The sequence below is a fragment of the Vanellus vanellus genome, assembly GCF_965231255.1.
Source record: "Vanellus vanellus genome assembly, chromosome: 2".
In the NCBI taxonomy this organism is placed as follows: Eukaryota; Metazoa; Chordata; class Aves; order Charadriiformes; family Charadriidae; genus Vanellus; species Vanellus vanellus.
Genome location: NC_138906.1, coordinates 18,225,833 through 18,514,190, shown reverse-complemented (window position 1 = coordinate 18,514,190; position 288,358 = coordinate 18,225,833). Strand labels below are relative to the sequence as shown.

At 38.0% G+C, this 288,358-nt stretch overlaps 2 protein-coding genes across 2 annotated transcripts in view; both read right to left on the bottom strand.

The window, feature by feature from the left end:
* Positions 1-84,462, bottom strand: part of ODAD2 (outer dynein arm docking complex subunit 2) — a gene marked incomplete at both ends in the record, with an annotated part of 85,262 nt that extends 800 nt beyond the window's left edge. The window contains 18 exons of the mRNA XM_082479439.1: positions 24,642-24,863; positions 25,447-25,635; positions 39,030-39,144; positions 45,871-46,113; positions 49,669-49,823; positions 50,343-50,453; positions 52,822-53,058; positions 53,205-53,414; positions 53,710-53,856; positions 73,813-73,957; positions 74,166-74,285; positions 76,000-76,220; positions 79,014-79,130; positions 80,158-80,294; positions 80,669-80,775; positions 81,351-81,546; positions 82,902-83,059; positions 84,239-84,462. Coding sequence (XP_082335565.1) covers positions 24,642-24,863; positions 25,447-25,635; positions 39,030-39,144; positions 45,871-46,113; positions 49,669-49,823; positions 50,343-50,453; positions 52,822-53,058; positions 53,205-53,414; positions 53,710-53,856; positions 73,813-73,957; positions 74,166-74,285; positions 76,000-76,220; positions 79,014-79,130; positions 80,158-80,294; positions 80,669-80,775; positions 81,351-81,546; positions 82,902-83,059; positions 84,239-84,462 — 3,054 coding nt within the window. The remainder of the gene's footprint in view (positions 1-24,641; positions 24,864-25,446; positions 25,636-39,029; positions 39,145-45,870; positions 46,114-49,668; positions 49,824-50,342; positions 50,454-52,821; positions 53,059-53,204; positions 53,415-53,709; positions 53,857-73,812; positions 73,958-74,165; positions 74,286-75,999; positions 76,221-79,013; positions 79,131-80,157; positions 80,295-80,668; positions 80,776-81,350; positions 81,547-82,901; positions 83,060-84,238) is intronic.
* Positions 84,463-106,911: 22,449 nt separating this feature from the next.
* MPP7 (MAGUK p55 scaffold protein 7) lies at positions 106,912-261,727 on the bottom strand. The gene is made up of 19 exons (XM_082498985.1): positions 261,629-261,727; positions 256,435-256,510; positions 245,883-245,912; positions 217,072-217,238; positions 203,339-203,457; positions 174,662-174,739; positions 170,061-170,141; positions 153,861-153,992; positions 145,684-145,765; positions 144,671-144,756; positions 142,777-142,851; positions 141,978-142,174; positions 141,395-141,459; positions 122,891-123,061; positions 116,015-116,095; positions 114,080-114,173; positions 112,875-112,983; positions 111,228-111,371; positions 106,912-110,124 (listed from the first exon to the last, which is right to left on the bottom strand). Exons 4-19 carry the CDS (start codon positions 217,106-217,108, stop codon positions 109,945-109,947), a joined length of 1,731 nt encoding a protein of 576 aa, XP_082355111.1. The 5' UTR covers positions 217,109-217,238; positions 245,883-245,912; positions 256,435-256,510; positions 261,629-261,727; the 3' UTR covers positions 106,912-109,944.
* Positions 261,728-288,358: the final 26,631 nt, after the last annotated feature.

The window sequence follows — 288,358 nt, the reverse complement described above, 5'->3', positions numbered from 1 at the left end:
AGTGGAAATTACCTTGGAGTAAGGTATTGTTCAACAGAAGTATGACATAAGACAGGCCTTCATGATAAAACATTTTTACATATCAGAAAACCATTAATAATGGTTTTGGATCTCACTTTCTCAGTGTGTTGCAAGTCAGTGATGCAACTGCAAATGCAGTATATGCTGGAAAACAGAAGCCTCTTGCTTAGCTTAAATCTGCTCCACGCAATCCCCAGATTTCTGAAAATCTGCCAAGCTTAATGTGCGTTCAGGTATTTTGAAGCTCAGACAGCTCTAATTAAAACCTATATTTTCAGTCTGCAATACTTAGGATTCTATGTTCACCCAAACAATGTTGAGTCAAACCACAGAGAAATCTGTTATCACTCAACTCCGGTGCATATTTTTCATACAGCTAAAATATTACACAAAATTATGAACTGCTAAATATAAAAGCATAAATTGAATGCAGACATCAAATTCATATGCTACCTTTTTCTAACCTTCCAGCATTCACGAGGCATGGGCCACAGCTGCACACATATGGCATTTGCTTATAGAGATCAAAGCATTTTATACTTGAGGAAGTATTTGTGTTAGCCAAATCTACAAAACAAGCATCTTGCCAGTCACCTTTCACCCTTTGACCCCTACATGTAACTTGTAAGGGTGACTGTGATGGGCCTGAATTATGTCAAAAAGTGTATTATGTAAATTAGGCATCAATGATAACTTTTTCTAGCAATTCTTCCTATAATTTCCATTAATGTAATCAGATGCCTATGTACAAATAGCTAGATAAGAATTCTTAAAGTGTGAACGCTCCTAAAGGGATATGCCAGAGTCAGAATGACATGAGAAGAAATGATACGAGGAAGCTTTATATGCTTACACTTTACTCGCATGCAAATGTTGGGCCAGAGGCAGCAACCAGAGAAGTCAGTGGAAGTTTCACCACTGACTTCAACTGGCAGAAAGACCAAGCAGCACACCTCTGTGTAGTGATAAAGCTGCTCTACAAAGCACAAAGACCAGAATTTAAGTCTTATCAGATGCTTAGCTTTTTTTTTTTTTTCTTCAGAAATATTGCTGGATGAAGATCTTTCTATTTTCCACCAGCTGATTTCTCATCAGCGTAAACTATAAAGTGTTTCTTTGGGTACCTCACAACTTTCTTGTGTAACTTACAGAGGAAAACTCATAGACATCCTTCATATCCTTGACTCAAAGCCCCAAATACGTATGCACATAGCATTCACATGGTGGTTTTTGGTAAAGCCATAAGTTTCGAATTTGAGGGCAAGGAAACTATATGCCTTATGTGATTACTCACTGCATCATCACAGACCTAGTGGAAGTTAGGGTTAGGTATCAAAAACAGCCTACTACACAACACTGCTTAGTAGTACCCAAATAGATGTCTTAAGAATTAGTGGTATGAATGCAACCAATGCAAACAGCAATTTTTATACAAGTATCGAATACTGATTTTTTTCCTTCTGAGTTCAGGAGATCAAGGATCAGTTCCTCTCCAATTCATTGTTCTTCCAAATCACTTGCCAGTGGTAACAGCCATAAGAACTGCCACGTCATACAAAATCCTGTACTACACTGTGGCTCAGGATTTTCACAATACGACTTCAAAGGAATATTCTTGGAAACACAGTCTAATACAGTAGCTGCCTCTGAGGACTGAGGATATACAGCAACATTTGTCAGTCAACCTACTCCTTTTGTGCTAACAAAAAGGCAGGGGAAGAGAAGATTATTGAAAATGCAAAATATTTCAATATAAGTGGGTCCATATTTAGGAACCTAACTTTGAAGATTTGGATATAAATCCTGCCTTAAATGAAATAAAACTTTATTCTTTCTGTATGTACCAAGAAAGTTATAATTCTTTCACTTCCTGACTGCCAATCCTTGACCCTTTCATGGGTTCATCTCAATTTACTGGCAATTTGGGTCGTCCAATTCAGGTACGGAAATGTATTCGTAGATAGTATACACAGACCATACCCACATCTTAGATATATTTGACAAGTCCAAGAAATCTTTTTTTATTCCAATGCACCAGCGCAATATAACATGTCCTTTTTCTTGATGTAATGCCCTCGAACTTCACGTATCCCTTCCCTTTACTGTTCAGGTATTGTTTTCTGACACATGTAAATGTTAACAGATGTGAGAAGCAGTAAAAAAGCATGTGGTACAAATGCTTCTTTCTGGCACATAAGAGTCACTTTCCATAGACAGAGAAAGCATTTGCAGCACCATGTAGGCTTCATTTTCTGTTGGCAGGTATCTATATTCTACGGCGAGAGTCCAAAATTTTTTGCACAGTTAGCACGTCATACCAGCAAATAAGCACAAATACAAGCTGTTTGGAGAACGTACAGAGCATATGTAGCATTTCTGGGTTCCAAAAGCAGGAGCAATGCACAGCCAAATCATTTAAATATTCAGAACAATTAAGAATATTTTGCTATTACTATCCCAGCTTTAAAATAGCACAGAATTGTGATACTATATTAGGATTGCACAATCATAGAATAATTCAGATTGAAAGGGATCTCAGGAGGTCTCTAGTCCAATGTCATGCTCAAAGCAGAATCAGCTACAAGGTTAGACCAGGTTGCTCAGGGTTTTATCCAGCCTGATCTTGAAAACCTCCAGTGATGGAGATGGCACAACCTCTTTGGGCAACCTATTGCAGTGTTTGACTGTCCTCATGGGGAAAAAGGTTTTCCCCACATTCAGTCACTCTTGTTTCAGTTTATGCCTGTTGTCTCTCATCCTCTTGCCATGTATCACTGTCAAAATCCTACCACCATCTTTTTGATGACTGACCTCCTTGTAGGTACTGGAAGGCTGCTATTAAGTCTGCTTGAAGCTCTCTCTTCTCCAGGCTGAAAAAGCCCAGTTTCCTTAGTTTCTCCTCACAGGCCAACTGCTCCAGCTCTGGACCATCCCTGTGGTCCTCTGCTGAACCTATTATAGTTTATCCATGTCTTTCCCATACTGGCCAAAGGGCCAAAGCTGGGTGCAGTATTCTAGGTGTGGTCTAGTGAGTACTAAAGGGAACAATCACTTCCCTCAATCTCCTGGCTGTGCTGCTGCCCATATAGCCCAGTACTTTGTCGTCTTTGCTGTCAGGACACACTGCTGGCTAATGTTCTGCTTGCTCTCTACCAAATTCTCTATGCCCTTTTTGGTAAAACTGTTCCTCAGCCAGCCAGTCCCTAGCCCGTATCACTGCAAGTACAAGTCCTTCTCAGGTGCAGGACTTTGCATTTTTCCTTGCTGAATTTCCTAACGTTCCTGTTGGCCGCCTCCAGCCCTGCCCATGTATCTCTGAATGGCAGCCCTTCCCATGACTGTATCTAAACTGTCCCCCCTGCCCCAACTGGTGATTTGGTGTCATTGCAAACTTTACAAGCAAGCATTCCATTGCCTTCCCCAGGTCATTGACAAATGTTAAATGGGACAGGTCCCAACAGAGACACCCCTTCGGCACTCCTCTTGTCATCAGCCTCCAGGCAGAGTACAACCCATTAACTACTACCCTCTGAGCTGGATCATCCAACCATTTTTAATCCATTTGGTTCTTCACACACCTAGAATACAATGCATCCTAACTTGGAGGGAGTATGCTGTGGGAAACAGCATTAAAAACCTTGCTAAAGACAAGGTAAATGACATCCATCCCCTCTCATCTACAAACTTAGACACGTAGATGGCAATCAGGTTTACCTTTGGTAAATCTATGTTGACTGTTTCAAATCATCTTCTCCTTTTCGTGCCCAGAAATGTGTTCCAAGAGGACTTCCTCCATAATTTCCCCAAAGACCAATGTGAGGCTGTCCAGCCTGTAGTGCCCCAGACTGGGAGGAGGAATTGTTCTGAAGACATGCTTTGCAGACTCTCATTGTTGGGTCTTATGCCTCCTGGCATACCAAAGATGTAACAAAAATGGAAAGTCTTTTGTTCCTCAGGGCAATAGTAAGAGGTAAGGGGGTAAGCCACAATATTTGCTTGGATATTCATGCATTATGAATGATGCCACCTTCCCCTGTCTGATAGCACAGCTTCCTTAAAATACTATCTCTACAATAGCAAAGTAACCAATTGAAAACTTATTTCTAACAAGATAACATAAGCATCAACATAAGTTGTAAGTGTCATTCCAAAATGGGTATGGATCCCGGATGAGTAAAACAGTAACAAAAATGGGCTGGTAATTCTCTTTTCTTTGAAGATGTCTTTGTAGAATTTTCACTTCTACAAAAAAAGTAGCTCAAGGGAATTTTAAAGCAGAAAAAGTGTAGACAAGTTTTGTAACAATAAATCCTGAATATGACAAAATCTCAGATATTAGTGATGCCCCATGTATGGGTACAATCATTTATAAGTACTCAATTTCCTTTCATCACAGTCATTGCAGCTTCCAGGCTCAGTGGTGGGAAGCAGGAAACATAGGACCTGGTGATTTCAGAAAGAATAGAGTTTTGCATGTATTAATCTTTAAATGAGGAGTTAGTCATGTGATGTTTCTACAAGTTTTCCAAAATGGTGGAAAGCGTAGAACAATACTGCTGGAAAGAGGTTCCCTTGCTCACATAAAACAGATAAAAGATCAGCCTATTCAATGCTCTGGAGTCCTGTGAACATGAATGCAAACAATGAATAAAGAATAACTGTAAAAAAAAAAATTAATGCCCTTTTTTCCTGGCTTCTTTAGGCTTTTTTGCCCTGTAAACCAAATTTTATTTGATTTTTTCTAATGAGAAGGAAATATGGACAAACTCCTTCAACAAGATTCATATCTATACTGGGAAGCTAGTCAGAGTTCACATAGAGCTTAACATTCCTGGAACTAAAGACATTTAGTTCAATACAACTGCTGCTTCTGTCTGCTGTGCTGGTGATGACATCTTGTAGATTGACATAGCATTTCCAGTTGGTGGTGGGATTGCCATTTTATTTTTAAATTTAGATTTAGTATCTGACTTCTTTTACATGCAACATTTCCTGAAGGATGCTAAATTTCTAGCACTGTGATTTTCTAATTGCGTAACACTTCTTTTCCAAAAAAGACATTTCTCACATGCTTTTTATAAATCTAACCTAAAAGAAAAAAAATACTTTAAATAAAAGCATATGGTAGAAGCTTATCCAAGAAAGTATCAGCCAGAATTTTGCTAACTTTCAACACCATATTGCACACTGGAAAATATTAAAGCACCCAGTTTGAGTGTTATGTTACACATATTCCTATGAAAATACTTCTCATAAAATTAAATTATAAATAATAAAACATACTCCACAATCAAAGCATAATGAAGGTTAAGCTAAGTCACTGTTTCTAAACTAAAGTTCAGCCTGATTTCCTGCTTTCCTGCTTTCTTCTTTCAGCTGAGTGAAAGGGTAAGACAACACGTGCTATGCTCGGCCTCCTAAGAAGAAGATGCTCCTGTAAGTTCTGCAGTATTTTCTGTTCATTTTCTGTTAAGATTTGCTCAGGTGGCACAAAGGGAATAGATTTCAGATGTAAAGTCCTGTGTGCCAGGGAACACTCTGAGCTAGCAGACGTACAAAATCCAGGACCAAGAAATTCCAGTAAAATAAAAAGATGGGTAGGGCAGACACTTACTTTCTGGGACTAAAGTCAGAGCAGCCCCTGAAGTAGCCTGATCCATTCACTTTGAAGGTCAAGAGGTGGGAGCTGAAGCTCTCTGTCTGGGGTGGGAGCAATCCTAGGAATATTGCATCTGGCTTCTTTTCCCTTCCTCTGATTCCTGTCTTTCCTCTTCTCTCTCCCACATCTCTGTTCTGGATAACAAACTTCGGGAGTAGCTCAAGCATGGCTGGGAGGATGAGGAGGTCCCAAGGATGCAGCTTGGGCAAAGGTACACCTGAACGTGCTGGCAGTCAGCAGGCTGGGCAGGACCTCTCTCTCCTTTCTCATCTTTCCCTTCCACCCTCAGAAAAACAGTGAAGGAGCACAGGGGCAGGCAAACCTGTTCACTTTCTGCAAAGGGGTGCAGGACATGTTAGGATGAGAACAAACTTGTCTGCAGTTTGTTGTGCACTTCCAAATATTAAACCATTTTAGCTATCTCAGGACTTACGACAGCTGACTTGTCCTCTGCAAGTTGTGACTTTTTCCTGTGTGACTGCCTGTGACAAAAGAGCTGTTGGTAAACTGAATCCCACAAAATGCTGGGAAACAAGGGAGAAAGAAGAGTAGGGCTTGATAGATTCAGTGGAGTATTCTGAACATCTGATTATCAGTACCCTACCATGAGATGTTTACTATTTCTTTAGAAATTTTAGTTTAAAATCCTTCTGGGTGCAGCTTCATTTTTTTGTTTGTTTTGTTTTTCCTACCTATCTGTCCCTTTTCATCTTTTTATTTTGTTTAGTCACCTCCTGTATTACAACTACACTGAAAGGTATTGGGGACAAGGACTGTGTTTCTCCAACAGATCTGAATTGTGCCTATTGCAATGGGGATAGCACTCTTGAAAATATATCTTCTTGAACACACACTAATATAATACAAAATAAGAATATAGTTCTCATACACTCCAGTAAAGTTAAATGTTGCTTTGCACCACTTTGGAGAAATACATACAACCTGAATGCCTAAAGGGAATTATAATACCATACGCACTTTAAGTATACATACTTATTTGCAAGTTTTTATGTATCTAAAAAATATGAATAAACTCTACAGCTCTCTCTCCATCTCATCTGTATTTATTGTCTATTTCTTATATAATTATTTAGAGAAGGATGCCCCCCTTCTGTGCAAAGACATAATAAATGGTCAGAGAACTCTGAATATCAGCAACAAGGAGAAGTGAACAAAATGAAAATGTAATATAGTTTAAAAACTGTCAACTTGCAGGACACTTTAAAATACACTAAGTTTAAAGGTTTTCCCATCTCAGGTTGTTACAGGACTTCAGATGTAAGTCTAACTAAATATAAACATACCACGTAAAGGTAAAGTAGCTACATAAAGACAGTAATAAAAATTATTTCTAATCTTTGTTTAAGAGGTATGATTATATGTAACCAATTGGAGTCCTTAAGGGCAGATAGTTTGAATCTACATTCATCTGTAAGAAGTTTGGTGCAATATTAAGAAAGAATTTAATAATCATGAACATTCCAATGTACAGAGTCTTACGGGATATGAAATTCATCCCACAAAAAGCAATAGGCAGATCTGATAATCCAGAAGTGATGAAGCCCAGGATCTTTGCATATTTTTATTTGAAACACTTTCTCTATTTTATTTCATTGTAGTTTTCAAGACAAGATTAACATATAAAAGGCTTTTGGTGGGATAGAGAAAATAAAGAACTTTTTCGTAATCTCAATAAAGTGACATTTAAAAAAAAAAAAGTTTTTTTCAATTCACTGGAAATTCATTTTACTAAGATTAAATAGGAGCCTGCTTACCTACTACATGTAATGGACATTCAAAACAGTAAACATGTCATGGATATTCCTTTCGTAATTTAGCTCAGCAATACAAGTATCAAAAGGCATACAAGTATCTAAAGGGTGGGTTGAAGGAGGATGGAGCCAGGCTCTTCTCAATGGTTCCCAGTGACAGGACGAGGGGTAACGGGCACAAGTTAGAACACAGGAAGTTCCGTTCAAATACACGGAAACACTTCTTTACGGTGAGGGTGACAGAGCACTGGCACAGGCTGCCCAGGGAGGTTGTGGAGTCCCCTTCCCTGGAGATTTTCAAGACCCGCCTGGATGCAGTCCTGAGTAATGTGCTCTGGGCAATCCTGCTTTGGCAGGGGAGTTGGACTAGATGATCTCTAGAGGTCCCTTCCAACTCTGATAATTCTGTGATTCTGTGAATATGTTGGGGACTATCCTTCCCTTATATTGCTGCCAGCCTGGTCAATCTTTCTTCTTTGTATTTCCTGCTCCTTTTCCATCTTTACCTGCTTTTTCACACTTTGCTTTCTTTTCCATTTCACAGGAGCATGACTTTTACCTTGCCTTTCCTTCCCAAGTACCTCCCTGAGGAGGTAGTATAGGAAACTGAGAAAGAATTGCTAATTCAGTTTTGGTTTTCCAAATTTGTTAACTTTACTATCAATATGAATACTGTCATTTTGTCAGTCTATCTTTAGCAGTTATGAAGATTATACAGAAGTTAAGAGGGGGCAGTTGCAAATAAACTATCAGCAGCAAGTCAGAGGAAAAAAAAGGAGGTTTAAGCTGTCCATTAACCCTCACATACTGAAGGGTTCTGCCTGATTTCTCAGCAATACCCGGAATACATGGTGCATTTTTTTTCCTGATACTGTTTGTCTGATACTCCTGAAGTGCACTATAACTACTCTGTCTTTGAAGACAACATTGAACTACAGCAAAGGGACACCACAGTTTCCAGACTAAGTGACAAATTTTGCAATGTTTATCTCAAGTCACATCTTATCCTGAGAACAGGGTACAAAATCTGACTGTACTAGTATTTTTAAAGTCTGTTAGATCTACTGGTATGCATGAACTGACTTCAAACTCTCTTCTGTATTCAGTTCCAAGTACTGATTTTGATCTCTAAAGTTAATATATTTTTAGTTCCAATGGTCTAAGTGTCTGTCTCTCTGCATATATATGATCATTATAATCAAAACCAGTGGGGTGCTTTTGCTAGTAAACCTTACATATCAAAGACTGGGGATAAAAGCAGGATGTTCCCACTGTATATCCATACAATAGCATTTATTTCAAATAATGAGCCAGGGTATTTTAAAGCTGGTTTTTGTGTGGCACGCAAGAAGACTGATCTATAATCTCATGTTTTTAGATGTGTGGGTAGCAACAGTGCATACATTTACATAAACTGGAAGATGAGTGGCATTGTTCAATTTATAGTCTGGTCTTAGACTAGTAAATGTACTAGAAAATGTTCAATCAGAACACAGCATAAATAAATGTATAGATGGTATGAACACAGCTTAGCTTCATATTCATACAAATATGAAACTGAATGTGATGAAGCAAGAAATGAGCTGGGGTTCTTCATGTGCAAAGGTCCATGTACAGTCCACATATTCATTCACATCTGTAGATTTCAATGTATGATATCAGAAAAAAATGAAAGCAACGATGAACATAGAGTGGAAGTTACTTTTCAAGATTGTCAAACTGCTTCTTTTGTGTTATCAGAGAAAGGCATAAGGAATATATTATTTTATACTGAGGATTCAACTTCCTATAATCAAGCCAAACTTGAGTCACTTGAGCATTGCTTTATGAACAGAGAGTGATATAGTTATCATAAAATATACTTACTAGTGGTGGACATTTATAGGATTTCCTAAGGTCTGTGCTGTGGAAAAACATTACCATGCACACTTATTGTGACGGCTAAATGCTTTGGGGTTTTGGTGATTAAAGTGTAAGGGGTGGCTTGAATTAGCACTCCATTCAGGTCATGTTCAACCAAAGTATTTGTGATTTGCATATAGTTCTCTAGAGTGGAGTTCAACGGATTTTTTTTTAAAAAAGAAGCCAAATATCTCCCCAGAACTCTCAAGGACTCACTCTGGCCAGAAACTACTTGAGTGGCTGCTGGATTTTGGAAGCTTTGTGAGAGCAGAGATTTTTAAAGACACTGCGTAGTCTGCAAGCAAGCAATAATACTTGCCTGCCTGACTTGTGTATGTCAGCCAGGAAATACTAGAGGCATTGATCTGCTTCCTTCCATCTCTAAAGACATAACTATAAAGTAGGGAATGAAAAATTCACTAATATAAGTTAAATCTAAAACTTTGCTCAGATTAGAACAAAAGTCTGTTCCTCGACTTTTTTTATGGAGTAATTGCACAACTTTAATTCCAAGGTTCAGGTTTTGGGGATGTTTTTGGCTTATTCATTTGCTTGGGGTTTTTAGTTTTATAAAAAGAAAGTTATGCTTGGGCAAGTGGAGGTTGTATCACATGTATAAAAGCTCTGCTAAAACCTGTTAAAGCATGTGGGGGAAGATGTGAAAATTAATTTCCTAAACCCATGCAACTCTATGCTTTAATACAGAAAGAAAAAAAAAACATGTGGGTCTTCTAGCTGAATGCTACCACTGCAAAAGGTAAAAAGAATCATGATTAACACTCTAAGCTCAGTATGGTGGTTACTTTGTATCTCAGGTAAGACGAAATGTTTAGAAAGGTTAGTTAACTAGCTACCCAAAATATTATTTCACAATACTAATGCTAGCACAAGAACATTATTAACAGCATGTTGGACATTCTTGGGTGAGTATACTTGTGGCACACTGACACCTAATTATAACAATCTGGGGAAGCTGGTGTAAGACAAAGCACTACTCCTACCTGGCAGTACAGAAGCATATTTATGAGTGCCTGCTTTCTCAATCTGATGCCACTGAGAGGTTTTCTTTATCTTCAACACAAATGCAATGAGTAGACTAGATACAACTTAAGTTCACTTTCTATCTAGAATAGAAACATTTAGGTTGGAAAAGACCTTTAAGGTCATCAAGTACAACCATTAACCTAGCCCTGTCAAGTCCACCCTAAACCATGTCCCTATGCCCCACATCTACATGTCTTTTAAATACCTCCAGGGATGGCGACTCAACCACTTCCCCAGGCAGCCTGTTCCAATGCTTGATAACACTGTCAGTGAAGAAATTTTTCCCAATATCCAATCTAACCCTCCCCTGGTGCAACTTGAGGCCATTTCCTCTCATCCCATCGCTTGTTACTTGGGAGAACGGACTGACTCCCACCTGGCTACAACCTCCTTTCAGGTAGTTGTAGAGAGCGATAAGGTGTCCCCTCAGCCTCCTTTTCTCCAGGCTGAACAACCCCCTCAGCTGCTTCTCATCAGACTTGTGCTCTGGACCCCTCACCACCTTCATTGCTCTTCTTTGGACATGTTCCAGCACCTCAATGTCTTTCTTATAGTGAAAGCTTTACAGTTTCCACAGATGTCAAGATAATGTGTAATTTGCAGTGTAGCAGATGCTTTGGTAGTTAACTAGCAAAACTGACCAATATTCTTTAACATAATTTGTTTCTTCAAAACTTCCAGAGATCAAAAATTATCATAAACTGATGCAAGAAATCCTGTACTGATTAGCAGCTGGTAAATACAGCCAATTATCATCCTTGGAGACAAACAGAAAATGAAACAAAATAAAATTTCCAATAAAATGAAATTGTATGGACTTTCACTCAACGTCTAGGAGAAGACACATTTTAGCTTTTACATACAATGGATTGTTATATAATCCCCATTGCATCACAACCTGATCCAGCCCTCACTGAAGTCAGTGACAGAATTCTCATCAGCTTCCTGTCCCCTGGCTTTATGCCAAAGTACTGATGCCGAACATTAACACTACAGCCCATCCCATAACCTACACATTGGAAAAAGACTTTTCCTTAGTATCTACACCTTGAAAGAGACAGCAATAAGATGTGCCATATTACTTAAAAGATACCGCAGAGTACTCTTTGAAATGGCAACATCAAAGAGATTACAATGACTGGGGCTCAAAGCCAATTTGAACTAAGTGATTGATTCTAAAGAAAGAAGGAAAGAAAAAAAAGACGTTTTTATAGATTACAATGCATAATTCTGTACATTAAGGACTCCTGACTAACAATTCAGCCTCTATTTACACATATGTATACATATGTATATGTATGTGTGTGTATATATATGTATATTGTTCTTTGTATTTCTTATATTCAGCTTCTTTGAATAGCTCATTACATACAAGGAAACTATTTTTGATCAGCTGAATGCCAAAAATAATTACCTGGCATCCTGCACTTGTACATTAGCCCAGTATCTCTCAATGAAGAAAACTAATTTTAATATCTGACAATTTATTATTCCATAAACATAAAAATATTTTAATATTTTTCTTTCCTATTATTGCCAAATCAGAAAGAAACATTTCACATAGTCACAAGGATAAAACTGGTGCAGGGAACTAAACAATTGCAAGAAGCTGCTCTGTGTATTTCTGTGGTTTGGAAATAGTGCCAAGACGGAAGGAAAAGACATTCTCTGCATTTTCTAAAGCAAGATAAATACAGAAAAGAAATATAGATGAAAGATGGAACTGCTATCTATGGACTCTGCCAGATTCCTTGGCTTTTTGGCACACCTATTGAAGCTGGCAGACTTAGCCAGTAGCAATCATTTCCATTAAAAGAAGCAGCATATATTTTGGTTTAACATACTTTGTTTGTGCATTTTTAAGCTTCAAAAATGTCTATTTAAATTTTTTTTTAATGATTCCTTCTGCACAGTTGGCTGCAATTGCACTTATTTGAAGCGGCTCATTTATCACTAAAAGAGCTGCAGGGCACAGCTACTGTTAAACAGCTCCAACAAACCTACAGCTTAGTGGGACAAGCTTCTTTTTATAAGACTAAAAGATGTTTAAAATGTGCCAAGAGGAGCTTTATGCCAGCCTCTAGGTTTGCTATCCAAACGTCACTAAATTAGAGGCCTCCTGAAGCACAGAGTTTGGACAAAGATAAGCTGATCTCCCTTAGGCTGCTGGGTTTTCCCATCTGAGATCAGCCAGATTTTAACAGAACACTTGCTACGTAACATAAACTTTAGTAATGTGAAATTTTAAAAAATCATCTTAAGTCTGAGGCTTAATCTACACTGAAGCCAAACTTCATTACCTTTGGCAATGATGCAAAAGCAAAATGTTTTACATGTAAGTACCCTTACTTTACGAATGGTGAAATTTTGTTTATTATGAAGGTAAAGGCTTACCGGTTTCTGTTTCCTGGAGCTGAAACTGTAAAGAAAATGTTCACACTTGGCAGTTGCTAACACAATAGAAATTGCAGTAGCGTAACATTGTCAATTTGCATTAATCTTTCTGAAATGAAACAAAATATGCCAGTATTGGGCGTACTTCATGGAACCTCTTATATCTAAAATTTTGAAGTGTGATGTGATCAATACATTTGTGCGTGAAGGGATTGGGCGTACTTTCTGTAGCCCACAGACATGCAGAAGTTTTGCCATGTAGTGCCCTCTTTCTTGATGTCCAAGAACTGTCACAACTAATTCATAGAAAGCAACAGGCATTAGTTCAGACTATCTGCCAAACACACTGTACCTCCAGCTTGAACTGTGGAGCCCAAATAGAGCCAACCGTGATGGTTAAAAAGTGTGGTTTTCTAAAGTAAAACTAAAACTAAAAATATGTCAATAAGCATTACATACTATTGTACCCTGATAATATTATTGTGTAACTATGATATGAAATATTTTTGATTGATTTATAAAGATCTTATCTTAAACTTTGCTTAATAATGTGAAACTCTATTTTCTGTATTCAGTGTTCTCACCAAAGGTGCCCCACAAAAAACAACCAACCCCATAGCCAAATACTCCTAAAGATGACGGTGCCAGCACTTTTACATTTCATTTTCTGAATTTACATTTTCATTTCTATATGGTTTGTGGCATAAAGCTGTTTGTAGAATGTTTTCAGTAGAAATTACTGGTAATTGTCTTCCATATTTTGTAATTCGCATCTATTTATTTCACAAAGATGGTCTTACGAAAGTCTTTTCACATAAAATGGCTAGCCAAAACTTCTTGTAGGGATTTATGACTTCAGCAAACAATGACCAATATTCTGGAAGGTCTGCACAATAAAATACACAGAATGTATTTTTTAATACAGTCATTATAACAAAGTATAAAAGAACTCTCCAAATATTAAATCTACGTTTCACAATAACTTTCATAAATCATGGTTAAACCAACTGTTTATATATCTTAGGTTATTAGAAGAGAATGGAAGAGCCTACGTGTGATTAATCTTTCTACCATTAAGAATAAAACTCAAAAAGCACAAATACTTCTTATATATGAATTCATCACACAACTCAGAAAAGACATTATAGCTGCTACACCTTCTTTGCCAAAAAAATAAAAAAAAAGTTAACAAACTGAAAAAAATCCCATGCATCTCTTCAGGCTATAGTCCGATGAGAAGACAAGAACAAATCTGACGGATTAATTAAAAAATATGTGTTCGAATGTACGAATATACAAATCAAGTCCCACTCTTAGGAGCATGAGTCTCTGCTTTGCCTGCCTTATTGTACCAAGTACTTGAAATTAGGTTTTCAGCCCCCCTGGTGAAGTTCCTATAAGCTAAAATAATTGATATTCTAGAAGGCATCTATTCATATTTTGTAATACTAAGAAAACAGAGTACTTCCATGTTGTGCAAATAATTCAATAAACCAGACCACAGAGTAAGGCTAAAGATCAGTTAGTTCTATGCACTGGTAGGTCAGATAAAAGCTTTCAATATTAAAAAATGTCAGAACATGAACGGAAAGTCTGATCATCTGCATTTCAGATATGTAATGTAATCATTAAGTTAAGGGTTCCTCTAGCCCAAAATTAATTAGTTCTGTATGTACAGTGGAATAAGACCAGGAGAAAACAGGCTTTTTCATCGTGCAGCACAGCAATACTATCTTTAAATAAACTTGTTTGGATAATAAAAGCAGCTCAGAACAATGCAGAGTTCAACAGAGGCTAATTTATTCTAACTTCGTGTAGCCTTCAGCACAGACACACACATGCAAAAAAACTGCCAACAGCACCAGTTACGATTCCCATATGGTATAAGTGCCTTAAAGTCTGGGTCACTGGCTACTATCCAGCGGTCCTGTTTCCTCAGTTTTCACAAAAAGTTTACAGTCAGTGTTTGGTATTTATGTTTTACTTACAATGATTGAGTTGCAGCTGTGAATTAGCTTGGTTTGCTTAAAATATCAAATATGACCAATACAAATATTTTTATAGATTTTTTCTCTACCACTCCATTCCTATCTGTTTGTTCACCTCCACCTTGTTGTGTGCTACATTTAAACTGAAATTTTCTGGGGTCGTCTTCTTCTTCTTATGTAGGTATACATCACTACCTAGCAAAGTGAACTACTTATCTGTGATTAATGGCTTTAAGCATCATCACAGTGCACAGAAATAAATGAATAAATAGAAACATTAATACCTTTACTATTTATTATTTAATTAGTTCAGATTTCAAGCATAAACTTTAAGTCAAAACGTCAAGAAATCCTCATATGAGATACTGGAAATTACCTCACTGCGAAGATTTCCCTAAATGTTTTAGAATATCTATGTACCACCTGATCAGGTACTTGCAAATTTAGAATTTCATTGCCAAGCAGAACGGACGTTTGTTAGCTTCATACTTTACAACCAAAGCCACTGATATTGTTTTCACAGACCTTAATCCATTTGTATCTACATAATTCAAAAATATTCACTACCTTCTCAGCCAGTGAACTCCTTCAGTTTTCTAACACATCATAGCTCTGCCAAACCTGGAATCCTCCATTGTGGAAAGGCAATATTTTGTTTTAAGGGCATTACAAGAAGAGTTGGTGTCTTGGTCTCCTAAAATTTTCCTCTCTAAAACAATAAAATGCTTGAATACATTTTGTGGCTGCTTTTAAATTGTGAATTATTCTTACAAAATTGTGAGCTAGCTCTGACATTTTTAAAATCTGGTTTAATCTCCTGAAAAAAAAAAAAAAATCAAATTATATTACAAGATCAAAATTCACTGATTATTTACTTTAACAGTATTACCTAATTTTTACTCCTGTGCACGAAGGCCAACATTATAGCATGCGAAGGTCTAGCCTGGGGAACGGTTTCCAAAAAGACATGGAAATCAAAGTAGAAAATTGGCTGAATGTAAACTTTGAGGGCAATGCTGTGGCCAAACAGAATAATGAAAATCTCTGATGTTCAAACAGACCTTACATAGAAACAGGGAAGTTATTTTACCTGTTTTAAGCATTCATGCAGATATTACTGGAATACTGAATTCTGTTCTAAAGTATGTTGCAATTCACTCCAAAAGGGAAGTTCAAAAATAAAAAATTCAGAACTGTCACACAAATATAATTAAAGAATTAAAAATATAGAAATTCCATCAGAGCTTATGCTTGCTTAGATAATTGAAAAGATGACAATGTGACAAGTAATTTGACCTTACTCAAAATGAATGTATATGAGAACAGAAGTTACATAGGGATTTTCAGTTTACCAAATAACAGTATCATACATGTAATTACATAAGATAAAGCTAGACAAACCTTAAGGTACAAATAAGGTGCAAATATTTTTATGGGGAAGGTGTTTAACTACTGGAACAAGCTATGACGGCTCTAGTGGATTTTCCATTGCTGGAATTTTTTAAGTAAAGAGTCAGTGTTTTTCTAAAAGATATACTGTATTCCAAACAGAAATAAACTGAAGCAACGTCTCTGGTTTGTATGAGCAAGGCTAGTCAGACTAGATCATTAAAATGATCCCTCCTAGTATTATAATGTATGTACCTATGATTATTTAACATGAGAATAATGTCCAGTTTACAGGACTATTATATTATTTAGGTTTTTTAAATATTGGCACACTACCTTCCTTCCAGCTCTGCAACTTCCCCTGTACCGCAAGGCTTGTTGAAAATCAACATTCAGGAGGATATTAATTCAAATGCAGCTGTCTGAAAGCTAGCTGTTTAGTCTGAGCTAGTAACCTAGGTCCTTTCTATACTCAGTGGAGAAAACTAGGCATTTCATGAGTCTATTCCTTCCAGATATCTTGGGCATCTATTTTCAGCTAGCACAAGTCTGCAGGTGCCTTTCCTCTCCTTCCATTGACTACAGAAGGTGTCTTACTTTAGACTACTTTAAACTCCATACCTAAAAGTGGCCAATATTAGATGTAAGGAATCTATCCTTAATACTCCAAAGATCTTTTTCAAAATCCCTGGATTCAAGTTGGTTAGATCCACTGATTTAAAACATATGGCTTTATTAGACAATGTTCAAAGTGTGCTTCTGTAACTGCTGGGCAGATAGTGTTTTATCACAACCATAGTATATAAATGCCTCTCATCTGTATTCTTCTAGGAAGAGAATAAATTATTTTTTTAATAGCTCTTTCTTATTGCAGTATTATTCAGAGTTCTGTCATTCCTATCTAACAATGAACTGGAGTGTATAATCATTTAAACAAGTTCTCCACTGCCTTGGGATGGGATTCACCCCATTAAACATAGATACCTACAGTGCAGATGCGCAATCTGAACTTTGAACATGCACTCCCATTATAGCCAAAGGAGACCAGAAAATACTGCCAGTAGAGACTGAGGTGCCTTATCTTTGCATAAATGTCTAAATTAGGAGAAATTAAGCATAATAAAGAATCTATTCCTCTTCCTTGACTATTACAAGAAACGGGTGACTATTCCAGATGGGCATGTCCACAATGCAAACATTTAAATTTAAGATGAATGACAACTGATGAATTTCGCTCTTGCACAGCCTGATTTTGGGTGCTTATCTTCCCTTCTTGTTTTCATTACCTTAATAATTTCCTCAGAGGTCTCGTTAGCCTCATAAAAAAAAGGCCTCAACTTTATAGGTGATGAAGCCATTTAAATTTCCTAGGCCTTCTTTACACAGAAAAAACAATGATATTCCACAAAACCAAATCACTTACAAAGTCAGAAATTAACGTCCGCAATAGCAGAAATTAACGTCCACAATAGCAGAAATTAACGTCCACAATAGATTACCTTTTATCTTTCTTCATTTGCAAAGTAAGAATGACCAGAAATAATGTTACATGTTTTTCACTTGTATATACTTTGAATCTTTTGAAATATCTGAAGTATTTTAGAACGTATATTATAAGTAGTTTAATAATTGCCTATACACACCACCATCCCCACTCACTCAATTCAGAAGCACATCTCAATCTACAGCTTGCCATCATAATGAAGAAAAAGTGCGACTGTAACACAAACAAGCATTGTATTAGTTTGATACAGCAACATGGTGTCTAGGACAGTGATCTAAATATTCTTTCAGGATCTTCATATGACTTGGATTCTTCCTTTAAAACATGTTTAGACTCATCTTTTCGCTACTAAAGTAGTTGCACTTCCTCATCTGCCTGGGTCTTGCAGAACACTCTTTCTACAATTCATCTTAAAAGAACATCCCTACTCTTTAGTGGACAGCTGGAGATCTTTTCATGAACAGGCTTGATTGTTCTAAGGTTTTAGCAGAAGTCAACTATAGGTAGACATTTTTGTTCCTTTGCAACAGCTACATTTTAAGGGAGCTTTTCTGCTGTTTCCATGAAGAATGTGGTGATGGCTGGATACTTCCAGTTGGCTGTGACTTTTCCTATTTCTCTTCCCTCTAATTGTGACAGACTCCAAGTGTAAAGAACGTTGGCTGGTACTCCTGCTTATCTTAGCTAACTGCTAATTCCCCACTAGATTTATCTTCTCGCTTTGTGGACAGCTATTTCCAATCTTGAATTCAGTTGATAACTGTTCCTTAGTCTGATGTCTAAAAATGTCTCCTGCTTTCTAGTGTCTCACATGTCATTACTGGGTCTTTGAAAATACAAACCTCTTTTCCAGCACAGCCATGGATTTTTACTTCACAAAGAGGAAATATTTTCTGGTGTTTGGTAAAAAGAAAGCATTGGTTCATCTGTCACAGGTTTCCATTCCATTGTTCCATTCCCAGTCATAATAATACTGAGTGTGGAACTGAACATAAAAGAAAAACTACATAAAATGCCTTTCTAAACCTCCTCCAAAATCACCTTGTTTGTCTACTCAGAATTTCACATGGCAGCTGACATATAGCAGTGTTTCCCAACCTTTTTGTCACAGAAAAGTGAACAGAAAAGTGAACATATGTCACAGAAAAGTGAACAGTTATAAGTAGGTGAAAACTTGGTTTTCTCTCCCAACTGGTTTTCTCTCCCAACTGTGTGCATATACCTGTTGTTTTGTGATTAGCAAATGCTGTTTGCAGAAGTGGCAAAATGGGAAATATGAGAATTTGGTTGAAATTACTTTCCCTTTATATTTTTATTCCTGGTTTCCTAGACAGAAATATACACATTGCATACTGAATGGTCAGAAAGTCTGATGCTTTGAGAAAGTCTCTGATCAGCTTCAAGCACTCAGCAACTGTGTCATTCATGCAGAGTAAATGTTTCCCTGAAGCATCAGACTTTCTGTGCATGTGAACATAGCACATGAACATGTGCTGAAGAACACCTGGGATTATGCGTGTATTGCGACCTAGTCAGAACTACAGCAGCTGTGACATTAATCCAACTGGGCATGATTATTGAAACACCAGATATCTGGGAAAAGGATGAAAAAATATCAAAGGAACCCAGACAAATTTTCCAGAAGCAAAAATATGATTGGTCCTGGAAAAACCTGTACATAACAACCCCTACATAAATATAAAGTATACTTTCAGTCAACTACTCACTGGAGAGGCTAGAAGAACAAAAACACCCGGACATCATGTCATCACTGTGAAGCACGGTGCAAAGATTCTCACATTTGAGCAACTAAATCTCCTATACCCCCTCTCCTTGCCATCTGGCCATGACTCTCTAGCTTTTCTGAAATTCCAGTAATTGACTCTTGATGGTAATTCCAACAGTGCCAGCATAGAAATCAAGCTCATCAGTGTTGGTGGATTGGCCAGCCATGCCCTGAGCTGTTATGGTGCGTGTATTCATTTGCTTCATGATATGCTCAGCTCTGGCAACACAGAACAAAAGCACTTGGATTAGAACATCTAGAGAAACTATCATAGGTCCAACAGAACATATTTTCTCAGGCTGCCCACAACACTTATTATACAGGCATCCTACTAGATAGGAACCACTTTGTCTCACTAGTCTGATATATCCTCCAAAAAGGCATACTTGCTTCACTTCGCTTTACTGCTTTGCCGTTCTAGGTATAACACAACATATAAGCATTAGAAAGTGGTTGGAAACACCACAGCAGGATAATTGCTAATTAAACCAGGCTTTATTTAGGGTTAGAAACTCTAGATGACCATAGGTATTGTCTTCTTGTGTGTGGAAGAATTCTATTCCCTGAAAAATAGGGGCAAAACCAAACTACACACTTTTTAAAAAATGGATATGCCTATACTGCAGTCATAGTACTAGAATAAGGCAAATCATCTGACACTGAGCTCCATGCTGCCAAAGCTAGACAGGTAAGAAAGCTCAAGGTAGCTCAAGACAGCTAGCTCTGATGACCTCTCACTGCACTTTTGTCACTTTTTGGCCTAGGAAGAACAGGTTTTTCACAGTTTATTAACATGGATTTCAGAGCCATGGCAACTGCAACACATATACTGGTATTGGATTCCTTCTGGCTATATCTTAGTTCAAAGGCAAATGCATTTTGCACTGTGCCCTGCAAGTCCTAATTCCCAATTGTTCATACACATTGTGTTTCCAGTTCTGCAACCTGTTGTGGTTTTTTTTTTGACACAGACCATTATGCATGCATCCAGGTTTAGTCCTAATGTGCAATCAGTATGTAGCCAGGCTATTCACTTGGACATACGAGCTGGGAACTGCTCCAGGGTCCTACTGTTTAGACTTACCCATTTTATCAATTTGCCTTATGTTAGGGAATTCTTAAAGACTCAAAGGACTAACGCTTTAATAACAGCTCCATTTATACTTATTACGTTAGGAAAAAACACTATTTAAAAATATCTGGATAATTTAAAATACAGAAATAGTATTTGTGAAGAATATTTTTGTTTGTTTGGATATAGTTACTTTCATATTCTCCAGATTAAATGTCTGCAGGATTCGTAAAAAGCACTTCCATGAATATTCACTTGAATGTAATTAAAAACAATTACAGAAATTGAAAAATGAAATATGTACAGGTGTTGAATAAGATAATCCTATGTAGCTTACTTATTTGTAGCTCTTAGCACTAATTATGGGATGTGTTTGAAGAATCTCTTCAGCTGGATGGATTTCTTAATTACCATCTTCTAATTTTAAAAGTATCAAACATTTTCAAGGCTCAGTTTACAATTGTAAATTGCTACATCTCATTGTTACACATTTGCTGGGTGACTCTAGGACTTCAGATTCTACGCTATACACACTGACTTCAGCAGGACACCGAACAGAAGACAATTTACTTGAAGAGCTCTTCGTAAAGGTTTACACTTATTCAGTACATTTGACTGTACACTGGCTGACAGTCTTTGGTATGGATGACATCACCACCTGACTAGTTTGATTTAGTTTATCTGCAAACACGTTCCACCAAATTTCCATTATTTTTGCTTTTGGGGGGACTAGCAAGAACTACTCCTTTAGGTAACTCTGTGTCTTCCAAGGATATTTCATTTTTTTGCTGCCAGTAAGAAAAATGAGCAGTAAGGAATCATAATGTTTATTTTCCTGGCTATGTATTTGTTTCACAGACACCTCCTGGCTTTGAAGAGCTTCCAGTCTACCAAACTGAACAGCTTATGGCATGAATCAACAGTGCAGCCTTCTAAGGTTAGAGGTGATTTCACTGATATTCTGAATCACTTCCAAAAATCCTTCCCAAGACTTTTGCATATTGTGACACTTAGCAGGTATGAAGAATTATTCCAGGTCCTTCATAGCAATGTGAGGTCACAGATATTTTTATCTTAACACTCTTTAACCTCTTAATTCTTGATCAGGTTTGGTTGCATTTTAAATATTTGTTACAGAACCAGTTTTGTTTGCAGTGAGACTGCTTTCTCCAAAAAAAACTGAGATCTTGTGAACTACAAAGGAGGATCAGTCAAACCTCATGGAATTTTTAAATACTTCAAGGTATGTGGGATAGCACTGCATCTCTTAGTCACATACATTTGTAGCCCTGACCTAAAGTTCAAGTGAATTTTCTGTTTGTGGAATAAATATTTCATTTCTGAATTATACACAGTACAATTCAGACACTTTATCTTACACATCTTCCTAAGTACCTAAACAACAGAGTGATTAAATCTGTTCCTCTGACAGTATTTCTTTTGAGATACCCATCTAAATATAGTGAAGAAGGCTTCTGCCACATTAGACAGGGTGACTGTTTCTGGACACTGAATGGGAAAGCTCATTATCACAACTATGGCTATTTTCCCTAATTGAATATGCCATGGGTATGGCTCAGTAAAATCCACTGAGAAGCTGGAGAATACAGCGTAATTATCAAAAGATAGTAAAGAAATGGTTTGCCAAGATCAATCATTATTTTCCATATTTCCTATTATTTTCATTCTTTTCCATTTGATAGAATCAGATGATCTGAATCACAGAATCATTTGGGTTGGAAGGTATCTCAGGATGTCATCTAGTCCAACCTCCTACTCAAAGCAGGGTCAACGCTGAATTCAAACCAGGTTGCTGATGGCTTTGTCAAATCAGGTCTAAATTCCTTTGGATGGATATTACACAGCCTCTCCGGGGGACCATTCTAGTGCTTCATTACTCTCACGGTAGAATTTTTTTCCTTATATTCAGATGGAACTCATCAGATACAATTCATGACCATTGTCTCTTGTTCTCCTACCATGCCTGCCTTTGCCGCCTTGATAAATTTCCCTTAGATACTGGCAGGCTGCTCTTAGGCACTGCTGCCCAAAGGCCTTCTTTCTCAAAGCTGGACAAGCTCAGCTCCCTCACAAGTCATGTGCTTCACTCCCCAACCATCTCTGTGACCCTCCACTGGACTTGGAGCCCAAACTGAGCATAGTACTCCTGATGTAATTTAGTAAGTGCTAATTCACCACCCTGACTTACTGGCTATGCTCCTGGTAACACAGACCAGGATCCTGTTAGCCTTCATCACTCCCAGGGCACCCTACCAGCTCGTGTTCAGCTTGCTGAACCTACTCCCCAGGTCCTTTTCAGCAGAACTGCTACTCTGGCTGTTAGTCTCAATGTGGACTAAATGACGATGTTTCCTGTCATATTACTAATGCAAATCTGCTTATATGATACAAATACATGTGTGTACTGGCACACGTGATGAGAATTGATCATATATCCTCTCATATGTTCAGGTCATCCATCAGTTATGAGATGAGAGGCAATTCCACTTTGGTACTGTGATGGACCCACATACAAGCCCACATCCAAACACTCATCCACTATATTACAAAAATACAAGTTTCTTGTACACAAGAAGAGAAGTGCACCCTGGACAAAAAGTTTAGATGCATCAAACATAGCCCAAGTTCCTTTATTTTGTAGTTTTTCTCTTCCTTTTATCATTTCTCTCTTCTCTCCCTAAACATATTATAGTCATTTCAGAATATTATGAATAATAAAAAAATTAAAGCCCTGTGGTATTTTTCTGTACATCCCTATTTACCTGCAAGTGCAAATAAATGTTTTTAAGTAGTCTAAATATTTTAACTAGGACTGAAAAATAAAGATGAAGCTAAAGACTCCTAAGATGGAATTATTACAAAAGTACACCATCAGTATTGGCTTTACACAGTACAGTCAGTGTGCTACAACTTATAAAACCTAAAACCTGCATAATAAAATGAATGAAAACAACAGATGACAGGAGGGCAGAAAATGGGTTTGTTCAGTTAAATGGAAAGATAAACAACATTAAAGTCATCTGACACTAGTTTCAAGTTGAGCTGCAGTACAGTATAATTCCCCTGTGCTATGTAGCCGGTATAATGCAACTGCGATGGGCGGATGTTACTTTCCAGCACTGAAAGGGCAGCTTAGATCTGAGTTAGTTCAAGTAATGACATTTAAACTGAGTCTTTCAAGATTTTTGACCAGTGGATCCCTTTAACCCAGCTACAGATATAGCCAACTACAGGTATATGTATGATAATGCAGGACCATTAGACTGTGCCAGAACTGAAACTGCTCACAGTACAGTGCGCAATCATTATTGCAGGCATAAATTCAACATTAATAGTAACATTATGACATAAGTCAACTCTTACTTTCAATACATTTACCTGAACATGAAGTAAAACGAAAAGTCTGCGAACAATGAATCTTTCAGGAAATTTATGAAAAGTGAGAGCTCCTACAATCTCCATCTCTAAGGCCGTAATCCTTCTCTCTCCTGTGCCAAAGGAATAACTCTACTGGCTTCAAACAGTGAGATAAAACTTTGCTAGAAAAATCTTCTTGAGAGAAAAAGTCTTTCTAGAGTAAGGTCTTTGCAGAACGTGCTCATACTTAACTTCTAAAATAACAATTTTTATAAGTAAATGCTGAATTCACTGAAACAGCTCCAGGTAAACTAAGCCTTTGTATTATTCTGTCTTAATTTGTCCCCAAATCCAGTTATGCTCAGTTCCTAGGTGACTTTCTGACGTACTAGGCAACTATCCATTAAATAACCCAACTCTTTTGCAAAATTCACTTGAGAATGACAAAACGCTGATGTGATGTCACTACCAGCCTAGGTCAGAGTCAAGTACTCTAAAGGTGAATATCCACATGAAATTTCCATTCCTAACAACCACCTACTTGTAATATCTTTAGTACTGAAATACTGTTCCCTAATTCACTACTTAACCAAACATTTTTAGGATAAAGTTCAGACAATTAAGGTACATAGCAGTATTCAAGAATAATTTCAAATGAAAGATCTCTTCTTTTGACGCTGCCAAACCCCTTCAATAATTTGAACTCCAAGTAAGAAAAACCTTCCACCTCACCTTCACGACTCCATTTTCATGCATGGTGATACAGTTGTTGGGATCCTCTGAAAGTTGATATAAAGCCTGAGCTGTAGCTCTATGAACTGATGGATCATTTGACTTCAAGTAACGTACCAAAGGAGCTACAGCCTTGGTGTCTCCAAAGGTAACTCTATTGCTCCCCCACATGCAACAGTTGGAAATGGCCTCTGCTAAGTGACGTCTTAATTTGTCATTGTTCTGAAGAAGGTAAAAACATAATAAAGACAACATAATGAAATAAAAATTTCATAGGGAAGCAGAATTGTATTCTCAAACATCTTTAAGGCATCCCCATTTACTTGCAGTACAATTAAAAACTGGAGAGAGCTGTAAGGCATGGAGTTAGTAGTCCCTTATTATTCTCTTTGTAGAAAGTGCTGTGAATCTTTATATTATTTCAAAGGTGCTTTTAGACTGATTGGAAATTAGGTAAGATTAGCATTAAAATGTAACATATAGCCCCATCATTGAGAGTCTCTGCATGGTTCAGATTTATTATTCTCTCAACCCTTTGTGCTTTTTTCATACGGCAGCTGCATCTCTCGAAAGCAATATTCAGCAACAGTGACTATTAAAATGAAGTTCATCTTCCAAAGCAATTTTAGTACCAGCCACAGTGTTTTCATTTCCAATATACATCTGATAGAAGAAGGATTCTACAGTTCTTCCTTGAAGCTGCTGCAAAATTCTACCACTTTTGTCATAACCTTTTAGTTGGGTATAATTCAGTGTGACATAAGAAACTCAGATACTTAGTATAACATGTTTAGAAGTTACTTACTGTGTTTGCTAGTTTGGACAACAGAGGAACGACTCCATGATCTGTTATAACAGCTAAATTTTCTTCATCTTTAGCTATATTTGTAATGGCTGCACATACACTTGCTAAAACTTCTTTATTCTTTGATTTTAGCAAATTGACTATCAGTTCCAAGCCACCAACAAAGGATCGAACCATTTCCCCAGCATCCTAAATGAGAATCAAAGGAAATATTATTTTTAAATATTCAACGTGTATTTATATGCAAATGTTAAAAAACGAGATTTGCATGACATAATTATTCAAAACTGCAGCTATTGCTGTGTTGCCTTCACCCAAAAAGATGGCTAAGTTGGAACTTGACTGACATATGAGGACTGTTTCACATGCCACCATGTAGGCAGAAATTCAATGCCTGAATACCTAAAGGCAGAAATTCAATGCCTGATACCTAAAGGTATCGAGTGTCATTTTAGATACCACAGGGTAGTCTTTATGGCCTCAAACTGTCACTCCAGTAGGGTGCAGGTCTCCCTTATGTGCTGTATCATATTTGCCAGATGGGTGCCTCACATACCTTTGGGCATGTAAAATAGCAATAGACACCCCCGTTTAGGGTCTCGTAGTGTCTTCCATTTCCTACATTAAGTCCGACAGCTAAGCCAAAGGAGTGGTTATAGGATTTTTTTGTATCAGTGCAAATGTGCATTCAAGAACACTTAAGAGGGGAGGTTACACAAGTCATGACAGCAACTGTGGGAGAACCATGGTGCACATCATAGTGTGAAAAAAACATGTAAAATACGACTAAAGGACACAAACATGACTTTGGAAGAATGTCTAAATATGCTCTTAGAAAACAAATAGAAAAATAAACAGGAAAAAAAAAAAAAGAAAAAGAAACAGAAAAGAAATAGAAAACTAAACTTTGACCTTGAATACAGTATGCAGATCTGGTCCATCTTTTCCATCTTGAAATGTTTATAGTAAAATATGAAAAGGTTTAGAGAAAGACTACAAGAATAATCAAAAGTAGGGAACTGCTCTGTAGAAGGAATGACTAACCAACTAGGACATTCAAGGATATAAAACAGAAAAATGAGGAGTGGTATGATAGAGGCGTATAGAATCTTGAGCAGAATGGAAAGGGCACATACAGATCTCTCTTCTAGGAGAAGACCTGAGAGCATCAGATGAAATTAACAGGTGGAACATTCAGAATAAAATGAAGTTATTTTGAAACAAAGCATAGTTAAGATGTTGAAGTCCTTGGAGCAGGATTGCAGTGCTTAGAAGTTTGCATGTTAGACATTAACAAGACAAAGTCACCAAAAAAAAATCCATTAAGGGTTATTCAATATAAAAGTATTCCCTCTTATTTAGAATGTTCCTGAGCCACAGATTTCTTGAAGGCGGAAGAGCATTCTAGGGAGGGTTTTTCTACCTTTCCTTAGGCATCCCCTGTGGGCTAGTATGAGAAACAGAATACTGTGTCAGTGAACCTTTGGTCTGACAGCGTTGGCTGTTCTCGCACTCTTGTGTTTATTAGTCAACTCAAATTATCAAGCACGTTTACATGTCAATGTGTAAAACAGAGAAAACCAGCAGTTTGGGCACTGTGAGACTGAACTAACGGGTATGGAACTCATTTGGTTGTCTCAAGCAAAGAGGAACTGACAGTATCTGATAAAGTGACATGGAGCATACAGTACTTCGTATACCCTTAAAAGCACACAGGGCATAAATCTAAGTTTTGTTTAAGTACAAATTCTTAACTGATTAAGTTACATAGTCACTGACTAATGCTGTACACCAAGATTCATTGCACTCCATTGAACTGAGATGCTTGAAAAGAAATGTGTCACTTTCTTCAGTCAGATATTCCACCATGTAAGATTACATTATTTTAGACAATCTCTTTTCAGTTTCCTCGTGGACAGAAACAACGCTGGAATAGAAAGACATTTACTTCTTTGAATGATTATTGTTTGAATGATACATGATAATTCAATCTGTGGGTAACTGTAAGCAACATTTTGCCAACCACCACCTAGAAGGGGTTCTCAGGATGCCTAGTTATACAGAGCCTGACAGACAACACTGCAAAATCCAGCAGCATTTTCAGAAACTTCATCATAAACACAATAATTAGCAAAGGGGCTGATGGAAAGTCAAGAGCCTAGCCTGAGGATATCAAGTATTGCAATATAATCTGGAGAAATCACCATTTCTACTTGAACGGGCCCATCAGTTACTTTAGTTGAGTGGACCTCTATACTAAGCTGAGCTATTTGTGTTTATCGGGACTTCTTTATACAATCTATAATCTAACCCAACACTTTTTGTTACATTTTCAACCTTTCAGGTGTGGACCTGGAAAGATAAGTAGTTCTCTTAAAGTTCTTTGTCCAATGAATATAGAAACTAGTGAATGACTTAATTATGGCTAATTTTGAGATTTCTGTAGAAACATAAGACTTCAGAAAAGCAAATGAACTATTGACTACAAAATAGATACAGGTCAGAAACCACTGCAGGCAAGAACGTCAGGTGTTTTTTGACAGTCATCTAATTTTATGGAACAATTTACTAAAAGTATGCCATTAGTACCCAAATCGTACCCTTCACAAAGGGTACCGAAAATAGGAACTGAAAATAGGTCAGAGGAGATTCTTGGTGACATCGTGGTGGCACATCTGCAGGTGACATTGGATGGGTTGGTCTCAAACTGTTATTACACTGGAAAGAGAGTAAAAGCAACTGGCTAAATGGTCAGCAGTAACTTCGTAGAAGAAATTTTAGCCTATGCACCTCAATAATGGTAAATGTGCGGAGATAGAAAGAAAGGTCTACAAGTGGAATTTATTTCACTTGCTCTCTTCCAGAGGTCAATAGGAGTATTTTGAATAAAAACTACCAGACACTCTCCTGAAACCCTTTTGGACTGAAAGGTCTTAGGACTTCATGAAAGTGCAAACATGGATAGTATGAACTTTCCTAGGGCTAGGGAGTGACCCTGAGACCAAGAATGGTTTTGATTATATTTATTTCTTTTTAGGGGCTGATTTATGAACAGAGTAGGGTCCAATTGTATTGTGTTAGCTTTGCTGAGCAAATCCATCAAATTGCTCATGGACTTGGTAAATACAAATTCCAGAAGATGTACAGTTCATCTTTTTTAGTTGTGGGTCCAAATGCCAAACAGAACTCTTAGCTGTGATGTTTCGTTCTCACAGAGCAAAAGCAGTGGGTAGGCCCATCAGTAATGAAACATTTTCCACCACAGGCAGTGCAATTCTTGAGACTGGAAGGGAGATGTTAAAGCCATATAGTATGAGGGTCAAAAGCAGAAGCAACAGGATGTGGAAAAATGGTAGTATCCAAGAGCAAACTTCGTGCTGAAGTCCTAAAAAACCCAGAATGAATAAATAACAGAGGTCCTTACAGAAATTAAAAAAGGATCTAAATGTTTATGCAGAAGAAGGACAATAAAGGTTTGTGACTCAGAAAAGCAGCTGAGAGAAACAGAGAAGGAAGGGCAGTGCTCTGCCACTTCTAGTACCATGTGAGCTGCATGTAAAGGGAGGTGGGTTACAGCATGTTTCCCATGGATACGCTAGCATAAAAGTTTCTCTATCACTGCTAGTGTATACATACCACAATGTAGATGTATCTACAGAAAATCACCTGAATAAAACCAGTATTTCTTGATATCAGTTTTCATGTCTGTCTTGAAATTTTAAAATTTGACAGGCAGTAAATAATGGGTTATAAAGAAAGATTTCTAGACAGAAATGTCTTACCTATACATACAGAGGGCTAGACAGCTAAATGTGCAGACACAGAAGAAGGAAAGAAAATGAGATATTTTACATTTACTTCAATTCCTTGAAACTTGCTACAGAAGTGTGCATTACTTTGTATCTAAATATTGGCTGGACTAATGAGACAGGCTTGTGTTCAACAGGTAAACTCTACAATAAAGTGTCTAAGATTTAAAAGGCGCCCTGCAATACATGAAAATGATTCTGCTTTTCTGCATGGTTCAGATATCTGTGTATTACTTATTATTCATGCTCTTGAAAGATGTTTCATGAAGATATAAGATAATCTGTATCCCATCTTAATGAACTAGTATGTACATTTTATATTTTCCTACCTGTACATATTTTCCTTCTGGGTGATTATAACCCTACTTGTTCAATTTATCTTCTGACAAGCTTATGCTTTCCACATTTTGTAAAGGAGTACGGTCCAATTAAACTGATGGAACATACATATATATAAACAATACAGCAGTAAGTAAAAGAAAAGAGTTGCAATAATCAACTTTGAAACCAGCTAAACACAAGGACAGAACCTTCTACCAGTGATGAAAAGCAGAGGGAAACTGCAGAAACCACATGTCAGGAAAGTTTCCCAAATGTGATTGTGGGTGTAGTCTGGTGGTCTGTGCAAGACAAAGGGAAAAGTAAAGAAGCAAGAAATTTGAAGAACAATGAGCAGAAAGAAGCATGGAAATGAGAGCTTTAAAATCTGTTATGTTAGTTACAAGATTTTTTTTTTCCAAAGAAATTTAAACAACAAATGCAATCTTTTGGGTATCATTTAGCAAAACCACATACTTGCTCTGTACAGTAATTTTTTTTACTGAAAGATGTGTATTTATTATATACAATTGCCATACTTTAAAGGTATTTAAAGAAAAAATTATATGAAATTGTGCCTGTAATTGCGGGGGTGTGGATTTAATACTTTTGAATCTATGTTCTATGAGTATACTTGTATTAATCATCAGATAGCTGTTCATACTATAAAGTCTAAAGTAATTTCTGTGTTTTTATTTTTCAAATACTCAGGCATTTTCATTTACACTTATTTTTGCAACAGAAGAGAAGAAAAATCATGTGTAACATGTCTTTTGAAATCTTTTTTGCACTTTTTGTTTCACATAGAAAAAAATGCAATCTTTAAACTCCACCTTCTAAATTAATCAACACATGATTATATTTTTTTGTGAGACAACTCAAAGTGTTCATCATTCCCTGCTATTAGTGTGTGATAAGCTTTTATGTTTACCTGTAGTCCTTAAACTTCACTGTAGAAATGTAAATGTCATTGTATCAGTCTGGGTTGTTTATTGTGGGATAATAACATGATTTTGATATTCAACTTGACTTACAAAGTGTTCTATTTCCAGCCCAAGACATTTGTACTTCAGTATTTACATACTGCAAACTCTAATCTATCAAAATAGCCATTAATTACATCTATGTTCTTTAATGTTACATATTAAGTTACTCAACAAACTTCACGTATCGTGAAAAGCTTAAAGAACATCTTAGGATACAACTATACAAAAAACAACTTGAAAGAAAAGAATGCATTTATGTAAATTTAGGTAATTTACTCCCCTACCTTACCTATTGTGACAAAACCTTACTCCTTTGTTTTCCTAACAAGGCTATTCAGTTCGAGTTAGGCAGGGGAAAATATGGTATGATAAGAATAAAGCCTAAGAAACAGGCTTTGTAGATAAAAATACCGATAAAATCACTCCCACTGATAAGCAATAAAATAGATAATTTTACTGTATACATCTGAGTGTACGTGTTAATGATAGTTCTAATGCTTTTGTTGCAACAATAGTATTTCCTGAGCTGAACAAAGTAAGAAGCCAAACAAAAAGACATTTAAAAAAACAATAAAAATGTTTCCAAAAATTGAGGGGGGAGGGGGGGCAAGAACGTTTTACTGTATTAACAGGAAATATCTTCATTTTAAATCTTCGTCATTATGATAACTTTTAATCTAATACTTAACCTGACATGACAGATATGAAGAAATAAAATACAGATTATTAAACTACATTCTAATTGGCTGAAGAAGACGGAAAGAGGTAACAGGATTTTTCATGACTTCACATGACCATGTCTTCTAACTAGTGGGCAGCAAAGCTCTTATCCTCAGAAAGTATGATAAATATTATTTCAAAACTGGTTTGAAAGGGAGTAGTTTGCAATCTCAAGCAGTAAGAAAACTCCTATCAGGCACAGATGCTGAGGCCAGCAAAGTCACCTGCTGTGCTAATAAAAGCCTCATCCTGCTACTCTTTAATCACATATTTTCATCCTGTTGAACGGCATGATTATTTACAAAATCTAGTTAACTTTCCCTTTTCACTTATTTCTAAATTGGCTTCAGCCAAGAGCAGAACTTCTGTCAGACAGACCAGCTTTACACATATTTTTTTTAATTAGGAGCAGAAAGCATTACGATATTTGCAGAAAGACAGATTTGGAAAAATGACTTGATCTTTGCAGTATTTATACAAGGAGAACATTTGAGATTTTTGAGTTCTCTTGTCATCATATATGGTTTTTTGTGATTCTTTTCATTAAGTAAATAAAGTTCATCAGCCTTGAGACATACAGTTCTTGTAAAAGAACTACTGAACTCTTTTGTAACTGAATTCCTTTCTTATTTCTTCCAAAGTGAATACTGGTTTCTTTATTTGAAAGATTTAAAGCTAAACACCGTATTACAAAACCAAATTGTGTTTATCTTTAAAAATACTCCACTTGAAAGATAAAAGTTTCTCCACTAAAAACAAGTACTATTTCACTCTTAGAACATCTTAAAAAGCTTAAGGTGTCAAAGCCAATTTGTCAAATTGAATTGCATTTGCCCAAAAAAGCGATGGTATGGCTGTGCAAATAAACTTTAGTTATCAAGAGCCATCTTTAAACTTCCTTTTCTTTAATGAAGAAAGCTGTCCATTTCCATCCCCTATTGCCAACTGAATAACTTACCATCCTAATACACAATCCAATTTAAAATTCAAAATAAAGAAATGCAACAAATAAATTTCTATATTATAGCTGTTTAGTGAAAAAGGGAAACACAATTTACATAATTAAGTTTCTATTCATTTTTCTTAATAAACAACTCAATGGTATTATTAATCAAATTACTTTATATTTAAAGGCTAATTTCATTCCAAGATGTGGAGGCTTCCACTGTAGCAGAATTCATGAAGACACAACTTGTAAATGAGACTACTTCACTACATCTCACAAGCCCTCTGTCCTGAGAAAATGCAACGTGTTGGGAAAACAACAGCAGACAATCAACATGGATTTTCCTATTCTCTTCACCTCACTGAAGTGGCTAAAGCCAAAGCAGCAGAGTAGCTTTAACATGGCTCCAATGCTGCTCCGTAACCTGGAAGAGCAGGGCCTTACTCCTTATTCCTAGCTCTTCAGGGATTTGATCATCACACAGTTAAATACTTGGCAAGTATGTTGCTATTGATAGTTTCAAGAAACAAAAGCAAAATCCATTAGCCAAGTGTACAGCCCAAGAAAGCATGCAATGCATGGTCTCTAAAAGATGGTGGGGGAAAAAAATAGTCTATGTAGTCACTCATGCAACTTGTAGTAGTCCTTTTGTCTATTGTTTTCCTTACTTTTCAGTCTGGCAGACTACACCTACTCTTCCTCCCCCTCCTCACAACTCTTGCTGAAGTTCAGTCCTGGGTAAACGCCAAAATCCTAATTCTTTCACAGAAGCAATGAAAACAGTAATATCAAAGTCCTTTGGGGCCACAATAGAGAAAATGTCATGATTTGCTTTAGATTATTTTAAAAAGCATTTTAATAATGGAAGTATGAGAAACAGATAACATTGAATAATTGAAAAAACTAAATATTGTGTCCATTGGTTTTGGATTTAATTGAATCCAAATAAGTGTCTAAGCAAACTTCTTGTAATTATTAATATGCTTATGAGATATTCATCATGAATACGTAGTTTAATATTGTAGAGATACAAGACAGCAATATTGGAATGTTCTGAGGACAGTCTAGGTAAACAATAAATGCACCGACAACACAAACTAATGAATTGTTATAACAATTATTATTTGTGTCTTTGCAACTCTGGCATGCTTCCATAAATTAGAGTGGTATATGAGAAGGCAATCATATCATATTGTACCAATTACCATTACAGACCACTGAGAATCTGAACAACAAGCATGAAGTATAAAATATGTTATAGTTCAATCAAAAGCTTCTGCATTAGATAAAATGATTGCTTGAAATTTTCTGTTTTATATTATGCAGCAAATCAGACACAATGATCTCCGTGCTCTTTTCTTGTCTTAAAATCTGTGGCAGTTCCATGTGGCAAGTGAGAGGGTAGACAGGAAAAAAGTGAGATGCACAAGAAGGAAAAACAAAGAAGAGATGAAAAAGAAAAAAATGTGAGGAGGACAGGGTTTAAACTTTTTATAGATTTTTAAAATCCAATTAGCAAGTCTAATTTAAAAGTACAGAAGCTACATGACAAGCTGTTGACTAGCATGTGTAGCTATTATAAACTAAGTTGCAAGGAAAGCTGGTCAAATATTTTCCAGTGGAACAGTATTCCATCAGAAAATGCTAATGGAATGGAACCAAAACCTTCCATAAGAACACAACGACTTCTTGAAAAGTTTTGACAGAAACCAGGCAGAAAGGCAGACTAAATTACCAACGTGCCTCTTCATCTTTTCTCTTGTCAGCCAGATGGCTGGTGAGTAGCCTGCCAGGCTGCTTGGCTTCTGGTTTTCACAGAATCCCTGACTTCTTGCCTGCTGGGCTGCCAAACAGCTGGAAAGCCAGGTCTCCAGGAGCTCCTAAGCTTTTTGGATTCTTATGGTCTCCAAGCTCTCAGGCAGCTGCTTTGCATGGAACTTAGGACCTGAGGCTCCCCTATGAGGGAGACATGGGTTATGCTTTTAGTTTCCCTTTGCTTCCCAGCTTTGAGGTTATGCATTTTATAGGAACTGGACTCCTATATTTGTAGACATTAAGGACCTCTGGGCAATTTATGGCAGTCCATTCAATATCTCTAGGGTAACATACCTATAGGAGGCCCAAACTCCTCATAATAGTTGGTTCACTAAACTTCTAGACAGCCTGTGTCAAGAATCATTGGATAGTCTGGTTCTGCATGTACCCTGGCAAGCATGGCAGCCAGCTATGGATTCACCAAGTCAGGTTTAACTTGCTGGGCTTCTTAAATCTCCAAGAACCCTGGTGCTCTGGAAGGCCTGAGGGGCAAGCCAAAAATTCCTTTTTGTCGCTCTTACAGTACTCTTTAGTTCATAACAAACACTTAAAAGTTGGAAAGTCTACATCCAGATATCTGGGATTAAAAACTGCATAAAAATGAGATTAAATATAGAAGAAGATTTATGTTTAAAATGATAATGTCTAGAGAAAACAAATAGGAAAATGGAAAGAGAGCAATAAGAGTACTAAATTTAAACTGCCAAGGTTTCTGTATAGAATTGCAAGAAGCACAGCAAGGAAAACAAAGAAACTGGAAAATGCTGTACATGCTCAAGCAGGGAATTTTGACATTATAGGCTTAACCAAAGAATGGTAAATAAACAAAAATGTATTGGTACTACTTAAAAAATTTTAGAAATATAAAACAAATGAACAACAGTGTGTATTACAGGGCTTGACTGATCTTTATACACTACAGTTTTAAACTAGTAAAATGTGTAAACAAAGAATCTTAATTCATTTAAAACAGCAAATAATTTTATTTGTTAACTATCATAAGAATTTCCAAGTTCAACTATCTATCTTTATTACTTGTAGTAAAGAAAGGTTCTCTGTGGTTTTATACATATGGTTATGTTAAAATTTCCATAACAAGCGAAATCTGTGTAAGAATCCTAAATAGCATGGGTCATCAGCAGCATATTTTCCACCCACAGGTTAACTCCAGACTGCTGGCTCCAATAGAAGTCACTTCCTCAGTATATAATAGTTTTGCAGGAGTGAAGGATACTTGACCTTCACGCAGACCCATCTCATGACCCTTCCCTCTTAAACCTGGTTTAGTTTTGATTTGTGGGTTTTTGCGTCAGCATGGATATTCTTTTTCCCTGTATGTAGGAAATACACAGGCAACTTTAGATGGCTGATCATCCTTCATCACACCAATGAAATTCCACTGCAAAGCTGAAAGGGATGCAACAACTTGGGGGGGGGCGGAGATCATGCTTTATCAGAAGTGTGAGATGCCATTTTACAAGTACATTTTAAGAACATAGACTAACTTTCCCTCTCTCTTCCCTCAAATCCCCAGTGTCAGATTGTTTACTTAAATTATTTTAACAGAATTTGTACGTAGCCGGCTTCCTGAAGTTCTTTAAGAAAACTTTCATAATTGTAGCTATAACAAAGGCTAAAACTAAAACTTTGAAAGTTGAAAGCTGATACACAAGCACAGACAAAGGATAGAGGAAAGGATGAGGCCTGACATTACCATTCCTATTCTAATGTTTGCACCCAAAACTCTACTAAATATGAGGATGGAAAATAACCGCTAAAACTTCCCCTCCCTCCCCCCCAACACACACTATTTAAAGGTTACTCTGTGAGGAAATAGGTATTTTCATACAAACTCAAGCTGGCAGTGTTCCTTTTATTGGCACAATGCCTTTGGACGAATTTTATAATAGCCCAAATAACATCTTTGTAGAGTTTCTCTAAATTTTTCTTTTTGGGCTGATGTACGTTGGGAAAACACTATAAATACTGTTTTTCAAAGAAGCATCATAACCAAATATTGCTGTTCCAACATCAACAGAGTTGAGTAGACTTTTCTTAGCCATTTTTCATAATCATTTGTGTTTCTTGGACAGTGCACTTACACTTTGTCATTACCAATGTGCCTGCTGTAGTAACTTTTCCTTTTGGAAGTAAGGAACTAATTAATAAAAATCTGCTTCTATTAAGATAATTCCTTTGAATAAATTACATGCTTGTCTCTTTATGTCTTATATTTTAAAGAAATATATGAACTAATTTATCCAAAATCATGAGATATTTATCTAAGACTCAAAAGTAGCACTCACAGGTGCTGTGCAAATTTTCTCAGAAGAGTTCTACCACCCAAATTATATCACTGTCAGCCTACCCATAAGATCTTCACTCTACAAGAAATTCTTAAGGCTAAAAGTACTTAGAACTTATGCTGGGATACAGAAGTGATGAGTGATACCAAACCAATATTATGGTTGTCAGAGCTGTAAGTTTATGTACTACAGTGTACAATTCATATCCTCTATTTAAAAAGTCTTAGATCTGTCATGGACCAAGTATGACTGACCTATATCATATTGCTGTAACAAACAGTATCACTTAGCTATATCACACTGATACAAATCTATTCTATGGGAAATACTCTAAACCAGCTACCATAACATAACTGTCGACATATATAATCTAGGGTTATGGGAATTTGGATTCCGCTCCCTTTGCAATTAACTTTCTGTCTAACAGCAGACACACTAGTTAGACCCAAAAGCGTAAAGCTGGCTAGCACCTAAACATCTTGAGAATTCAAGTCTTGGCCTTTTGTTACTTTTATCCCCTGAATGGTAAAACAGAAATGGTAGACTTTCCAATCTTAAACAGATCATGGTGAGAGCAAGTGCATGAGAGAGAATCATGTACTCACATACTATAACAATAACAGCCCTATCAGTATGATAGATTAGCTTCTAAGATTTTATAAATATCATATAAAATAACCTTTAAGTTGTATTTACAGAAAATGTCTGTACAAAAAAATGGATGCTGCACGACACTGTTATAAAAAGTTGTTTCTGATACTATTAACAAGTTCTATTTCATCCATGAACCTCCACACTACAAAAGAGAATCACTACAGCTTCCACAAAAGAACACAAAAAGAAAACAAATCCAGATTCCAGGCTTACAGCTATTTGAAACATGGTTTGCAGTCCCAAGCACAGGCTTGGAAAAGCCAGAATGCACATAATCCGTTTAAAGTCATATGCTTATTACTGCTTTTGAATCAAGCACTGCATAAACCAAACTGTAGTCCTTGGAAGATTGTGTAAATTGTTGAATATTATTAACTTTGAATAAAAAAAAAAAATCAATATTTTGTTTAGATAGAAAGAGTTACTGCACTTCCACAGTGTGGCTATAATTGCTGCTTTATACATATTTATTTCCATTCGATGTCAGAGGAAAGAGTATTATTGGTAGGTTTGTTTCAGTGTGCCATTCTGCCCCAGTCTCACACAAAGAACTCTTTGTGGGGTCACAGATTAGCATTTGGGCAGGCAGCCAAGAGAGATGAAAGGAGGATGGCTACACTAAGGATGTACATAGCTTACACTCGTCAAATACTCAGGGGAAAAAAAAACAAGAAAAAAAATCCATGTAGTCTAGAATTTCAGTAGCTGTCCTCTATCCCCTTAGTTTCAGAAAAAAGTGTTTTTAGTGGAAGCTCTAGCAATGTGGAGTTCTACTCTGACACTACAGGTTGCAGTGCAGTGTCTTACACATAATAAGCATTACCGCAGTTCTGAGATAAAGTCATATTTTAACATTCAGTTATAGTAATATCATTCAAGAGAGGGCAGGTATAGTCATATCTTGACAGATGAGACATGTATACACCCCACCATTAGGTGACAAAAAACTGTATTACTCTAGAGTGTATATCTTTAAAAAAAAAGACGGAAAGATAATTCAGAATCACCAGCATGCTTGAAAAATGGCAAGCAAGCTGCCATTGTAGAAATCGTTGTGAAGAAATAGAAAATGCATGTTATAAAAATCAAGCCCAAATGTTCTCACAATGTATCTACATCTATCCATCTCTATAAATTAATAGCAATCAGACAGTGCTCAGTTACCATATGCTAATGATATCTAGCACTTTGAAAGAATTTCTGTTCTTTACTTAGTCAGGATCTCAAATTGTATGTGGAAGGGTATATATTTGTGGTACAGGAGAGAGAAGATGCAAAAGCTGCATTAAATATGGAGGTAAGTTAACACAGAAGATATTACTGTACAAAGATTAAGGATAAAAGTCTATTTAGTATTCCAGGAAACTTCTAATGGGAAACAAAACCTTACCCGTTTATTTTACTACAGGTCAGTGGCAAGAATTCACTGAAGATGACTTACAGCTTTTAATCACCATTTTATCTCTATTTGGAAACTGACATGAAATAAATGAATAGCTCAGTCTTCCGTGTACAACTGACCTGCACAACAACCACTATTCACAACTGGCACTTTTTATTGGCAGTCTGAGCAGAAAATCTAAGGATTACATTGGCACCAAGTCCGAAATACACTCTGAAACCAAATGATGGTCTCTTGAGAACATAGCTGAAGTACCTCATAGTGGAGAACAACTACAACTACCTGTGCTATTCATAGCCTGTGAGTAGAAGCTTTCTGTTTTCAGCATTGTTAGATTTTCAGCACATTTTATTTGGGAGCAGTCTGTTTAGGTCCTGATAAGTTATTAAAATATATTTTCCAAATACAGTAAGCACTGCAAAAGTAAAACAGAATGCTTTAATAAGTGCTAGATGGAGGACTATTCACTTTTGAAAAGTGAATCATAATTTTTTTTAACCAGTTAACAGAATGAAATAAAAGAGAGTGTAAGTAGCAAACAACAAAGTATTGCTGGAAATCATCCAAATATAAAAATTATATGCAAGTGTATATATAACAAAACTATAAGTTTAAATACTTTCTTACCTTAGCATTTTCAATGCAAGGACAAATAGCCCAAGCTGCACTTGCTTGAACATCTGGATTAGGATTTTTCAACAATGACCACAGCAAACGAACTCCATCTAGACGGTCAATAATCCTATTGCAGAGACAGACCAAAAAAAGAGGTAATCAGTTATGGAGTAGACAATGCTAAATTTTAAATTATATCAGTTTTTTTGGAACACTGCTTTAATAGATATTGCTATGATTTTCTTTAACATACTGTTTTGGTTTATGTAAGTGCTTGTGTTTTATTGTCAGCTAATCACCATCAACATAGTGAACTTTGCTTACTATAGCAGATGGGTGTGAACAAATGATGTAAAGACAGAATATGTTCTCTTAATTAAATCTCATTAATACTGTTTAATTTTTTCACTGTCATTCAAAGTGCTTATAGAAGATAAAGTAAACTACATTATAACCAGAACTCATATAAATGTGAAAACAAGCATGTGACTTTTTAATGATCTGCATGCAAAGTGAAATCTGAATTCAAGCATACTGGCTTCTTTCATATAGTAACAAATACTATCCAAAACAAATATTTATACCCAAAACTATGTACTTAACTTTTTATTCAGTCTATGTTTAATGTATTTACCTTACTCTATGGCATATTTTAAAATACTATGTTTCTAATCTAGCATTAGAAATTAAAATGGTCACACCACAGTGCATCCTTTGTTGGGCACGAATAACGTGTAACTTGTTTCCCATGTGTTCCTTACGAACAAGACTAACACCGAACACTACGTTATAATTACTTAAACACACTGTAATCAAAGTATCTTCGTGACTAGCTGAAAAATGAATTATCATCAGAATCATCTCTACACCATCTGTGTTATGTTTACATATCAATCAGGCTTGGGAATCATAACTTCACATTAGGGTCCACTGAATACCTTAAATGGAAAGGAAGGTCAAACAAAATTTAATAGCCTTTACAAAGATGCCTTTTCTCAAAAAGATATGTTAAACCCAAAGCAGATGAGCTGCAGATAAAGAAAAGCAAATGTACCTTCATTTTCTAACCTCAAAATTCAATTGTATAAAATTAGTCTACTTCTCTGATTGTAAATACAAGAGAAATTTAAATACAGATTGTGCTTAAAAACATCACACAAAACATCTCGTTTGTGTTCAGGAAATTTTAAAACTAATTACAAAAACAGCTTTGTATGTAATCCTACCATCATTTGAAGCAGAAAAAATAATTAAGGACATGAACTCTGGTTAAACAACTATGTTTTCCAAAATAATACTTTTTTCCACAAAGATAGGGTTGACACACTATAAGTTATTTAAGGTCTGCTAATTTTAATACAGCTTATTTTACATACTTAGCTCCAAATCATCATTCAAAGGACAAATTCAGAAATCTTAAAGCATCAAAATAAAACAGCATGATGACAAACTACACGATAACATATATATGTTCAACATAGTAAGGATGACTTAAAACTTCAAAACAAGCTTTTAAATCCCTCCAAACTCCCAACACTTTTAAGCAATTTTAACATTACTTCCCTGTCATTTCAGAAAGCACATGGAACTTTTTCCTATATTGGAATTAATTAAAAAAGAACCCATGAATCTTTCTTCTAGTCAAGCAGAGTACTGACCATTTACCAACATGAGGTACTTCCTCCCAAGAGGGGCTAAATATAAATGACCCAGCTCCAGCTAGTATATAAAAATCAAGAGATAGCAGCCAAACACTGAGCTCAGCTTTTTCCACCACACTTAAAAAAACAACCTCTAGGTTGATTTATCTTTCCTTTCTATTTTGTTGAAAGCTTCCTTTTCAATTTAAAGTTTACTTTCATTTTCTTTTCAGTTTTCTTGTCTTCTCTTCAGCTTTTCAAGGTAAGCTAGCCTCACTCTATGGTTCATTTTCTAAAGAAGAGTTTTGCTTGAAGACCAGAAAGACCAGTTGCCTTACACCCAACAGAACGGTCAGAATATCTGAAAGTAAAGTCCTCAGTCCGTTAAACATGTATAAAATCAAACTAAAAAACAGTACAGAAAAATCAAACAAATCTCTGAAGTCCATTGTTCATCACCAATTACTGCTTTCTTCAGGTACACTAGATTACCTCAAATGAAAAGAACTTTACATAAAAGAACGATGCTCTTAATTTCTCATACTGGAAGAATAATTGTTATCACCACACAAGCACAAACCCTTTTATTTTCATCTTACTGACAACATATATTCGCCAATTAAAGAAAGCATTGCTAAACAAATGACTAATCCTTTCTCAGTTCAATTTCTCATCTTTTTATGGTTTCACTGCACAATGTAGCAGATTAAGAAACTGGGTGTTAAATGAGCATATCTACTATAAAAGCAAAGGGAAGACTAAAATAAATGGCCCTGAAAAATGTTTCCGCTATAAAAGTGCTTAGACATTAGTTTCCTTTCTAAATGAAAATTCCTTTTTAAAGTGGACAAAAATACATATTTAGGTTTCTTTACAAATAAACAAAGAAAGAGACGGCAAAATAGACCTGTAATTTCGAAAACTTCAGCTCTGATGGCATTACATTGAACAATATTCTGATTTGGTTTTGTATATAGCTTTTGTATCTAATTTTTTCCCCAAATTTATTATAACATTATTAGCAGGATGCTGTAATAAAGCTATTTACCGTAATAAATACAAGCAAACATACCTTAAAATTTACTTTGGTTGGCATTCAATTCTGTATTCATCTGTAGCTAGTACATTAGTCACTCTGTGGTTACAGTCACTTTAAATTATATATATTATAACTATTTGTGGACATTATGATGATAAAATTAAATTACAGTTAAACCTGTATTAAGCAACCGCTTACAGGACTGTTAAAGGACAGTTCTTTTAATAAAGATGCAAAACATTTCCTTTGAAAGCTGAAAGGAATCTCATAAAAGCTGAAATAAAACAATATTTAGTAAAAATCTTAATATTTAATATTTTGAAGTTCAAATACTTAACTACTTTATGGAATAGCTGAACTATATGTATGTAATGTATAGAACACTATTAATAGTCACAAACTTGAAAAGATTTCAAATCACGAAAGTCACCAAAAGTATTAATGTAAACTTTATTAAAGGTAATTGCTGTCTGGTGCTTCACTTTAAGTACATAACAATAGACAAATATGCAGAGTTCAGAAGCAAGAGCCCAGACTCTGAACTATCATTGCTCTGTACCTTAACATAGCAGAGGCATCTGATGGACTTGGACCAAGACAGCCACCTCTTCTGATTCAAAGCTCTGTGCCTTGTCCTAGACTGTTGTTATTTGACCACTGATACAATTTAGAACAAGGTGTAAATTATTCTGCTCCTCAAAATAACCAAAATAAGTTGTATTGGCAGTTAGAAATAGCTGGAGTGAAGAGGTGCTCCTATCATGCACTCCTGTGCTGGCCAGACATGATTAGAGCAGAGAGAAAGGGCTATGCAGCTGAAATCACTCCCACAAAAAGGCAACTGCAAAGTGTACGAGCAAAACATCTTCCTGGTTTCCACACAGAACAGCTGACATATTTATACAGAATATGTCTTATGGGCAAATAATTCTAATGCGATTAAACCTATTCAGAGATTACTGGACAGCCTCTGGGAAATCCCAGGTTACAGTGAATTGGTATTTGCTATTTGATCAGTGCAGACAATTTAACAAGATAATTGTTTTTAATTACTTTTGTTGGCTGTTTACAGTCAACAGTTGTTTAATAAAGGCTTTTCACATTATTTCATTTAAGAACCTTGATATCATGACATCACTGAACATCATGAGATGTCTGTGCAAGACGTGAGTAACAATTCTAGAAATTTACTTTGTTTTTTTATATATATCTGAAACTGGCAAAGCTGTTAATCTGAAATAGTACTTCTCTTTCAAGTTCAAACTTAATATTGAACATTTCCAGTAGAAACTTCAACATGTATTGCTTAAACACACAGGCATACACATAGCCTAGACATCTGTTTGTCATATCTATCATCTTTTTCTGTTACACTGTTATTTGCTTTTCAGAAGTCTAGTTTAATTGCCTGCCAATTTAGACCACAAATACAAATGTAAATAAACAAAGTTATACTGACTCTGTATTGTGATCATTGGTAAGATTAGAGGGTTTAATTCTGGCAGAATGTAATCTTGTCTTTTTTGAAACCACAATTTAGCATGTTTCTTAAAACTTTCACTAGTTGTTGTGGACTGTTTTGATAAATAGTATTATATACCAATGACTCAAACTCCATCTGTTTGGCTAAAATAATTGTATGGTTTAGTTTACGAGATTCTAAACCCTCAGTTTTGAATGCTAGAGATAAAGTCTATAGGTTTTCAAATGAAAAGGGCAAATGAAAATCTAGTGGCAATTATACAATATGCAGTAGTCCTCTGTTTTTAGTAGGTGGAAAAGAATAACTTGTAAAAAGTTCCTCAAAAAGACAAATGTACATAAAGTATGTGGAGCAGCATCTGTCAGTGGCCGTGCAACAGACTGAGTATGGAGAACAGCTTCATGCTGTCCAGTTCAGTCATACAGTCAGTTGTCCAGTTCAGTCATATAGTTATGGGGTATTTTAAGAAACAACTTATTTTTTGCTGTGAGAGAAGCTGGCTGCTGTTCTTTATTTTACATAGCTCAACTGAGGCAATTAGAATCACTTAATTGCTTGAAGTCACATTAAAAGTATAAGCTTGGTGCAGAAAAGTAACACTGTTGTACCTTCCACTTAGTACTTGTGGAAGCTGAAGTGTCAACTAGGAAACATGATGGAGATAAAATATATAAAACACATACAGAAGCTGTAGATTCACCTATGCCAACCTACTAGTCTTCTCTCTTTGCCAGGGCAGGCTTCCTCCATGGAACATATGATAAATGTACAATGTTTTCCTCAGAAGTTAACCGCACTGTTTCATAGAACACTCAGGTTTTTATTTCTTATACTAATCTCATCTTCTTCATTAAATACCCTTGAGTCATTCACAGAAACTACATGAGTTCCACTCTCAGTTTGTACGGTTTCCACATACCTACTGTATAATCACATTCAAAATAGAAACATGAGAATAGTTGTACTGGTGTCAATGTTTTAACTAAGCATAATTTTAAAATATTTTGCTGCATTGGTATCAAACTTATCCACACCTGGATGAATCACAACTTGGGAAAAGATAGCAGCATTATCTCTTCCAGTACTACAAGTCTAAATAGCACAATACATCAGGTACATGTCACAGTTTTGCTAATAATAATAATTTCTGAGTAGTGGCTTTTTTGTAGTAGCAAAAAGTATATTCTGCTCTTGATCTAAGATCTTGCTTACTTGCTAATGTTTTAAAATATTTTGAAAAATATTTTAAAAGTTGAGAACCTTCAACAGACAATTCTTTCATATGGACCAAATTTGACATTACATAGAATCATAGAATGGTTTAGGTCAGAAAGGACCTTGAAGATCATCGAGTTCCAACCCCCCTGCCATAGGCAGGGACACCTCCCACTAGACCAGGTTGCCCAAGGCCACAATCCTTTTGATCCCTTTGTCCACTCTTTGCAAACTCCATAAAATTTTGGCCCAAACAACCTGTACTCTCTCCTTCTTAATACCAAGATGGACTTTGTTCATCACAATTTTAGCAGCAATTTGTGTTATTTTTGCTGCTTATACTGACCACATTCCAGTATGAAGCTATCCATACTGGGTACTACAAGCAACAGTTCTGAATACTGGAGTATGTCTGAGTTCTTACCGGTATCAATTTATATGCATTGGCATTTAAATTTCTCAGTTGATTTACAATGTTAATTCTGGTAGGTTTATACATTACTCTAAAGGCTGATTTTTAGTGAGATATGTTGTGAATGTGATTTCATTTATGTATACTTTTATGCTACAGGGCTAACTGTTCATACAACCCATGTTTACAGTTGTGTACCATCTAGCCTTTTGCCACTGGGTGACAGCCAAAGCATGAAAACAAAAGCCCTATTCAGGAAAAGAATTCCCTGCACTGCTATATGAATATCAAGTGAACTATGCAAATCAGAGCAGGAGGAGTTTAATAAAACTCTCTTTCTGACCTTCCTTGTGTATAAGGAGGGAAATATGCTGAGAATCTTCAGGTAGACATCCCTATAAGGACAGTAAATGCTGACCTCAACATTTAACTGGAACACTTAATCATAAAATTCAAGGATCTTTTTTGTAAGCTGTAAAAATCTACACAAAACCAAAGGGAGTAGCAACACTCTCTGTAAAAAGACAGTCTTTTTGTTTAGTTTTGCAAAGGAATAAGAGGGGAGAAAAGGGTAAAAAATAACTCTGGGTTCATAAAAGGAATGATGGAGAGGGACAAAACAGATAAAATACAAATAACACCCCACTTGAAAAAATTTAAAATTATTTTTCATGACAGTAAATGTGCACATTTCTTTTTGGAATTACTTTCTCTAATTTAGTCTATTATTTATGATTTAAGAACAGATGTAAAAGGAAAAGGCAAAACAGGTACCTATCAATTAGCACTTTAAAATGGTGTACTGTAACTTTGAATTTTAACTTTAATAAAAATCAATTTACTAAAGATTTATCTGATTTTCAAAAAAATGCAAAAGCTTCTACATACTTCCTTGCTGAATTTTTTTTTATATATAGCACATTTTACAGTAGGATGTAACTAACCCACACAGCCCTGTGTAAAACAAAAAGTAAAATATCCTTTTAAGTGAGATTAGACTTAGCTGTATTTGTGCCAGAAATTTTTCTTCACTATTTAAAACACTATGAATATGAATAGCTTACATCATATTTTCAGGTTCTGTTGCACAAGCTCCTACTGCTTTGGTGACATTGACAAGCAGTGCCTGATCAGTTCCAGTAAGTAACTTCACTAGAGTTGGTATTCCACCACATTTACGGATAGTAGTTCGATTTATTGGCTCTTGGCAACACTCTGCCAGTGCTCCGACGATATTTACAAGCACTTCTTCAGGCTGGTCAGTGAGCAGTCCTACCAAAGCTTCTACGGCTTTATATTCCCGAAATCTAAAATACAGAAATAAAATCAAAGTTTTTATTTTCAGTATGTTACTGTTATAAGTTTAATTTTATAATTAAAGTATAATTATAATTGAAGTATAATGTTTCATTTCTGTTTGTAAAGTATCATGTTGAAGAAATCACAATATAGGTAAAACACTTCAATCAGTTCTTGAAAGTGTGACATTCAGCATAATTTCTTACTCTACCTTTTTAAATATATTTCTCTAATTTAGCTACCTAGGAATCTGCAGAGTAGTTTGAAGGTTTTTTTAAAACTTGACATGTAGATGCAACATCTATAAATAGCTGAAAACATACTGGAAGACTGGCAAGTACTGTGGCATCCTAACTTCCAGTACTTTTCCCTGCCATGTTAACAATAGCTAGAGTAGTAGTGTATCAGACCCTTTTCCACTTCTCTGGACCAAAGGATCACCCTTACTTTTCACTAAATGTTCTTTAGAGGGTATGCCCTGGCCAGTTTTATACTTAGTTCATGCCTAATTAGGTGCATTTTCCTAAGGTGAGACCTATAGTTCTAGTATATTTCTATTGTACTATGTTAGATTCCATTTTGAAACCAAGTAATTGACAGAAATTTGAGTCGACTGCTATATTACTACTTCCCTCATTCTTCATAGCACTTTTGGTTCTGAAAATATGTTTTTAAAAATCTTGGAGGTCCCATCCTACAAACAGATGCATGCTAAACCTCAGAAGTTCTTTCAGAACAGGACTTTACTCAGTACTGGGGTTGCCTTCCTTCTAAGTTCATTTTGTTCAGAACTCAGGAGATTCTTAACACTCAACAAATACTGTATCTTCCTTTCATACATTTTCTATGATACATTTTGACAATTCCACTTGTTACATCAAGCTAGATCTAACCTGTCTATTATCTAATAATTATGCTTTGATTTATACCTTTGTGTAAATATCATAGTTCCTCCCCTAAAGAGAGAATTTCTCTGAGGGTACGGAGTTCTCGTTCATGCTTCCCCCACAGCCCCTAGCTTCCAAGAATGTCTACTTGAGCCACAAATACTCTATTTTCCAGGAATCATTTGTACATGTGGCTTTCCTTTCATTAAAAAAAAAAAAAGAATAGTATTTTTGAGATTCTGATGGCAGAATTAGAACCACTTCAATATAAGTTAATCTTTCCAAGATGGTTTATCAGTATAACAAGAAAAGTAACTGAGAAATTAGAAACTTTCATTTCTTGTGATTCTAGCCTTTGCTTAAGGAGGAATCTTCCTCTCTTTCTTCACTGTAATTTGGAAGCATCCCTATAATTTTTTTTTTCAAGAGAAAACACAAACAGCATGAAAAAAAGAGCAGCAAAGCAAGCAAACAATTTAAAAAAAAATGTTTTCCCTGGCTACTTTATCTGTGTTGCATATCAACTGCTTCACAGATGGAAGGATATGAGCTGGCTCTGTGATGGGCAGGCTACACTCTGACAGAGCTGTTGGCTCAGGCCATCTTGTGTCCAGAAGCAGTACGGCTGCTTGCACGATAACTGGAAGCTGAGCTAGTGAGGCCCAGGCACCTGTATCAGCTCATTGCTGAGTCAGTGCAACTTACTTCAGGTACAGGAAATACTGTGGAGTAGTTAGAAGATAATTAAGTGGTCCTGCAGGAACCAGCAGGGTTTGTTCATTCTAGCTTCATGCCAGACTCAAGCTCATCCCTTCAGACCTACTTATGTGTTTGCATATTATCCTCCCTCCCTGTTCTGTAGTGCCCTCCCATCTCAAGTTTGGATAGGGCTTACTGCTTCAGACTCAGCACTACATAATACATGAATTCAGCTCAAGTCTGGAGCTGCGCCTGGCTAGTAACTTTCGTGGAGTGTCAAGCACTTGCCAAAGATATGTGAGTAGCCCAGCAAAAATCTGTTTGCGTTTGGACAGAATTATTGGCTACAGCTATACTAATAAATAAAACAGGCGATAGCTCATTCTCTAGCCCTGAGGACAAGAAGCACAACATAGTATCCATATGGCTAAAATCTCTTATCCTCACAATTCAGGGTGGCCTCACCCATTCCGCCTAATGGAAACAATCTGTTGCCTTCACTGTTCCCAAGGAGTGTCTGGGCATTGTCTGGGAGATCGCTTGCTGGCACAGGCCAAACTGTGTAAGCCACTCTGCTAGCAGTTAAACAGTATGGATAATCATAACGTAGTGCCTGAACCTTGAAAAGTTTGGCCCTGTTTAGTTTACTGGTATAGAGAGAGCCATTCAGTCCATGTCATCACTGATGGATCCAGAAACAGGATGCCCCTGTGCAGATACCCAAAGCCCACAGACAAGAAGGATATACCCCTCTGAAACGCCCGGTTACAGTACAATCAAGAACGCAAAAAGCAGCAGGATAGCAGCAGAGTATGTAAAGACCATGGCTCTGTATACCAACAGTTTGGGAACTCATTTAAGACTTTAAAAAGCCAGTCTGTAACCACTTATTTCTGCAGTTCTTTCTGATTTTTATCCAGCAGCTATCTATCATATCTACTTGTCCAGCAAAGTACACTAAAATGAAGGCTGCAGGAAGAGGTTACCTCTTACTGATACTTCTTCCAGCCCATGAATCTTGCATTCCTCCGTACAGAGCAGCATAACTTCAGCAGGAAGCCTAGCACATGCTCCAGTGGAGCAGGCCTTTTTTGAGGTAAGGTACATGAATCTGACGAATTTTAGATGAAAGTGTTGAGTATTCTCAATCATTATGCTGATCCATGAAAGGTGGAGGGTGATAACTCCTGCTGTCACATTTTCAGATAATCATTAAAACTGCTGATACTGAGAGGTTGTAGGTACCTATGGTAGGACTCTCATCAGTTAATTCCACTCACTGGGTGTCCAGACTAAGCTACTTTTCTGAGCCCCTTCTGTAGTCAACAAGAGAGGCATCTAGGCGAATTATTCTGAATTCCAGTACATTTCTAAAGTAGGTGGACCTAATGTGTATTAAATATCTACCTTAGAATGAGATAATTTGCTCTCTGTCTCTCTTGGTGTAAAACATTAAAGCTAAGCTCAAGGCCAGGCTGGACGTGGCCTTGGGCAACCTGGTCTAGTGGGAGGTGTCCCTGCCTATGGCAGGGGGGTTGGAACTCGATGATCTTCAAGGTCCTTTCCAAACTAAACCATTCTATGATTCCATGATAAGGGTGCTAACTAGTCTCTCTACCATGCAGCATTGATTCTGGTTTGTAAGCTACAGAGAGGAGCGAGGATATCAAATACACCCACGTGTCAAACATTCTGTATGTGCTCGTACACCTCCTGACTCAGTGTCCTATATCTTAACTATTCTTTAGAGGCATTGTCCCCATTGACTCTTAAGATTCTAGGAACTTGACACTGTTTTTCACTGTACCCGGATGAGGTCAGGTGGCAATTTTTTAAGTACTATAAAACCTAAGTTGAAAGCCCAAGTGATTATAAAGTATGTTTTTGAAGATTCATGACATAACAATTTTGAAAACAAGAGGCCCATAAAATCAAAACATGACAACGTAATAAATGTTTGTAAAATTAAACTGTTACTTTGACACATTTTCTCCACTGATTGCACATTTCCAGATTGCTCCTGTCACAGCTGCTAAAAGTTGCTTGTTTTCAGAGTTTCCAAGCAGAACAGATAGTGGTTGTAGACCTCCATGCTGTCTAACCAGGTCACGTGTTTCTTTATCTTCTGCACACTATACAAAAAAATTAAAAGTACATATTATGTAAACCATGTAAAATTATGTCTTCAAAAGCTAGGTGTATGAGGTTATAACTAGTAAAAACTAATGCAGAAGAAACCATAAATATTTTATTAAAGTATCTGAATATGCTAACAACTGCCTAAGAGAGTTTGACAGTAAACCACTACTGTATATGGTGCAGATCTTATACTGTCACATTGTCCACCTTGTGGGCAAATAAACATAAAAAAACAAAGCAACTCTTTGAACAGTATGCCCCGTCTCTCACCATTGGTTACCGGTGCAATTTAGGGCTTGCACACAAGAAGAGCAAGTAGGAATTAAATTCAATATTGAATAAGCAGTTAAAATATTCCCAGAAGAATGAAGCCAAATACCATCAACATTTTTATAAAGTAATTTCTTACACGTTAGAGAAATAGTAAAACTAAGAAATATTAAAACTGACAACAACATGAAAACAAAGGGCTAATCCTGGCTCTGATCTACTGATTATAATGATACAATTACCTTAAATATGGCGCTTGCACAATGCATCTGAAGCTCCTCATGGTCACTACTCAGATTTTTCACAAGGTTCTCAATCATTCCTTCTGTCCTTATTGCAAGTCTGTAACTTGGCTAAAAAGATAAACTGCATCATTTAAATAACATATATTAACAGTTAATAACACCAGTCACAACAATAATATGATATTTGATATTGAGAAGCATTGTACTTTATTTTAAGCACAAGTCATCTGCATTGGTTTGAAGATACAATTGATATTCCCAAAGTTAATCAAATACGTTTCTGCAGTGCTCTTCAAATCACCTGCAAAAGCAGGTGCTGCAATGCCTATTTTGTAGCAACCTGGCTTAAACAGAATTCAGAGTATTCTGAAAGGTGTCCAGACTCCCTGCTCAGAGCCAAGTGAAAAAATATGTTTCAGAATGGGATCAAGAAATACCCACTCATTTCATCGAGAGCCAGCAGGCAAAACAACAGATCTATTCCTAGAACAAGGTTAGAAAAACATTTTCATGGTTTCAGCTGGGATTGAATTAAATTTCTTACCAGCAGCTGGTGTAGTGCTGTGTTTTGGATTTGGGATGAGAAATAGTGCTGATAGCACACTGGTGGTTTTGGTTGTTGTTAAGCAGTCAACAACCCCACCAGTGAATAGGCTGGGGGTGCACAAAAAGTTGGGAGGAGACACAGCCAGGACAGCTGACCCCAACTGACCAAAGAAATATTCCATGCCATATGACGTCATGCTCAGTACATAAAGCTGGGGAGAAGCAGGACAGGGGGGACGTTTGGAGTTATGGCATTTGTCTTCCCAAGTAACGGTTATGCATGTTGGAGCCCTGCTTTCCTGGAGATGGCTGAACGCCCAACTGCCAATGGAAAGCACTGAATGAATTCCTTGTTCTGCTTTGCTTGCGTGTGCAGCTTTTGCTCAATCTATTAAACTGTCTGTATCTCAACCCATTAATTTTTCCTGTTTTACTCTTTGGATTTTCTCCCCCATCACAACAGGGGGAGTGAGCGAGTGGCTGCGTAGTCCTAGCTGCCGGCTGGGGTTAAACCACAACAGTCCTTTTTGGCGCCCAACCTGGGGCTGGAAGGGTTCAAGATAGTGAAGACAGATTTGATTGGAATGTGCTAGATTGAATTTATAGCTGTTATTGTTGTTTTGTTATTAATTGGCAGGCTCCATGCCTGCCATGGGGTTTGCTCGCCTTAGTGTAAATTAGAGTCTTGTATTTGTTACTGCTTCTTGCTTTTGCTGTTTGCTGTACTGCTTGTACTGCTTGTCATCTCACTCTACTGTGCCTAGGAACATTTTGATAACAGCAACGGTGATGCGCCTGGGCTGGTGATGGCCAGGGCTGTTGTTTTCTGTGCTGTTGTACCGGACAGGCTGGAAACTCCAGTGTGAACTTGAGTTGAAACAAATGTGCAGACATTAAGGTCAGTGAAGAAGAAGGGGGAGGAGGTGCTTTAGGTGCCAGAGCAGATTCCCCTGCAGCCCGAGGTAAAGACAAATATGTTCTTAGAATTAAAATTTTTTAGTGACCTTTTCTTCCAAATTTTAACCCACAAGCATTGTAACAGTGGACCATTATTTAAGAGGGGGGAAACATCTGTGGAAGAGATGCTTTTAGTGTTATTTCCAAATTTGGCCAGATAAAACCTCAAAAACTTCACCTTCTCTATACATAGACTTACTGAAGCTAAAATTTGCCAGGTTGCCTTCTCATGGATCATGCATAAACCTATGTAGTTCAAGAAGCTAATTTTGAAAATACAAAGTGTTTTATAATGTAAAATCTTTTGAAAAATCATACCTTCCGTGCCTCAAATTCACCAAAAGAGTTTATGTATATTTTTGACCTCAATACACCTTAATTTCAAATACAATTCCACAAATGGAGAAAAAACCACTCATATGGCGAGGGTAAAAAATGCTTGTATTCTAATTTAAAAACTGAATATACTCAAAGTTGTGAAACCTGCCAAAGAAATATGCAGAAAAATCACATATATTCCTTTCTTCTTTTTGAAATTGATCAGACACCATCTTATCAATTCACAAGAACATTGTAAACCACACTGCCCTGCACTGCATTGGATTTTCTTGGCCCCACCTGCAGGTTAGCTTTCCAGAATTTAAATGTACCAATTCACCAGAATATAGCATCTTAAATTGCTGAATTTGTCAAGTATGATGAAAAAAATGAGAAAACAACGAAACTGATTTAGGACTTAATTTCTACATATTTTCTTTCACAAAATACTCCTAGCCTTTTAAATAACAAATATGTGGTCTTTACTTCATTACAAGCTGCGACCTTCTCAAAAACAGTTTGACCACACAAAGCATCTACTTTCTGATGGGATAACTGCCCAGGTTTAAGTGACATTAAGTCAAATATCATGCTTCCTTCTAGTAGCTAATTGTTTTAATGATTATAAGTAAATTAGCTATATGTGTTTACTTACCTCTGAGGCACATTCTTGTAGTGTCCCCACTACTGGGGTTAAGATGTTTGCATGCGAACACTTGAGCCATCTAGCTAATAATGGAATGCCACCAGCTTTACGGATTGCTTCTTTATTTTTGGTGCTTTTGCTGCAGCTCCAGAGTGCCAAAGCCCCACAGCGTGCTATTTCAGTATCTTTTGCTTGATATGATGTTAGACTGCTTGATCCCACCGAAATACATTCCAACAGCCCAACCTAAAAAAAAAACATTTTTTCATTACCTACAGGGAAGCTTGATATTATACTGCTTTTTAATGATGGTAAATACTACCACAAGAATGATGTATTTTTTGGACAAAAATATGCATATGACAAGGATACAAATGTTAATGTCTGCCTACCAATCTCTTGATTCCTCCATGCTGCCTTACTGTCCTTCGTGCTTGTTTAAATCTAGCAACGTTAGCAATTGTTTCAGCTGCCAAACATTTTAGATCTTTATCCGGAGACTCCAGTATTTTCACCATGATCTCTAAGCCTCCAAGATCTGCAATTGCATGTCTGATCAGTGTATTTTGACTAATTTCCTTCAGGATTTTTAATGAACCAATCTAAATAATGGAAGATAACAGAAGTTAAACATTATTTAAGTATACATAAACAGAAAAATTATTGAAAAAGCTGGGTCATCTAAAACATTTTATCATTTAAATTTAATCTGAAGAAAAGAAGGAAACTTAAAACCAAATAAATTGATTTTTTTTCTAAAAAATCCTTGAAATTGAGAGAATACAAAAATGAGAAAAGAAATAAATCAATTTTCTTTGTACTATATAATTTTTAAAAATTAAAAAATATTCTAATAGTAAAGGCATATTCATTGCTCTATTTGACAAAGCTACTTACCTGACATTTAATTTCTTCTGTATCAAGTAAATTAATTAACACTTCAAGACATCCAACATCTCTGATGGCCAGCTGACAAGTTTCTTGTGCCAGATTGAAATCTCTCATTGAACACAATGCGATTACAGTAGCTGTTGGATTACCTCCCTAAAATAAAGCAAATAATTAACAAAGGTGTAAAGTGCATCTAATATAAAACTTAATCACTTCTACTACTACTACTACTAGTAAAACTACTACTAAAGTAGAAACACATTAGATTATATTGATTCTATGGTGTTAAATAATGCAGACAGTAAGAAATTGAATTATTGATAAAGTTTGCAAATGGCATATAGATTGAAGTGAGAGTGAATAGCACGGGTGACAAATTACTAATATAGCTTGCTGTGAATGGACTAGTAAATTACGCAGTCAAGTATTGTGAGTTTTGTATGAGTGTTTGCAGACACCAAAAGAACACACAGTGAAGATACAGACATTACACAGAAGCTATCTGCATTCTTTGCATTATTGTTCACTCTGGAAGAAACAAAGATATTCCAACTGGAGTCTTCCATTGTGGAGAACATTTCAGGGAAACTGAAGAACATTTTCAGAGAACATTTTCTGAAACTGAAGTCACTGTAGAAAGTTTTTATTAAAAAACCCTGACATTGTGAACAATAATAAATTTCCATTATCAGATAGTATTCCACTGTGTTATAAAGGAAACAGGGTAAAATAGTTGATTCACTAGAAGTGGCATTATTGTCTTGCTTCAAACCGCCCTGTTAACAATGTCCTTGGAAACAACAAATATGATGTGAACTTTGAAAAGAGTTCAAGAGTTATCCAAGTTACCCTAGATACCAGAGCATATAAGAAGACTGGGGATGTTGAATATGAATTTGAGATTACAGCATAACATTTGATTAAAAGGATGAATTTTGGGATGTATAAGTGAAAGTACTGAATAGGAACATAGGTATTAGCTCTTTTTAGGCACTTGTGCAACTACTACTGAAATTCTGTGTCTTATTTTCCTTTTTAAAGTTCTGGAAGAAAAGTGAAAATATGGAGATGATTCAGAGAAGAGAAATAAAAATCATTGTAAGCCTGGAAAATAGTTCTGTTATGACAGACATGAGAAGCACTATTCAATTTATTAAAAAGTAAATTAAGGTATGATTTATTCATAAAGAATAAATAAACCCATGAGAAAGAGGAACGTGATCACAGAGCACTCTATAGTCTAGCACAGAGGTTTTATGATTCGAAGTTAAAGGTACTAAAATTTAGATTAGGAGTAAAGTGCAAGTTTTCCATTGTGTGGTTAATTATCCTTTGGAAGAAATTACTTAGAGTGATGGTAAGTGTTCCAGCAGTGGAAAGTTTTCAGTCAAGATTGGATGTTTTTCTAGAAGATAAGCTCTATTTCAGTCACAGCTACTAGACTAAAAGCAAGAAAAAGTTCAAAGAATACACCCTGCGGTATGCAGAAAGTTAAACCATATGATAACACTGGATTCTTTTGAACCTGTAATACAGATTTACTACTGATCAAATCAGGTATGAACCCAGCTGTGCAGAAATCAGGAGGGCTGAGCTACCATGTAGCTGCAACAGAAGCTGGAGTGCATGAGCAATGCCAACTGGTGCTAATGCGGAAGTTACAACTTAGAACACCTAGTAAATCAAACTACGGTATCCACCTCCCACACGCCTCTCAATTCCAGGCAAGCTTTGGCTCCCACCCAGATCTGAACTGTGTTGCCCAAGCCCATCTCTTTCAAACGACACTTTTGAAACTGTAAAGGACTTTGAGCCAACCCTTTCCAGAGGAAAATATTTTGCTCAACTGTGTGCATCATACTGAAATACAGAACACTGAAAAACTAAGTAATTTTTGCTAATAAGAATTAAGTAGGTCTAACAAAAACATAGCATTTTGCAGCATATGTCTTAAATGTAAACAGAAACAGTAAGACAAATACATTTAACATACTCTTCAACAGAGATAAATGTAGTAACAAATCACAAGTGAGAAAATACATCCAAAAGGAATGTGAGAAAAATACCGATAGTTTCAGATCAGTAATTAACATCAGACAAAACACTTCTGCTAATCAGTGAAGTGTATGTGGATGGAGCTTCACAGATAATTTTTACTTAAATTTCTTTTAACAATAGATATTGCTTTATTGTTATATTGATTCTATTGTTATAGAATCATGTTTCTATGATTCTATGATTCTATATCCACAGAATTTCCCCACAGAAAATTGTTTAAATATAAAGGTAATTTTTAAAAATGTGTAACATAGAGTGTCCTAAAGGAAGATTCCTAAATTTTTTTCATGTTACCTTTTTTTAATCATCATTATCATCTTGACTTCAGAAGAAAATGAAGGAATAAAATATTGTAACTATTTCTCAAATGTTTTCCTAGAGATATAGAAATATCAAAGACTAAATGATTTTTTAAAAAATCCGTAAGATATGATTCCAAAACTACAGAGAATATTCTGTACCTCAAAAGGATGAACAGCTGTTCTTTTATGAAGTTTGTGGTCTTTTCATATAGCTTAGTCTTTAAGATTTACTTTGCTTTGTATTATAAAAATTTTGCAACAGGTGTTTAAAGAGAAGACTTGTCTTTTTATTATTTTACATAAATGCAAGAAGTATATTGTTAACCTGACAAGCAACGTCTCTTCTTTTGAAATATATACTACTTTTATATATATAAAATATACTTCTTTTGAAATATATACTTCTTTTGAAGTATATTGTTAACCTGACAAGCAACGTCTCTTCTACAGTGTAACTATGTTTACACATAACATAGTCATTCATCATTCACTTATCTTACATGTATAATGGTTGGCATAAGACATTTAATACAGACCAGATTTTTAAAAACAAATTTTAATTCTCTTATATTAAATAAAAAATAGAACTGTATACAAAACATATATATGCATTTTATTTTTTCAGCTTCAAAAATGCACACACCCCTTGAACTGTTTTTAAACTAAAACCACAATAAAGTATTTTTCATATGTGCTGAAGCATCAGTTCTACAAAATAAGACAATTATTTTTTGTTTCTTGAAGTTATTATTACACTAAGTCTTGCAGTACTTACAGAATAGATTTTAACATGCATGGAAATAGTTACATCTCCATTAAGTTGACACAAAATCTGCATCATGTTGTTATACCATTTGAAATTTGATATGCTGGATGCAAAATAAATTCTACTGGCAGATCAACAATCAATTTTAAAGCTTGAAATTAAATACAGATTTAGTTTAAAATATGCCTCTCTTCCTATATGGTGGTATAACGTATATATTCACAAATTAAATGAAAATAAAATAGTATTACTGCTACATTATCAGTAAAACATCTTCTGTGCAATGTATGTGTAATGTCTCTATTATGACACTCAGAGCTCACAACTGAGAAGTACAGAACTATCAAGAACGTGTAGCAAACCTTGTTTTTATTTTGCTTTTATTTTTGAGGTGTTTAACAAACCACTTTTATACTACAATAATCACAGATTAATCTAGTTAAAACTTTTAATGTACACATGCAAAGGCAGTTCGTTTAGAAGAAGATAAGACTGTATATAAATTTGGTATCCATGAGTTCAGTCTCACCTTCTATGATGGGAGGAAGAAAATAAAAAGATCTCTGAGACTTTCCCATAAAATTTCCCTATTGCATTAGGGCAGGGTGTGGAACCTGCCTTTATATTCTTTCCACAACTGAAAAGGACATTTTGGAAATGGTGAAAGCTACAGAGGCATCATGCAAAGGTTGCTGAATTATCTTTTCATTTTTGAAGATGTAAATCAAGATTTAAAGTAAAAAGAAATATTAGCCCAGCTAGTTTGACTGCCTTCACAATATAAGTCATTAAGTTTTCATCCATTTATTTTTCTGTACCACGAAATAACTAGCATTTGACTGACACATACTTTGCATCTGTCTGGGGCATGACTTTGGGCTTGATTTAAAGATGCCAAGAAATGGGAAATCTACAAGGTAATCATCTTTACTGTTAAAATAATGAGCTTGCCTGACTTCACCACTTTTTTCAACACACTTTGAAAATTTGGACTTCAGAACAAGACTCACTGCTTCCAGAATCAGTTTTACCAGTGCTGTATAACAATGTAACCTTCCTTCCCTAAGCTTACTCACTGCTCCCGATTATGAAAAGAAGCATTCATTGTCTTTGCCCCAGAAGTACTGAGGAATTGTTCAGTTGCTTGCATGCTAACTATTGAAGTTTTCAGAATAACAGTTTCCAGTAGACAGCCCCCATGCTGTACAGGCATGCTCTGAATTTTGTGTTCTCATCTACTTAATTTTGCACCTGGGTATCGCAAAGCAGATTTGATCTGAATGGAGACACCTTGCAAGCAATTCAGATCCACCTTTAACAGCCTGTACTGTTACTGCATACAGTTCGCCATTTCTGTTTTTCAAGAGTGACTTCATAGTCACATCCAGAACTCTGACAAAACTGTTGAATGGCGCTAGGTTTAGTCACCACTATACTAGAAACATCCTTATTTGGTCATGTTTCTCCAAATATGACTGTATGCATTGGTTAGTCCATTCTGAATGCACAGTAAGACAGAAGACGCGTAAACTTTTGGCTGCATCCAGGCCCCCTTTCCACTGGCTTGTTTAATGTCCTATCTTTCTCCACTTTAATATCCTCAGGTCTTCAGAAACTCTTCCTTAGAATCTCATGGAGTGCTGGACACTGATTCTGAAGTATTTAAGTACCTTCTGACACCTTCTGGCAGAAACACATTTCAATACAGCATGCCTCTCCCTCTCCCCACTGCTCAAGGATCTCAAGTCGTGGTAACTCCTCAACAATAGAAAGTGGTAGAAATTAGCTACCTACTTAGTTGCTGGTGCTAGTGTTTGTTAAAATTAGTATTTAAGGTCATCGAAGGGCTTCTTAAGCCACAAGAGACTTCCAGTGGGTAAAAAAAACAATGCAGGGAAATATTCTAATACTCCTAAGTATTTCACTTTTTTCTCTGTAAATTTGTAAACTGAATTTTACAGTGAAAAGAACTGGCAATGATGGCTTTGTGCTTATTTTGCAGCCATTACCTCCTAAGGCAGCTGAAAATCATCTTGTTTCCAAATATAAGTCAGGGTAGTTTGAAGGCTGGGTGCCCAGGCCGTTGCACAGGTACAATAATGTTTTTAAATGGCAGTGTATCAAATAGCAATTAAATAAAAGCTAGAAGGAGGTCAGAAATTCATCCATTGTTGTTATGTAAATTCAGGAAAACAGAAGGCATGATGCAATGGGAAAGAAGGAAAGAGGAAGACCGGAAGAGTCATCAGTGCTTTAAAAAATTACATGAAGAGTACAAAAGCATTCTCATTGAAGGTGAAGAACAGAAGTGTAGAAAGAGATGAATCAGGCAAAATCATGAACTCTTCAATCAGCCGAAGCTCGGGAAGCATACAGAGAGTGAGAACAAGATCAAGTAACTAAGAATGAAAATAAAAGAATAACACAAGCATATATGGACACAAACCAAAATACAACTACCAAGGGACACACAAGCTGAAACCATCATTTAGTTGATACTTCTATAATAATCAAGAGGAAGAAAACTGTTGGCAGCAAGCTTTCAACAAACGCAACTAAGAAGGCTAAAAGCATTTTTTTATGCACTAGTCTACTATGCTCTAGCAATGTATACTTAATGTCAATGATGATGCAGTAAACACTCTGTTTACGCTAAGCACATAGATAACTTAGATGTTTTCATACTAGCTGAGCTTCATGGAATCGCTCTATGGTACCAAGAGAATTGGCTGATGCCAAAGACATTAGCTTGCAGAAGTGCAGAAAATAATCTGGTGTTAACACAACATAGATATGACCTATCAAAATCACAATGTTGTCAGAAAAAAAGAGCAAACTTTACAGAGAGGCTTATAACCAGATTTGTAACTTGTAAGATACAAGAAATCATCCTTCTTCAGCTTGGCACTGATAAAACCACAGTGTACATACTACATTCATTCTAGGTATCATATTTCAAAAAAGATACCGACCAACTTGATGAAGACCAGAGGAGGACAGAAAAATATCTCAAAAGCATGATCTACACAGTAAAACTGAAGGAACTGGAGCTGTCTACTCTAGAGATGAAGAGAATAAGAAGGTGGTTTAAAGAACAGCTATAAAGACAATGATCTGTTCTCCAGGTCCATTGTGGGTAAGAAAAGAAATAATAGGGTTAAATGGCATCAGTGCTGATTTATGCTAGGTATTAGAAAAACTTTTTTAATGGCAAGAATATTTTAATTTTGGAATATATTGCTTACAGTAGTTATGAACTCTCCATCACAGGAAAGAAAAGTTAAAAAAAATACATGTCCAGAAGACACATAAAGAGTTGATGCTGTTTTGGAGGCAAGCAGATGGAGTAAATGACCTCCTGAATTCTGCTCTAGCCCTATTTTCTATTATTTATTTTTAAGAACTTTTATGACTTTTATTTTGTAAATATTAAATGTTTTTATTAGATATTTACTTCTCTAAAAAGAGATGATTGATTTATAATAAGATCATAGACACAGATAATAGATAATAAAATATACAGGCTTCAGATTTCAATATCACATGTCCCATCCTAATTAAAACCCTTCCTAGTGAATACAAAGCTTTAAATTTTGAAACTATACTCTCAGTTCAGTAGGCTAGGAAAGAAAGATACAAAATTTCCTCTAGAGTCATCTCTGGAAAGGGTAAACACCATTAAAGTTTTTGCAGATGATCTGCCAGCAGGCAGAAACTTTAGCTTTACAGATAGCTGAGACTGTGCAGGAGCTGTACAGGAGACCTATGAAATATCTAACCTGGCACACTCCACTTCATGGCATGCATTACCCTGTTCTTTTGCTTGAACCCTCTGACATCATACGTGGCATAATTATGCCACTTTGACTGATCTTCCTACAGCAAAGACCTGTACCAGAGTTCAGAATTGTCACAACTGACACTAGACAACTAGACAGTTTTATGAGAAAGGCACCGTACCTGGACTCAGGATAGTAGTGGTCCTTGAGTCCTTTGACAAAATTCCTGTCCAGATGCCTTTTCCCCAGTATCTTTGTTCCCCACTTTCAACTGAAATCTAAAGGCATTATTGGAGTACAAGTAATAAAAGTACTAACAAGACTATAAAGAAGATGATTCCAAATGTGTTGCCCAATTTGTGGTAAAATGCACGTACATGCATGGAAAAATATAAACAATACAATAAAGTCATAGTGCATTTCAGTTTCCTGAGAGAAAGCAAGATTAAATAAAATGCAAATTATACATATTTTGGCTAACAAAAAACCTCTGTAAATATGGTAACTATTTGGAGTTTTTAAATTATTTTTTTAAATTTGTGTTTGAATTTAGAGTGAATGTGACTGAATGTAACCAGAAAATGAAACATTGTTTTACTTAGCATGGAAATGTCAAGGATTTTTTCTTTCTGTTTAGACCTATGGCTGAAATTTATTCTGCCATACTAAAAGTTCATTTTATTTACAGTATGAATTTAATCTTGGCTAGATATCATAATGTGCATGTCTGTGATAGTATGCCTATGACTGAACAACGGGAAAGAAGATTGCTGTTTGTGACGAGTTTTGTTACTCTTATGTATAAAAATACCCTACTTTTGATTATGAGTATATATAACCTGAATGGCAATTACAATACACTTGAAAAAATTAAGACCGAACATACCAAGTCAATATATTTTTAGAAAATACTGAACAAACAAAATAGTTTTATATGATATCCAAAGAAAGTAGGTCAAATTATAGCAACCTTTATTGCTATACTAGAAATTATTTAATTAAAATCCATTAACAGAATGAAAAAACTCCTAGAACAAAAACATTAAGTGGAATCCCAGCCCAAAATGTTATTAAAATATTGCCATTTTCATAAAACTAGAAAGCCAAAATGAGTAGTAAAGTATGAAACAGAATTCTTCACTTACACCTTTGTGACTTTTTGATTGTCTGTTGAACTTGATTCTCTCAAATCACAGACTATTTTGTAATTTTCTGCTGGAAAATACTTCAAAATTCAAAAAAATATTTATAAAGCTTTATTAAAGAGTAAGTAATATATATTTTGCATATATTGTATATGTATAATATGATTCAGTAAGGCAATTTTTCTATGGTAGTGAACCTCTAAACACTCAGTTTTGTTTTGGTTTAAATCCTAGTTCCAATTTTTCATTTTAGTTTATAAAACATTCAAGCTGCAACTTTTTAAGAGATGAGTTATGGATGACTATAACTGAGTTATGGAATAATTCCCTGCCCCATTTCCTGAATCTTCTGGCGTTCTTTGGCTACAGCCTGGCAGTATGTAAACCATACAGATTAATATAACTAAAGCCAGTGGAAAATCACAGGCATCACAAAATCCATGCGCAGAAGTTGCATGGTTCTAGTTGCAGATTAATACCTTGACCCTGACCCTTCACAGTGGCAAAAGTGACATATATATTATGACCCATACACAGTATTTTATGAAATTGAAAATAAATTAGTTTCCAAACAAAAGAATGAATCTATTATTTTCTAAGTGAACCAGAAGATTTTGTTAGGCAGCTGTCAATTCCCTCTTGAAAACTCTCCCAAGACATGCACACATTCTATTAGCTTTCCTTTTCTGATTCACAGTAACTGGATTCTACTATAGAGGAGGTAAGAGTCAATGTAGTGCATGCGCAAACATATGAACTTTTACTTTATTGGAGTAGGAATAGTAGAATGTTTTTCCCGGTAACTTCTCAAACCTCAAACTTGGAGAGAAGTGAAATGGTGACCTAAAAACCACAGAAATCCTGGCCAAGGTAATATATAATATCTTAACAGTGCAAGTTTATCTTCTTCTCATTTGTGAAAATTTCAGTTTAGGAGTGTATTTGTTCCCCAGTTGCATCTGGACAATTTTCTAAAGACAATGGACCACACTCTTTTCAATCCTAGATAAATTTGGGGAGAAAAATAAAAAGATTGTAATGTGGACAACAAACCCACAATCTCATTGTGATTTCTAGATCAGATCACTGCAATAGAAGTTAATGTGGGATTTAACCTAATTGATCCATACGAAATTATTGTTACTGCAAAATGTCACCATTCAAGAGAATGTGTGAGCACTGAGGTCATTCTGAATTTTAGCTCTGGCTTAGGTTTTAGTTCCCACAGGCCACCTGTACTACCTTTGGTAGCTGTATGGGAGTTCAGAAGAGCTCATCTGGCAAAATGGCTTGAGGTAACCTTATTTAACTAAGTCTTAGATTATCTCAAACTCACACCATAGTCTCCCAATGACACTCCAGCATGAATGAACTCAGCTTCAGCTACCATCCTAGACTTCCTCTGCCCACCATGACAGGCTCTTTTAGCATATGCAAATTGCTTTATTTAATGCACAAACCATGATCTTCCACCATTCTTTCTAAGAGAACCCACTCTCCTTGGCACCATCTTATCTCTCCAGCAGCACACTACACTACCTTCAGCTGCCACTACCACCAACACAGATGGAGTCCCTGAACATGTGATTTACCTCAGCATCCTTGATGATAGAACCATGTTTGTGAAAGTTACAGGCCACACATTTCTTCAGCCCCAACTGAAGGAAGACTGCTCACTCATTTGTTTGGATCATGACATCCCGAATTTTGGTCACTGTCCTGCCCTCTCCTTCATATGAGGTTGCTCTGAACAACAGAGAACAGAGGAGAACAGGAGAACAGAGACTTACACACTTGGTAAGTCACACTATAGGAGAGTTGTTCCATTCAATGCTCTCTGGTATTCAAACGCAAAGCTTCCTGCATGTCTACATCTGTGGCCAAAAGGTCAGACAACTCCCTCTAGAAATGGTCACACTAACTTCTACCACCAAGTAATGGACCGTTTTGGGGTGGGAGCTCCATTGCCACAGTAACTGTAATAGTAACGTGCAACATTATCATGCGTATACTCAGCCTGCCTGATGAGCATCAGAAACATGGCCAATACCACTCACAGCTTGACAAAACAGCTGTATTTGTGAGGTGAAAGAAGATATTCATATTCCATCTTCCAGCCTGCTCTAAAGAGGTAGTAACTATGTATTTAAAAAGACTAACCTCTTTGGAATAACCCAGAGCCTGAAGGATCGTCATGGACACTAAGATAGGATACAATGAGTATGTGTACCACACCCAAGCCTTCAGCATTTGTGTCTTCTTTAGGCATAGAGGACATCAGTGCTGGTAGGATACCTGTATTGTTGGTAAGATGAAGCCTTCTGCTCTTGCAGGCTGACTAGAAAGTTACGTTCAGACATTTCGTCCTGAGATGACTGATTTTATACAAGTATCTGGATACTCTTGTGTCCTGAACACGGCTGGCTGCAGACTTGAAAACCTATGCAAGGCCAGCAAAGAGCTCTTTTATCAAGTTTAAGGGAATCAGGCCATGGCATTCAGAACTAACTTTATTCAATCTAAAACTGCTGCAGTCCTATACTGTCCTGTTGCTAGTGGGCTATCTCCTTAAATCTAAGTATTTGAACCCAGTCACCTGCAAACATTTTTTTTTTTATATAGGCTTCCACCTGATATTAGTCTTTATCCACTTTCTTTCCTCCCTTTCTGCTTTTAGTCTGGCTGAAGTCATATGTGACGCCACATGAACCACAAGTCCTTGAGACAAACTTACCCTACAGTAATCCTTCAGTGGCCTTCAAAATGTCCCTTAGACATGAGCAGTGAACATTTAGGGCTTATGGTGTCCTTGAGCTATGCTTCTCTCTCAGTTCCCTTCCATCCCATAAAGATGCCCTTCATGCTGCCTATGCAGTCTCTCCCCTAAAAGACACCAACTAGCTAAAAGATACCAACTGAAGAAAAAATGCTCTTTCAGGAAAACTGATAATATGGCTAAATTTGTTTTGCAAGAAAAGCAAGCAAAGTAGCTCTCAGATGTATTATGTGCCAGTACAGATAGGTGAGAACAGCTAGTTGGCTAATATAGACTAAAGTAACTCAGAAGGCCAAGATATAAACTTAAAAGTGATTCTTGGGTAAAGAGAACAAAAATGCTGTTTCTCACAGAACAGTAAGTGAGTAACTTGGATTCATATGATTCCTCAAAGAAAGGACATATGGATATTTTAGTGACCAGAAGGCAGATAAGGTCCTTTGCATTTGCGTAGAAATTACCGGATTTTTTTACTTTGCTTTTCTGATTGCTCAGACAACATCAATCTCAGTCAGATGTCACAAAATCTCCACATGTTGCTGTTGTTTTGGACAGCTAATTCTTACAAATTCCTTCCAGATGTTTATTTACTCATGCTTTTCTCCAGAATCCAGATAGCCTCTCTCTTTGTTGACCAAAATTAATGTCAGAAGAATCACCCTAAAATGTGAGGATACTTTGCAGAGCTCCAAAGACAGTGCAGCATATGGTGATAAGAAGGTAAAGACCTGTGCAAAGCCAGTAGGCCTGGTCTACTGAAACCCTTCTGAAGAACTAGAAGCAAGACAAGCCTATAGGATGCTGATCACAGGCCTATTGTCTATGTAAACAAATCTCAAGCACAATCACCAAGCTGGCTAGGCCAAAGTTAGAGCATAGGTATCCAGCAGATGCCCATCAATTAATTCTCCCATTAACTGAGGACTGCCAGTTAGTTTCTAAGGTTGTTACCAAAAGGCTGATCTTTATACAGTACTCCAAGGAAAAAAGGCCAGAAAGCATGCAAACCTCTATTTCCAAATACTTAAAGAATCTGGAATAAGAGTAGGTTTTAAAAGATTACTTCACATTACACTTATTGATGATTTCAAATGCAAAGACTGTGTGGATGGGAATTATCTGTCTAACTCCACTTATCTACAGCCATTCTACATTCCTGACAATTAAGATCGAGTCATCTATAGCCATCCTACCTTGCTGTTAATTGAGATCAAGTCAACAATGAAGTTGGAAACATGATCCTTCTCACTCTGAATTAGATGCTTAAAATATCAGATGAATCACACCCTAATAATGCCTATTTTTTCCACTGATCATAAAGGCAGGCTTGAATGCCCAGCTTAGCTACAAACACCTATTCTGTTTACATTTAGAGCTAGGTGAGATGAATCCCAATCTAAGTATCGCCTTTTATGTCTTGGCACTAGAACAAGGATACAGCCCCTTCCCTCTCCTTTGGTCACATTATCTGTGGAAAATAAAGCATATAATTTTTTAAAAAGAACACACAGAAATTAGCAGGAAATGATAATTGAATGAGTAAGAGAAAAGAGTCTAGGATTAAATTTAAAAAAAACCAACCTAGACAAACAGCACTGCTGTTTTTTAATTTAACATAGATACTTGTAAATCCTGACTACAGCCTTGGAGATCTGATGAATGCTGCCTGTAATACAGATGTACTACTGACCTTGTGTGACAGTGTCAGACCCGCCTAAGCAATTTTGATTTTGCCTAGCACTTGGCTTACAAAAAGAATAAAAGCTTTAATGTTATTACAGCTATTTTATTTTTATGGATCCGACTCATTTGGGAAACCAGTGGAAGTGAATCTGTGGAGAAAATTTAATGAGGTTGAACTAGGAAGGACCTGTGCCTGTATAGACTACTGGAGAGCCAGCATGCTGCTGAAGTTTCATAAGCACTAAGCAGGCCAAAAAGACAGTGTAATTTGAAACCAGCCAAAAAAGATTTTTCTAGAAAAACAAAATGATACCAACAGTTTATGAAAAACTAAGAGAAAAATATTCTTTGGAGAAATAAAATGAACTTAAAAACTGAGCTTAGTGAGAGCATAGGAAAAACAAATATAGATGAAGATATGGCTGAAGCACAGGCTTCTGAAATAACTGTGTACAGTAACCTGTGATTAAATTGAGCCTAGATCCAATGTGGAACACTTAAAACCAATGAAGAATGCTGTTCTCACTTCTTAAAACTCTTGGTAGCTTTCACACACAATCATATTCTAATTCTTTAGAAAAGCCAACAATTTGATTATCTACTTCATGATTACAAAGCTGTAAATCAGATTGAGACAGCTGTGCCAATTTACAATTATTTTAGAGGTACAGTAGTTATGGTGTCAAAACCTTAATTTCATTACCTGCTTTTACAATAGAATACAATCCCGCAGAAAGAGGAAAATCAAACTTTGTTTATTTTAAATTATTTTCCTCAGCTCTTAATTTTTGACATACCATTTCTTCTTTCTTGGTTTTTTTTTTTCTGAATTCCACATTTTTTTTTCTTTTTTTCTTTATTTCTATCTTGTCTTTCATCTAATCAGCTATGAAACTCTTCAGAATGGGTGACCCTCAGAATATTAATTAAACCTCCACTACACTGAAATTCATCAGAGTTGGTGTTAATGGTCAAAAAGCAACTGGCTGTTACAAATTTTATGTCTCTTGTGATGAGGAATGATTGTACAGTATTTTGAGACTAGAGGTATACAAGTGCTTCAGAGCTGCCAATTACAATAATAATTTGCAAGTTCACCATTTGCCAATATTTCCTACACAGTAAATTCGTCATAAAAAGATTTCTTTTCATGATCAGCACTGGCTAGGTTGTTAAAAAATACATATCTTAACTACAAAATGCAATTTTCCCATATTTTTATCCCCTTTTTTTCAGTAATCACATTCTTTACTGCAATAAAAAAAAATGCTGGCTAATACTGGACGATGGGAACAAGAGATGTTCATGAACAGTGGAGAGAGAGTAATATGAAGAGATTGTGTGCCAAGGCTGACAGGTTAGCCAAACATGTGCCTAGAAATACTAGCAGGTGGCACATGATTACGTCTCATGCATTTGGTATTTTCTGAAAAATACCAGTCTACCACTTAGCCAAACTACAGCAAAATTTATTTTTCATCTTGATCTTTCAGTTCAGTTGAATCAGTTCCTTTATATTACCCCACCATATACTTTCATAGGGAAAAGATTTATTGTTAGATACTCTACTAATAAGGTTAGCAAAATTATCTGCAGAGTTGGTCAGTCCTGAAAACACCATGGCAAAACAATTTTACATATGAAAATATTTTATATGCACTTACATATGCTTATTTTGTATTTAATAGCTAAAATAGAATCTCATGCAAGGGTTGCTAATATGATATTATAAAGAAAAAACAGTTAACTCTTATCCATAGATTGCAGAAATAATAATATAACGTGCAATATATTTCCTACACAGATTAGATATTTTTGCTCCTGCTATTACATTCTAATATTTGCCTCTATTCCACATCTAGGGGCAGAATTCAGGATTACAGGTAAATTTCTTTGATAATTTTGGACACAAAATAATTTCTAATTTTGTTACATATCTGATCAAATTCATAACTTCTATGTTAATCATCTAAGTATGCAATTATAGTTGTAAAGTTCTACCCAGTAATTCTTTCTGGGAAAATGGAAACAGAGTCAAAAAAATGAGAGGTAGCTTCTCAGAATTTGTATCTGCACTTCCCTGTGCAGTCTGTTCAGGAATATCCATAAACACCAGGGATTTTAGACTTTTTCTATGACTACCACAAAACTTCTGAGCAGTATTACAATGTGTAAAACAGGTAAACAAACAATTGGTAGTTTAGTGGGTACACTGTAACACTAATACCATTTTTTCTTGTCTTACAAAATTTGAAGTTACTTTTGGTGTAGTTTCACTTTCAATGAATTAGTACTAAAAGACCCATTTTATTCCTTAGGCTAATATCTTCATGACTCTTTTGAGGTCCTGCATTTTCAACTAGAACAGAATAACTTTGCTGCTAATCCCAAAATACAATCAATTTCTTAATCAATGGATAGTTTACGAAGCAGATTTAAATGTTTAAAATGAGTACTAGTGTAATCTTAATAATTTGGAACATTTCCAACACTGTTATAACTTACGAAAGGTATACTTCTCCATTACTTTTAAAAAATACTTCTATTTCATACAAATTTTGAGAAAAAACTACAAGCCACACAAATGTCTTCGCAAGTGCCATGAATTTATAATTGGTTCATATAAGAGAGTTGCTGTATACACCACCTGTTAAACCACAGGAGGCTGCTGCACAATTTTCATTTGCACAAGAAAGCAATAATTTATTTTGAAAGGCTAGATGTTTTCTATTGCAAATTTTTATGTGGAAGATATCTATTTTTCAGATATCTAAACTCAGACCTCAGATATGACACGTCTCATCTTAGAGATACACTGTGACTGACTTTATATTAATGCATAGTAGGGAAGTGTGCAAGCAGTTTTTGACTGCCTTCCTCCCTTCCCTACAAGTAGAGAAATGTCACACTGCAAACCTTGCTTACAGAGTGCAAAAGAACTCCCCTCACACACGCAACTGCCATTTAAGATTTGGTCCTCAAATGTTCTGAAACAAGGTCCCAGATTTCATAATAGTTTGGACCTTCCTTGTCCACATTACTACCTTTCATGTGTACATGGATTTCCTACACCCTGATTTGCCCCAGGCCCCTAAAGTTCATCCTCCAGGTATCTCCCTGTCTTTTCCTGGTGAATAAAACTATCCCATACTGTTTATCAACAATGTCTACATGAACGTCTCATTTCAGATACTTCATCTTAGCTCCTGGCAGAGTCTCCCTGCATCTTTTCACTATTTCTGCATTTCTAACCTGTACCTTTCTTCCCCAGGAATGCTAGTGCCCTCCATGTACAACAAGCTTAGCTGTGGATCCACTAGTCCTTCCTGCAAGCCAACATCCAGCTGCATTTCCCTAACTGATCAATTTGAGCTTCCTGAGAAGAAGAAATGCACTCCGCCTGTGGTGCAGCAGCCACACTACATCCTCCTGGCTCAGCTCTACTCCCAATGCAAAGGGGAAGGAGAAGTGATGGGCAGTAGGTCTTGCCCAGCCAATACTCACTGCAACACACGCACTGTAAGAACTAGACCTATAGCTTTGATCCCTTAAGACTTTCATTTCCTTGACCCAATTGCCTAGAAATAACTGAGGACTTTTAGAGGGAGTTGGAGAGAAAGAAAAGGAAAGAGGAAAAGGGCAGAAGCAATATTTCTGTATATTCCTGCCTCCCTGGTCTGCTTGGCATCTTTATGTAATACAAGCTAAATACAGAGGGGTCTCCTGCCAGCTACAGAAATGTTGGTCAAACACAAGAGTCTTCCAAAGCTCACGTCAAAATGCAGCTGTGGAGCAGACCTGAATACACCCAGTGTATCCCACAGTTCTTCCAACCTTTCCTCTGTCCAGTCAATCAGATTTCACTGAGTCATGTGACAGATGTCCTCCCTTCCCAACCATCCACTGCAATGCAGCACCAGCACATGTGGGCACCTGGGAGCTGGTGTTCAAGGCCATACTCGGGGCACATCCTCCCTAGCTCCTGTGCAGCACCATAGCCTTTCTCCAGCTCCTGGATCTGGCACAAGATGCAAACAGCTGGGGAGAGACAGCAGGTTTATGCACCTATGTTTCCCAAGCAGAAAAGAAACACAATGCTATTCTGGGAGCAAGGTTGTTTGAACTGCAGTAATTCAAAACAGGTATGAAATTAGAGGATGTTTTACATGAGGTGTGAGACTTCACTGGTTTCACTAGTGTACCCCTGAAATATGGCCAAAAGTAGAATGGTAAGAAACTGAAGGAAGAATTCTGTAACTGACATGGTCCTGCAGAACTCTCTCCAGAGCTCACCCTGGCATAGGTGTACATATAAATCACACCTGTACAGGGAACCGCAACTGAGCAGCACAAGAGCTTAAGCGATTAAAGACTTATCCTGGAGACTATTCCTGGCGCATTCACCAGCCCCAATTCACCTCTCAACATCTCAATTTTAGCTTAAAACTGGCAATAATCAGTGCTCAACAGTGGGCAGCACAAAGCGTTGTACCCAGCTATCACCTTTTCTTTTGTCTTCTTTTTTTTATCAGTGAACAGCCCCAGCTCCGCTGTAAAGACTCTGCATTTCTACCTGATGTTCCCCATTTCGAGTAAAAAGATCATTGCAAAATGTGACCCCTTCACTCTATTCCTAATTTTTTTTTTCAAATGTAAATAAAATGTAGCCCTTCCCCTAGAAATCTAATACTTCAGAAGCACTACTTTAATAAATAATGTGAAATCCGAAGCAGGCTCTCCTGAGCGAATCTCATTGTTACAAACATCAACAGAGTGCTTCATTCCAATGTTATCTACTCTAGCCCCAAAAGATGCCTAACACAATGCCATCACCAAGCTCACTGATCTATCTTCACTGCCCGTTCTTAAGACATGGCAAGGGCACACATGCTCTATCTTCTGTTTCACAGCCCTGGGAAGTTTGAAGGTAGGACAAGGAGCCAGACCACAGAAGCAGCTGCTTCCCAGTGGAGCAATTCCAACATGGCTGCTCTTTCCCAGAAAGGAGGGGCAATGGAGAAGGGCAAAAAGTCAGAAGGGAATTTCCCCTGCACTGGAATTTTCTCTCCAGGAAGAGGTATACAAATACATAGTCTACAGGCACAATTCACAGGATCTGGCAAGTTTATTTATACAGGAAGCAACCATTTTTTTAAGTTTTAACGACAATCTAACATTGGTATAAAAACTTGGTATCTTTCAGGTTTTATGGAAGTTTTGTGTTTGCAAATTGATCTTTTATAGAGTCTTGCTGAACTGTGATTCACATTTACTTTAGCAGACATTCAAAAATGGTTGCACCTACTAATTATTATATTTTCTAATTTGGTATCTCAAACATCTATTATTTAAGGCGTTTTATTAAATTTTTAAGATGTGCAAACAATGTATACAACCTTTGAAGACACACAAGCCCTCTGAAATTTGTGTTTCTATATAAATATGCTTGTAGATACTTAAATATTGCAGTCATAAATTTATTTTATCTTATGTTGCAGTTGTCATGAACACTTGCCTACATGAACAACAAGAATGCCAAAAAATCTCCTAAGTCTGGCCAGAAGTGCAGTATTTATACTTGAATTAAAATGAATTCCATGTGCAAGCTAAAGTAGCACTCCATCAATAAAAATTTCAACCACTGTCTGTGGTATGGCACTGAGGCATCTTTTTTCAGCTTTATCTGACACTAGGGATTTCTTGCTTTACGTAGTTAAGAATCAACAGAGAACTATTTTAAGTATATCTTCAAGTACTTTGTTTAATTTATACCTAATTTAAAGACCTATAGGAAGACTTGGGTGTGCATGAATACATAAACAAGTATACCTTTGAATTTTCATAATAAAACTTCTTCGTATGATGGAGTTTTGTATTATAAACACTTCTTAACAGGTACTCACAATTTGATCAAAACTGCTCCCCTTTCTTTTTCTAGTTCTAAGCCATTAAGTAATTTTGCTTGTTGACAGCTGGAACAAAATATACTCATTTCTAAAACAAAGGACCCCGAAAAGTATATTTTCCTATTTGCCATTCTCACTCTTCATTCAGAATAATTTCATGCAAGCGTAGATATGTTTCAGTATTCAATCAAGTCCAATACCAAAATCTAAACATGACTATATGAAGGATCTAGAGAGGAAAGGGAGTTTGAGGATTATGTAACCAGGAGAGCTGAGCCTTGCCAGTAAAGAGGGTGGTCCATAGACGGGCCAATGAAAAGATTTCTGGGAGTTCGTCAACAGTAATGAATTTCAAGTATCATCTCCGGTAGGACCCTGGGTCTTTACTAAAAAATAGCATGGTTATTTCTCCGAGCTCTCAGAAAAATACAAAAAGGTGGTCCATATGGCAGACAGAAGCAAGCTATTAGTAGATTGAAATATTTAAAAACATCACCTTGAACTGTAATTCTATGCAAATAGAAACAATTGTATCATGCCAAATGTATATATAGTGTGTGTTTAGCATTAGCTGATAGCTGAGCGAGTTACATTCTGAATGTTACACCAGATTACACTTGCAAAGGGTTATTTTAGCATAGCCAAAATGACAGGAATGTAGAGGTCCAACCTAGAAAATATAACACAAAAATATAAAGCAAAGAGAGTCTTGTATTATCCATGCTTTTCTGCGTCTCTTTGGCTACAACCAGTAGCATAGGTCCCACATACCCAAGCTGAGAACAAGCAGTGTGAGTGCACTGAAAACTGTTTAAAAGACTAAGTTACTTTTCTACAATGGTTAGAGGACTGGAAGGAGCCAAAGCTTTGCTTATTCCTCACAAGTACTTCTGCTGTACCAAACGCCAGCACCATCATTTTATCAGTCGGATGTGTAAACTCTGTAGCTGTACTCAAAAAAACCAAATAAACCAGCACTTTTATTAGTAACTTACAGAACATAAATTCCAGTAAAAACTTGTAAAGGAATTTCTCCTGAGGGAAAAACATAATTAGTTTTAGAGTTTTCCAGAATAGTAGAGGGTTGTTGGGTTTTTTACGTGTTTCAGACATACACAGAATTCTAAACATCTATATTTATAGGTTCCAAAAGATTTTCAACAAGTCTATGTAAAAAAAACTCTTTTTTTTGTTTTAGAGGATGCCTGTTTATCATACATTTTCTTGTCCACTTAGAGCATCTATCCAGACACAAGACCACGTTAGAATTACTTCAGTCATGCATTAATCATAGTTGATGAAAGACTTTAGGCAAGTATTCAGTTTTAATAAAAACTCTTGAAAGTTACTATCCACATAAAGAAATATCTTGGAAAGTTTCATCCAAAAAGCAAAACAGAAACCCAATAATTAATAAAGAAATTATACCATCTTAAGTTTTAAATAACACTGAACAGATGGTTTAATCTAAGGGTCTACATAAGCCAAAAATAGCAGATTAAAAAAAAAATGCAGGAGAAACGGCTTTGTGACAAGAAAGTCCACAGTTCCAGGATTTGAACATACCACATAGCAAGGCTATTCTAAAATATATGGAAGTTGGAAAGGATGAGGAGTTGGTCTGGTGTCCTCAGATGTAGAAGGTAAAGAGTAGCTTTTTTTTAAAATAAAACTTATCAACGCTTCTTATTTACCTTTAAATATTTTGCAAGTTTCTGAATTCCCCAGTATTCTGATGGCAAATCGGTGTTTCCTTCCTGACGACGTACAGGCTGTTCTTCATCTTCCTCAGTCTCTGAGGAACTTTCACTAATATCTTCAAACCTGCCTGATGTTTTACTAAAAATAAATAAACAGCATCATCCATTTTAAGCAGCTATAAACTAATATGAACAAGCACATTTTAAACAGGTATGACAACACTGTCTAATAACAGAATTAGAAAAATATAACCGGCATTGCCAAATACTAAGCATGGTAATAATTACTGTAGACATAGAAAATAAAAATAAAAATAATCAAAGGAAGAAAAATTAGTAACCCATACCTTTTTGAAGCTGATTGTATTTTAACAGATTCAGAAGAAATGCAACTGGCTTTCTTTTTGATTTTCAGAGACACAGTACTACTTCTCCCTTCTTCAGTATCTTTTTTTGTAGCCTTGTCACTAAAATATTTGGGTTTATTTAAAAAAATTATTATATATATACATAGAATGAAAAAGCTATGATTGGACACATATTATGTCAGTACATACAAGGTTATGAACCTACACAATAAACTTCATTAAACAGAAAATATGCTCTGTCTTAAGAAAGTAATTTTGCTTTAATAAAATAGCATAATATTAGAAAAATTAAACTATGCTGCCCTCCATGTGATACAAGAACAAAGAATGAGTATATGCAGACAGACCACAGGTTCATTTATCCTAGGATACCATTTCCAACCATGACCAATAGCAGTTATCTAGGTAACAGTAGAAGAACAATGGAAGAACTGGAAATTACTTTTTCCAGAATATTTTTCAGCAAGTTGAGATTCAGGGAATTCCTGATCATCCTTGCATTAGCAGTTTTGGATGGATTTTTCTTCCCTGAATGTCTCTGGTTGTTTTTTGAACTCACAGAAACAAATGGCCTCTACCATCCTGTGGCAAAGAATTTGAGACTTAGTCATGTGTTGTGTGAAGAAGTCTCTGCCTTTGTTCTAAACCGGTCTCCTTGGCTCATTTTCATTTGATGCCCTTTTGCCTTGTATGAGAAGAGACAGTGACTATCTGTTCCCTATTTACCATCTCTAGTCATGATTTTTTGTATCTGTCTTATCATCCCCTAGTCATATTTTTTCCAGGTCTGCCTAGTTCTTCGACACACTAAGCTGCTCCATAGCTTTGATAATGCTGAATACAATGTATCTTGCTTTCCTCATATTCCAAGAAGACTCCTAGGCCTAGCTGGGCACAATCTCTGGTGCTTTTTTTCCCTAATTTACAACGTTGTAAAAACAAAATGTCCTTTTGAGCCTGGGCTGATCATACTATCACAGTTACAACAATAAAAGAGAATAATACTCATGATTACAGCCAATTTCACTATATCCAGACTCTAACAATGACTGTGGAAAAATATAAGTTCTTGTCCCTCGAAAACCACTTTTTTTAAGTGATTACTGTAGGTTACATCCAAAATCACTTAAAACGTTTCCTGTAACATGTCAAATGGGCACACTTGAGAAGATACTGACTTTTTTCTGTTGGGTGGCAATCAAAGCCTTTCCTGCAGGTATTTGTCTTCCTCCATCAACACAAAATCAGAAAACATGAAGTCAGGATGGAGTTCTGATTTCAGAAGACAAAACCAACAATATCCAATATATGTACACCCTATTTTTGGCTGTCCAAATTTTGAGATAATCTCATTAGTGAAGACTGTTGCTAAGCAGAGCTAGAAAAGTGGCTCATATAATATGAAATCGCTAAAAATTGGTAGCATAAGTAAGAGTTATCCTGATTTTCCATCCTGGATCTCTTTTTCCTCCCTCAGAAATTGCGGTTTAGATTAGATTATCTACTCTGTCTTGCTTTAAAGGGCATTTTACACCAAAAATATTATAATGTCACAGTCCTGGAGGGCCAGTACTGCAGATGGTTGCAAGATATTTCTCTGCTTTGCTGTGGAAATCATCATCAAAGTTGTTGCATGATAGAAGAAAACTGAGAATTCTCTTTCGTAAACCGTACTCCCTTCTTAGAATTAACATGTAGTAAATTTTGTTTTATTGCTCCTAGCTTAAGATAATAATGCAAACCTATAACATGCACTCCAATCATTAGTACAGTTTAGAGAGATCTATAGGAAAATTCAGTTATAACTACTTATCTGTTGGAAGCAGAAAGTCCAGTACTCTTCCATTTCATAGATGGTTCTAATTTCTTCTTGTCAATGGATCTCCTTCTTGCTGCAGAACTTTTCACTTTCTCACATAGATTCTTTTCTGTAAAATCACAAAGGTTCTGGGATTGGCCAGAGACCTGAGCATCAACTCCTTTCATACGCTGATAATTCTTCTCATATGTTGTTTCTTTAAAAAAAGTATATTCCTAATAAAAGAAGGAGACATGGTTTGTCAGTCATACTGCTATATGAATAGTGCATATTAAAACAAGAAGTTATAAGCACAATTCAGGATGCTGTGCTTAAAAATTGTGTGTATTAAGGATAAAATCAGATTACCTTTAAAAGAATGAAAGATTGAAACATTAATCTGGAAAGTAGCTGTTACCGTGTGCAAGTTAAAAGTTTTTGAAATAAATGAACTAGCTAAATTTGGAACTTCCTGAACATACTTGAATGTTGGGTGTTGTTTAATTTCTAGTACGTTAAATAATTTGTGACACAAGTACTTTTATAGAACTTAATTCCAAATGAGTTTTAAGATCCAGCATTGCAAAGTCAGTCATTCCAATTTCAACGAAACATTTATGTAAAAACTATTTCCCTGCATAAAGGGTTTACAAAAAATTCCCACAAAAAAATAATGAACATAAAACTGAAAACAGGTTATGATAAACTGCTAGACTTCAGTTCCAAATAATTTAATTTGATATAGTTTAGAATTAATATAAACACATTCCATTTCATTTTTTTCATCTTCTGTCTCTCAGGACAAAACACTGCTGAACAAATCACATACAAGAATGGAGATGAATGGCACCTACCAATCCTTCAGCTGTCTGTGTCTAGTACCATGGCTGATCAAAAATATCCAGAACAGAAAGGACTCTTGTCAACTCTTATTCTCTATTGGAACATATTCAATTTTTACAGGAAAGACAGCATAAGATCACTACTTATTATTATTATTGCAGCTGTCACTACCAGATAGGTGAAGACATTCATTTATGTATCTGATGCAAGACAGTTTTAAGGTCACGGTATGGTCTGTTTTCGACTAGTCCCTGATGGGAATCGGCTGTTCCAGGTTTGCTGACCCAACTGTCTAATCATAAACTAACTCATGCTAATTCTCTCATTCTGAAAATGTATTCTAGACAAGACAATTTAACATGTGATGAATTAGACAAATCACAGTGGAACTGATGTGGTAGCTTGACCAGCTAAGCACATGTTAAAAAGTATGTTTCCTACAGCACTGTATGCCAACACAGCAATTCTAAATGTTAGCTTAAACAAAGTTGAGAAGATATTATAAGAGTTAATTGGGTTTGCAATATATGTGTACATAATGAGCTTTTTGAAGCTCTCCTCCCCTCAGAAAAGAAATCAAAACTATTTCTGGTCATAACTTATTTCGTGTAGGCCACCTTGGAAATACAGCTTTTCCCTGCTTTTCAGAGTTCTAGAGTAGAGATTTTCCCTCAGATACGTACGCTCTGCAGCTCTACAGTATTAACTTGTTTAAATTCTAGTCTTCAGCAAGGCAATGTGATATGATATTTCTAAACCACTAGAATGGTATAATTTATACCCTTCAGCATAAACTTTTTACACAGTCAAGTTACACTAAGTGATTTATATGCTAGTTGAAGGAAAACAGGATAAATTCCATTTATTTACTTTATGTACTTTATGTACACATTTCTTGACTAGCTACAGCATGTCTGTAAGAGCTAAAAACCAGTAAAGAAAGGTATATTATCTCTATTATTGATATTAACATTAATCTATATTAACATATAGGAATAGAACTATAAACAATTATTAAAATATTACCATATTTTACCTTTCATGACTATCAAATGAAGCCAAATCACTTTGAAAATAGATTAAACCACTAATTACATCTAAAACATTCATATATCGTCACATTTATGAAAGGTAAACCAATGTGTACATAGGACACTAAAATAATACTTGTCTGTGGGATAAATAAAACACATTTTGGAACTTACTGCACTTTCAAACAGGAAAACTTACAAATTTAATTCTGTTACTCTTGCTATAAGCTACTGTATTTATGTGTACCACTTGAAATACTCTGTTCTTTCAGAACTGTCAAATATCTGTATCTCAAAAGAAAGTAACTATATCAGTCCTACACCCCAAAAAAACAGAACTAAAGGATAAGAAAATTTCCCTGTTAATGACTTCCTTCTTGCAATACTTAAAATTGCACATAAATAACCACAATAAAACTTTTGACAGGTTTTAGTTTGCAATGAATTTTACTACCAAGTTATTAATCTGATATAACCACACCAGAAATCTGAAAAAAGAGTTTTTATCAGGAATGATGAAACAACTAAAATTGTAGTAGTGCTGTGTGATTCTGGCTAATATAGAGCTCTAAATAAAAGTCAAAACACTTGCATTTTACAGTGGCTGAAGCAATACACAGTGCGTAAGCTGGATGTTTAACTCTCAGCTCTGATATTTAAATCAGGCAGTTCTTGTAAAAAAGTTGGGCTATTGTTTATATTTGGCTTACAAAGAATGAAGATAAAAATTTAAGTGGTTTTGATCACAGAAAAATATTTTCATTAAAAGTTGACCTTTTCCTTAAGGATATCATATTTTGCTGCTTGAACATTTCCAGTGCTCCATAAAGAATAACACCAGAGGACGAGCAAAACTTTAGTGCAAAATTAGAAGATGACCTCACATGTTGGATCAAACTTCATAATAAGGTATGATAAAACGATATGTGAAATAATGTATTATTTGCTATTTACAAAAGGAACATGTTTAGTAGAAACTGAAACAAATCCAAAGAAAAATAATAAATGCATTTCAGAGTCTTGAAAATTCTTCATTTAATCACAGATTTATCTTTGATAAAGAACATAAACATTCAGTCAGGTTTAAAATGTTATTTCTACCAATGTACAATGTACGTTTCTACAAATATACACCCAGTATCAGTAAATACATACCTGTTTAGCCATATTTTCTACAAACCTAGGTGATCTCTCCCTTAAAAATGTGACAATGTCTTTATATACATCACTTTTTCTTTCATAGTCAATGTCATCTTTACCCTTTAGCTGACCCTTAAAAAAAGAATAAATTTAAAATTATTAATAGTATTGCCTCACACAGGTGATTTAATCTGTATCATAAAATAGTGCTAAAGAGCACAGAAGTCATACTGTAATGAAATAGGTAAAAAGTCTCATGCTCAGCAGAGTCCATCAAACTTCAATAATGCTTTGTAAAGATGTGTGGATCATCTCCATAGATCTCAACAGATAATCAAGTTCATAGAATTCTGTAAGTAATTACTATAAGTTAATTGTGTGTAATTCCACTGAATAGAATTTATGGCTTATGGCAAACAACCAAGTAAATATGAGCTTCCAGTGCAGTATGGCAGATGTCTAAAAGGATCAGAAAATAATGTGACCTGACTAGCCTAAGCTTCATGAGCTTCATCCATTAAAAATGTGCTAAGTCAAAATGTCCCTGGATTTTTTAACTCTTAGCAAATCAATTTGTGGAGTTATGCCTGACGGAATATTAGCCTCTCTTCAAAATGCATGTAAGGGCTCTGGTCACTGCTTAACACACATAAGGGACTATTATGCCTAAATAAAACTTATCTGTAAGGAAAGAGGTAACCAAAACGAAAAGTAGAAGAAAAGAGATAATTTCTAAAAAGCTTCAACTGAAAGGAGAAGGAACTGTTTATAATTTATAAAAAGGCAAAAGTAAACTATATCAGCCACACACAATAATATTACACCTTAGATCAAGAGCAATGAGGCACTAGAGAGGGACCTAGTCCCACAGTACCTTTAAAGAGGAATAGTGTGAAGGACTGTTAGGGCACTTTTAAAGACTAAACAAACACTGCTAGCAAAAAGTGCAGAATACACTCCTAGTATAAAACTTATAGAAAAAGCACTCAAAACATATGGGAAAACTAGCATACATTTATTACTGTGTCTTCTCCTTCTGTACCAATAAACTAACTCTGCAGGTCTTACAGCCTTCACATCACTACTCTAAACCTGACGGCTTCTTGGTTTTAGCAATAAAAATATTCATTACTCCACGGAATCCTTTATTATTACTTACTCCATTTAAAAACACTCCTGATGTGCTGCAAGTGATATACAAAGGATCAGTGTCATGTGGTTTGATGACTAAATAACAAATTTCTCCATGCACTTGTCTCCAGGGAGGAGCTCGGCATCCATTAGAGAACGTGTAATCTGTAACCAATTAGCATTAGTGTTTTCATCCAGTTTTAAAGTATGTTTAATATTTATGCTTGATGATTAATATAACATGTATACAAATAAAATTCCCAAACCCATACTCTACTCTTAAGAATTCATACTCAGTTAGGATTAACCATGCAAAGTCCTGTGACCCGTGGCCCAATCCAACTAAGAACTGCACTGTGCTTAGTACTTTTCAGGATCAGGGACTCAGTTTACTTCCTCTACTTCAACTGAAGAAATTCATAAAATTGGAAATTATTTCTATAACTAAAGGCTGTAGAAACTAATTTATCAAATTTCAAACAGAAGTCAAATACTTTAATAAGGGTATATATAAACATGAGATATGATCAGATCTGGACCTGATGTATACTCCAGTGATTCCAGTACTGTATCTTCTCCTTTCCCAGAGAAGTTCTTGAGAAGATTCACTTCATTATTTATAGCAGCTGGATTTAGTCTGACGTGTCTGCAATTAATAGAAAATTGTCTAAAATGTATTCACCAAAAGGATGTACTCAGAGAAATGAAAAGAGAATATTACATGATTTTTTTTTCTTTTACGTTGAGTCTTAATAGTAACAACAAAAATGTGGAAAAGGGTCATCTTCCATTGTTTTTCTTATTTCTATCTGTTAGTTTAGTGAAATTTTAGTTTTATAGCTAATATGAAGTCCTTGTAACTATGAAACAGACTCCATGTAATATTTAATATGCTTCCATGAAGAAATAAACATTTCCTTGAAAATATTTAACTGTAACTTTGTTGTTTGTACAAATGACTTCAATTTGCTACCAGAATGCAAAACATATGCAATAAAAAAACCACAATTGCGGGCACACACTTGCATACCCACACCTACAGCAAAATCTTCAGAAAAAAATGTTTTTTCAATAACTTAGTGAACAGTGAAAGTTATTTCAATACATTCTTTATGTCGCACCAAAAGCACATGTTGTGGGTTGAAACCAATCTGATTTAACAATAAAACAAAAAAAAAAGCACTGGTTGACATGCTTAGCTTCCATTTGAAAAACACTTACTGTGAAATGTGTTTCAAAGAACTATTAAGCAGTTGCAAATCCAGCTGATGAAGAAGTAGAATGATTTTCATTTTCATCTCTGTTTCAGGGTCATCACCTTTTTTCACTTTGTCAAGTAAATGCAACATGGACTTATCTTCTCCTTCAACCGTCCCATATTCAGGGCCGAGAATTTTCACTGTAGGATCTCTGTTAGCTGTAAACATGAAACGGAATCACATAATGTGATATAATGTTAAATATGATTAGGCAAGACAAACACTTTCAATCTCAATTGCTGAATAATTTTAGTGTATTAATTTACAATAAGAACTTTAATAATGTGCATAGTTATTCATCAAATATTACTGTATGATGCATTTTCATATCCCTCTGTTGTAATTTGAAATGCGCTTTTAAAAGTACGAAAACACTAAGAACCAAAAGAAATTTTTCATAACAAACAAAATTGCTTTTCACAACAAAGATTAAGATTCATTCAGCCAAGAGGTGAATATTAAATACTTCCCCCTTATCAACAGCCCCCTTTCCAGAAAATATGCCTGGCTGATCACCAAAACAGGAAATCAATGGGTTTAACTCACTGAAAATTGATAATTTTGGAAATATGATTTAGCGTTAAAGAACATTTTAAAGTTTTCTAGCAGCATTCCCAATGGCCCCATTACTTCCTCAGCTATGCCAGCTGTTCTTTTTGGTAAACAATGACATAACTGCATGTCAATGGGTTTTACAAAAACAGTTTGCTTTATTCCCGCAAATGATGTCCCATGCATCTGTGAACGCCTCTGCATGATACCCTGTCCATATTATTCTTCCCTATTATTCATGATTGATCACCGTCTGTGACAGGATGCTGGATTAGATGGATCTGAAGTTTGATCCAGTACGAGCATTTATATTTTAGTATTGCAGATGCAATTTCTACAAATATTACCAAAGAATATTACTGATCTCTTCTACCTCCAATGAGAAGAGAAGGATATCCAGCTTAGCATATCAAGGGTCTTCTTGTCAGTTTGAAAATCTAGAACTTGAATATGACACAGTAAAAGTACTCATACCTATATTTTAAAAGCCATTGTGAGAAGGACCTGGAAGTGTTCACTGTGAACCTTGTGCAGGTAAGAAAGTTTTTCTTTGGCTATTTTTTAAGGATGTAACATTTTAAAAGAGGATTAAGCTTCAAACATAGGAAAAACTGCTATTAGCCTCCAATAAGACATTATTTTTCAGAAATCTAAACCTACTGTCTGTTGCAATAGCTGCAGTATTACTCAGCATACATGAATTTGTATATGACATTCAACAGTTTTATTTTAACTTTATTCCAGATTTCCCTGTTACTGATTTCTGTGAAAATAAAAGAAGAAATAGAAACTTGATTAAGTTCTGGATCAGCACCTTTAGCCACCTTCATGAATCAACACCTTCTCATATACTTAAAATTAAGGCATACCTTTCTTTCTTCACATCTCATAAACATGAACTGAAGGAGAAGACACAGTTTTTAAGAAAGAGGAAAGATGAAAAAAAAAGAAGAAAGGAAACCTTCAAGGCATGCCTGCGCTTCTTTTAACTTTTTTTCCACAGCAAGTTGTAGCAAACTGGACAGCTGGTCAAAACTGCGAACTCTGAGAGTTGATGCTGTGAGGAGAAGCAATGGTTGGCCATCTTTACCTTTGGCTTCAGACTGAACAGTTGTTCCACTAGAAAAATTAAATTATATTTTTTTAAAATAAGAATTTTAATAAACAGCAAATTTTAGAGAAGAATCTTGAATTTTATTCAAGCTTTACATGATAAAACATATACAATTTCTTTAAACTGTATTTCAGAAAATTTCCAAGGTAAACCAATCTATTCACTGTAAATCAGCAGGCAGATGTGCCCAAAGGAAGCTGTGACCCTGTGGAGAATCTGTGCTGGAGCAGGCTCCTGGCAGGACCTGTGAGCCCATGGAGAGGAGCCCATGCTGGAGCAGTTCTTCTGGCAGGACTTGTGATGCCATGGGAGACCCACGCTGGAGCAGTCTGTTCCTGAAGGACTGCACCCCGTGGAAGGACATATGCTGGAGCAGTTCATGAAGAACTGCAGCCTGTAGGAGAACTGCAACCCACGTTGGAGAAGTTCATGGAGGACTGTCTCCTGTGGTTGGGACTCCAAGCTGGAGCAAGGGAAAGGTGTGAGGAAGAAGGGGCATCAGAGACAATGTGTAACGAATCCACTGCAACTATTACTCCCCTTCCCCCTGCACCCCTCGGGGGGGAGGAGGTAAAGAAAATCGGGAGTGAAGTTGAGCTCGGGAAGAAGGGAGCAGTGGGGGGAAGGTGTTTTAAGATTTAGTTTTTTATTTTTCACTATCCTACTCTGAATTTTGATTGGCAATAAATTAAATTAATTTCCGTGAGTCGAATCTTGGCCATGATAGTAATAGGTGAGTGACGTCCCTATCCTTATCTCAACCCATTAGCCTTTTGCCACATTTTTCTCCCCCTATTCAGTGTAGGAAGGGGAGTGATAGAGTGGCTTGGTGAGCACCTCGTGGCCAACCAAGGTCAACCCACCACACAGGAGCAATTCCTAACAATAACAGAAATCACAGGGTTAATCACTATTAGATGAATGTTGTAAAAAGTCTTAGGAATAGACAGTTCAAGTTGAATAACTAACTAACTAAACAGGTCTGTATCACAACCAAGACAGGATAATCTCAAACTCTCAAAAATACCTACAAATTTTAACTCAAAATGTTCTCTATATATGAGTAAAAACCCCACCCATTTCAGCCTCTCAAATACACTAAGGCTTTTTGTATGCTAAATGAACACAACTTTGCCTCATAGTTCACCTTCAACATTTCAAAACACACTGCAATTTATACTTACTTGATCTCATAACCCTCTCCAAATACTGAACAGCTCAATTGCGTTTTCCACTCAAGGGGCTCTCTGAAGACAAACACCGCTTCCTCAGGATGTCTAGTGCGGAAGTCTTCCACAAACTTAATAATTTGATTTAAAAGAGATTCGTTCAAAGGGGTGATTTCGAGTGTGCCTGTTCCAGAACCAGCAGCGGTCCACTGAGCTGCTCTTGCCAATGCCACTCCCATGGCCTCGGCTAGTATCAAAGTAGTACACCTTAGCAAAGAAACGCAGTCAGAGAAAGACCAAACTGAGCCTTCAAATTATAAATGCAATATGCTGTAGATGCTATAATTTGAAATATACATAGCTAGGAATGATTAGATTCTTTTAGCTCATTTAAATCCCCAAAGCAGGGAAGGGGGAATTGAAGAACTCACAAATATTTTTAAAGAAATAGGGAAATCTGGTGAAAACACCGTTTTTTTATCTTGATTAATTATGTCCTGGTGCTGTCAGAAACTCAGGGAGGAGCTGTGAGCATTAGGTCTATGTTACGGCTGTAACAAAAGGCTCTCAGGTTCTCCTTGTAAAGTTGATGCCACTGTTACAAGCCATACGTTCAGGGGGACAGACACATATGACGCCCAACATTTTCCTTAAAGGGAGGTAAAAGGGGGCGTCAGACCTGCCCGTGAAGCCTGGAGGGGCCGAGAGGCACCGACGTGAGACGGCTGCGGGGAGGCCTCGCCCCTGAGGAGAGCCCGCAGCGCCCGCCATGGCGGCGGCCCACACCCGCGCTGCGCGGCGCCCCCGGGGCAGAGACTGGGGTCAGGGCTGCTGTAGGAGGCGGGAGGGATCCCTGAGCCCGGCGGCAGTATGGACCACCCCCCAGGGACGCAAGGAGCCGGGTGGATGGACGCCCCTCAGAGCTCGCCCTCATACCTTGCCCTGTGAGAACCGCGCCGGACCCCGCCATCGCCGCTCGGGCTGCGGCCGAGGCCGGCGGCGTTGCCATGGGGACGGGGCCCGGCGGCAGCCGTTACCGGGGGAAGCGGGTAAACACAAGCGGCGCCCGGCGGCGGGGGAGAGCCGTTGCCCCCGTGCTGCCGCCTCCTTGGACGTGGTGGTGTGCCCCGGAGGGCGATACCCCGAGGGGAACCGCGGAGAGCAGGAGGATGAGTGCGAGGAGTGGTTCCTGCTGCGACCACTGTCCACAGCGTCCCTCAAAATCCGGTGGGGCTGAGGGAGGGGCACCTCAGGAGGGTTTGGGCTGTGAAAAAGCACACATTTCTGAGGCCGGGAGAGGAGGCTGGGAGCCAAACGAGGGGTCAGGTGTGCGGCACTTGGTGCTAGGTGGGAGGCCTGTGGGCAAGGGTGGCGGGTGGTGGCCCGTGGAGGGGCTGCGGCTGAAGGGGCATTTCGCATTAGAAGGTAAGAGTGGTTTTGGTGTGGAATTAAATAATGTAGTCGATTAGAGTTACTTACTACCAGAGTTTAAATGAAGACTGCGGAATACTTTTTAGCTTGACTTTCAGCCAGTATAGCTTAAACCTCTCACTAGCTTTCAGTCATCACAAGAAAACAACTTTAATTAATAAGGTTAATGTTGGCCAGTTTTAGTTCTTGAAGCAGTGTGACAGATGATGCGTGAAATGCTTTTTGTTCAAGAAAATGTAATATGAAATTAGTGTTTCTTGAAAGAAGTAAAGGAAATATGTATGGACAGTGCCAATGAATAAAGTCTTTTCATATATTGAGGGCAACACAACATGACACACATGCAAACAAAGTGCCCCCAACACAGAATGGAAATTAGTATTATTTCCCCAGTCATATTCTTGTTCCATAATGTGAATGAGCTATCACTCTGGATACATTTTTAAGTTACAAAGCTGATACTCCACTCTCACCTGCCTGTCTCCTCTTTTGTACAACTGGGCAGATAAGAACACTATTCCACAACTTCCCTTCCTACCCGTAAATCCCCCCCAGTTTCATTACTGGGTCCGCCAAAATACCTATCAGATGATAAAAATGGCTTAGATTTGACCTAGGAAGGAATGGTTACCTGTTGCACACTAGCTGTAATTAGGAAGTTCAGCTTTTGAGTGCATGTGTCCTTCCGAAGGCTTACAAAAATCATCCTTTTAAGGACAGTCCAACAGAAGTAACCAGCTGTCCCAACAACATATAGTTAACATAGCCAAGAGTTGTTTTACCAACTTAGAGCTCAGCTGGGTAAGAAACCTCTAATAACAAGGAAGGTCATGGAATGTCTGTGGGATGTATCTCAAAGAATAACAGTGTGGGATTAATACATTCTTTTCATTGAGATGATTGTCCGTATACATTTTAGTTACTGAAACTCTCAAGCAGTAACTACGGATAAGTACATGCAGTCTGCACAATAATGACTTAAGAATAGCATTAGCTTTTCTTGTTTCACTGCATAACTTTGAGAAGATAGAAAATGAATCATTTGATGAGGTGAAAATGAAAGAGCATTTTGAGTAAAAAGCTTGGGTAAAGACTTAATGCAATTTCTTTTCTTTATGGAATACCATGTATGAAGGCATTTCCAGAAAGGATTAAATCTCTTCTTTTTACTGAAATAATGACCATTAAAAAGTTGAATTTGATGGGCAGAAGGTGCAAACAGCAAAATGTGAAAGGGAGTAAAAGTATCTCCACCCTGGGTGGTAGAGAGTGAAGACAGTTTTCACACAGAGCTGAGTATTTTAAGCAAGAAGTCGGTGGAGTAAGAAATAGAATTCCTAAATGAGATCACTCTGTTCCACTGAACGGCAAGAAGGAAAGATATTTCAGTGGCGAAGATAAATGGCATGATTTGCCCTCAAAGATTATGCATCTCCGAAGAGTATGAAGCTCTATAAAAGGAACTTTGCTAACTAGCTTAGGCTTAGTTACCAGTGGAACTTCCTGTGGGGACAGATAAGTCAAAAAATGAGAAAGCAGAACAGTTCCTGCAAGCCAGCAGCGAGGAATGCTGCTGGGATCTAGTATTAGAAGCTAAAGGGCTATGGATCATCTAGAGGTTGGAGGCGCCTTTGCCCTTTCTTCTTTGGGGCAGGCAACTACTGAAGACTGGAAACCATCTGATTTAATTTCTAACCTCAATTTGTATGACTAGTTCGTGTTTATTTGTTCTTGGACCAACACTGGTCTTTTACGTTATTTTCAATGGCTACTTTTCCTCCTTAGATTTTACACCCAGTTTCTGAGTAAGAATATTTTCTCTTAGACTTCACTTTGCTAGGCTAAACAAGTTTAGTTCCTCAGCCTGCAAATTCTACATTTCTGTTACCATCTTAGTAGCCCTCATTTGCCTGTGTTCCAGTCTGAGCTTGTTTTTCTTAAATAGATTTGACACTATTTCTAAGGACATTTCACCAGGACCCTTCACAATAGCATTAATGGTCCTCATCTCTTTTGGAAGTTCCGAAACTGCTATGTTTGGGGATTATATTTGTTTTTCAGATCATGTCAGGGATTGTTGTCACCTTGCAGTTGAATAATACAACCAATTTTAAATCCATTACTTTTACAAATCCATTACTTTTACAAATCCATTACTTTTACAAATTTAAATCCATTACTCCTCATTCCAAAGTAATTTTTGAACCTGATAGCAAATTTGAGCCATATTTCACAGAGAGTTTTGGTCTTGGAAATAATTAAGCTCCTACAAGTTTTGTAAAACCTGAGGTAGTTGAATGGACGGGAAAGCAAGATTAATGCCCTTGCTGAGGTAAAGGCAGGCATATGAACCGCAGGTGATGTTCTGTTAGCAACCAGCCAGCCAAGGGTTTTGTTCATACTGTGCCAGCTGATTAAAACATGAGTAACCTCAGCCTTGCCCAGTGGGTGTTTTATAGAGAAGGTGGACAGCAGAAGATTAGGGAAAAGGCACATAATTCTAGAAGAAATCAGATCTCATTGCTTTTGCTGCTCATGAACTCTTTCCCTGACCTTCAGGTCAAATGAGAAGGTTAGGGAGCCTACGGCAGAGTTTGTGAGTACACGAACTTCCAGGTGGTGCCTGTTCACACTCTGCCTTGCCTGCCCTACACCTCGCTGGTTCTGGGAACTGCATTCTTCAGTGCCAAAGCTCTTCACTCATTTCCCTATGTGATATGAACTATTTCTGGTCCCGCTGTCTGCTCATAGTCTCTGTGCTCTGTAGTCCTTTGTATGTTTTCAGACACATATTGGCTGTAACAAGTCATTACCGCAGTTATTGCACTGGTAGTTAAGCTCTGGGTGATTCCCTTGCTTGTGTTCAGGCTTTTCTTGCTGGATGACAAGAAGTCGTGTCTTCTTACATCAGCTATCACTAAAAAATAAGCACTTAGGAACACCCTCACTTATCCAGAATGAAGGATATTTAATACCACCTTTTGCTTTCACCAGATTTGATTGATCAATGTTATTAATACCTCCTAGCACAAGAGTATAAATGGATAGCTTAGAAAATTTTGTCTGAAAGCTAAAGTGTTAAGTAATCACTTAAAGAATTATGGCGATTCAAAATCTGCGTGCAAAAACTTCCAGGCAATAAAGTCATAATGTACTCTCAAAAGCAGCTTTCTCAGGAACTGGGTCCGCCCTGAGGTGATATTTGCACCATGTTTAGCTAATTCTATAAATTAGTAGTAGTATATTTATGTTATTTTTTACATTTTTAATGTAAAAGACATTTTATAAAACATTAGGTGAAATGTTTGCCTGAGCATAGTCAAACATGAGATCATTTGTTACTGGCACAAAGAAATGGGGAATATGAAGAATTTGTTAACATGGAGAGAAGGGCAATTGGAAATTTTTTTTACAATCTCAAAGTTGCAGCCAGAATATGTAAGCAATTTTTCTTGTATATTTTTCCTCACATTATTGTAGAATGGGGTGAAGATTATTACTGTTAAAGCAGAGCAGTAATACAAGTTGTAAAAAACAGTTGTAGAGGCTTACATGGAATAAAAAAGCCATTCAAGGTAAATAATACCAGCTATTACTTCCGTTAAATAGCAGTTTAGCTGATCATCTTCATGGGCAGTTTGTCAGACAAGTTGAAAATCAGGAGAAAGCAAGGTAATATTTGTCGATTTCCTTTTATTGTTCATTAGCTTGCTTTTGTTGCAAAATTTACTTTTTTTTTGGCATTCACAAAACAAACAAAAGCCTTACTGTTTTGGTGAAAAGGGCTTAATTTGGGAAATAAAAAATCCAGTTGTGCTGCATTTATTTCATTTTGTATCAGTACAAATTTAGGTGCCTAGAGTTGTTAATGAACGTTTTTATGCATCTTAAATTCTTGTTATTGAGTGTTAATTTGTAGTTGTTTTTTTAAATTAGAGAGTGGTGTTTTGTGGAAAGGCAGTGTTTCAGCTCAAGACACGACTTACAGGAGAATGTAAAAAGAGGGAGAGGACATGATGAATCTGGTGATGCCTTTTCTTTAAGCACTTTTTTATGTAAGTCAATGTTCAAAACCTAATCATCAGAAAGCAAATGACTACTCATTTTTCAATGATATCTGTGTTGTGATCTCCTACTTACCTCTTCTTTTCTGAGTAATTATGTGCTTCAAAATATGCCAAATGATCTGAAGTGACTTTTTTTTTTTTTTAAGATTGGATATTGTGCAATACGCTGTCTTGGCCCTAGAACTTAAAAAAATAGAAAAGACCATTTTTCAAATGGGACTCAGTACAAGGGAGAAAGAGGTATGCAATGTTGTGCATCTGTGTCTGGCAAAGAGACACTTACTTCAAAAATCTTCAAGGAAAATAAAGCAGGACAATATTTTGGTTAATAAGTTATAGATTAGCAATATCTGGATAGCTATTTTGTGAACAATGACAATAACAGAGATTCTGCTTTTCTTTTTTAGAAATGGCTTCCAGATGGGAATCATGGTTTACAGTCCAAGACTGAATGTGATTTAATAAGTTTTTATCAGTAAAGAATATACTTTTTCAGAATTTGAACTGTGTTACTAGTCTGTGTTTCCCTCTATTTGTAGATGGTTGTTTATTCCCTTTTGCTCATTTCTGTTTACTACTGCCCAGGTTTTTTTAATATTTATGAGTATAATTTGGAAGAAATAATCAGTATGGTGTAATAACCACATAACTGTGATATGTCAGAATAATATTTGGAGTACCAGTTTAGAAGACTGATTTTGAAAGATGTCGTAAATTCATTCATATATTTTCTTTGTAGCATCAGAACAAGATGTAGGTCAGGTTACGAGGAGCTTTAACATGGTGGGATATCTTTTCAGTGAAACTTAGGCTATTTTTCCTGGGTTTGTTATACTTTAGTGGGGGATAATTACATTCAAGTATTTTTCTTTTTAATTCCTACATTATCTTTCTGCATCTTCAGCCTTAATTACCTCTTCATGTAATATATTGTCTTGAAATTTCTGCTATTAAAATATGTGTACATAGTAACACTGAAAGAGAAAGCTTCAAAGAAAGATATTCTGGAATAGAGTTATTTAAGTATATGAATAAATTTTGAATTGTTTTAAAACACTGACTTTTACAGGAGGAGTCACCAAAGTATCGACTCCATTAGCCACTTTAATTAGGTCATGTACCAATACAAACCCTTATGCACAGAAAGGATTAATGGCTGGTTATCTTTATATTTCTGATTGATTCTTCCCTGCATAAAACATTTATATTTTGCTTGTATTCTTCCAGGAAGAAAGAATATCTATGCATTTTGATGTTTATATAAAATGCTTTTTCCAGAAGTAGTTAATTATTCTGACATTAATAGTATAGCAATTCAGTATTCATAGAAGCTACATAATGTCTTTTAAAACTTGCTCATTGGTTGAATTAGTTTTATGAGTGGATTACATCTACAAAATTAACACAGTTTCTGTACAACCGTCAGAAAGATACAGAAGCCTTTTAAGGCTTCAATGTAAATCAGGCATTCTAATTTATATTATAAAAATAAATGGAACTTCAACAGTGATATTTTTTCTCCAAAGTAGTAGCGATTCAATTAAAACAAAACCAAATAAAAACAACAGGATAGTTATCCAAAATAGTGTGTGCCAAGTGGAATGGACAAAGCAGTAACCCTGCAAATTAGAGCACCGTACTCTAAGTCAGGGGTATCCAGAACCACTTTTCACCTTAGCAATTCAGAAAAGATTTTGACATTCTGGCTAGTAAAACAAAGAACAGAGAATTCTTTTAAAATGTAGGAAGAAAAATTGCCAGCTACAGCTATTATTAGTTACATGTTTAGCGTGTGGTGCTAGACATTTGAAATAACTTGATATTAAAAATAATACTGCAGACCAGTGTGTCTTGTACTGCGATTGAAGACAGCATTTTTAGCTTTCAAACGTAAACCCTTCGCAAGTGAATGCTACTGACATACCCAAATGCCTTTTGCTTTCCTAGTGGTTTCTAAAAATTGCCTCCTTTTTCAAGGGGAAAAAGGGAGAACGGATTGGGCTGTTTGTTTTGGGGTGGGAGTGTGAAAGGGAGATTGTTTTAAAATTAGAAATAGAATGTCACAAGCAGTCTCCATTTATGGATTTCTTTTCCTAGAGGAAAAATGAGAGGTATTGGTGGAAAGTATTTTGGACTGTAAGTTAGTGATATTAATCAGGAAAGAGAGTCTGGCTGTTTCCTGAAGACTGGATTCTCACACCAGGTACTAATACAAACATGCACAAGACACTACATAGTTAAAGAGATTTTAAAATCCTTTTCTTTTCAGGTGTTCAGGTTCCAGTTATTACTATGATAGTCCCATTTTATTACTTCGGCAATCACCAATAGTAATTCTGGGTAATTCTCTGCATAGTTTTTATGAAAAGTATCATAAAAATAATAATAAAATATATCCAAATCATTTTTCCCCCATTATATAATCAGAAAGAAAGCCAAGATTGACATCAGGACCTTTTCTCTTCTTTGGAGGTCATTTTAAGGCAGAAATTCAAGCACCTTGGAACAATCACTGTTTTTGAAGAGAGTGCTTCTATCATTTATGGTGGTACGGTAATATTATATGGGAAAATGTGAAATTGCGAGAGGAGTGGAGAACGGAATAAAGCCAAATTGCTACAGGGTTTGAGCAGCAACCGGCTATAAAATTAATATGGAGCAACAGGTGGATGTTGCAAGGTTGAGCTTTAATCCAGTGCCTGGTAGAAAAATAATTTGTTTACCTAAATTTCTGTTTCATAGTGATTGTGCTGTGTGAGCCATTAAACAAAACAAATAAAAGCACTCTCCTTCAAGTCCAAATATATTTGATGATACTGACGTCTTCACTCAACTTTGATGAAAAAGAAGTCCTGCGTGGATGAGAATAAGGATTATAGCTCCATTCCAAATCCATTTACAGTAGTAGAACTTCAAACTGGGGAGGAAAGTTGCCTTTTTATCAAAATTATTTTTATTGAGAGAAGCTGAACTGCGTGTTACATATACATGTCTTTTTGCATAGTGTACATTCTGATACAGTTAATTCAGCCAATTTTCTGGTATTATTCTCAAGATCTGTGCCATGGATATTAGAGTCCTCCATATGGGTACATTTTTCCTCTGATTTTTTCCATTTCTTCTTCTGGTAATAACTATAAAATCAAGCATTTTAGTTGAAATTTATAATCATTAATGTTGCTCTGGAAGATCTGAAGCTTTCCCACATTTTGGTACTTAGTTATTTTATTGCAGAAAGAGTTGCATCTAGCTGTTATATCTTCATTTGTTTTTTAGCTCGAGCAGAGATAGGGATTAAAACTGCCTATTTTAAAACCCCCTCTATTCTTTTTGCATCCAATTTATGCATAAATGAGTATTTCAGTTTATTACAAGACCTGTTGGTTTCCAGCAAGCCTTCAACTCTAAATGCAAAATGTGGGGGATGAAGCAGGTCACTTTCTCAAAATGCACGCACGTGTGCTCTGTTTAGATTTGGGAAGAATAACACTGAAGAGTTTGCACATAATTTTTACTGGAATATCAAGTTAGCATCTATTGCTTTGGTATTGAAAAGGTTGCTGATTATGATGCCAAAAGACTGTCTTATTGGGTTGGTAAAAATAATTTCTCAGAGATGGAAGGGGATTCTATCCCTACTGGAAAATCATACCTGGCAAGACTTTAGTATCTGCTCCCATTGTCATCAATAGATTTCTGTCATCAATTTAATGGAAGAATTTGGTCCATCAGCAATACTGTCAGAAGACTGTTAAACTTGATTTTACCAGACTCTTTCAAAAAAATCTAGTACCTGTGACTCTCTAAAACATAGTTTCGTTATACTAACGAAATTTTTCTGCTGAGATTTCAATGTAAAAGGTTTGTGATTTATTTTGATTATGGTAAAGTCTTTCACACTGGAAATAAAGATGGTCTTTATGTGCCAAAGGTCGGAATCAATTAGGTTTAAGATTCTGAAGAAATCTACTACCAATTAGCAGTTTACTACTGCTGTCAAGTAAATACAGGCATATGTAGGCATGGTAAGCCCCAAATGATATGCTTTAGTGATTCATTTATAATGGTATTTTATTCTTTTGATATTTTGGTTCAGTAACACCACTAAATTTGAAGCAGTGACATTTAAGAGTTAATAAAAGTTTTGTGCCATTAAAATGAATAAGTGCAGAATAAAATATGAGGATCTGAATCTGCAGCTTTTTATGCAAGCAGTCCTTTGCATCTCCTACTAGATAAGCTATACTGCACAGTAAGTACGATATAGAAATTGGTGCCAAAGCTGGCTCATGGACTGGAAGCAGACTAGCCTATTTGTGCAGTGCTTTGCCAAAGCTAATTTACTTTGCTAAAAAACAGGGTAAATTAGACAGTGTGCAGCATTAAGCAATGTGGTTAAACTGCTTCCAGTTACCCACGCTGGCTCCTTTTGAGCTGCTTTGGCTATCTCTCCACAGCACTGTGTTGTGCAGCACAGAAACGCCCTGACTAAAATTGATGTGTGTGAAATTTTATTTATGTAAGGAAGGACTGACGAATCGTACCCATCCTTTCTTCTCCAGAAATTCTGTCCTCAGATACATGCAGAATGTACAACTAACCATGTCTTCAAATAACTACAGTATAGCTGTCATTGTATTTGACCTCAGAAATGTGATTCTCTGAGTAAACACAGAAAATGGAGGCACCGAAACTGATTATAATTAAATATAAGTGGCTAAGCACAGATCTGTGGTATAAATAGATGTGTTACGGCTGACAGTTAAAGTTTGAGTTCAGCTTACGTGTGAGCCTTTGCATTGCTCATGTAAATCAATGTTCTCACTTACAAGAGAAACCTCATGATTTACCACTACCCATAAAGTATCCTCTCTGTAATCAATAGTGATTCCTATATGGAATTACTGTGCAGAGCAACCTTTCTTCCATCCATATCCTCAGCATGATTGCTGTATGGTTTGGCAGCATGACAGAAAAATATCCAGTGAGCTCAGTAGTTTTCTGCGTGGAAGGACTTAGCTGTCCTAATTTGGTACAAAAATTCCATTCAGTTTAAAGTAAGCAAAACTGGAATTAAATACTCCAAATGGTAAAGGATTGAGCAGAATCTTTGGGGGGGGAGGAATTGTCTGCAATCTCACTGTATTGAGACTTTACAAGTATTTCAGTTTAATTTTATTCTATATAGAAATAGAATACAGTGATTAAAAATACTTGGTGTTGTCTGCCATACTGGTAGCAGTAAAGGATGATCTGGTGATTTTTTCCTCTCCACTTTTGGTGATAATGATATGTGCAGCACTTGAAACCAGAAAGAGCAGACCACATTCAAATGAATCTCAAAACATTTTTCTGCTTTCTGATTATGTGAGCACACCTTGATGCATACACAGACATGCTGTGCTTGGCTTTTCAGCCTGCCAAACAGGAATGCTGAGCGCAGGGGTGTTTCTGAACCCCTCCACTCCTCTCGGGAGCCCAGGGGTGCCCGTGCGGGTGCAGGGCTCTGACGCACTCTCCCAGGGCACCTCTTGGAGCCACAGTCCCTGTCCCATGGGCTTCCCTTATATAAAACCGGCTGAAGCTTAAAGCAGTGACTCTGAAGCATGCAGAAACCCAAGTCCTCCATAACTCACCGCTATACTAGACAACCCCACAAGTTCATGGGCAATTGCCAAGTAGCCATGAGCCCAGCACATGAGCGAGATCCTTCCTGGAAGCAGCCAGTGGTGTCAGTAAGCGGTAGGTGTGCTCAGGGCACCTGGGTTGAAGTGAATCCCTCAGGGAACCCAGTGCAGATTTGTCTTTTAATGGGGTCAAAAGAAGCTGTAGCTAGAAGTTCAGAGTCCGGAGTACTCACAGAAACCTAAGATTTGGCACTGAGGAGACTGACAGAACCAAAACAACGGAGCCAAGTGAATTCAGATTTTACAGTCAGTAAAGCAGAGGTTTTCTGAATCGCTTTTGTGGATTTGGATTGCCTGAATTCCACTTTTGGTGCCTTGTGTGCATCCTGTGTGTATGACTCTGTGTTCCAACAAAAATATAGGCTACATCTCAAATAAACAAAATTTAGAAAATAATCGGTTTTCCATTTTAGTATGCATTCGCGATTATACTAAAGTAAAAAAAAATCCTGTAATTTTCTAGCCACCTATGTAATTAACACTTCTGGTAGAACTGAGCATACCTCTTCTATTACATAAAACAGACACTTCCGAATTTAATGTTTTATAAAGCTGTGATTCATTACTAGGGGAATAGAAAAGTTTTCTAATAAAATAAGATTTTAAAAAAGACACTTAAAAAAAAAATCATTGTTCTCCTTGGCATTGGATCACAGCATCAAGGAGCGACAAAGTATATTTAAGCTGACAAAGCTATTTATACTACAGAAATTTGTGAAGATATGTGCTTTCCTGTTCTCATTGTTCCATTTCTCATATGAAAGCTACTTTTTTTTTTTTGCTGTGCCCATCTTGATATAAGGATAGCTGCGTATTTATATGCTATGCCTTTTTTAATGTAATTTATGATTTATAAGATACACCACATTACATAAACCATCATGTTTTATTTTGAGAGTAAGCAGAAAAGTAACTCTTCAAGATGTGTCATATGTGTCTTTTTCAACTTTTAACAACAGAACAGTGTAGTATTTTTAAAGCGTTATCTTTTTGCCGTACAATGTTAAGACTGGGAAAATACACAGAGGCTATTGTATCCCTAACGATTGCTTTGCATATAGTCAGTAAAAACATACATGTACTCACAATATTGCTTTATTAGTGGGTTCTTCAGTGACTGTTTGCTCAGTGATACGATAATACATCCATTTTAAATGATTAAAAAACGAAGACAGATGAAGGACGAGTGCTGAATAGTAACTTTACTAATTCTCGGATTAGCAGAAATATCTGAAACTCAGCAGCTGTTCACAAATATTGCATTTGTATTTAGCTTGAAATTGCTGTTCTCATTTTAGGTACAAGGAAGGACAAGTTTAAGAAGGACAAGCCCCTTCAAGCTGTTCTCCAGCCATATAAATTGAACTCACGAAGATTTATCTTTGTAATCCCTGCCTCCGCTTTTCTCCACTGCCTCATTGAGATGCACGGTGCCTGATTTCTCAGTATTCATTACACAGCAGCGCTTACAGTCACAGCACAGCTCCCGCTGCCTACAGCTTGCAGTTGCAAGTGCTCAGCACTTCTACAAATTACACTCCACCGCACCAAGCACCAAGCAAAACACAATTAACAACCACATGTGCAAAGTGACTAGTATCACACAGGAAATCTGTGGCAAAGGCAGGGATACAATTCAGTTCCCCAGGGCTGCACTCATGCCTTAATTATGAAAACATGTTCTCGACAGTTGTCTGCTTCATTCACTACGTACTTCCAACGGCTGCAACAAAGAAAGTACAGATTCCACAGAGACGCTCCCTTCTACTACGCAATGATTCATCCTCCAGCGCAGGTCTTTTCTATGCGCTACATAACACAGAAGACCCACGGAAAACTCTGTGCTCTCAGAGGAACCACACGCAGTTCCCTCTCCCTCCCCACTCACATAATCCACCAGAGTCCTTGTCCCTTTGTCTGCCTCTTCTACCGTCAAGAGAGTTGGGTGCACGGGAGTGTCAGGATTCCCGATCCAATTCCTGGGCTTAATCAGACTGCAGCAGCAATGAGCGGCAGGATCAGGGAAGACCGTTTTGAACGCCAGTAGCCCCAGTGCTGGAGCATGCCCAGATATTTCATGGAACGGCTCTGGCAGGCCAGTCGCACACAGGTGTTTATTGGCTTGAAGTAAAAATCAGGAATACCGAGAATAATTCATCCACCACTTAGCTCTTCAAACAGAACAGGAACGAGCACGGTGTGGAAATCTAAATGGCAGATAACAGCAGCTTTAGCTAACAAGCATGCTTTACTCCTGGAGTTGCTTGCGTGATGAACTTTTTCTTTTCCTGGAATGAACTCGTTTTAGTATGAAAACTGATTATGCATAAAGTGTTGTCGAAGGCATGTAGCTGAGTGACCGTGCCACTCCTTTTTTCCCTGATATCTATCATTTTTAGGAACAAAAGATGCTGCTGCTAACTGCAGTAAGTACAAATCTACTTCTTAGAAATGTGATTTGCAGTTTACTTTCTCTTTACACTTAAAAGCTACTTAAAAGCAAAACAGATCTAACCGAATCAAGAGTAGCATCGTGTGCTTGCATTAAATATATTCATTTTCACACTAAAATTACTTTAAGGTGCAAAGAGTTGCTATATGTGGAAAATCAAAGGAGAAATGTAAGAAACTATTCCAAAGAGGTTCGCTACTTCACACAGCAAAAGCTCTGCGCAGCCTCTCCGTGACCTAGACCACAGCCAGCTCCGCACGATTTATTGGTTATCTTTAATAAAGCGAAATCCAAGCGACTTTTCTGTTTTGTTACTTCCATTTTAACACCAGCAGTAGCAGACAGACAAAGTTTAGTTTTAGCCTGGGAGCTAAAAGAAATAGGTCTAACATACGTATGTAGTGTTACAGTCTAACTTATAAATGCTCAGTAGTAAAGTCAGCAGGAATTGAACACTAAAACCGGAGAAGAGTAAATGGAAAGAGACCCTGCTGTATTTGCAGACTCGTGGTAATAAGGAAAGCACTCCCGACTGCTCTTGGAAACTTGTCATGTAAGTGAGCAAGGGGAGAGGTCAGGCAGTGACAGACTGCTCTTCCAGCCTGAAACGGGGGGTTACGCCAAATCTAAAAAACTGAAAACAGCTCGAAACATGTATTTAACTAAAAATGAATGTTATTAAACCGAATTATACCCATAATTTATAAATGTAATCTCAAAGTACCGTAGCTCCTGGCTTCCACTCAGATGATGTCTGGCAGCACGCTATGTATCATCCACAAAGTATCTTCCAGAATCCCCAGCACCCTGGCTTCAGGAACCGCTCTAAATCTCACTAAATTCTGATGATTCTGATGTCATTTTCTAAGCTTAAAGTGTTCTTTCAAGTGACATCAATCATGACTCAACCTAGCCTATCCTGCCATATATGACAAAGGCTCCTATTTTTAAACTTTCAGACAAATACAGCTTGTATAACTTTTTTTTTGCCAAAAATACGTCAGTTCAAATCACACTGTTCTGAGTGTATTCTGTTCTTTTGGGATACTTGTCAGCTGGCCTATTTATATTAAGTTTGTAAGAAATCAGATGTTTTTCTAGAAGTGGAATAACATATTGGAGAACAGAGCTTCCACCTTGCATTATTAATAGAATTAATGATAATCTGTGGTTATATTGTCAAGAAGCACGGAGACTAATTGCACAGAGCCAACAATTCGCTCAGTGTGGTGGTTAAAATGGATAAAAATGATTTGTATTAGTGCCTGCAGTCTCTTGTAAATGTCAAATACTTTCCTGACATTCTAAAACCCAGGCTGTACAGCAAAAGTGGGAGAGTAGCATTTCGTATTAATTTAAAAATGCATAAAACTGATTATCTTCTTCTAGCACTCAGTATTTCACTGTTTCATGCAGACCCTAGTTGCTGCTCATAACTGGCAATACTCTTTCAACTCATCATGTCTCTCATTTTTCTTTCAGCAGAGCACTGAGTGTTTTACTTCAGGTAAATAAATAAAATTTTACTTCTCCTGTGTAAGAAGGTACTTCCAGGGATTCCCCACAACCAGTTCTGTCACTTGGAGAAAGTTGTAAATATTCATCTCCCCTATATCCCGTGCATGGCAGTCTTGCCAGTGCCGTCAACCTGCTGTTGCTTTTGTGTAAATCCCAACATACATGCATGTATCTTCATGTATTTCTGTACTGTCACTTTAGCTTTTTACTGTTCGCTTTAATCACCTCGCAGGGTTCAAAGAACACCTGGACATATTCTCATCTGCTAGTCTTTAAAACATTCACAAAATGTTCTAATATAAAGGATTTATGATATTTCCTTGGTTCGCCCTATTTGCATACTTACCATACATCTGTTAGACTCGATTTTTTTACTCCGCTATAGCAGAATGATGCACAGGTGTAACTGAACTGACAAAAGTGTTAATATTTTTCTAAAAAAGATCACTTATATTTAGTACTACTGACATTTTACTCATTGTTCTCGTTAGTACCCACATTTATTCCAAAAGAATTGTGAAATGAAATCATCAAAAAACTACCAGCTGCACAAGTCTTCTGAAACCTCTGTCGTCTGAGTCTGTCTTACGCATTACAAAAACATGCAAAGAGGCTTAGAGATAGTTTGAAGAAAAGAGTAGAAAGGAATATCCAGGTGGCTTTTTAACTGTGGAATACAATAAAATAGAGTTTGGAAAGTATTACACAGAAATATAGTAACGAAAAAACAAGATAGGCAGTTTACAAGTTGAAATACATAGTGCTGTGCCTTTGCTTGAGCTGAAATCAGTAAAGCAGACAGAGCACGCTTTATATGGGTTTACTAACTGCTTGACAGCTCCGAGTTTAAAAATGTATGACTGGCAGCTTACAGGCATGCTGATCAACACTAGAAAATCTTTTAAGGCTCAAGGTTAATTAAGGTTAATTATTCTGAAACACTGTTTTAGAGATTTCAGTAATAATTGCTTAGAGTGACAGAGAGGAATGGCTGCCTCCTTTTTGAGAGCACTTGGGAAATTACTTAAAAGTGTGTGAGAAGATTTATCAGGAACACATTGTAGGTGTAAGAAAATGAAACTCTGGTTGAACAGCAAACCAGCAAAGGGCACGCCAGTCTAACACAATCCTACAATTTGCATTAAATAATTTAGACAAGGAGGCAATAGATTTATCGGCAATATGTATTTACTACCACGTGCTTGGCAGGACTTAGATGCATTTGCATTGATATTCACTCCCAGATACTAATCTCAGATATTAATCCAAAGATAATACCCAGACAGCTCTCACATATTTGATTACTCACCGAAATATTTACCATCTTTACTGATTGCATCTTATCTCAAAGCCAGACCCTGAGCCCAGAGAAGTCATCAGTTTGGTTCCAGGGCAAGAGCTGCCAACCCCACTGTGAGGAGTGTTATTGAAGTCAAAGGGACCACACATGAAATGAGGTACTAAAGCTCGACAGCCAAAGTCAGCAAGACCTGGCATTAGATTACAAGGTCTTCTGAGCAAAGGCATTTGTGATTTCCAGGGCACAGAAAAGACAAGAGGTAACCCCCTGATACTGTTAAAATCAAAATGAAACTTTTCTACTAAGTTCACTAGCACCGCACTTTTATCCACTGCGATCTCGTCTGTGCCACACTGTTTAACTGCATGAACAATCCCGTGTTTCAAAGTGGTACGGATGAAAGTCACTTCAGGCTAGCTAGACGAAGAGTTCCTACTATCACTCATTTAGGGGTTGAAGTGGTGTCAGCTATCTGCTGATATTTCATACTTCTCCCAAACACATAATACAGAAAGCAGCAGCAGCCGTTAGGTACTAATAGCAGAGCAATCCAGACTAAGCACTTTCCAATAGCACAAAATGAGGCAATTTACCAGGAAGAGAAGGGAGTTGCATTAGCATGAAAAAATTCTAAGTTATTCACAAGATGCTAAAAGAGAAGGAAGAATCATCAATCCTGAACACTGGAACCATGAGGATCCATAAGGATTTCACATGATGCTAGTGAGCCCAAGCCAAGTCGCCACTGCTGTAAGTGGAGCTGTGCAGGGAGTAGAGTAGTAGCGCTGCCTCCCTGCGATGCTCTCTCAGATTTAGAGCATCTGGCCTCTTGTGTTTTCCACTTAGATTTTGTGACAGGCAAGTTACTGTAGCTGGGAGCGACCCAGCTGGGAGTTCCTGCAGAAAATCTGAGTGTGAGCGTCTCACTGGAGGTACTTAAAGGTGATTGCAAGGACAATAACAAACACCAAGCGTGTAAATGCATTGCAGTTTGCCAGTAGTAGCAGAGTTAATACCAGCCACCACCGTCCCTCTGGTACAAAGTAGGTGGACATGAAGGAGACTCAGGATTAAGAATGCACCCACTTTGTCAGTGATACGCAGACACTCCAACCACGCGCTTCTCAGGACTTGTTGGACTTGAACAGACTCTAAGAGCAGGCAGGTTTTAATACCACTTTTGAGAAGATGACTTCTGGACACCAAAGTCAAGAGCTATGTTCAGACTGTGACACTGTGAAGGAAAACCATGTGCAGAATCCACCACGACTGCGTTAAGAACTGCACATTGGAAGTGTTTTACCTGGCGATAAGGGTAACGACTGCTCCCTGCTAAATGCGTGTAAGTGAAGGGCACAGTGGTGGAGACTGCTCCTTCTCCTGGTTAAGAGGGAATAAACGGCACCTTGCTCCTTAAATCATCTTCCCGTGCTGTTTTCACCCACAGGTTGCTCACTTTTGCGGCAGGCTGGCAGACTTCCCGGTGGTTCAGAGCGCGACAGTGCCCCAGCTTTTCCCTCCCAGCAGTTCCTGGCCAGCATCTCCTTTCTGCTCCACATTGCCCTTGTTAAACTATTGGCCCCTGACACGGAGCAGCTTTTTGACAAGACTGGTTAGGAAGAAAGGCAACAAGTTTAAACAGAATAGGTCACTTGAGAACAAGTTGCAGAAATTTTGTCATTATTTGCTTGGTCTGGTAGCTTTGGAAGACAGGAACCACACCTCTTTTACAGTTACATTTATATAAAGAATAAAGGCTTTAATTAAGGCAACTCTTGCTTTCAAGCAGGCAGTAGGGAAGCCAAAAGAAAAATATGAGTTTGCAGTTAGAATAATGGTGTCTGATAATCAGAAGTGTCACATAAACCTCTGAAGACTAAAACCCAAATAATACTGTACTTTCTTTTTTTTACTAAGGTAGTGTATAATCTTATCACAAAGAGCATCTCTCATTTCAAACCCTGTGGCGTTATCTACGGCAGTCTCTACCGTGGCAAAGAGTGGCATCTCCTGCTTTGCTATGCGTAGCTCCCCTGTAGCTGCCCTGCCACGCCACGGCATCCCTCAGCCCGTGCGGCTCACGGAGAGCGTAGTCTCAGAAGGGGGGTACATATGTAGTTGGACTTTGGAAGGGAAAATAGAACTTGATACTTCAGTTCCCACAGGATGCCACCACAGAGACTATTTTCTGTAAAACGAAACCAGTGAAGTGGTGTTTTACACCACAGTATCGCATAAAAGGCAAGACAGTTGGCCCAGTGATACTCCTACACAGACAAATTCCTGTGTCTCCTGACAGGTTCACATTTCTTTATCTGGCAAGCATAAAATTATAGCCTATATACAAAGCAGCCTTTTCATTTAGGGAACAATTAAGCTAATCCCAGCAAGATTTCATGTTTAACTAGGTTTGTAGTGAACAAGTTTCTAGTCTGCATTCAATCAAGCTCTTCTGACTTTCACAAAATACGGGCAAAACAGTGTATTTGAAATGTAAAATTCAAAGCCTCCTGAGACGTGCGAGTCCTGCCTGAGTAAAACTATGGATCTATTTGCTAAAACTTTGGTATTATATCAGTTCTTCCTTTAATCTTTCATTAATCTTCCAATTAAGCAACAGTGTTTTTGTAAGCCTGCTTTTTTCATTAAAATAAATTGGTATACACTACAGAACTTGATAAATACATAAACATATATATGTGCACACATGCACAATAAAATAAAGTTACTATCGGCATAAAGGCAACATTAGCTGCAGTCATTACAAGATGCAGACTCTCAGGCTTTCAAAGTTTCACCTATTCAAAAGCGTGGGCAGAGTCTGGGCTTTTTTCAGTTTGGTTTGAGCTGGGGTTGGATCCAGTTGTGGCCAATGATGATCTGAATTCAATGAAGTCAATAGAAGACAGTAATTCAGGTTCAGTTCTGGCTTTTGACAAAACAATGGCTCAAATCAATCTTTGGTTTTGGTTCTACTTCCTGTTTAACAGCTGTGTAAAGAAAAACATCTGGAATAATACCCCAGCAGGGCCAATAACTGAGGCTGCTCTTTCATACTATCCAGATAGCACCAATAATAACAAAGCTTTCGGGCCAGTCTTCAACAACAACAAAAAAACCCCAACCAAACAAAAAGACCCCTTTTGTGCCTTTCGATCAGTAGTAGCCAGGACTGCAAACAGCACTTGGAACACACCGCCTCCACCCGCACCAGTCGGCAGAATGGGCCAAGACCTGTTGTTCGGGCTCTGAAGGACAGTGGCAGAGCACAGCTCATGTAGACACAGCTGAATTCCCTCCTGCGCTCAAGCTGGTCTCACGGCTGCTAGGACGGACCTCAGCTGTGCCTGGGCACTACCCAGCACAGGCTGAAGACCTGCCAGGAAGCCCCCAAACCACCCAATCATCCTGTGAGACACTGAATCCCAGACCTGACTGCCCCACTGGGACAGCGCGGCCTCTGGTGCCAGTCGGTAAGAAGAGTGGCGCTCTCTGGATCTCTTTGCACCTTCTTGCTGGTCTGCACTGCTCTGCCATCTCTCTGACTGTTTTAGTGAGCTGCTTTGAACCTGGGACGACATCTTTTTTCCATGTTCTTACGGTGCCTAGCACAGGCCAGTCTGTATTCTGGAGTAGGGCTCCAGAAGCTGCATCAAAGTAGGTTTAATGGGGAAGCATAACCCATACGTGGTATGCAAAGCTCTCGGAGAGAGTAAAATATGAGAGGGCCCAGATGCAGTATGGAGTGGTCTCAATCCACGCTTCCATCTGTGCAATTTCCCCATTATAAATGTATGCCATGATCATGAAACATGGTGGCTACTGCCGGCACTTGAAACCTAGTCCAATTTCAGGGGAAAATAATTTCTTAAGAATAAGCCCGTAATGTGTATCTAGGAAAGGGGACACACGCACCATGAAATGTCCAGAGGTCACACACAAAACAAGCAGAACGCTAACTCTTCACCTCTTTGTTTCAGAAACACACCGCCTCTAGTGTCCGTTGGGAGAGAAATAAAAAATGTCCTTGTATCAAATTTTTAGTGTCTCAGTGTTTTTCAAGAGGAGTCAATTATTCCATTTCCCCCCTTGTATGACTGAGATTACTAAACTAAAGCGGTACAAGGGCCAAGAGGAAAAAAAGAATGACATTGGCAATGATTAAACCCAGTTTGGTCAGCTTGTGTTAAAGCTGCGATCTCTGAATTCTTGCTGTAAAAGTTAACAAAATTGGAAGAAAGCAACAGCTTTGCCAACATCACCAGGATATGGAGTACTCCTTCTGGGCACTACATTTCAACTCTCCATAATTCCAACAATTTTGGCTTTGCTTACCAATAAAGATTTAATGACGCTTATTTATATTTACCAAGGAGAGAACAGAAACCACAGAACATTCACAGCCAACTTGCTAACCTCCTTGTTCAGCGACTTCCAAAAACAAAGATGCATTTTCAAGGTAGTGCTCTTATTTGTAATATTCTCAGTCCCTCTCTGCCATACCCACAGACCCCCTGCCTTTAAAACATGTACCGAATTCCTTACAACTCAGTTTCCATGAGCCTGTGTATAATCCTATAGAAAGCTTGTAACATCTTTGTTAAACCACAAATCTAAATTTCACTTGAAGAAAATTATAGTGTGCCTTCTGTTTTTTTAGCATATTCAAGTAGTGAATATTAATACGACTACTGAAAAGAATAGTTACCAAAGAAATCGTGACCTAATTTTCTCTATTTCTTAGCAAGAAGTTTTCAAATGCTGTTTGTACCATGTGAGCCCTTTTGGAAATCCTGAAAATATTTTTCTCCATTTGTATACTGAAATGTGTAGCCAGCAGCTTTGTGCCACTAGGTCTTTAAAACAGACATATGTGTACAACTAAAATAGAAGCAAAAGCAATGTCTCAATAATCACAAGGATTTACCCTCTGTTAAAATGTTGGACGTCAGCTACACAAAATACCATAGTATTTTATTATAGAGATGTAAAATCATTCCATACAGTCTTCCAAATATCCAACTTGTATTTCAGACACAGATACCAAGAGGGAAAAAGTCTCCAGCTGTCTAGAATTCTAAATTCTCTCATTTGTACTGTCATTTAACATAAGACAAAATTTAAGACCAGACTTTAACTGTTTCCAAATGGTTTTGTGTATGTTTCTGCTGAAACCTTTAACCATTATCTAGCACCAGAATTCTTAAACAACAAATACACCCGCTGTCTTCCTTTAATTTTGCGTTCAGACATTTTTCTGTTGAATGCTTGGTATCATACATTAATCAAGGTAATATATGATAAATACTTAATGACTTTGAGACCAAACGGATCCTGGCCAAATTGCAAGTACAAATGATTTTAAGCACTGATACACTGAAAACTCTTAATTCTGTGGGGAAATGACTGTAGATACTGCAGTAGTAAAAATAGACTCAGATTATAACTTTAACTCAAAATCTCCGAAGAAACTATTCATCCTTTGAAACAATCTCACAAGAAATAAATATGAGCTTTACCAAGGAAAAAATTCTCCATGCACAGTAGAAACCTGAACCTAAGTACATGTGGGAAACGCAGAATACTGCACTGAAACAAAACAGAAGGAGCTTAAAAATCTTCTCTCTAATCCTAGCACGTGTTAGGCTTTTTTTTTTTTCTGGAAAAGACATAACATAATGCAAAAAGTAACTCAGTTTAAGCATTTCTTTCTTTGAGTCCTACAAATGCACACTATCTCCCGTGGGACTTGTGAGCGGTGTAGGAGCATAAGTGACCGATGAAACACTTTGGGTCGATAACTCAGGTAACACTCCGACCACTTTGCAAGCCCAAGTGAGCTGATGTCTCCGTTTGACCCACTGGCTTAAGCCTCCCCTCTCAGAAAGAAAACGGTTTATATTGGGGTGGGCTGCAGGAAAGGGTAAACATCTATTTTGAAGGAGAATTCGGCAACAAAAATGAAAAATTAACAATTTTAGTCCTTGTGCTAAGGTGCTTTATTTTTCCATTTAAAGATTATTGGAGCATTAAAGTTAGAATCATAGAATGGTTTAGGTTGGAAAGGACCTTGAAGATCATCGAGTTCCAACTCCCCTGCCATAGGCAGGGACACCTCCCACTAGAATAGAGAGGCCTATGAAATAACTTATTACTTAGACATTTTACCCTTTAAAGTCATTAAGCCTATATGTTATGGTGCAATTTACAAGAAATAAAAACCCCACTTTCAGTGATATATCAATAATTTATTGTTTTGCATAAGAAGGTAAGATCAGGTTTCAGGTAAGACATCAACCAAGGACCTGACGGCAAATTCAAGTATAGAGCTTGGTACAATACCAAAAAATACTACCATTTGTTTGACTATGGCAAACAGCTAAAACACAATGAAAACATCTGGACTCGACTGTCAAAACATACAGTTCTCTAAAAACCCACACGGCACAACTTGAATATGTGGAATATTGGAAACACGTTTAGTTGTCTTCATTCCCAAATTCTTACGAGTCAAAGGAACAATAGCGTGTGTGTCCCCCCCCGGCTTGCTATCCCAGAACAATTCAGCGCACGGGCTCAGCGTCCGTCACGATACGCAGGCTCCTGTCCTGTTGAAACCATTGGGCTAAGACATTTTCCTGCCTTGATTTACTGTCATCTCTGCCTGCCTCATGGAGGCAGTGGCTTTGGTTATTTAACGTTTTTTGAAGCTAACACTGCAATAATGTTGATTTTCAAAAGCGACCTAGTAATTTAACTGAAACTATTTCTCAGTCCTCAAAGACTCCGTACACTTTTTTACTCTGTTGGTTGGATTTATGTTTTTGTGATTCCCTTTCTTTTGCAGGTGTTACAATTCAGGAATTAGCTCCTGGCTCGGAGTCGGGGCAGGCAGCCATCCGTCTAGGAGACTCCTGCCAGGACTGTGCTGAGGATCAGAGGGTCAGTGTCTCTGCGAACGCCGCTTGCTGCTGCCCAGCACAGCGAACCTGTTGTAGAAGGTCCTCCTAGACCACACGGACCCAGGAATGGGAATTAAATTAATTTCAAAAGGACAAGAAAAACAGCCTGCAGGACAGCCAGAACCGTTTCTACCAGGGAGTTCTCAGATTATTCTAGCATCTATTTCTTAAAGAGAAAAGCAGGTCCCTTACGTGAGCGTTATCGTACACTAATGTTCTGAGACAGCTCAGGTCAGGAGCGGTGTTAAGAGTGTTTCAGTAAGGACTAAAGCCCCTCTTGTTGGAAACAGCCAGATCCTGAGAGGTGCCGAGGGCCCTCTCGGTTTGGGTTGGTTGCAAGAGACGGTGAGGGCACTCGGCGTCTCGCAGGCAAAGGCAAACAGACCCGCTGAATTCCAGATCCCCTGAAAAATAGTTTGATTTTCAGTAATTAAAAAAAAATAGAAAGCATTTTCTCAAGTCACATAATCTCCATGCATTAATGTAATCAACAGATTTCTATTTATGTTACAAAAAAAAGTCCACCAGGAAAATGGTGAAATTTGACAAAAGTTAGATTATAGCTGCTCAACCAGAGCGTGTATCCGTACTGGGATCCAGTACATCTGTAACTCTTGCATAAACATTTCCAGACTCCTAGGGATTTTGCTGTTGTTGCTTGCATTTCATTTATTTTATACGACTCTAAGCCAAATGCAATGACCCACACATTAAATACGCATTTAGAATAAAACTGCAAAATTTGATGGCTTTATCAGTGTATGAACTGAAATAAAATATTTACATGGAATGTTGAGCTCCATTTACAGAGACAGTGTTTCAAATTACAGACTTCGTAATCTCCTTAGTAAATGATCACATTGACAAGAAATTTAAAAACTTGACATCCCTTTTCAACCCTTTCATAAATATATAAAGTTTCACTAAATTCTTTTTTCTTTAAACAAGACAGCTATATTCTCTTTACACATTAACATGAAATAATGGTTTCCTGTTCGAGCGCCACAGATGTGATGATCTGAAGTCAGCAAGTTCCTATACACGTTCTGTACTTACAAGACATATTCACAGCACAACACACAGGTGTTACTTGGTCTTTACAGCTGAACTCATTTCCTGCATATCCGTAGTAAATAAAGAAAAATACCAAATTATCTATATTAAAAATACATCATCTAATATACATTTGCTGACACTGCCACATCAAATTTTAAAATGAGGTTTCCAACTGTGTCTGACCAATGACAAGGATACTTTTTACAGTGAAGTCTACAGCATTAATTGATTTTTGGGTGGAGACAAAAGATACCTTACACTACTACAAAGTATCACTACATACTAAACAAGATAAAGAATTAAGCTCTTGCAACTGCTTCTCAGATCTCCAAAGTTTCCTTGCTAATTGTTAGAAAATTTCTGATGGGAAAACTGTTCTAAAGGATGCCAAAAATGTTTGAAACCAATTTGAAGGAAAAAAAAAAAGGTACTCTCTACTTTGTTGCTATTCATATCACTTTGCCACTGATTTTACAAAAGATTAATCCCATAGACTTTGAAGTTATATACATAGTAACTCACAATTTTCCCTATTTAAATAAATATTCCCGTGAGTTTTCTTTGTTGTGCCACAAAGCATGCGTGAAAATATTTTCAATCCATGCATGCTCACAGCAGAGTATTTCACAATCAAGCCACTGAATACGTCTTTCTTTCCATGACTATGTAAGTGCAAAGGAATACTAAAATCACTCTGTACACGTAAGACATGGTTCACATCTAGAAAAGTAAAAACACTTATCTTGATACGTAATTAAAACTACAATGTCTTCCTCATAAAAACATTGGTCACTTTTGCTCCTTTCAGTTCACTCAAGCACTTAGGGGGTAATAACTTCCAAGTGCTGATGTGCTCTTTGTGGGAGCAGTTATACTTAAAACCATCAAAGTGCCGATCTCCAGTGTTAATTAGTATCTTCTGCAAACTCTCCGTTAAAAAAAAAGCTTACCTTGGAAATACACAGATGATGATAAAGAGGTGTTTGGCAGTTTCGTTACACCAGTATTAGCTCACTTTATGGAGCATAGTAAGACTTCGGTTTAATCTGTCTGTTCTGTCCCAAAATTGTGGGCGGAAGGATTGAAGACACAGGAAAACAAGACCAGTTCCAAGTGCGTGAAGAGTGTACCTGCTGCTTAGGTAGAGTTAGAAAGCCCTCCTACCAAGAAAACGGCCATCGAGTAATGCCTAACCATGCCCCGTATTCAGATGCTGAGATGCAGCAGATATTTTGTCTAGTTAAAACGTTATGAATGGAGCCAGCTGACGGGAACCCAGAAGGTCTCGGTCTCCAACCTGTCAAAAGTTGTTTTAAGCTCACTGTAAGCTGTAGCGAGGTCATCGTTGACTATCACTTTATCGAAAAGGTGGCCGTACTGGCTCTCCATCACGTGGGCAGATTTAATCATTTCTTGAAAATCTTCTTCCTAGTAAGATCAGCGCAAGACATAGTCAGCCCATAGCAACAGAAACTCATTCTGTGGTAAACGCAAAGCTACTTGCTTATTTCTCATCTCACCAGGAGATGGAAACTGTAGTTTTAATAAAAAAAAAAAAAAAAAAAGAAATTACCATTACAAGTGATCTCGGAGAGCATTCTCACGAGTAGACTTCGCTCAACAGGCAATTCTTTCATCTCTCCCCTTGCAGTGACACAATAGTCATTGCATGGTAATTATAGAGACATTTTCTGTTAGCAGTACCAGTGGAAAATGTTTCTAGCTGTTTACTTTGATGATACATTTAAAGTTTCATTACTTAAGTCTCAGCTTGCAATTAGCATGCGATATATTACAGCGCAGCCTTTGTTCATTTAAGAGCTTGGTAGGAGCTGTCTTCCTATGCCTGGTTTGACCTGGCTCAGTGGATTTCTCTTTGCATTTGGGGAGGGAACAAATCTTAGGAATTTAATTGTTTACGTAACCCTGAGAGATTAAACCCATCCTAACTCAGCAATGTCCTGAAGGTTGCTCTTAAGAATGAATCATAGAATCATAGATAGGTTTGGGTTGGAAGGGACCTTTAAAAGTCATCTAGTCCAACCTCCCTGCCATGAGCAGGGAGATCTTCAGCTAGACCAGGTTGCTCAGAGCCCCGTTCAACCTGACCTGGAATGTTTCCAGGGATGGGGCATGAACTTCTCTTACACTTCATATACCACAGACCATATTCTTACAGAGCGTTATTTCCAAACTATTTCAAATGTAAATTCTACACAGATACAGCCTGTGACTCAGGTTGAAACAAAATTTAAAAAATCTTAAATAACCTCTGAATGAGGGGAAACGATACACACCGTAAATGTAGATAAAAAAAAAATCTAATGATGATCAGCTTTGCTTTAGCTTCAATTAAAATATGATTTCATTACATTTCAAGGAAGAAAATAAGTTACCGTTACAAGATACTATGTGTAAGCCCTGACAAGTACTGTTGATGAGATCCAGTGATCACCTTTATTTTCAAGGTAAACCACTAGAACAAAACTCTTGACAAGTTCTCATGTTTTACCATGTCTGTATATACTTACTGTAAAGGGTTTTGCAGTTCCCTTATCATCTTTACTTGAAATAATCTTGGCGTTTTTTCTGGTCTCTCTCAAACGGTCAAGTGACGGAGGCTTTATAAATATAACGAATGGTTTAAATTCATATGTCCGTAAGTGTTTCACTGTCTGGGAAGAGGAAAGGTTTTAATTAATTAGTTTATTTTGCACAATGGAATTTACCGTAATAAAAGAAACTTTCCACTATCCAAAATAAACCCATAAAGCACCTCGAGAAAGCTATTTTTCATTTACTGCTCTCCTGCCCTGGTGACTGTCACTGATTCATGTAAGGAGAATTTTCATGCGTAAGAAAACTCTCCATTTCCACACAGGCTGCTGGCAAACCCCATCGCTCTGGCAAAGGCCAGGCTGTGCACTGCGGTGCCACCGGCAGCGGGAGGACGGAGGGGAGGAAATGTTCATCACATTTTAGCAGGAGTAACACTTTCTGTACCCATGAAAAGTAGTGGGAAAAGGTGTCTCTGACACTCGGTGACAAAAGGTCAATGATTTGTTCTCTTCGGTACTGTGTCTCCACCATAAAACTCCTGCTGTTCACTCTTCCTGAGTCAGTCAAGTGATGCTATGTATGGAGTTAGAGATGGGTCTAGTTAGAGAAAGACCTACAATCCAGATTGTGCACAGGGTGAAGCAGGGATGGGATGGCCAGCAGCTTTCTGTCCTCTTCACACTGCCAGGGCCCGCAGGAAAATGCCGTGTTGGACAGTGGGATCCCAGGATGGCTCACAAGCCCGGGTCCCCAAGAGAATTTAGTGCTTCACTGGAGAACAGGGTCGTGCTGGACAGGCAGTGGTCTCTCAGAGCAGCCTGGCAGTGTCAGCCCCAGAAGCCCCTTCCCAGCTCCCCTCCGCCCCTGGTGCAGGGTCTGGCTACCCCGGATGCTCCTCTGCCAGCGCAGCCCCCCTGCCCTGCTCCCAGGGCACAGCCCCGCGGCCGAAACTGCCCCGGGAACTGTTCACAAGCTGCCGGGGTTCAAAGTCACAGGCTGGCCACCCTTGGAGAAGAAATACTTTGGCTGGGTTTAAACAAACTAGTCCAGCTCCTGGAATCACTGTGGTTATTAGTAGCATAGAAATTCTCAGAGGAGCTGTTCAGCAGGGTTGAAAGACAAGGTCAACGCAAGAACAAATGGTTTAGAGAGGAATGTTCTCAACAATTATCCAGCCAACATCACATTTAGTGCGTTCCTTGACACGTGTCCACCCTGCACAGAAACCCTTTCCATGAACGGTTCGGTTAAACATGTGAGAGAGTTGCTGGACTGGGTGGTAGCTCAAAGCCGTTCTGAAATTGAAGCTTGGGAGAGAAACTCTAACCCAAACCAGCAGAAAGATGAATGGAAATATAGGAGCATTTTGTAATTAAATCTTTGGTATTATGCTGCAGGCTTTCAATTCACTTAATGACTGAGCTGAATACTTGCCAATATGTATTGAAGTTTCCTTCCCCTCCTTTCAGAGAGTCTTGCTGTGATAAAGGTACGCAGCAAGCCCACTCTACAGTCATTCAGCGTGGAACAAAATATACCTTTTTAGAAACAATTTTTTCCCCGGAATCCCAATATGCAATGTGGGGAACCACAAGAGTCCCAAAGACGTGCTTACTTACATGAGGCTGCACATCCAACAAACAAACTTTGTTTTTAGCTAGAACGGATCGGACGGAGTCTAAACTTGTACCATAGTAGTTGTTCTTATACTCGCCGTACTCGATAAACCTGCGGCAGAAGGTGAAAACAACTGGAATCATCTCCATTTTCTCCAGAAAAAAACCCTTATCAGTTTGGTTTGTAAGATCTGATTCAGGAGCAAAAATATTTTACTTTACATGAGAGTTTTACCATGTTTTATAAAGGAAATGCTGTCAAGTACTTCAGCATGTCAATTTTAAGAAATCTTCTACTTTACCACTTTCAAATCAGTAACACCTGCTTGTATTACAGTTAAAGAGAAAAAAGTACTGTAGTCCAACAGCCCACTAATGTTTTCCATCACCTCTTTTTCTGCACTAATGCAATGCAATAAAACAGTGGATAAGCTAAACAATAGAAACTACTGAAATTTCATTGCACACTACAGAATATCCAAATTCTCTGTCTCAGAAGAGAAGGAGGAGCGACGATGGTGCTAATGGAACCAAGGCGGCTGGTTATGCGCTATAAAAGTACAAGCGCTATTTGCCAAAAAAGCAAGGCACAGTTTGAAGTTTCAATAAAACCCACAGCTTTGTGTCTAATACACTTTTGCCCTCTGAAACACTGGGGCAGAATTTCAAGCCATGATATTTTACAGGCTGCCGGAGAGCACGATGCTACCATTGTCTCCATTTTCGTTTAATTTCTGGCAGGTTTACAGGCAGGGGCTTCACTGTAGATCTCTAAATTCAAAAGCAGAGGAAGTGCCTGGCCTGAAAGAGAGCAGAACTGCGCAAACATTGACTCGGGCACGTTTGCAGAACTTCCCGGGCCCCACCTCCTAGAGCTGCAATGCTTTATTGCTATGACAGATGATGCCCTATTAAAAGAGCGCTCCCTCATCCTGAACACCTACAACTTCAGTGTCTTCTTTGATGAGCCGAGGTACTGGAAATACTTGGAAGCTCAGAAACAGTGGTGTTTGCACATACTGCTTTTTTCCTCTGCGTTTTTGCCAGCTGCTTTGAACTGCTTATACATCAAAATGTAATTTTAACGCATCTTCAAATCACTGCAACTTATAACCACTTTGACTTATTATCTAAAATCACAACCAGCCCCATTTTGTACTAAAGCCATTGTTTTAACCGCGGTTCTAGTTAAAAACTCTTCAACATACTTGTTATTCTGTACATCTGTCTCAAACAAGTGCTTGGAAATGAAAATGTATTCGACACCGTCACTTTCTTGGCTTCTCCTTGGTCGGGTAGTGTCTGCAGTATCATTAAATGAAGGGAAAAAAAAAGAAAAAAAAAAAGGAAAAGATGCACAAAACAATATAATTCAAACCAGTTCAGGAAACACTGCGAAGCACACAACCCTTGTGCAATACTAAGCGTGGCGGTTCCCTCACTTCTGACAGACATGAGGCGGCTCTGGATCTGGTAGGCAGCACACAGGCACATGACAGGATTGAGTTTTAAAAGTGCGCAGGAAAAGCAGGGAAAAACCTACTGGACAAGTATCAGATTATCATTTTTATTAACTAGTGGAAAAATCCAATAAAATGAGGACAGCTGAATAATAAAAGGAGCAGCAGTCCATAACAATTACCCCAACCTCGCCACTTGTTAAACTTATTAGCATACGAGACCATAAAGGGAAACAAAGCTCACCGACCTGATTTATAAAATGTTATGTTCATTAACAACACTTGTAGCTATGGCATGCGAAGCATGATAATAAAAAAATGGGGTGCGAGTTTTATGTTTTAGTGCTTTTCTTTTTCTGGTGATGAAAAACAAATTCCTTTCTCTTTCAGTAGCCCTGTAGTATTTGCAATTCTCACGTCCCTTCAAGTACTAAGTACAAAGGTTTTGCTTAGAAATGAAATTTATTTGTGGGGTTGCCACTTATGGATAATGAACTCATTCAAGAGTCCTGTTTAATACAAGTTGTATATTACAGCATCGTGCATTCTCCATGACACAGGAACGAACACGACCTGCTTGCAGAAACACAGTCCGGAATGCCATTTGGTATCACGCTCTTCTTAGGTTGACGTGAAGAGGAACACGTCCAAGACGAGAACCCCCAGTTCTCCCTCCAAGTCCTGACTTAGTGAATTTCAGGGAGAGGGATTTCTTTACGTGTTTGTTTTAAATTATAACCACAAATTTGGAAGAGAAAAGAGAGAAGGCAGCTTGATGAATACTGGCAATTTTTAGAGAAATATTTTTGGGCAAATGATTGCATATGTTTCAGTGTGTTAAATATTTGGGAACATCTGGCTTATTTTGTTGTTGTTTTCAATACCCAGCTGAAGCAAATATGTGCAAATGAAATGACTTGCCAAAACCAAATATATTCATTTTTCTACCTAGTAAACTCATTCACATACATACTTTATAGAATACCTGCACTTGCAAAAAACCTGTGACAATATCCCCAAATGCAGAATGCTGGACCCATATTTTTGAAGGATCGCTACAGGAGGCACATGTACAAGTAGAAAGCAAAACAAGGAATGAAAGTCTAACTAAAACTGTCAAGTCCATAAAAAACCCCAATAAAGTACTGTAGAAGTTAATATAGAACAATGTTATTCAACATTATACAAAGTAACACTACTTGGTCAGATAGGAGGAAAGAGTAAAAAAATCCCCAAATCAACTTTTCTAAAGCTAATCAAAGGGATTTAATTCATTTATTCACGGGATTAAACTGCTTATCATCAGTCTTCGTTTTTCAGCCTGTCTCATATAGAAAGGCCATTTTGCTGAAAGCAAGCATTGGTAACAGTCCGTTTCACTGCTTTACAGCCAAACCCAGGGTGTTCTTCAGCTGAGTTTCATTTACTAAACCTCGCTGACATCAATCATGTTAAACTTGTACTAAAAGTCTACTGCATTGCCTCTGAGCCAAAATGTCCTATCAGTTAAATCAATGCTATTTAAAATACAACTGCAGCAGCACTTTTAAAAATTAGAAAAGTAATTTGGATGCCAAGCATGCATTTAGGGACCCAAATTTGAAAGTGCCTTAAGGTAACGCAATAATAAAGGATAATAATGCAAGTATAGCATTAAGAGAATAGAAGTGTATTTTCACTTACGTGGCACCGTCACCCCGTAATGCTGGGTGTCACTGATCAGCAATTTCCGTTTAAGTTCATTCAGTCCAACCCCTACAGGACCTGAAAGAAAAAAAATTGTGCTGCTGTTTCCCAACAGCCAGTTCTCTCTCGTCTTCAGGTATAAGTACTCTCCGAGGTACGGCTACGTAGCACATAGCTATAATATATATTGGCTTTTAATCGGAGTCATTTGGAAACGCCCATGGTTATAGCCTCTCCTAGACTACACACCGCTGACAAATTTCAGGGGACGTAGTTGGCAGTCACACTGCTCCAACTTTACTACCGAGGAAAAATCGGGGAAGGAGTTGACAGCAAAGCTAAATTTCTTTTCTACAGCAACTACCCACAGTACGCACCCACCTCCATCCTCAGCCCTACTACAGACCCCCGCACCCCGACCTGCAGCTTTCCAGCACAAAAACTGGTCTGGCTCTTCATTTTGCCAGAATATCCCCAACTCACAGACTAGAGGACCCCAGCTGGCAGGCGCCAAGTCCCCCCAAAGCCTCTGCACTCCATGTGTCACCATGGCCTTTTCCTTACTCCCTCCAGCTGCTGCATCCCCTGTCTGTGCCAGCCTCCCCCGAGGAGCACTCCCACCACCTCCTCCCCATGCCCTGGCAGCGCTGTGCCCCCTCCGGACCCCGCCGCAGGCAGGAATACCGCCACCGGCCAGCTGGACCTGTCACCGTCCACCTTTTGACTGGGCCAGGGCGGCATCGCACGGGGAGAGGAAGGGTCACAACCCCTTTGGGATGTTTGGGTTTCTTTCTTTCTTGTTGATTTTCTTTTAAACTGTGCTCGTCTCCTGCCTGCTGTCTGAACTGGTCCAAAGCAAATGTTTCCTTCTTCACACGGCTGCCAAAGAGAGACCACTCTTGGAAAGAGGATGGCAGGAAGAAACAAAGACTGCACGGAATTTTTTTGACCCGTCTCCTCCACCTCCATTTGAGTACTACTGTCCTAGAAGCTACTGAGCTTCCTCATGTTTTTTGGGTTGTCCCTAACTCTCAGCCATTTCCAGTGGTGCTTGAGGTCTCAGTGAGGGCGCTCTGTCCTGTGAGGTCTCAAAGGCTCCATGGGCAATCGCTGCCTGTCCCCGGGAGCCCTTCGCGCAGGGCTCCAGCCTGCCCGGCCCCTTTGGTGGGGGAGCCATGGTGTGGTGTGTGTGTGCGTTTCTGACGGTGCAGTGGCCTCATTTCTGCCAGGTCAACAGCAAAACGCAGAGCAGAGTGAGTCATTGGAACCATATCCCAAATAATACATGGATCATACATGTGGGTTTAAGGAAAATTCTTGCTCTTCTTGTAAAAGTGATACATTAATGCATGGAGTGCTTTTTAACAGAGACATTTTAGGCATGAGAAACACAAACCCTAATAAATATTTTAATGAAATAGCGATGTGATGGTTAATTACTAGCGAGAGTCTGGTATCAAAAAGCAAAGACTGATGCTTCGGCACCTTCAGATGCCTATTTGTAAAAATGACTATCTGCCCTGTCTGAAGTTAGAAACACAATGATGAAAAGCAACTGTTTGCTACTTTGCTACTATCCCCAGACTACGGTCTCCCTGTAAAATCTTAGGGTTTCTGCATTTATAATTTTTATGTGTTTACATAAGTTAAAACACACAACTACATTTCAAGTTCCATCTCTGACCTGCCTGTAAATTAATCTATCAGTATATATAAATGTTTATTTAATATGGTGTACAGCAGCCTCTACTGGTGCATATCTGCAGAGAAAAGCAATGTGTCATGTAGATAATGGCATTACTCTTGTTCTTATTTTTTAAAAAAAACATTTTTCCTTTTTCAATAGTATAGCTATTTAAAGCAAATATGGATGTTTATAGAAAAAGTAATTAAAGTTCTCAATATATCCTAGCAAAGTAGAATGAAACAAGCGGAATTCAAGTAAAAAAAAATTGTCTTCCTTTCAAGCAAAAGATTTTCCCCATTAAATCTACACAAATATTATTTCCTCTGTCTACACGCTGTCAAATCAACAATATGCTTTTAGCTCTATTTATATATAAAGAATCCAGGCTTCACTTCCTGCAACAAATGCTTTGGAAACTTAAATCGAATCTGTTTCCAGACCACAACCTCACTATTACTCTGTCTCCCCTTCCAGATTACCATTTAAAAATAATCTTTAAATTTAACTAGTGGAAAGCGTAGATTCTTCTTTTTCAGTGCTATCTTCACAGAGTTCTCATAACTGTAGCATATGGATGCTGAAGGCTGATTCTTAATTAGCAATGCCATCCATTATGCTGATTTTTACACTAAATCTCCCGAGTGTAATGTACGCTTCTATTCTGAATAACCCTTTCATTTTGATGCAACACAGAAAGATGCCGGTTTCTAATAATTATGAATCTGAACATGATTTGAACTTAAGACCTGAACTTAAGAAGAGAATAAAGCATCAGGATCGAAAAAGACAATCCAGATTCTTATAGTAAAATGCTAGGTACGTAGGATCTATGACTGTAGCATAGTTTTGGTTTACTATAAATCACCCCAGGCAGCAATATTTAGAGTTATGGCAAGAGATTTAGAGATATTTGTTTATTTTTTCTAAGGAACATTTATGTTGCTTGCTGTTGCATGTTGAGTCACAGAAGATAAATAATGGTCAAATCCTGCACAAATGGGCTGTATTGCCTTCCTCAATGTATGGAAGGTCACTTGCAGAATTGAACCACCAATCATTAAAACCTGCATTACATTTTGTACCATTCAGACATGTCTGAAGAAAACAAAAAACTGTTTCATATAAGTTCAGGTCTCAGGGGGGTGAATCCAACCAGCCATACTTCACCCATATATACCGACCTCCTAGAAGCCTATTTGAAAGGGGAGTGGGGGGGAGGAAAAAAAAGGAAGTGGTCTTTCAGAAGAGATTTTGGGAGCTAGGTGACAACATCCCCGCCGGGATCATAAAGACCCTGTAGAAAACATGTCTTGACAGAGGTTCTGTGGCTCAGTTATTCCTTCTCTAGTGCAACCAATCACTATAATGGAATGATCGCGCACACGTGTCCAACTGTAGCTCAATGAGATATGTGCTAGGAAAGCAGAACCTTATTTTTTTGTGTTATGGTAAATTAAAACTAGCAGTGGGAGTGTACTTCTAGATTTGGTGTTCACTGAAGCAGCATTAGTGATTTTATACTGCTGTTCTCGTGGGCAAGGCTAGCCAATATGTTGCATACTATGTATTCATTCCTGAGCCATGCTGACCTACCTGTGCCTTCAACCAGGAAGGTTTAATGAAGGTAACAATTCTAGGTCTCTTTTGTCATTGTCCAGATGGTTTACCTGAAGTAGTATGGCCATGGTAGGCCATTTCTTGAACTACCGCTGTAAACCTATTTAGTCTCTGCAAGCCACTACTGGATGCATGTTAAAGATAAGTCAGGAGATGTAGAAAGCTAGGAGCCACTTCCATTTCACCCTCCCCTGCTCTGAGACAGACCTGGCATCCACCTAGTTCCTTCATGATAAAACCAGAGGTGATAGATTACTTTTTTTTTTTTTTTAATGTAAGAAACATAACAATACAGAACTTTTCCAGTCCCAGTTTCCTTTTCTTTGCAGTGGTGACCAGAAGGACACCATTGTGGGGAGTAGTGACAGTCTAATTCAGAGACAGAGAGCCTTTTCTGACTGTCTCCCATACCAATAATAACCACTCCTTTGTGGGTACACACTTCTGGTCCTCGCTTCCACCACTGCCCACTTGGGACAGATGCATCACCATGGGTGACCGCAGCACCTGAAAGGCTTTGTGTGCCTCTGGGGACATGCTCAGGGTTTGTTACTGCTGACCTTGCTGTATCCTAGCACGGCCCCTTCCGAAAGTTCTGACTGAGCTGATACTACACTGTGTAGATATGGTATGTGGCACGTCCATTCTGACTCTTAGGAAATAAAATTTGTGCTGCTCTGGCCCTCACAGTTACAGAAGCAGAAGCTTTTGTGAGCAGGACCTCACAGATGTAAAAGAAAATGTAAAAGAAAATTCTAGTGTCTAAATAATACATTTCATATTAAAATATTGTGCCTTTGCCTGATAGGGCTGCAAGGTATCACGCTTAGGATGCAGGAAATATTTCAAGGGTTTGTTGGCAGCCCGGCAACAGTAAGTTACCAGAAGACTGGTGACATGATATTGGATAATTTTGGTTTTAGCAGACTCATCACATTTATAACAACTAAAAGCACAGCAGAAGCATCTGTATCATTACTGCTTCAGATGACCTGTTACGTTACCCCCACAGATATTCATGAACCTGCATTTGCAGACAAGGTAAAATCTTGACAAACTAATACATCTAGCTGAGCCTCAGACTAGGATATATCACACTACAGGGTGCTAAAAATTACCGTGTCTGCAATTTGCATTCCGTAAATTAGACCAGACCAATTTAAAAAGAAGCCAAAAGAAATTTCCACTTCAAAGTTGTCAAACTCCCTCCCCCTAAAAAAGGGCAAAACAAACCCTAACCCCCCCTTCCAACAGTAAATTATACATTCAGGCCTAGCAAAACACAACAGACGTTTAGTGCCCCCACCAATTACAGCTATAAATTAATTACCTGTGCCTTTGTTTCCTGGTACTAATATCCAAATTATATTTGACGTATTATATTGAATGCTGCTACTGGCGCACAAAAAGCGTTTTAAATGTGTTCGCTTCTACTATACCTGCGTTACTTAGCTCTGCTAGTTTTTCCACATTTTGCCCAAGACATTTTTATGGTATTGGCCAGACTTAAGCTGCTCTTAATAGCCAGAGAAAAACATTAGAATTACTGAAGTCTGCAATAAATTTCTGAACTGCTTTTGTTACTGAAAAAGCACACTTTCTTCATTTGATTTATTACAACAAAAATCAAATGAAATCTCTAGGTATTCCTTAGATCAGGCATATGCAATCTGCTATTAAAAGTCTACTTATCACACTTTTGCACTGCACTCTGTTGATGTAAGTGTAAAATCAACTCAACCATGTTATTACTTGTTGTATATAGCCCACAATATCACAGTGATCACACTAGTAGGTGGCTGAATTTTAGTGCTCGAGAGTGACAAACTGTTTATTAAAAACTAAATTTAATGTTCCCTTGGATATGAGCGATATAAAAACACAGCTACTCAACAGTTCATAACAGTCCCTGATAGAGGGTCGTATTTCTCTGCTCTGCTGCCTTCAGGGTGGAGGAAACTTTACTAATGAAGCATCAACCTATGTGCCACTGCAAGAGAAACAATAAGCAATGAGACATTACTCACTGGTAGTAATGGTTACTCAGTACTCATCGGTACTCCAATAGTCCCCTTTGAAAAATTTAAGATCACGTACTTTCCTTTTTTTTAGGAGACTGAAGTGATGCATTTTTGTTAGATAATAAATGCTGTGGGGAACCCATGGCAATGACAAAGTATAGAAGAACAGAAAGCTGACTAAGGATAACATCTTGAGTCTTCTGCGGCTATGTTTACATCTGTTCTTGGCCTACTGAAGTCGACCTTTCTCTCTATCGGCTATTTACTTATTCTAACACAGTAGATAGCTTTGTTTGTTTCCACTGTCTTGGCTGACCACAGGTATTTATTCTTTTCTTTTTTCTTCTTTTTTTCCACATAGATGTATTGATTTATCTCTAACAGCAGAACATCAATGTAATTCTTTTGAGTTTTAGTACAGCTTGACTGCCAGGTGCAGACTAGTAACCATGGTAGCTTCATTTTAATGTCATCTCCTTTTATTTTAGCAAGGCGTTTAACACTGTCTCCTAGAGAATCCTTATACGCAAGTTGGGACATCCTGCCTAGATGGGTGGGCTACTAGATAGGGGAAAAACTGGATGGGTGATCATGTTTAAAGGGTAGGGGGTATTGGTCTGTATTCTATTGGGCGACTCATTACAAGTGGAGTTCCTCGGGGATCTACCCTGAGGAACGTACTCTGTTTAATATCTGTATCAATAACCTAGAGGAGGACACAGAATAGGCCCTCATCAAATTTGCAGATGCCAAAGTGGGTGATGCAAGTGACTTCCTCAAGGGCAGGGTTTCCATTCAGAGGGACCTTGATATGCTACGGGCATGGCCTGGCAGAACATTGTGAAATTTGATGAGGACAAATACAAAGTCCTGCATCTGGGATAGACTAAGCCCCAGAGTAGTACAAGCTGGAGACTGACTGGCTGGGGAGCAGCCTGGATGAAAAAGACCTGGAGGTCTAGGTGGACAGTGAGCATGAGTCCACAGTGCACGCTGGCAGCAACGAAGGTTAACAGAAGACAGGGCTCTATCAGCAAGAGCCTAGCCCATAGGTAGGGGGAAATGATTCTTCCCATTTGCTCAGCGCTCGTTAGACCCTGTGAGCAATACTCTGCCCACAATAGGCCCTGCACTACAAGACAGATGTTGATAAACTGGAACAAAGGCAGCAGAGGGCCTCCAAGATGGTTGGGAGCTGAAGCACATGGCCTGCGAGGAGAGACTGAGGGAACTGGGCTTGTCTAGCTCAGAGAAGAGATGGCTTCAGGGGGACCCACCAGCACCCTTCTGATACCCATTGAGAAGATGGAGGCCACCTCTTTGCTGAAGCGTGTGGCGGGAAGAAAAGAGAAGACATGGTGGGAAGACAAGTTCCCAAAGCTGTTGTCATCAGCAACCTGCTCTGAATTCAGTGTTAATCCTGCTGAGTAAAAGGCTGGACCAGGTGACCTCCTGAGATTCCTTCCAATCTAAATTATTTTGTGGTAAGCATTGCGCTAATCAGCACTCCTCTGTTTTACCCGGTCAAAAATAAGGAAAACAACTTACCAACCAAAACTACAAGCCTGTATTTTTCATTAGGTTGTCGTCTATATTTTGCAACTTCTTCATATGTTGGGATATCTGCTGTATCATACTGATCACTCTTCTTGCATTCATACATAGATTTGTTTGTTTTTTTATCTTTCCTGCTAAGACGAAAGCTTCTTCTAAAACCAGCTGCAATAAGAACAGGATTTTTTCAACGTAAGAAAATAAGTCATTTCGAAGTATTTGAAAACAGTCTTTTCCAAGCATTTGAGGATTGGTGCATGGAATAAAAAATGGATTACGTGTTTAATAAGCCAGGTCATTAGAATGATATTTTCCTGCAGTTTTAAACTATGTCAGGTGCCTATTTAAACTGCAAAATTAAGATTACTAATAAAATTGTAACAGTTGCAACAACGAGCTGTAACATGTTAATAACCTATTGTAATTATATATTTAGATAATTCAAGTGTTTTATACATTAGTATATATACACAAGAAATTCATTTAATCAGGACTCTCATACCACACAATGTATTTCTATTAAACCATAATGGCACACAGACGACAAATACAACATATGGTGGAAACACATCTGGTATTGAAAGGGTTAATGAGAATTAACTCCTTGAACAACATTTTTTTTTTGTTTAGCTCCATGCTGATAGCATAAGAAAGGTGCACAAAACCTTTCCCAAAGTTGTTTAAAAGTAAAACCCAACACTGTTAGTTAAATTCCAAAACACTGTGAAACATCTTAGATAACACAGTATCCATATTATAGACATGTTAGCATGAAATTAAAAGTTAATATTCCTATTAAATTTGCATTTACAATTGCATCAACAGTGTGACATCTACAGCGCCTATCTAGAAGACTTGAAATTTCACATAGCTTTTAAGTACTCTCAAAGGAGATAATCATAGGCATTTTCAATCAGAACAGCACAACCCCCCCCTTCTAGACTATAGGTTAAAAACCAATTTACTCTTCTGTTAATGATTACCTTACATTTTACTGGTATCTCTATGGCACCACTTTTGTTCTAGAAGGAACTACAGGAAGGACTGGAAGGCTTATTTCATTATTTGGTGGTAATAAAGTAAAACACGAACTACACTTTAAATACTGGAAAAATCCCAACACCTTTTTTTTTTCCCCAGAACATTTCATAGGACAGTACACACACGTAAACTTTTAGTGACCCCAGATTTTTCAGCAATATGTTTTCATAAACTTGTAAAAGCACTTATGTTTAGGTGTTTGAGAAGTAATCACATTACATTTTTTCTTCAAAGGTAGTATCTGGCAAATTCAAGACTCAGTTCTGCAAATATTTATAACCAGATCTGAAGCGAAATCCTACAAGGCTTAGTTAGAGGCTTAGCATTTTGCACACACACAGTTCCACTTAGCAAAAATCTTTGCAGAACCTGGATCACAGAGGATGTTAACCAAGTTATTTTATTGATGTCAGCCCTTATACCAATGGGAATCTACACCACATGCGTACACAGAAAAAGGGAAGAAAAATTTCTTTGAGAATACAGCGAGATGTTGACCCATTCACATTCACAATGTGAATAAGTAAAATGAAAATCAATGCAAAAGGAGAAGAGCTAGCATCCACAGAAAAGGATGATGACATTTCCATCCTCCAATGAGAAAGACATGGGCTGAGATAGAAAAGGGACCAAAATATGAGACAAGAAAACGTAATGAAATAAACCGAGTTTATTATTATTTATTATTTAAAGAACATTAACACTGAAGTGACTGCAGTCAGGACAGCCCTGTTGGGGTGCTGATAGCTCTGAGCATACTGAACAGTTTAAATAATAAAGAACTTTGTCACAAAACCCAGAACCCACATATCTGGAAAAGGTAAAAAGTAAGGGTAGCAATCAAATGAAGCTAAACCAATCGTCTCCATTCCAGTTTGGTGTTGACCATACAAATACCAAGAGCTCGGGGCCTCTGTGTAGCTGTCTCAGAGCGCCATTACCAACAGCTTCTTAACCTCCTCTTATATGTCAAACTGCGTCATCTTTAGGAAAAATATCCAGTCTGCAAAATCTCCATATCAATTCAACCTCTGCTGTTAGGTTTTAGTAAGACCATTTGCAACTTGTTCCTCATTTCTCCATCCACTTTATTCAGATTTCATTACCAAACTACCAGGTGGTGGGTTATTCAAGAATTTCCATTCCTTCTTCTCTTAAAAGAGACAAAAACCTGTTGGTTTGGGGTTTTTTTTGGTACCAAAAAGGAGAAAACCTTTCAGTGTTGTCTTCGGGCTGATTCATCCCTTGTCACTTTCACAGGCTGCATATAAAACATCACAAAGACTGGGGTGATAGGGTTCCACCGCTAACGTGGGTTTCCTTGATTAAAACAGTTGATATTTCTGTGACTGAAACTCAACGGTAAAATGAAAATAGTAATATTGTCCTGTATATTAAGAAGGTTCAACAACAAGTTCATCTAGGACTCAGTCCCTACAGAAAAGCTCTTATATTAGTTAAAAAGAACAAACACGTTAGCCAGAAGTAATGAAGCAGATTTCCAGCACAGCTGATTTCTCTGCAGTGCGCTGGTGAAGATGCTCTGTAAAACTACTGAATATTAAAAACCTGTGCTACGTTGACTGCTTTGCCACTTTAAGACTATTGTCAATTTGAAAGTTGTTTTAACTGTTCCTCAGAGCACATCTGAATAGCCCTATAGAGAAACCTACGAGAGCTTGCTTTTAGCAGCGTTCAAAACCAAGGAAAACGTACAGTACAGAGAGAAAGGATGAGACTGTTTCAAACGTATCCAACATTTTTATGATACTGCTACTGCATTCCTGGAAACACGATTCTCCCTCTCACATCTGCCATTATACATCCTCACGTATGCGGCTCAACTTTACTACCTTCAGAAGCTATTTTAGAACGAACCGTTAATAAATAATTTTTATTGAATTCTGCATTTATAATTGCATTATAAGTTGGGCAGCTATGACTGTGCAAAAAGATTAAGCTGAACTGAAAGAACATCATACCTGCAAGGAACAAAAACATTTCTGAACAAGCAAAAAATATTCTGCTGATGTTTGCATATTTTACAGTAAAGGAAAAAAAACTTCTTGTATTTAAATTAACAATAAAGCATTATTAAAAATATAGTGAAAATCACTACTGAAAAAAAAAAACAATACTGATATGCAATAGAAAAATAAAGCTTCTATAAAATGATTAAGCTTGAAAGTAAATTCGTATAAAGAACAAAGGGGAAAAGCATTGCTTGCCCAGAATATTTGATAACATAAACCTCAATGAATATGAAAGCAGCTGCAGGCTATACTGTCTGCGGAATATGGATATCAGCAGAGATTAACCTGTTGCCAAGTATGCAGACTATAAAATAAAAGGGGAAAATTCTGTCACTAAAGCAACATAAAATTCTGACTGCTGAGAAGCTTGCAGCAGCTCACTGGGTTCAGCTACAAGACTAGAAGCCTACTGAACATGCAAACCCATAAACTACTGCTGGAATGTAACAGTTTGGTGAAATAAGAACAGCCGCTGGGAAGAAAATATGAAGAACAAATGTTCTCAAACTACAAACGTCTCCAAACCTTATAACACTTCTCAACATGAAATAAAAATCAAAGGCTGTGACTAATAAACTTAATTGAGGCCCAACAACAATCCAAGAGAACCTACTTATCTCTCTAAGGAAAAGAATTAAAACAAACCCTAGCAGAAAAGCGTAATTATTCTTTTAACCACTGGCAATATACATTTGGTTATCTCTGAACAACATCCTTACATTTAAACAGAGAAATCCACTTGGATCTCACCCAGAAATCCAAACTGAAAAGAGGCAATGCATGAACCCGTCTCGCCTAAAATATTTCAAAAGGACGCTGACGTAAAAAGGTGTACTTATTTAGATTTAATTATATAATTCTAAAGAAGAAGGGAACAAAAGTTTGCATCTATGTTGTGTGAATTTAAATCCAAATATATTCCTGAAAGTAGAAAGTTAATTTCTCAAATTCAGAGAAATTACATTAAGAGGAAATACTATAATTTAAATTCACCTATGCTTCATAAATTCACCAGTAAGGCTCCAGATTGCTACAAAGCACTTACGCATGCTTTTGTTCATTTTCATTCATTAGAACAAGTGCTTAAGTATGTGTTTAAATTATCTATATTCTTTGCTGAATTTAGTCGAATCTTACAGAACAGAAATCTTACAGTCAACAAATGCTGTTTATTTCTAAATGCATTTGCAAGTACTTTTTGTATTCGTATTACTGACAAAGGCAAGTTTGGTACCATAGTGATTATCTAGGTTTGTATGAATACAATATTTTTAGTAGATATTTCTGGATTTTTCTTTCCCCCCAAATATTAGGATTTTTTTATATACTGGCTCATATGCTGAGTATTTCTATTGTTACACAGGAATTGCACAAACACAGAGCAGACTTCTTACCCTGCTTGCTTCTGGACTGAGTCCCAGCTTGCACATTTAGACAGGGTTAATAAAAATTTAGATTATGTCTGGATTTTTAAGACAAAATTGAGAATAGTAAACAGATGATATTCATCTGTATTTACTGTATGTTCATAAAGGTTCAAGTAATGTAACTAGAATTTAGGCTTGGCAAAGGCAAACTCCTAATGTTCTCTCCAGCAATTCCTCAGGAAATTACTGCAGAAACATACAACATTATACTGTGACTTAAATATTAGAATTTGGTGAAAAATCATGAAATTTATCTGAGTCACTTTAGAGGGGAGGGTTCAAATTAATAGCAGCATAACCTTGGACATAAAAGATCTGACCCCAGATGGTGCAGACATTCTTCCTTCTGAAAGCTGCCTCTTCTGTTGCTCTTCATGACCACCTTGTGTGTGTCTAAAGTACGTATCCTTTCAGAGAGTGTCAGACGTTCACAGAATATGCTGGTTCGCAGACTGAAATGCCAACAAATACAGAGCCCTAAATCCATAAAGAGCCATAAAATAGACTGAAAATTCATGAACTGATATTAGAGTTGTTGTAGTTCACTTGATGTGATTACATACTATCAAAAGCAGTATGAAACTCATACTGGTTTTAGGAAGCAACTGGTGTAGCCATACTTTGAAAAACGTTTCTAGAATTTAGACACATGAACGATTTACCATACTTGAACTTACCGCATACTAACTGCTCATTGGTGTGAATACAACCTGCTGTAAATGCAAGGTAACACAGCTCAACTCCTTCAGCAACGGTTAAGCTGATTCAGACTCCCTTGCTCCTCGAACAGGTTACAACATCTAGACAGGCATTTAACTGCGTGTCACTACATCACCCTGAACTTGTTGGTATGACCCAAGCCCTTCAGTGACGACGTGTTAGGTTTTGTTTTCAGTGTAGTATGTTTAATCAAGACTTTGTGTTAGAATAATGAAGAGACTTGCCTAGAAATTCTTAGTTACTTAGTAATCAAGGGGGGCCATAAATGTCTATCACCTTTCAAGAATACGCACATTCAGAAAAATTGGGATGTTCAGCATTCACTCCAAAAAACAGTGCTGCAAACCACAGGCTGACATTCAGAATAAGCTGTTTTCAAAAATCACACATATTTGTTTTCCCACTCTCAAAAAAACAACAGGCAGGGAAAAAAAAAAAGTATCTTTGAAGGCCTTCCCTCTCCTTGGGATTGAAGGAATATATAGTCAAACCAGTGGAAAAGAGGCCCCTCCTAAGCAGGAAGGTAGACCGCAGCAGTTAGATATGGTATTGGCTCCCATGTACCTAACAGAAGGTTTATAAACTGTCTTTGCCTAGGACTCCTTTCCCTTACAGGCTATCCGAGTTTTGTATCTTGCACAGCACGTAGGTAGAAGTTGTGTGTCCTCCCTGCAGCTGGTCAGCAAGTTTTGGTCAAATTATTACATGTTAGGCAGTGGCATTTGTCCAGCCCAGAAAGTTATTCCACAGCAGTTTGCTCCTTGAGAAAATACAACTGAAAAATAATTTAGGAGAAAAGCAACCCTATATGTGGCTGAATAGGATTGGGCTCCCAATGTTTTGTGAAACAAGGAGACACTGAAGTGCATGAAACAGTTTGAATTAAAATCACTGTCCTGTTACCATGTGCAAAAGAATGGTAACATCAGCTTTCAAAAGCCTACCTGCTTGATCTTAAGAGAGGATAATTTTTAATAAACGAATCTTAGTGAAGAGCTCCAAGGAACCTCTAATTTCTAAACCAAATAGCTAATTATTCACAATCAGGGAATATACTTGTGTCCTTACCCCAAAACTGGTCCTAACCTTAGACAAGTCTTTTTTTCTCCCTGTTGTTCTGCCTTCTGGTTCTCCCCTCCGAAACCTCACTTCCAACAGCGCAGACCCATCATGAGAAGGCTGAAGGTACCATCTCTGGACCGATGGCTGAACTCCACTGCGTGGAAGCTCTCAAGAGATAAACCGTTGCCTGCGCTGTACAGTAGTACTCCAATAATTTTTGTAAAGTTTTGCATAAGTCAGCTACATTCCATCTTGATTTTTTGTTCATCTGGGACAACAGTAGCTTCTTCCACAAGACATCTCCTTCCTAGATGATTGAGCCTTTTTGGCAACCGTTGACCAAAACACTTCACTGAAAGGGCTACAACACCAAGAAAAGGCAGAGTCCATTTTGCCACCTTCATTCTCAAATAAACCATCAGCCCACTAAGGTCTGATTGCAAAACCATGACAGTCTGATCTTGAGAATTCATGCAATCTGTATTTGCAGACAGAAAGAAAAAGGTGGGGGTAGGAGGCAGAAAAAAAAGGACTTTTCTGTTTCAAAGAGAAGATTTGATAAGGAAAAGGCAGTTCATCTGGAATCACACCCAAAGTGTCATTTTCCAAGCATACTTCAGTCTCTCAATACAATTACAATTAAACTTTAATGTAGTTGATTAACTAACAAAGGTAAGTTAATCAACAGTTATTTTCAGCATGATCAGGTGACCACTAGTTTCACAAATACGTGATGAAATTATACCACACTAAGGTTTTGGAAAGAGGTCAAAGTTCTTTCAATTATATTGTGTGTTCCTCATGTAGTTTATACACGACATTTAAAACAGTATAGTGCAATATGAAAACCATCTCTAATTTACAGTACTGGTCTCGGGTGTTTCAGTGAGCCCAGTGGCTTGGATGTGCTAAAGCCCTTTGAGAAGCTTCTTCCCATTCCTCTCGTAGTAGGAGGATGAAAGCTTTGGGAAAAGGGCTGGTTGCCACAAAATCCGCTCCAGCCAGCCTTCAGCTGGCAGGAATTCTGGACAGTTTCAACTAAAAGCTTTTAAAATGGCACAAATTAAAAAGTTGAAACATATCATGGAACATTCACCTTTTTTAAATGTTACTTTTGTTTGAAATTTGGAATCTTGCAGCTGAATCCAAAGGACTCCTTCCCCTCCTCTTCCCCCCTCCCCGCAATGATACATTGAGCTCAGACTAGCTTTAAAGCTAAATTTAAGCTATTGAGTTATTATGACTTATTTTGTTTTGTAATGTGGAAAAAGAACTGGTGCCTGCACATTTGCTCTGAATCCTCCCAAAACTGTTAGACATGTACAAAGAAAGAAACTGTAAGCAAAACTTAGATAAAACCTTGAAAATGTCTTTAAAGATGTACTCAAACTTTTCACAACACAGTAGCCTTTTTGTTTCATTAAACACATTACTTACTTAATGTACTTTAAAAGTCAACATTTTTCCCAAATTTATATATCTTTTTTATTTTGACCTAAAAATCAAACCAGTATTTTAGTAGCTGATGTTTAACCAGATAAAGATATACACTACATAAACCCTTTATGTCAAATCCAATGAGCCATTTTTAAAACCTTAATATTCATGCTTTTCTCATGCAGAGTAAGGACGTTTATATGCAGATTACCCCCCCAAGCAAAGTGGACACAAAAGTTCCAGGGAAAAGAAGCTGAAGGAAAGGAAGACATTGTCTTTTGTAACCAATTGCTCACCTAGATAGGATCCACTGTTGTGACCAGCACATTCAGCATCTTCTGGACGAAGGGTAAAAGCATACAGAATAAGAGCCAAGAAATAAAGCAGAATAGTTAGAAGCCCAGCAAAAAATACAGAAGAAAGTACTTAAAAAATGACAACTGTACAAAGCATAGCATTAAAAAGCCTTTGATAAGCCATTTTCTTAAAAACATAAAACAACATTTATTGTTTTATATTTTAGCTGGAGATATCCGGGAATTTTGCAGCATGCACACTGATCTTTTTACCTTTTCAAGCAAAAATTGTGATGACAGCAAACATTCTAAAAAGAATTCTAACACTGTATTATTCACACTTTATCAGTTAATAGAAAATATGATGCCACTTAAAAGAAAGCAAAACGTATTTGATGTAAATCAAGCTTTTTTTTGTTAAATTATACATTATCAAACTTTAGCTTTAAGTTTTGGCTCACTGGATTAGACAGAAAGGTTTTTGATCAAAAACACATCCTCTCATTTGATATAAAATAACTATAATGTATATTTTTACATGCCAGAGGCCCTTTGATCAAAAATATGGGCTACAATTTCTAATGCCTTTATAAACAAAGGCCTCGTAAGTAAAAAAAAAAAATAAAATCACAAGAGATCAGCTGCTATTACTTTAACATATGCTGCAAGCATAACAGTAACCGGCTACACGCAGAGGGAGAAGAGTGAGGATGATAATGCATGGATGAACTTTCTACCATCTCAGAGAAATACTTTGTCAGTATTAATTAGAAATGCAAGACCTCTCATAGCCATGTAATTAAGTTGGAACAATCTCCTTCCAACCCAGCCCACCCAAGTTTTGCTAATATACTACTTTTCTATACGTATCTTCCAAAAGATAGAAAGAAAGAGAGAGAGAGAGAGAGAAAGCAGTTTAAAACAATAGTCCAAATTACTAATCTTTACATGAAGCAACAAGGAATATTCTGGTATTTTTATCTACTTTTAAAAAATTATTCAATGTATTTGGTGGCAATATAAAAGCATTATACGTATAACATCTCTTAGAAACGTTGGACTATATTCAATTTAATTCTAAACACATGTTCTCTAAATAAAATTATTGGGCTATGCAGGGAAACTTTTGTACATGTACCTTCAATTTCCTCTGAGAAGCACAAAGGAAAAATAGGAAAGGAAATCATTAAATGGAGTGAAAACATAACTTAAGAAAGAAAAGTTAAATCGAAGAAGAAAAATGCACCTACCACACTCAACCGCTTCCTCATCTTAGAACAGCCAAAAAAACAAAGTATTATTGTTTAATACTTCATAAATAGGAAAAAATTTAGCTATGTAAGCTACTCTAAAATCCTCTTGATAGCACCTATTATATTGAGGCATATACCAACATACCAGCACTGAGCTTAACTTACATGTTTAACTACTCAGTTAGAAAAGGACCTAAAAAGACATTGAAATATTAGGTGCACTTTAGATTTCCTACACGAGACTCTTCCACTATTCATCTGGTAGCAATGACCTTACCCAGTTGCCATGGAAGACCTCGTTGATATTAAATGTGAAGTCTATTAATTCCATTTAATCAGTCTTAACCTAGAATTTCTAAGAATCACTACCATGAACATGATCTCAGTATTTTTCTGCACCTACAGTAACAGCTGCTGCTGCCCTTGGAGCTGGGTTTTGGAGAGGTTTTGAATTTTTATTTATTGTCTATACTTGTAGCTGAAAAAACACTGAAAGAATTTATATACTCTTGTCATTTTTTCTCTGATACTATCCTAATATAACAGATCTACTTAAGACTTTCTGCTTACCTATAGTAAGTCAATAAAATTCTGCCTCCTTGATGGTGGAAAACAATTTTTTGCAATCACTTTTGGGCTTTTACAGAAAAACAAGATATGTATGATGAATTCTTGTTCATGGATATTATATACTAAGGTCTAGATTTATATAGAGATTTTACAACCTACATCTCATTCAAATTTCCTTTGGAATCTGGCTAAATATGCCTAAAATATAAATATTTCAAAGAGTTTCCGTGAAGCATGTATTTCCTCGGAATGTGAAGAAATTATTCGGGAGATATTTTACAATCTTTCACACGTAACTGATGTACCAAACAAAAGTGAGGTCAAAACTCTCCTGTCTATTTGATTACATGGAAGAGCTTTTCCCATTTCATGCCACAAAATGGATACAAGAGTCTCTTCTGCCAGGGGAAGAATACTGTTTTACAGAATTATTTCTTGGTACTTTTTTTTCTTATGTTATGACTTATGTTTTAAAATATTAATGTTGAAGACTTCTCTGAATCTTTATTTAAAGTTTATTTCTACACTCAAGCTGACCATACGGTTTTAGCAGGCTGGAAGGTCCTCTAATGTGAGCAGTGCTTGGTTGACACAATCTGGTGCCTTAGAAGAGTGCCGACAGTTTTGTGAGTTGAGAGTGAAAGCGTTGGATCCTTTTTCCTCTCCTGACCTTAAAAGCTCCCAATTCTCAGTGACAAGCCCTAAGGCTGGACCCAGAATGGCAGGCTGGCTTCCAGGTACTATTTCTTTCTCCTTTTCTGTGCTGAGAGACCTCTTACACCTCCTGATATGTATGATAAGTTTTTCTATATTTCCGTTTCTGTGACTTTCGTTAGGCTGCAAATGTATGTCCTGAAAAAAAGTTAATATGTCTAAAAAGTCTCCTGAATTCAACAGTTATTTGACTTAACTAGTGACTGTGCATTTTATTCTGTTTTGTATTTTATCATTGGAAACAGACAAGTCCTCATCTACGAACATGAAAGACTGGACCAGGAGAAAAAGAGGTCTGGATGGGCGCACAGGTATACACCCACTCATCCCTGACCACCACAGACCGTCGGCGGAGACCTGCAAGTATGTGATGGTGGAGCTACAGCAGCAGGGCCGAGAACAGCCAAAGGGAATGCCGGCTTCTGGGCTACCCCTGCTAGGAAAGGAAACCGTCTTATCCATCCGTGCTATAAATTAAAGACGTTAGGATTCCCAAGTGAGCCAGCTGGTGCCAGAGAGCACAAGCCAAAATGTCTACAAGCTGAGGTTTAATGCTGAGATAAAGTGAAGGCGTTCTGAACTTTTTGCGTTTTGTTAAAATCTTCCTTCGTAATACCACTCTTGGCTTTCTTGGGCTACTCCTAAGGTTGAAAGTAACAGTCTATAATGAAAACACGTGGTAAATCAGTGGGTCTTCGATGCTTCATACAGCTATGAAACAGTCATCAACTGGTGCCAATTCGAACTCTACCAGGAATTTTACCAGGGCTACTGCCTGTCCTTCATAAAGGCAAAGGTTATTTGCCAGGAAACTTTGTATTGTGATTCACGGCTAACTAATACAGCTGTGTGTGCCTGCAGCAGTTGAACACACGCAGCAGATATGTGCAGATACATGCATGAAGTTTGAAAGTGCAGAGACATGGAAAATTTGGGTAGATCTCAGGCCAATATAGTTTTACTAAATTAAAGCGGAGTGAGAAAGGAAACAGAAGTGTTCATCTGAAAGGAACAAATAAGAGACTAAAAGGGGACAGAGAGTCAAGAGGAGGAAATCTGGTGGGAAGCAGGAAAATAAAAGCAGTAACAAAATGAAAAAAACCATAAGGCAACATGGAGCAAATAAACCACTGAGAAAAGTAGAAATACGATCAAGTAAATGTAGTGTGATAAGAAGGCAGAGGAAGTTACAAAGAAAATAGTCATGGAACAGGCTCATAAACCAACAACAAAGCAGTACCAAGACATAAATAGGAAAAATGGGAAAAAGAAATAGGAAACACAAGTGCAATGGAAGCTTAGGAAGTAGGTTTTTTTATTCATTTTAGAAAGAGTTCAGCGTAGCCAATACACTAAACTACAACAATGCAAAACAGTATCACACACACTGTAGTTTTGTATGTATTTTAACGTAAATATATTTAGATTTGATTTTGGGGGCCTCACCTAAATTATACTACTTATGAAGCTCAAAACCAGTGCCGCTCCAGGAGCTTCCTCAAGTCTTTGCAACAGTCCAGCATCAGATTAAGATTTTTAACTTTTTCTGACTTTCTTTCAACAATATTTCCATCAAAGAATCTTATGTATATGGTTCTCAGTCTAAAATTGGATCCATCAGCTCTGTTCTAGTTTCTTATCACAAGCAAGTTACATTATCTCTTAAATTCTATTTCACTCGATTAAGCAAGAAATTGTGACGTACAGCAATTTGTGTTACAGCTAATATTAAACACTCCTGATTTTTTAGTGATGAACAACCCCACATAGCAATCAGCATTTACACTGTTTTGCAGGTTTTTTACCCTATGGGGTTTTGTAGATCAAATGATACATATACGTTTCATGCTGTAGGAAATTTAAGGCGGTCTAATTTAATCCTCTCTCAACATCATCAGATAGCAGTATCTCTACCAAGATAGTTTGGAAAATGAAGAAGGATAGTCTTGTGGTGAAGGACAGAGCAAGAGTTTATGAGATCCGTTTCCACTTCTCTCTCATGTGACCTTGACTCAAATGTCATCCAGCTTCAGGTTTCCTTAATTTTTCTGTGGTAGCAGAAGTTAATATTTGTAAAGACAGAAGACTTCTGAACAAAGATGCTAATGTGCTAATTTAACTCTATAGGTCTGGTTTATTTTTTGGTTTCACTCATAACTACCTGCAGGTGGGCAATCAAGTTTCAAATATGAACACAGAAAAACACTGAGAAGAAAGGCAGAGTTAAGATTGTGCAGCAATTATAACCTGCAAAAGAGTCCTACTATACATTTATACTAAATGTTTGGTCTTCAAATACACGTGGTACAAAGCATTCATTCTTTTAGCCTGTTTAAATTCTTTTGTTGGCAGAACACGATCTTCAATTCACAAGACACTCATCTATGGATAAACTGGGTTACATCTTGTTTGAATGAACACCATTTGGCTGCAGTTAAATATTTCCTCTTGCTCATACAATGCCAATCACATATGGTAAATCAAAATTGAAAGTAAAATGGGTTTTAAGCCCTAGAAAAACTATATGATGATGGCTTTGCCACAGTAAGTATTTACATTTAGCATTAAATACACAGAACAAATGTATTTTCAAGGAAAAGACATCTCTGAACAGCTCTGTCATATATGCTGCATACTTATGCATATTTATATATAACTATACACACAGGGTATGGATATACACATATGCACATGCTGCACAAGTTAACAGAAGTTACAGGCTACACTAGTATAAAATATAAAGTTACCAGTAATTTTCATACCAGAGACAACACATATATAACAGGAGAATAAACACAGTAACCGCTGTGAAAGCAAAATTGTGCTGAAGGAATATAATGTCTTGGCCGATTATTGTAGTTTACAATAACTGCGGAACAGTGAGTTATTTGGTTGTTATTCAAAGAAATTTACTATTTTTTTTCCCCTCAAAAAAAACAGGTGATCAGTGTTTTATCTACAAATTAAAGCAAACTACAAATGCAAGAACGACCATGTTTGTTACCAGTGACTATTACAGTCAGAGCATGAGTAGTCTCTCTATTCAAGTTAACAGACTGGGAACTATTGAACAAATGAATTCTTCCCTGTACAAAGTCTAGATGCAGTAGCCGGGACGCAGTGACAGAAGAACTTATAGAGACAGGTCTGGCTACAAAGTTGTGCCCAAGCTAAGATAACCTCCTAAAGCCAGGAATGCTGTTAATTATTATTCAGGAATACCAAGCAAGCAGGTTTCTGCGGAGCTGGCATCAGCCACGGCTCACAAGCTCAGACACACGGAAGCTGATTGCATGCAGCCAGGTGCATGTACTGTACCTCCCTCCGCATCCCACAGAGCTCCCTCGCACCCCGCGTCAGGTACACTGCACCTTCACCGTCCCAGCACGCGGAGGGTTAGTCCTACTTACACGACCTCATGCATCTCTATTCCTTTACTTCCATTCCATTTTCCTAGTTTCTTCTCTACGCTGCTTTTTCTTACCGTTTGTTCCCCAGTATAATTTTCGCATACTATTAATGCACAAGCAATACTGCTTTTTGCTAAAAAGTCATTGCTGTTAAGTATTGAGAAAAATGCTGAAAATGCTTGAGAGGACGATGCCCTCCATCGTTTCTGCACTAACTCAGAGCCTGTAAAGTAACACTATCAACCTTGCCAGCAGGTCAGCACATCTAACTGCCACTTATCTCATGCTTTTAAAATTTAACAAACACTAATGTTGAACTTATTGAGGTTTTCTACCAATAATAAAAGAAACAAAACTTGTCAGAGCTTATATTAGTAATTTTTGCATTCACCTTTTCCAAATCTTTAACAAAACAAATATGTTAGTGTTTGATCTAAATGGAATCAAGAAACAACTGAACCATAGTGCAAATACTGACTCTAGTAATGCTCTTGCATAATACTGTTAATTGCACTAATTTAATAATTTCAAAGCCCATCCTCTGTGAGGTTTTGCCTAACGGGGTTTATGGGCAGCTTTTGTCCATATGTTCTTCCATTGCGCTTGTTGCAATACTTTCTCTTTTTCTTCATCCTCAATATGAGATTTCACTTCCCTGCTTTTCCCTTTATTTCTTTATTCCTACTTTTTCTGGGTCTTCTTCTCAATGTAAAATCATCTTTTGTCAGTGTAGGGTCCCTCTACATTATCAATTTCCTGCCACCTTACGCCCAGATACCATCAAACTATGCACCCTCTCCATTTTCAAGTGAAGAAGTGTGATTTCACTTACCTTTAAATATGGAATGTACATTGTTTTGTCCCCTCCTCCAGCGTACCCATCTTAAAGGTTTTTCACTGTGACCGGTGCAACGTGAGAAAGATCTCTTATCTCTTTCAAGAAAATAGCTAAATTCTGGGAGAGTCATATGTATGTGTCTTCCACAAAGCTAAAGTATTTACTTTTACTTACATTCATTTTACACATAGACACAATGAAACAAGCTGACTTTGCTATTAAGGTGAAATATGAATTGGCATTTCCATTATAAACTGAACCTTTTGATAGTTTAGAATGAGGCTGGGTTTCTGTTCTTTTCAGTGCAACAAATGCTTTCTGAAAAAGTTCCTTGGAAAATATCCTCTACTCCTTTTCCTTGACATCTGCATACATACAACATGGTCAGCATCACCAAAAAAGCCCACTTTTTTGCTTCCAAATTTATGATACAAATACGTGTATGGATTAACAACTTTACACAACATGCACTACTATGTTGAAAAGTATAAAAAAATCAGAATTGGAAATAGAAAGAAGGCTTCCCAAAAGTAATTCAATGTAGCTCCTCACAGGTTTTGAAATATAGTTAATTATCAAAGCAAATCCTGGCAGACATTAATGTTACTATAAATACAGTCATTCACTATGTTTCAGACAGCTCTTTTTCTAGACAAATACAACAGTCCTTCCCAGTTCCAGAACTGGCTTGAGAAGAAAGGAAAAAAAGAAGTTATAGCATACTTCTATGTTACACATTTTTGACTAATTTTTAGATTAATTTTCAAGTAGAAGGACATTACTACCCTGGAAGCCCACCTAAGCAACCAGAGCTGACTCAAATTTTCTGGGTATCCAAGAAAATAGAATATTTCTTCTTGATTCTCCCTATTAAAAATAAAGGCAGGTAGTCAGGTTTCTTCCTCCTTACAAAACATGGGATCTGTGGAATAAGTTGACTGACAGAGCAGGCCGACATCCCGTGCTACTTACCACGTCTCAAGAAAGCTTCCCAGTGCAACTCCCAGTCCTGTCAGGAAAGGGACTTTTATTAGCAGCACTGCTGAAGTCAACAGGTTTTCGTCTTTGGGAAGCTATAGGACTGTCAGCTCAGCTGGCCAATTGCCCTTTCCCTCCTAACTGGTAAGGAAATTCATGTCCTATGATCCATGGGATCAACTGCAATAGCAAGGAACCTCTCAATATACAGCTACTTCAGGAAGATCTACAAGGCATCAGTTTCCCCACACAGTTGCCCTTCCGAATGTTGGAGAACCCTGTATCAAGCTGAAGGGCTGCAGTACAAGATTAAAAAAGAATCAGACGAAATCAAGCACTACCAATTTCCCACCTCCTTACACGGGAACCTGTTATGTAAAACTTTAGAGGACAGTAATCAGTGGCCCATAGCCCACAAGACAGAAAAGGCCTAAAAAAAGAGAATTCAGACCCAGCAGTCCTTTCTAATTTTCTGTTCTCTATGTCACCTTCCTTACACGTTTCCGATACTGCCAGTATGCTATTTGTTCAGCTGAGCAATGCATGCTTTCCCAGCATCTCCCAGTTTTGGCAAGGTGATTGCTCTGCATGAATACAGACATGGCCTCCACATCTCACAGCTTCACTGCTGTGCTTGGTAACATGAAAAAGCTGCCTAACTTCAGAAAGATCACAAGGGCACGGAGTTTCCCAGCTTATGTGGAATCTTCTTGAAAAGACACGCAAGTGGAAGGTTTTCCTGTGAGCAACTTGAGCAACATCCTAGTCACAGCATTTTTTTCTATAGCTGAATTCTGGTCCTCAAAATGCCTCCTCTATGAAGGATCTGAATTCCCTCCCAGCACTAAAATCATCTTCTATCTTTGAATAACGGGACAGACCTCTACTCAGAACAGCACTTCCCCTCTTCCCCTGGAAATCTGGCAGATATAGCAGCAGATTGTCCTAAGAAATGGGGAAGAGAGAAAATGACAAACCTACATCACTCTGCAGTCTTTTCTCCTTCAAGAGGCACCACTGCCGTCTAGATGGTATTTAGCTGGACCTTGCTTTGTTTAAAGGAAGCCTGAAAAAGAACAATAATAGGCATGCTGCTTGACCCTATGGCTCTGTCACGTTTTAAAGGAAAGGGGAGGAAGAAAGGAACTCTCCTCCCTTGTTTAATCTAGTTAAGGCAAGGTCAGTGGACACAGCAGAGACAACAGTAGTAGACATCGTACTGTGGGTCTTCTTTGGGTTGTAATTGTGGCAATTCCCAATCAAGTTCAGGCTGCCTATTTGGAAGGGTGAGATGCATCTGTAAAACCTTTCACTTGAAGGTCACTAAAAAGATGCAGTCCATTAGAAAAAGGAATCATGCATTTTTTCTGCAGCAGCTGATTTACCTCTTCAAAAGCACCAGTGCCACATTAATTGAAGGCTCTTGTTGAGGGTATTATCCAGATTCAAGAACAGTGGACAGAGAGAAATAGCTATACTCTGGGATCAGACACTTTTCCAAAACTGGGGCAGAGCAACTTGACCTAGAACCTAGAAAAACAACAGATTTACTACAGGCTGGAGGAGGTCCTCTTTGTTTCTAAGATCTATGTAAATTAGAAAAGCTATAGTGCAATCATATATTCTGTTATTGTAATTACAAAGCTAATCAAGGGCTTTGGAGTTAACAAAAGCATTAGGGCACACAATCAAATAGTGAAATGGAATGAAAGATAGAAAATGCAGATTATTAGAAAACTAACAGTAATTGTCAAACTTTAGAACACAAAAGCCGTAGCAAGGAGTTAGGAAAATTGCAACAGGAATCTCAGTGAGAAGTTTTAAAGCTAAAAGCATTTAGTTTTGCACTTCATATACCAGCATCCATTGTTTGCCATAGCACCCACACTTTTTGTTTTAATGTTAGAGAATGAAAGATGGTTGGAAATTTTAGACCACTTTCTGAATATTTCTAGTTCAACTCACAAACATGTTTGTGTTTAAGATTTAGATCCTACTGAAGCGTGATAGTTTCTTACATTGTACTCACTTTGTTATGAGTCTGTACAACTGAAAGAAATAACAGGTCAAGTAAAATATGCAATAATACTTAAAACAGATGTTGATGTAAATTCCAGTGGAAAGAAAATATTTGTTTCGATGTATGCGCTTTCTTAGAGCTTATTGTTCTTATATTGTGCAACTACTGTATTTAAAAGCAGAGACTATTAAGAATGAATTTGTTTAAAAACCAGTAAGAAGTGGTTCTGTGAAAGCCTGTGAAAGAATGTCCTGACTTTTAAAAATTTGTGCTGCTTCATAGGACACAAAAGATCACCAATTATATGGGGGTGAGAAGGGGAGACTACCCAACCTTTTATCTCACTCTCAATATAAATTTCACTGTATTGATGCAGTCCAAATTATATAAACCGTTGAGCCAATTCTGTACTATTTCAACAGGAAATAGTACAGATTTCAACCTTTGAAATATTATATATCAAAACATTAATTGGGCTTGGTGCTTCAAAACCAATGTCAGAGGGTTGAGAAAAATTGTTAGCTGTGTTTAAAGCTTTTACTTTCAGCTCTTATATTTATTTTCCTAACGATAAGATGTGATCAACAAGTTATTGTGCCCAGGAGAAATGCATCCTGTAGTGACAGGGCTGAAACAAACTGCTATTCTATAAGGTTAGAGATCAGCAGTATGATTTCTATTCCGGGTTAACAAACTTACATGATTTTCTGTTGGAAATTTTCAGTGGCTGAATCTGCACTTCTGGTCTTCTTAGTGCAAATCTCCTATAAAATGAAAGGTGGTAGGGGAAAGACACAAACTCCTCAGTTTCCACTGCAAGTTTGGGATTAATAAACATCATGAGACTATTGCAAAACATCCAGAAGATTTTTCAAGAAATTAACTTAAAAAAATGCAATCTATTCACAATTTAAAGAATTAAATCCTTAGCCTCAAATTTTTGTAACCTCTCCAAAACCTGCTGCAGTTCTTATTCCTGCATAGTACATCAGTGCGAATACAGATACTGATGTGCTATTTTCCATATGTTTTTTCTTTCAGTCTGGATGAGTGTTATCCTATCAGTTTTTGTCATTATTAATTCTAGCCAGACAAATAAGGAAATCCAAAGTATTTCAGCACCAGGTTTCCAAGTTTAGTTGTCCTGCTGCAAACGCAGGTTTATCATACCCATGTAATCTACGAGCACTACGTAGGACAACTATGCTAACTTAACAACTCAGCAAACAAGTGTATTCTCTTACTACAAAAAATAATGAAACTATGTTTCCCAGTAGCTCACCTCTCCTGGAAATGCTTTGAAGGAATCAAGCCTGCTCTGGGATTGGCATCACCTTCATGTTTGGCCTGCCACCAGGTTGCATCATCCTGGCTCATGATCTGAAGGACATCTCCTTTTCTGAAAGCAAGTCCAGCTTCTTTACAAGGAATCGCTTTATCCTCATTAGGATCATAGTCAAATAGGGCTCTGATAAACATCTGAAACAAACCGTGTTTTATCTTTAGTATCAAAATATTAGATGTAATCCAAAGGTATCTCCCTTTTTGCTTTTACTGTTCAAAACCATTGAACTGAATAATGTAAAGCAATAAACATTTACTGCTGTAAAACATCCTTATGTTAGCATTAGAAGTTCATATAAGAATGTTAAATTCACTGCTTCTGCAACCACAATCCCAATGTAGTAAAGACTCTACGATCTAAGGCAAATAGGACTTTGCGGGTGAATAGTGTGCCCATACAGGGAACAGGAGAGAAGATACTTTTGAACCAAGGTGCTATCAAGTATCTTCTACCCAGTGTACAATGGAAGAAAAGGAATACTTGGAAGCAAGCCAGGTCCTCGCAGAAGTCTGAAGATCACCTATGTCAACTTCATGGCTGCAGAGTTAGAACCCTGTCACACCCATATGTAAATCCAGCACATGAATATTGAAGTGCACAGTGCACTACACATTGTCACATTAGAAAAACTGTGTCCAGAGGCGTAAATCACATTCTTGCCTCTGTCATCCGAGCAAACAATATATATCCTCAGCATAACAGTGACTGCAATAGCTTCTGAAATAGTCTTGCCTACCTTGCCTTCCTTCACTGGCATTTCTTCTTTCACACTAGGTATAATTTTAAACGTAATTGCTCCTTGAGACTGAGCCTGGTGAACATTTGAAAAGAAAATGCACTGAGAATTAAACTGTACATTTCAAAGAAATCTTAAAAGGAAAAGAAATTCAAATTAACTAAAAAATACTCAAATATAATAAATCTATCCTCTCCCAAGCATGATCCATAGGGTTTCACAGCTTCACCATACCAAACTTTGCACTTTAAAGATTAAAACACCCACTTGAAACACTCGGTTTTATCTGCTTCACTGGTGGGCAGAGATGGCTTGTTAAAAACCGGGACCTGCATGTTTCAGAGGTCCCACTTCTGCACTGAAAGCAGGAGCAAATGCTACAGCTAAATGTGTGCGCATTAGAAGCAACTGCTGGACTGCTGGCACAGTTTGGACACCCCTGGAAAAATCCAACTAACATTTCATTTTTTAAAAAAAAACTGATAGAAAAATTCAAACAGGCTTGTGCCATATTTATCACATAAAACTATTGGGGGGGGATTTATTCTTTTGGCAACTTTAAGAAACTAGAAAAGAAAAACATTTTTGAATAGACTACGTGTACTAAATGGAAAAAAAGCCCTCCACTATAAATCTTAAAACAAGTTAGCCATCATCAACCACCTCATCCATTCATCTCTCCCTATATCCCACTTAAAGTGTGTCTGGCTGCATTTTACTTATTAACCACAATATATTCCCACTGCCTCAGTGACATTTTGCTATTGAAGGAAGTGCTAATCAGCTGGAGCCTCTGCTACTATTGCATGCAGCCGACAAGTTTCATAAAACTAGCAGAGTGCAACAGACAGCCAACAATTTAAGCAAAATGGAAACAGGCCTGTCCACTACCAAGCGAGACATACTTCTGCCGGCATGTCTGCGATCCAAGAGCTCACTGTTTGACAAGCAGCAGCCAAGTTCTTATTTCACCAGCCGTAGGACTGGAATCAATATCTCTGTTACTTCTGAAACAAGCTCTAACTAGCTTTTGATGTTTATATTGCACCTCGAGGAGGTAAATGGGGAAATTGTTCACACCTTTTCTAGTGCTATTGTGTTTCTAGAGATTTTTAAATATTAATTTCTGCAGGAAAATATGTTTCTGTAGGGAACACAAAACCATAAAGCCAGTATGAATATCAGCAGGCTAACATTTGAAATGAATCATCTCAGTTATTGAACCAAAACTGTCAGACAGCCACTCTATTCAGGAGGACAGCAAGGTATTTAAGTATATAGAACTGCCTACACCATGAACATAAAGACCTGTCATGACACCCGTTGGTTTCTTTGCTGTACATATTCTGAAAAAGTCTAAATTACTTAATTTGCAATAGTGCTCCATAAGTGAGTAATCAGGCTTGCTTTAGAGATTGTGCAGTTCAGAGGATTGCAAACATAATCATATATATGGCTTTATGCTCAAAATCAATATAAAACATAACCTTAATATACCAGTTAGTTTATACTATCAAGTACATGTATTACGAATTAATTTTCACGTGGAGTTAACCCGTGAGTAATGCATACATTTAAAATGGTTTGAATTCAACAGATCATGGTGTGCCTTAAAAACTGTAGATTAGACCTTGAGGTCTGCAACATTCTGCAACATATTTACAGCCATATTACCATTGTTAACTCTTTACAAGTAATCTGTAATTGCATACATATGTAATGCACGGAAAAATCATTCTTTAAGAGAAAGCAAATAGAGGTTTGTAAATGATGGCACTGGAAGAAAAGGCATTATTGTAGAATATACTTTTCTCTAAAAAATACACCAGAAATTGTAAATCTAATTACTTTTTCTTGACTCCCCTAAATTAATTTTAGAATGTTTGCTATTTACCAAAATGTGTATTATTTCTTCAGGTTTTTTATCATCTACAGGAATCCCATTGACTTCCCTCAGTTCATCACCAACATGAATAAGACCTACAGAAGGCAAAGAGTTGTTGTTAAATGGTAGCTACGTATTATACAAAAAATGCCATTAACATTCAAGCTTTTTTCTCCCTTGTTCATCCACTTTAAGTTCTAACTTACAAGTGGGAATATATGGTGAACACAATAACAGCTACTGCCCTCACAGATAAGTTTGAGATGGTTGGTTTACTCACCTCTCTTCCTTCCTCCTGAAAATTAGTACCATTTCTGTATGACTTTTCCAGACTTTTATGCAGATGTTCGAAAAATGTCTGTGCCAATTCTTTTTCTACTCATACTACTTTCTTATTGCTACACAGCTGCAAGTACTGCAAAGATCACTTAGGCTGTGAGTGCTAATCTGCGGCACAAACGCTTCCTAATTTAACGATATATATCTAGACATACTCCATTACCCCATCTAAGCGTGAAACACAGCTGCCCTAGATTCTCTTCAGTGAAAAGAAGCCCTTTAGGGTACAACCCAGGACCTCTTGCAGACTTTGAGCATCCCAAACTAAACAATGGCAGTCAAGGATATGCTGTTATTTTGAGAATTACCAGCTGAAACTCTGAACGGACGCACTAATATAAAATAATGCAGCCATCCCGACTTCCTCCATCAGCAGGTTGTAATCTTGGCATATCCTATAATTTCTAAGCGGATGTCTTCAACTGGAAAAAAATCATGATATATCTCAAAAAAACCTCTCTATCTGCAAACTCAAAGATACATGGTTGCAAGCAAATTGGGGAAAAAAATCCACATGCATACTTTCACCAGTATTGAAATATCACTTTGGAAAGCTGTCCAAACCCCAAATACTTTTGTTTGTGATAGTGATGTATTTCGTGCATACAAAACGCTCCCATTTTATCTCATCTTTTTCTGAGTTATAGAACTTGAATGGCTAGTGGAAAACAGCAACACCTTACCACTTCTGTCTGCAGCTCCTCCGCGCATTATCCTGGCCACCACAATTGCACCAGTATGCTCATCCCTTTTAATAGTAGCCCCCTTTAAAAAAAACAACCCAAAAAAAAGTTATTTTGTTAATCTTACCATAACTTTAATTCACTTCGCTAAAAAAACATTTGCTATGTAAAACTTCAAAAAGCTGACATTGTATCAATATGTGAATATCCCAGAAATGACACTTGTCATGAAAAGAATATACAAAAAACGTTGCTCTTTACCATCCTATTAAAATGTGAGGACTTTTCCATTCAGAACTGACTCACGCAGTTTGGACAAATGAAACAAGAAGTTTACTTTTCGACTTAATGTTAACTGCAGCATACCTTACTTGAGTCTGCTGCTACAACTGCACTAAACTATTACCAGGAATTGACAAATTGTTTTTCCTCAATTAAAACAGGTACAAAAACCTTATCCGTGTTCGTAATAGTTGCACTCAGAACTGCCTGTGTACTCACTAATCATAGTTTTGCTTTGGAACGTTATCTATAAATAAACACGAATTTGAGAAATGCCCCTGCATGTCAGGGCTCACCTGGAATACCCGAGGGACAGAAATGCAGAGGAGGGGAACATTTCCTGAGTTAGTCATGACTGTTTTCATACATTACACAAACACAGCAGCGAGGCGTTTAGGTAAAATGACATCATGTAGTTAAATTTCCAGCGAACAGCTGTCTAGATGAGAAAAATGCCTTTGTAACTAGAACGGCGAGGGTGCGCTGAAAAGAGGCAGAAGGTGATGGGGAAGCCGCAGGCAGCAGCGGCGACAAGCGAGAAGGGAAGGGAAGCGGAGGCACGGAGCCGCTGCCTAAGCTGTGGTGCCAGTCCTTTCGGGCAGATGGGAAGGAGAGAGGGGGCAAATGCTGCCCCTGCTCTGGAAGGCAGAATCCACAGGGGATTTTAGCTAGAAAGGTCGTACTGTATAATCACCTCCAAAAAGGTTATTTGATCCAGTATTTTTAAGAAACAACACAAAAAAAGCACCTCCTGGCCGACAGCTTTTTATCTGCACACGATTACTTTGCCGTGTCAATGTAGTTAGTTAACTGCAATAGCTCTAACTTTGTTAATCAACAGAAACGTTTAGGACTCTGGCAGATTAAGTCAATTTTCTGAAACTTTCCATATTTTTGATTAGTGAACGAACAGTATTACTTCACCTCTGAGTACAAGACGGGGGTTAGAATTTCCTTCCATCAGAGAAGTGTTGTGCTTGAAGTAAGGTACAGAAGTACTTTACAAAGTTCCTTGAATAATTAAACTGCTTTTACAGCTAACTTTCTATATTTGTTTAGATTAAGCATGAAAATAATGTTTGTCACTACTTCAATTTTTAAGTGTACATATTTTAGCTTCACATCCATGAAACAAGTAAATAATGGGAGTGACGTTTTACTACAGTTAATGGTTTTGCTGACTGTAAATATACTTGTTTCTCTCTGCCTCTAAGATGGAGATACAGCACAAGTCAAAACTAAGAGATTAACTTATATTTTACTATACGCCAGCTACATTTACTGCAAAGGTAGAAAAACTGAAACAGTCACCACACAATATTCTCCTTGGCTGAAACTTTAACAGTAGCCAGCAAAATTGATGTGCTGTGTTCGTGCATTTTATTTTACATCTTAAATTTATTAGTATGACTTTCTATCCATAAGCAAAGTAATTCTGCAATTTGCCAGCCTTATTCTTCTGTGTTGTTTATAATGTAGTTGTATCAGTAAGCGTTTGTTTGTATTACAGTTTCAAATGAGTCTGAGAGTTTCAAAAAGTTAAAGATTTAGCTGCACCTAATCCCACTTTAAAAACTCATTATTAGACTTCTATGCAAAATGAATTGCATACCATTAGGAATATTAAACAAAGCATTAACCCCTCTAGCCTGTATCACAATACTAAGTTTTGACCTTGCAGCAACAGCTATTAATTTGAAGTTTGTTATTCATACCTGGAAAATTACATCTGTTTAAAAGTACAAAGCATCTTTCTGATGGATATATTCAGAAGAAAAAGGAAAAAAAAGCAGCATTAGCATGCTAGAGCCAAATATAAATACAGGATATTTCCACTATATTGTCCACATAGAACAGAGGCTCTCCTAATTAATCAGGGAAACATCCTTGAAAGGGAAGGGTTGATGCCTTTTACCTAGAGGTCAACACTATTAAATGCCACCAAATGCAAAAGGCAAGCAATGACTGACAGCCTTCCGCTGCGATCACCCAGCTACTGCAGGTCCTAACGCCGATGTCTGAAAACAGGTACTTCACTTCACTTTGTTTTTAGACAGACCCTAGAAAAAACTTGTGTGCGATCGAAGATCACAGTACTGACCCAGCTGGCATCTGGCAGCAACGATAAAGCTCTTGTCCCAGTGGCACGGTTGCTTTATGCGATTCTCATTACCAATGTGCTGGCACAAAATGAATCCCTAGCACAGATTAGCTGATTTGAAAGATGCTCCCATAAAGATAACAGGTAATTTGGAATTACCTGAAATTATCAGTAGAAAATCAAGTTTGAATTTATAGGGAAATTATTTAACCCAAGTTAGCGCACTGTCAGTAACTCCTTTACAGCAAACTCAAAGTGAACAGGCAGTCCTGTGAAAAGCACTATTCGAGTTTATGTATTTTTGTTGTACCTAGAGTAAACAAAGAAAAAAGGGGGTTTCTTAAATTCCCCTTCCCTCCCAATTTAGAATACTTTAAAAGAAATCGTCAAACACAAGTGGATTTCTTTTTGAAAACCCAAAGAGTTGATTTTCTGAAAAAGCAGCTTCTCTTGCACCGCTGCCAGCCCTGCTTAAACTATGAGGTATATATAATCTGGCAAGAATTTCTTCTTATGAGATGTTCAGCTCCAGTACTTTCAGTTACATGTGCAGTGCAGCTCCTCATTTAGAGCTTTAAAAATGGAAGAAGGTTAGACTGGACCTTGAGAGCTGGAAAATATTTTCAGTGTTGCTAGCCAAAAGTGTAAGTTACCCTAAATGAGACATATACAGATGTAATACATAGCTCAGTTTAAAATACTTTTAAAGGGAAAAATAAGGAGTTTGGGAGCCATATGGTGATCAGGCTGAGAAAATGTTTAAAGGTATACCATGCAAAAGCACTAAAAATACTACAAGCTCCTTCAAGCAGGGCTCTTTCACTGTTTGTTGGGTTGGGTTTTTTTTTTTTTTTTCAGTTTTAATGTAGTAACACTGATTGGTGAGCATCACCCAGGGTTTCACATATGTGAGCTTTATTAGTTCATTCATTTATCTGCTGATTCCAGAATATAAACATTATAAGCCTTTATTTTTAAAGAAAGACTAGCCTGTAAAATAAATTACTAATAAGAAAGTTTGAAACATCAGTAATATTTTTGCATACCTTTCTGTTAAACAAAGCACATGCAGATGTTGAATGCAAATAAGTACTTCAATAAGCCTTATTTTAATTCATTCTGTATTGAAAATGCAAATTTAAATACCAGTATTTGTCTACATGCATGTAGACTATGCACATTAAGGCTGTCCCTACACCCAAATTAATCCCACCTTTAAGATAGTTGGGTTCATTCACTCATAAGAACTGAGCTATGGGGAGTCGGAGCGAGAGGCAAGGAAGAGCTGTAGAACCTGCATGGGCAGAACACGTAAACGACTCTCTTAAATCAACACAATTCATTTCACCCAAGTTCAGCTATGGAAATCATGTACCTAGTTCATGCTAGGTGTCTAGGTTCCTCCTACAGTTAACGAAAAAAAATAGGCAGCTCTGGAGAATGAATCATCCTCTCATTAAGACAGGCATCTTAAAAAGATGGCATGGTTTATTCTCTGGAATTGCCTATTTTTCTCTTGACTATAGATGCAGCATAGAGATTAGTTTTCAACTGGCTAAATTTATGCAAAATGAACCTGTGTGATGAAGAAGCAACCATCTTAATGTGAAGAAGCGTCCTCTCTTATGTCAACTGCGTGACAGCTCTAACAAACCTGGGATATCATTTAGGAGCTGGAAGTAGTGAGAGGCCAGGAAACAAACCCCTGGTAGCCTGGTTGTGCATCTTGGATAGCAGGAATGCTAACCAGAAAAAGGGCAGTGGCTGAAAAAGCCCTGGAGAAGTGGACATAAGCAAAAACCTTCCAAGCTATCTGATAAAAAGCCTAATTATAGCCAGGTGAATTTTGGACTATCTCTGAAAAGAGAGGGCTCTACGTCTCTCTACGTAAGGTTCAGAGACGATATAAATTACTTTGTTCAGATAAAACCTCCTAACACATTTCATCTCACTGGAGTGAGACACTGCTAGAATGGAATTCACTAACAGAGTATTTTGAAAAAAAAATGTGGAAGGATTAACCAAAAGTTTAAATCATCTCTTCCAAAAAACTGGAGGAAAGTTCAGCACTGACTTCTGAACTGATGAAATCTGGCAAACAGAATGCCCTCCCACAAACCATGTGTTTCCCTCTCTTTTAAGATGATTACTCCTGGGAACTCAGGCTTCATTAATTTGTGATTAACACCAGCTCAGAACACTGGTGAGGTGCTTAACTCAGAGAAAAGCACGAACAAGTACAAGAGGAAATGTGGTGCAGTTTTGTATAAAAATGGTCACTAGATATATTCCAAAGAAGTTGAGTGTCTAATTTACTTCACAGAGAGTACCGCTGAAAGTCATCCAAAGGAGATATCCAGTTCAAGAACGTCCAAGGTGCACAGCTGATGTAAAGCTTACTGCTTTGCAGAAAAACAGTCTCTACTGTTTGCATACAAAGAGAGAATGAGAATGTATCTGGGGTGAAGGAAAAGTTCAAAGAGCTCAGAATCTTCAAGTCAAGAAACCAGACAATGTCCATCCCATAAAAACATTGTATGGTACCTCCAAATCTCAAGTTCAGTAGAAAGAATCCTGATATAACTATGCAAGTGGAAGCTTTACGACTGGAGAATAGTGAATAGATAAACTGAATAAGTAGAAACTCTTTGATCTGCACTCAGCTAATAATATCCAAGACTTTAGAACAAGCACTGAAGGAAAAGCAATGAAGAAGACACGGAAATAAGCAGAAAATGAAATTTTAAATAGTTTAGTAAACACAGATCATGGCATATCCTTTCTTTAGTAAAACAACTCTAGGAAGCATAAATGCAGTAGATCTAATATACCTAACATAAACCTGTCTTTATTTATTCTGCTGTGCTATATTCTGGTAAGACCTTATCTGAATTACTATCCATGTTTCTTCTCATCTCTACCTAGGAAAAAAAGAAAAAATTAATCTGGGGAAGGCAAAGACACAAATGGTAGGTTTGTTATGTATTGTGGTGATGGTGACATAAGAATTATTGACTATCAACCTGCCACAAAGAAATTAATCTTTGACATTGACCTTAATAATGTTAAAATGGATTGAAGGTGGGTTATGAAAGAGGAGGACACTATTCTTCAAAGTCTTCCTGGGCAAGTAACATGCAAAACAGAACTCACCATAAGCTCTTCTCCAACAAAAATAAAACATCAGGAAAGGCTGGGGATTTGGAGATACCACAAACAGTCCTTTCCTCTACAGATAACATACAAACTTTGACATGATGGTTGAAGCTTTTGGAAGCCATTTAGGCCAATCTCCTGCTCAGAGCAGGACTACTGTCAATGCCAGATCAGGTCAGCCATTGCCTTACAAAATAGGTTGGAGCTTCCACACCTCTGGCCGGTCTGCTCCAGTACTGTACTTCCCACTGAATGAAATACTTCTCTTAATTATCACTCTAAATCTCCCAGGGCTGCAACTTCTGGCCATTACCCTGTGTTTTGGCATCTTTCACTGCTGAGAAGAGTTTGACTCTTCTGTTCTTGTGAGCTCCCCACTCTCAAGCAGTTGTAGGCTGCAATTAGGTCCCGGCCCTTTGCCTCTTCCTAGTAACAGGTCTATCACAGATTCCATTTTAAGGCTATTTTTGCCTTGGTAGTTACACTAAACAGTCTTGACAAACTGAAGACTGAGTTCTCTCACTTTTTTTTTTATTTTCCATGGCTGGTTCTGTCTAGTAAAAGAAAGTTCTAATAAAAAAACCTTATTTGTTACCACCTTAGCACAACAGTTGTACTAAGCTGGATGCACCTTTTAAGAGATTGTACTGCTTTTGGCTTGGATAGAGTTAATTTTCTTAATAGCAGCTTGTATGGTGCTATGTTTTGGATTTGTGATAAAAACAGTGTTGATAATACAGGGATGTTTCATTATTAGTGAGCAGTGCTTACACAGCATAAAGGTGTTTTCTGTTCCTCACACTGCCCTCCCAGCGAGCAGGTGGGAGCGCACAAGAAATCGACAGGGGACACAGATGGGACAGCTGACCCAAACCGACCACAGGGATATCCCACCCCATCCCATGCCACGCTCAGCAAGAAAAGCTGGGGGAAGAAGGAGAAGAGGGGGGATGTTTGGAGTTATGGCGTGTTGTCTTCCCAAGTCACCATGATGAAGCGTGATGGAGCCCTGCTTTCCTGGGGATGGCCGAACACATGCCCACCGATGGGAAGTAGCGAATTAATTCCTCATTGCACTTTGCCTGCCTGTAGCTTTTGCTTTACTTATTAAACAGCCTTAATTTCAACCCACAGGTTTTCTCGCTTTTATCCTTCTGATTGTCTCCCGCATCCCACTGGGGAAGGGAAGAGAGCAGCTGCGTGGGGCTGAGCTGCCCATCGAGGTTAAACCACAACAGACACATGGGTACGTGAAAGAGTTTATTATCCCACTGGAGTCAACGGGCAAGAGTGGAACCTGAGGAACAGCCCAAGGATAACCTTTGGCTTAGGGAACTCTATTTGTCCCTTTAAAAGGGCTTTAAAATCTCAAAAGCAGATATAAAGTGTATACATCTTAACAGGTTTTAGAAAACCTCTCAGGGTTTGGGTTTGTTTTTTTCAAAGTTGCTAAAGGTGTTTTCATTAACACTAAAAATAAGCTGCTCAATTAGAACTCATCTCATATTATATGTTGAAATTTCTTCACACCTTTCAAAATTAACACTCCTTCTGATACGAAATCCCAAAGCAAGTTTGTTTTCTTCCTCAAAGAATTTCTTTGATTAAAAAAAGAAAAGCTTAAAGCTGTGATTTAAATATTTGGGGAAAAAATGTTTAATATGTTAAAACAAAGTAAAAGCTTTCCATATGGTCAAACTTTTAATTATGCCCATGGGCACCTAGAGGCAGTCAATACCAAAACTTATTTCTTGTTTATTGATGCCAGAAATCCATCAAGAGTAAGAGTGATAGTAAGATATCTACTGTGGGACGAGCTACCCCTGTACGTCTAACAGAGGCATCGCTCTCCCTCTGTCACCTCAAGTACAGAATCACAGCTTTCTCAAAGTAACTTTGCAGATATTTCTTCAGCATTGCTAGCCATTAAAACAAATATCCAGTACAACGTAAAACAAAGCTCTTACTGGTTTGCAGGAGAAAAAGAGTATAGTTAAATTTTACACAAGATGACTCCCACTCTACAGCAAATAAAAATAACCAAATCAGTAAAGCATTTTAATATTCTTGTAATACAACCTAGGTTTAGTCCTTTCATTTTTCCAGATATCCCCATGAAGATATTAACTTTCTAGTATTCATAATCCAAAGTACAACAACAGACATCTTAAATTTGCCCAGATTTCAATTCAAGTATTTTAAAATATGGTTTTATGCTTTCTTTTCAGTGTATTGAAAGGTCACTTTTTTTTTTTTTACATGAATGCTAACAGGCACAGTTCACAACAAAGGTCAAGATTTCTTTGGGGATTCATTCTCCCTCTCTTATTTTAAAACAAGTTCATGATTTGAATTCAAGATAAAAGATGAATATGTTATTGATCTAAATGCTCAGACTGGCCCACATATATATTGCTCAAACACCATGAATGAACAAATTATTCATTTCACGTATTTTACGAATAATGACTGCGAATGGAAGTCACAAGTGTATTATTGAATATTATGAATAAACATGTGCAATGTCTGTCTACCCACATTTCAAGTTAATGTCACCCATTCATATTCATAATCTGAACAGTCCCCACCCTGCGCACAAAAACATAAAAAAAACGAAACAAAATACAGGGTTACTTACCAATGGCTCCCTGTTTTTGACGAGCCTGATTATTTTAACTGAATCTTCTTCTTCATCAATATCATCAGGCATAGGGGGCAAGACAGGATCGTAGTTCTTCTGAGCAACAGTATCATGTACAGACAGCAAAGCCTGGAAACATTAACAGTCAGTATATTATTTGGGATCTGAAAAATTTATGAAAGACAAAGCAGAGGATATTATTCATAACCTAACTCTACTAGCATGACGCATGCAGATAGAATATAATTCTTGTATACAATTTTAACACATGTCAAACTGATGAAAGAACTCCGTGAAGGGTATGTTTTCATATAGACAATGTATGCATCTAGCAAATCGTGGATACAGAACAACATTTTCATACACATGAAAATATCGAGTGCTTTGCAAATTAGCTTCAAATTACAAGAATTACGATCAGGGGAAACCCCAAGTCTCCTGAAATAAGAACATCATTCTACTTGTCCTATATAAAAAGTTTCTTCAATCCAGTAAGCAGTCCTATGAAACAAATAAGCAAAATAAGCATCTTCCAGTACTTCTGTTCAAGCACGAGATGTGCAACATTAAGCTGTTGCCCAACCATTCCCTTCAGAGGGGGTCTGGAAGCTTAGGTGGTTACTGGAACCCTTTCATACCAGCTGCCTTTCATACAAGCTCCAAATTATCTTAGGAATGTTTAATTTATTGTGGAATTCATGATTGGGATTGAGGAACATATAGCTGAAACGATTTGGTTCAGGCAGGTGCTTATCAACCACCTGTTGCACGTCTCACCTCCTTTCTCTGTTGCTTCTGCAGTTCATGCATAGCTTGAACAATAGATTTTTCAGAGAAAAGCCTGACAAAAGTGTCAATCTTAAAAATAAAATAATTTGCGAACTTGCAGAAATTACAAAAGCCTTGAAAGTCACAGAAAGTTAGAAAGCTCATTGTCCTAGGGCTCTAAAAAAATCTCAACTATAACCTAAAATCACAGCCTTTTTTCTAGATACAGAATTCTTAAAGTTCTTTTCTATTTTGAAAAGTCTTCATTATTTGTAATACCTTTTAAACCGGTGAAAATGGTTAAATAATGCTTTTCGTTTTCTAGTGAAAACTATGCATTATTGCAGGAATAATAGCAACAACCATACATAGAATTCCATCTACTGTTTTCAGTTGCTTCTGTTTACAAGTAGTTGCTCCTAAATACTTGAATATTTTACATTTTGACCTGATATTTTTTCCCAAAGAGTCAGTATTAGAAAAGTTCTAGTCTGAATAGCAGAAGTAATTTGAAAATTGATAACCTTCCTGACAATAAAAATAAAGCATTTTGGAAAAAGTTGAGGCATTTAGGATAAAGCAGAACACATCAACGTTGTTGATGTGGATGATATCAGATGGTAACATATCAATAACTGTAATAATGAATCTATCGTAACAATTACAATGAAGATTAAGAAGAAACTCCTTAATAAAGAACAGAAAATGGCTACATTTCTCTGATGCCAGTTTACTTGCTATTTAACAAAAGGCAGATAATATTAGACTGAGTACACAAATTACCAGAAACTGTAGGTTCTCAAGGATAACACAAATGTTTTAAAAAAGCCTGACACATCCATTACACTATTCCAGGGTTTTTTTTTCCTGAATGGAGGAGACTGGAACAACAGAAAACAATTTCCAGGCAATGCTACAAGCTATAATGTCAAAAGCAGAAGGCAAAGAGTATATGTAATCTTGAAATTCAGAAGTTTCAATTTGAAGTTAGGTCTTTGACAAAATAAACATAGAGGAAGATCATGCCTGCTTCATAAGAATTTGCTATTGTGTTACTAATTTCTATGCATACTGTACAAATTGATAAAAACATCTCAACACACTCTAACTAGTTATTTCTGCTTTTATTCCCAAGACACCGTTACAAATTTGTAGTATTTACCCTCAGATATTACCAGCTCCCTCCCACCAAAGATCAGTTTTACTTTAGATCTGAGCTAAAAGCCTCAGGCTAGCAATTATGGTTCCTCATGGAAATGTGTCTTATGAAGCATTACATATATAAAAGCCATGCAATCACATGCAGTCCTCTGAAGATGTATGTGAAATATCAAAGATGTACCGAAACAAAAGTAGTGTTTGCTTTTACTTCAGGCTACTTACAGTTAAGACTTCTAAAACTAGTCTTCTGCAATTACATTTTTCCACATAAAGCTAGGGCGCATTCATGGACTGGTTCAATTTAATGAGGTTCTATATTACAGTTTAAAAACAATCAGGCAGATAGAGAAAACAGATGAAAATAATCTAAAGCACCACTTCACAGTAAAGGGTAGCAACTTAAAACACGTTCAAAAGAACCTACCCTTGACAGTGAAACTTGCAAAACAGATTCTGTCCACTACTACACTGAATTATGCCACCAGTGTTAATAAGATACTTCCCTGCTCTGACTGCCGATCAGGCTCCTGCACACCACGTGCAAAGGAACGATGTGGCCCACTGTGATGCTTTTCTTCACTCACAACAACTGGAACTTATCAACCCCTCCCCTCCTCCTCCCAAAACCCATACTAAACCACAGTGTACTACAGTTTTCAGTATAAGATCTTTTACTCAAACTCTGGTCTTATTTTATCTCAGTGCAAAGATGCATACTTTAGGCAAGAGTAGAAACACCAGAAATGATGTGTCTTTTCTCAGTCAAGTTTCCAGAAGAGCTTCTGTCATCACAATCTTGTTTATACTGCACACAGAACATATTGAGATTTCTTCCCTGCTTGTCTTCCATTATTGCTTCTTCTAACACACTACTCTCTGTCCACTGTTGACTCTTGAAACAGAGTCAACAGCGACGTAGACATTGGGCAATAATTAATCTGCAAGCAAAACTTATAAAGCTATTTTGATTTCACTTAATGTATTCAACTAGAGGCGATCAGAGCCTGTCCTGATCCATATGGCCTGAACACACAAAAAAATGACCATATTTGCAGAGTGAAGGGACATTTCTTCAGCAGCTTCTTTTTACTGTGCATTTAATATAGTGTATGTTTAGTCCAAAAATACTATCTATCAGCCTAGACTTTTATAGAAAAGGTTGGGACTTTTTTAAAAACAAATTACAAGCGCCAAGAAATAAACTTGGATCCTCTAATTAAAAAGATTTGCACAGAGTAATTGTTCAGCAAATGCACAAGGTAATATAAAGGTAGTAACGGTCTCTTTTTGTACAAAAGAAGTCATGTGTTTATTCACTGCAGTTTTATACCCCATGATATGAATTTTTGCCTATCATAAGAAACTGCAAGAAGCGCAGGTGACATTTTAATTTTTTTTTTAATGCTTTATTTTTGTTTTCAAATACACAAGTCCTTCAGTCCTTCAGAACTATGCATGTATGATCCAAGATTAGGGTCATGTATATTTAAGCACCTCTGGAGAAAAAGATTTTATTTCAGCTCTAAGTTCTATGCTTATGATTCACTAATGTAAACATGGTCTATATTTAGAACTTGAAAGAAGGTATGATTCAAACTCCTGCACTACCTAAATATAAATATTGATGTTCAGCTAAATTCTTAGACATGATCTAGCTGGAAACGAATACTTTCATCAGACCTCTGAAATGTCTAATAACCAGCGCTGTATTTTTCATATTAAAGCTATCACTGATCATTTCACAGTTTATAAATTGAAATTTTACATTATCAACTTACACAAAGAAAATCTGACACTGGAGACATTCAAAGCTCTTTTTCTTAAACTGTTTTGAAACTTTAAATGTTTATTTAAATTGAGAATGTTATTAATAAAAACACTTCTATATTTTGAAAAATGCGTATCATTTAACTACACCAACTACATTTTTGCTCCTCTAAAACAATGACGAATTTTACATTATTTTTTTGCTTCTGCTTATATTTTGAGATGCGTAAGAGTAAAAATACTCCAAGTAGCCTGACTTGTGAACGCAGCTCCTTATGTTTTTAAATTCTCATTACTAAAAACAAAAATATCTCAATTTCAGCTTTACTTTTCAGAAGTATTTTGCATTTACTAGTCTAGAAAAACAAGCACTTAGGAAGTTAAATAAAGAAGCAAGCCAGAATGGACAAAGAAACAAAAGCACTTTTTGTATACAGTACTTGAAAAAAACAAGATTAGAATGCTAAATTACTAATAGTCAAGATTATCGACATAAAATTTGTAGGGACTCAAACCCACCTTTATGAAAGCCAACAGCTGCAGCAGCCTGCGACGCTGCCAGCCCAGCTGCCGGTTTCCTTGCTCATGGCGTAGATGACAGCAGAGTCAGCAAAATGGAACAAAATGGCCCGCGACTTTGCTGTCCCAGCCCACAGCTTGGGTCATTAGCACCAGTCACCTTCTCTGGCAGTTCAGGCTGAACTCCATCAGGTGAGACAGAGACATTTTTTCCCACCTCTTTGCTTTGCTATGGTGACAATAACTTCCACTGAGGCTGGCACAAGGAAATTACACCGGAGAAGAAAAGCAACTTCATCAGCAACCACAGGAGCAGGCCCCTGAACTCACCCGGCAGAGCTCGTGCTCCAGAGAGCTCCAGCCATACTGCGTTTTCCTTTGTGATAAGGTTACAGAAGAAATACAAAAAGACAAGATGAAAATGTTGCTGAAGAAAATTATTCAAGACTGGGAAAACTGATTTATAAGTAACCTGCATAAAGTTAAAATCAAGTGAGTGAAGTCATCCAGCAACTGTTATCAAAGAAGGAAAGCTGCAAGAGCTGGGAGGAGACTGTCAAGGGCATCAGAATGGAAGGAAAGGCATAGGCGTCATAACAGCCAAACATGTGCAAGAATTTAGGAAGCAGGAGAATATAAAACCAGCAGAAAGCTGAAGCAAAATGGTGATGGCATGCAAAGCTCTAGGCACAGAAAAGCAATTTGACTTGAGAACAGTTTGGAGAAGAAAGGGATAAAAATAAGAGGTTTCAGAACCAAGCTATATGTTTAAGAACAACTGGTAAGCAGCACAAACTTAACAGGGGAAGAGGGAGATAAAAACTTAGACTGTGGTGAGGGAGAACAACCTTTCTTCTTCCACAGGAGAATCAGTCTTTAAACCTCCTATCTTGAGTAAACAAGCTAGATTTTACAGTGATGTACAGATGAATTCCATCCCACTAATTCCACTCTCCAGCAAACGGGTGGTAAAACACCCATCAGGAAAGGGCAGCACATGGCAGTCTTAACTACACACGCTGCCTGCTAAGGGAGCATGCGCAACCCTAATCCTGATGTGAGATGAGGGTTAACAAGAGGGCAGTCAAGAACAGGCACTGCAACTAACAGCTAAGAGCAACCACATGAGCTGAATTCTCCAGCTTGTCTAAAGCATGAGGCCTAATCTAGAAGCAGAAGCAAGCAATAAAACTACAGGCAGGAGAAACTCGGTAGCACTGCCGAAGCGACCAGAGGATGGCTGGAGTAACCGCGAAACCATATATTTTTGGCAGTAGAACCAGTCAGTGAGTACACAAGCTACAGTAACCACTTATCAGGCAGAAAAGTAATATTATTCCTTCTGATGGTGCAATAATCTAATCACTTTCCTATAGAAATCTGAGATTTTCTGAAGAAAATTCCCAAGTGAAATACATACAGCACATAATGTTAAAGAAATCAGTTAACTTCCAAAGAAATGAACACATTTTACTTTTGCTACTGAAAATTGTTTACACTATTCCATCAATGTAAGCAAAAAAATCTTTGACAGTGCTGGTAAGAAAAATGAAATAAGGTCCTTTAAATTAAGCATAATTTTCTGTTTGTAATCAGGAAACCAATGAGTGCACTACTTTATGGGGGGAAAAAAATCAGGGTTAATTTACCTCTTTCCATCCTTCAGATACTGTATTTTTCCTATATATTCTCTACAAAATCCCCAGAAATTATTTATTGTGTGAGAAGACAGCAGTTACGCATGTACAAAAGAGAAAAAACATTAAATGCTTTCAACTGTCCCATCTGTACTTAAAACAGAGTTGTCCGCTAGTTCAAGCTTGTCCAGCTGGCAATTAAATCCCTTTCTCTTCCAATTTGACTTTGATGCAGTTGGGTCACAGTAGTGATACAAAACATTTAAAACACACACTGTACATGTATGTTTTTGTGTTCTTAATATCTACCATGTATTAATGTTCTTAGCATAGCAACATCAGTTGGATCAATATTCAGTATTTACTATGGTGGACTTCATTCATGACTACATGAACTTCCTTTCACAAAAGGGTAATTTCCTTGGCTGAAAATGCAGTTTCTTGATTTCGGATTCAGCAAGCTGAACTGATGGGTCTACCTGCAGCTGGCAGCCCGACGGCAATAGCCAAGAGAAAAGTGAACTTTCTGCATCTTCAGACTCCCGCTTCCTCTGGCTCATTGTTTGCAGCCCCTGGAGACACTTCCAAAGTCAAACTATTCTCAGTGTTCACAGAAACACATAGCCCGTCCGTGTCATCTGGTAAAGGTGTTAACATTCTTCCAGATGACAGCCCTATGTTTCTCCTCAGCTGTGGATAATGGCAGAATAAGCTCCAATTTTAAATCAATAGTGAAGATTCTGAACAAAGTCTCTTTTACATTTACAACATGATTCATGTAGCTAAAGTGTTCTTGAAGCTTTAAGCCCTATTTAAGTAACTTCCAAGAACACAAATAGATGGTTTTCAGAGTGGAAAATGCTGAGACAGGAGCAACTCTTCCAATGTCTTGGCAATCCTTGATCAATTACTTTTTTTGAAGAAGTGGCAGCACCCTGACAATATTAAGTGTCTACAGTGGTAGCATACATCTTTTCTTGGTTGAAAACCAGCTGAAGACACATACCCCCCCCCCCCCCAAAAAAAAAAAAAAAGAAATCAGGTGAAAATATAAACTAAGGAAAAGTAAAATCTGAGGTTGCAGTTGCTTTTTCTGAAAAAGTGTCTTTTAGAGAGGACTCAGCCTTTATTTGACAACAGCATTATGTCTAAAGTCTTAAAAAGAAAAGAAAAACATCTACGGATCCAGAAAATAATAACATATATTTCATTATAAGAAGTTCTTAAATTCAGCTACAGAGTACTCATACCACATGGACACCCAACTAAAAATATTGAACCAGTTTAATTTTTAAGGTAATTAATTTTGCCTACTTTGGACTTTTCTGACATTGAACACTAGAAGTAGTTTTTCTATATATCAATTGCACTAAATTCAGGTATCATTCTGGAGAACTGAAAAGCTGCAGTGAGTGTGTGTGTGTCTCGCTGTGTGTCTCATATATAAGTAAATCTTCTGTAAGTACTTCATAAAGTTGTAACTAAAGAATTGTAAAATATTAAAATAGATGTGGTGCAGTAGAATAAATCCTGCGTAACGTTCTTTTTAAAAGACTAGCAAAATAAGAAAAAAGCTTATAAATTTCCAAAATATTTGTGATAAAGATCCTTATGGATTTACAGGTTACTTTATCATGGGAATCGAATTAGAAAAGAAGAGACTGTTGAATACGTGTATGGAGAGTTCAAACAGAATATGATCTGGCAAATGCAAAGGAAAAGCACCGCTGAAGGAAAAAGCTGCATAAAAAGACAACAACTAAAAAATGGATTATTTGCTTTGTATTGTGCAGTTTCTCCATTTTCACTAGCTGAATAGAATTACTACTTGAACAGGATGTGATTTTATCCATAGTGATTTTTTTCCTCCTAAATTACCAGGTTTAGTAATATTGACAACTTTTATGGGCTGTATGTGAACGCTATAGCTACATGTACGCAATTCAACATTCTTACATGGGTTAGAGTTGGTTCCTTCATGTGGGAAGGTCTGTATATATAACCAAAGAATTTCTTTGATTTACTTTTCAAATCTTTTATTTTCTGCTGCCAACCTGCCTGGCTTCACTTTTGTTTATTATATGTTGGCTGCTAGTGAGCATTCTCATATCCATACGTCTAAGAGTGACAGACAAGCTGTCCATTGGACATCAGCTGAGTTATCACGAGACAGACCCGAAAGCATTTCCAGGGTAACATGATGGTTGTTACTTAAATATATTCACGCAGTATTCTTTCACCTCCTTTATATCATGGTTATGATATGTTGTATTTTGTTATACACATGCTCTGTGAGCTCCTACCACATTAAGAGTGTGCCACAACAGCTTTTTGAATGTCTCTGTGAAAACACTGTCAGATGTGAAAAATCAAGGCTTTTCTTGCTGTTTTTAAAAGGACTATTTTGCTATTACTTTTTTGTTTTACTCCATTCCATTAACATGAACGTTCCAAAAATAAAGACAGCAACATAGTCTCCCAGTGCTCCCACCCAAAAAAAAAGTTTTCTAAAAAAAACCTCCTTTGAACTATGGGTGCAAGTGGAAATGCAAATAGGAAGTCCAGGTCCGAAGCTGAAAAGAGTTAAAAATAAAATCTGTTTTTCCTTTAACAAGATTGCCAAAATGCATGGTGGAGAGCATCCCAAAGTGGCAAATCGTTTAAAGGCAGGAAACACTGAGCAAAAGGATCTCATTCGCCTGCTAACCGAAGTCTTCCCAGCACTGTCTCCTCTCCCCCAGCTTCATGGCTGGTATGCTCAGAACATCTGTGGGTTATCCATCAACCAACGATATCAAACCATCAGTGCCGCGGTCCTTGCTTATTGCGATAATGTGCATACATTACTTAGGCGGAAAACAAATATTTCTCTCTCACTGCTGGTGATTCACAGCGCACCATCCAAAATCAAACGGGCTCTTGCAGATTTACAAATTAATGGCACCTGCTTTTACAAAAGAGGATTAGGTAGGTAACTTTTTAGTTGAAATATGAAGTACAGTGTACTCCCGCTCACCATATTAATGAAGTTAAACTAGTTCGTACAGCAAAATATCTTAATATAAGAGCACAACTCCTGTAACTGGTCCTACCAGCAAACCTCAAAGACCACTGATGAGTAAGTAGTTATAAATCATGGGAAATTACACTTCTTGAACAGGAATTGTAGCCAGTGTTACCATGTGTGAGCATGAATATTTCATAAAGAGGAGGAGAACAGTCTCCCTGGACATGAGCAAAAATAGAAAACATGGGTCCATTCGGTAAGACAGGTCTCTAAAAGGACAGGGCCAAAAGGTCCTCCAAGAACTTGAGATACAGTAACAGCCCAAATGTAGCTCAGATGTTAACTGACCTGGAATTTGTATTGGGTTTTCCAGATGCAAAACCTGCACAGTTGTAGGCAAATCCCAACAATTTCCAGTGGAAAATGCTGACTTTGCAGAAACTGCATATTTCAATGAAAAAGCCCTGATGGAAAATCCTCAGCAAGTCTAATTACAAAGGAAATGTTGGAAAGAGGACAAAGTTTAGATAAAGATTTTTTTAATTGCATGTTACAAGAAATGCTTCATGAACTTTTCAAAGCAAAACCAGGTTTTGCTTTATGTTATTATAGCCCAATATTTTGAGTGCTTTGTATGTTAAAGTTCTTGTAGAAAAATGCCAGCTGTTTCCTGCACAGTAAATTATATTGTCAACTTTTGCCAGTGACTGTAAGGCAGCTTTACATGGCTCTGCTGATAAAGGCTTAAAGTGTTTGTTTTTTTAACAGAACAAGTAGTGCTTTGATCAGAACAGTCTATTAGGCCACTGTGCAAATCTAGTAAGCCTTAGATGGCACAGATGATGGTTATCAGCGGTTGTTTATCAAATAAAGGCTAGAATTTACAGACTTCCCAGTAAATACAACAAAACCAGAACAGGACAGGACAACAGAAAAGGTATGCTTCAAGCTAAGAGAAGCATTTCTTTTTTTTAAAGAAACCTAAACAAATACAGGAAACATTTACATGAAGAACAAAGTGCCCTGGCTTCATTATCTGCAGTTTTAGTTTTGTTTAACTCAGAAGGAAAGCAAGAAGGTACTTACTAGATGAAAATGTTTACAAATGCAAATTGTTTATGTTTTGTGAAGCTGGAAGTCAAGTACCTCTCAAATGAATTGCAAATAAAACAGCAAATGTAAATCCTATTTACAATTTTCTGGTGAATGCGTCTTTTCAATTTGAAAGCAATTAAAAAAAAAAAAAAAAGAAAAAACCTTAAAGAATCTGTATTTTCTCTGAACAGCACATTGAAGTTGTCCATGGATAAGTTAATCTGAAAACATTCCCGGTCATACGAGAGCGTTTTTTCCTTCACTCTGCAAGTTATCTTAAAATTACTTCCAAAATTCTATTCATTCTACAGTAATGAAAGAGAAGCCAAGAAAAATACTTGAAGTATGTCCACCACTTGTCCCATCTACGGCTACAGGTACAGTGCCCAAAGTCATCCAAATACTTTACATTCTCGTGCACGGTGATGCACCGAAGTCATTCACAGTCCTGCCTTGTGCCCTTGTTTAGGTACCTGGTTTATGTTTCAGACCAGCAGCTGGCAAACTTTTCAGCGAGCATAAACAGAAGATAAACTCTGCCGAAACAGGCAGAACCACCATTGGCATTCTTAGGAGGTTAAAAAAGCTAATTTCCTCTGGGTCATAAGAGGTATAAACATCCTTCAGAATAGTTTTAGCACAGTGGCATAAGCTTTCAAAATAATTATTGTTCTGCCCATTGCATCGATGAACACAAAGCACATATTTTATATGAACTGAAAATACAATAAGTTTACCCTAAAAGGGATTAACTTCAAATGGTAAATTGCTCATTTCAATATATAATGATCAGGAATGTAGCTCCTGTTATAAACATGAAGTTAAGAGCTAGTTAGACCTAAACAATATAACCTGAGCCTCTCTCAAAGTTAGTATAATTGGGATAATATTGTTCAATGGACTAAAAGATGGTCCATTCTTTTTATAATCTTTTTAGTTACAGCCACACCAACAAAATAAGTGCTTAAAACGTTAATTCCTATAGTTGTTTTAGTTTCCCAGATTTCAAATAATATTAAAAATAAACAACAATTATGCTCTTGTGCTATGGCACTGTCCCAAAAAGAACACAGCTTTTTCCAGCTTCTTAGAAAAGGAACTGGGAGTTACTATTCAAGAAAACTTTTTAATTAAAAGCGGAAGAGAATTTGGAAGCTTTAAAGTCTTCCATTCTTAGTTTGACCACCTGTCCTATTTACTACATCTCCTTTCTTACAGTGTCTGTCACCGGGGTTCTGCCCCGGTGACAGACAGAGTAACTCTAGTGTCCACCTCCACTCCCATTTGTGTCCCTACAGACAGATAAGACCATTTTGCTAACTTGATTGTGACATGTGCATTAAAAATCTGGAATTAAATTCCATTTTAGATATATTTTGTGTTAACTGCTTGAACCTTAGTCTTCCAATTATATATTCCAATTTATAAAAGTACATAACAATGAAAGATAAAGTATTTTGTCTCTAGATAATTTAACTAATTAAAAAAAAAAAAAAAGCGTAGTCCTTTCAGACAATAGCAATACTTCCAGATTCATAAAAAAGCCAAATTCTTCTGTAAAGACATCTCTCTCAATTGCACTGGCACCTACCTGATGCATCCGAATTTTAAAAATTTTTGTCATTCTTTACAAAATTCTGTACAACTCCCCTCTTCACATACATTCTGTTGGCTGTCACTAAGTCCATTAAATTTCTCCAAATTACAACCTATTAAAGCTGAGAACACTTATTTCTTCATGTTATTATTCATATTTTTAGAAAAGCACACACAGGAGTGTCTTCTCTTAAATCAGAAACACCATTTCCTTGTGTATATCCACACTATATATTCTAGTCTTCATGTTAAAGAAAATATAAAAAGAATTAAGCCTCCTGTAAGAGAGATGTTTAGTGTTATGTCAAGCTTCATATGTTGCATATTTACAACATAAAATAAGTAACTTCAATATTGTCATTACACAAGGAAGCTAAGGGGCATTTCTTCCTTTCTTTCATACACAGAAAACAGTATATTACGCAAATTCCTCGTTGTGTTTCACTCAAACATATATAAAATCATATGACTTCAATATAAATGTATATCCATCAACAAAATCGGAGTGTAAAACCCAAATCTTGAAAACATAAACTATCTTCTAAATGTTTCCTTCATAAAATAAGCCAAGTAAGCTTAAAATAGGGTTAGAAATAATCTAATTCATGGTTGCACCTCAGGAATTATAAAAGTCTTTAAAAGTCACTCTGGAAACCGAGGAAAAGCCAGGAGTGGGTGCAGGACCCACTCCCACACAGGCCAAGAATTACCACCTTCAAATGCAGCCCATCAGCCTGAATAGTACAGAATAAAACCCTCCACACAGCACCACAGTCCTCCCTCCATTCCTCGTTTATGGGAGGTTACAACAGATATACCCACACTACCTAAAAATGGAAATGGTAGTAGCGCTACACAGATTACCTAATATGCAATTAATTTAAAGTACCAGCCCCCATGTTGAACAGAGAGAAAGGATTAAAAAAAGTCAAAACATCCATCAGAATAAAGGCCAGCAGGCAGGGTCTGCGCTCAGCGAGTTTTGTACAGGTAGAGCAAGCTCTTGTCTGCCTTGTGAGACCTGAGCAGGAGAGGGGAAGCACCTGGAGGTGCTGCCACCACACAGGTTTCCACAGCATCTCCCACTGCAACGCAGAAACGATTGGTGAATGCTGCTACAATACCAAGGAAACGCAGGCAGCGGTGGGAGACTGAAATTTCACTTTCAATAATCTAAAGTATGCTTACAGAGAGCTACGGCAGGCAGATCCAAGCTTGATCTGCCGGCGTTTCAAATCACCCAAGCGTGTCCTCCCTTCAGGCCAAATGCCATTCAGACTAGAGCCACACAGCGCTACCTACAGCCTCCCCTGGACAGACTGTAAATTTATATATCTTTATGCTTCATATTTTTAAGATACCTATTCTATTGCAACTTAGTAAAACCAACCAAACAAAATCCCCACAGCTTTAAGAAACACAAGCAAAGCAATATAAGTTTCAGTACATCTAGTTCTGGTAGTTTATCATCATTCTAACTTTGACAAATTATACTCAAGCTGTTTTTTCAACAGCCAGCTCAGCCGACCTTATAAACTTGCATATGTACACCCTGTAAGTGTAAGTGTTTATTAACAGTTATCTTCCCCAACTGATTGCAAACATTTGATCGCATGCTCGCGGTTATGACAGAAAAGAGCTGAAGATAAACATTGCTGTACTTAATGTTTTCCGAATGACAGATAGCAAGATGCATTTCAAAGAGCTAATTTCCGGTCTGCTTAAAAATCAAATGCTGCATTCAACTGGATTTAGGTTCTAAGGTATGGAAATACTGTTCTGCTTGCTGTTATCTTTAACCAGGTATAGCAGGATTACAGAATGTAAACTATAAGTCTTTACTCAGCTCTGGAAATTAAAAACAAGAGATGTGGCTGGCCTGCATCCATGGGACACAATTATATTTTAAATCTAGAATGCAAATGCAGTATCTCACACACAGATAAACAAAACCATTTGATTTCCCAGAGCTACATGCTCTGTTCTACTTTCAGAGTTCTTTTTTAATCAGACAAGGTAAACCACAACCATTATTAATTCATTTAATTATGGTAAGAGATGCCACATTTTAGAGGAAAAAAAGTACACTCAGCGTAAATGGATATTGCATCCAATTTTTAAAAGACCAGAAATGCCCAATTTAAATTTTTCCAAAAGAAAATGCACCTGAAAAACCTTGGAATGACTTTAAATGACCTTGAAAATCTCAGGTCTGATAAATATAACAACCTCAGAGAAATTATTTTCCTCTTTAAAACATTTCTCTATGGATGAAAACCATGAATACCACAAACTTGTCAAAGCTTTACTTACCAGATCCAAACACTCAAATATATTCAACATCACAATTTTGTATAACAAAATGACAATACAGAAACATTCATCTAATCAGACATTTGCTGGGAACGTCTCCCAGCCTTTTTTGGCATGTTAACCAAACCCGTGAAGTTATAATCATCTTCCTAGACCTGTCCCTTTACACCACCAACCTTGTGGAAGCAGTGATGGAGTGCAGTAAACTAATCCCAACCATCCTTCCATACCATGAACATTAGAGCAGAGCTGGAGGAAAGTGGAAGCTCTCCTGCTGGCTCCAGCTAATGCTGCAGTTATAAACCAGGTCAGGAGAAGAAAATTTCCCCCGCAGACTAACATGGAGCCAGTTTAAGTCAATCCCAAATTAAGCCATATACAAGATTTTAGATAAAGCTTATGCAACATCATTGGAAAAGACATTATCAGTTATCCTCAGTAATTTCAGATGTGTGGAAAAGAGTTGTTCTAGACATCATTTTGCCCCAGGAATCTAGAAGGAAAGAAACAAAGAAACCCTCTCCAGCCATCAACCTAATAGTGAAGGGCTAGAAAATCTTATGCGATGTATGGCATAAGCTCAGATACAGCTGAACAGAGTTGGGGGCATCTCTGGGGAGGAACTGGTAATACTGAGTCCCACATTGTCTGGTCAACGTGATGGAGGAGGGAGCGCTGATATTTACCATCTCTCCCAGGCAAGTTTGTCATGAGAAAGTACATGGAGAAGATAATAGATAGGCAAAAGTATCAGATATACTGTCAGTTCTTTTCCCAAACTCACACAAACACCTGCACGCTATGCAGGGCAGGGAAACGTGTGTGCTTTGTGCAGAATTAGGCAGTCTGGCCATGCAAAGGGCTCGGTACCCTGCAGCTGGCAATCTCCTCCTGCAGCCAAGAAAGACGTTTGCTGAGTTACTGCAGTTGTTCAATCGTATTAACCACGCTGAGGGTAAAGCACTTCTTTTCCTGAAATCCCACTTTAATCACTTCCAAGGAACAGACAGCGAAATTGAGTGAGTGAGTGAGTGAGTGAGTGAGTGAGTGAGTGAGTGAGAAACTGAGCGAGGGAGGGGAGCAAGACAGTGGTGGTGGAGGGGAGAGAGAAAGACAAAGCGAAAAAGGGACAGGGAGAGATGCAGTTGTGGCAAACGAGCTGTCTTCTGACTCAATCCACTAAAGCTTCAGAAGTATGAAATACACGTGGACAGTTGCTACGGAAGTATCTACAGTGAAGCTTAGAACCTCTGCAATTTGATGCACCAATGTTTCCTCTTGTAATACACATAATGCATTGCTTACCCCTTTGGTGGAAAGCAGCTTGTCACTTTGCAAACTATGGAATAACCAACTGTGCAAAAATCTTTAAAAAGGAGGTGTGATTGATCTTTAAAATTCTGTAGTGCTTTGAAGATATCGTAGTGTCTCAGGTTTTTGAGATCAGAGTTTCACAGGGAATATAAAGAAGCAACCGTCTTAAGAAGGGCTCCTTTCCACTCCACAGTTTTTCTCCTAAACTTATCAACTGCTGCATTTAATTAGCATTGCAATATGCAACTACAGCACTAAGTTTTTTGTTCTCTTCTGAGTGGAAAAGTAATAGTGTGCATTAATAATGATACAAAGGGGAGGTTCTAACTAGATATAAGGAAACAGTTTTTACTAGGAGGATAATTAGTAATTGGAGCAGACTGCACAGAGAAAGTTGTGGAGTATCTGCTCCCAGGCATTTTCAAGACCTGATGGGAGAAAGTCCTGAGCCACCTGCTCTGAATTCAGCGTTGACCTTGCTTTGAGCAGCACGTTGGTCTAGACAAACTCCTTCCAACTGGAGCGATTCAATGGTTCTACAGTCTACTGTCAGATAAAAGGTATCAAGTTCCAGAAAACCACCCTAGAGAACCCCAGGAGTTTTCAAAATTAGCTATTTTTAAAAAATAATATCCATCAGGAGCTTTGTTCCAAGTACCAGGTTGTGTTACTTATGCACAGTGCCATTAAATCAATGGTATGACTGAAAACCTTTTAGTAAACCCACATTTTTAACAAATTTATGAAGCACATGGAATAAAAGTTAGCAAAAGACAAAACCCAAGTATCCACTTTTTGGAATATCCACTGTAAATAAACAATGGCTTTCCACTGAATTCCTTTTATAAATATCAGTAACAGCACAGTAATTTACAGGCAACATTAAACGTGTTTCTTCATAACAGGTATTTCCGATTAACGTTGAATGCCTTCTTAAAAGCACACACATTCATTAAAGCAGACGAACCCCCACGCAGACACCCATTCAGAAAGCACTTTGCAGGTGCAACATGTCCTCACCTTGAGGTTGGGTTTTGAGAGGAGTTTCAAGAGTTCTCTGATCTCACTGCTCAGTGGCTTGCTCTGCAGCTCCTCAGCCAGCTGGGTGGGAAATGGAATCGACACAAAGACCATTAGCAAAGCATTGTTTCACCCAGCGCATCGGTGACAACCCAGAATCTATCTTTTTCAAGGTTATTACTTTCCAGCGTGTTCAAACAGAAGCCAGCATGAAGAAAAACACCATCAATCACCGCGCTTCTTTTTCTGGCCCTCGGTGGACCAGATTTAAGCCAGGCCTTTTGGCTCAGTTTAAGACAAGTAATCATTTCTGGCAAGGGTGCAGCCAGATCACATTCTGATTTATAGCGATGGGGGCAAATCCCAGCACTTCATTTAAGTGAATGGTCCTTTGCGTGCAGACAAAGGACTGCTTGTAAAAATGACTGGATCAAACTTTGACACTGTCTATAAAAAACAGTTTCGAATGAGGTGGTGAAATCCACACTGCTTCCAAAAACCCACAGTAGCTGTGCTGTTTAGGACTGGGATAAGAAAGCAAAGTGCCCCTACAGTGCAAGCAATCTGAACCTTTTATTATGTTTACACATACACTGGAAGGAGCTTGTTAAACATGAAGCGGGTTAATCATAATATAGTTTATAACAGGTCATCAGCAATTCAAACCCCTAAAATGCACAAACTATGTCCTAAAAACAAGATCAGTAATTTATGTTTGGTTATACTACAAAATTGTGGTTTGGTGAACAATAGAGCAGCAGTCTAACGTTTAATCCCATGGCTGTTTGGCTCATGTCTTGAGTTTTTCTTATCACGACATTCTCAACTAATTTGGACTCAAGAGGCATATTTTACTGCAGGACTTCAGACTCAAACTGTTTTTCCAGAAGAAGGAAAAGCTAAAACATATTTCACAACACTGAACTTTAGTTTAAAATTCTGAAGCTACATGGCTCATAATCCAAAACGTGATTTCAGATAATCACTTATTTTCTTTGCATTAAATCAGTACCATAAAAACGTCTCAAAGAAAGACTGGTTATTTGCAGCAAGTAATTTTATTCGTCTAGCCTAATTTTAAATTTGTACTTTCATATTGTATAAATTGTCAAGATAAATGGATAGAAGTATATTTTGCATAATTATATATAATAGACAATTCTAGAAGCAATTATAGACATCAGACATGGTTTGAATATTTTTTTTAACCTTCAAATTAATACAGGGGTAATAGGACTGAAACAAAAATCCATCACCTACAGTCCCACAGCCTTTTAACTATAATTCGTAGATAAAAATGTCCATCAAATAAATCAATGCTAATCTTAACAATATTTGTGTCTTAATACTGAAAGATAGAAAACAATCTCTGCAGGAAAGGCCAGAATGAAATATTTTAGGCACATAAAGCCAAGCATTGAGGTAATCTGACTGCAATCTAGTCTGCATGTTCTATGGAGAAGCTTTACAAAGCTGAAAATAATCCATGATAGGAATGACAGTAGGTATGACACAGGTTCCCCCTAGTTCATTCTTTAGCTTGTACTACTCATCACTAGAGCATAACATCAATTCATTCATGTCTCATTGATGAAAACTAGTAATCACTCAGTAAGAATGACTGCTTCAGCATTTCTCTCTCAGACGAATTGTGTGCAAGCATCTATTAACTTCAGCAGAATTGGCATTTGCTTTGGTGGTGCAAATAAGGTTTAGCATAGTGAGAAACAGAAAGAATATTTTGTTAGTGCTTTAACAGATGTTTCAGTCCCATAATTTAGAAAATATTTGTTCACAGATGAAACAATTAAAAATTTGTTTTCACTCATATAATTTACAAGGTTTTTCCAAATATTTCCATAAAGGTCTTAAAGGCACATGTTACACCTCGTGATAGAAGAGGAAAACAAAGATTGATAGAGAAGGAGGAAGAAAAAGCCACGTTTCCAGATTAGCAAACAGATATCACCAGAGCTAATTCTTGTGCTTCTAGCAGTTTTGGACTGGATTTTTATTTGTTGTTGTTGTTGTTGAAGCACTGAGATTTGTGACAGTTACCAGCAGCAGTATAAACTATATGGAACATTTTTGGGCATACTGAAACTGTGCCGATCACCTCCTATGCCAAATACTGCAGGAAAAGCTGGCTGAGAACCTCTTCTATAATTCTCTGTTGAGGGAACCATAACATTTCACCAAGGTCTGTATGAAGAGCTGCCACTATAGAGAAGGGAAAACAAAGTATGGGAGAAGGGCAGATGTGGAGTGAGGCTGACGAGATGAGGAGCACCGGGGTCTGGGGGTGTAAAGTGTCCGGAGAAAGTTCTGAAACTTCTTTTGCCAGAACAGTCTTTCTAATAAACCAGTGGCCTTATTTGCCATTTATGCCTATGCTGCCAGCAATGATTAGAACATTTGCATGAAATCAAGAGTCCTACGTCAGACACTGCTGCTCCAAAATAAAAGGCAAACAGAACCTCTGATGGGAAATTCACCCTAAAAGTCACTGGAGATGAGGAGGGAGAAAGTATGGCAGCTAGGAATATGAAAATGTTTAGAAAAGCAGGCTCACCACAGTTGTTACCTCTGAAATCACTTTATAAAATAACACAAGAATAAAACACACTCCTTGAACAGTTTTTAGTTAGCAGCACCTCAAATTTGCGTTTTAAATCAAAAAGGAAATATGCACTTGTTAATAAGAATATCTCCGTCTTTGTTTAACTATAAAACAGTTACTATCACTAGGAAAACAAAACATTAATTTAACGCCTATTGAAATACAAGTGTGTTTTATGTCACTAACATGCTCTTAAATCCCTGGAGCTGACAACTAGTTAGACAAATGTGCCAAAAATTGAATAGCACTTTAATCCTGGAACTTCATGGGTTTTGGAGTTACAACACCCACTGCATGTAAATTAACTTCCTCAAAGTTTGCTGATAACTACTGAAACAGAAAATGCTGCAGTGTGCTAGCCTGACTTCAGCTGCCAAAGGACATCCTCATTCTATGGGATAGTGCCCATAAAACCAGCTGTTCAGCTACACACAGGCAGAAATAAAGAACCAGCAAGAGGACCTTTAAAAAGAAGCTATGCTTAAAATGTAGGCAGATGTCTAGAGACACCCATGTCCCAACATACGTACATTTTAAAAATACTACCATATATACATAAGAATACATTCATAGGGTTAAAAAACCTGACCTCTCTCAACTGAGGAGTGACAGAGTACTTTAATTTGGGGATTTCCAAAAGTATACATTTTAAATGGGGCTGAACAAAGAATAAGATTGCTCAGCATTTCTGAAAATATCAAGAACTAAGTTTTGCATCCAAAAATAAGAAATGATTCTTATTAAGAATTTTAGCCCAGAGATCCGTAACACAAATTTTAACAAGGATTATTAATATGTCACCAAGAACTTAATGAAAAGAATTTCAACCAGCTTTCTAATTTTAAAAATTACTATCAACATTATTCAAAGCTACTTGAAGGTTAAAAAAATATTACTAATATATGCCTGATGTCAAAGCTAATGCATTATTATACTGGGTATGTTACATGATATATCTCTAGTCCTACTGAAACATGATGAATTACATTATATCCTTTTTCAATAGAATTCAAAAATGTTTAATTTAGTTTTTCATTAAAATGTTACCATTCTCAATTTACAACATCCAACCACTTGTAAAATTTAAAAATCAAAAGCTAATAATGATATAAAAAGATAGTTAAGATTTTAAAACATCTGTAAAGTACGTGACGTTTCAAACATCATATTTGAAACTGATCCTAATACATACTGCCTTTTCCAAAAAACAACCTGAGATCATCAATTGCAACAAAGATTTCTGGATTTCACCTAAACCGCAGTTTATTACACATTTCTCTATCCTGGCCTGCCTCAGGTTCAGTCATAGTTTATACAGGTGTGTGCACAATTCATCTGAATCCTAGAATTAACCAAATAGCAAGAAATGGCAGGTTGGATTTTTTTCTTTAAAATAAAAATTATAGTAACAGGAAATTAACTACTCCATCAATGCCGACCACTTTTACAATTTATTTTTTGGTTATGAAGGTAATTTGGAGAGCTCCAATATCAATAAATCACTAGTGTACTTTTTCTTAAATAGTTTTTGATTTTTTTTAACAAGCCTCCTTCCTAGGCATTTCATATACTTCGTTTCTGTAGTACTATCTGTCATTTTTCATGTTCTGTCAGCAATGCTGCTATCTCATTTGTCTTTATTTTTCCAAAGCATTCCTCTTGTCTGTGACTTTCTCAAAACACTAATAGTTGACAGCTTTTCCCCTCTCAGTAGAGTTCCAACCTGTAATTTCTATTACGTAGTTACTAAAGCAGAACAAGAGGCTATCTAGATGCAATGTTTTTATAACAGGCAAGTGAATAAAAATCAAAGTAATATCAGCAACGAGCCCGGTGATGACAGCACCTTTGGAAACATTTGCAGCTTCTTATGATTTCAGCTCAGAGGATTACATTCATATGTTTGCACTATGAGGAGTTCTGCTTGCAGACAGTTTTTTCGGGAGACTTGGTACCAGTGATCTCAGCAGGGGACACTTACATCATCTGCCAAGGCTGCTGCACCATGGAGTATGGGCACCGGGTTCTGTTTTTCATAATAATGCAGCTTTTCATGAATCTGGAAGACAATAGCACAAAACAGTAAGTATATTTAGCAGCACGAGAAATGGTACAAAATGACCCTGTTGAGCTATCTGATCTGTTGAGTGTCTGTAACTAAAGAAACATCCTTATAGTAACCTACAGGCAGCAATCATGTAAATGCAATTCATCATCATCCTCTGTTGAAGTGCTAAGAATATGAAATCAGATGGAAAAAATGCTCAGTATGTAGACCAACCCACAGAAAAACTAAACATTTGTGATTTTTCTCTCCTGGCTTTCTGTGTCCATATTTCTAACATATTGCTTTAAGTATCAATTACATTTTATATTGCTGCTGAAAACACAAAGCATAAAGTGTTTATCCCCAAGATGGATATAAAAAACCCTGTAAATTATGATTTATGAAGTGAAATAATAGCCTGCCACCCACATCTTGACAGACAGCTTCGTGGAGCGGCTGCCGTCATTAAAATAATTCAGAAACAAGGGCAAAGTAGCGCTAGTATGAATTCTAACACATCTGAAAGAAAAAGGCAGTCCTTCAGCAAGTTAAAGTCATTTAGGAGCATTTAAAGTTTTTAATGGGGAGTTATCAACATTAAAAATGCAGTGTGCTTTGGTTCTTTCAAAAGGGGAAAGGATACACCATCATTTAAATACCCAGCCTCTTCCCTCCTCCACAAGTCATGCATTTCACAATTTAGATTTTTCCCGTGTGAAAGCTTAAAAGAGCCAAAATATTTTAAAGCTTCTAACAAGTTTCTTAAAAGTTATTTCAGAATAAAATAACCAAATAAAATAATATATTAAACATTCAATTTTATTTACATTATTTTCCTGAAGATACACAGATGTACAAATATTAATTAAAATATTATAAAAGAAGACAACAGTAGTCTGAACTGACGCAAACACACCCCGTTCTTAGATTTCTACTTTAGTCTCGCTGCTCTGAAGGAGCCATAGACTCCAGATGGTTGGGGGAGTTGCAGAAGAAGCTAAATCTGGGACTTCTGTGCTTGGCAAGGAGGGAAACACGAGGTCTGGCAGAGGCCCCAGGGCTCAGGACTTGGCTGGGGAGCCCCTCACATCCTTTGGGTAGGGGAACCCCAAGGATACCCTACCCTTCCCCAGCACGCTGCTGGGAGAGGAAAGGGACAGACGCCAGGCTGCAAGGACAGCTGTAAAGAGCAACCAAACCAGTGGTCTTTGCACACTGAAAATGTTTGGAGTTGACAGGAGCTGTTATGCACCAGCTGTTTCCTCCGGCCTCCCCTCTTCTTCCACTGGTTCCAGTGCTTCATAACACTGGTTCCAGTGCTTCATAACACTTCCTAAGTCCACGTCTCTGTTTACTCATTTAGACTATAGATTCTTTGAAGTAAAGGCCATTCGATGCTCTGTTAATGTAACATGGCATAGCAAGATCTAATTCTTGGTCGATTCCTTCATCATTTCTGTAATCTTAATAAGACTATTTCTGTACGTGGCTTGTTAAAGGCTATCGAAGTTCTGAAATGTCAAGGTGAAGTGTGAGAACAACACAGTTGCTCAATTGCTAAGTTCTAAAATCGTTTGTTCTGAACAGCAAGTATTTGTACCTCATCTGGAAAGTAAATGCAAAGCACTATTACCTCCAGAACATGAGTCTGAATTTTACATAGCTTATATAGACATTGTTTACTCAGCAAAGTAAGACTAATCCATACTGGATGTCACCAAAAGTGTAACTGACTGGAAAACCTCATATTTCTAGCTCACAAAGCACAGAAACTAAACAAAACAAGGAGCTGCAGCTCCCGGAGTTCAGCAGAAACTTGTGATTTACTTAGACTGTGAACTTGAATAACTAAAAGGCATAATAAATCAAAAACTCTCAAACCCATCATTTTTTTGATTGCTTCAGCCAACGTCTTGATTTTATCCAGGCTGAGCTTCCATCAACTCTGAGGTTAAAAGCAGTTGCCTATGCTACCTTCTAGTGTCTCAAAGAAAATAGAAGTGCCACTGCTGATGAAGCTGTTTTTACCCTGGACAACCCGCAGGTGTCTTTACCAGTGAAATGAGGAAAAATAAAAAAAGAAAATAAAAAAAAAAGGAAGAAAAAAATCCCCCAACACAAAAAAGAATGTAGAGACATTCTCATGCAAGTCGTCTTTTAAAATGTTATAAAATTGTAAATTTATGCAACAAAAAAACAGGGGGTTAAGAGGAGGTACTGTGTAACTTTAACAAGTTATTTGCTCTGCCTATAAGCAGCAAATGGCTGAAAACAAATTTTTATTTTCCGAACGGTGGATATCAGAATTCAGCTGAGCTTTTAAGGAAAGCCATTAGGATTTTATTTGATTATGGAAGAGTTGTGGAGATTAGCTGACAAATCAAACCTGAAGCAAACAACAGGAGCTAATCAAGTAAGCAGGAAAACTTAACTATTATTGCTAGACAGTTCTAGATATTAGGTTTACTGCATCAGGTTGGAAGTTTTATTAATTTACTGTACTGGCACAATGCGTGACTCCAGGGATAAACATTACATGTTCTATGGTAACAGACACTGCAACATCAGCACACTTCCATTCGAGAAGCAATACAGGTGTTTGTTGATTGGAGGTGTGTTTGTTTTGTTTTTTTCAAAAAACATCTGATTTAATAGGTAGTATTTTGCCTTGTTAGCTAAATGAATCTGGGTTTTTTAATCAGATCTTTATACAGCAATATCTGTCATCCATCTCTTTGTAATTTAAAGGAGTTACCTAGGAAAATTAAAGAAGCACTGGTCTGTGCACAAAGCTGCAATCAATGCAAAACACAAGGATTACCTTTCATATCAGCATAAAATTATCATACATTTCATAACAATGTTACTTCCTACGGCTCTCCTATAACTGTATAACTGCTGCCTACCTCTCACTTTTGCATCACTAATATATTCATAATGTATGCTGCACTTACATATAATAGTTTCCTGAATGCAGTAAAATAGGAGATTTGGTGCAATTCAACTGACAAAGCAAAAATTTCAGTGAGGCAAAAAACTCATTTTCAGGCAATTTCTTCTTTCCATGTGTCTAAAAATGTGTTCCAAGGTGTTTTGGTCTGTAACTTTCCCTCAGATCACAGTAAGGCCGACTGGCCTCTAGTACCCCAAATTGTACTTTTGGCCTTTTTTTAAGATAGGTACAGCACTTGCCTTTTCCTGGTCACTGGGGACTAGGTTATCTCTGTTGCCTTTCAAGGATGACGGAGCACACTTGCAAACTTACCTGGTGGCCTCTGAATTTGTCAGAGTTCAGAGTGATGAATGACCGTGCTTATGATTGCCACCTTTAGAAAAACTACTGTGCACACAGCCAAACATTTTGGCAACTTCTCCACATACTGTCTTTAAGCTGATTATTTTCCCATATCTGAAATTTGTAAATCATGCTAATATATGCGCAACTAGCATTATATTTCCAAAATTCAATTCTTACACAAGTAGAATTTGAAATTTAAATAGCTTGATTAAGTGACCACATTGATGAAAATGAAGACAGTGTATGCCAGGCAAATACAGAAACGAAAAGGAAAACGAGGCAAGGTGGTGCAAGTACTTTGCCCCTTTGCAAATCTCACTCAATGAAATTAAACTGCAACAGAAATTAAAAGCATCCTGAAACACTTCGAGAAAAGTATGAGAATGGATTATGAGAATGGATAGCAGAAGAGAGAGCATTTATCTATTCAAGAGAAAACCTTTCATATTTACAATGATTTGTTTGAACTTCATTCTAAAGAATTCTATTTAATACAAAAAGGCAAATTTATCTTGTATTCTGTGGCTATACCGATGTCCAGTAACTAATACTATTGCCTTCTCTCTAATAGAAACCTATGGAGGTTATGTTCCTATGGAACATATGGAGAGTATAGGACTGTATCATGCTTAAAAAATAGAAAATACAGTACATCTTTTTTAAGTTCTTCTGACATTTAAGTGTAAAGTTTGAACCCTGAAAATCTCTTCACAGATGAGACCGAGCAAGAGTTATGTATTGTAAATAAAATATATAAATCTGTTCTGCTGAACAGATCACTAAATTGCTGGGGTTTGGGATTTTGATTTTATTTTTTTTATGACTACCTATCCTTTTCACTGTAGGGCGCTTTGGGTAGACTTATGAGGTTCTGTGAAAACTGACAATCTACTGTGAAGATATGCCCCAAGAGGGAAAAATAATCATTTGCAAATTTATACAATTTTTGGCACATTTGTAGGTAAGGGAAATTGGTTTTGGATTTCCCCGGGGAGATTGAATTAAGCTTTCTATAACAAAGTATAGCAGAAATACATTTTCTGCAGTGTGCCCAGACTGGACTATTTTAAACCCCACAGGATGCTTTCTGAGTCAGAAAAACAAAAATCTTAAGCAAAGAATCCTACAAAATAAGCTTAATTTCTCCTTTTAGATGTCTTAATTTCCAGGTACCGTTCTGATATCATATGGCTGAAAACAACATAGGGGAGGGGGATAAGCAAGTACACATAATAATATCCTCAGTTTACAATACCCCAGGTCCTTCTGGGAAGGAATCCCCTTAATAGAAGAATAATTTTATTAGTATCTAGTGAGCTCTGGTGCAGCTGTGTAAGGCTCTACAGAACAATAATGCTACACACCTACAAACTACATACCCAGCTTCAGAAAGGGTAGCTTGTATCCGTATTACAGGCCAAGACTGGCAATCTTTTAGAAAGTTCTCCATTGTATAAAGTTTCTGAAAAATTTAAAATGGAGGTCCAAAATGAACTATTTTCATCGTAAGATGATGCCATCCAAGAAATGCAATATGCAGACATGTTATCTCCTTTTTCTGATCTTGAAGAAATAATCTTTAACTGTTTGATGCACCTACGGCTTCATGCACAGAACAGAATGTTTTGAAAGGAGACACTGAAAGTGTCAGCAAATTGAAAGTACAGCTCCCTGTAACTGCTTTGAAAAAATGGTTTCCCATCAATGCCAATGGGCTATACTAAAGATGAAGAAAACTGCTAGAATTAATGGATTTTCAATTGTTCGGTACATTAAAGCAAAATAAATTTCCAAAAGAGAGACAGAAGCCTACTCAGGAGAAATGATTCTGAGACGTAAACAGAACATTAAGACTTTTGTCTTTCAGTTTTTACAACCGTCTCCATTCCTATCCCTGCTTTTCTATATCATGTCATCGGCTTTGTCTTTCTGTCCTCACTTCCCCTCCTCTTTTCCATCTCAAAAATATTTTTTCAGTTTCGCTTACTTCTGCTTTCTTTTTTCTACTTTCTAAGTACAGATTATTGACAATCAATACATTGAAGTCACCTGGAACTACCTTGCTGCCCACATGCTTATATTCATATGAATATTCTACTCTGTGGGTACGTACTCAATGACTACACATCTCTCAATTGTTTGAGCAAGCACTAAACATAAATTTTATGTAGAGAACAAGTTAAAAGAATGTTTATCTTCTTACCTCCAGAGTATTTTACTTGTTACATGGATTGATGAATCTAAATTTTAGGAGGAATTAGCAAAGAAAGCAAACCTGACAATCAGACTGTGAGGACGTATTATGCTGTAGTGGTCCAGGGCAAGATACAGAGCCTACAGATAGGCCTTGTTGGAAAGCATAGGCAAAAAGCATTCGTGGTGGAGAGAACAAGAGGTAGGAAAATGCAGAAAGGACACAAATCAAAACAAAGCTTTTACTAATAATCAAGGGCAGGGCAGGAATAAGGTGCCAAAAAGTTAACAGGAGACAAACTTAGTCTTTCTGACAGAATAATTGACATAGGTGAAGAATAAGTGTATGTAGGAATATATATGCAAACACTTATAACCCAAAATACACTGTATCAACATCAGTGAGGCATACTAGCACATAAAACACAAGAAACATCACACACATTTGTGAAAATATTCTGCCAACCACACAGGGGTGTCACCAACTACTCAGACACATCAACACCTCTGGATAAGAGCTTTTTTTATGGCAGTGACACCATCCTGACAGTATGCACTGCAGAGGATCTTGTGAGAAGATTGTACTGACCATCATTCTAAGGCAGAGAGTAACTCTGAACAGCGCGCATCACCTTTTGAGAAACATCAGTGTCTTATACCCTCTTATTGGTTATGGAAACATTCCCGTACTTGGGTATGATTTTGCTGGATGAGGTATCTCTCAATATGGAGATAAGGTACCTGCAAAAATTGGCTAATTACACCCATGCATGAAAACATGCAACACCATCTTTCTTTGATGCAAAAGAACAATTGGCACTGAGGACCTAATCACCCCACTACATACTTTTTACTCTGGATTAGCCTAGTCTAGGCTCATCTGCTGAATACCCATTAGCCCCCAATCTCCTTGTTTAGTCTCAGCAGAAAGGAATCCGTCTCATGTACTGGACTGCTGATGCTTGCAGAAGCCGCAGAAGCTGAGAAGATGGGAAATTGCTTTAAAACATGCAGTCCTGATCTGAACTGGAAAGCAAATAAAAACACACATACGAAGCGCCAAGACATGTCTAGAAGACAGGCATCGAGTATATTGTTGTAGAAAGTCCATAATAGTAGGCAGAACATTTTCCCTAACTGCTCTCTTCATTATATTCTTCATAATATATCAACAAGAATGTCTGAAATTAAAACACTGACAAAAGCTACACAGCTTCTGCATTTATTGGCTTAGTCACTTGCATGGATGCATAATTAAAGACCCTCTTATATGGAGAAGCTGTTAACTGTCCATGAAAGTTTCAGGTTCATGTACGGTTTGCAAAAAAATCTTTAGTTACACTAGTGGCACCACAAACCAGGGAGATGCTACTACAAAGAGGATCATGTTTACATAAAGAAGCCACAACAGATGAAGAGAATGGAAGAAAAAAGCAAAAGAGAAACTGGTGAGGCAGCAAGTGCTCATTTTGGCTTCATCTGCAATTTGTGTCCTGCATCTGTAATATCTGGAGCAAGAGAAATCATTCCAAGGCCACTCATGACTGCAAAGGACACATTTATGAACATCTCAGCATTTACACAGCGAGATTTCAAGATGAGTATTAGAGTTTTCATCTGATCACTAATGGTACTACCTTAACTCTGGGATTTAGACAGCGAGGTCACCGAAATGATTGACTACAATCAAACAAATGAAAAAAACCTTAACAACATTCACTAACTATAATTGCATAACATCAGCTACACTGAAAGAGTATGCATATTTTGCTTGATGCAGAATTTTTAATGAAAAGTTTGTCTAATTCCCTCCTGTTATCAGTGCAGCTTTCACACACTAATGAACTTAATGTATGAACAACTTTGCGGTAATATGTCATGATGAACACATGAGGTGTAGGAAAACTGAGCAGCAAATCAGATGCCAACTCATTTCAAATACCCAATGTAACATCTTGAAAACTGACTTTCTTAGAACACATACAGCCTTTAAATCACATTCTAGTCAGGCCAATTGACTTGAATTGCAGTTATAAGCATGGAATATTGCTAAGAATTTAGCATTATGTATTTTACAAAAGACAAACAAAATAAAAATGCATAAATCATAGCTAACTACTCAAAGTTTGCAAAGAGAATTTCATTCCCCATAGTAACATTAAATTGCCTGAAATATAAATTAAGTGATTGCACAGTGCAGAAAGGCTTTTGAGAGAATGTTACAAGTATCAAAGCAAGCCTCTGAAGACATAAAAACAGATATTCTGGCCCAATTTTCCACAGCAAAAAGTTTCATCACAACAGATGAGCAATTCTCTTTCAAGCCCTTGTTCCAAAGCACAGAAGCATTAAGTTCGTAAGAATTCAAAGGAGGCTGATGGCATGGAAGTATTTCTGCCTACACAGTAAAGACTCAGTAGTCAGAAATCACTCAGAACAAGAACGTTAGACAACCTTAACAAAAGAACCAAAAACTCGCACTATAATAAAAGAATCATAAGCTATGGCATGAAATCAGTTTAAAAAAAAAAAAAAAAAATCAGAAAGCCTGCAGACTGTCTGGTATAAACTGTTGCAGTGGGCTTGGCTGGGAGGGAGTTCATTTTCTTCACGGCAGCCCGTATGGTGCTGTGCTGTAGATCTGAGACCAAACCAGTGTTGATAACACAGCAGTGCTTTAGCTCTTCCTGAGCAGTGCTTGTGCAGCGTCAAGGCCTTCTCTGTCCTCACTCTGCCCCCCACAGTGAGAAGGCTGGGGGTGGCCAAAGGGCTGGGAGTGGACACAGTGGGGACAGCTGACCCCCACTGACCAAGGAGATATTCCACACCATGTAAAGTCATGTTTTTCCAAAGCAGCCATTGCTTGGGGACTGGCTGGGCATCAGTCGGCTGGCGGTGAGGGATTGCTTTTGCATCACTTGTGACCTACATTCAAAACAGAACTCCTCCAGAAATTTCTAATTGCATCGCAATTTCAGAAATAAATTTTCAGAACTGTATGCACAATTACAGTAATTGTCTAAGTTACAAAATGTGGTAATAGAGTTATATTAGATCATATTTAAGGGCATTTCTCTTGTCAGGTTACGTTTTGTAAAAATGATACTATGGTGTGTTATCTACAGATTTACAAAGTTATTGGAGCAGCATTATTTTAAATCAGGTGCTATCAATGCAAATCAGCAGTGTTGCCTGGAGAGGCCACAGCTTCAACTTACATTCTCAACAAGCACTTGCTGCCTGAACTTTGATTCAGCAAGAACCTGGTTATGGAGTGCTTATATGAGTGACAGAGTTGTTACAGCAGAAGTGCCCAGTTAACAGTGATGGCAAATACTATGCCATTATTATCAATTAGATTGTTAAAGCCAATAAAAGCAGCATACCATGCTAGGAATGGAAAAAAGCAACCTTGCGGGGAAATAAGGCAGCTCTTTTGAAGTGGCAAAATCAAATGATGTATTGATTTTGTTAAGGACAAAGAGAAGCCTTGCTAAAAATTCAGGTCATGTGAGTTATTAGTCATTCCAGCCAAATAACTAGTTTTTATTGTCTAGCCAGAAACTGCAAGACAGAAAAATGCCTGTGCACACTGCATCAAGCTGCACAGTAAAATCCTATTCTCCGTGGATTATTTTTTTTTAAATCTGTGGTTTCAGAGTTTCCTCTTCAATCATTTAACAGTGTGCCTCATTACCTCATTTGTCTGTCCTTCACCCTTGATCGACCTTGATGAGCAGGGGCCATCTGAGGAAGATGATCACGACAGAGAAAATGCAATGCTCCAGGCAGAGGCAGGAAGAGCACCTGCACTCAGGGGTTTATTTGAGGCAGTCTCACAGATGAAGCAGTTCTGAGAACAGTTGGACAAGGTCACAAGGGCATTGCCAGATTTGATTTTGTCTTACAGAGATCTAATTAAAGTCTCAGGCCTGTGAGGACCCATCTCTTGATTTTTATTGTAAAATGAAAAAGCATCTCTTCCACTTTTTCTGTATTGAGAAAACTAAGACAGACATTAAGTGAGCAATTGATGAGCCCGATGATCCCGCTCTTGCTTCTCTGTGCCATATACACTGCCTCTGCGTATTTAAAATGCACCTCCTGATCATGTTTCTTTTTTATTGGAAAAAGTACTTTATTATCTGTAAAGTACCTAGCTATTGACACTTTTAACAAACACATCCCTCATGAATAGTGGGGTATGTCTGCAGATCTATGTCTTCCAATATTTCTAATTTCAGGATTTCCTGTCTTCATGCTAGGGTCACAAAGCATGTGAAAGAAAATTAGTAAATGCCTCCATTATGCTCATACACCATACTATGCCTTCTCCTTAGCTCAAAAGCAAAGATAGACATTAAAATTAAGTTTAAAAAATGAAATTAATTGGGAACATTTTGGAGCATCAGCTATACCACCTGACAATCAGTTTTCCTAATCTAGAGAGCACAATGTAAGCAAGCAGTCGTTCACCAGTCAATAAGATTTAAATGCAGAACAAATACACCTGAGGACTGGTGAGGTTATTTTTATTATACATTTTGAGAACAGACAAGAACAGATAAGAAAGGAATGGTGTGTTCTGTAGATTTCTGATGATACAAAATCTCCTAGGTAAGGCTTGCTCACCACACTGTATTCTGCCAACAGTTCTTGCTGGCAGCTCCTCAGGGGTGTGAGCAGAGCAAGTACCATGCACAGAGCGGACAAGGACCTCAAGACAGCAGGAGCCCGGCATCCCTGCAACACGCAGAGTCAAACCATTGCCCAACGGGCCAACAGCCTGGTCTAGCGCCTGCAAGGGAGCACCTTCTAGCCTGGCTCCCAGCCCTTTTGGGAGACACAGCCTTGCACTGGCCTTGCATTTTGCTGTAAACTGGTTTCCTCCCTTCCCATCTGACCCCGGAGGACAAATTGTTTGCTTTATCTTTGTGATGGCCCCTTCAACACGAAAACTTAGGTACCTCTCTGGTTGTTTCTAAGCTAAACCCAACCTCTTTCAGTCTTCCCCCATGGATCATGTCTTGCAGCCCTCTCATGATTCTAACTGATCTCCTCTGGAATTTTTCCAGTCTACTTAATTAGCGGCCTTACTTGCGATCTGCCTATGATCAATACATTTTTTTCCTTAACTACTGATAATCCACAGCATGCCATCTCATTTTCATACAGTTGATAATTATTATTCAAGTAGGATCCTACATCTACTAGACGATAAAAGATTAAAATAGCAATTACGTGAAATGTTAATTTCCTTATTCATTCCCATTTACAGAATACTCTAACATGCTTATTTGTGATTTTAACTCCTTTATAGCTTACCCTGTGAGGATGCTGCCCTTTTTCTTCCTTCATTTTTAAAAGCTTTTCTTTTTTTTAATAATATTTAATACCTTAGAGGTTTATTTTATTTATTCTATATCACAAAAAAAGAGAAAGGATTCAAGAATAAGGAAATTTTGGTCTGAATGAATATGAAAGCATATGGTAATAAGACTAATGGATTAGCTATTTTATTTTTGCGATGTTAAGCAAAACAGATTAAATACTGGCTACAAACCCAGTTATTCCTTGCAGAGTTTCTGAAAATGTTTATTTTTTCTGCAAGAAACACTTTTCACTTTGAATTCATTGTTCCTTATACAATAAAATAAAGCTCCTATTATATGAGATTTCACAGGCTTTATTCAAATGCACTTTTTTTTTTTTGGTCAGTAATAAGAAAAGGTTTTGATGACCTTGCTTATAGGAAGAGAGTCCCTAGGTAGACAGAGGAAGTTCAGACCAAAGCCAAACAAGTTGCACTTGCTCCAAAATAAATTTCCCTGCCCCTTTAGAGCCAAACAGCCTACATGGCTACTGTATACAGTATTTTCAACATTGTTTTTCTGTACTTTTAACCCCATTTCCAAAGAAAGGAACATCAGAATAATTCCAAAGTTGAATGAAGCCACTCTCTTGTGTGAGCTAAGGACGTGAAGTCCTTGAACAGAAAGAAGAGAACAACATCAAACTTTTTCTCCTTTGAAACAAGCAGTCTTCAAACTGGAGTCCATGGATGCTGAAAGATCCCTGCAATTTTAATGCACTACCCTTCATAAATGCTTTTTCAGGTAAAACAAAATCTGAGCAGTAAAGCCATCAAATACCAGTCTGAATTGTACCAGCCTCCATTTACTAAAATAAAAGTATATCAATTCTCTTCTCCAAAAGCACCCACTGACCTATATAAAAACATCTTAAATTTGGTAAAAGTTTGAGGAAAAATTTCAGAAGTGCAATACTGAACGCAGGATTCCAGGTCACAAACTGCACTTTCCAATTTCTGGCTCGTCATCCTTCTGTCTACTGACTCCCACTCAGTGGCAAACTTTGCCCACCCATCCCCACTATTATTACGTCAATAAACACCACCTTTTAAACAAAGCATTCAGATTTAAATGAAAAGGAGAATTTGTGGTCTTTATTTCTCTCCCTTCCTTTCATCAAAACAATGATAAGGATTTAACATTCACAACGCAACAGCCCAAATGTTTTACTAAAGATAAATTTCATCTCTCTCTCTCTGCATAATTTATGTTTCTATGTTCATGCTTTATAAGTGATCTGAGGAAATACTTCTCTGACATAGCAAATTGATCACATGTACAACAAAGCTTTCAAATACATATAATGGGTGCAGTTTAAAATGGTAGCAATACTCAGGATTGTGACACCATTTTTTATCCAAAGATTTCAGAGCACATTACCAAAGGAACTAAGTATCATTTTCCTTATCACTAAAAGGAAGACAAGAACCGATCACAGACACAAAATGTACTTAATTTTCAAACCAATACTACTAAAATAACTTCTAATCAGAAAAAAAAAATATTGTAACCTTATATTTTTTGGTCAACTACTGATAGTGAGATACCTATAACCAATTGTAATGTTTTCCTGATATAGTTATCATATAAACAACATGTCTAAGTAACTTTTTAAATACGCTCTTACTTAAAGAATACTTCATGTAAGCAAGAAAGGAATGGCACTGAAGCCCTTCGGTTTTGAGAAACAGCACTCAGTAAATTTGCACAGCTGTAATTAAATACAGATGGAAATAATCCTTACTGCAACGATCAAACAGCTGATGTTTTTACAATGGTTCTACATACAAAACTTGAGGAAAAACTTTTTTCATTTAAGACACTAATGAACTTAGATGGATTGAAAAAAAAAATATATACACGTGTACAGTATTTCAATTCCACATTCCAACTTGTATTTTCTTTCTTTCTTTAAGGAAATCTTCCATTTTTCCCCACTTAAAAACTCTGTTGATACTTCCTTTTTAGGTACCACCTGACGCTGTGTGTAAGTAATGCAACAGGAACTTGCACAATGTATGCCTAACTGATTTGAATTATTATTATGTGTAACAAATATTCCAAATAATTGATCCAAAACATCAAAAACTAAATACTTCTTCAACTGTTGCTCTTGGGCAGATTTTAAGAAATGTAAGTTTCTTGAGCTTTATGACAAACCTTTTTAAAATAGCACAATTATAATGTTACTATTTTATATAGCAAAAGTGTTTCTCCATTTGGGGTTTGATATTTTAAATTTAAAGATCTCAATGAATTTGAGAGGAGGATTTTTCCTTAGAAAAGTCAGCTTTCTGTCCTACAGAAAAACATAATAATTCCTGCACTTGAATATCAGATTTGAATGTTTCAAAGAAAAAAAATATCTAAAAGAGAGAAAAATATTGATACAACTAAAGGTGAACTGGAAAAGGAAAGAAACAGACTGGATGCACCTAGAATGTAAAGAACAAAGATCATGTCAACAGTTGACTGATTGGGTTTTGCAAGCTAACATTATCTGAAGACCTTCTAAGCACAAAATATACCAGCAACAACTGTCATCTTATTGCTGAGAGACACCTAGGAAAACTGCAATCCTGAACATTTCATGGCTTGTGATTAAATTTGATTATCTAACTCAGCAATTTAAAAAAGAAGAAAAAAAAATATTCCGTTATTTCTCACTGCTTTATGCTTGTAAGTTGATTAGCAAAGAAAGAGCCATAAAGTGAATTTGAACATAAATTTACAATACTTTCTATGCCAATACTAATACCCATTCATGTTAAAATATTCCCAGAGTCCAAATTAGAGAACTGAAGAGGTAACTGGCTAAGAATATGGAGATAATACTATAAAAAAAAAAAGGTAAATTAAAAGACCACTTTTCCAAATAAAGAAGCTATCAGGGCATGTTTTAAATGAACAGTCCCGCTTTGTCAAATAAATACAGATGAAGAAGCAGCTTTAAAGTGAGACAGAACTGAAAGATGAGAGTTGTTGGAAATCTGCTGAGCATGGAAAGAAGCACTGCGCAGTGAGAGCAGGGAGTCTCCAACTCACTGCTAATAGGCTTCCTTGAAGGCTAAGTTCAAGATATCATTTCAATGCTTGAAACAAAACAAATATGTGCCTAGATTTAATACTTCTTGCAATGTCCAATCCTTCAGAAAACACAAAAACTTATACAAACATTAAAAGGTTCTCATTTGCCCACAAGTATGTTTCACTTGTAAACAATTTGCTTTGTAATCTTCATTTCTCCTGACATTACTGTTTTTAAACACTCATCACAAATTTGAATTGAGATCTTTACTTTTACGTCATTATACAGAACCTAATTTCCAGACATCTTCCCAAAAGCAAGTGATTTCCATTGTTCTGTTAATAATATCAATCCAAAGGAAAGAACTTTCTTAACCCTGCTCACCAAGTAAACAGATTTCTAACATGAACGAAGGCTAAAGAGCTCTTCTGGTTGTCAGATTTATTTTTTTTTTTTCCATCAAGCTCCATTCTCTACAATACTAAGATTTTACAGAAATGCCAATTAAACATTAATTAAAGAAAATAGACAAAAAACTAGGATTCGCTGCAAACAGACTGAAAAACCTTGGCATAGACTTGTGCTTTTTCACTTTCACTATTCCGGCAGAGCCTGCTAAATTTAAATCATGAAGAGTTTGGTCTATTCCTGCTTACTACAGTAAAGACCATGCTTACACTCTCTACTCAATGCAAGTTAGTCCAAGATCCAATTCAATTCAGGTTCCCTGAGTTCCTAATAATAAAGATTATCGTTTCTGTACAGCTCAATGATGCAGAATTGACCCATTAAACCCCCAAACTTTAATCACAGATAGGGGCATCTATCCTTAGAGTTAAAATTAAATATATATATATACAAACACACACGGAGACATACATTTATCAATTAGCACCATCTAGTGGGGTCAGTACAATTTATGCGATATGAGAAATATGTATCTCACTGTTCAGGTTTTTCTACATCCTGTGTAATATGTCATGATACAGCACAGGTCAAGTAATTAATAAAATTCAGATGTAAAAAAAAACACCAAACAAGCCTCCAAATCTCTCAATTTAGAACATTATGTTATTCCACTATAAATTACATTTTAGACAAATACTGACACTGAAAGCAGCATGTACATACGTATGAAAATTTATTGATAGGAAGAAACAAAAACTCCCACCCTTTAGGCATTCACACACATGCAAAACACAATTACAATTTAATTACTATTTTCTATTTTTACTCTTCTGTTCCCCTATCGCACACCTTAAGAAAAACCCACCACTCTAAAACAAGCCACACTGAGGCATGTAAACAACGAAAACCCCCTTTCATTTCTGGTCTTTTATTTCATTAGAGCAGAATTCTGTTGTAAACACAACTTTTGATAAAACCAGATCAAAGTGCCACAAGCACTGGCTCACAGCCCAAAATGCTAATAAAATGACATATTAAATACTTTTGAAATTCTCAAAGTAATTCATTTAAGAGGTCATCTACACTAAAAACAGATCCTAAGAACTAACCATGCTCATTCATCCCATTTCTCAAATATGAAATCTAGAAAGTGATTTTTAGTCAGTTTTACATTAAAAACTGTAGACACTTAAGTCACACAAATAAATAACACTGAAGAATTTCAAATGCAAAAGCTGACAGTAGTAGACCCCACCCCCCCATACATCAACCGTATGTAAGAAAGATTTACAAATAAAAAGCAGCAGCACATGAGGGTGCTTAAATGCAACGCGCAAAATCTCTACCAGCCTCTGGCAACAGGCGAGCAAGCTAAAAGCATTACTGTTCTCTTCTCCCTCTGCCTGCCTACAGTCCAGGTTAAAAAACAAAGCAAAGCAAAACAAAAAACAATTAATCACTAAAATTAATTACGTGCTTAAGAGTATTAGGACAAGTCACAAGTGTGAAATTAAGCATGTGCTTAAATGCTCTTAAATGAAGCCACGGCCATGAAAGCGAAGAAGGCCAACGAGGACGTGCTTTCATTCAGGTATTCCCTTATTTCTAAAAGAGGTGACTGACACTTGGCACAACTTTCCAAACAGATGACAACAAATCAAGTGGAACTTGGGACAATGAGGGACAAACACATCTCTGGTGATATCCCAGACTGAAAATTTATATGAAAATATACAGCAGTGAAATTGTAAAAAACAGACAGTAAAATTAAAAAGCACTTTAAGGTGGTTAGTAAAGGGTGATCTTCTATTCTCCCCTACTACACTTGGCACGAGTTGAAAGTCACTTTTATTTTTGTTTCTGGGAATAAAAATTCCAGGTGAAAATTCAGAAAAATAGAAAAATGTAGAGAAAATATGTAGATATGGGGGAAAAAATTAAGATCAATAAAAACCATCAACAGAGACTTGCAGTGAGTACTTCAGAAGTCACAGAAAATAAGAACAGAAGATGCTGAGGCCCGCACAGTGCACCCAGGTGTCAGGCTACAATTTAAACTAAGTGGATGAGATTCTAATAAATTAATTTATACCAACAAACAAGATTTATAGTTAGACTTTTAATTAAAAAAGCAAAAAAGATGAAGACAGCATCTGAATTGTATTTAAAAGGATTTAGGAGTAAAACATCCCAAATAAGTACAACCAAGATAATTACAGTAGTGTTAATTGATACAACTAATTCTGAACCTTCCCTGCAGAGGACAGAGAAACACCAATGCTGCAGTGGAATGTGTATTGTAGGATAAAGAGGAGTATGAAACAAAATGACAAAATATTGGAAAAATATTACAGTAATTTAGGAGAGATTTAATGCCGTTTCCCTGTACCTTTTCAGTCCACTGCACTTCAGGCTTTTGCACTAAATCATCCAAACATACAAACCCATTTTACAGGAAGCTTCAAATCAAAGCAAATATATTAATTTATTTTTATATTGGAAGGAGTAACACACATGTATTTGTACAGGTGCACAAAGTTACAGCCATGCCACATTTTGGACAGCTGGTGGAAAGCAGCAGAAATTGCCTAATGACAGAGGAGATGACAGTAACAAAGACAAGGGAGCTGTAAGGACACCCCTACTATTATAAGAAAGAACAGAGAGATAAATCTAGCAATCTTATTCTTTGAGAAATAAGGAACTGTGAAAACACAGACCAGCAACACAGGGATGTCAAGAGTTTTCCTGAGAGTTTCCAACCAGGAACAGCCCCCTAGTCCCAGCCCTCTTTTTTCAAGTGGGACACAACCGAAGCGTTAGCCAGCATGACCTAGCCTGATTTACATAAAAATTTTAATATAACACTAGAAATAAGCAAAAATTTAAACAACATCAGGAAGAAGTATCATTAACCAAGTAATTATATTTTTATGGCACAGATGAGTTATAACATTAAGAAAAACAAAAGGCAACACCTTTCCTTTTATATCACGCAAAAATGTCAATTTATACTTTATAGAAGAAGAAATTACAAATATTGATCCAGTTTAACCCAGTTGAGCTCCCCCAGCTCAACTGAAATACACTAAAGTACTCTGTAATCGTCTCCGTCTTTGGATGATCAGCCTCAGTATACAAGAGGTCACTCCTACCTACATTCTTAAACGTTTGGAAAATCAGTGGAAAAGCTGAAATAAATAAAAACCAGCAAAATATTCCCACAGAGAAGCCATGGCAGAAGGGTTATGAAAGTGTTAATAGAAATAATAAAATGCACATAACACAAACAGAATTAAAGGTCTCATACATTAAAAATTCATTTAGCAGTAGAAAAATAACTAGAAAATAATCCAGATCTATTCAGTTGGAAGACCAATATATGTACTCAGAAAACACAGAGACAGTAGAAGCAGGACAGAAGAAGTGGTCAAGCCATAGGTCTTAGTGGTTACCTGATATGCAACAAGAGGAAAATATTGCTTCTCCTTCGGGAGAAGACAATAATAAAACTTGGTCAGATTGTTTGTTAGAATTAGTTAGAAATTGGTGGAAAGTGGATGTTTCAAGATGAAAGAGCATAGGCACACAACTACAAATATTTTGTTGCTTGGCACGTTCTCTAATATGAATTGTAGCTAGCCTTTAATGACATACCAAACTTCAACGTGTCGAGCTTAGTATTTTAGATGCCAATTAACGTGATTACAATCATGGGTTACTTTTTTTCCTAGAATGATTGAAACTTGGAAATTCAAAATTGCACCGGTTTATGGTTTGATCCTGATTAAAGTAGTGTATGTCTGTAGTGTCATTACTGGATTATTTAACCACTAAATCTCAACAAAACCTGCTCTCTTCCACAAAACCCAATCTATTAAACACATTAAAATTCAAGATACTTTATGAAGATGATATCCATACTAAATGTAAAGCAGTACTGAAGCTATCCCATACATACATATTTTAGTTGGACTTAGAGCCTGTGCTGGTATTTGAGGAATCTGTAAATGCGGTTCTACCTAAAAATCTGGAGTGCGGTGAACTTCAGCCCTGATCAGCTGCAGAGGAGAAATGTGTCTGCTTTCTTGTTTATATGAGCGCCATTTGTGCTTACGTGGGTAAAGGCACTGCTCTGCCTGTGGTAGCCTTCCTGGCCAGCTGGGCTATTGGCATAAGTGCTTTGCCTCACTACTGGTTGGACTTGCAAATGGGAACAGCAGCGGCTGCATCCATCTCTCAGCGTACCAGACTGGGCTTCTGCAGCTGAGGCAGAGGAGTCCTTTGGTCCTGGGGTCAGCTACACTTGGCAACTCTTATAACACCTTCAAACTCCAGCACTGATGGACTATAAAAGATTAAACATCTCATCTAGTTTGCATGTAATGAAATAGCATAACTTCGCAAATACATGCAAACTAGATGAGAGTAATGTTTTCCCTAGGAATTTATGTGGCCACATCAACAGGGCACACAAATATTTCATCTTTATACACTCACTGTCTTAATTTCCCCAAGACACAATGAAATAATCCAATCCTTATTTAGCAGATGAGAAATGGAAGAAGCCTGCACACACACATGGGAGGACACGCTGAGGGAAAAACTGGGTCTTAGAAAGAAAAATGAAATGGGGGGAAACGGCTGCAAAATACATGACCATAATGTACGCATGTGCAACTCTAAATGGCTCACTGAGGCACCGGTGTTTTCTGAAAACAAATTCAAGACAGCTCTAACTTTAGACAATTCTGTGTTTTTAAAACCGTCACTACAGCAATAGGAAAGATTTTTACACCATAGGTAACTTAGAGTGGTTCAGCTGGAGCAAGGAAGCACAAAACGCTTCTCTCTGTAGCACAGAAATCAAATACATCGCCCTACTGAAGATGCTCATCAAAGTGAATCTGTACGTTTAGGTTTTGCTATTGCATTGAAAGCATAGTCAAGTTATAGCAATTGCCCGTTGTAAATCACTGATCCCTGATTTGCACAGACAAGCAAGCCTTATGTGTTGCATGTTTTTAAATCTTATTTCTTCAGTACCTTATTGGTTACTCTGCAGTGTAGCACCAGGATGTTAAGTGTTTACATGCTGCTGCTCTGAACTTCATGTAACTTACGTTTGAAGTGAACTTCTACTGACATCCCCACACCTGCAAAGTGAGCACTGGATTCTACAAAGATACACAGAAATGGCTGCTAGAGAAACAACCTGTAGTTAAGACAACACTGCTATACAAACAGTGCTATTTGTAAGCCGAAAGGAACAGTGCACATGTGGCACACTATGTTGCTCTCGTTTCCATGCTTTAAAAAGGAAAAAAAAGAGTTATAGCAGAGATGACTGAAAAAAAGTTTAAAAAAAAACAAAAACAAAAACAAAATGTGCTTAAGGCAGCACAGAAGAAAGTAACAGGGAACAGAAAAAGGAAAGATGAGTAAAAAATGTACATATATGCCTGTATTGCATACAAAGGAGAGATAGTCAGGATGTGTGCAATATTTCACATATTACTGAACACTACAAATTAACTTCATGAGGATCAGCTGGAGAATGGATACAACCAAGATTTCCAAAAAAGTAGGAAAGTTAACATAAACAGTAAAAAAATCTGCTGGTAGGAAACACAGGCAGGCATTTTTACTAAATCTTATTTTTAAGATTTTTTATTAAATATTATTGTATTAGTTTCCATGCTTCAGAAAGATTTTATAACTACCACATCCCATCCTTCTTAACGCTTACAATGTTTTGCATTGCAGAGTCTGTTAGGGTAGTTACGACTTTCTGTTCTTAAAAGGAATAGTCCAAGACAGTAACAAAAAAAATTGTTTCAAACACTCCCTCACATGTTCTGCCACAGAATCTCTGGTCTAAGGGAAAAGAACACCGTAGAAAAACAGTTTAAAATGACATTATCCTTGGATGTCTTGGATTTATCAGACTACTATTGCTGAGCAGCTTACGAGACCTTTGATTGGCCCCAGTATCACAGACAAAAAAATGTATCACTGTGGTTAAATAAATAATGTAAAAGCTTCGTCAGACAAGAAAAATCTGGGTATAAGCATGAATTTGGGTTCTAAAACTTCTCTTCAAACTGCTGCACCAGTTTTGTTACCAGGCTGGTACATTGCCCCCTTGGTAACAATGAAATTAAAAACTATTTGTATTAGAAGGATTGATTTACTTCTTTTATGTCCAGTACATTTTGGCTGGAAACTCTTTGGAGGTTTCCCAGCAGAAACTTTAAATCAATTACCACTGATCCAAAAAAATGCCTCCGTCTGGATTTTAACCTAAACCAAAGTTTTTTCACATTCCAAAGCACTGATTTATTCACAAGTTTCAAGTAACAGTCATAGACCAACACTTCACACCTCTGATTTAATAAGCTTATCTGCTTTATTTTTCATTTCAAAAGTCTGTTGGTACATCATACCTGTAGGGACTTCTGATATCAAGCCAACTTCTACAGCTTTTACAAGACTAAACTGTCAACAAGACAATTTAATTGATACTTTGGAAACTGATCTTTGAATTGTTTTCTTATTGTTTTTAACAAAGTGGGCTGAAAGGAGGAGTTGATGACAGGAACAGGACTTCCTTATAAAAATCGAGATGAAAAGTCATAAGTGCCTATTACTAAAGAAATTAGCAACTCTGATGTAGAAACTGCAAGATGCTAGAGATACCAAACGCCCAAACTTCTAACAAAGACGACGACACTGAATATCCAGTTAAACTTACAGCAAAAAGTACCAAATAAAAACATATAAAAGAAATACAAAATAGTTTTTAGGACAGGAGAATCCATTCAATAGACTTCAGGACCAAATTATTATTTATGTCCACTAGCTGTCTGTCTCCTAGTAAGCTATCTGCTAGCTACAATTATAACAAAGACTTGTATTTGAACCATCCCATAGGATCCGTATTTCACAACTGCACTAATCCATCCATTTGGCGCTGACTTGATGTGCATTTTCTTACAAACAAGGTTGCACTCTCCAAAGATATGCTTGACCACTTTTTCAATAAATTGGAGGTGCATTTTTCATTTTATTGAAAGCACAATGTAAGCGCAGGTATGTATGTGTGAACATCCATGGCAAAACAACTTTGTCTTTAGTCAGAGAAGAAACAGTAAATCTGTTATGTATTACAATACATGGAAAGTTGGGAGGTTTAGCTATAATTCAACCAGGAATCTATTTTTATTTTGCTTATTTTTGCACAGTTATTACCTGATGTGCTGCATTTTTATACAATAAGAGCGCGGACAAGTCAAAGGGTTCAACACACGCACATCAACCAGAACACCCTCCCCAATCTCAACAAGAGAAGCAAGCGTTTGCTCAATGCCTGGCTGCTAGCTACCTTCTCCCTAAAGTTTCCATGGAAACAATATCAGCCTGAATAAAGTCAAGATCCTGTAGTATTTTCTATAAAACTTCAATTACCTTATTTTGATTAATCTGATCATTGTTCCCATGGAAATTAAGTTTAAAGGCAGCTGACTGCCTCCAGCTAAGAATGATCTCTTTACTTGCAGATTTCAGTTGCTAGCTACTAAGCAAGTCTCAAAAAAAATCACTTTGGCTTCAAAAGTAACGCTTTAAATTTATGTGGCATTTCATAAGGAATAACACCTTGCATTACAGTTTTTTTGAATGCAATAATTTTGATGGAAGCAAAACGACTCATTGCTTTAGTGGTAATTACTCCAAATATAAATGCAAACTCTTGTCAGTCATCAAGAGGCTTTCTTACAGAGTATTATTTTTTCAATAATTTTCATCCTTAGGTAAGCAGAAAGCATGTGGCACGTTTATATTTCAGTAGATGAATTAGACCATTACCTACAAATACTTTGGATGAGAAAAGTAGTGAAATTCTAGCACTCCTCCATATATATTCTGTACATACAACCCAAGAAGGAAACTTCAAGAATTAACTGGAGATCAAGCTTCCTCGCCAGACAATGAGAAAAAGAAAAGCCTTGAATTTTCTCCATGCAGCTTTCATATTTCTTTGCAGATTTGGTATCCTAGTATTGTCCATATATACCTTACTGCTAGACAGTTCTCTAGGGCTGAAAAAATTGCATATCATGCATTTTGCCAAAAGGATTTGAGGTTAGACTGCACCACACGCCTCTTTCAACAAGGACATCCTTACAAAAATTAAGATTTCCTAGATCTATGATGATATGGATTTAAAGAATGACAACTACCACCCTACTATCTAGTACCTCAGTATTAATGAATTCAATGATAGTAAATGCCTTCTCCCCTTGCCAGAAGGAGTTTTCAAACTGGCACAACGGACCACATCTGTGCGTTGTTTGGACAGTCTGCGTGACAAGAGTGATTGCTTTACTCTTGCCATCAGTTGGTTTTGCATGCTTTCTCTGACTGAAAGACATAAACTATAACATAAGAAGCAACCTTGCCTGATTCTCCTGTAGAGCATGAAGAACAATTATTTTTCATTGGCCACGAATTGTCACTAGCTGCCAACCACCACACTCACACCTCCTCCTCCAGATGGCCAGGTGGTAAATGCTTACTCACACCGCCTTTTCCTTCATTTCTTCCCATCTCCAAAGCAAACAGCACTTCAGACCTCCACATGAATTTACAGAACTGCAGTCTATTCCCTTTACCAGGGAGGCACAGCTTTTTAAAAATAAATATGGTTGAGAACCCAGCAGTAGAGAACCTTAAGGACTTCAAGTATCACAGCAACTTCTCAGTGAATGAGCTATCAGTTTCAGTAATTCCACCCACTCCAAGGTGGTCTGTACATGTCTTCAACTCTACAATGCTTTCTCCTGAAACCACAACCCACCCACTCCGTTTGATTTGAGGTTAGGTGCCACCTGTGGTCTACCAATCCCCAGTCCCACTTATAGACCCCCACTTTTTCTTCTAGTGCATTTTCCAGGCTTGCTGCTCTCGGGTAACACAACTCCTCTGAGCTCCTTCTGAGGTAGCTCTTTTTGTCTGCCCTGAAATCAGAAACCACCCTCACCATTCTTATAACAGGTGCAAACATACAAGCCACCAAAATCCCCTTAAAAACACATCCTGCTCTCTCCATCCTCTATATAACATCCCAGTTAACAGAAAAAGAGTTCTCGTGACCTGTAGAAACAGACAGTTCCAACAATAAATTATGAAGACTGTATAAATATTAGTTCTAGAGAAAGCATACATAAAGAACAAAGTAATTGCAAAGTAAGTAACTTTTTTATGTTCAGCAAAAAAGATTTCAATAGTAGCTTCAAACTGGAAGTGCGGAAGCAGTCAACATTAACATCATTGGGCTGCCAGGAAGAAAGTCAACTCCATCTCAGTACACCCTCCACCCTTTATTCCATATCACATGTGTCATGCTCAGGCCTTACACCATCTCCTACATTCTCCTCAGCCACCACCACCCTCCCTGTCCTTTGACATAGACAAAGATATCATTCCCTCAGTCTGTGGCTCATTCCCGTCAAACGTTCAGAACAATTAGTTGTCACACACGACTCACCAGAACAACTCATATAATCTGAACTCTGTTTCCTCTACGTTCTCTCGGAAAGAAGATCCAAATGTGTGGATGCTTGTGCACATGCCCATGCAGGAGCATTCACCATTTGAATGCACGACTGGGAGGTGAATGCACATAATCTGTGCAGCACATATCTGGATGTTGGTTACAGATGCCCGATGCGTCACAGGGCAGGGGAAGCTGCACCGTACGACCCCTCCACAAGCGCTAGAACAATCTGCATTGCTAATTGTTCATAGGTAAAAGGTTAGACAGTTATGAGTTACCCTCTAACATAAAACAGCCCATGAAACCTTACTGAGATTCTCTGATTCTGTACTGTAAACGCAGAGTCATTCATCCTGCAGATTAACAGTTTTTTTCATGGAGTTTGTGTGTAAAGCTCTGGGTAAAAACTAGAGTGTATATCAGACTTCCTATGAACTAGGCTTGTATCAGTCCAGACTGAAGATTCAGCACATCATCTGCAGATTGTTGATTTTAACACTGTAAGGATGCATCAAATCAATCCTTTTTGCTTTGTCCTAGTCAGCTCATTTTTTTTTGTAAATCCTATCTTTATTTTTCTCATTACCATCAAAGGAGCCACAGTAGGCTGAAAGTATCTACATTTCCATATTGAAAAATCTCAGTCTTCACACCAAAAATTTCCAATACTTGTAAAATTTGGGCTATGTAATCATTTGGTTCAATTTCCATGCCAAAGAAATTGCACCAGGATACACTATTATATAAACTATTCTATTTTTGGAGATGAGACTATTTAGAAAGAGCTGTTAGTATTTGACATGGACAAAAATTAGCACATAGAAAATAATTTCTCAGAACTTTAAGCCAAGTCATACCCATGTTAAACTAATAGAAAATCAGCACAAATTAAGATTTTGCAGGGCCAGTTACAAAAATACTACACAGTAACAATAAAATCAAACTAGATTCACCAAATATTCCTTACTTTTGTAGCAGTTATTTTCTTTTCCAGTGCCACATACTACTTTTTGAATGTACAAACTCTTCCTTGTCAAGAGGAACCGCAACACCACTTGCTGTGGCTTCTTCTTCCTAATGCAAAGTACAGTACTGCCTAAAGGACTGTATATACTCTGAGCTGGCCAAAACCAATTAGTAAACTGCAATTGGTTAAGAAATACTTTGGTTGCAGCCCAACAGATAAGCTTAGTCTATTCTTGAGCATTACATCCACAACCAGAAATGTTTAAGGCAACAGTGCAAGTAGCAGCTTCATCCTGAAGCTAAACAAACAGTAAAACGTGTGTCCGGTGCGCTAACAGCAAGGAAACGCACATGGAAATTCTTGCAGCTCCTCTAAAAATAAGCTAAAAGAGTAGTTAGAACAGATCTTTATTTATCCCTTCTGTTCCTCTAAAAAAATCCAAGCAGAGCACATGGGTACTATTTCAGGTTTCAGCTATGTTAGTACTTATAATTACCCTGAAGGATCATCTCTTCATGTTTCTTTTCTATAAATCTCTACAGACTACTCTGGGATCTCTGCTACATAAAAAGTAATGGGATGGCTGAAGATTTTTGGTAGAACTTAAGAGAGTCGTGTAATAAGACAAGGAAGTAACAAATTGAGGGAAACAGAGACAAATTTTAAACATGCAACTATCCAGAGCCAGTTTTGTCTTCCAAACTGTCAACAACAGTTGTGGGTTCCCTCTTCTCTATACTTTGCAAACTAAAATCTAATCAACAGATTCCTTTATTGAGAAAAGGGACAGCAAGAACAGTTGCATCAGTTTTTGATGGTTTTACTTACTACAATAGGAATGTACTGTAGGGAACAATCCAGTATTTGCAGGGAAATGGACTGGATGATCTAATACAACTTTTCCATTTCTGACTTCTTAGAACAGCTCAGGCTGATCCAAGTTCATAAAGAGATTTCTGTCCAACAATACTGAATGAAGAGAACTCTAAGACAACGTTTGGGGTTTGGTTTTTTTTTTTTTCTTTTTTCTTTCTTTTTAATATAAGAGAGCCAGAATGGCAAGACATAAGCTATAGTATACAACCGTACAGAAAACACTGATAATTAAATACCCATAAAATCATATAATTATGATAATTAAATACCCATATACACTATGATAATTAAATACCCATAAAAGTTCATTTTATACTTAAACCTTTCAAGTAATTTGGAGCATTTTATAACTTAGAAAAAAAAGCTCCTTTCTAATATTTGAAATTATTAAACAGTAATTTTCGGAATTTTTATTAAGCAGTATGTCTATCTTAAATAAAGAAATATTAGTGCATAATTAGTAGTATACCTATGCTCATTTTCTTCCAAAAGCGACACATACCAGGATCACAACATCCTTGGCTGTAAGCTAATGCTTTTTTGTGTGGCTTTTTTTTTTTATTACAAAATATCTGTCATCATTCTCTGCCTGAGGAATTAAAAACATTTGTCTCTGCAAGTACAGTTGACTTTAAGAAGATATTGCTAGGAAAAATAGTCTTTCAAATAAGGCACCAGAACCCAGAAAGAAAGATTTGGCACTTCTGAAGCCTTGTAACAGGGAAAAACTATGGCAGATGGGGTTCATTCTTCTGCTCTTACAGCTCTTTTCCAAAACGGCTATGGACTGCCTTCTCTGAAACTTGATAGGATACTGAATAATCCTTCTAAAAAAATGTGCTAAAGGTCAAACAAATACCATGAGTTTCAAATACAGTTAAGTCCATCTTGGGGCAGGGATATGAACTAGATAACCTTCTGAAAACTCTTCATGCCCTACTTTCTGTAACTGAACACCACAGAAATCCAAAGGTGATGTTCAGTAGACTGGCAAATGCACTGGGTCAGACCAGATGCTCTTAATAGTCCCAATTCTTATAATTAAAAAACTTTGTCTTTTGAATGAAATTAGTATGGTGTATTCAAAAGTGCAACTAGTGAACATGAAAGATGCAGTTTCAAGAAGTAAGTGCATTTTAAGATAGTGTGAGACTCTGAATAGGACATTAAAAGAACCGTTCAAAGGGTCAGTTACATGTACATTTAATACTTGGACCTAAAACCAACAAGATAAATAATAAAGATAGAATACTTCAATGCCTTCTTGTTGCAACTGCAATAAAGTGACCATTCACTGATCCCCACAACTTTCTACCCGCCTCAAGGAAGCTCTTTCATGAATTCTTTTTTGTTAAAATCAAAAAGACCAATCCACCCTGCAACAACAAACAACATCGTAACTAGGGCACAGAACTAGGAGAGCCAACTTTTCCAAACTGAGAGTACACTCAAGGTGAGTAAACCAATTGCTGTTGTGCTACCTTTGTCTTCTTTTGGGGGAAGGGGCAAAAGGGAGCAAGTGAACAAGTTTGAAAAGGTTTAGGTTTTCCCTCAATACAAAATTAGAGAAAACATTGAAATTTCAATATTCTGCAGATCAACACTTACTTTCAAGTCAGTCTTCTTTAACTCCCAATCCAGAACGAAAACTGATTTAGCTACTGACCTAACATTTTGCTTAGATGCACACCACTACCAGCCTGTATTAGAAACAAAACCAGTGTTCCCCCTTCAGTGATCTCCTTAGGCATCTGAACAGACAGCTGCAGCAAAGCAGTACGGCGTCTGGAAATCACCGCATTTCAGAAACTTTGATGAAATTCTTTAGGCAAGAGACTATTGCCAAGCACTGCTTCTGTTTGTTACTTTTCTGTATCAGCCACTAGAGAGGACTTCTGTTTATTTTATATGTAAATTCTCAGCCAATTTGAAAATAATTCTGGACAAGTATCAACTTTATTACGTCCTCTTCCAGAATAAGATAGCTGAAAGAAATTGGAAAAGGTGACTCTTAAAACTTATATTGAAATAATCCAAATTTTAAGCTTCTTCTAGATCAATGACTTGACAAGGGTAACAAATTCTGCTCAGTTATGTGCAAGTCTGGATATATTCACTGCACAGGTTACTACCACTTACTGACTCATTTGAGACCTCAGAATTTCCTTCCAGCTTGAATTAGCTCTGTGCTGGAGACTGAAGACATACTTACCCCTTTGTAGGAGTGGAACATTTCTAACCAGCTGATTGGCCCCGTTTGTCTCTATAAGCAATTTTAACATTATCAGGGTAGCTCTGCACACTCCCATGGCATGCTTTGATTCCTTGTTGCTGATCATTTTCATAGCAGGACACTTCACTCAAGTATTCTTCCAAACTTATTTTAGGTCATACTTTAGTCCAACATATTTATGTGCAAAACACAATTTTAAATGGAGGCAAGCCAATAAAAGAAACAGCTTACTAGAATTTCAGTTGACTTTGTTAAAGGAAATTATTTTAAATTAATGTGGCTACTGAACTGTTGCCATACTTGACCTCAGAAAATATATTCCTTCTAATTTTTGCTATGAACGTTTATTTATTTAAGCTAAACTCCAGGTCTTGAATGTTGACCATAAAGAAGTCTCAGATTTCCTGCTACTATTTCGTACTCTTTTTTCTAAACAAGGGCAAACAACATATGTTTGCTGCATTAGCATTACACTGCCAAAACATCACTCTTAAATGAAATCATCTACGTATTTTTGGTAGAATCTTATTTAACAACTTCCACCCCTGACAGAAACAGAGTTAAAACAAGGCTGTTTTGTTTTCACTGAGCAACAGTTTGATCACTGGTTTACTAGATGGCGCTCAAAACATTTTTCCATATACTTTTCTCAAAGAGAATCTGACTTAAATGTGGTTTACCTTCACCAGTGAATGAAGGCTTTTTTCACCAAACATATCCCAGAGGAAGGTCAGGTCTTCCTGGCTGTCCACATGTGGCTGCAGCTGGGCTGGCAATGCAGCCAGCAGCTCGTACAGACCTATAAAATGAAAATAAAACACAAAGTGTAATCTGGGAGTGATCTCATTAATTTCACTTAACAGTTCTGTGTAATTGGCTGCCTGGAGCATGTCATTTTAACTGAATAGGGAGTCTGGAGTATCCAGCATAACATTAACTTGTAGAACCAAAAGGAACATTTTGAAAAAATTACTAAGAAGCAAGTATTAGCAGTGTACTTTTTACCTTGTCACAGTTGTCAAGCTTCTACATCCATATATATTTACACAAGGTTATGCAGAAAATTCATAAAGGTTTTGAAAAAAGGACAAAACCAGAAAAAAACATACATTCCTTTGCTTAATCGTTATTCCATTTCCCTTGATGTTAGCCAAAGAGTGAAATGAGTCATGAATAGGAAAAACTTCCTTAAAAGAACAGAAACTGGATAGGGTGGTCCATTAAAAAAAGGTTCGTGGTTTCTCCAAATATTTCTTGCTAATATATTGCTTAATATTTTTTTATCCCGTGTTCAGTAGGAATCCACAGCAAGACAAAAGGAACCGTTCTGTTTTGCAGGATTAAACCTTGAAAAACAAAACCAACACAGTTTTCCCAAACACACACGCACACAAAAATATTTCAGTAACATTTTTAATTTGCAGGTATTTGAGATTCTCCGTAGGGTTAAAGCAATTGCTGTTCCCGGTTATTTGTGGCACACCTCACCAGCGGTCTCCAAAGGGCAGACAGTAGCACACTGTTCCACAGTAGCATACAGCATAAAATATCCATCATGCACACAGGCCATCAAACTGCTGTCCAAGAAATGTAGCAACAGTGTTTGCAGCAGCCCTCTTTAGGGAGGTAACCTGGCATGAGTTGATATCAATTCATAGCACATGTTTAATTTTCCAGTGGGATTACTTGGGGTAAAAAGGACAAAATGCCTTTTTCTCCTGTCTGCTGTCTACAAAAACACCAATACTCTCTTGGGATCCAAGATACACGGTCCTGCTATTATTTTTAGTCTGAGTAAGTGCTGCTGTTCCTCACAAAGACAGATTTACAAGATATTCTTCTGCTAGAGAACATTGTTGCGAGTTACAGGTTACCCATCGTTATTATGCCTATTATCTCCCTAAATCTTATTATTTAGAATATTTATTAATAAACATAATTTCAAAACCTTTCCAGGCACTACATATCCCTTTCAAAATTACATACAGCACCTGGTTATTTAACATTTTTGTCTTTTTACTGCCTTTCAGTAAAATATTCTGGGGAAAAAAGTTCCTTCCAGACACATTCTTTTTGTGGTCCAAGCATTTTCGGTGGTTGACATTCGTTTATCTTAGAATCTTGCTTTTATTTAAATCTGCTCTTGTTTATGCTTCAGAAATAATGCAAAAAGAGAATACAACTCAAATCACTACAATTTTGCATGGAGAGAAAAAGAACGCTGAGCCTTGCCTTGTGAGAGACAGTCACTGATTGAGCCAATACCCAGAGAACAGCAGTTTGAATGGGAGTCATGGCTCCGATTTTCTGAACTATTAGAACTTCAGCACTTAGAAAAAAAAATGGTTATTTTTATCACAAAATTTATGCTTCAAAACGTTTTCATTTAGAAAAGTAAAAAAAAATTGTTTGCGCTCAGCCTTACATTTCTGCACATAGCCACTTTTGTTACTGGAAATACATTCGAGTCAGAATAACCGAAAGGTTGCTAGAAAATGGAATAGGAAGTTCAATGTAAGCTTACACTGTGGCATAACTGCTTAGGAACAATTCACGTGTGCCATTCGGAAGAAAGAAAAATATTAACTTCAGACACTCTCTTCAAATAAGAAATGTAGAACAAAGTAAGCTTTCTTTTCCTTCATCCATCAGATCTGCTTAAATTTCACATATAATCAACTATAAAACTATTCTATCCTTGTAACTTGCTCCTCAAAGCTTTGATAATTAAATCCCCAGTGAAAATAAAATGAAGGTTCATGTTTCCTGATGGATTAACTGTTACAGTAGTGACACAGGGTGAGGCTGAATCTGACGATAATGAGACTTAGGTTTTATGCACAGAACTCTCAGAGAAAAATCCCGCCTACCGGCCCTCCAAGACTGACTAACCCTGCAGGTGCTTACACACATTAAGGTTTCCACATCCAGCTCAAAAATGCCTGCGGGCTTTACTTATTCATATAGCCCCGAATTGCCCCTTCTAGGGAAACGGGCATCCACGTCCCCAGTGCGCTACTGACAGCTTCGACAGCAATGATGTACCTCATCTGTGCCACTCTCCTGGGGAAGTGGAGAAAATCAGACAGGTCCTGGTTTTATCCAATCCCAGGGCTATGTTTGTAGCGCTGCCCTGCTTTGGCTCCACAGTCCAGCTTGTATAGCTTTCAGCCAGAAGGAAAACAGAATCCCACCCCTCTCCACAGCAGCAGAACCTGAGGACTATGCCATGCAGCATGCTGGAGAATACCACACTCCTGCTCTTCAGACTCCTCTTGAAACTGAGCACTACGTAGTCAGGAATAAAAAAAAAACAAAAAAACCTCAGTCAAGGAGCCAAATGAGCCAAATGAAAATCAGTCAAAAGGAGGGCTTAGTGAATTTAGTTGGGGAGAAGAGAAGACAAAGATCTAGAATATGTCTAAAGTTAAATTCATGTAATTCCAGACCATCTGACTCAGCTGTAGCTTCCTTCCAAAGAGAGGTAAGTGCAGCAGAAGGTGCCTGCACCTGTAAAGGTTAACTTTTACAGAGTCTCATTTTTTCTTGTTCCTTCTTTGGTCCCCGGTACCACAGTAACAAAGATTTTCAGATGGACATTCAGATTTTTATGTATGAAGAAAGACAGTATGTGGATCTTCTACACACACACCCCTCCAACCAAAACATCGTGATTTGTGTCTCAATTACAAAGTGTTGTTCTTATTCATTGCAGTGTAAAGAAACAGTGAAAATTGTGGCTGGCATATGACTTTACTAGCAAATGGGATTTAAAGAAAGTGCTTTTGTGATAGGGCCAGGGACAAAATAATCTGTCAAGTTATTGTAAACTGGTAATGAAGAATGGCAACTACATATTGGCCTAATTTAAATTACCAGATCTGATCACTTGTCACATCCATCTTTCCAACACCTGAAGGCTGGTAGCTCAAATTTCTGCAGCCCTCTAAGGTGTCACTGTACAGAGATGCCGCCACACAGACAGAGAAGTAATCTGAATTGAACAGCAGAGGCTACATCAGCCCAACCTCAAACCTCCTGCAAAACTTCTAGCTAGCATCCCAGGTGGTTCTGGAAGCCAGAGCCAAAAGCCACTGAAATCAATGCTAGTTTCTCACTGGTTTTAGTACTGCCAGGCTGGTGAAATCAGATTTTTTTTTAAAAAATCTTTTCAGTAGCAATTCTAGAGATTGAAGTGATGCTACACTGAACACTTTTGATTACTTCTAAAAACAAAAATTATCTTTTCAAAAGGTCATAAGTATACCCCCCTATATTCAGATGAACTGTTTTGTAAATTAAAAGTGCACGTTCATTCCATACGCCACGGAATGAGATATATCTCAGCACCTCAAAGATGAATACTACCATAGTAAGCAAATGGCTTCCAAGCCTCAGTAGTGCTCTTGGTCTCAATCTGATGTTTCTCTTAAAGTCCCACCTCCTTGAGCCATATGACATGTATGGGCCTCCTATTAAAAAAAGTAGTTTCCGCACATTTTTTGAAAGATGCCCACAATTTAAACAAACACACAAGAAAAGCTTTTAAAAAGTATCTAGAAGTTGTGTTTAAGAAAAAAACAAATGAAAAGCCTAAACCAAAATCCTGTTTGTTTTTTTTTAATGCCAGTGTTGGCAACTCTATGAAGAGCCTTGCAAAAAAATTTTGATTTTTTTTATACACTGTTGCTATTCTGCTCAGGTTCTTGTAATTCTTTTCAGTCTCGTTTGCCTAAATTTAACCAGCTTTCATATTTAAAAGGAATCATACGTCCACTGGGATTTTCTAGTATCAAAACACTTCAGGTGTCAAAATCCAGTAAAGTAAACATGACTTACACAAGAAAAACTCATTTACTTTGATTTTAAAAAGCAGATCATTTATTCAAAGGTCGCAGAAGACCTGAGTATACATAAAAAAAAATTAACAACGAGCTTAAACATGGAGATGTAAGACTATTTTGCAATTATAAGAGAGGAAGTCTGGTCAGTCCTACAACTCCAACAACAGATCACAATGTAATCATCTCTGGACTTTCCCAAATCATTGAAACAGAGGAGGAAAAAGGGCCCTTTCTAGATTAAACAAGGTCACAAAATCCAGTGGCAGTAATAGGAGTCAACTCCAGATAAACAAGGGAACTCCTAGTTTTAGATACTGGTATGCTGCTACTTATGAAATATATTCACATTATATAAATTAGGTACAGTATTTAATACTTTTTGTGAAGTAAGTAAAAGCCTGTAGCACGAAAGTATTAATTAAAAGGAGACAAGCATTGCACATAAGAATATTAGAAAACTCTTTTAAGAGTGGAATGGGGAGGGGGTTGTTTGAAGGTGCTTATTAAATTTGATTACATGATTCAAGAATAAAGAAATGTAAAAGTAATAAAGTAATACTGGATATACAATACACTTTCAATGAAATTTAGTTCAGCCAAGAAAAGTGACACAGGGAATTAAAAACCAATGACTAGATAACCCTGCCTACAGAAATAGTCTACATAAACTATATAAATGTAGATAATCTAAACATACATACATAATCTAAAACTAAAATTTACAACAGCTTGTCATGGACAGAGAAACTACTCTGAAGATTTTGGACTAGTTGCAAGAGCAAGTAAGATAAAATGGCCGTAGAATAAGGCTTGTAGTACTCTGCCAGCTTGAACTAAGGAAATAATTTCAAGGCAAAATCCAGCTATGTTTGAAAATTCAGCACTATCCCTTCTTAAAAAGGTAATGGATAAATTTCAATTTGTTCTTTTAATGCCCTTAAGCAGTTCCTGTCTCAGTGTATCTTCAGCTTTTCCTAAGCTTAATTAATACAATTCAGTTTAATTCAATCTGAAGAACAGAGTGTATAATAATGGCAATTCCAATTTTAAAATGTGTATGCTAAATTTGCACATGCAATAATATTTAAGACTAAGCAGCAATGGAAAGCTTTTAAATCAGAAACAACGGGACATAAAGGATTTTTCCAGTTCTAGAAAATTGCTTCCTTCATAGTGTTATATTCTACAGAAGACTGCTTGTTCCTAGGAGGAGAATAAATGGCTAAGCAATCGATGAAAGTGTTCCCGTACTGAACCACTCACACTGCAGATTCCAGATGCTCTACATTCTTGACATCAGAATGGAAAAATTTACTGTTAGTCTAGAGAAATTTAATATCACCATTCTTGTCATATCCTTCATAGCTTCATTATTAGGACAAGTCTGTGGAAGCTATAAACTAGTGCTAAATGATAAAAAAATATGGTCTCTGCGTTCCATCACTCCTAAATATTACAAGAAAACACCAACTTTGTTTTGGTTAGCATAAGGAAAGAAATGGAGACAAATGGATGTGCATTTGCTTTCATATGTTAATTAATTTCCTGAATTAGCATTCTGAACAATGATGCCAGACTTCGAATCAAAAATTTTTACAGTAACTGAGGGATAATAAACACTAAAGAACATATATCTAAGCCTACAACAACACTGTAAAATTTTATTGTATTAATAAAATGGGACACACCAACCTTTAAATTTTCCACTTTGTCAAAGGTAAAATAATCAGCACCATTTGCTGCCATTTATAACAAGCTGACATTTTTTCACATTTGAACTGTACTTTACAGTTCTATAAAGGCTCGGACAACACTTGCCTTACACAAAAGCAAACAGCACTGCAGTAGAAACAGTCATTCTGACATCCTTGCTTCTGCATAATAAAATCAGGCACTAACACCAAATACTGAAAATTATTTCATTCTGAAGTTTGAGATCAGTGTTTATACAGAGGTTCAAATGAAAACATATGCAGTACACATATGCATCAGGACAGATGTACTGCAGCGTCCTATCAGACTCCAGTTGTAAAAAGATCACTATGTATGTGCTCAATTTTATGTGCTACAAATAGTTCTTTTTTATGTTCTCTTAAGTAATTCCACAGAATATATGGGCTTCCTGACACTGCAAAAAGTTAAAGACTAACAATTTTTATTTGCAGAACCTGAGTGATTAACTCATTCCAGCATGTACCTTTTTTTAATTTTGCAGTTTAGCATTTAAAAAAAAATATTAATCTAATTTTCAAAGGTACAAGATACTGAGTAACTAGATAATCATGACATGCAAGTGCTCAGCGTCTTTGAAAAAAATATGTTTTGATTTATTTGCTAATTCACAAAAAAAGTAAAATGCTGAAATCCATATGGATGGCACAGCAATTGAAATGTCAATGTTCTATTTTTTTCCTAATGAAAACAAGAACTTTGCTGTAAGTGTCCTCAAAGAACAAGATTACATACTCACTAAGGGCAATACAGTCTTTTAACTTAAATGTTGTACCTAATTTTTATTCCTTCAAGCTACAGTAATTTGTTAACCCACCTTAAAACAACATTATGACAGAAAACGTAGAAAGCGAGCAATAATTTAAGCCCACTGTTTTAATAATATTATTTCCTTCAAAATGGAAAAGTCTTCAGTTTTGGAACTTGGCTCCCGAAGCTAAAGAATCCGCAGTTGTTTGAAACACTTATTGGTCTTTTAGGATTTGTCTCAACATGTGTATTTCAGATTTAGCATACTACATACCGTTACGTTCTGATGCGAGTTAAATAGTCGATCCCTATTTGCATTCATACAGGGCAAGACTGCTGATGCAGAGTTCTTGTTTGTATGGCTCATAAAAGCTGCTTCAAAATCGAGACCCCTCAAAATGTAGTTACTAGACTTTGTGTCAACAAGGATATTTTGAAAGATCATAAAATGTACTTTCATGGGTATTCAAAAGCTCTCCTATTATCTACAAGAACAACACATAAATAAAACTAATTTAAAGTGACCTATCAAGCACAAACCCATAAGCAGCTTGTGGAAAGCTCATTCAAAGATCTGACGTTCTTTTTTTTTTTTTTTTTAAAATTCTTGGCTCCTCCAACAAAGCCTGCACACTGTAACACCTTGAATAACCTCGACTAATTGACTGGTCCTTTCTATAGACATCAGCTTGGTGAGTCTATTTCTATCTAGATCTTCATCAACGCTAGAGGAGGCAATAGCAATTACCTGGCAGACAGTCAGGAAAGAACTCATTCCAGCACTAGGATGTCACTGGGCACTCTCACCATGTTTAACTTGTTAGTCACAGTTTGCAAGGTTAAGAGACTTGGCACTGGGGAGGGGTGGCAAAGAATACTAAATGTGGCATTTTACATCTGCAAAAGGAGGACACAATATTTCATTAAGAGACTGAATAATAACTTCTAACAACAGAAGCCAAGACTATTTTCAGCTCAGTTGTGCCTAAAACTACTGGAAACACCATTTGATTACCATGTATCTCAATGTTTCTTATTGTGTCTTGAGAGTAAAAGAAGTCCTACAGTCCTAGGCAGTACTGATGCCCAAAAACATGCCAGTATATTCTTTCAGTGTTGTGCCTCACTGTATGACTGAGTTTAAAGTTTAATACTCAAAGCAAGTTATGCCATTACATCAGTCAGTCATACATGCATGCAGATACATTCACTTGATATACAAGTCTATCGGAATATACAAAAGTTTCAAGAGTCAAGTACATCATCATCTTACCTCGACAGTAAGTTTAGAAAATTAAACTGTTTGAAATTATTAAACTACTTCATAGTTTATCCCTAAGATTAATATTCTGCATTGAGGTGGTTTTGGTGGCTTTTTTTTTAAACCAATGTGCTTTTTTGAAAGCAAAATCATATCTGAAATGCTGTGTTCCACAATAGGCAACTAACAGCTAACAGGGAAGCTTCTCACTCTCTCTTAGTACTACTCACTTTCCTTCAAATTAACAGCTTTAGTTTTATTAAATCTGCCAATACTTGACCTGATGTTGGGCTGAGAAGCCACAGAACCTTTCATCTCACAGTAAACGCACACAATATGTATGCTCTGCTAGCTAACCTGGATGCTGGCACAGCTACACTTGTGCAGTACCACACAGCAGTCCGCTCTCGGCAAAGGACATCCAGCGTCACTAGGAACTGTCAACCATCTCTGTAATTACAGCTTTTGGTTCAACACACGTAGCTGTACATTTAAGCCTCTGGGTTAGAAACAACACAGGCTGCCACACTTTCAAATTCACCACAAAACTACACATTGCTCACCAAAAAAAAAAAAAAAAAAAAATTGAGTAAAAATTGTTGCAGCTGCCAGACCATTTGAATTTAAATTTGTGTCCAAGAACTGTAACAGTTTTAAAGAGTTTACCATCAGTAAATATAATTGCACACATTTTCTGATTCCACACTGCTGAATCAGTCTAGCATAATATAAAATATTAACCCAAAATGGAACAGTTCAGAGAAATTTCATTCTACTTCGAACAAGTTTTCCAACAGTCACCATAAATATGTTGATACCGAAATAAATACCCTTTCCAACACCAGCAAGTTATATTTTTAAAAATTAAATCTGATAGCAATTAAATCTAGCCATGTGTCTCATACTTTCCCAAATCTTTCATATTAATGTTAGCCTACAAGCCATTTAATGCCTCTGGCAGCTGGAGATGGGGAGAATTCAAGAATGCACGGTAAAATATTGGCTCTATTTATTAATTCAGCGTAAATTTTGCCTCTGCTAGTGTATCGGTTTTCATTAAAATCTAGCCAAATCTGTGCATTTCAGCATGGTGAGAAATTTAAGTAGACTTGAAATCATGATGCAGCCAAAGGCATTTAGATACTACCCTTGCAGCAGCACACCTATGCCTAAGCCGTAAGCCATGGTGTGAAGCAGGCGAGTAGAGGCTTTCCCTCTGCTCCGTTTCCACTGTGGCACGTCAGCAGGGAAGCAGAGGCAGTTTGGAGCAGCACTCAATCGCCCTGCAAGCCTCCGCCCTGGCAGCCTCTGACGGAAGAGCTACTCCCAGAAATCTTTCCTTCTCACTCTCCTAAATTCCCTTTCTCTTCATCTCAAAACAATGAACCCAGATCTTTGGCCACCATTTTATGTTATTACATTTTTTAAACAGTCTGTAAAAATAGAACTCCTGGATTTCTATCTCCCTTCTCATTCTGAAAACAGGTTTAGGAGGCTAAAATATTTAGCCGCTTCAGCCTAATTTGTCTTTCTGCCTCCACAAATGTTTCTGATGTCCTCCTCACAGCTCAGCCAACTACTCAGCTTTTTCTTCGTGTTTTTACTGTTTCTTTTTTTTCCTCTCCATCTTTTTATCCTTTTCATTATCAAGCATGCTTAGAAAAGATTATGTTAAAACTGGCAAGTTGATTAAAATGCATTAGTAGTAAATAAAAGGAAGACATCTATATGAAAGCTGCAAAAAGCAAGGATAGCATCTTTCACTGATTGCAAAATTGTCTTAGAACTTTGCGTGGCTTGCAGTGGTCTCACTTCACTGGGAGGTAAATCCATATGCACTATGGAGCTATCATATAAACATAATATTCTAGCAAGATATTTCTACCAGTATTCAGTATATCCACATCAATAGCATGCAGCTTCAGAGGTCAAGGTAATTTTTAAATAATCACAGAATACGCTACTAAAAATGCCATTTGGAAAAATACCCAACATTTAGAACAGATTTCATAGCTTTATTTTGTATTATTACAAAACAGAGAAGAAAACACCAAAACTGGGAATATTTTAAAGGTCACATGAACTTACAATATGGTTACTAACAAATGTGCTGGGTACTTTTTTTTTTAATTTAAAAAACTAACATGTATTCAGTTTTACAGGCTTGTAATACTAAAAAAACTCCACTATCTGGCACAGCATTAGCTCCTATATGTACTCAAGAAGCAACCAATGTAAGTCCTGCACATTTTTTCTTTTTATAATTTACAATAGTCAAATTCAAGAACTGCTTCTGACTTTCATTATATTTAAGCAATTGCACACAGTTTTACTTGGTGGCCAAACTTGGCCCATGAATGTGATTTTCCCGCTGACAATACATGAATCAAAAACACAAAGTCTGCTTTGCACATTTGTGTGCTAGTTTTAAGGACAAACAGAAAAGCATTTTTAAACTCGTCAGCTGAGCAAGCTTGATACAGGGTTGAGAGGAAAGAAATCTGTAACGATTTTATGATGTTTTTCACACTAAAACAACACTTAAAGTATAATGATGTCATCTTGGCTCCACCGAAGTCAGCAACAAAGCTGCCATCAACTACTGTGAAGCCAGGACTGCAAACTTAAATATTCCTAAATACATCAGATAAGTGAATCACAGATCTTGCAGACTTGCTTTACCTGCAAAAGTGCAGGTCTTCTTGCTCAGTCTTCAAACTCTATTTGATGGGCTTGCACACAGAGTTCAAGCAGACTTTTGCAACACAAAAAATATTTATAGCTTCAAATGCAACCCCAGGCAGGAGCTCAGCCTTCCGCTCAAGGTGGTTGCTTTAAGATAACTTTGACCTGACACTGACAGGATTATAAACCGTAAGGGAGGAGCGGGATCATGCACATGTTATAAACAAAAAATACTTTTTATTAGTATTATATAAAAATAGGGTTTCTACGTGGCTAATGGACAGTGGAAGAGAAAGAATCATGTGTACACATAAGCCCTTCTCCTCTGTCTTAAAGTTAAGAAACCAGATCAGACTGGTAAGGTACAAGATTAATTTCAAAGTCACTTGATGAATCTAAATTTACTAAAACAAATGTTTTAAATAACAGATTGCAAATAATATAGCCATGCTCTTTTGAGTTATCATAGTTTAAAGTCTGCTAAATGCCTCTCAAAACAGATTTAAGAGGCATGGTCTGTGTTCACAAGAACATATAAGTTAAAACATGGTATAAGAATATGAAGAAAGCAGTTGCAAGGACATGGTGACATCCCTTATAAAGTCTGTTGCAAGGTAAAAGCAATGCAAAATTAGCGCAAATAGGTCAACATTTAGTCTGATCAAAAGTGGCCCCTCATGAACGCTATCCTGCTTTTGACAGTGGTCTGATGACTAAGACTATATAAAAAAAAAAAAATCATCAATGCTTCCATACTAGAGTCCGAGTTTCCAATAGTCTGTGACTTAGCAACACTCTGATATTCACAGATGATGCATTTCTATTTACTAGTCCTCAATGAATTCTTGCACTCATTTTTAAACCAGGTTTACTTTTACTTCACCAGGATATAACAGCTACAAAATAAGCTAGGTTGAGGTTTTGTTTGAATGCGTTAATAAAACAGTCTTAGCAGACAGCCTGAACAAAGTTGCGTCCCTACCCTGAAAACGCATTTTTGTTATGTCCCCACTAAGTGACTTGCTAACTCCACAGTGTCCCAGATAGTCCTCTCATGGACTAGAGCAGTTTCAACTCATTACACCAGTTTATGCTGGCAGGGTGAGAAGAAAACTAGTCTACCCACAAAGGAACAACAGAGGTTTCTCTTTTTTAAAATCCAAGAGTGAGAGTAATGGCAGAAAAACAGAGCTCTGATTAGAAACCACCTGTATTATAACCAGGACACAAAGCGCAGTTTGATGTAAGTATTCAAAAAATACTTAAATACCTATCAACCCTATCAGGTAATACCATAAACTGGAAGAAAACAATTCTCTCTTCCCTCCAAATGCAAATTTTTATTTAAAGAAATAATTTACAACTTGCAGCAAAAACCAAATTGGGTTTAACAAGCAGTATTATTTAACAGCAAGACATCAATGGTGCATATCATATTGTCCTATAGATTTCCTGGGAGAATGGAGATAGTTGAGTTTTATCACACACCGTAATTATTAAAGGTGTATTTGGAGCATCATATGCATTAAATAGCACAGTAAAACATGTTTTTAGAGACATTTTAACACGCACAGTTTTCAAATTACGAAAATTTTTTCTCAGTTTTTGGAGACCTTTTCTTTCTTTATTCAGAGAGTATGTCCATGACTATTATTTTTGGACATGTTAACATTCTTTAAACAATAAAACAAGCAAAATTGTCAGCATCAGGCACCAGTCATCACACATCCCCCTGCTGTTCATCTCAACATGTTGTTGAGACTTCTGAAATGTCAGAAAGCACTTGGCCAAGTAATAATAATTAAAAAAAAACCCTGAAAATTAAGGCGGGTTTTAGAAGGACACAAAAGGTTGTGTGATGAAAAAAAAGATCCAGAATAGAAAATCAGCCCCGAGTAGACCCTGACAAATCTTCCAAAATTCAGCTTTAGCATACTAAACAGCTTCAACTGCACTTAATTCCATGGGGGAAGGAGGAGAAAAGAAAGCTATGTAGAGGTAGGGTTTGGCAAGTTGACAGTCAAATCCCTTAAACACAGGAACAGGGAGACAAAGAAAAAGCAAATAAAAACAAACACAACCCTCCCTCCCCTTGGTAACAAATAAACAAATAAGTAAATACAAACCCCCTCCAATTCCAAAGATTAATCTTTTTTCATCTAAGAGGAATTTTCTATGGACCTGAAGGGGGGGGGGGGGGGGGCGGGACACACAAAAACCACTGCACTGTGCAGTGTATTTAAAATAAGGATCAGATGCAGTTCCTTATATACATATTTTTTGGATTCTTGACTTGAAATCTCCCTCTTCATTTTCAAAATCCTGCTGTTACTTCTTGTGCATAAAACTACGTGATTTAGAGTAACAAGCACTGGGGTGGAAAGCAGGGATCTTTGTATTGTAACCTCAGACGGATCACCTATTCACCAAACACCCTCAAGCAAAAATACTAACTTTAGTTGTCCCTGAAACAGGGAGAAATATATTGTCAGACAAAGAGAATGTAAGCATAACAGCAACGTGAGATTTAACCTTTCAATATAGCCTAATATTGTGACAAAGTAGGTAAAAACTATAGAAAGCTACATATCTGCACTCCCACTGCCTGCAGTCAGTGACAGGAATTGGACTCTGACGTGGAAGGCAAGGGAAGGAAGAGAACTTGAGACAGTATTTTTCTTTTCCTAATTTGTTAAAGAAGTGTCAAAACTAAATAGTCTGTGTTCAGAAATAACTCCACTGATAACTGTAACTCACAGAGGGGATAGTCTAGACTGCTGCAAATATTAAGGCATGCATGATATCATCTTTTTTTTTTCCTCCTCCTTTTTCAAGTAAACATTGTAGGAACCATGCTCAGAATCCAAATTCTTCGGATCCATATATAATAATTGTTTGGAGTTGTTCTTTTTGGGGATGGAAGGGAAGAAGATGGTAATAGGACTTTAAAAAATTAATTTATTTTACACGTAGTGCTTCATGTATCTAAACTTCAAGGAGAAAAGGTTATGTTTAAAGCGTTCAATTAAGCATCTGTTGAGACCATAATTAATTATCTTATTTGATGATTTCTTGAAATAGAGACTGTAGACTTAACAAATAATATCTGGAGGAAACATGCAGCCCTCCTTGGCTTGCGTACCTGTGTCACTTCCAGATCCAGCTGATAATGCTGGCATGATTTAGTCTGCAGAGTATCACGCAGGAACGTCAGACTAGCGCTCTGCAGCCAGAAGGCAGAAGTTAATTTCAGTTTAACTGCTTGCAGCCAAGTTGTCTATGAAGATTTATGCAATCTCCCAGTTTCTCCTAGAAAGAACAGAAAGAGAATTTTACAAATAAGAACATCGTTAAACTGTACATTACTGCAGGTAACCAAATTCAATCATTATCACAAAAGAAACTTTTGATTTAAGACTCTCAAAACAAAGTGCTTTGCATTTATTTATGACTGGTAAGATTTTTTTTTCCCCAGGTGAAACAAGTTTTGTTTTCTTCAGTCTAGCCTTTAATCCCATTCTGCTGTAAAAATAATTTAACACATTTCTCTCATGTAAATTATACTCTTTAACTTAAATGTGTCAGGTATTTTCAAAATAAAGTCTAGGGTTATTTTATTAAAACAATGAATAATTTAAGTCACTCAAATTTTGCTACTACTTATCTGAGAAAAAAAAAATATTGCTTACTAGCATGGCAATTTATTCAGTGTTTCTACTTACCCTCCTTTCAATTGTTTTCAGTTCATTTAAGATCTGACATGCAATTTTGATTTGTAATCTGGAAATACAACCTAAATTTTAACTGAAGTTGTAAAAAGCAGGAGTGGGGCAAGCACTTCTCTAAGGTAAATAGCAGTTTGATTCGTGGAGTTGATGGAGCCATTATCATACAGACCACACAAGGAATTTTTCTGTAATTCATTACTACAAAGTCAGGATTTTTTAAAGACATTTTTTAGTTATTGCACAGGCCTATTGATACTAAATTTTGAGTCTTTCTTTTAACCAGTTATTGAGGAAAATTCAGAGCAAATATAACAAAAGTAAAAACCAATTTCAAATATAAGTGAACGTATTTAAATTCAAGTATGTGAAAATATGAAACTGGAACACAAACTTGTAAAAAATTCAGAATTAAGACTGAAAATGTTTACCAATACCAGGGCAGGGGTCTGATGTGTTTGCAGGGAGAAAGAAGGGAGAGGGAGAAGCAGAAGCTAACAGAAAACAGGTTTTCTCCAGTTTTCAGTGAACAAAAAGGATCCTTGAAGAAAGCAAGCAGCATAGTTCTGCTTTAGTATAAGAAAATAAACAAACAGAAGAGCATTTTGCTGCTGCTGGTTTGGTTTTTTGTTGGGTTTTGGGTTTTTTTTAAACACATTCATATTAAACAGAATGACTTTTGAAGTCATCTTGGCTCTGAAAGTGCATATTTTGGACACATTTGACCTTGGCAACAGTCTTGTGGAAGAGTAATATACAGGTGCTGTAAACACTGTACGCTGTTCAAAATTTTATTTTTCACCAAAAATAAAAAAAAATCCCCACATTGCTAAAAGTATTGCAACATATTAAGGGTCAAGATTTTGTTTAGTAAGTTTTAAATCAATTATTAGATATAAGCTAGTTGTTAACTCGTCCCTATGCATAAGCCTATAGTTCAAATAGTCTGGCAATTTTTTGGAGTTATTTTTTTTTCTCCCTTAAGTGTTTACCCAAAGAAAGATTTTGTATATCAGCTTTCAAACTCCAGTGAGTATGGGTTTTTTTAAGGTGGCTAATACAGCAGAAGCTACAGCCCTGGATGACTTCTTCCATGATGAAACGGATCGAACAAAACTTAAAGATTTATTTATTAAGATTGTTTTATTAGGGCTTTGGGTTTGTTTTTTTTAGTTATAAAGGTTTGCAAAGAAAAAAAGTGAGTTTTCACCAAAAAAGCATCAGCTTCCAAAAAAAAAAATTTGACGTTCATCAAATCTGCACTGTCTATTAATTTAAAATTTAAAACAGAGATAAGGAAGTTAAACATGTTAGAGTGAAAGCTCGTATTATGATGACAAAGTTGTAAAACATCTATATGCAAAGCTAGCCAGGGCACAGTTTAAAAAAAAAAAAAAAAAAAAAAGACATCGTAGCCAAGGACACGTTGTACCAATTAAGAAGGAACGTATTCACTTTGCATTAATTCTGCTTGTTTTCTTTTTAACACATACAAGCACCATAAAGGAGAAGTCATGTTCTCAGCTCACTTACAGTCCCTAGCGTGAGCACACAACTACAGCCGTATGAAGGATGGAGGCACTTTTAGTTTTAATAAGTGTAAAAAACCGGTTAAACCAAAATGATTTACTATTAATGGAACATCTTTGATTTGTATGCAGCTTAAAGTACTTTTGTCTATTAAAAAAAAACAACCCAAACATGCAAGGCGTTCTCATTAAAGGTGCATTATTATTAATTAGAAATTCAGGTTCCTTAAAAAGTTGACTGCAAAATGTGGAATGCCTTGTTGATCTACATACATGTCATGTATTTAAACTCGATCAGTTTCTTTATTTTTCTTTATTTCACGGTAAATCATTCAATATTAAAAAAATTCAAGCTCGTTATTATTTAAGAAACTTATATACGGCATAAAGTTATTCCCCCAAGATCCTAAATATATATTAATGAAAAATAAATGACCTGATGAAATCCTTACCAGTAAAATGCTTAATATTTTGCTGGAATGGAACAGGGATTTTTTTTTTTTTTCTAACTTGCAAATTAAGCTACATTTTTGCAGTGATGATGTTATTTTCTTTGGCTCACTTTATTTAAAATGCTTTGGAAGTTTTTGCCGGAGCTCAGCCATAGGCATTGCTGACTGCTGTATGGAATCGATTTGCTGCAACACAGAAATACCAGCTGTTACAGTATGTCCTGAGAGGGATTACCGAATATTCTTAAATTGAAGTTCAATCCATCTTTCCATAAAAAATAGAAGCCAACGCCAGGAACGTAACAGCAGTATCAAGTGCACCTGAGGCATTTACAATACCCAGCAGGACTGTTACAACCAGCCTCTAAAAAGGGCTTATTTTTGAAATTTCATTATTCCAGTTGTACCTTGCTTCTATATATCACACTGTATCGGGTTCTGCTGGCACCCGCCGTGTGGAAACACCGAGGGCCGCGCAGGCCTCTCACACGCCGCGCACTTTCCACCGGGCCCGGGCCCGGGCCCGCGCCCGCTCCGCCGCCGCCGCGCCGCGCCTGACACCTAGCGGCGGCGGGCTCCCCGCGCCTCACCGGGGCTCGGCCCTCCGCCCCGCTCCGCGCCTCGCGGGCCCCGGCTCTGCGCGCCCCCCTCCCTGCGCCTCACGGGGCCCGGCCCAGTCCCGCCGCGCCTCACGGCGTCCGGCCCTCCGCCCCACTCCGCACCTCACGGGGCCCGGCCCGCGCCGGCTCTGGAAAGGAGCACTTCGAAAGGTATCAATGCGCTTCAACTACTTCTGGTTTTGATCGTGTAAATATAAAATTTGGGCTTTCCGGTTGAACAACAGATATTAAAAAAAACACCACCAAACACAAACTGTATGTCTGTAAGAGAAACGGCAATGTCTCCCCACCCTCCGATGGCTCCCGCACACCGTACAAGCGTAGCCACCAAGTCAGACGCAGTTCCAGTTTGCTTTGCCGCCAAGCTCATTAAGGTGACAGAACCTACTGAGGTGCCAACCCCCCCCCCCCCCCCCAGGTTATAAATTGCCAGGAACAGGGCAAAAGCCTCCTCCAGGGAACAACTTCCAAAACTGCAAAATCCTAGAATTACAGCTCCCCAAGGGAACCATTTTTCTGCGTATCCCACAAGTAAGAGAGGCCCCGTACCAAGGGATGAGGGGATAAATCTTATTCCCGATCACCCGAGTTGTCAACACAGGAGGACCACTAACGATGGACAGAGGCAGTCAGAAACAACAGCAGAGTTGGAGGCAGTCAAAGAGTGCCAAGATGAACAGTCTTCCACATAATTTTAGCTTTAGTAGCTTCTTGCTAGCATCCTCTATTGCTTTTGCATGGAAGCGACTCCATTAGCCACGCATACTTAGTCAAGTTCATTTTTCTACAAAAGATGAGGTAGGAAAATGGATTCAAATTGGTCTCTATGGCAAGCATCATGCATTTGGAGACAGCACACATCAAGACTTGGTTCTACCTTTGACTCTCTGTCCAAACCTCAATAAACTGCATAATATTTATTTCTGAAAGGTTATTTTACAAGTTACTTAATATTTTTTGGCACTTTAATGAATATAAATTTGTTTTCTTCACATATAAAAAGCAGGCTGAAGACTTTTGACTGATTTAAAACAGGTGAAAACATAAGTAGCATAAACCTAGCAATGTTACAAATGGGGGGGAGATGGGACAGACAGCTTGTTTGATACAAGAAACACTCAACCTGTTTTTCTAAGGGATGCTACAGTTACAAGGACTGTAACCTCAATTTCCAGAACTAAGCCAGCATGCCTGCAAATGGTATTTGAACTACCAGATAGAGATTTCATGTGGAGACAGGAAATTTGACAGCCATTCACTCTTGTATTCATCACATGGCCTCAAGTAATTGAATGACTAGGAACATGTACACAAGTCTCCAAAACCTAATCAGCACAGGAAATTGCCAAAGGAGGTTTTCTAGACTGGAAGAAGTAAATGTTTCAGTAGACAAAATCTGAATTGAAAATGGTGGCCTACTCTCTTGGAAGTTGTAATATAATGAGATCTATTGAATCCTTAATCTCTTCTGAGGAAATTTCCACCTCCTCAATCACAGGGTCTCCGACAGGCTACTGGAACCTGCTGGCGGCTCCTGACGGGCTTCCAAAACTGGTCAGCCACCCTTATAGGTGGTACATGCACATTGTCAGCAGGAACCCTCAAAAAAAATCTTGAGCTGGAATTACTGCATAAAGGACACGGCACACAAATGTAATGGGACTTCAAAGGCACTGCAAAAGCAAGAAGCTGCCACTGACTCACTCAGTTGTGGGTATAATGGAAACAGAAAGAGTGGCAAAAAACCCTGTAGGTATAGAGTCCAATAAAAAAAAAAAAAAAAAAAAAAAAAAAACACAAACCAGAATAACAATGGCAACTACCAAATGTTATTAACTAATACACCAACATAGAGAACATGGACTGTCCCAAATTGAAAAGGACAACAGCTGCCTTCACTAACTTTTTCTTGGTTTTGCCATCACATCAGTCTTCAGCCATCAGAAGAGCTTAAGGCTTCTGCATAGTATTTTTCTGTATAACTTTATAGCAGTGTTCTCCATTTTGTTTAGCTTACCTAACTTTTTAGCTTACCCCACAGGGATGTTAGAAACAACCTCACTTTGTTAAAAGGCTTTGAGAATAAGAGGTGAGAACTTAGGCACTCTTAAGCATCCATTAAGAACGTAAAACTGCTTGACTTTTAATTCATACATTTGTGAGGACATCTTTAACAAATACTTAGTTTGGAAAAAACATGCCTCTGAACTCATAATATCTATACAGTATGCCTTGTACTTCTGTGGCTCAAATTTAACTGTGAAGCCCCAATGAATCAGAAAAGAGATATCTCTCTGGTTTCCACTTACTGGAAAATTTTTACAGATGGAGAAAAAAAATTGATCTGAATGATAAAATCTAAAATTACTGTTAAAAAAGAAGAGTACCAAAGTAGTTATGTGCTGAAAAAGATTAAGACATTAGAAATGAATCCCCATTAGCCTGTGATGGTTACCTCCAAGAGTGCCCAGGTCTCGCTATAATGAACAGTTTGATCACCACCACAACAAAGCAAGACTGATTTCCAGTGACCTTACTGACTTTGTTGTCTAGGCTACATGGTTGGGCCTTTATAATTTTATTCTCTTCCTCTTAAAGGATGAGCTCTTCCCTCACCGAGTCATTAACAGATGACACACAACTCTGATCACTACCTGACCACCCATTTCCGAAACCAGGCCAGAAATTAATACATTGAGACACTCCAATAGCAAAACTGAAAGTGATGTCCCAAATGTCATCCAGATTGTTCTTCCTCTTTGCCCAAACAGGGACCACAACATAAAACCTGTTTATCTAAATATCATCTTTATCTGAACCCTCTCTAAATACAACCGTGAAGTACATTCTTTCAATAATGAGTCAATCCAACGTAGAATAAAAATAGAAATATAGACTACATTAAAATATAAAATATATTATGAATATTAATGTAGATATTAATTGTAATCTATTGTACATTAAAAGTTCTAGACAGGTCCTTACTGCCTTAAAAGAAATGAAATACATTCAATAGATAAAATTAGATTAAATGAGATAAAATTGCAACAATAGCAAGACTCTTTGCAACCTGCACCTTCCCCATCTTTAACACAACCCCGACATGAGCTCTGTTCAGACCCAAATTTTAAATGTCAGTGTTGGAATGAGTACATTCCTTTAAATGCATGAAAACATTCCTTAAAATACATACACTAAAGCAACCAGTTTAATTTAAAACGGCATCACTGTAGTCAATGTCAGATACCCTTAGACAGATCCAATTTTCTGCAAATAAAATGTACCAACTGACAGAATAATATTAGTTTAATAAACTAGTTTAATAAAGCTATTCATTAAAATGTGACCTAAACTATGTTTCAGATCAAAGTTTGCTCTTTTGGTTTAAGTTACTGGTTTGGGTATGCTTTTAACACTTTTCCCCTAGCTGCAAACCATTCCTTTTCTTGGAAAATACCTGTCAGCAGGTACCACAGCCTCTCCATTAGTTACCTGCACAAACAGTTTTGTTCTGGCATGGCTTCTTGACAGTCTGTTTGAAAAGTGTAACGAACTAAAGTAAATGATAAACCTTAATGGCCCCCCAAAATACTGAAAAAATTGACAAGTTTAATAAATTTCATTAAATGAGAATCATAGCATCATTTAGTTTGGAAAAGAGCCTTAAGATCACTAAGTCCAACAGTTAAAGTTCAGCAAAACCTGCTGCAATGAGTTGTCCGACAACCTCAGTGCCCCCTAACAGACAATTATACAAGTTGTGCACCAAATGTCTCTGCAACTCCTATTTTAGAAATATAGTCCTTATTTTTATAGTATTATAATTCAGTCTGATCCCACATCTACAAAAGCTGATGGAAAAATCTCCAACTGACAGAAATCAAAACAGGATTAAGGCCATGCTTAACAGGATAGTAAATATTTCATTGATTTATTTAGCTAGTTTAGCTAAGTGTTTGCGTCAAAAGCATACTTGACTTCATAGTCCCGTGGCTCAATAAACACGCATGCACCAATTTTGAGGTCTGCTAAACAGCCATGACCAAAAATCATCCTCAGAAATAAATATTCAAATACAAATTTCTAAGTGTCAGAAACATCCCTACAATATTAGAATGTTATTTTTCAAACTCAAAATTTTATACACCTCTAGAGCCAAAGAAGGCATAGATGTTTTACAGAGCTTCCATATTTTATTACAGAAGACAGAAGTTTTGACCATCCCTTCTATTTCAGATTAACTAATTTTCTGAACACTTCTCCTTTGTTCAGCATAACTTTCCATAATCCACTTCTGTCAAAATGTGATGTCATATTTTTTTGATGGAGAAGATGGGTAAAAGGAAAATATGAATGAACGAATAATTAAACAACATATATGCTTTTTTTCTGAGAGCAAAAGCAGAATAAACTCCACTTTCTTAATATATGATTTTATAAAAAAAAACCTCACCACGGTAATCTTCATTTTAATCAGTTTCAGGTCGCCTTCTTTAATGTGAAGTTTTAAAAATTAATATAAGCGATCTAAAAAGTATATGCCTTTAGCTCAATTTTGGAAAAAGTTCTGTGGCAATTAAATGGTAATTTATTCGTTGCATCTTGAGTGCAAGTAACAAAAAACTTCCTCACATGTACATGTACACAGTAAAAACAAAGTACTGCACATGGACAGAGAGCTAGTCAGAGGAAGAATGCGTGCTTGATTTCCAGAAGTTTATGAGCTTTGCAAGCCAAATTGCTCTGTGATGCTCTCAGTTTGTAGAAGAAAACAAAGGTGAAGCTGTGAATAGCCAGGCAATCACACCTTCCCAGAGCCTCTGCACTGCTGGTACATCGAGCACACCAGACACTCCTTGCAGTCTTCTGTTCTTCCCTCTAAGCTCCCTGGGGCCATTCTTCATTCCTGAATTGTCCTATTCCATCTAACTCCCAAATGCCACTTGAAAGCTCTCCTCCTGCCTCACACCCTCCCCCCCTCCTCTTCCTCCTAGACGAGCTCTGGGACCACCATCGCATTGAGCCCACTGTGTGATATTTCACCCAGGACACGCTTCCTTACAGTTCTATTTTCATTATCTTTATTTTCTCCATGTCCCTCTTTCTAGAAGTGAAGATGCCCCTTCTCAGACCTTGCTGTCCCAATTCCACTTTGCAGTTTCTTGCTTCACACCTGTATGCATCCTACCCTTTCCCTAGGTGACACTGCTATGTACTCACCATTCTCATCATGAATTCGTGATCCTCCACTAACACAACTCACTTTTACCCCTCTCTTTACAAACACCCCTACCTCCTGACACTTTGCTTTTACTTCCCTTACAGTTTTTGCTTTCTCCTGTTTCCATTTCCACTCCCCTCCCACCACTGCCGCAGCCCTAATGGCCCTCTGTTTTTCACACCATTGCTTTCCAAACCTAGATTCACTTCACAAATGTATTCTTGACCAGCAAGCCCTTGCTTTACTACTCTCCAAGTATCTCCTTTAGGGCTCTTCCCTTTCTTCTAGAACATGGATTAGTCTAGTTCACACAGGCAAAAAACCTTAAGTTTATGACATGTGCAAGCAGTTGCAGATAGGAACAGATCAGATGGGGAGATTTTTCTGCCTGCAGGTCTGTGCTGTCTCCAGGCTGGAACCACCCTCAGAGCAGGACTCTCCCATGTCCTGTTACGTATAATCAACACTCAGTAACATCTGGAATACTCCCTAAAACTTTTGGAACCAATCATATACATAGTTTCCAAAGTGATACATTACAATTGAAAGAGATATAGTTCATCTTTACTGCAACACTAAGATTGATTTACTCTGAGTACAGTCACTGCACATTTTCATTATGTACAATTGTAATTAGCAGAAGATAGATCAATTAGAATTAATTGTAAGTCCTGTCTTGCCAACCTGTATAGCCTAAGTTACATTCCCACTGCAATCAGAGTGCCAGCCTCTGAGATTCAAGTTACATTTTTGAGTTTAAAAGCCCCTTAATTCAAATCTGAGATACTGCTGGATGAAGAAGAGTCAGATTCAAGGCAAGGGGTAAACTGTATGTCAAGCTCACACTGCAGTGAAGACAAGCTCTCAGATTTCACTTCATTTGGCCAAAAAAAATTGAATATTCAGTCTTTATGAAGAAAACATTTTAAAATTATAAAGGGTCAATAAACACAAATGGTACCAGGACTTAACTTGGCAGTGTTACCTACTTGAAGAATTTTTTCTGTTTTTCTTGTTCAACTCACAGCTTAATACATTACTTTATGTCTCAATGTATACCAGGAAAACACAGGATATGCAAAGAGTCCAAGTTAATGTTGCTGTTGGAAACTTAATGTTTGCATTTCCTGGATTTTGTAATTTTAACTAGGTGAACAATACTGCATTGATTCTGTTTTGGCATTTACTGCAAATACCAAAGTATTTTTTCTTATTTTGTCTGAAACTGTATAAATCAGAGCTAAGCAGTTTGATAGTGAACCTTTGACATTTTCTGTTACTCATAGTGGCCTCTCCAACTTACATATCTTACAGTTTACTAGGTAATGACAAAGGTGATGCTACACAAATTAGTATACCTGCTCCAGCAAGTGTAGCTAAATAAAAGCGTAGAAACATTTAAAAAAATTGATACTTTGAAAAATAAAATATTGTGAACACAGAAGTTTTGATGAAGCAATGGAAAACTATTCTACAGTAAAAACATTTCTTTGAGATGGTATCATTGAAGATTCCCTGATAGCCCTGGAGAAGTTAAAACAGGAATGTTCCTGTACATGTCATATACTCCCTTATGCTATGAGAGGGTGTAACCAGAGGTAGTTCAATCTTCCCTCCCAATTCAAAAGCTAAAATACCTAGGAAGTCCAAAAAATAGAGGGATGGCAGGTAACTGAATTCAGCTAAGTGCAGCTACTTGAGGAACCACATATATTGTACAAAAATTATAGTCACTGCAAAGTAACTGGTCTCTTCAAGTATGTATTGATGTGTGTTCCTTGCATTAGTATCCTTGAGATAAGGAACTGAACAGTGGCTAGGGCTCATCTGGCATGCTTGGCTTCTATTTTGACAGATGATTTAAAGGCATAACACTGATCGGGAGCAGTTGAATACTTATTTTTTAATCATCCTGCATTCTCAGAATTAAGAAATTCACTACTTTGGTTTTGTTCGGGTTTTTTTAGACAGCTAAGATAGGAGATCTGTCCCTAGTGCCACCTTTTCCAGTCAGGTTCCTGCTCTTGGGAATGATGTCAAATGAAAGACTCAGGTGCCCTACCAAATTTAAATATCTACAGAACTATAACATTTCTCTGAGGACTTGCAACATTGAAGAGGCTACGAAAGAGGAATGACTGAATAAACACAAACAGCAAGCAAGCCTCCTCTCTCCTACTGCTCCTCAGATGAACAGGAGGGGAGGGTATACAAGGGGTCACAGTATATCTATCAACTTTAAAGCCCTTTCAACATTCTTAAAAGACCCCACTTCTCCTCCTTTCTAAACGTACGATAATTTATAGGGCTTTGTACCAAGTGACCATCAAGGACTCACATTACTGTTAACAGTTGTGAAAAGCTCAGGTGGGACTGAGACGAAGAGATCATATTGGAATTGCAGCTTACACCTACATTAACTATTGCTGTCGTGACCATACCAGCAATACCGCACTGATAGAGAGGAAATCTACTGTCTATGATGGTACAAAGCAAGGCTATAGAAACACAGATATTGCACTTGTAGCAGAATCCAAATGGGCATCTGAGGGCCAAACCAAATTTTACCATGACTGCCAAGATACCAGAAACACATTTCTGCATATAAGTATTCAAAATAAGATTTTTTTTTTTAATGTGATGAATTGAGAACGTTCCCATAAACTTTCAACTTAAGGTGCTCTAAGCCAGAAGAGGGAGCTCCTGCACTTTTCAAATAAGTCAACATGGATTTCATCTTGACGTTGGTAACAAGAAGGCAGCTCTCATCTCATGCCACACATTGGTCTGCATCTGGTTGCTTAAAGAGCAAATATACAGGAGGAATCTAATATGAAACTTTAAGATAAATAATGCTCTAATTATACATGACTGATATAGACTAAAAAAAAAGTCACTTAAAATTAGCTTTATTTCCCATCCTCATAAAAGTGGTCATTTTCACATTACATAAACATAAAGCTGAAATAATTGTCTGCAAACTGTTTATTAAATAAAATTACATTGTCTATAAACAATGACACAATAGGTATGGAGACCCACTGAATTTCCTAACAGTGAAGAGGTGTTCTTATCTTTGTTTAAGCTGAGTAAGTTGAACACATATCTCATCTAGAATTACAAGAAATGAGGAACTGGATTTTGATAATTTTAAGAAAGTTAGGAAACTGGGGATGTGCCAATTAAAACAAATATTTGCAATTTATTGCTGCAGAATATTGCTGCAGTTGTATTTTGTCAATCGATCTTTTTACGAAGGTGGTGTTTTTTAAAACATCTCAATCCAGAATAGTTATTAAAGCACTTATTTTTCTGCTTTTCTAATGAAAATTAATTACAAGTATGTCACAGAATTTGTGGTCTGGTTCCTTGCCATAAAGGCAATATTTACCCAAAATCAGAGTAGACCACAAAAAAGTCAAAGGGGACAAGTTTTCATAGCATGCTTCATCAGAACACATTCCTTATACCAGATCATCACTGTGATACCAGTTACATTTTCTAGGTTGAGAGAACATTCACAGAATAAAATGGACTGGATATTTAAAATATCTTGCTACAGTGAATTTCTAAGTCACTTCTCTTCAAAGTACACATACATAGTGAATTGCCTGGTTTGCAACTGAACTAACACACTTTAATCCTGGAGATAACTTGTGTTTCTCCTTCAGTGAAAATGTCCAAGACTGAGCCAGTCCTTACTTTTATTTGTAACAGCCTAGTAGAGAATGTCCAATGTTCCCATTGAAAGAAGTTTATCTGTGAAGACTTTTCACTAGAGAGCACGTGCCTGTTTGAAGAGGAAAGATGTCTAAGATGTACAATGCAATTTGTGGTGAATATAGGAGATCACACATTTCCATCTTCCAGTGGTTTGAGTTCCAGATAAGCACTCCAGTTTCCCACTTCACATCCCTTTCTGCTGTTTTGATCAAGACTCTCATCCTTCCAGGTTCCCAGGTGAGCGCTTTGCACCTTGATAGATGGTTTCATTTTCCCATGGTAAAAGTGACAACATTTTGGGTTTCTTCCCACAGCAAATGAAGCACATTGCTTCCGCTCCTTACTGATGACTCTATTAGCATTTTCCACACAACTCTCTGCTTAATCAGAAATATAAAACTTAGCATCATCATATTCCAGCAGTCAATTAGCCATCTGGTGTATGTAACTTCTAATTTGATGATCTTAATATTCTTGAACTAATCCTCTGTGCTTAAAAACAGAATTGATATACAGCAGAATTCTACTCATCAATGACAAAGTCAGTCTAACTGCAATAGTCTGTTCTACAAAATCTGGAAATTTGGCCTCATGATAGAGAAAAATGAGGCTCAGAATTTTCCCATTGCATCTGCTGTGACCTTCAACTAGGGTGGTAAAGGAGGAGAGGAAGAAAAGCCATAAAGATAAAAAGCAGGGCAAAAGCAGTAATATTTGCTGCCAAATTTCACATCACTGTCAGCTTTTACAGTATAGCAATATAATTAAGTAGTCTAAATTTCATACAGTTTCATAACTACTCTCACTCATCGGTAGGCTTCAGATTTGTGGAAAATATTAGAGTATAACTCTATTTTTCAAGGTATATTATTTGCCAAAATATCACTGTCACAGCTCATTTCAGGCACGGCAGTATGATTAAAGTATACTGAGAGGGTTTTGACATGTTACTTAATTTTCACAAATACTGTAATTGTTACCCATAACATTATAAACTAGTTTAAACAAACATTAGGACCTAGAAGTTAATTCCCTAAAAGTTATTAAGTGGATACCAGAAGATATTTCATCATTGTGTAGCCCACCAGTTTGAAACAAAACAAAATACCACCTTTCAACTGAAAGTAATATAGCCATCATCAGCAAGGGAGCAGCAAGGAAATGGAAGTACAAAAGCACATAAGCACTCTGGAAGAGTTTTTCAGTGCACTCTAAGTTCTTGCATCCAACCGCCCCCCCCCCAAAAAATCAACTGAAAAATCAACTGAATACAGAGAATACAATGACAACACACGTCCAGTGATCTTTGCTGTTAGGGAAATGGACGAATGAGTTGGATTAGTGCTGGTCAGATAAAAGGTTTATGTAGGATTTTTACTAGCTAATGTTTTGACCAAAACTTTACAGATTCAAATTAATTTTTCAAAAGGAAATTTCTCTTCATCTGAATGTCAAGCACAGGTTAGAAAATATTATTTTCTTTTTAAATAATTCAGTTTTAAATACATTGTTACTCAAGACACTCTTGAAGCCCAAGGCTGTGCTTCTCTGAGATCAGCTTCTCTGGTCATCGAAGTCTGCTACAATGCCATTGCCTCTCCCTTGTCCCTAGCTGGGAAAATAAGGCAGCAGAGAGAGGAAAAAAGAAAACTCTTTTCACACTGTTTTCTCATGTGAAAACAAGTAGGAATAAGAGAGGCTCATAATTTCTCAGCTAGTAGACACAATCCCAGTTTACCACAGTATATATAACTTTCTTAATTGCCACATCACACTTCTTCAAGCAGAGAGTGTACACAAAACCAGATAAATGATAATAACCAGATTTAAAAAAAAAAAATCAAAACCCCAAGGGTTAATCACACAAAATGTAGAGGTAATTACATGTAAATAATCAAATGCGCATTTTGAAGATCAGCAGAGTATGCTTCTGTGTTGAATATATAGCACACATGTTGACACAAAAGAGGATGAACAAGAGTTGTTAATCTCCCTCCTCTTCTGGCCATGTGCAAAACCCCTTCAGTCCCTCATGAACTACAAACTTACCAAAAAAAAAAAAAAAAAAAAAATCAGTACTAGGAGTTCTAGCTTAGAAAGCAATGTGAAAAACACAATATTGATAGGTGATTTTCAAAAAACCTCTTTTGTACCGATATGCTCGAATAATATAGAGTAACAACACTGGGTGTGACCCAGCCTCTAACCTCCCCACGGTCACAGACAACAGTAACAACAGGGTTTGCAGAGTATCTAACTCACCAAATGCCCTGTGATAATACTATCACTTTCAGTACAAAAGCCGTAAAATCTACAGTATGTCAAAGATCAAAGTTATTAGTAATGTCACGGGTGCTTGTGCAATAGTTACCAATGTGAAAATGCACAAGTGTTTGAAAAATAGACAGCAGCTGCATGAGGGGAAACTTAAAAAAAGAAAAGGAAAAAACACCCATGTAAAAATAACAAAGCCTCTAGTTGTAAATTTAACTCTGAATAAAGGAATAAAACACACCAACTAGGCACTCAATAACTTTTTCATATGCATTAAAAGCACCAAAACATGCTGTGCAGCACTGGGTGGAGGAGATGGGTTGAGTCTGAGCTAGCCACCGATCTCCTCCCTTTGCTTTTTAAGACCCAAGGAGTTTGACAAGCTGCCAGCATCAGCTGCTCAACTTGATTCCTGAAGCCAAATGCCAGCAGTAACCAGCTCAGCCACCTTCTCTTGTACCTGAGAATGTCGTACCAGAAAGCAGCCACCCTGCAATGGGAACCAGGCACTTCTTGAAAGTGGCTACACAGGGCTCTCAAGGCCAGAGACAATTCTTCACCATTTTCACTGAATCAAGATAAGCAAGATCCGTGATAAGCAGCTACGCACGTTTAATTGGTTTTCTCTTATCTTTCAACCCCAAATAAACCCACCCTGGCCTGTAGGTTTAAAGCAATCTAGAAAATGAAGCCTTTATGTGTACAAGGGGGAAGAGAAGAGTATGAAGCTAATGGGGGAGAAAAAAAAAATCCCACCCCTTACTGAACACTAAAGAAAGCCCTGAAAACACAGTGCAGACAAGTCTGATCAGTGACTTTGCTATCAAATTTACTTCCAAACTTTGCTAAAGACACCTGCAATATCCAGTAGTCTCACCATAAAATCTAGCTTGGAAGTGGAAGGTTGCTCCTCCCATAAAAATCTAGCAAGTACATCTTGAAACAACCTATGTTGTCTGTTAGCGTTGGAGTTACCCCACATCCAAGCCCATATTTTACACTCTTAAGAAATCATTCTTCCTCCTCTCCTATTCCCCAAAATATGTCCTATCTCACTCCTTGTACAAGACAAACCATGCTTACTAAGTATTCACTTTGTCCTTACTGTCTGACATATTTGCCTTATTTGTTGCAAACCCTCCAAACACTGCTCTGAAGACAGGATGGTCTTTTCCTTCTGCATTTCCACAGCATTTGCTCAATATACCACAAGACATCGAAACATTATAACAGTAATTCTCACTTAAAAAAAAGAATCTTAAAATAAATGCATTTCAAAAGCCACCTGTTATTACAAGCACCTAGTCATGGCCCAAATTGACAAAAAGTAAGAATCCATAAAAATATTCATACAATATAATTGTCTAAATTTCAAAGTCTAACAATAGAGTAAGTTAAAATAGACTCCAACAGACAAAGTTTTCTAGAGTGTCACACTGGATTACTAACTGCCTTTTTACATATGCAGAGAATATTTCCTTGATTTTAAATTACTCAACCAGTTCAATTCAATGACTAGCCTAAAATCCAAGTGACCAAGTAGGAACTTCAACATAGGAATGCTTGTTTTCATTTTCCTGTATACAAATGAAAAAGTAAGCATGACAGTAAGATCTGCTTATTCTACTTTCTCGAAAGATAGTAAACCAGATGTATTCTTTTAAATTATCACAGAGATTAGTATTTCACTTTTTTAATGAAACTATTTACATATATACTAGATAAAGTGTTCCTATAGGAATGCATACCTGAATTTTAATTGATATATATTTATGACATTCTTTATACTTTCAATTCAGCAATTACTTACTGGCTACTTGCATGAAATTAAGAGCAAAAATGTTATTAAAAATTTAACAGTTTGCCATTATTCTTAGCAGTAAAAGTACAAAAAATAAGAAAATTAATGTTAAGCTATCCAACTGCTTAAATAAAACTGCATATAAGTACATTATATAGTCCTGTTAGCAAAAAAGTGTCGTTAACAAACGGGAATTACTGCTTTCAGAAAAAGCCAAGATTTTTCATGGCATTTTCGGAGAGTTGGACTAGATGATCTCTAGAGGTCCCTTCCAACTCTGATAATTCTGTGATTCTGTGATTGTGATTCTGTGAAATATAATTAGGATTTACTTGAAAACAAATTTCCAGATTCTTACATAAATTGTTGTCAAATCTGGTTATTACAAAACAGTTTGATTTAAATACGTTCCCTGCATTATACTGTTTTACAGTTTTCATGCATTGTCAAAATATTCATGCAAGAGAGCGTCACTGTACTTAACCCCCAAGTTCAAAGAGAAGGCAGAGATGGGCTTCGGTCAGGAGTACTGATTAATCTGCACTGCCCTTCTTGAGATGCTCTAATATTTAAGAGCATTTTCATGAAGACCTATATGTGCAACAGCACAGTTACGACTAACTTACACCCCTGCTGAACAGACAGAGGACTTTTGCAAGCCAACTTCCAAAGACTCACACTAGGAACTCAAACTCAGGTATGTCTATTTAGCAGCGTCTCTTGAAAAGTTTTAAATTACCTAGGAACGCTAATTAAAGTGTGATTAAATTCACAAGAACAACTCAGTTGCAGAGGCAGGAACACAATTCACTGTTCCAGTTATCCACTGCCTTAACGATACCTGACCTTCCCTTTCCCGCAAGCGTTTGCAATAGCTATAAGCCTTACAACTTCAACAACAACTGAGATTGAGGCATCTGTTCAAAGAGCATATTGTGTCATGTAGGACCATCAAAACATTTATACAAAAAGAACTAAATTAAGCTATAAGCGCAAATCTTAAAATTGCCCAATTTTAGCACACCTGGCAACACTTTTAGTGACATTCTTTCAAATTTGTTTGTGAAGAAATACAGATTCCCACAGTCTTCATACAAAAAACACATACTTTATCATGACAAATCATCAACACCTACACGGTTCATTAGCTGAACGAACTGAAGCTTTCTGAAACATTGCACAAATGTTTGCCACATTTTGCCGGGAGCTTATGCTGACCGGCAGCAGTCATTTGCCACCACCTATGGAGACCAGCAGTAAGAGAGCACCACACTTGGACTGCAGGAAAACCCGCATTACCAGCTCTGCTGTATATCCTTAAAGACCTTCTAAGCCTATTGATATTTGGCAGGCCATGGATGCAAAACCAGCTTAGCAGAAAGAGTGAAATACAGCGTAATCTGAAATATAAAGAGACAAAATTTCCCTGGCCCACTGCTAAACAATACACAGATATTCCAAAACTTTAGTGTCAATCCCTCAGTCTCCACAGCTCTCCTTGCACTAGAAAACAAAATCTGCCTGAAGAACAAAATGCAATTTTTTTTCCTGTATTTCCAGAAGAGAATACACAAATCAGCCTAACATCAGAGGGAGGGGAAGCCCTATATCCAGGTTTGTTTATAGGCCATAAACATGCTGTCTTATTTGTCAGCACAAAATGTTCTCCCCGCATTCAAGAAACTGCATGTCTTCTTTAAAAGACCAGATCATAAAAAAAAAACAAGTCATGGACAATCAGCAAAAAGAAAGTCACATGTAAAGTTATGAAAGGACCAAAAAAAAAAAAAAAAACCAAGGTGAAACTTGCTCTCTTATTAATCTGCAGTAAGGCGTTGTGTGGCTGCCAACTTAGTTAATCCAAATACACAAACAAGTTAATGATGACCTAAGGGAGCAACACTGGATTTACACACTGAAGGAAACACCATGTAGGAAAACATTAAGAAATTGCATGTATTTCACAGCTCTATGCTATTATTTCCAAAGCTCTTTAATTCACCAGATGGAACCGTGTAACGAACACAGAGAAGTGGAGCCTCCCAGAGAAATCCTATTGCGGTCCCCATTCCCATCACAGGATGGGAATTCACAATAGAAACTTCAAAGTAGTAAAACTAAGAAGTACTGGTTATAAGTGCTTTTGGAATACCCTACCGTGCACCTTCTAAGGACCAAAATGGTTTATTTTGTTCAGCAAGTTCACATGATCTAAATAAGAGATACTTTACTTTTATTTTTTAAATTATCACAGTGTAATGGAGAGACAAAATCATGACCTGCTCTGGGTTTCTATTCAACCTAGGATTTCCATATTTTAATACTAGACAGCAGAAACCTGAATTCTCTAAAAAGGAAGGAAAGACACTTGTTCACTCCTGGCTTTAAAGATGCATATGAAAACATTTTGATTCCCAGTCAATTGCTGACGTTGAATAAAAAAAAAGTTTGTCAGCCTCTCTGAGAAGAGTGAAATTATCCACCTTCTGAAAATGCTTTCAAACTTAACAGTGGGGAAAAAAAAAAAAAAAAAAAAAAAGAGGCATTATTTCTAGCTTCATAAGTAAAGAGATCAGTTTACAACCTAAAGACGGGATCAGACTTCTTATGTAAACATGGGACAGAGAAGTCTACAAATCCACCGACAAACAATTCTTAAAATACTTGTATCATGTGTTGCATTTTTCCAAAGCACTCTGTTTAAAATAATTCTCGAAAATCATGGTAAAAAAAGGCCAAATATCTTGCCACTTTGCCTCAGAAAAAAAAAAAAAAATAGTATTGTTCAGTTATCAGAAAATACCCAACACAATCACTGTATGCCTTTTTGCTGCTACCTTAAACCACACTCATATGCTCCACTGCATTTTTATTTAATTTGAAGACACAGTAGAATGGAAGCAGAACTGAATGCAGTACTGATGGTCGATTTATTATGAATGAAGTGTCTCCCCACTAAGGCAACCCTTCTGCAGAATCTGGAAATTTAGAATCCAGCTGCAAAAGATTCCTACACTGCACTGAGGCCAGGTTACTCAATAAGAACAACTGGATTTTCTGTCAGCACGATGTTTTTATTGTAGGACATTCTCAAGTACCCTCAAAAACAAATATACATTTTACATACTGAACAATCACCTTTATAAAATAGTTCCAAATAATTATTAAAAAGGAGTCTACCCTTTCTTCTTCCTTCTCGCTGCTATGCCAGGCATTAAAATACTCCTTGGCTCCATTTGTCTTTAACATATAGTCATAATCCATTATTTTGGGGGCTATAATCTTGCCAGTACCCCAGAAGCAGCTGTCCCAATCTTCTGTATTTCATGTAATTCAGGTAATGACATAACAAGCTTTGCTTTAACAGTTGACGGAAGCACCACAAAGTGTTCTGCTGAGTTCTTAAAAAGGCACACCTCACCCAATGATCCCACCAGACTTCTCCACACTTCCTAAATGTTTTCATCTACATAGTTGTACTTGGTTGTGTAGGGAGACTCAGCTGTCACTCAGGCCAAGTTCATTTGTCACAAATCAGTGGCCTGTAGGAACGAAAATTTCTTATAACAATACTTAAAATATTATTTTAGTGAGCGTAAGACACCCACACTGTCTAGGCAGCACTCATTAGTCACCATCAAGTCTGAACTGCAACTAATGAAACAACAATTACTAGTCTTTCCTTAGAACTCACCTATCCTGATTCCCAGTACAGGATGTCTATGGTAGGAAGGCTGAGCAAAACCTTGTCACCAGTTGCCACTCTCTATAGCCACTTCTTTGGTCCCACCAGGACAAACTGGAACTCGGGGATGACAGACTTGTCCATTCCATGTCAACTGTGGAAATGCTTGATCTCAATCATTCTTATAATACTTTGATGTGATACCTTATGGAAAAGGAGGTTAAGAGAAGTAAAACAACTGGGAAAGTACCTGACTTCAAGCTGAGTATAAAATCACACTTATTTAGAACTTATTTTCAGTCACTTAATTTAGGCTTCCATCAATCCAGAATGTATCTGCATTGCCACCGCTATTCTGTCTGTTTTGCTGCTTTCTGACCCACCTGTGAATAACACGCAAACAGCCTGAAAGTTAGCTTTGATATGAAAGCAAGCCATGGATGAGCTGGAAGTATTTGATGACCCAAGCCCACTAACCCACATTCTTCCACTGCTAGCAAAGGCCTGACAGCACCTTCCTGCTCTTCAGCCAACTTCACATAGGAGATAAAAACCATAACTAAGAAAAACCCCAAACCCTTCAATTCTTAGCCAGAGTAAAGGTCCCTGCAGTACAGAATCCTATCTTCAGGAGAGCCGGGAGAGCATATCTAATACGCATTGAAGATGTGTGCCATCAAAACCCACATAATGGGCAACCAGGGGATCAGGCCTAGTCAGCATGGATTTATGGAAGGCAGGTCCTGCCAGATGAACCTGATCTCCTTCTATGACAAGATTACCAGAATATTGGACGAGGGAAAGGCTGTTGATATTGTATACCTGAACTTTCAAAAAGCATTCATGTATGTCCCCCATACAATTCTTGTGGAAAAATTGGCTTCACACGGCCTGGATGAGCATACGATCCGCTGGATCAAGCACTGGCTAACCAGAAGGTCCCAAAGAGTGGTGCTCAATGGATTTAAATCCAGCTGGCAGACGGTCACAAGTGGTGTGCCTCAGGCCTCAGTGTTGGGACCATTTCTGCTCAATGTCTTTATTGATGATCTTGATAAGGACATAGGGTGTATCATCAGCAAGTTCGCAGATGACACCAAGTTAAGCAGGAGTGTGGATTCCCAGGAGGATAGGGAAGCTCTACAGAGAGACTTAGATAGATTGGATCACTGGGCCAACATCAATGGTGTGAGTTTCAACAAGGGCAAGTGCCAGGTTCTGCACTTGGGCCACAATAACCCCATGCAGCACTACAGGCTTGGGGAAGTGTGGCTGGAAAGCTGCCTGGCAGAAAGAGACCTGGGGGTTCTAATTGACAAGCGGCTGAATATGAGCCAGCAGTGTGCCCAGGCGGCCAAGAAAGCCAACGGCATCCTGGCTTGTATTAGAAATAGCGGGGCCAGCAGAAGTAGGGAGGTGATTGTGCCCCTGTACTCAGCACTGGTGAGGCCACACCTCGAGTATTGTGTCCAGTTTTGGGCACCTCAATACAAGAGAGGTATCGAGGTGCTGGAGCGAGTGCAGAGGAGGGCAACGAAGCTGGTGAAGGGCCTAGCAAACAAATCGTGTGAAGAGAGGTTGAAGGAGCTGGGACTGTTTAGTTTGAGGAGGAGGAGGCTGAGGGGAGACCTCATCACTCTACAACTATTTGAAAGGACACTGTAGAGAGGTTGGTGCTGGTCTCTTCTCACAGGTAATTAATGACAGAACAAGAGGGAATGGCTTCAAGCTCCAACAGGGTAGATTTAGACTGAACATTAGGAAAGAATTTTTCACAGAAAGAGCGGTCAGGCATTGGAATAGACTGCCCAGGGAGGTGGTTGAGTCACCATCCCTGGATGTGTTTAAGAGACATTTAGATGGGGTGTTGGGGGATATGGTGTAGGGGAGAACTTCGTAGAGTAGGGTAGATGGTTGGACTCGATGATCCCAAGGGTCTCTTCCAACCTAGACAATTCTATGATTCTATAACACAAATAAAAACTATTTCCTCCCCCAGTGACCAGCAGCACAGCATCTGTTTGAGACAGAATGACTCTGGACTATAACCAAAAAAACTATATTTTTTTGTTTGTTTTGACTCTTCACAATATCTTGTGAAAATAAGCACTTTTTTGCATTGTGTTTGTTTGTGTTCGCATTGTGTTTGGTACCCCAAATTCTCAGAAACAGTGAATAAATAATGGCCTATTAATTTCCTCCCACTCTTGATAATTATCTTTCATGTCTTCCTTCAAGTGCCTCTTTTCCAAACAAAAATTAGTTTATTTACCTTTTTTTTTTTTCTTTTAATGGGGAAGCTATTTCAAATTTCTGATGCTCCCTATTACCTCTCTTTTCACTACAGTGGCTAAATATCCCAGGAGATTTGGAATTACATCAGTCCCAGAAAAAAAGCAAATGTTCAAGCATTCACAAAATTTTGAGGGGAAATAATTTTGCCCAGGATTTTAGAAACAGGCTGTGGATTTTTCCATTTCTTTTCTGTCTGTACAGAAGCTCAGGAACTTCCCAGCATTTCAGCAAGTGTGTAGGAAGTCAGGGCCCAACCCCTGCCCATACACAATAACTGGGTCACAAAATTCAACACCCATCACATCATATGACTTGTACTGGTTGATGGAACAGGGACACATGCTCTGCTTCTGATTACAAGATATACCTCTCTTGACTGTGTTGATTAGGGAAAAAGAAAAAACCCACAGCCTCACCACCCCACTGCAGAGTTACCCTCCTGGTCTCTCATTTCTTTAAGCCAAGTTATTTCTTGTCACCCAAACCTCAAAAATGGGCCTTTTCTTCACAGTGTAATTAAAAAATATGCTTTCATAGTAGTATATGTTAAAAGAAAGAAAGCAATGTTTTTAAAGCCTAATACATATGCATATACAGAACATTCTTCTGTGCTTATCCCAGATAAAAGTGAAACAAAACCATTTACAGCAGGACGAGAGATGGCATAACAGTGCCAAGTGCAGTAACTCCAAACTGCATATGAAAGTAATCACAATCAGAAAAACTGTAATGTGAATAACATCATACAGGTTGTCACAATCAGTCATCAGCTATGAAATAAACATAAAATAAAATAATATTTTGATATTATGTTTAAGCATAGATGTATAAGTCTGTTTTCCCTGGCCCATCTGTTGAATATGGCAAAGAAAACACGACATCCCCACCTGCAGCTTGTGAACACTCTAGAATGCAACAACCAAGATCATTTGTTACAAAAAGCTATTTTTCCAGAGTACTTTTTATTCATGGCATAACAAGGAAATTGTTATTTTAAAACAAATTAAGTTTTGACACAGCTGGTATCTAACTAACTTAAAACCCTATCATTTGATACTTTCTATAAAATGTTTCTGCAAGAGATGTTTCCCTTTTAGGAAAGATGTTAATAAGTTCACACATTAAACCACAAACTCTCCATCACATAATAAAGTCCTTCAAATTCAACACCTCCTTAAGCTAGTCATTACAAGTTACACACTACAATTACTTCTTAATTGATCTAGAAATAAAATACAATATTGATGAAAGTGCTCAGAAACACTTTTAAGACAGCAAATATCTGATGGAAAACAGAGAAAAACAAGAGAGAAAGGATTCAGAATGCTCATTAAAACGAAAAATGCCTTCTGGGATTACTCAATAGGAAGCTGAATACAACTATTCACTGGAATTAGCAAATTAAGTTTGCCTTCTTTTCTCTGAATTCTATTAATATACAGACATCATGATGCAAAAGAAGTCTGCACATGCACTTGTATCCATTTTTGTTTTGTTTCGAACTGGAACATCTTGTCTTTGCAAATATATTTACAGAGGCACAGAAGTAGGACTACTGCCTTTCTCTCAACGCTTCTTCTTTCATCTGTCCTACACACTTACCTATGTTAAATTTGTGACCAATTCCCATATAAATTAGTAGAAGTTTATACACACTAAAAGAAGAACCAGCTAATTGTTTATATGACTGCTCAAAAACAAATGAGAAAATTCCTGGGTTTGGTTCTTGTTTTGTTTCTTGGACCTTAAGTTTCTAGTATGATCATAACGTTACAGATTTTCTCCATACCTGATCAACTTGACTATTTGAAAAGAGCAATTTAATTTAAATTTGGAAGTTGTATTGCTAAAGTAATTATGTCTCACGTAGGAAAACATTCAGATTCGTAATCCCTTAGCATCTGTAACTAACACTGCAGCCTGTGACTTCAGATCCTTTGACTATCAAAGCTTTGGGTTGGACACATTGTAAAAACATTGTGCATTTGGTCAACCGTTTCAAGGCAGCTCCTTCAAACTTTTACTTGTGATTAAGATCTAATTCCAAGCTAACAAACTACATGCTGTCCATCTTTGGAAAGCTAGAAGAGTTTTAACTGGAACTACAAAATTAACTTACGTATCCTAAAAGTTACAGTGCGACGTTACTTGCAATCCAAAATACCTGTGTGCTCTGAGCGCTCAGAAAGCAACCATACAGCCATGCGACATGACTTTGGAACTGCCATACAAACCAGATGCTTTGGAAAGATGCAGAGATCTTCCCTCAGCACTCCATTGCAGAAGAGAAGACCACCATTAAGTTGGGAGTCAAGCTTCTCTTCTGGTTTAAGAGCAGTAGCTGCCTTGCCTTCATCAAGGTCTTTTTACGTGTGGAAAGAGAAAAAAGAAAAAAAAGATGGACTATCAGAAGAAATGCATTAATTTCGCTTGTATCTCAGGAACATACCCCTCAGGGCAGCATGACAGAAAGCTTCAGGACATTGATATGAAGATATAAAGACAGTCATTAAGAGCTAATTGGAGGTGGATCCCTATATATCAATGTATTGCTGACAAATTAATGACAGGCAGGATAGGAGTAGACAATGAAAGGACTTTAAAGCGAGGTCTGGTACCCTGTATGTAACTCAATAAGAAAGAGGAATCCTGCAGAAAAAAAAAAAAAAAAAGAAGAATGACATGGTACAAGCAACAGCCTTGTAAAGTCTTTGCAGCAGAACTGTGTTGCAGAGAGAAGCATGACTATTGCAAGACAAGAGACAAATGCTGCAGTAATTGACAAGAGATGCGATCCAAAATATTTTCAATGTTTAAATCCATAAGAAAGAATGTAACTTATAGCTATTATTACAGGAATTGAAATGACTAAGACTTAAATATATCTTTGACATGGTGCTGAATTTGGAAAATATTTTCCTGTTTATGAGCTCAAGAGAGAGACAGAATAATGGCATCATTCAAAGAAAATCAATAAAGGACATAAAAGGAATTTCAGAAATGGTCATGAAATTATGGTATGAATTGTATTATTCAAGAAAGAAGTAATGTGCTTTTAAAAATTACAAGTTAAAATTTTCCATTGATTTTTTTGAAAACTAACAGTAATAAAGTAGTAATACTAATAAAACACTTTCCAATGCAATTTAATAACACAAATTTTTTTAAAGTTGACAATATATATTTAGACATTGCAAGCAACAAAAAATTTACTTTGCGTTTCTGTAATTGATACAATCACAGTTTTAGCTAGTGACTATATGTGAGAAGAATTAATCTTAAGCAAGATGCAATGTAGAAAAACCAGTCTTGAAGAAACTATTTTACAATCTGCATCCAAAATGCACATAAAAAGGTGAAACTAGTATTGATTCAGGAAAACAAGGCACAATAATTCAGCCTTTCCAAATTAAGCTTATTTTTGTGCACAAATTATAATAATACTGATCAATAATTTTAATTATTATTAATACTTTTTTAGCTTTTCATTGAACTCAACAACATAGTTAATAAAAAAAAAGGTTTTTTACTTCCCTCTGATTAAACTAGAATTCATCACCCTCTTATTTTTTCTGTACCCCAACAGATCAACTCATACAATACTTTCATCTATTGTCTCTAATGAGCGAGCAACTGAAAAAATGGGAAGAAGCAGCCCATCCATCAAAATAATTTTAAAATAGTATCTGTCTAGAATGATCCATTTCAATTTTCAAAAAAAAAAAAAAATCCGCGTGCTGTGTTACTTTCAAGTAATGATTTATTGGGAAGGATGCCTCTGTAGCTTCTAAGTTAGGACTGATACTTGAACAAGACACAACCAGACACAAGTAAATCAAACTGAAGTAAGCCTAGTTTTTGATGAAGGCAAGAAGGGTATTTCTATAATCACATAAAATTTGAGGTTTCTTCTACTCCATTGATTCCAATGAAGGCAATGCATATTTGCAAGACCTTCTAAAACAACGTTCTTCAACTAAAATCACTAGTTTTCTACTTTTTCTCTGATAGTTTCAAGTGATTTTCATTAGGGTTATTAAGAGATAAAGGTACTGAACTGTCATATTAGGGAACACAACTGCTCTCCCCCATTATCTCAGTTCTCCCCAGACAACTTCCTCCACAATTAATCTATTGGAGAACCTGTCACGTTAATCACATTTCTCGCTGCAAGGTAGACACTGCACAACTTCTTTACGATCCCTTTGGATCTCTTGGTCCTTGACAACGAGCTACTTCTCCTTTCCCATCCAAGGAGCTGCACACCATATATTTTGAGCAGCTAAACAGAGGATTCCTTTCCCCAGGCATCTCCTTCCCACATCCTAATACGGGTACTATCATCTCCTTTGCCCCACACTTTCTTCCCATTAGAAATAGAATAGTGCTTAGATTATCTTGGTCCTTTATCTACCACTCTTCAAAGAAATTCACTTATAGAATCCAGAACAGATTCCCCCCTCCCCCCCCATATTCTTCAATCTTAAAGAAAACACATTATTTTGAAACAATATTCTGAAAGGACAGCTAGAGTGTTAGAAAAACAATTATGCATCTATAACATTACCCTACATTGCCCATAGCAGTAACATTCGCAGAACAGATGTTCACTGCTTTTAGTAGTTTCAATGCCATCCAAACACAGTATTGAACTCAGTGAACTTCGTAATGTTCACCGGTTAAAGCAGCAAGAAACCTTTGTTTTACCTTTCTACTGCAGAGTATCAGAACAAATGATTGCTGGCTACGTAATGTAAGCCTTAGCCTAATGTTCATACTTATGGCTGCTATTCTTCAGCTGTCAAACTGAAGAGGAATACCAATAAGATACACAACTCCGTTAAAGCTGATTTAAACGCAAATGAGAATCAGCCAACATGCAGAGGAATTACAAGCTTCTGGAAAAAACACTTATCTCCCAGCAAAAAAGTGATGTTCCAGCATTTTTCGGGTTATTACTTAAAAGCATTTGAATTGAAAAATCAGTAAGTACCATCTCATGAAAGAAGGTTTTAGTAAAAAGGCATGTGCTAACACTATAATATTGCTTTCTGACTTTTAAATAAAACTGAAGTAGAACACCTCCACTTGAAATATTTAATTAGGCAGGAAATCTACATCTCATATCCAATTTTCTTTCACCAAACCCTCTTTATCCTCAACATTACAGTAACTTCATTTATTCTTAACATTAACAGGTGCTGTTTGAATTCAGTGCCAAAGAGAGGATAGGACATAAGCATAATATTACATTTGGAAACATGAGTGAAATTTGGCAGAAGCTAATGTGTTGAGGTATCCAAGACACTGCACATGTGCTCCTTGCAGTGAAGTGTGCCAACTATGAAAACTAAACTGCTTTAAGGTAAGATGCCTTGCAGATCCGATGTATGGTCTGCACTTACTTCATATTCCAGACAATATAAGGCACAAGAACCAATCCCACAATGTCCCTCCATGCACGCATATCTTCCTTCCGCTTTACAGCCAACCCCAAAAGGGTGCAATCATACCAGCGTTCAACATATTTTTCATTATTGCTACTTCATAGCACCCAAGAATTGTATGTCTAAAGAAGTCATTGACGCGTGAAGGCAACCATTGTCTCACACCGAGACACCCAGAAGATTTAGAAGATTGAGCAGGCTGTAGCTAAAAAGCAGCAGTTAATATGAATATTTTCATTGTTTCTTTAAGATAAGTTTTTCACAATTGTTTTCACTTTCAAGGTAACTTATTAAAAGCCAAAATTGGCTAAATTTCATTCTTTCACAACTTTGCCCAGGTAGAAGCACAACTTTTGAGGGTTATCACACAAGGAGCAAGCAACACGCTAATACACACAGGAAGTTTATTCTTCATTGCTTTGGAAGTTTAAGTTTCCCAACTAGCTTTCTAAGATAGTCTGTTTTCTGTAATCCTGCCTTTTTTATCTGAAGAGAAAAGGAATTTTTTGCACAAGTGTTATGCCACCACTTAGGAATAAAAAAGAAAAAAAAAATTAACTTTGTAAATAGATTCAGTTGGGTCTCCCAGCATAGCCTGCATATACAGAAAATATAGCTTATTTATTTTAAATCAAAACAACTATAAATTCCCTTTTGTTTTCTTTTTTGTGATTCAAAATCACAATGTCTGTCTTAGGAAAAAAATACATACAAGGTGGTTTGTTTGTTTGGTTTTTTTTTAAAAAAAAAAAAAAAAAAAAGACCTGAATTGAAACAACTAAAACTACATCCTCAGACGTGATGAGATCAATGACAGCCATTATTATTCCATTTCCTTATTACAGTATCTCAGGTTGTTAAAATATTTCCTGGTCAAACATTAAGTAGAAAACAGTACTCAAATAATCGTCAAGAATATTAAATTAGAATAAAACCAGATTATTTAGATGTAGACTCTACTGCTCTCCAGTAGTAGAATTTCCTTTCCTGGAAAGGAAAGAGAAGAATTGAATACACTTTCCAAGAGAATACCTAACTCATCAGCCTGCAGGGTACTTTGCAAAGGACTGCCCCATCCTTCCTGAGGAAGCTGGCCATAATGCAGCCAGAAATGCAAGCTGATGGATGCAAGACAGTAGGCAAGAAGTCTGAATCTGCAGTGTGGTGGTTAGGTCACTTACCAAAGCACGAACGACTGGGTTATGGCACTCCTGTAAGAAGAGAAAAATGTGGGCTTGAGCTCCCTCAGGTTGAGGAGGACCTAGAATCAAGGCCTCCTACTTCTTGGACAAATAAGCTAATTAACTGCTAGTCTACTACATATAAGATAGTTATCAAAAGCATCTTTCTACGAGAAGACTGCAAAAAGTGGTATGTAATTTATTTTCTGATTAATATGAGGGTTATATGAATGACTAAGGTATACCCTGGTTTCCTACCGACCAGCTTCACTGTATCAGTGCTCCACATCATGGATTTCAAATTCTAGTCAGGAAATCAGAACCTCATCAGCATACGGTCCTTAGGTGTCTGCTTCCATACTTTTTTAGCCAGGACCCTAATCTTTAAGAGCTGTGGTGTTTAACATTAGAAGGCTTAAGTTCTTTTTTTAAACCTGGAATATAAAACCTTTCACTGCATTTTAAACAGTGTTAAGGGTTTGTTTTATTTTTTCCAACACAACAGCCTTTAGGATTTTAAATGGGAAGAAAGTAGGTCAGGTCTTCCTACTGAAGCTTTTTCAAACTTTTTTTTTTTTAGATTTTGTCGTTAAGTTCTTCAAAATGTATCCGTCTATTACATCTTTCATTAAAATCTTAAGAAAATAAATCTCTGAAGAGTACTTTGATTTATCAAGAGCCTTAGAAGTAGCAAGTACCTATAAATATTAGTCAAGAAAATATTTAAACATAATTCCAGTTTTTGATTCCTTTGTAATAGGTCTGACTTATCTTTGATCACAGATTCTTGCAGTAACTCATTAAAAATGCACAAAGAATTTGTCTGTGCACAGACCAGCCACAGAATACTGATCTGAACATTTAACAGCCTGAGGAAAAAAAAACAAAAAACACAAAGTGGAACCCACATACTTGAAGCAATCAAACATCTGCCTGCCTTTCAACACCACCTTCATAGGATTGCCTGCATTCCTAAATTAGAGGATATACCACAAGTCCCTGCTGTTTGAACAACCTCACCACTCAAAGACAACGTTCAGAAAGTTTAAAATACAAAATTTTCTGTCTTCATGTTTCTGTTGGTACACTGCAATAACAAGGAAGCTACTATTCACTTCTTTTATCAGCTATAGTACAAAGAATAAGGCACACCCTTCTCAAGGAACTGGAAAAACCTGCTATGTGAAAGCTGAAAAGTCTCTGAGTACCCACACCTCCATTTTGCTCTATGTTTCAACAACAGAACTGACGGGAGACTGCATGGACTTGGCCTTAGCCTAGCAAAAGTAATGCTGAGCAGAAAAGCAAGGGCTATGTATAAACACACTGAGATGATTATAAAATAATAAGAAAAAACTATTTAAAATAAAAGGACAACCTTGGCACAAGAACTGGTAAAACCAACTGACGATGGATAAATTTAGTTTGAACATTACAAGCAGCTTCCTCATGTTTAGGGCAATTTAGCATTGGAACAGGCTTCTAATTAAATAGTGAGGGGAAAAGGCCCAGCTGCTTTTCAGACAGGGCTCCATATGTCTACAACTGTATGACATAAAGCCTACAAGAGCATGAAAATAAACTTGATGAATAGGGAGGTCCTTTCCTGTCCCGCGCTCCTAGGAGAACAATAACTGTCAAGTGAATAACATCATTCTGATACAACTGTAAGATATAACCATCTGTCAGGCAATACCCAAGAATAATTATATCACAGAAAGGAAAACCAGATATTAATATCATAGCAGGACAAACTTTGCCAAGAATAAACTTCACAGAGTATCTTTTCATAAAATGTCTTAGACCCCTAACCTCACTTCGTGTAATTTTATGCTAAAAGTTTGCTCCCTCTGCCAACAAGAGCTGCAGAAAGCACACCTCTCACGCAGTATTCGCTCCCAAATCTGAAAGGGCTCAGCATGTTTGGTCTCCAGTCCTATCATCTACACCCCCAGCATTCTGCACGCATGAAGCGGATCATCTTACCCAAAACAATATTACATCTAACGTGCTCAACAGGCTCTTTATTTGGTACAGTCCTTACTACGTTCAGCTCAGGCAGGATGATTCAAACCGGGCTGTCAACTGCTTTGCTACTGAAAGGTTCCAATCACCACTTTAGCCCATGGTATCATTAACCAGAAAAACTGCAGCAACTATGATGGTCTAAGACAATTAGTTAGACACGATCAGTCCGCAGAATAACATACTCTATTAGACTAAGCTTTATAGTTTGAAAGAGCCTATGGTCTTTCAGGCACACCAGCCTTTCAACTTGCTTGACACCTGTAAAGAAGTATACAAGTTGATCTAATAAAGACTATTACCTGCCCCTACAAGTTTTTCAGGCTAGGAGGCTGTTTTACACTAAAAAGTATAGGCCTGGCTAGGGGGTCTCTTTGTATCTTTTAGTATTGCAATGTATCTGAAACTGAAGACTAACTGCAAAATATTTTTGGCCGATAAATTCCACCTGCTTACTTGTGAAATCCCTGATCACATCATGCATCCTACTGTTCCCTTCTAAAGGCTCATAGTGAAATGCAACAACTGAGTGAATCATAGAAGAGGGGAAAGCGCTTATCAGAAGTTGTACATCAACGGCAAACCAAACCATAACACACGAGCTCAGGACACTCAAGGAAATTACTTGGCAGCATAAAAGAGCAAACTATAGGCAATATATTTTTCTATATAAAACCTGGTTAAGTTGTGTAGCCAGAACCCAATTATTCAAATAAGCACTTAAAACACATTTTGTGAACAGGTTCTTTGGCTGCTATCAAACAAATGCTCTAGACAGCCTGTCAGAGACAAAAGGTTTGATATTAATCTTTGTTAACAGCTAAACTGCTACACCAAAAAAAGGCTGCTTTACAGCTATTTGTTACTATCTTTTCCTATACATCCTCTCTTCGTCACTTCTGAATAAAGTACAACACCTCTTACATTCTCATTAGCAGACCTACAATATATAATTTTTCATTAATTAGCACAGAATTTCACTTTAAATTTAGAATTCAAAGGCATTTCCGTTTTTCAGTTGATTTCCCCTCTCTTTATCCCTTGCAAAACCATTGTGGTTAAACACATAGAAAAGTTTTGCAGAACAAGAATAAAACTTGTGTCTGAGCAGTAAAGTTCATGTAAATTAATCTCAAACTGTATTTTCTTAGCTTTATTCTCTTAGCAAAGCATGGTAGCTGCAGGACAGCATTACAATCCATTTCCAGTTAGTTTATATCACACCACAACATTTTCCTACCGTTTTAGTTCATGTGCTTATACTAGAATACCAATGCTTTTTTAAACTTGTCATCAAAATAGCCTACACTTTTATTCACTATGAGAGCCTGCAGATCTGATTTATAGTATATTCCAGACATATCACTATATAATTCAGACAAGTTTAAAAAAAGTATGCTGAAAGAAGATACTACCAAGGACTTCCCACTAGCCCTGCTGAGCGTAAGAGGACATACTTTACTTGACCTACCCTACTAATCTCAGCAAGTTGGTCCTTAGCAACAGATGCAAAGCTCAAATGACCACTTTCAAATCCTCGTTGCAGCTCCACCTCCAGCCTTTGATCATTTTTCGTCTGAAAGTAACAAACGGATTTCTGCTCCTTGGCATATGTAACAGTCTCCTCGTAATCCTCCCAGCTGATCTCTCTAGTACCAGGTCGTGGGATTACTCATCTCAACTTTAGCTACCTTTCTCCCCATCACATCCAGAAAGGCATAGGATACTAATAAGACAATTCAAATTTGTCTTGACCATTTATAGACTCTTTTTATTATTTTGCTATAGGATTAGATATCAAATTACAAAACTACAATATAATATATATGCATTCTGACATTTAAATTTTGACATTCAGCAGTCTGACACAAAAGTAGCTAAATTGTAGGATGAAATCTACTTGAACCAGTTTTAATTCCTCTGCATATTATAAAATTGTAAACACACAAATTCCTTGAAGTGTAATTCAATTTTGCACAAATTTATCTTAAACTGGAATAAAGTTAGAAATACTATTTTCTATCACAAAAGGTATTTACCTTTAGATATGCATTAAAAACAGGCAAATTGAACTCTTCAGAAACACTGCAAAGCATACAAAAGGAAAAGCTGTCTATAAAAAACTAACTTAGAGCGCTCAGAAAACACACAGACGTTAAGAATTGCACCTATCTCAAAACACACTCGCTTTCTGTCTTCTGCTTATTCCAAGCTGCACCCACAGACAGTTAACAGAATTCCCTATTAGAAATTCTGATTACTCTCCTACGTTAACCCCTGGCTGGTTTCCAGGCAGCCTGAACGATTTTGCTATGCCACTGCAATGACAGCAAAGGAATCCTGTGTCCCAAGAAGCACAAGGGGTTTTTAGTATATTATTTTGAAACAATACTTTTTGAAATATTATCTCAGAAATATTACTGGGATGATTCCTGCACACAAATTCTGGATCTCAAATGTAGTTTTTTATGCCAAGTCTCGGGATGATAAAGTCACACAAACTTGCAGTTTTTATTAGCAAGTTGTTAATTTTTTTTTTCTTCACTTATATTTAATTCCAAGTTCATAGATCTACATAGGTCATTCTGGCAGCTGTTACAATCACATGCCAAGTCATAAGCCAAAGACTCATGACAAAATGTGAGTGACCGTCTGATGAGACACAAGCAATAGAAAAAGAAATCTGCCTGATCTTGACTGCCAGAACACAGCCTGGTTGAGCTACACTGAGATAAGGTGTCAGCATCAAGTCAAGAACTATCATAAGGAGAAGTCCAAGCCAGCCTGACCATACTATTCTCTCTTCAGTACTGTCTAACAAAGAAAAGCAGAAAAAAACAGTCTTTCATGATGCTGCAACTTACTGACTGGGAACCACTGACCTAGGCAGTGGTCCCATGACATTAATTCATATGGTTTCTTACTTGGAGACCAGAATAGCTCATCCCTTAACTCCTTAGAGAAGAGGCTTTTATTCAAAGTTTTTACCATCACTCTTTTAGTTACAAGATTCCTGTAGAATTCAGTAGATTATATGAGCTTTTCCTTTAGCTTTACTTTTTCTGGGGATACAATATTACTACTCTATTCCCTTCCAAAAAAAGTTCAGGAAGAATGTGCTGATATTACTAAAAGAAAGGTGAGCACCTGACATTTTCCTTTCTTCACCTCATCATTCTTTTTGCTTTTTTTCCCTTGGCCTAAGAAATGCTTCACTGTCAAAAGAGATAGGGACTACTCATTAGTGAGAGAGGTTTGGTCCAACAAATATCTAAAATTCAAGGTCAAATTTTTCTCTTAGTAACAGCTGTAGAAGCATGCTCGCACACACAAGTTCAGTCTCCTTGCAGTGAGGGCTGTCTTGTACTTTAGTACATACACTGCAAAGTAATTTTTTTATACAGTAGTATGCATACAAAAGAAAGTTTATGCATAAAACCATCCAACTTTCAGAAAGAAAAAAAAATCTAATTACCAATAAGAGGAAATTTGTACCTTCCCATGTATTTGTAACTTCCACTTTCTAAATGTGTAAGTGGCTCTGCAACAATGCAAACACTGGATTTTGGATTACCTTCCCTATTATAGTCTACATCCAGCAAAGAAAACATAACATAGTAAAAAACATCACAACATTTGGCACAAGGTAACCAGACATGAGGCTTTCAGTCAGGCTGTGGCATGTTCTCACTCCTCCATTGGGGAAGCAAGGCTATCAAGTGTGCCTGTCGTGCTCACCCGTATCAAAACTCATCTCTCCAGTCAAGGACTCAAGTGAGGAGATAATCTCTCAGCATACTACTCAGGAACGAGTTTTGGAGAAGAAAAGGTCATGTCATTACTTACTAATTCAGAGTGGTGTATTATTACATACAAGGTCTCTAAAAGCTGTTCCAAGAACTACAGAGAAATCTGGTTCATTTTGAAGGCAGGAAAACCATTATACGGGAAGAGGACACAATTTCCATCATGCAGCAGAAGATATAAGCCAGCAACAGCAGCTAGGCATTAACGTTTTTTAAGACGGAATCAAAACCAAGCCCTGTTCGAAAGAGGAAGAGGGTAAAGGTATGCTTTTAATTCATGTATGATGGAGGTTGTGAGGCCAAGCACTAATTGGAGAACACAAAAGGCAAGTTTAGCCCTTTGCTTATTGTCTTCTCAAATGCACACGTAAAGAGAAGGGAAATCAGCATTTGAATTTGACCAGCCAGTGAATGAGAAGCAGCCTACTACAAGGAAAGGGACAGAGACATTTGGTCTCTGTAGCTAGAACGCTGTCCTTGTAGACTGGGAGCCAGGAGCAACAGAAGTGTGCTGGAATCCTGCAGACAGACCACAGCAGCTCTGGCGATGTCCTGTGCAGGCAGTGGAAGAAGGACACGCTCTATTCTCATTCCAAACTTGAGGAACCACATGAACTGCAAACTAGCAGCTAAACAAATATTTAACAATAAGTAACACAATATAAGATTTGCTTTTGGACAACTGGGAATAACTTCATTATTTAGATCTTCACAATGTGGGCAACTGCAAGAAATCTCAATTAAGACATGTAGCTTCTCTACATACTGGGAAGCGTTCATACAAACACACTGAACAGCCACAGAAGGTCCAATTACTTAAATGAATACTTTCCTGTTCCTATAGTCTATTAGTCTTAGGCTACATTAACTTGCATGCTATGTTTTCTTTTCAGGAATCTGGAGATATTCCATTCATATAATTAAGAAGGTGTTTCTTCTTCCTGAAGTAACACCACCATCTCAACTGACCCGCTTGTGCAAGTGTACAAGGCACCTGCTGGCACCACATGTCATTCCAGAGACTTTTACTTGCGATGGCAGCAGGTTTATTTTAACAAGCTGTGGTGTTTTGATAAGTAATGCACGTGTCTATTGAACTGATACATACATTTTAAATATTAATGCTATATCCAAGCTAGATGAAAGCATTAGAGAAGACTGAATAAGTGATTTAATAAGGTGGGATGTTTAATTCCCTGATGTAAGTTAGAAGCATGTAAAATGGTGAGTTCAGTACTTGGATAAAGCAACCAGAATGCCTCCTGTTTTCTTTCAAATTTAATTGCTATCACCCATAGGAAGCCAAAAACACTAGCTGGAAGTAATTAAATAACGCGATAAAGCTGAAAGTCTGAGGAGTAAAATGTAAATTCAACCTTAATGAAGTGGCATTTACTCAACTGTCATCATCGATTACGCTTGTCCACCTACACAACAAAGTTACAGAATTAAACATTGTGTTACGGCTGCTGTCTGCCTCTATTCATAGAGCAGTAAAAAGAGTATTTAACTAAAACCTATCTTCCTACAAGATGTTTTAATTCTGAACAATAAAAAAAAAAAAAAAAATCTAATACTGCCTTTGGTTTGCTGAGCCAGAAGTGAACAACTGGTAGAGTTAACTGGGTTGAGACTACCTGTCTTCATATTACAGATGTTGGTTATTATGTTTCTCCGTACTGTTTTCAGTCAGTTAAGGTGATAATAACCAACCAGTAATGATTTGGGTCACACTCCACTACCTCTTCTCCAAATGTGAAAAGAAAAGTAGCATTTTGCAAGGTTTCTGAACTTCCCTTGGTATTCTATAACTCAGCAAATATAATTAGCGGATCAACCAGGTCCTACTGTGAGAAAAGGTTACCGAGGTTGCAAAGCTTTCTGAACAGGTATTACCTAAGTCTCCTGTGCTGTGTGGAATGTGGGGGTCTGTTTCTTTCCAAAATTCAAACATTTGTCATACTAATGTCTGCACATTACTTTTTAAATCAGATATCTGGGGAAAAAAAGAAGTTTTACAACTCTGCTGCAATATCCTTCTGTACCTAAAACATTTAAACTCTTCCTCCACAGCCATGTCAGCTACAGATTCTTCCTTTTAGCCAAATTTCTGTATTGGTTTCTAACACCCTTCTGTTCCCACCCCCACCTTTTCTCCTTTTGAAACGAAGGTATTTAACAGTCTTCATTTATCACTGTGAGTAAGTTCAGGAAAACATCCTAATGAATCATAATTATCTTTATTAAATAATAAAAGCATATTTATCATGAAAGCAGGAGTTAAAATAATTAATATTGAATACAGTACATAGTGTTAGAAAAAAGTTTTCTTAGCTTCTAAGAAACAAAAGCTGGTTAGAGCCGGCACAATAAAGTCTTCAACTTTTTTCCAATTGTCAAACTGTTCCTTTGACTCCCGTTTCCTCCAGTAACTGCCTTGCGAATCCTTCCCTTCGTAGCACTCACAGCAGAACTTTCCAGATCTAATTGCCCTGGAAGACATTTTCCTCCACTGATGCAGTCCTGAAATATGCTATTTCCATTCATAATCTCTCCTTTGGTCTGGGTGCTAGCAGTTATCTTCCAGCAGAAATGAACAGAGGGAAACTACTGTCCACATTTGATAGCTGTAGCCATGGTTCTAAAAAAAAGACAACAACTGACTTTTCTACACTCCTTCCAAAGACGTGTTTGCCGGATGACTGACTTCTATCTTGCCTCAGTACTCAGCTGCTGCACATTACTTTTGCTCTTGTTTTAACTATCAAAATTTCTTGAAGCTGGATTACTCTTCCCTGAGAAGCATCCAGGGTGTCTCGACCGACCTGTTCCACGTCTCAGGGCCCAGGCACATGACTCTCACAGCAGTCAGATGAGGGACCAAAGGCACCACTCAGCACTTACCTCAAAGCATGCCATTCACAGTTTTATCCCCTGAGGTTTGTTTGCCATTTTGATACCCTTGCTCAGACTGGTCATGGCAGCTGGAAGATGGTCCAAGTCACTGTCTGTATCATATTTCAAACTCACGACAAGCTTTCGAAGCAGGGAGCCTGCAGTGCAGCTCAGTCGGGGCAGTTTCAGACTTGCTGGGCTATAGTACTTGTAGTGTCATCTTAATATCAAGACAAAATTCCTAGCACATCTAATTTTGACATTATTAAGTAACAGGTATGGATCTTTGGAGAAGTAACCAATCTTTGGATAGGTAACCTACAACAGCTCTGTGGTACAAACTGGATGTTCCTTTCCCCACAGGAAATTAAGTGACAGAACTTAAGTTGACGTGACCAAAGTTAGTTAAGCTATATATTTATTGGAGGTAAAAGACTTACTGAATCAGTTAACCTTGGAAATTAGGCAGCAAAAGGCTCCTTTCAGGGTTTCTAGGATCCACAGATGGCAAGAGAGCAGCAGCAAAGCCAGGATAGGGTGTGCCATGGGGCTGGCAGCTAACAAAGGGCTGCTGTTTGTCCTGGTGGGAGCAGCAGTGGCTGTGCCTTGGACTGGTGGGAGGGAGAGCACTAGGGGAGGAGCAAGGATTTTTAGATATGGCCTACAGAGTAGAGATTTTATACCCTCATTAGACTTTAGCCTCTATTCACCCTAACAAGGAAGCAAGCTGCTCGTTCAAAAGTTGGTTTTGGTCACTTCTCCAGCACTGCTAGTCTCAAGATGATGCAGCTTCAGCGTTACCCCTTTCACACACATTTCACTTACAGTGCAATCCTAACACAAAAGTTAACTGTGTTCACAGTTTCACAAATGACCCAGATTACAATGAGATAATTAACTGCTCATGAACAGCTATTCATTGAAAACCTCTATCACAGTATCTGTTAAGCCATTGAAAATCTTCATTACTGTATCTGTCAAACCTCTGAGAAGAAATTTAAGACTGCTTCTTTAGGTCAATTCTCTTTTTGAAACTCTTCTGGACTGTGATAAAAAAGCAAGACTTTCAATCAGCTGAACTTGCAAGGTGTTTTCTAAAAACACAAAAAAACCCCAAACCTCTCCATCTGCCAGCTGAGGCTTCTGATGTGGCCACACGTAATGTGTGAAATAATTATATTCCACTCTCTTTTACTTGTAATTAGCAATGTCAGGTCCATTTTTTAGACAGCATTCATGGCATATTGTCTGTGAAACAGCAGCTCTGCATTTCATATCTGAAACTATGTTGTTCCTTTTGGAACAGCTTCATTTGCTAGAGTCCACCAAACAACACATTATAAATGCAATAAAGATTTTCTATGCTCTTTATATAAAGGGATGTGCACATTTCCAAGCTCTGAGACATAATAGTAGCTCTGAAGCAGTTTTACTCTATTCTTAAACTTATTATACAATTTAGAGTGCAACGTATTTTGTAGTCAGTCATCATTAACTGTTGGCTGTATTAGCAATACACTTTCCTATTTTTTCAAAACTTATACTGTTATATATAATGCAATAACATAAGAAAATTTACTCATTCTGGACTCAAAAACAGAGGCTGTCTTTACAAGACAATAAAGCAACACAGTTAAGAATACATAGACCACATATTGGTACAACAGCATTTCACAGCTTTATTTATTAATACTAAGCATGATATGAAATTATTCTTGGTCTCTCATACTAATCCTCACATTGTTCAGGACTGTAGAAAACAGGTGACAGCCTAGTCCAGTATCAGAAAACTGGTGAGCAAAAGGGTAAGCATAAGGTAATCCTACCTGGATGGCTGTCTTTACTTCAACAGGGACTTAAGATATGCATTTTCCAGACAGTGGAGCTGAGAATCTATGGAGCCTGAAGGAAAAAGGAAAGGCTAGTAGTAATATGACTTTGGTTCTAGTAAGTGTTGGAAATATCAAGTATTTTCATGCTTTTGTTCTAAATGTTAGGAGCATAAGTTTAAAGTAGTTAACTTCCCAACAACTGTTTCTCTATGACGCTCTGCAGAAACCAGAAAAGTCAGAAGAGACTTATTTAAGCCACCGGGGGATGGGGGGGGAGGGGGAGCAGAGAAATTTGCAACATGCATTTGTTCTGCATCCGCACCTGTCCTAGAAAAATTGGTCTTTAATCAGTAATTAAGCAAAATAATTACTTCCAAATGGGTACAGCTAAGCTTTATCTAACATATAAATATCCATAAGACTTCACAGACGTATAATCACATTTTATACGTGAACAATATGCAAGTTTGATACAAAACTTTAGGTGTAAGTGCAATGGGAGAACGCTTAATGGGTCCATATTGAAAACCCTTTAAGTGCTTGTGACTTCCTGCTTGCAGTAAAGATGTTCATTTCTTTGCTTCACAATAGCTAATCACTCTGCTTTGGAAAGTCAGCAATAACCTCAAAACCATTACATGCTGCACACACTGACATTCAGCAAATGTCTTTTTCAACACCCCACCTGGCATTATGCACTGCCTACTCCTCAGACAAACTGAAAACACCTGATGTCTCCTCTTGGCAATAAAATGCAGGAGCAGAGATGGAGCAGCAGACCACAGAATGCACATCGGGAACAGAATCACCACCCTGTTACACGTATGGCAAGCACTTAACAGTCAAAATAGGGTAGAAAACATCAAGATGGGCCTATTCTTTCCGTGTTCGTATGCCACAATCTCTTCTGCACACTGCAAACGACAAAGTTCACATCTCCAATTTCTTAGTTCTATACTACAGTCTGTAGTTATAGTTTATGGGTTGGTTGAATGATTATCTTTAAATACTGATGTCATTGAGGACATAAACAATGAGTTCATTTCGGGATCTTTTGTTTGCAGGTTTATTACACCACTAACTATACTGCACATCATTCAAGAACTGAGAAAGCTTGGATTTTTGTTCTTCAAAACTAGCAAACAACTGCTAAGGTTTATTTTTTTCTTCTATTAAAATACTCTCTTTTAAAAATATGACATACTTTAAGTGGGTACTGTCTAGACTAGATTTTAATTTCACAGAATCACAGAATGGTCAGGGTTGGAAGGGACCTCTGGAGATCATCTAGTCCAACGCCCCTGCCCGAGCAGGGTCACCTACAGCAGGTTGCACAGGATGGCACCCAGGCAGGTTTTGAATGTCTCCAGAGTGGGAAACTACACAACCTTTCTGGGCAGCCTGTTCCAGTGCTCTGCCACCCTCAAAGTAAAGAAGTTCCTCCTCATGTTAAGATGAAACTTCCTATATTCAAGTTCAATTTAAGTTCTGTTACTTCACGTAAGTAACAGGAACAGTAATAGTGAGATCGCGTTAGTCTTCATAGTTGAATGGAAAAGCAACAAAAAGCAAGACTTTGGCCACAGTAACAAGATGTGACCCCAAGAGATTAAATAATATACTGAAACCCTTTTACATTAGCAGCTCATCTTTTCTCCAGAGCTAAGAACTGGGAGATAGAGTGATTCTATTCATGATTCATAATGTAGGTTGATAAACCATTTTCAGGACAAAACCTGGATCCTGGGAACTAGTCTGCTTAATGCTGTTGCTTAAGAACACATGGAATTTGTTAGCCTTCCAAAGCAGGGGGGGAATTCAAGTTGTGGTTTTTGGTAGCTAAGCGTAACGAACATAGATATTCAAGAACACCAAAGTAAAGTTTTGTGCATCTTCAGACAGGCGCTATTTTTGCTTTCTGCTGGTTTTCCCCTAAATGCAAGGCTGCTAACTGAAATAAAGAGTATGTCAATGTATCTGCATCATTTATCACTGTCTTTGGAAACTCAGTTGTCAAAGAACTTTACTGAATACCTCATGGTCATGCTCCAAATGGTTCTGTAAAATACGCAAAGCTGTTCTCAAACCTGCCATACAGCCAACATGACATGGGACAGAGTTAGTGGTCTGAACTGTCAAGGGATGTTAAGGATACCGCACTGTAGAAGTTATTTGAAGTGTATTAAATAATGCTTACTCCCTGTCTCTCTACTTCTGTAACACAGGGCAAGGCACTGTATTAGATAAGTACGATATCACTTGTGATGTAAACATGCACTGAAAGCAGGTATAAATTAATTCTGTTACATTTTTATATTTCTAAGACTAAAATTAGGAAGGGATGAGTTAATACACTGCATCTTCTCGTTAATAAATGAGAAATGGTGGCAACCAGGATGAAAACTATTCAGGAGATGGGGTCAGGAAGAGTATGAACACCACAGGCTGGCATTAAACTGCATTAGTACAACTATGTGGGAAGCTTTCATGACTCCTACACATAATTCACGTAGTTCTAGATGGTGAAACTTGCTTAATTCACTGCAACAACTTTCCAAAAGATACTCCAGAAGACAACTGACAGACACTTTGCTAGCGGCAAGACCGTTTTGTTTTTTTTTCCCCGTTTTTACTTATTATCATAGCAAGTTCTACAGTAAACCTTAACGCAGAGGAGCCAGTTTAGAGGGAAGATGCTACTGAACTACTTTTTATAGATCCCTTCTGCTTTCTTCCATATGCTAGAGACAAATGAAAGGCTTACGGGTGCCCAGGTGCTTGCCACATAAAAAAAAAAGAGAGATTGAACACAGGAAAGCAGAACTGAGGCTGCAGTTTCAGTGAAAGGCACATTGCAACATCTTAAGAACAGATGGGAGTTGCAGCAGATCCCATCAACATCTTCGTGAGAAGCACAGTACTCCCACAAGGCACTCAGGAAAGGACTGGAAGTTGCCACTTAGAAAACATACTTATGACCGTTTCCTATCAGGAGTTGGGATGTCCTATAAATGTTAGCAAACATGCAAAAAAGCACCCAAAGTAATAGTACATTAATTAGCCTGCTTTCTCTGCACCAGGCATTGACTTTTATACTGAACTCTTAAAAAAAAAATACAGCTCTAACACCTGCCTAATTTAAAATTTAAATTCCAAATTGCATGCTATTACACAGAAGACATTTTATTACAAACAGAAAGATGCCATACTAGCTCAGGTTCAAGGTCCATCTAACACAGTATCCTGTCTCTAATAAGGGCTGCTAATGGATGCCTAAAGAAAAGAACAAGAACAGAGTAAACATACAGCAACCCTTCCTTGATGTACTCTGCCAGCTGACAGCACTCTGCAGCTCTGGGACGTCCTCTGTCTCCTTTTAAATACACACATGTAAATATAAACACGTTCACATTAATGTCCAAAGCTATGCTGGGTCTGAAATAATTTAAATCAACTTTTCAATGTTTAGGTTACTGCTTTACTCCTTTTCATTCTGATTAATAAACAGACGTAGTTGAAACTGATGAGTCTCATTCATTGATTCTCTAGCTCTACAAGATTAAATCCCAAAACCTAAATTAACAGTTGCTTTAAGACAGCTTTCAGAAGCTACATGCAGTCTCCCATTCTGAATACAAAAAAAATTACTCAATCCAAAACAGAGATATCTAGCAACATACTAATGTTAATTCTAAGTGAGATTAGAGATTTGACCATCCACACCAATTAGAGCAAACAATACTTTCAGTAAGCTAATAACCAAGTAAGATCTTTCTGTAAATATGGCCAAGATGTAAATATCCCTCCATAAAAGGGACCTGAAGGATGATAATACTTCATACCAAAATTCTAATTACTGTATTTTAAAATGAACACCTACAAAAGACAGGCTTAACAAAAAAAAAACATGCCCCATTAAAATGGGGTCTTGATCTCAGTAAACTTAAAACAAGAACTCTGAACCTCATCCAAAAAAATCTAACTGTAAAAAAACCAATGCTGAATTCAAGTACTGAGGATTGCCACGAGGTCTAAAGATGCTGGTCACTACTGTCTGGACTATTCAGACTTCTTTAGGAAGAACTCCAAAAATCACCAAAAGCTATTGCCCCTAAAGTTATTCTACAGTTTATTTAGAGGGAAGAAAAGGCAAAGATGTGGTGAGCTGTTTAAGAAAGCAAATAGATTCAAAGAAAAAGCTCTGGAAATGGAGAAAGGCGGTTGTTTTACAGACACAGATTAAATAAAACGAAGCTAGGAATTCAGAAGTGAAAGCATAGAAGTAGCATGCAAAGGTGTCTACCGCTTTTCTGAGCTCTTATATCAAATATCGTAACTTACATTATCTACATGCAACATGCCAAATTAATAACGCTATGTATTGCTCAGCACAGATTAAAAGTAGGCATTAACAAAATCAGTAAGGCGCTGTTTTCACAGGTGAATTAAGTTATTCTCAGCCAATTCATAAAAATATCTCACAGTACTGATAACCTATAAATTAAAGTTTAATGGGTCTCCTGAGTCCAGCTGCGTAGTCTGATGTCACTTAATGGTTTGGTCACATCCATTACTTGCCATAAACGAGCTCTCCTCAACTCCTCCCGACAGCCCGGCGGGCTTTAAAAGCGAAGCCGTACCCGGGATTAAATTCACCACTCCCCCCCCGCGCTCTGCCCCACCGGGCGGATCTCACCGCAGGCAGCTCTCCGCCGCGGGCCGACCTCCCGCGGGCGCGGACCCACACCGCCCCTCACGCTGCCGTCGCGGCTGCGAGGGGCCGCGGGAGCCGCCTCAGCCCGCGGGGAGCCGGGGCGCGGCCCCGCGGGGGTCCCCCGCCGCCTCGCACACGCCCGAGGGGCTCGGCCGGGCGGCGGATGGCCGGGGGGAGATGGGTGGGGGCCATCTTGGAACCGGCTCCCCGCGCATGGGGTGCGGAGCCCCCCTCCACACACACACACCCCTCCCGGGGCCGAGCCCCCAAAGCCCGGCACCTGCCGCATCCCCTCACACACACCAGCCCGAACCCCCGCGGTCCCGCCGGCACAGCGCAACCCCGCCGCGCCCCTCCGAGCCCCCCGTCACGACCTCAGTCCCGGGGCAACGCGAGGCCCCCCCAACAGCCCCCGCTTCCACCCCTCCCGCCAACTCGCGGACCCCCACACCGAGGAGGGGCCGCGGCTCCTACCTGCGGCCGAGCCCCCCGAGTGACGGCGGACGCACCCTAACCTCCCTCTACCCGCCGAGCCGCGCTCCCCGGCTCCCCATCGCCGCCGCTGCCGCGCTGGGCCGGGCCGGGCGCGCCGGGCCCCTCCCACTGGGGCGGGGCTCCGCAGCGCGCGGAGCCCAACGGCCGCTCGCCAGGCCCGACCTCGGCCCCCCCTTCCCTGTACACAGACACACGCCAAGGAAAGACTCGCGTCCTATTGGCTAGGAGAGGGAGGACCGCGCGAGGCGGAGCGCCGATTGGCCGCGGGGGAAGGCGGCGGCCCGCCCCGCGGCCCTCGCGTGACGCCCTGTGGCGGGGGGCTCGGCGGCCGCGGGTTGCGTCCATGGCCCCGCGGTGGCGGCCGGTTCGGTGGCTCCGGGGTCGTCTCGCTGCCGTGCGTCCGCGGGGTCGTGCCTTCTCTGTTCGGGGATGGGGAATTTCGGCAGCGCAGCAGAAACCGGGGCTGGGTGTATCGGCGGGGAGGCCGTCACGGAGGCGGAGGAGAAGGAGACCGGGCGGCTCCCGCTGTGGTAGTTGGCCGCGCGGCGTGGGACGTGTCCCGCAGCGTGCTGCCCCACGCGTGGGCACTCCCTGATGGGGGACGGGACACATCCCGATGGTGCCTGTGGCCGGGGGACCCCGCGTTGCTCCGCAGTGGCCGGGGCGCAGCAGGAGCCCTCACGGGTGGTGTGACCCGGGTTTGGGTTTGGCCTCCGGCCCGAGAGAGCTCCGAAGCCACGCGCGGAAGATAGTTCTGTGAAGTCCGTGGAGAGTGCGCTGAGGGGGAGGCAGGGCGGAGCGGCGGGATGGGGAAGGCCATCGGGCAGGGGCTGAGACATGGGCAGGTGTGGGCAGCTGGCCAGGGCAGCGGTGGCTTCACTAGAGCAGCCCTGGCGGTGCGGGATAGGATGAGACTTTATTCATTCAATGAATCTGTTCTTAGTGGGTTTATTTTTCATATAACAGAATATGCCAAGGATTCTACCAGTCTTTTCCAAATGAAGGAGTACACTGGTGGTATAAATACGTGTGTTTGCAACAGCATTGCTGTGTAATGTTTGCAAAACCCGACATTCAGCGCACTGGACAGACACCTTGCAGGAGTGCGACCATAGCCTACACCAGACTGATATTAGTTCTTGGCTAATCTCAAAATATGGGGTTACAGGTGACTTTGGACAGCTTTAATTTTCGCGTACTTAGTGGGAATTTTCTGCACTGTCTTCAAGTAGTATTTCAAGTGAGGTGTTTAATTGTGACAAAAATTCATTGAGATACATAAACAGTTCTGGAAGACTATTAGTTTCTTACAATTTCCTCTCGTGTTGGGGCAGGTCTTTTATTAGACACATATAGTTGTGTAGTCTATAATGCAACTAATCTCATTCAACCTCTGACATTTGTTCCTGTTCAATTTAAAATTACATGTTTTTTGGCACACTACAGGATTACATTATTTCATTATGTTGTCAATCATTTTGGGTTTAGATCAGCAAATCATTAACAATTACTTCCTTCTTATCCATATCTTCAAAGACTTGGGACGCGATCCTTCCTTTTGTGATCCATCAGCAGCTGAAGCAGGAAAGGAAACTGGTTGAACATATGTGGTTAGTTTTGGAATAAATAATTATCAAAGACGGTAGAGTAATTACAATGCCCGGAGGTGCTAGACACCTCAAAATGTAGCCTAGTTTCTGGATGAATACATATTTTTTATGTTTTTTGAGATCATATTTTAAATATTCATCTCGCTTTCCTTTTAAATAAATATTTCACAAGATTAAACAAATGCCAAGCTAATCATTTCCTTCTTTTCTGCTGAGTACCACCCAAGTACTTTTTCATATCTTAAGACAACCTCATTTGGAAAATTAATTTAAAAAAAAAAACAAAACAACCAACAGTTCTGAGTTCTGATACTTTGTATGCAAGCTTTCAGCTACGGCCAGGGTGTTGTAGGAGAAACTTAAATTGCACAGGATGAAAGTGCTGACAGCCACTAAGCAACAAAACTCCAAAACAAGGCTCCTGGCCAGAAGATGAATTGCCATTGTACCCATCCAAGAATTACCCTTCTTTTCCTATTGTGGTGTTTGGCAAGAGTGAGTTGAGCCCTCCATCGGTTTTGAAAAAGGGTGTATTCTCCACAAACATGAAACAAAGCAACTCCTGTAAGCTGAATACTCCCATATGATAGCGAACGAGGTGAAACTAAGCAGAGAATGAAGAGCTTTCCACAGGTCAGTGCTTTTTTCAAACCCAAGGGAGACAACCATCTCCAGAGGACATTCTCCAGCATGACTTTAATTAAGAACTAAGCATCTCGACACCACTAAATCAGCCCAAGGCTGAAAATCTAAGAGCCAGACTAGCAAAAGATAGCTAGGGAGTTAAATTTAAGCAGGTTAGATGCCCTTCTCCCTTTAATTTCCTCCCAGGGGTTTCTCTGGTTGAAAGGGACAGGAAGAAATAAGACATTGAAGAAGCTGTTGTGACACACAAGCACCCAAAACACTTTAGACATGACTGATATGGCTGGGGGATTTTCTTCTGTTTTGCTGACACAGTTGGAAATCTGCAAAAGCAGTATCCTACATCTCTCTCAGGGGATAACAGCAGTAGAAAGACATATCAAATGGTACTATGTCTGCAGATCACTGTAGACCCACAGAATCTTCCTGGTTGCCTCTGAAGATAGAGCCAATCACAAGGTGTTAGCACCTTTCTCTTCAGTTGCTAAGTTGTTGTTACAAGGCAGCTAAAACACATTAAATACTTTCCTAAAATTATTTTTCCATACAGGCAATTGCTGTGTCTGGCACAAAGATGTTATATGGTCATTAATGGGAAGTGAAACTGAGCCATTTTCTCTTAAAAATGTGGCCAGCCCTACCGGATGATTTGAGAACTCCTGCTTTAAATATGTTTAGTTGTGTGTGTGTGTGTGTGTGTGTGTGTGTGTGTGTGTGTAGAGACTGCTTTGGTGTTCTTCACCTCCTGACACTGACACTTTTGCTGTGCATAGCTGAGATTCTTGCATAATTTAACAGAGCCATCTCAGGTGTCTCTGACCCTGTTCAGAGCATTCGAGCTGTGTTCTCTGGATTTTGGCACACAGCTTGTATCATGTTACATTTACAGAAGAGTTCACCAGACTTGCTTATTTAGAAAATTTCCTAGAGACGGGGTTGTTTTTTTCAAACGCATATATTTGTATGGCTCCCAAAATATTTGACAGCTGCCTCCAGTCAAGTTTTTTATTTCCTTGATTTTAGTCTGATACGAGTATAATTAAAATTATTCATTTTTTGGTCTCAAATTCCAGCATTGTAGGTGCAAGTGAAATAAATAGTCATAGACATTTTTTTTTTCTGATGCATCAGAAATGTTTGCTGGGTTTTTTTGTGTTACTGTTTCATCTTCATAGTATTCCAGCAGACAGGCTTGTGGCTAGCAGGAAGGACTGGCTGAATAGAACTGGAACCAGTGAAAAATCTGTTTCAGTCATTGCAAACTGAGGATACTGGAAAATATAATGTTTCAGCCATTGCAAATTGAGGATACTGGAAAATATGTAAAAATAGATTCATTTATTAAAAGCATATTTATTTTGTTTTCTCACTTTTTTCTATCATAATTGCAAAACCTTCTGAGATTTGTTGTTCAGCAAAACTCTGAAGTATGTGTACGGTAAATGTATTATGCAAATGATTTTATTGAAAGAACATGCACACTCGTGTACACATTATTTGCCTGGTCTTCCTATTACAGGTGCAACCTGTAGTAAAATCCTAGTTTGTTAAAGCAAAGGAGTGCTCTAGAGACTCCAGATTACTGACTGATGTGGTAGAAATCTGTCACATTTGCGTAGGGCACATGGACCTTGAGTACATTAATATGAATAAATATTAAAATATGTTAAACATTATTTTTCCTTGGTTTAGATTGTTTTCCTGAGGAAACAGGGCTTACGGTATTTTGATGTTGATAAGCAATCTGTCTGTGAGTCCCCCTTAGCAATTTCTGAATTCTTCTTGCTGCACTTCAGGTAATTTTAACTTTCTTCTTTCACTATATTTATAAAAATCTCAAAACACATCAGGTTTTTTCCCTTCAACTTGTAGCCTTTTGCTGTCTGTAGAATTCTCCATATTTTTCTGTGAGACCACCTTTATGATTTTCTGGTATATGAGAATTTCTCCTCAGGATCCAGCTATCATAGAGGTACATACATGCTGTAAACAGACATCTTCAGGTCTGACTTTTTTATTCTTCTGCATGCTCAATGAGCTGTTTTTGCTGCGCACAAGCTATTTTGAATATTCATACAGTATTGATAAATAACCAAGCTCAATTTTGTCCCTTCACCAAATATCTCTTGTTCTTCTTGCTCAGTCTTACAGTTTTCCTTACTGCAAACCACGTTGATATCCCTTCTGCCATTCATACCACCAATTTCTCACATACAAAGTAGAAACTAAATAAAGTTGATTGAGCAGAAATACAACAATTTGTCTCACAACAATTTACATGTTTGATTGATATTTCAAATTCTGGTTTACTTCGAATTCTTTCCTGGATGTCTTCCTCATGACCTTTCTTCCAGACTGTATTAGATAAACTGATCTGTAGTTTTTATGCTCTTTCATCCAATTTCATGCTACTGATACATATATATGTTTGTCCCATCATCAGGCTACAGTCCAATTTGCTGAAATTTGCAATACATCCATTGATGCTAGTCCATCCAGCTTGAGAAGTACTGTTGGAGCCTTCTCTGACTTGGAGTCTTCCTTTTCTGAATAGTTAATTATATTCATTATGGATGCTATTTCAGATTTTAATGGTGGCAGTTCTACAGACCATATAATTCCATAGTTTTTCTTACAATTCCTTACTGTATAATCAGTGTCTGACCATTCTTTGTTTTTCTTAATAGATTCTTACACTTCAATGATTTATTAATTCTGGTTTGCAGTTAAAACAATTCCATTACTGACATGCAGAAATCAAACATCTCACAGTTTTGCTGCCACCTCCTGATCCCTGGCACACCTACTGATATTTAATCTTGTTTAATGGCTTGGATTTGCTTAACTGAGCCACCTGCCACCACCAAACTGCACTGAACCAAAAGCAGACATGTCTTTCATACTTCTTGATATTCCTATTATGTTTTAATACAGTGCTTGGAGAGGAGTAAAACACACAGAGTTGAAACTAAGAAGAAAAAATGAGTGCAGTACTTCTAAACAAAGGTGTACTTATGAGATAAATGCTAATGTGGAAGTTTGTTATAAAACAACTTCTGGATTTGTGGAGGAGTTGTGAAAAAATTAAAAACATAATGAATGCAACGTTTAGGATGTATCATCCCAAATGAGGCTTCCCTTTTATTTTGTTGAACTCCTGAGAGGGTGAACTGTTTGCATTGCGAGACAGTTAAAATGTCACTGCTTTCTTTATCTTTCCTGGCAGTTACAGAAAACAACTATTATTAATGAATTCAGATGTGGCTGCAAGCCAAGAATGTGCTCTTTCATGAGTGTGATCCTGCATGTGCATTTTAGTTTTCCTTACAGACGAAGGAGAGCTTTGATCCTCAAAGGTCAAAGCCATAAGCTAGGGAGTGTGGTCCACCAGTCACACGTGTTTTTGAATGGCAGAGTGAAGTATGAAGAAGAATAGAATTTGGTTGGATAAGCAGCTATCATTTAATTTTAATTTGCTATCTGATTGCCTGATTTCCCTTCCCTGCATTTTGTCCACTAAACCCTAATTCCCTCTTGCAGACAGTAGGCAGAATGCAGAACACCTGTGCAAACCAGTGCTAAAGCAATGAGCGCAACCCGTTGCTCCTTCCCTTTGGGCAGTGCGTGGCTATAGAATGGACAACAGATCCCCCTTTGGCATTATCTTAAGTTATCATCATGTACAGTTGACAATACCGAGTGTATTCTTTAGGGAATGCATTAGAAAAGAGGCAAATGCTCAGCTACGGACATGCCACCAAGATTAACAGGAAACATACAACTATTATCTCACAAAATCACATCATCTAATAAAGGAGAGGGAGCCCGATGTATTTTTTTCACAAACTGGCATACACTTGTGGCATGTTCTGAGTTTAAAACTTCTCTAATAAATCAGTGATATTATGCAAACAGGAAAATGGGGTAACTGATGCTGAATGCCTCCAGCAAACAGTCTGTTCCAGAGGAAAGAGGTTTGCTTTGGAGCTAACCTGGACCTCCCAATTCACAAATGTCGTTATGTACATGGCTGCAGATTGGGGAATATCAGAGCTGGGGAGATGGTAGTCCAGAACAGGCAAAAGAGGTCAGCCCTGTGAATGTCTCCCTAATTAAACAGCGTTACAGCAGCTGTAACACCTGAGATGCACCACCAGCACTTGTGCATTTAGTGAGTAGTAGAGAGGATGTTTCTGGAGATCCTCAGAGAGGCTGAAAAATGAGCACCTATTACTGATGAGATGCTCATTATCAGTCCAGCTGTTATCAGTTGTTATAAAGCATACTCGTTCTCTCTCAAATTGTTAAACTAATGTTTACTAGGGTCGCCTGACAAAAACTGAGTGCCATGTACTTCTCCAGATATCAGGAAGGATACCAGAAATTAATGAGTTTTCTTCCAAAAACTAGCAAGATCTACACCTTCCTCTTACACCTCGCAAGGTGTCGTCAAGCCTACCCTTAAAATCAGAATTGCACCCAGCTACGTTGCACTTCATCTGTACCAAAAGAACACAATAGCAAAAACTTTAGAGCTTCCTGATACGTGTTAGATGCCTTAGCACAAGCTCCTGTGCTCATTCATTGGATCTGGATGACTCAAGCACAGGCAAACACCTTTCGGGCAGTAGTGTGATAGTCTCAGATTTACCTCTTCCTCGGTACAAGTAGACATGTTTTGAGCTCAAGCTGCAGGAGAGCTCACATCCAGAAAAGAAGTGGATCACGGTGTCTTCTGCATAAATCCACTGACAAACCTGTTCTTCTTTCCCAGGTGAAGCAGTCATCGTTTCTCAGACTTCCCAGAACAATTTCCCTGTGTTCAGGCACAAGCTCCTACCTGTTAAAGGCCATTTAGACCCAACGGGACCACGAGCTGCTTAGGATCAGAAGAAGTAGGGACCATAAGTCTGACCAGAGCTGGTGAATTCCATACTCTTCCTCCTTCCTCACACTCCTCTCGTGCCAGCTTTGGAGAGTAGGAGCTCTACTCTTTCTGTGACTGAAGGATTAGTGCCGTCTTAACACGAGTGGGAGAAAGGCAAGTGGCTGCAACTCAGTTCTGTCATTTTGTCTGTGAGTGGTGGTCTTTCCAAGTCAACACTTTTACCTCTCTAGACTGGATAACACACTGTGGTTCTTTGGTTTCTATTTTTGGTTAGCTCATCTAGGGTGAATTGTAAGCGGGCTGGTTGTGCTTGCTGCCTGCCAGCACAAGCCAGCCAATCTAGTGCAAAATCTCATTATCAGTCTTTTATTTCCAACTCACTTAAACTCTAGTACTGTTCAGGTCTGCCAAAAGTGTTGTTCTGTCTCTATGGAGGAATGGTCTTTTCTGCCTGGAGAGTACCTTTATCCCCATTTTGCTCTTTTTTTTTGTGCATGTATGTGCACATATAAGGGAGGGGTGGGAGGAAAGAACAGCTCCCCTAAGAGACAAACATCCATTTCTCTCCCTAAGCTGGAAACCTATTTAAATCTGCTTGCTGGGAATCAGCCCTTTAGCTGATTCCCAACGCATGCACAAGGTAGGCTGAGCAGCTCTGCCGAGTTTTTAAAGAGCCCATGCAGCCTGTTACACAGGGTTTGACATTTCTGACGCCAGACCCAGCTTTCAGCTGTTTGTGCCAGGCTACACTGATTCAGACTGGAAAAGCCTATACTGATTGTCTGCATCATTTCTTGCCTGGAGAAAATACCAGCTGAAGTGTTTAGTCATTTCTGAAATTAAATGTAGGAAGGGTATATTGTTTTTCAATAGGAAACAATCAATCAAACTTTTTATGGAGAAAGTTTGCTTTGAAACTCAGCAAGGTAGGCCTTTGTCGGATGCTTTTTGCTGCGCTAAAGAAAATCTACTCTAATTTAGCCAAACTTTAGGGTATTTTAAATCTCAGCTTATGGAGACACTTGCTACTGCTTAAGGGTTAAGACTGTCCCAGAGCAAGCTTGTGCCTCTCACAGTTACAGTCCTGTTGTTTGCGCATCATTCCCACAGCTCAAATAAGGCTCTCCAGCCCCTCTCAGCTCCCAGCCCGGGCACGCACTCTCTGTACAAAGCCACTACACATGCTGCAGCCCAGGATTACATGATGGAGACAGAATTTCCCAATAATGGTTGTTTCCAGCTGCTACATGCTGAGCCGGAGCCAAGCAACGAACGGAGAGCAGGGACACTTCCCTGCACTTTCAGTGACCTCTCTGTTGGCATCTAGGCGATGTGAAGGAAGAAGCGATCTGCTTCAGAGGCAGACAGAGCAAGAGCCAGATCTAAGGCGTTGCTGTGGAGAACCAGCAGGCTGTACTGGGAGTAGGAGCATGTGGGATGAAAACCAGGACTTGCAGAGAAGGCAGATATTCAGACTTGGTAGAACAGGAATACTACTTTGAAACCACCAAAGGAAATGACAGCTGGCAGAGGCTGAAAATCCAGAACAAGGATATTAGGCTTGTACGCTAAAGAGATGGTAGAGGTGAATGTAGGATGGAGGAAATAAGCTGCTGAAGAAACTGGGGCACAAGAAAAAGAAACTGGTAAAGAAGTTGGGATGGAGAGGGTAGGTGCACTGAGAATGAAGTCCCAGGAAACAGACTGTCACTAGAAACCAGCGGAGGTGGGTAGCGCTGGCAAGTGGACGGAGTGAGCAGTCCCAGATGGGAAAGAGCCAGGCAAAAGAGTCAGGAGGGAAATCTGATCACCTGGGCAAGGCGATGGGGAGTGTAGGCTCAGCTGGGACTTTGAATATGAGGGGTTGTTTTTAATGAACGTCAGTGCACAAAACAAATAAGGCAACAGTTGCAACAAAAGAAAAAGGAGCCAAATTATATTCTTATTGTCCAAGGCCTTAAGTGTTCACTCTGAGAAGACAAGAGGGAGCCCAGCACATGAGCAGCCACCCAGCCTGAACACGAGATCCACCCTCGCACCACTTGCATGCTGGGCTGTCCGCTGCAGCTCCTCCTGGCACTGTCAGGCTGCACAGGGGACCGTGCCATGCCTGCTTGACCGGCTCCAGCAGGGATGTGGGAGCCCACGGTGGGAAGGTTTGCTGACGGCAGCAATTCCTGGAAGTGGTGTTCCCACTGGCATGGCGAGTTGATGAAGTCACCTGCTACATGTGCATCTTTTCCAGGGTGGATCCTTGAGATTGTTTAGTGCGATTTGTACTTGCGCTCTGTTTGCCATAACTTGGTGGTCAGGCTGTTGGCTGCATTCTGATGCCAGATATTAGGCAGAGAGGTTTTGGCTGTCTCGGGTGACAATATGGTTTTTATTGATTTTAATCTACCAATAATAATAATCATGGCAAGATAAAAATGGTGAAATCTGCTGTGGATTAAATGTATCACAGGCCACAGCACTCATCAAATGAGTAGCGGATAATGGTTATTATACTTAGCGCTGCTTTCTTGGGTAGACTTTTGGGCTGACTTTGGAAATAGTTCCTGATCTTCCTCCTCTGACCAACGCATATGGCCATGACTGTGAGTGCTCATGCCAGGCTGATCCTCTTACTCTGGATTGCGTTTAACAAAAACTCCAGCTGTCTCCGGGTTTTCTGTGTGCAGAAGGTTGTTAAGCCACACAGCCTTTGGCATACCTGATGCTGGTTTTCATTTGTCTCTGCAGCGACATGTCACCATATAGGTTGAGCCAGTCTACTGCCATTTATGATCAACCAGGTACCATCAGCATTTAAGAATCTTATGTGTGGTGTTTTGTAGACCCTGAACAAATATGTTCAATAAGGCTGGTGCCAGCACACAACACTGTGGGAATCACTCTTCTGGAGCTCCAGGGGTGGGTTTGTGGCCCACAGCCCCATGAAAACTTTTACCACAGAGTAACCCCTCAGTTACCATTGATACTGCTTGAGGAAGGATGACTGAAGGCTTGACCAGTGGACTAGTAAGTCAGATGGTACCGGGGGTTACTTTGAGCTGAAGTCAGCTACCCTTTTTCTCTTGACAGTCCTTTTTAACATACTTAGTGAATGTGATCATGTTGATGTTTCATTCTGGCAGGAAATCTCACAAAATGTCACTCATGAGACCTTACCAGGGCATGCCAGGGATGGTGCCTGTCCTGCCAGGAGAGCCGGCTCCAGGCGCGGGTGGCTGCAGCTCAGGAGAGCGCTGGGCAGTGCTCTTGAAGTGGCACCTTTGTCTTCAGTAGCTTTTTGCCATATTGTGGGAATCCAGCCCTGCAGCATCAGACAGGTGTGGAGATGAACAGACAGTGCTAACATTACTTTTCCAGTTTCTGTGGCAATTACAGCATTACATTGCCAAACCTGAATATTAAGATAGATTAAAATTATCCCCTAATTTCATTTTGTGATTGTTAAGATCTCCTTTTTGCTGGTAGCACCTAGTGCTATATATCATTTCCTATGTTCAAAGCACAGTTCCTGCATATCTCAGCTACAGCTATCTCAGTGCGTCTGCAAATCAAATCCTGGGTTATCGAGTCAGGACCCAACATAAGGGATATGAAATTAAAGACTAACACAACAAGAACCCCTCTGCAGGAACTCTTTAGCAGAAGCAGAGCAGACTCTGGTCCTCCAGGGACAGGGTTCTGCTGTCTCAACTGTAAAGCAGTCCTGTTCTTTATGCAGTCACCTGTGTCATTCACTGTTTATTTTCCAGTTTCAGCAGCAACAAGAACAAGGGTTTGGCAGACAACAGATGCTTTTGGTTCAGAAACAGATTCATAACCACAGCAGGACTGAAAAAAAATATGCAATGTTGTAAGTAAAAACTATGCTAAAAGTTAAAATTACAAAATTAGCTTTGCCAAGTTTTAATGGTTGACTGCGCAACATTAATATTTTATGAGTATATTTTTTTCTGAATACAGGTACGTTTATGTGCTCTACCTGTTTGTCAGCTCACATTCTTTCTCATCCCAGGGGATGTTGAAAAAAAATTACAGGAGATGATAGAAAAAACGGGAAAGTTAATTTGGACTAGTCCATGCAGGCAGTTGGAACATGCCAGCATTACCATTTTACTTCCATTCAGAATAGGCAAGCCCAACAGAAAGGGTTAAGGGAACTTTTTGCAAAGAAACTCCTGGAAGCAGCTATGTTGGGATAAGCATAAGACTACACGTCCACTGTTTCATAAGAAAGGTTATAGTCCCTCTATATGAGGCTTCTGCACCAATGAAATACTATTTGGCGTTACAAAAAAGGATTGAAAGGTAAACTAAGTTGCCTAGGCTTTTCTTCAACTTGATAATTCACATGTAATTCTAGAAACGCCAGATCTGATCTTGCAGCAAATAATGGTGGTTTCTATCACTGAACAGGCCAGAGAGAGAGAGGTGGAACTATCCGGTTCCAGGTTGTTTATGCTGTACATGTGACAGCACTTTGCACAGTCAATGTCACTCTGTGCAGATGGCCTTTTGTGTATTATGCTTAAGGGTACTATCTTAGGGAGCTCCTGCTTTATGCATGGATTGGGTGGGAGCTCAGAACCACCATCCTCTCTGGGGCACTTGCCAGACACAGCATCAGAACTGGAAAGTTATGAAGTAGACAAATAAAATGCAAAAGCACTGGGGAAAACTTGTGGACCGAGTATGTGGCTTACTAAACCTGTTTGTCTTTCTAGACAACAGCAAAGGCTGATGAAAAAACTCTTCTATAAAAACAAAAACAGCTTGTGTGTACTATGTAATGTTTTTCCTTTCAGAATCAGTTTGGCAGTGTCTCTTTAATGTGCAGCACTGTGAACTTAAAAGAAATCTCATTATCAGCCTTCCTAGCCGTAAGCACTTCATCAAGTATTCCATGATTGCTGGCTTGCAGATGCTTCAGTTAAGGTGCTGGGTGGTGGGGTTTCATTTGCATTCCCTTAGGCCCTTTTCTTGTTTTTGTATGTGGCTATAAATATCTTACCCCTGAGAAAAGACATGAAAGTAATCATATAGACATTAATTAGATGCCATATGATTATTTTTTCAAATTCTGGAGTCACAAAGCATAACTTTTAATTACCTGTTTTTGTTTTGGGAATAGTAGTTTCTTCTTCAGACATATATCAACATGATCAGAAATATGTATAATTTCTTCTCCAGAATTCTTGATTTCCTCCAGCCAACTTTTAATAAACAAGGAAACATTTATGCCTGAATCAGAGAGTTATGCACCCCTGAGTAAAAGTTCCAGTTCCTCTGTTGTGGGTTTCAGCACTGTACATCTGTCATGTATTGTTCACAGAGATCCTCAAGATAGAGATCAAAAAAATGATAGTTCATTTCAGTTCATTTTTAAACTTCTAAATTAAAGACAGAAAACTTAGTTCCAATGTAGTCATATCCAACTGACCACATAAGTAACTCTTTTTTTATCCCTTCCCTTACTCCAACATAGTTGGTACAACAAAACAGTATCACTTAATTTAAGCTACATCCAGATAACATTACATGGTCTTCTTCTATATGCAGGAAAAGACTCCTTTTTGCAAACATTTTTGCAAAATCCAAGCATCCAACTTCAGACCGACAATCAGTGTGGTATTTTGTGTAGGTAGCTTTCATCAAAGTAGAAACTAGTAATGTTCCATTGGTGTCAGGAACAGTTACAAATAGCTGAGACATAGGGTTTTCAGACAGAGGATCCACTGCAGCCAGGATTCACTGGTTGCATTACTTCAGATTTCAAAACCACCTCTTGCAGTTCCATTCCCATCACCATGCAGAAAATTATTGCAGAGTGCAGGAGTGTGTGTAATGATTGCACTCCACAGCTGTGGAGCCTCTACTGTGTTGAAGCCTTTGAAATAGCTGAGTAGAGGAGGAGGATTTTGCAGAGACTTCTGAAGGTATCCTAATGACTTTTAGCCTTTGATGTGATTGGGCTAACCCAATGCATTTCCTCACTACATGCAAAATATTGCAGGATTTCCTAGTGTCTAGTTTCTTTCCTTTTTGTTTAGTTTCTAAAGATTCAAGGCTTAGATGTCTGTGTCTTCCCAATAATTCTTGAATTTGTTAGCAAGTTTCAATCAGACCTGACATAGGCCTCAAAGATAGGTTTGAATTTACTGAAAGGTAAGTTCAGTTTTGTGAAAGCAGGTGGCTGATACAGGAAAGAAATCAAAACTGGTGACCCCACACCAAAAGGCTGCAAGAGCTCAGCTATTACTAGATGTCAGGGAGCCTGTTCAGGGGAGCAACAGGTCGGACCCAAACCTCATAAAAGCTTCCATCAGAATTTTGCTTAGATGGAAAATGGGGTAATCACAGTACAGATCCTTGGTGTAGAGAGTGTTGTACTATGGCCATTTCTTTGACCAATGTGAAAGCAGAGACGGACCATTAAATATGAACTGTATGCCCTTCTTTCTTCTCTGCCCTGTGCTGTCCCAAGGTTCCCCAAGCTGCACCTGTGAAATTTCATCCTTGCCTCCCAACTTACCCACCAGAAGTTTATGGAATCTGATTTGAATTTCATGTATTTGCCATCCAAACGAGCAATTCAACTACCCTATGCCTGCTCTCCTAAATATATACTGTAAAAAAGCTATCCTGTGGTCATATGCTATTTGCCATTTTAATTTGATTACAGATGTTCCTGCAGGCACCTAAGGCTGGCTGTGTCTCTTTCACACTTGCTCTCATTTCCTTTTTCAGCCTGTATTATCAGGAACATATTTGTCTGAATTAGTGGCGCACCCATCCTATGACCATAAATTGGCATTCTCACTAATTTAATTCTTACCTTAAATTAAAAGCTCTCTGTTTCTCATAAATACTCTAAACCTGCTTGCTTTTCTAAGCTTTACATCTTTATAGAAATATAACTTTGAATTGTGACAAGTGGCTTTTGGGGTCCTTAGATGGGGTTTGGATGTCATAAATCCTGAAGGAAGAATATTTATGTTTTTTGTTAGAAATAGCTACTATTACAAATTCCAGACTGCCAAAGATTATGGATTAATCTGAAGAAAGAGCTGCATCCTGGCAGGGTAGGGTTAGTGAGCACCATGCAAATTACTCAGTTTTAAGCTGCTTTAGTGATCAGAGAATAAACCCCTGGGCTCAGAGAGAAAACTGGTAGTCACTTAGTGCTCAGAATATTTACTCTGCTTCTCCTCAGTTTCTAATTTTGCAAATGATGTGAGCGCAGACCTAGAATGCTGGAAAGATATTGACTAATACACAGATGATTGCGGAAGTGCTGGCTACCCCGGTCACAGATGTCTGTCTTTGGGAAAGGCCAACATTTAAAGCCATGTAAAGGCATCTACCGGTGAGTATTTGAATTTTCAAGGCATTGAGCAACAATATCTCCCACCTGTGAAGAAAGAACAAGAACATCACTAGAGGCTGTTTTCAGCTACAAAGTCATGTTTTTATGGAAGATGAGAGCCAATCGGCAATTTCCCTATCCTTCTCACTGTTAAAATATGTCTATATCTTGACATTCCAACCTTTCCATGGCTGAAAATGAGTTTGAGCTATGTTTTCTGCCACTTTCAAAACGGTGTAATTCTGAATGGGCTGTCAGTGAGCACCTACATTTTCCCCACCAGCAAACAAAACTGCTGCTATCTTATCTTGTGGCACACATGTTGGTCATTGACTGTGCGTATAGCAACCACAAACTCTCTGATCCCTTTCTCCAGCCTAGGCCTCTTTGTCTTGCACCAGCTCTGCTATATTGCCATCTTTGCCTTCTCATCACAGCCTTCCTCCCTTGTCCCATGGTGTCTGCCCAGACAGCACTCTTGTTTATTCTCTTCTCTCACCTCTCCCTCTCCAGCCTGTCCCTGCCTTGCCTCACCATTTTTTCTGAGTTGCCCCAGACCAGCAGCAGGGTCCAAAGGAGCAGAGGAGAAGCTAGATGAAGGAAACCACCTTGGTCATCCCCAGACTAGCACAGAATCACTGAAGGCAGGGTCTTTGAAACACCAAACTGTGAAGTTCTATCAAGACCAAAGTGATCTTGCTCAGGCCTGTAACTCTGCCAGGCTGAGGTGGATTTCCAGAGTGGCTTAAGCACACCTCCTGCCAAATTTCAAGCTTTTCCTCCAAAGTATGAGGCCTTTGGGACTGTCCAAAGAAGAGGTTGCCATTTTTTTTTCTTTTTAATGTGAGGGAAACAGCACATTTTTTCTTATACTTGTTGAAGAGCAAAACCATTTTGGCTGGAATTTTTATATACACTCAGTCTGAGGCAATTCTTGATACAGGCACACACGCATCACACGTATCCAGCCTTAGGCAGACACCTGCCATGGAAAATGTGAGTCCTGGTGGCTTAAGTCTGACAGTGGCATCAGCGATGGAAATTATGGTCTAATAGTGGGAATTATCAGGCAGCATTTAACAGGTGAGTTTTCCCAACACCACCCTAAATTATCCCTCCACTGAAAAGCTTGTAAAAGATTCAACAAACTTATTTGTCCTTTGCAGTAATTTTCCTCTTAAAAACTTTTGGCATGCACTTGTTCATATAAAATAACGATTTGCGGAAACAGAGGAAGTTAAAATCCCACCCATCCTTTTCTCTCCTGGTTTATTTATTTTCCATGTGAGATTAATGAGTTTCCTGCAACAGGGCTAGATCCGCTCACACATTGTGCAGATAAGTTAATATTTATTTCCTTTTCCAAAGTCGAGCAGACACCTTCGTGTTCCCTGGTTTTCAAAAGCGGAGATCAGTGTACAGTATGTCAAACGATACTAAAATCAGCCACCCTAAATTATAAAATGCTAGTTTTACATTTCCTACTGCTGTTAAGCAGGCTGGTAAATCAGGCTGAGCTGTACTGCTGGATGCTGACAGGGAAGCTTAATTTAACCAGCTTAATTTATTTTACCAGGAGCTACTTTGGAAAGAACATATCTGCTTCTTTAAAGGACTTTCTTTAGTTTAGCGCCTGTCTTGTGTCAGGCTCAACTGCTGTGTGCAGGGAAGCTCATGGAGGCTGGTTTCCTACGGATTTCTCTCCCATGTCCCACTTACCCTCCCAGTTCCTTCCTGCATCCCGGTGCCATTGCTCCTTCCTGCGGCATCCCCAGGTGCCTGCGGGTCCCCTCCAGCAGAGCAGAGGTGCTCGCCGCTCCTGCCCTGGTGCCGCTGCGGTGGCCGAAGCCCCCTCTCCAGCGGGTGCAGTTGTCATTGCTCCGCCGGCTGGGGAGGCCGGGCATTCACCTCTCCCTACGCAACTGCCAGGTTTCACTTTTGGACTTGCTCTGTCACATGCCAGCAAGTGGACAAATGGCGGGTGGCCGGAGGAAGGCTGGGGAGGAGATGTGACAGGCAGATGGTGCGAACATACACACTACATTTCCTAGGGAAATCAAATTAAAAAGGAGCTCCTTATTGCCAGGGCATTATGTAAAAGAATTACATATAAGAAATGCTGTGTGTGACTTGGTTCAAGAGCCAATGGATGTTTCTACTGTTATTTAACCGCTCCTTCTTCCAGGGTCAGCCTCGGTGCATCACTTACAGCTCCTTCCTCTCTCTCTCTGGTCAAGTCCGCCTTAATAACCCAGAGGAGAAAAGTCCTTTTTTTTCTTCACATATGATTTTAAATTTTCTCTTTTAAAAGGTAAACTGGACAAGCAATATGAAAAAGTTACAGCTGCCTCAGGCCCCTGGGTTTCTGACTCCCCGCTGCTGGAAGTGTGAATCGGGGCAATGCAGCGGCAGTCGGTGGAGCTGTGCCAGTGTAAACGAGGGGAACTATTCCAACCATGTGTGCAGACTCCACCAGAGATTTACTCACCTTCTGAAACCAAAGAGCTGAAAGTTCATTCCTGTTTCACTTATCTGCCAAGGCTGAAGTTCAGTAATTCATACTTTTACTATAATAAATAATGAAACAGCTATAACAGAGCAGGGAAGGCTTTGATTAGGCATTTTATAGCAAGTACAAGAAAAACATTGAATCTTGTGCTCAGGAACTGGCAGCTGTGAGAAGCAGGAATGTCTTGGTTCAAACATGTCTGTACTTAAAAAAAAAAAAAAAAAAAGAAAAGAAAAAGAAACCTGGAGAGTTTCTTTCCTGTGACTTTACAGGCAGCACAATAACCCTGGCACTTCAAGAAGGGATCTGTCATAGATACAACTTTCATTGTCTGTGCTCCTCTGCCACAGATAAAGAATAAATCAGCCTCTGACTCACAGCGCTAGAGCAACATGTCCCTTATCTGACACCCCAGTCTCAGCTAGAATGAATTTTTCAAGACATGTGCTAACCGCAATTGAGAATTTCAGAACAAATAACAGGCAGGCAGTGTTATTACTACATTACCTGTATACCTCGTACTTCAGAAGCCTGTGTTTGAAAAGCAGACTTGCTATTCTGAGCAATATTAGTAGTGAACATTGCATTATACAGCCTCTCACATGGCATCCTGAGTGATCAAAGGGTTGCCTGGATCTCAGCCCTTCCACTCTGTTAGAAGCAGTGGGAGTTTTGGAGCTAGCACTTTGCACCTCTCTGAAAAGGGGCCTCCTTCCTCCGAAACAACAGGCAGGAGGAAATCAAAACAGGAGGACAATTCATTCCCACTTGCCGTTTTTAAAAGAAAAGAGAGCATGGGTGGTTGCAGAAGTTCAGAGAGCGGATTGTAAAGTCTTTCAGAAGTACCCTGAGGTTCCCAGGAAGGATAAGGTCTGACAGGGCTCAGAGCTTTATGAAGTCAGGCAGGGACTAAAAAAGATGAAAGCCCCTCGTGCTCTCCTTTGCTCTTTTCCAAACTCATCAGTAGCACATAAGAACTAATGGAGCGGCTCAAGAATGCTGCTGCTGCGAAGGTACAGGTTGGGAGAGAATTTCTTGTTGAGAAAGTAAGTACATTTTTTGCAAGAAAGACACCATCCAAATTTTGGAGATGTAACAGTGATCCATGAAAGAGGTTATAAGTATTTTCCCCATAACAAGCCATTTTGATATTTCACCCTTAATTGGAGTCTTTTTGGACGTAAGTTCTCAGGCATTTTATTTTTAAGATTTGAGAGTTGCAAATGAAGACCAACATGACCTAGAAACTCTGTTTGCTCGTTTTACATCTGCCTCAGCCTTGGATTTTAGTAACTTGAATATTTGGTTAACGGTTCTTGAAACGGGGTTATGATGGGCTGTGAGGACTCTGCAGCTGCAGACCCCACAAGGAACAAGACACAGTCAGTGAAAAATGAACTCTTAGATCAGGGGTCTGTGAACTCTGGTCACTAAAGTCCTTATATATTTTTATGGGACAAGTTCCCATATCTCTTTTGCTTTGAGATTACATTCCCAGCTAAGTGCCTCACTTGTGGACTACAGACTCTGGATCCTTTATGTTTCCTCTCCTTCTAGCCATGTCACTCTCAGACTTGCACTGACCCAGGTTCAAAAGGAGAGAGGGACTTTGTTCCCTTTCCACATAATTTTGTAGCCTACTAACTTATGTTCATTGGAACCATTGATTTTTTTTTTTCAGCTGAGAAGGGAATTAAAGTGGTCTCTTATTTCCAGAGCAAGAGCCCTAACCTCTAGGCTGTTATGCAAACAGTAGAAGGTACTCACTGGTGCATTTTGAAATGAAAGTGGCCATGGTTGCTGCTACCTTAGATGGGAAGAAGACATGAGCTTCTCAGTTCAGTAAGGTGGCTGCATCTCTGGACAAGTGTGGTAATAGAAGTTAGGATACAAATGATGCTCAGGTGCCCATAAACTCAGGCACATAAACAGGGCTTTTTGTGATTGTTCTCTTGAGCTGAGGCAACACAAATTCTCCCAGGCTTTGCTTCAGGCATGTAGAGCTTTTTCTTGGACCTCTCCCACTGAGGTTGTCCTGCCTTCCAGATAGTGAGCCTGAGAGTCCTCTCTGCCACCACAAAAAAAAACTGAGTAGCTCTGGTCTCAACCATAACGAGGCCTTTCTCTGCAACTTTCCTCTGTTGTCCTCTGCTGCATGCCAAAGCTTAAGGCTGGATGCCCAGTCTGGTGTGACCACCTGACGATAGTGGTGCAGATAGCAGTTCTTTCCACATTCCCCACCCCCAGAATTAGAGACTTCTCTCAAACAGATATAAACATTCATTCCCCCTGGAACAGTCTCTAGGAAGAAAGATCCAGAGTGGCTTTTTGTCCCTGAAGGGATAAACCTGAAAGTACCTTATGGGAATGGAAAGTAATTGTGAAGATAGTAGCTCCACCTCTGCATGGTTTTCCTGGCATTAAAAGCTTCCCTGGGTCCTCTGAATGCTGGAGATTGGGGTCTTATGCCTTTGTGTCCTTTATCCTTACAGACGAGCAGGAAAAGGAATTTTCAAATGAGAACTTGTGATGTTTCTCGTTCTTTCTAGATCTGTGGTAAAGTACACCAAGTTTCGTGCAAAGAGTTTCTATCTTATGGTCAGTAGGCAAAAGTATTCATAGGGGTATATGATGAGATTATTACGGTGTGGAGACTGGCAGGTTTATAGCTGTAAAGCACTGACAAGCAAGAGCTAAAGGAGGACTTCGGTGTGAAATATGAAGTTGATTTGGCATTCCCTGTGTGCTCTGATTCCCCTAGATACGTTCTATACTTACTGTCACAGATTCATCCCACAAGAACAGAAACTAAAAAATAAAGTTAAGGTGGAAACTATGCAAGTGGAAAGAACATTATCATTGCACAGACGTGACCATGAAAAGAAAAAAAAACCTCTTCCTTTCAATTGGTGCTTCTTCAAAAATGCTGCTGTAGAAGTAAAACACTTTTAACAGAAATTTGGTAATTGCCAGTATCCCTTGAAGGTCTTTTCCACTAGCTTCAAAGTTAAGAAGTAAATTAAAGACTTGTCCTTGTCATGAGCTGATATTTGTCATGAGGTCATGGGTCATTAACAGCCTGGAGCTCCATCAAAAGTTGCTCCAGTGTGGCTACACACTGAGCTGCAAGAGCCTTCATAATCAGCCAGGAAAGACGAGCAATCCTGGCAGGTCACTAAAGCCAGTTTCTGGTGAGTGCTCAGCCCCTGGCCCCCCACTTCCCTGGCGAGGTGCAGGGCATGACACCATACCTGCTATTGGAAGACACGTCCCCCTCTTTCTGTCCACTTTTGTCATTTCCCTAATGGTCACACTCATCATCACAACATTCTTCATCAGAAGTTGGACACATCCTCAAAACACTGAACTTCTTGTTTGTAAAAAAGGAAATGGAATACCAGTGGAATTTACCTCTTTTTAAAGAAAACAAGGGCTTACACAAAGCAGGAGCTTGATGGGACTTAGCTAACACGTGGCCCTTCCACGGGTTCCTTTACTGCAACACATTCGGCTGCTGGTGCAATCAATGGACAGTTGCAGGCTCTGCACACTACTGAACAAAAGGTGCTGGGCGGCTTTTGTCAGCAGGGAGTCTGCTTCACATGCTTAGAAACAGAAAGAAACGTTTCCCTTTCCTAGCTACTGTAATAGCTTTTCCTGACTTAGGTAACAAAGAGAAAATAAGTTTGGCAAATGTTATGGGCAAATGTTATGAGCAAATACTGACCACTTCCTCTTTTCCCGTTGCCATTTTGCCCAAGTGCTGCTTTCCTCTTCTCGTGACTGCTTCTGGTGGCATAAAACACACTTACCTTAACAAGAAGGTAAATATCAGACAAGAAACTGCCCACCTCAAGGTTCATGTCTATACCAACAATGCTTAAGATTTATTCAGCGGTGGGACACAGTGAGATCTGGCACCACAAGAGATGAGGTCTTATGACATGGGATGCAGGGAAGTTTTGTGCTACAGCTGGGAGGTATGTGAGCCGTGCAGGCGGTCTGAGTGCGGTCCCCGCAGCAAGCACAGCCCCTTGCTGCTGAGCAGTCCGCTCTGTTACCTGATACACCGCACATTGCTGATCAACACATCAGGAGATCCTTCCAGTTTTGCAAGAGATACGGCAGAGGTGGAAGTGTGTGGCTTCACTGCAAAAGTCTGTAAAGGGAGTGCTTCACTCGCATGGGATACAGCTGGACAGAACAGTGACAACAGGACGAGGATGTAGCACTGCTTGCCAGTTACCTTGGGAAGAAAATTTGTGTCTGTATGTGCTACTGTGGAAAACAGGAAATATGAAGGAACAGCTCTCCGGCAAGTGAATGATGTCTTCCAATTTACATCTCTGCCAAGGACAGCAGTGTTCAGTTTTGCATGAACGGTGATGGCTCCAAACAAGCCGTGGCACTGAAGAATTGAGGCTGGCACCAAAACATCTTGGAAGGCCCCCTTCCCCTAGAGCTGTGCTGCCTGTAGGAAGAAAGCCTGAACCTGCAAGAGGGCTAGTATACAAACCCTCAGTAGGCCTCAAGAGCAACCACGTGGAAGTGGCTGAACTCACCATCCCACTAGCCAGAGGCTGTGCCAAGGACAAGACACGGCAAATCTGGCACATTCTGGGCATGTTGGACTTGCGTGCGAGTCCAGACTGACTGGGGCTGTGCAGTGGCCATTTGCCCATGATTTCCTCTGCTCTGGTGGGATGCCCCAATGGTGCTTGCAGCCAAACCTGCAATGTAGGCTCGCCTAATAAAATATTTCTTAACCTGATCAGTATTGTGTTTACCTCCTGATGATCTGCCCCTGGAAGCTGTAGGTTGTGTTCTTGCTGCCATTCTCACAGCCATGGCCACATGGCTTCCCGCAGCAGGGGAGAAAGTGGGAGACGCTGCTGGTTTGTTGGACCAGCTCTGCTGATAGCTTGTTCTCTCTCTTGTCCACCTAGATTACCGCCTTGCATCCACTGACTTGGTGATGATAAGGAGTCAAGGGGTGCTGCGCAGCTCCTAGAGGAAGCCAGAGAACATGTCACTGAGGATGACACTAAGTTAGCCAAGTTGTTCTTTTCATTTGTTCAGTGGGAGAAATAACAAATTTATCTAGGAACAGAACAAGAAAAGACAAAATATAGCCGGCGGAAAAATCTCAAATGCAAAAAAATGCTGGCTCTGTGGAAAAAGACCCTCCTGTGAGCAATACACACAAGATACTACAGTCAGGCTGTCTGCAGATTTAAAACCTGATTTAAATCCTGCTTCTTCACTGTCATCAATCAGCTGGAGGAATAAAGCAGCAAGTGGCTGAAGCAAGGACCAGATTGTGAAAGGATTTTAGGTGCCTACACAAGCAGGTAGGCATCCATCAAGACTTTTTAAAGTTCCCATGAAACAGGGACCAATTTCATCGAGCTGTTGAACACCTTTAGGATTACGGCCATGAGTGATCCTAAAGGCACATGCAGTACTACAGGAACTGAGTTGTAAAAGATGAATGTTTAAAATGTGTTTGCTCTGATCCCAGAAATAGAAAGGAAAGTGTCAAATTAGAAAAAAAAGAAGAATCCCAGACAGCAAAGGAATCTGCAGAACAGCAGAGGGAAGTGCTGCCACTTCTACCAGGCAGGAACAGTTTGCACAGATTGCCACTCTGCCCTCGTATTTGCCTCAAAGTCACCATTTGCTTATTATAAACATTGCTAAATGAAACGTATAATTCAGGAGAGCAGAACTTGGTCTACTTTCAGCAAGAATTTGCAGCTTGGGAGGTTTCTGAATTCCTGAATTCCTCCCTGAGTTCATTTGCAGGTTTTGCCAGTCAGTCAATGACAGTTCTGCCATAAGAATATTTCTCTCACTTCTTAACAGGTGGTCACTGGCAAATTACATCTATAAGCCATCTTTTGTGTTTTAACATGATAAATGAAAGAGTAGTTATTTTTACGTTACAGTGTGCAGTTTGAATGAGTTAAGCATCACAATTACAGGTATACAAAAGTATGTTGTATTTTATTGCCTCAAAGTCTGAATCTTTTATTCTCTTGGGGGGGGGGGGGGAGGGGGAGTATGGGGTGCGGGGGGGTGTTAACTTCATGGATTTTTTTGATAGCTGTGCATGCTGAATCGCTCTCTGGAGGTGCCAGATCTATCCATCGACTCTAGAGGGAAGCAAAGACAAGCTGGCTTCTAAGTTAGCTTTTTCACTTAGATGCCTATAATTAGGTGGGATGAATGCTAGCCCTACCCTAAGCTGTATGCTTCAATTACCCTTTCTGTTTAAAGGACACAGCAATTCTGCCCTCACTAGAGTGTCCCAAATTAAATGTATTGCAACATAATGAGAGATGAATTATCAAAAAATGTTTAAGACACTCGTGAACATGAGCTCAGAAGTCATTACAAAATGTTACATATGCTTATTCATATATAAATATTTTTTAAAAAACATTGGTCCTATTCTATATTTTTCCTTCTCTCTTTAGTGTTTTCTGAGGGTAAGCTCCAGCTCAGTTGTCTGAAACAGTAAATCTCAGGGAAAAGGAAAAAAAAAAAAGAGAAAGAGAAAGAGAAAGAGAAAGAGAAAGAGAAAGAGAAAGAGAAAGAGAAAGAGAAAGAGAAAGAAAAAGAAAGAGAAAAAGAAAAAGAAAAAGAAAAAGAAAAAGAAAAAGAAAAAGAAAAAGAAAAAGAAAAAGAAAAAGAAAAAGAAAAAGAAAAAGAAAAAGAAAAAGAAAAAGAAAAAGAAAAAGAAAAAGAAAAAGAAAAGAAAAAAGGTACCGGAAACGACTCGCTGCTTTTGAAAATCCTGTCGCTGAGGGCCTGATCGTTTGCAAGCAAGTCCAGGACGGGGGCAGCGCCCGGCCCCGGCCGTGGGAGCCCCGCCGCAGGGCGGCGGGAGCGGCGGGAGCATCGTGCCCCCTCCTGGCTGCCGCGGCAAACCGCCCGGTGCGGGCTTCCCCGGGAAGGCACGCTGCAAGGACGGGACTCCCGAGACACATTGGTAGTTATTATGTCCCACCACCGATGCATGTTTTTCCCTCTCCAAAATGTACTGAATGTTAAACTTGCCTTTCCGAGTACATAACCTTCATGATTTCTTTTACAAATGTGCTTTTTAAAAATTAAATGCTGGAGGCAGCCGAAACACATTGCAAGTGACAAAGTAAATTGTTTAATCTCCTTGCTTGATTGCAGAGAAACTGTAAATCAAATTTTATATCTTCTTAGTGAAGTAGAAATGACGAGGATGAACAAACTCCTAAAAATAACTGAATAGCTAAAAATCTTTGCTTTTTCTAGAGCAAATGTAGCCCTTTGGGAAAGTGCAAGAAATACCATCTGTGTTTCTGAAACTCTGAAGTTAATTTATTGCAGACATCTCTATTTACTGTAAATGGACATATTTTGTGTTGCAAAACAACATGTTGCAGTGATGAAAAATAAACCAAAGACTCCCATCCAATTAACTCCAAAGAGTTTTCTACCTGAAAAAGCTCCGTTTAAAAGATCAGTTTGTTTTGCATCAGACATCAAACCTATCTTGTTTTTTTCTAAGTCAGTTTCATACACAAATTGACAGTGTTCACAGAGGAAGCTGAAAAGGGGACACTGTGAAGGAGTTGTGACTTTTATGACAGATCATATTTTTCTGATTATCAGACAAGAAGTGTGTTTTACAAATAGCTACCATCTTGGTGAGAGGTTTCTTCAGAACGGAAAACTCTACAGGCTCTCCTGATAATCTGTTCTTTCTGTTGTACCTGCTAAGCACTGCCATTCCTTGCAGTACATGTTAAATGTAAGGTAGAATTTAGAAAAAAAAAAAAGCTGTGTCATCAAAGTGTTTAACAGGTACTTAAAAAGAATTCAGAACATAATTCTGAGATGATGGAAATGAATATTTGCTCTAAGACAGCATATCCTATGAGAAGCCAAGGGAACACACTACTTGATTTCAGCTGACAGCAGCCAAGCATCTTTGTTTTAAACTACGGCTGGAATTGAGCCGTGAAACACAGATGGAAATGTGGATCTGCATTTTCCCAAAGTTCAGTGTGCAGTTTGGGTCCAGGACAAAGATAAGCTGACTCTCCAGTCAAATGTTACCTTGTGAAATGTAAAAAGGGAGGCAGCACATGGGAGGCTGAGGCACCATGATGCTTTGGTTTTATATTTGACTGCAAAGATTTAATATGTCTGTTTTTTCTTGTAATGCTTGGCCTTTGAATGATCGATAGCTCATCCAAAAGTCAACTGCTCCCGTGGCAACAAAAATCCCCGTGAAGAGTTATCTCATTTTTCTCCCAAACCTAGACAACTGGGTTATGAGAATGCAGAAAATGTGGAGTCATTTAGGCAGGCAGTGATGCAAACACAAAGAGGCGAGCCCCGGAAGGCAGCAGCGTGGCAGAGGGGATGACAAAGCCGGGCACTGTCACTGCTGAGACAAGTTCAGCGCAGAAAAATGTTTCTGGAATGCATGTGTGATTCCTCATCCCAGGCTCATTGTCCGGGAGCTTCGATCAATACCGCTGCAGCAAAGATTCCCAATGAGCTGAAACAAAACAAAACATGCATTCACGGGAACATTGCCATTGAAGAGCACGCATTTCCCAGTTAAAATGAAGGTCAGTTTTGGCAGTTTAAGACCCCTTTGATATTTGAGCAAGGCCTTTCCCCTTGCACATCTGATCTTGATTACAGTTTATGGCAATGGTAATTCTTTACCTCCCCAAGGCAGCAATTTTGAGAAGAGAGAGGGAAAGCAAGTACAGTATGACTGTTTAGGAGAGAGACACACTGCGTAGTGTTTTAACCATTTCTCCATTTTATAGCTGTGCCTCTTCCCCATAGATCGCCCTTGCACACAAAAGCACTAATACTGAGCTCTTCCTATGGGAATGCCCCGTGTCCATCAGTGAAATCACTGTGTCTGGAGGCAGAAAAAAACAGGTTGTATATTTATGTATTGAAACACTGACTTCTGAACAATAAAATTGTGGTTTGGCTAGGTTTTTAGATGTTTTCTGTTTTCTGGTGAACACAGAGTAATCAGGTCCCAATAAGCACCATTTTTTTTCATCTGGCTGCAAAGCGCAGTGGCCAGGTCTTGCTCACCACCTCTCTTCTGCCTTACAAAACCAAGGGGAGTGTTCTTGCTCAATTTCTGGCATGCAACTTTGTGAAAAGAGGGTGGATTTCCACATGGATCAACTTTGTGCCAGTCAGGATTGCCAACCCGCTAAACCAAAAGTACACTGAGGCTTTGCATGAGGGAATGGGATGGGTGAAATTGGGTCTTGCACTGCTTTTCCGTGTATGCAAAAGACAGAGGCAATGTTCCAGCTGAGAACCTGTTGTTGAGAGCATTTGGGACAATCTGAAGGTGGCAGAAAACGTTGGATGCTGACTTGCTTTTTCCTATGGCTGGTACGAGGCATTTTGTTACAGGCAATTACAATTGCAGTAAGATTTATCATGTTAGTTTGTAATACATACTTTGCTTCTTTATTGATTTCACTTCTCTGGCTTGGTTATACCCTAAGCTCTCTGCGTTCATTGAGGCTTTTCATGGAGTTTGCAATGTGGAGGGCTATTCAATAGGAGTAACTGCTCTTGAAACTCTGGCACCATCAGTCTGCTCCCAAACAAAAAATATTCTTACAGACTTGGGGGAGGGGGTGAT

What these genes read in the sequence shown, in the direction of transcription:
- MPP7 (XM_082498985.1), bottom strand. Translation starts at nt 217,108, where the DNA reads ATGCCAGCATTATCAGCTGGATCTGGAAGTGACACAG. An exon ending in TCAAAGCATTTCCAGGAGAG is followed by an intron (nt 141,460 to 141,977) that starts GTGAGCTACTGG and finishes TTCATTTTATAG; the next exon opens with GAGATTTGCACTAAGAAGAC. An exon ending in CAGGCTTGTAGTTTTGGTTG is followed by an intron (nt 116,096 to 122,890) that starts GTAAGTTGTTTT and finishes TTTTTCTTTCAG; the next exon opens with GTCCTGTAGGGGTTGGACTG.